Raw genomic sequence first — 288,358 nt, 5'->3', positions numbered from 1 at the left:
GCGCGTCGTTATCTATGTATATTTTCAGTGTGGCATTCTGTATGTAATATTAAGCATCTCCATCTAAATTCTGCTGCAAAATGTAACGGGTTGCTCGTGTATGGAAGCTACTGCGGCTTGTGGGCTTGTTACTTGACGATGCTGGCCGCGTCCACTGTAAGGCCATTCTTCTTCCTCTGCCGTCTGCCAGCACGGTCTCCACGCAGTCTGCAAGCCGAACCAGACGCCCCCGCTCAAGGGATTGTCACCACTGTTTGATACCTCATTCCAGCTCTTGTGACATTCTTCGCCATTACATGTATTGTGGCCGACTCGAGGCTAAGCTTTACTAAAACCCTTTTCAGATATCTAACTCCAACGTGAAGTTATCGCGGAACTCATTCTTACTTTATGTCTTTGTCAAAACTATTTCATTATATCGCACTATCTTTCCACTCATTTCCGATTGAGGGTTGCCTTCGCAAATTATTGTTGCTGTGACGTGACAGAACATACACATGTACATACACAATGAATTGAAAGGTTAACATTTAAACTAGACAACTAGGACGTAGCACTCCGTGTCACTTCGATCAAGTCTTCCAGATCACCTTTAAAAGTTCGAGGCCGGCAGGTCTCAGCAATATGTCGTACTGTTCGTTCCTCTGCTCCAACCACAGTCACACGCAGAAACTTCAGAATAACACCAGTTTTTCAAGATGTGGCTTACCATGTCCCGTTCGGATGCGGTTAAGCCCCGACTGTGCGCGACAGGGAAGATCAAACCTTGCAACCTTCGAAGTTGAGTTTTGAATTAGATGGGCGTTCCGGGGTAAATGTTAATTACAGTGTTCTTTTCACTTCTCGGTAACATCGAAGAAGTATGCGGTCCGAAATTCAACACGATGTGGCTTGTGTGTCTTGTGGCGTATAGCTGGCGGATTCTGGAAAGCCCTACTTAGAAATAAATTCTTATGCATTTTTCTACACTTTGTTACCTTGTCTTGTGAGATCCGGAGGCTATATTCGATACAATAAGAAGCTACGGATTGGGAGTAGATCCTGCAGTGCCACTAATAGTCCTCATGGCGTCATTGAGACCTACATCTAAATTAATTTTATATGCACTGTTTTCCACGCGGGAGAATAACACTAAGTTCACAAGTGAAACTGCAGCATTACCTAGCGTATTTCCATTTGCTCCTCAGTGTCCAGACATTTTGTGGAGTAGATTTACTCTTGAGCAAAGTTTCTTTGACAGTTCCGTGCAGTGCTTGGTGTCCTATCGAGGGTGAGACCTATAGGACAGGGTTATCGGAAACTACGGCCCCATCGAGTAACACCTGTTTGGTTGGAGTCTCCATTCGCAAAAGTACTCGTTCAGTATGGTGAGGTCTCTTGAGAGCGTTTTTTGACATCTCTTGATATCTTTATTCTGACAGAGTAATGCTGAGTCATTTACTGGATTTTCTTGTAGCATGTGGCTGGAATGTTGTGGATATGCGAATTAAATTCACGAGTTGCTTGATAGCTTTGTTGCGACAGAGTAATGTTGGGTCATTTACAGGATTTTCTTGGAGTAGGTAGCTGGAATGTAGTGGGCATACAAATTATAGTCACGAGTTGCTTGATATCTTTGTTGTGACAGGTTAATGCTGGGTCACTTACTGGATTTTGTTGGAGCAAGTAGCTGGAATGTCATGGACATACAAATTAACTCACGAGTTGCGATATATTCGCAATTAAGTTCCACAGAGCTAGCTCCCAGAAATATTTTTTTTTTATAAATCCAGTCATGAACCACAAAAATTCGTTAATCAGGTAATTAATTTCGGTCAACGGTGACTGTTATGTATGAGGCAGAACTATGGGCCTCATGGAAAAAGAGTTACCCGGCTTAGTCACCCAATTTGACTCTTAGTCTGATCACGAGGTGTGGCTTACGTGAGGATCAATGATCTATACTTGACAGGATGTATCTGGAACATCTTAGGGGATTAGAAAGTTAGTAGACAGGAATACAATTGAATACAGCTTTAATTCAGCATCAGCGGTGAACGTCGATATTGACTTTGTACAATAATATTTACAAATGGATTTATAGACTCAAATGCGAATACTTCTTTACAATTCTGATTGCTTCACACATATACAGGGTGTTACAAAAAGGCACGGCCAAACTTTCAGGAAATATTCCTCACACACAAATAAAGAAAAGATGTTATGTGGACATGTGTCCGGAAACGCTTAATTTCCATGTTAGAGCTCATTTTAGTTTCGTCAGTACGCACTGTACTTCCTCGATTCACCGCCAGTTGGCCCAATTGAAGGAAGGTAACGTTGACTTCGGTGCTTGTGTTGACATGCGACTCATTGCTCTACAGTACTAGAATCAAGCACATCAGTACGTAGCGTCAACAGGTTAGTGTTCATCACGAACGTGGGTCTGCAGTCAGTGCAATGTTTACAAATGCGGAGTTGGCAGATGCCCATTTGATGTACAGATTAGCACGGGGCAATAACCGTGGCGCGGTACGTTTGTATCGAGACAGATTTCCAGAACGAAAGTGTCCCGACAGGAAGACGTTCGAAGCAATTGATCGGCGTCTTAGGGGGCACGGAACATTCCAGCCTATTACTCGCGACTGGGGAAGACCTAGAACGACGAGGACACCCGCAATGGACGAGGCAATTCTTCGTGCAGTTGACGATAACCCTAATGTCAACGTCAGAGAAGTTGCTGCTATACAAGGTAACGTTGACCACGTCACTGTATGGAGAGTGCTACGGGAGAACCAGTTGTTTCTGTACCATGTGCAGCATGTGCAGGCACTATCAGCAGCTGATTGGCCTCCACAGGTACACTTCTGCGAATGGTTCATCCTTCAATGTGTCAATACTCATTTGAGTGCAAATGTTCTCTTTACGGATGAGGCTTCATTCCAACGTGATCAAATTCTAAAGTTTCACAATCAACATGTGTGGACTGACGAGAATCCGCACGCAAATGTGCAATCACGTCATCAACACAGATTCTCTGTGAACGTTTGGGCAGGCATTGTTGGTGATGTCTTGATTGGGCCCATGTTCTTCCACCTACGCTCAATGGAGCACGTTATCATGATTTCATACGGGATACTCTACCTGTGCTGCTAGAACATGTGCCTTTACAAGTACGACACAACATGTGGTTCATTCACGATGGAGCTCCTGCACATTTCAGTCGAAGCGTTCGTACGCTTCTCAACAACAGATTCGGTGACCCATGGATTGGTAGAGGCGGACCAATTCCATGGCTTCCACGCTCTCCTGACCTCAACCCTCTTGACTTTCATTTATGGGGGCATTTGAAAGCTCTTGTCTACGCAACCCCGGTACCAAATGTAGAGACTCTTCGTGCTCGTATTCTGGACTGCTGTGATACAATACGCCATTCTCCAGGGCTGCATCAGCGCATCAGGGATTCCATGCGACGGAGGGTGGATGCATGTATCCTCGCTAACGGAGGACATTTTGAACATTTCCTGTAACAAAGTGTTTGAAGTCACGCTGGTACGTTCTGTTGCTGTGTGTTTCCATGATTAATGTGATTTGAAGGGAAGTAATAAAATGAGCTCTAAAATGGAAAGTAAGCGTTTCCGGACACATGTCCACATAACATATTTTCTTTCTTTGTGTGTGAGGAATGTTTCCTGAAAGTTTGGCCGTACCTTTTTGTAACACCCTGTAGATCAATCGTCAATGCATAAACTGTATGTGGCGCCTGGCTAGGTCGTAGCTACTGACTTAGCTGAAGGCTATGCTAACTAGCGTCTCTGCAAATGAGATCTCTCAAGCTATAAAGAGTGAACGATTCCTGTAGAACTGGGCAGTGCGCTAGCTTGTCTCATAAGACCAGCCGAGCGGCGGCGCTCGGTCTGCTTGCACTGACAGTGGTGACTCGCGGGTCCGATGTGTACTGACGGACCCCGGCCGATTTGAAGCCTACAACCTAGCAAGTGTGGTGCCTTGCGGTGACACCACAGTGACCATTTTCAGACCAGAGTAAATTCAATATACCACATAATTTGTGTCGTTGCATATATAGATAGTACATTCACTCCAGTCAATTACACAAGTTTCGTCACAAAATCAAAAATTTTAATTACCATAGACATCATTACGCCAAAGATGATTACAGTTCAAAGACACGATATATATACTTTTCAACGAGTGATGCATAACGGTACCCATGACACTCCGCAGCCGGCCGCGGTGGTCTAGCGGTTCTAGGCGCTCAGTCCCGAACAGCGCTTCTGCTACGGTCGCAGGTTCGAATCCTGCCTCAGGCATGGATGTGCGTGATGTCCTTAGGTTAGTTAGGTTTAAGTAGTTCTAAGTTCTAGGGGACTGATAACCACAGATGTTAAGTCCCATAGGGCTCAGAGCCATTTGAACCACTTGACACTCCACATTATTGTGGTCCGTGCCTGGATTTACAATAAAATATATACAAATTAAACTGAATAGGACAGGACTGATTTTTCAGACAGGTTGCTGTTCGGGTTTCTACACCTGCTGCCCCTTCCATGAATGAAAACAGTTGATCAGAGAGCATGTTGTTGAGTAAACGTGGTAGCTTCTAACATGGAATTATATCAACGAACTTGAGCATTAGGACTTCTCTCCATACAGTATCATAAACTACTGTCAAATCAACGACAGCTACAATCGATGTGAAACTTCTCTGAAATCCAGATTCAACTAATTTGATCGCAGCGACTCCGATTTTTTCTAAATCCACCGTACTCCACACAGACAATTTTATCCGTGAGCTCTTGGATGAGGCTGAAAATTAGCGTCTCCGGTAATTTATAAGGCATGATTAGTAGACACCTAGATCGGCAATTATCTACAGCAGTTCCTCCTTACTGAGTGTTACATTTTCTGGAAATTGGATGTCCACGTACGCCAGAGCTCTAGAACATTCTCGGCATTTCCGCGTCCCGAAAAGATTTCCCACGTGGAAAACTTGCGATCACTCTCTGACTTCGTGCCGCCCTCTACTCTAAGGTCTCTGCTCTTAATCCTCTTATGCTATTGTTTGATAGGAGTCTCATTGTTACGCGCTGCTGAGGACTGAAACACAATGGTTTGCTGCGCCTCCCTCCGAAGTTACAAAACCATGGCAACAGAGTTTTCTTAGCCTCTGTCGTCTCAATTTTCCAGCTTCCTTCATACACGTTTTGCTCTTCTTACACCGAGCAACAAAGTGAAAGGCTCCTTCATAGACATGGTGCTTCCCCCCAAGTGACAGGTGATGCCAAGAAGAACGGTAAAGGTGTCGGCCCTCTGTAGGCCGGAGTGAATTACGGCTTCGGCCATACGTCGTCTCGCCGCTGACCGCCTGTTGAATAGGCAACCCAAATAACATTACTGTACCGCCTGGAGCCACCGTGTCCCGTGGTTAGCAGGAACAGCAACTTCAGGATCTTCACTGTGAATAATCCCTTCTAGTTAAAATGCAGTTCTCTTGTCGCGTACGATCATAGAGTTGTCATCTGTTACCTAGAAAGAAAGTGACCCACACTGCTTCCACATGTCGCGGTGCAGACCATCACGTCTCACATACGAAAGACAAGTCCAGTAGTACAGTTGGCCAGTAAAATTGATTAACGTCGTGGAGATAAGTGTTGTGCTGCCATCATCGATCTGGAAGAGTACATCTCCCTGACGTTGTAGGGTAGTGCGATAGCATGCAGGACAGTGCTCTACACGTATCCTGAATTCTTCTCGTTTCTCTCAACAGACGTAGGTGACGTACCGAATGTTTTTCGTATTTTGAGAGAGGCGTGGAAATGTGAACACAAAAAAAAAACCATGGCCTTTAAAATGAGAAATTAAGTGTCTACAGCACTAATATGAGTTGGGTTTGCTGTCCCTTCGATAACTCCGATTCTAACCATTGATGCTGTATTGTACCGCTGCACTGAGCATTGCCTGCTTATCGTGAAGTTAGGCTCTGTGTACACAAATTTGCAGATCGTCTTCAGCTCATTTGAAAACAATCGGTGTTAATGGAGGATAGTTACACATTTGCAGAATGTGCTGACATACTTTTGCGTTACTGATACCCTCACAGGGATCCCGGTGCAGCTCGTCGGTAGTATGTGGAACGACACCCAGACGACTTCCATGCAAACCGAAGTTTACTGAGAGGAACAATAACTGTGGCAGATGGTGACACACATCAGGCAGGCTGGAGGATAACACGATTACCCGTAACTGAAGAGCACGTTTTGGAATACGTAGTTGCCAATCCAATAATAACCACAGTAGCGATTGTCCACACAATGCATCTAGAGCGCGCATTTGGGGGAGTGCTGCACGGGGAGCACCTAGATACACTCCATGATCAACCAGATCAAGCTTCGAAACAGCCAGATTTTGAACCGAGACAACAATTTTCATAACTCTGCTTTCATCGACGACTGCAGTTTCCAGTTTCTGCAGAACTCATGGGTTTTACTTCCGCAGTTGCCATGTATAGGCTGCTGAAAATCCACACATCACCCGTAAGACTATTAGAGACGTTACTAAATGAGACAATAAACGATTCGGTCACAGTTGTTGGAAATCATCTTACTGGACCGCCCTTGTTACCAGTGCCTAATATTTGAGCATAATGGAGAACGCCTGGTTTAGCATATCTAGGGCACGCTCCATTTCATACGCGCCTTAGTGCACAGTACCAGTATGGCTGTAATGATAATTACTCGAAAACCTCAGTTGCCAACAGGTGTTGTTGATATACCTCAATGGGGACAGCTGAAAATGTGTGCCCCGACCGAGACTCGAACCCGGGATCTCCTGCCTACATGGCAGACGCTCTATCCATCTCAGCCACCGAGGCACAGAGGATAGCGCGACAGCAGAGACTTATCCCTTGCACGCTTCCCGTGAGGCCCACATTCCCAACTGTCCACAAGGTACATTCGTAATGTTCCATTCACTCATTACTCGCGCCAACTACGATGACAGCCCCCGTAAGAGTTCGGGCAAAGTGTGGTTGATATACCTCAGTGGTATGACTGTGCTCCAGCATGCCTCACAAACGTCTGCAAACACATAACGATTGGAAAGGGCTGTCCTGTCCTTGGGCTAAAAGCTCTCCTGCAGGTCTTTTCCGTAAATGGTTACATGAAACCCATTTTATTCAGAATTCTGGTGGAAATGACCTAATTTACCGCCTGTTTTTAAAGCATAGCAAAAGATGGTTTGACAGCGCACGATCCGTAACAAAGTTCGTGGTCTACATTATGAACATTTGATGTGAAGTTTTTTGGCTCTCTATACAGAGATTTAATTTCAATTTTATGGTAGTTGTGAATAAGGTTCTCCAAACTCTAATGATGTTTTATTTAGTCTACCGATTTTATAGAGAGTTTATCACAAGAACAGGAAAAGAAACATAGTTCTCACACTGCTCTGTAAACTGTATTTTATATTTCCAGACAGTACTTCGTTGTTGAAAAACGTTTTTAAGTAGTACCCTGTAGATTACCCAGAATTTTGAAGAAATTCTTCATTAACCCACTGTATGTCATTGCTTGATACATTCCAATAGCTGTCATCCTTCCGGTCGATGCCGCGTTCGCAATTGACTTTCACTGACGCGAAGACAGAACCTGCTTTCTTCTGTAAACTTAACGTTGGGGCTTTAATTCTCTCAGTCTCATCTTTAGCTACGCCACTAGAAGCAATTAGAAGCGGGAATAAGACTGAGACATGGCACCCCTGGTAGACGAAGAGCTTCCATTAAGGATATTCTAACGATAATATCTTTCACTCTGGGCGCAGCATTGGCCGAAATTTGTACTTGGGTCGCCACGGGACGAGCAACGAGTTACCGCTTCCTGTGTTGGTCGGGGCCTGAATCTGTACGCCGCTATCGACTAGGAACTGCACGCCGAGCATGTGACGCACCCGTAGACCACCAACAACAGCAGTGAAACCCAAGTACCCCACTTCCCGTCCCATATCCAGTGGAGCAATGAGCCTCTTTGTCGCTGTCGTTGTCATCACACTGATGTTCCTACAACATTCATTGAACAACAGAGAAAGTCTTAACATGCAGAAGGCCGAACTTGTCAGGTCGAAAACTGATGTGTCTTTTTATCTTTCGTAATAAGGCCACATAAGCGGGTAACTAACAGCGTTGGAGAGCCTAAGGTAGCAGACGATTATAATAGTGGGGAAATTGATGATTTAACTTGGAATGAAGTGGAAGAAGCCATAAAGAGGATGAAAGGGGGCAAGGCACCAGGTTGGGACGAAGTAACAGTGGATATGATACGAGCAGCAGGAGAAGTAGGAACCCAGTGGCTATACAGAGTGCTGAGGGTGGTGTGGAAGGAGAACAGAATTCCTGAGGATTGGAAGAAAGGAATTATAGTCCCGATCTTCAGGAAAGGGGATAAAATTAGATGTGAGAACTACAGAGGAATCACCCTGCTATGCCACTGTGGAAAAATCTATGAAAATATCCTGGAGAAGAGAATAAGAAGCAGTATTGAAAGTAGACTGCAAGAGGAGCAGTATGGTTTCAGACCGGGAAGATCAACAACGGACCTCAAAATGGTTCAAATGGCTCTGAGCACTATGGGACTCAACTGCTGAGGTCATTAGTCCCCTAGAACTTAGAACTAGTTAAACCTAACTAACCTAAGGACATCACAAACATCCATGCCCGAGGCAGGATTCGAACCTGCGACCGTAGCGGTCCTGCGGTTCCAGACTACAGCGCCTTTAACCGCACGGCCACTTCGGCCGGCAACGGACCTCATATTTGCGGTAAGGCAACTGCAGGAAAGGCACTATGAGTACGGGAAGGACTTAATCATGGCCTTTTTAGATATTGAGAAGGCGTATGACAGTATCTGTAGGGACAAGCTCTGGGATAGATGAAGAGATAACACGAAAAGTCAGAAAAATGTATGAGGGAAGTGAGAGTTGTGTGAAAGTGGGGAGGGAACGTACTGCATGGTTCAAGCTGGAAAATGGGCTGCAACAGGGAAGTGCACATTCGCCTTTATTGTTTATTATTGTTATGGATGAAATCCTACAGCAAGTATCAGATGCAATTGGAGATCATAAAATGAAAGCAGTGCTTTTTTCCGATGACCTGATGTTATGGGGAAATTGCGAGGAGGAGGTGCAAGAGCAGTTAGATGTATGGGAGGCAACGGCAGCACAATATGGAATGCATTTCTCTGCAAAGAAAAGTGAAATAATTGTCACAACAAGGAAGAAGAATAGGCCAAATGTGGATATAACTTGTGGAGAGGAAAAACTACAACTGGTAGAGAACTTCAAGTACCTGGGAAGCATGATTGAAAGTAAGTGGGGAAACGCAATGGAAATAAATGAAAGGTGCAGAAAAGCAGGGCAGTTCTACAAATGCATTAGGGGGCTTATTTGGAGCAAGGAGGTGCCACAGAAATCCAAGGGAATTATATACCGAACCTACTTTGTCCCCATATTGGCATACGGAAGTGAGACATGGGTAATTCACAAAAGCGACAAAAGTAGAATACAGGCTAGTGAAATGAAGTTCCAGAGGAGCAGGTTGAGTGTAACAAGACGAGACAGATTGCGAAATGTGTATGTGAGGGAAAGACTAAAGGAGGAACCAGTACAGGACAGGATAGAAAAATCAAGACTGCAGTGGTATGGACACATGAAGAGAATGGATGAGGGAAGAATTCCAAAGAGGATGTTTGATCTGCGACTGGAGGGGAAGAGGTCCAGAGGAAGACCAAGAGATAGATGGGTGAAGGGAGTGAAGGAATGTGTGACGAGGAGAGGAGAGAACTGGACGAAGGTGGAAGAGGGGGAATGGTGGAAAGACAGAACACGATGGAGAGGCTTGTGTTCCCGACAGACCCAGCCAGTGGCTGGAAACTGTCCAAGATGATGATGATGAATAAGGCCACATACAGTAGACATGGCGAATTTCAGCTGGCCATACACGCTGGAAGTTACCTAAAAAAATAATGAAAACAGGTGTTCCCTGACCTATCGCTTGCAACCAAGAGACAGACACTTGCATTCGCTGTCTGTTGTTTCAGCGAGCATGCTGTGCATGATCGGGCGAGTACAATTGCATTCAGTACTGGAGCGGTGCTCATTGGGAAGAGGGATCTCACGTCAAGGGTTTGTTAAATGCGGAAGCTAATATTTCTTTTGCGTAGCTTTTTCTTTTAATTTATGGGAAATGTATAGAAACATGTGGATCTCACTATAAGTCCTGCTCCAACCCCAAACCATTCTGTAAGTTCATCTCACGGTGGTGGTCGTTGGGGACCCTGTGAATGTTTTTCAGCATGCTACGAAAATGTACAACAGACGTCAACTAAGTGATGCGCCAAATGTTGGTTAAACATTTCTACGAACATTTGAATATTGCAGACAAGCAGTTTGCAACGACTACATGAGACATTAACTCGAAGCAACTGAATTTATTTATTCTCATAAATAATCTGCGAGTAATTGTGACATATTTCATTAGCAGTTACCACCGATAGATAATTCAGGAACTAAAATTGCATCTTCAGACAGAGAAAGAGCAGTCGTGTATTTGATGAACGAAAGTGATGTGTAATGCCTACGTATCAGTAGCTCGCAGTTGAAAAGAAATTTCGCTTTTTCCGTTATGAAAGTGAAATATGATGGTGGAAAAGCAATGCTACAATAAGGGGTAAGCGCCTGTCGGAAGTATTTGCGTTTTATTATGTTGTTTCCCGCTATAAATTACACAATGAGCTTTAATCCGAATTTTCTTAGCCAAACGATCAGTCGGAAATGGGCAAACGTGGTATTAAATTAATCAGCATAAGATCCAATTTTGGAAAATACACTTATTTGCTTTAAATTAATGAGGGAAGTTAATAAAAAATTAATTAATGATCTGAGAGAAATTTGCACACTTGATTTTCACAGCCAAACTAAAAGTTGGAAATGGACAAATGGGTATCAAACTGACCAGCATGATTTCCAGTTTTACAAAAAAAAAAAAAAACATATTAAATTGCTTGATGGTGATAAGAACGATTAAGAAAACATTAATTAGTGACTACAATATGGAGTTTTGTCAGGATTTTCGTAGCCAAACGAAGAATGGGAAAGGAGCAGTGGGATTTCAGATTGACTTGCGTTAAGCCTAGTATTCCAAAACATATTTCATTGCTTCAAAGTAATCAGGGTAACTCACAGAAACGTAATTTGTAATTTGAGGGAAAATTAGCATATTTCACGAACTGCTGCTGCAGGCTATGTAAATGAAGTTTCAAAAAGACCATCTCTTCAACGCCTAGCTATCTCCCGCGTAAAAAGTTGCATTGGAGTGATGTTTAACGATCAAAGTGGCTTTCTGGAAATAAAATACTGAATTGGAGGAATATCGAGAACGGAATGTGCTAGGAAAGAAAATGAGATGACAAAAATATGATGCTTTTTGAAAAAAAAATGAAAATAAGAAGAAATTGAAAAAAAGTTCAAATGTTGTGTGGAATGATTTGTCTACAAGTAAGAGATAAAATACAGGAACATTGACACACTCCTCAAGCTACGCTCCAAATCATGAACTGCAAATAGGTTGCCAACTCCGAATTTTAAGACCAATGTTTAGCCTAGAATTTTAAAGAGTGCTATAGGATAGTTGTCTGATGGACTATGCAGATATGTCCTTGAGATATTCAGGGCTTGAATACATAAAGTTCCAACACTTTTTTAGTCACAAAACTTTTTCAAATCATTGAAAGGCTTATAAATTGTTTCTCTAATCTATTTTACTTCCTAATTTTAGGCAAATCATTTTTTTTTAATTCCTGAAGCCATAGAAACTTTATTTAGGGCTAGCTATACTATCTTGTGCGACTGATCTTTATATATTGCTAAAGAACTAGGAGTAAAACAGTTTATAGTTTCTTCTAGTTAGATTGCGCGCTTCAAAAGAATCACATAAAACCACAGCTAGAAAGATAGAAAAATTTACATGGAGATACATGTCGGAAAAAGATATGAGTTTTAAATGTTTCGATACTTATGCAAAGAATAAGATCGCTAGTTCTAGTTGATCTTTCGATAACATTGCAGGTCAGACTAAGTCTGAAAGTAAACTGCGCGCTAAAACGACGGTTTCGTTCAAAGAGGAAAAAATCGAAACCACCTGTGCACTGCAGTTTTCACTCCACCACCGACATTTCTCTCCTTGGGTTTTAAAATGTGATTATGCGGGGCACTCCTCAAAATACACCGATGACAGACCTACACCTTTCCAATTTCAGTCCAGTATTTTGTAAAAACGTGTAGGTTTCGCTGCGTCTCACAGGGCTATCGATTGTCCTTACTTTACGTACAGGTAACTATTTTCGAACCCTTGTATTTTCTAATCTCAACTACGCTTGTGAAAAAACGATCCTTTAAGGTTTTCTTCACTCATGGGAACAAAAAAAAGTCACATGGGGCCACATATGGCTAATATGGATGCTGGGGCACCATTACGGTATTTCTTTTGACCAAAAATTCACGAACAATCGACGAGGAGTGAGCAGGTTCATTATAGTGAGACAAAAGCCATGAAGTTTTCGCCACAAATCCGGGAGTTGTTCAGATTTCTTCACGCAAGTAGATTTGAACTTGTAAGCAGCACTCCCTGTTGATCATATGACCTGGTTGCAACAGCTCGAGGTGCACTGCGCGTTAAAATCAAAGAACATGCTGAGCCTAAACTTCACATTTGACACCACCTGTTGAATTTTTTCGGTCTTAGTGATCCAGAATGCTTTCACTGAGCATACCCGTAGACCCATGTTTCATCGGCTGCTATTATGACAAACTCCAGTAGTTCTCCATCGTTTTTAACTTCATCTAGTGGCTTCTGAGCAACTTTTACTCGCTGCTCTTTTTGTTTGAAATTCAATAAATTTTTCTGTCACAAGTTTCATACTCAAGACACTCTAAAAGAATTTCATATCACAAGCCAGTTGATATGCCAATATCATCGGCAACTTGTCTGATTGTGGTTCAGTGAGCGTTCATAATTGTTTGTTTCGTTTTTGTCTCGGTTTCGTCTCTGGATGATGTTCTGGTGTGTTCAGGGCGCTCGACACCTTCAGCGGCATCACGGCCTTCATCGGAAAGCTTGTACCACTCGTAAATCTTTGATTCACACGAATCAGACTCATAAAATCCTATAATTAATACCTCTAAAACTTAGTGCCCTTCTTTCCGTACTTACGGCAAAATTTAATACAAATTGATGAATTTTTATACAAAATAATAATAGCCGATACTACCATACGCATGTAACGTTTTTGGCGACTGACAACAGACCTATACTGTACAGATACTAGCTACACATGTTGAGTCACACAATAACTGAAAAATACCGCGAATGGGACTAGTAAAGCAAATGAGATTTCAAAAATTCTTTTACGTTTTGAACGCACCTCGTACTTTGAGATTATTCGTGACATACTGTGAGAAAGAATACAATGACTGCAAAATCCTTCATAGACGATACGAAATGGAAACTAACTTACTGTTGACAACATACGAGGGCATGCTGAAAAGTAATGCCTCCGAATTTTTTATCTGAAATCTCTTTAACCTTTTTGTATAAAACAAACTTTATTAGAATTCTATCTTCATTCTTCGTGTCTATACATTTATTTCTTAACATTATCGCCCTGGCGACGAACACGTTTCTTTCAAGGAGAGACCAGATTGTTGATGCCGTCACTGTAGAATTTTTGACTTCGTTGACAGAGCCATAGTGTCATATCTGCTTTCACCGCTTCATCACGTTCAAAGTCAAGTCCTCAAAGGTGTTCTTTGAGTTTGGGAAACAGATGAAAATCGGATGGTGCCAGGTCAGGACTGAGCCTAGGGTGATCGATGACAGTGAACCCAAGGTGTCGGATTGTTGTAGATGCCACAGTGCTAGTGTGTGTGGTCTGGCATTGTTGTGCTGAAGGATAGGGTGCTCCTTCTGTCGACGAACTCTTCGAATTCATGTTTTCGATTTTCTGAGGGTCTGTCTCGCGGCGATGTAGTTACGTTACACATCGCGACATTACACTCGTACTCTGGAACTCGAAGCCCTCTGGCGACAGAGGGTTGCATCTTGCGTCAGCGAAGTGGAAAAGTCGACTGAATAATATGATTGACATGTAACACTTCAGACGGTATTTAAAACAGAATAATAAATTCGGAGACATTACTTTTCAGCCCACGCTCGTAGTTCCGTATACAATTCCGGAATTCAAATAGCTTCCTTTTTGTAACGACTATAGTATATATTAGTACAAAGCAAAAATTTGGTCAGACGCACTATAAAAATCATCACACGACGTTCGATGCACTGCATTTGTTAGATACTTCAATGCAGACGAACTTTGAGCTCAGTAGTGAAAATTGAAGAGAATTTTTGTATGTCCATACTTTTAGCAGGACGTCTCTGGGACGACGGCCGTTTACTATCGTGGCAAAAAATAAAAACACCTACAGCCGTCCTTATGATTTTCTTTTATTTTGTCGCTATCAGTTACGACGCTTCATTGCGTCATCTTCAGGCTGTTTTGATGTGGTGATCTTATCAACCTGTACCACATCAACACAGCCTGAAGATGACGCAATGAAGCGTCGAAACTGGAAGGGACAAAATAAAAGAAAATTATAAGGATGGCTGTAGGTGTTTTTATTTTTTGTCACGAAGAGAATTTTTGTTATATAGGTTGGTCAATGCAAAAGTAACAGAATATCAGACATCGAGAACACGAAAACTGTTGTTAATAGCGCTAGGCAAGAAGTAGACCCTTGCAGAGTGGGTGAATAAAACTGGCCCAGACAATATTTCATGGCCCTTAAGATAGCCAACCCAACTCACATCATCCTTACCCAGGGAATAAGATGTAAGTTGTGCTGCGTATCTTGAGGTGCATGAAACATTTTCTGGGCCAGTTTTATTCTGCCCACTCTGTATAAAAGACCTTTCAGTGTGGCAGTGGAGAATCTTCACGCTACAAGTCACGTTACACATGATCTTCTGTAAAACGTTTGTCTTTCAGTTACCCTAGATTTTAGTGTCCCACTCAGGGCCTGTTTTGCTTAAAATTATCAACAATAGAACCAAACAATTTCAAACAGAAACTGGACGTTTCCAGAAACGGACGCCCCCTCCCCCATCCAAATACAGGTCGAATTAATCACTTTCAAGTACGTAACACGTTTGTTCAATTTTTCGGTCACTCAATAGTAAAGCGCCAGACTACAAAGCAAAAGCTCTCGTGTTAAATGTTAAATAGATTGTCAGTCCTAGGATCAGTCTCTTCACCTTTCAGTTCTTTCACATCTGGCAATACTTCTTAATCTGAAAGATGCCGAGTTGAACCACGACTCGGTGTCTACATTAAACTGTACGTCTCCCTATAATTACCTGGTTAAACGAGTGAATGAAAAGACAGCAGCATACCAGTTCCAGTAGGACCCTGCCTAGTACAACTCTGCGGTTTTCAAATCAACGTTCAGCTTGATAACAGCTTTTATCTGTCCCTAAAATCGTGCTACACCGCTCAATAGGGAGGGCATAAAAATATAATCAACATATTTTTGCTGCTCTAACTGTTGTCATTATTTCCGCCCACAGAGTATTCAGTCGTTGTCAGCTTGTGGCTGACGGGAGCACTTTTGCGCTACAGTTCTTTTTATGGCTTCCAGCGTGATTCAAAAAGTTCGGAAGTTTTACGAATTTTTAACGAGCTTCCTTCTTTTTTCTCCTTTTTGAACCTTAGAACTTCATTTGTTAATCCGTATAATAGATCCACAATATTTGTTCAAAGTATCCGGACACCAATCAGTGGACATTAATTTGGAGTGTGTCTATCCTTCGCCTAGTAAGACGGACAAAATAGAGTTTGCACTGGTTAGTCGCTAACGTCGGCCATATTGCTGGATTCCTAAGACATTTTACTTCAATATTTCCACAGCGTCTCTCTTACCAGTCTTACAGAGTGTTCCACGTACAACGCAATCCCTGTGTCCGGAGTTTTGCGGAGTACCAAGCAGATAGGCCCCGATCGCTGCATGCGCTCCGGTCCATTCTTCTTACTCCTGCGGGTCACGTTTTCGTTTTAGTAGATCTACTCAAATTGGGGGCGGCCTTGGAAAGAAAATCCTTTCGTCATGCAGCAATTCTCACTGGAGTGTCAGCAGAATCAGCTGCCAAAGCGGTGCACACACTCAAACTGAAACCTTACTGTGCAATGGTAGTGCACCCGGTGACCGATTCGACATCAGTACTGTCAGAGAACACATCGCTAAGCGCGTGCGACATGATTCCGTTGATAGCTCCTATCATTATAGAAACGCCTGCTGATTGACGCATTGGAGGTGTCGGCTCTTCCACTTTCCTGCGCAATGTAACTGTAGTTCTATCGTTAGTTGCAAGTCCTCTTGAAAAAATGGTTTGGTTTGGTGGAAAAAAAATTGGCCTATTAATTCGTGCTGTGCTGATTGCGCTCCACACATCAGTTCTCACATCGTGCTGAAACTCATGAGCGTTTCCAGAAAACCAACGTCGATTGCTTTTCAGGTTAGCGCACCTCGGGAAATGCAGTCATGCTTCATTTACTTTTTTGTTTTTTGAATCATCAGTCTTCTGATTGGTTGATGCGCCCGCCGAAAATTCGTTTCCTGCGCCAACCTCTTCATCTCAGAGTAGCACCTGCAATCTACGCCCTCGGTAATTTGCTGGAGTTATTCTGTTTTCTGTATTCCCCTAGAGTTTGGTCCGTCTATCGTTCCCTCTTGTTCCACGGAGATAATTCGCTGATACCTTAACACGTATCCTCACATCCTGTGCCTTGTTCTTGACAGTATTTCCCGAATGTTTTTTTCTTCGCCAGTTCTGATGAGAACCTTCTCATTCCGTGTCTTATCAGCCCATCCGTATTTTCAACATTTTTCGTTAGCGCCACATCCCAAACACTTCGATTCTTTTCTGTTTCGTTTTTCCCACTGTCCATGATTCACTACCAAACAATACTGTGCCACAAAGATACATTCTCCGAAATTTCTTCCTCAAATTAGAGCCTATGTTTGATACCAGTTTCTTTTGACCAAAAATGCCGTCTTTCTCTATGCTAATCTACGTTTTATGTCCTCCTTTTCTCGTCCGTCTTGAATTATTTTTCTTCCAATGTAGTAGAATTCCTTAGCTTCTACTACTTCGTGATTACCAGTTTTGATGTTAAGTTTCTTTCTAATCTCATTTCTTCTACTTCTCATTACTTTCGGACTTTTGGTTCCTTTTTTTTCAAATTTACTCTCACTCCATAAGCAATCAATACACTGTTCGTAACATTGAACTGATCCTGTAATTCTCCTTCACGTTACCTGGTAATAGCAGTGTCATCAGCGAATTTCATCATTGGTATTCTTTCACCCTAAAATTTAATCCTATTCGTGAACCTTTTTTTTATTCCAAACATTGCCTTTCTTGATCAAACTCTCAGCCATGTACAAACATCAGTACTGACATAAAGCAACAGTAGCTGAATTAGTGATTTGATGCACTGTCGTTACTGTTTACCGTTTGAGTTTGTACACATTTTTGTGGGCACATGCTTCTGACACACCAGTCTGAAGAGATAAATCGTACATCGATTTTATTAGACGACCAAAATAAAACTGGCCCGAAAAATATTTCGTGGACCTTAAGATAGGCAACCCAACTTGCATCAGCCGCACCAGTACCGAATAGTGTAAGCTGGGTTGCCTACCTTACGCTGGATGAAATACACACTAAGACACAATGGACCACGAAAGCATTATACGAATGGAACGGAAATCGGTAGATGTGATTTACGTGCACAGACAGACAAATCACAATTACAGAAAAAAAATCGATGATTTGTTAAAGAGAAAGAGCTTCACGAACTGAGTAAGTCAGTAACACCCTGGATCATCTCTCGCCCTAATGCAAGCAATTATTCGGCTTGGCATTGGCTGACAGAGTTCTTCGAGGCCCTCTTGAGGGACATCATGGCAAACTCTAACAGGCACGTTAGATTGTCAAAATCCGTAGCTTCTTGGAGGGCCCTGCTCATAATGCTCCAAATGTTCTCAACTGAGGCGACCTTTCTGGCCAAAGTAGGGTTTGGCAAGCCCGAAGACAAGCAGTAAAAACCCTTGCCATACGCGGGCAGTCATTATCTAGCTGAAGTGTAAGGCCAGGATAGCTTGCTATGAAGAACCAGCAAAGTGGGTTGTAGAATATCTTCGATGTACCGTTATACTGTAAGCGTGTCACGGATGGCAACGGAAAGGCTTCTGGTGTGATATAAAATGGCAGCCCAGACCATTACGTCTGGTTTTCGGGCCATATTGCATGTGACAGTCAGGTTCACACCCCACTGCTGTGTGGAGCGTCTCCAGACATATCCTCAGCCTGGAATCTCATTGACTGGAGTGAAATTGCCTTCAGTGAAGTCCCGCTTCGAACTGAGCCCCGATGACCAATGGATGAATGGCAAGCCGAATAACTCCTTGCATAAGGGTTAGAGGTGGACCAACGCGTTGCTGTGTGGCACAATCTGTGAAGCCCTTCCTCTTGAATAAATCATCCAATTGTTCTGCAGTTGTAATAATTTCTTTGTCTGTCCATGTACAGCAAATCTATCTATCTCCGTCCCTTTCGATAATTTCTTTGTGGTCCACCGGCTTTTTTTATGTCTTGGAGTGCCAGTTGTGTTTTACACACCCTATACTGTAGTTCTAGTAAAACCAATACACCACTTCCGAAATTCCATGTAATGCTGCGGAGCAGATATGTCGATCGAGGCCCGCGTCCCTGGCATTGGTTCGTGCGCAGCGCTTGTGTCATGCATGAAACAGCTAGTGTAACACAAGTGTCAGAAGCAAGCAATACACTTGTCAGACAGAAGGGCTCCTCCGTGATGAGAACGTACAGACCATGTACAGATCACCAGTTGTCGTACGTTTTTTGGAAAATATTCCTGGCGTTGAACGAAGCAACCGGAAATTCGAGGGAATCTGTCGTGACAAAGTGGTATCGACAGCTTATCATACCAACGAATTCCCCATGCTTTCGTCGTTATATTATATGGAAGAAACAGGACAAAAAGACCTATATAGCCATGTCACTAGTTTCTGTCCATCATCCTCGTTAAAATTATTTTCAACGTTCCGGCGATTTTCATCATACCCACATGAACCACGAATGCAGTATTTTTCTCGTTAAATATACAGTGAGGAGACAAAAAAAAATGGTTAAAATGGCTCTGAGGACTATGGGACTTAACTTCTAAGGTCATCAGTCCCCTAGAACTTAGAACTACTTAAACCTAACTAACCTATGGACATCACACACATCCATGCCCGAGGCAGGATTCGAACCTGCGACCGTAGCGGTTGCACAGTTCCAGACTGAAGCGCCTACAACCGCTCGGCCACAGCGGCCGGCCCAGTGAGGAGACAAAAGTCATACCACCTAATATCGTCTTGCACCTGCTTTTCCCTGGCACAGTGCAGCAACTGGACGTAGCAGGTCGTTGGAAGTCCTCTGCAGAAATATTGAGCCATGTTGACTCTATAGCAGTCCATAACTTCTCAAGTGTTGCCACGATGCTGTGCACGAACTGACCTTTCGATTTCGTCGAATAAATGTCCGACGGGATTCATTTCGGGCGATCTGGGTGGTCAAATCATTGTCTCGAGTTGTCCGGCAAGTTCTTCATGAGGTCGGGGCCACACTCGAACCCTACTATCAGCTTTTACAGGCTGAAATCTAGACTCATCTGACCAGGACACGGTTTTCAGGTCTTCTGGGGTGCAATCGATGTGGTCACGAGTCCAGTAGAGGTGCTGCAGGCGATGTCGTGCTCGTAGTTAAGGCGCTCGCGTCGATCATCTACTGCCACAGGCCGTTAACGCCAAATTTCGCCCACTGTCCTAACGGATATGTTCGTCGTACGTCGCACATTGACTTCTGCGTTTCTTCCAAGCAGTGTTGCTTGTCTGTTAGGACTGGCAACTCTAAGCAAACGCCGCTGCTCTCACTCGCTAAGTGATGGGCCTCGGCCTCTGCGTTGTCCGTGATGAGAGGTAATGCCTGAAATTTGGTATTCTCGGCACACTTTCGACGCTGCGGATCTCAGAATACTGATTTCCTTAATGATTTCTGAAACTGTGTGTCCCATAAGTCTAGCTCCAAGTACCACTCCACGTTCAGCGTCTCTCAGTTACCATCGTTCGCCCATAATCACATCGGAAACATTTTCACATGGATCACCTGAGTGCAAATGACAGCTCCGCCAATGTACTGTCCTTTTGTACCTTGTTTTCACGATACTACCGCCATCTGTGTGTGTGCATATCACAATCCTATGACTTTCGTCATTCATTGTAGTATCGTGAAATGCTACCAGCTGCTAAATTGATTTTCTGTTCGAATCATACTATCGTTTATTACTGTTAACATCTTCAGACTCCTACAGTTTACTTTCATATAGTCCCAGGTAATTTATTAGCATGGAAATGCGTCACTGATCGTTTATCTTTTTCAGGGTTATGTACCCACTGAAATCATTCCAGTCTTCCCAAAGCGAGAATTTGCTGTTAATGTATAGATTGGGAGACTACATACACACAAGAAAACAGTAACCATGACGTCACGAAGTATACAAATGTGAAAGTATGACACTGTCAGGCCTTACAGAACAAACATATGCAATGAAATGAATACCACCTCAAATAGGTAGGTGGCAGTAGGCTGAGATACAGCTGAAAATATAAAATCATGGACGCTGTCAAACACCATCTAATAAAAATTGGCCTTTAGTAACTGAATAGTATTGCATAATTTACAAGTGTCACCTCACGAACCGAGTATACCTAGTCTGGTTACAAGTGTTAGAAATTCTTGTTGGTTCCATTGTTATATTTACCGGCAAAAACAATCTCAGTCATAGGAAAGGTGAATGAATCTATTAGTGTTGATCTTTTCGATCATATATGAATTCCTTAGTGGTATTTTATTCGGAAACCTTTGAATCTATTGCACTTTCGTGACAAACTGAAAGTATTAAGGGGACATTGTATGTCCTATGCCGCCAATGTTAAATTAGCGACTTCTGTGACCCATTACCTTGGAAACTTTTTAAGACACCAACTTACAGTTTTCCATAATTATTGAATGTCCCTTTCTAGATACACTGAATTAGAATTTTTACTAAATTTGTATTGTGGGGCATGTTATCTTTTTTTTCAAACACTCAATTTTTTGACAGAATTTTGTAAATAAATGAACATAAAAACAAAACAACTCAGGATATTTTAATTATTACAGCTCCGTATCTGTTGAATCTCACACTTGGCATCCGGTGAAAATTTCATGTCTCTGCCATCAGTACTGTTTTAGAGAACTGGTCATTTATTGCAAAAAAATCAGTTCAGAGATATTCAGATTTTAAACTTTTTTATTACAAATTCATGTACATAATTAAATTTCTGCGTCTTATAGGCACTAAAATTGCCCTGGATCATAGTCTGTGTCTTCTTCAGTGTCATAACAGCCCAGTGCTAGCCTCCTCCTCCTTTTCTTTCTTGCTTCTTTTGTCATTTGCTGGGCAGCTAACTTAGCTTCATGTACACGAAGCTGATGCAGTTCCTACAGTCCTTTAGCGGTGTTCTGTCCAGGTCTTACCCCTAACTTCTGCAGAATCTTAAGACTTTCATAGTTCCCAGCATTAAAAGTCATTACAGCATCAGACACTGCTAATTTTAGAGTCATAAGACCAACAAATACATTTTTAGGCACACAGCACCACACAACATTATTGAAGGACTCATTCACATACTGGGTCTTCCCATGTAAACGCTTCTTTAGTAGCTCAGGATTTGCCAAATCTCTGTAAATACGTTCGATTGCCTCCATTACTGCAAAAAGAAGAGAATGTTTATGTGTAAATTCATGCAGGGTGTTGAAACATCCCCTTAGAAAAATTAAACATGACTGTGCTTAAACTGACACACAATATTTTTAGCGCAACGCAATCTGACTTTCAAAAATCCCTACAAAAGAATGGCCCTGACTAACATTAACCTATACCTTTCACAAATCACTTACCTCACAAAAATCTTCGTTACTCGAACTACTGCAATACAGCGAGCGCCACTACCGCCAGCTAAATAAAAGATTCAAACTACTGATAGGCATAGTTAGCAAATGAAAGATTTTGATAGAGAACAAACAATGTATTTACCTCGATAGTGTTCAAAAGTCATAATGTATACAGCAGTTCATGATATCCAGTATTACAAATTTCAAAACTCCGCCATCTCTCTCCCCACATTCACCACTGCTGGCGGCTCACCTCCAACTGCGCAACGCTACGTGCTGTTAACATCCAGCTGCCAAACACTACAATGGCAGACAACAATGCAAACTAGCCACAGACTGCACACAGCACAGCCAGTGATTTTCATAGAGAGCGCTACGTGGCGTTACCAATAAGAAAACAGAAACAGCCTACTTACAGTGTCAGAAAATTCAGCTTGCCTATATTTACACCAAGTGCTTGGTGGAGGTGGACACAAAGCATGACACTCCTAGCACACGTGTTTTCAAGTACTTCAGAAGAAAATACAGGTCTGACATATCTGTTACCCGCAAATTCGCGTTTCTTGTAGTTACTTTTACGCTTAGTCATTTTATTTACGTATAAAAGCAATTGAAGTTAGCTTACTGCAAAAATAACCAATAATCACACTACTTTCAGCGAAAACTAGTATCAGAAACAAAGGACTGATTTGTTTATTCGTAATGCCAACTTCTGAGACGCAGCAGTAGGCACAAAACAAAGCATTTCACAGCCTTCTAGACTGTGTAGTTCCCAAGATATGACTGCTCATCAGTGGCAGTATATGCGTAACCACGAAATCTGACAGTCACACGTCAACATTCAAAATATTATTTGAAACTCTCATAATTGTCTGGTTTTAAAGTATTATAAACCAAAATGTTCAGGAAAGTCGAAAGAACATTATGGAGTAGAAAACAGAAAATATCAAATTTCAGCGAATTTCACATAGTGTCCCCTTAAATATAGACAAGATACGTTTCGCTGTTTTTGCTGTGGTGTCACCGCCAGACACCACACTTCCTAGGTGGTAGCCTTTAAATCGGCCGCGGTCCGTTAATATACGTCGGACCCGCGTGTCGCCACTATCAGTGATTGCAGACCGAGCGCCGCCACACAGCAGGTCTAGAGAGATTTCCTAGCACTCGCCCCAGTTGTACAACCGACTTTGCTAGCGATGGTTCACTGACAAAATACGCTCTCATTTGCCGAGACGATAGTTAGCATAGCCTTCAGCTACGCCATTTTCTACGACCTAGCAAGGCGCCATTATCAGTTGCTATTGATCTTGTTAATCATGTACCGTCAGACCGACGCTCACCATTTATGGATTAAAGTTAAATATTCCACCAGCTACGTCCGTTTTATCTAAATTCTAATTTCCTTGACCTGTTCCAGACCTCACGCCAGCCTGCGTGAGCTAAAACGCGTGTCTTTCGGCTTCCTCTTGTATCCCGGTGTTGGCTCTCCTGCCAACCCACAACATTTGCGGTTTAACTGTGCTCTCTTTTCCTTCAGACCACAAGTTCTCGATTATAAAATTTCGGTGATGAAGCTATTACCTAAGTCTGACACGGATTTGTGGCGTATAGTGTATTCAAGACGAGAACTTCCCTGCAACGCGAATAACGGATACTTTCTGCCACTCGCAACGTTTAAAAGTTTCATCGAAATTATCTGTATTATCCTTCGCAGGTTGCAGGGCAGCCTCTGTTTATTAAAATCAGTTTTTTTTTTTTTTTGCAACGAATGCGACATTCATTTACGCTAAGGTTTCTATTGTCGAGTCGTCGTTAATTCGTAAGTCATTTTAAACGTACAATATCGAATAAAAATACTAAATAACATCCAACAATAAATAACATTTGCAGTTAAGCACAGTATACATAGAACCCAGCCAAAGCATGGTTAAAGCGGGCGCGGCAGAAGCGGGACGGAAAGATTGCCTTAAACGGCGCCGGACTCAGCATGAGTGACATCACAGCCAGTACCATGGCTATATGAGGACGAGGCCAGCAGCGGGATGGCGGCAAGCCTGCTATCGGCAGTGACGCAGATACACTGTACACGTGGAACAAGTCGTCCGCTTTACTCTGTAGGCACATAAACGAAAACACATTAACATACACAAGACTCTAAAAAAAAATTTTTTTTTCATGACATCCTGGAAATCCCGTTTAAATATTGCCTTCTCTCTCTACCAGTTCATCTGGTATTTAGTTGAAGAGATGCTGACTACAATGGATCAGAACACGAACAGCCTACCCCAACTGGAGAAATACAAGTATAAACACCCTGAAGAGCCAAAGAAACTGGTACACCTGCCTAACATCGTGTAGGAACCTCCCCCCCCCCCCCCCTCACGAGCACGCAGAACTGCCGCAACGCGACGTGACATGGACTTGACTAATGTCTGAAGTACTGCTGGAGGCTGGAGGGATTTGCACTATGAATCGTGCAGGGCTGTCCATAAATCCGCAAGAGTACGAGGGGGCTCTTCTGAACAGCACGTTGCAGGGCATCCCAGATATGCTCAATAACGTCCATGTCTGGGGAGTTTGGTGGCCAGAGGAAGTGTTTAAACCTCGAAGAGTGTTCCTCGAGACACTGTGTAGCAATTCTGAGCGTGTGGGGTGTCGCATTGTCGTGTTCCAACTGCCCAAGTCCGTCGGAATGCACAATGGGCATGAATGGATGCAGGTGACCAGACAGGATGCTTACATACGTGTCACCTGCCAGAGTCGTATCAGGGATCCCATATCAGTCCAACTGCAGACGCCCTACACCAACACAGAGCCTCCAACAGCATGAAGAGTCCTCTGCTGACATGTAGGGCCCAAGGATTCATGAGGTTGTCTCCATACCCGTCCACCCACTCGATACAATTTGATACGAGACTCGTCGTACCAGGAAACTTGTTTCCAGTCATCAACAGTCCAATTTCGGTGTTGGCGGCGAGACATAAAGCTTTGTGTCGTGCAGTCATCAAGGGTACACGAGTGAGCCTTCGGCTCCGAAGGCCCATATCGATGTTGTTTCGTTGAATGGTTTGCACGCTCACGCTTGTTGATGACCCAGCATTGAAATCTGCAGTAGTTTGCGGAAGGATTGCGTTTCTGTCACGTTGAACGATTCTCTTCAGTCGTCGTTGATCCCGTTCTTGCAGGATCTTTTTCCGGCTGCAGCGATGTCGGAGATGTGATGTTTTATCGGATTCCTGATACTTACGGTACACTCGTGAAATTTTCATACTGGGAAATCCTCACTTCATCGCTACCTCGGAGATGCTGTGACCCATCGCTCGTGCGCCGACTATAATACCACGTTCAAACTTACTTAAATCTGAATAACCTGTCATTGAAGCAGTAGTAACCGATGTAACAACTGCGCCAGACGCTTGTTGTCTTACATATAGGCGTTGCCAACGGCAGCGCCATATTTTGTGCAAGTATCTGTGTATTTAAATTTGCATGCCTATACCAGATTCTTCGGCGCTTCAGTGTAGAAACACACGGCAGGCCGTTACCACTTGACGATGGCAAGGTGCACTCGATCGAAAATTCAGGGATGCATGAACACTGGACGCGTCTTGAAGCACGAGAAGATTTTATTCAGTCATCGCAGCGAGATAACGTACAACGGTTACGAAAATGGTACTATCATTGACACTGTATTAAGTTCATCATAGTAGCATCATAACTGACTGGGAAACGCATTCAATTACACGCTAAGTACTTCGGCCCGCCTTTATCAGTATTGACAGAAGTAGGAACTCCTGCAAAAGGAGCAGCAGATGAGCAGTTCCTCTAAAGATTGCAACAGACGCAAATGCCGGCTGTCTTCACATATATGTCAACATAATACTGAGAATGAACTTCGGCAAACGTGAGCCACAAAGAGATAGCTTTCAATGTAGTTCGCTCAAATTCAACGAAGGTCACTATGTTACTGTCTCACGTACATCCTACTTCGCAAAGAATTTTATCCTTGAGACTGACATTGATGTAAATGCGGAAAGTCAAGCCGCATTGTTCGACTCACTTGCTAGACGAACAGAGTAATCCATGTTGTTAATGTATTCTTACTTGGCTATACCTTTTTTATGAGGTAGTCACACGACTGGACTTATCTCACGATCTCACGGAGGACACACGAGGAAAAACGTGCGCAGTTCCCAATGAGTAAAGAAAGTTAAATCGTTTGGCACGGCACAAGTTTACGAAGTCACAGCCCTTTTTGTGACCCTTCGCGTGCGTGAAAATATATCATCCAAATTGTTCACGTGCGGGATAATTGTGATGAGACGTTTAAGTGGGACATCATGTTTGCGAGAGAAATATGTTACATTATTCTGATTCATTACTTTCCATACTGTTTGGATTGGTTTAGGATGTAAAATCTTATTAGAACTCACATTTTCCGGTTTTCTAATTTTTATTAAATGTTGTACCACTCTTCACAATCAGCGTTCATTCTAGACTGTGCTGAGTGGAACATAATTTCCTGATGGTCGACTTTTAAAAGAACTGAGACAACCTGTGGCAGTTTTTTTGTGGGAATCTTGACAGCTCAAGTCAATGAGCGCAAAGGAAAAGAATAAGTCGTATTCCGTGTATTGTCTACAATATCGGTACTGTTTCATGCATATATCTGGGTACAACTTCATTTTCAGGACTTCAGCTGTTTTTGAGGGACCTAGACTGAGATTTCCAGGCGTCAAAAAACGCGTATCCCTTGGAGGCTATAGCGAATGTAAACGGAGAAATATTCAAATATTATGATGAAACTAGGTAGCCACGCGAAATATACTAAGACAAAAAAGCACCACGAAAGAGTTGTCGCGAATTGGACGGAAATCGGTAGGTGTGACTTACCTGTACAGACAAACACACGAGTATAATTTCAGAAAAATTTGATGCTTTATTCAAAAGAAAGAGCTTCACAAATTGAGCAAGTCAGTAACGCGTTGGTTCATCTTTGGCTCTTCTGTAAGCAGTTATTCGGTTACACATTCATTGATATTGTCTGGTCTCCTCCCCCAAACAACCCAACCACTGATTGCACGCCGGCCGGTGTGGCCGAACGGTTCTAGCCACTTCAGTCCGGAACCATGCGGTTGCTACGGTCGCAGTTTCGAATCCTGCCTCGGCCATGGATGTGCGTGATGTGCTTAAGTTAGTTAGGTTTACGTAGCTCTAAGTCTAGGGGACTGATGACCTCAGCTGTTAAGTCCCTTAGTGCTTAGAGCTATTTGAACCATTTGAATTGATTGCACCGTTGGCTGAATGAGACATTCAAGTGGCAGTATGTGACGGTTACAGTTCAAGCCGTTCCACTTTTTATGAACACTCAGGCGCCCTGTCGCATCTCGACTGGTGATGGTCGCTTGCGCGTACAGCTTTGGCCTGGTTAGCGCTGCCACTTAGACTGCATTCGTACAACAACCTTTTAGAAGTTTCCAATTCATTCAAGATTTACTTTTGCAACAGTGGATATGGAGCACATGAAATGATTACATTTACAGAGCAATAGCAATAGCGGTTCTGAGGTACCGGGTATCGGCCCATGCAGAAACACCTACACTAGCATGTTTCTTAGCCTCCATCGGTGGCAATGCAGGCGCTGACTCTGGCATCCAGTCAATCACACAGGTGTCGAATACTCCCCTGGGATACGTTATTCCACAGATGCTTGACCTCTTCACGTAGTTCTGTAAGAGTTGTTGGTTGACGAATCGCACGAGTCACTTCTCGTCCCATCATATCCCACAAGTGCTCGACTGGAGACATGTCCGGAGATCGTGTTGGATATGTAAGTTGCTGCACATCTCGCAGAGTACGTTCAGTTTCACGGACAGTGTTTGGGCGAGCATTATCCAGTTGCAAGAACCGCAAAAGAACGGAACTAACAACATTCTGCATGTACCCAGCGCTGGTTAGGTCTCCTACAGAAACATCAAAGGTGAACGAGAGTTGTAGCTCATTGCACGCCTCACCGTAATGCCCGGTATGGGACCAGTGCGTCTTGAATTAATGTACACTCATGCTCATAAATTAAGGATAATTGCAGAATGTGATGCCACACAACGGGGCACTACACAAAACTGACGCTAATAGCACAAAGGGAACATATACGATACAGATCTGTAAGTCCACAGTATTGGTGATAAGTTGAGAAAACCGTTCGGAAACACATGTGCTACAAAACGCCACTGTTACCTACGCCTGTACCCCGACATCAATATGATCACCATGCACGCATACACAGGCCGCACAATGGGTTGGCATACTCTGGATCAGGTGGTCGAGCAGCTGCTGGGGCGTAGTCTCCCATTCTTGCACCAGTGCCTGTCGACGTTCTTGAAGTGTCCTAGGGATTTGAAGACGCGCAGCGATACGTCGACCGAGAGCATCCCAGACGTGCTCGATGGGGTTTGGGTCTGGAGAACTGGCAGGCCACTCCATTCGCCTGATATCTTCTGTTTCAAGGTACTCCTCCACGATGGCAGCTCTGTGGGGCCGTGCGTTATCATCCATCAGGAGGAAGTTGGGACTCACTGCACCCCTGAAAAGGCGCACATACTGGTGCAAAGTGACGTCCCGATACACCTGACCTGTTACAGTTCGTCTGCCAAAGACATGCAGGGGTGTACGTGCACCAATCATAATCCCACCCCACACCAACAAACCACGACCTCCATACAAGTCTCTTTCAAGGACATTAAGGGGTTGGTATCTGGTTCCTGGCTCACGCCAGATGAAAAACCGGCGAGAATCACTGTTCAGACTATACTTGGACTCGTCCGTGAACATAACCTGAGATCACTGTTCCAATGACCATGTACTGTGTTCTTGACACCAGGCTTTATGGGCTCTCCTGTGACCAGGATCAGTGGAATGCACCTTGGAGGTCTCCGGGCGAATAAATCATGTCTGTTCAGTCGTCGGTAGACTGCGTATCTGGAGACAACTGTTCCAGAGGCTGCGGTAAGGTCCTGAGCAAGGCTACCTACAGTACTCCGCGGCCGTCTGCTTGCACTGATGGTGAGATATCGGTCTTCTTGTGATGTTGTGCACTGTGGACGTCCTGTACTGTAGCACCTGGACACGTTTTCTGTCTGCTGGAATCGTTTCCATAATCTTGAGATCACACTTTGTGGCACACGGAGGGCCCTTACAATGACCTGCTGGATTTGACCAGCCTCCAGTCACCCTAGTTTTCTACCCCTCATAACGTCATCACTATGTGGTCTTTGAGCCATTTTCAACACACAGTCACCATTAGCACGTCTGATAAACGTCTGCACACTTACTCGATGCACCGTACTCTGACATTTACCAACTCACCTTTGCGTATGCGGACTGCTGCCAGCGCCACCGTGCGACGAGTGCAGGTCAAATGCACCGCATGGTCATACCCTGAGGTGATTTAAACCCGCAAACCGACCACCAGAGCGTTGTTTCACCATCTATCAGCAGTGTCCTTAATTTATGAGCATGAGTTTAGTCTACGTGACAGTGCTAACCGGGCCAAAGTGGTACGAGCAAGCGACCATTACTTGCGTGCAAGCAGAATATGCTTTCATCGCTGAAGACCACAGAGCGCCATTCCAAGTGATCCACTGCTGACACCATTCGAGCCGTGCACATCGGTGCTGTGGCGTGAGTGTAAGGCGTGCAAGAGGTGTGCGTGCCCGTAATCTCACTGCTAATAACTGGATCACAATACTTCGTGTTGATATGTCTGCTCTCACAGGCCCTCATATCTGCGCTGTGATAACTGCACCATTTGCCACTATCACCCTCACAGTACGACGATCCTGCCTGGCGCCTGTAAAACGTAGACGTCCAGAACCTCGTCTACACGAGTGAGAATGATCACGCCACCACTGATACAAGCACCGTTGTACAACCAACAGAGCTCGCCCAATGCGTGTGACAATTCTGCAAAAGGACCATCCCGCCACTCAAGAGGCCAGAATTTGACCCCTTCCAAACTAACTCAGTTCTACATCTACTTCTACATCTACATGGATACTCTGGCGGAGGGTTCATCCAACCAGCATTACAATTCTCTATTATTCCAATATCATATAACGCGCGGAAAGAATGAACATCTGTATCTTTCCGTACGAGTTCTGATTTCCCTTATTTTATCATTGTGATAGTTCCACCCTAGTAGGTCGGTGCCAACAAATTATTTTCGTATTCGGAGGAGAAAGTTGGTGATTGGAATTTCGTGAAAAGTTCCCGTCGCAATGAAAAACGACTTTCGCTTAATGATTTCCAGCCCAAATTCTATATCATTTCTGTGACACTCTCTCCCATATTTCGCGATAATACGCTACTGGCCATTAAAATTGCTACACCAACAAGAAGACGTGCTACAGACGTGAAATTTAACCGACAGGAAGAAGGTGCTGTGATATGCAAATGATTAGCTTTTCAGAGCATTCAACAAGGTTGACGCTGGTGGCGACACCTACAACGTGCTGACATGAGGAATGTTACCAATGACGCTGCATCACAGACATACACAAACAGCAGTTGACCGGCGTTGCCTGGTGAAACGTTGTTGTGATGCCTCGTGTAACGACAAGAAAAGCGTACCATTACGTTTTCGACTTTGATAAAGGTCGCATTGTAGCCTATCGCGATTGCTGTTTATCGTATCGCGACATTGCTGCTCGCGTTGGTCGAGATACAAAGACTGTTAGCAGAATATGAAATTGGTGGGTTCAGGACGGTAATACGGAACGCCGTGCTGCATCCCAACGGCCTCGTATCACTAGCAGTCGAGATGACAGGCATCTTATCCGCACGGCTGTAACGGCTCGTGCAGCCACGTCTCGATCCCTGAGTCAACAGATGGGGACGTTTGCAAGACAACAACCATCTGCACAAACAGTTCGACGACATTTTCAGCAGCATGGACTATCAGCTCGGAGACCATGGCTGCGGTTACCCATGACGCTACATCACAGACAGGAGCGCCTGCAATGGTGTACTCAACGACGAACCTGGATGCACGAATGGCAAAACGTAATTTTTTTTCGGATGAATCCAGGTTCTGTTTACAGCATCATGATGGTCGTATCCGTGTTTGGCGACATCGCGGTGAGCGCACATTGGAAGCGTGTATTCGTCATCACCATACTGGCGTATCACCCGGCGTGATGGTATGGGGTGCCATTGGTTACACGTCTCGGTCACCTCTTGTTCGCGTTGACTGCACTTTGAATAGTGGACGTTACATTTCAGATTTGTTACGACGCGTGGCTCTATCCTTCATTCGATCCCTGCGAAACCCTACATTTCCGCAGGATAATGCACGACCGCATGTTGCAGGTCCTGTACGGGATATAGAAAATGTTCGACTGCTGCCCTGGCAAGCATATTCTCCAGATCTCTCACCAACTGAAAACGTCTGGTCAATGGTGGCCGAGCAACTGGCTCGTAACAATAAGCCAGTCACTACTCTTGATGAACTGTGGTATCGTGTTGAAGCTGCATGGGCAGCTGTACCTGTACACGCCATCCAAGCTCTGTTTGACTCAATGCCCAGGCGTATGAAGGCCGTTATTACGGCCAGAGGTGGTTGTTCTGGGTACTGATTTCTCAGGCTCGCCGGCCCTAGTGGCCGAGCGGTTCTAGGCGCTACAGTCTGGAACCGCGCGACCGCTACGGTCGCAGGTTCGAATCCTGCCTCGGGCATGGATGTGTGTGGTGTCCTTAGGTTTAAGTAGTTCTAAGTTCTAGGGGACTGATGACCTCAGCAGTTAAGTCCCATAGTGCTCAGAGCCATTTTTGAGCCATTTTTCTGAGCCTCTATGGACCCAAATTGCGTGAAAATGTAATCACATGTCAGTTCTAGTATAATATATTTGTCCAATGAATACCCTTTATCATCTGCATTTCTTCTTGGTGTAGCAATTTTAATGGCCAGTAGTGTATTAAGCCAGCTTTCTCAGATCGCTGGACAACAATTCAAGCAAATCGCGTTAATGACTTTTTTTACGAAAAGTAAATGACAATACTTTGAGATTTACATAGATGTGTCGCATGCAAAGGGCGACATGCAAGATAAACAAGCTTCTTCAGCATATACAATTCTTAATACAAGTGAAGTAATACAATTGTACCAATAGATAAATGTCGTTTTTCCTCCCCATCTACATTTACGTCGATACTCTGCAAATTAAATTTAAGTGCCTGGCAGAGGGTTCATCTAACACCTTCACAATTCTCTATTATTCCAATCTCGTATAGCGTGCCAAAAGAACACCTGTAACTTTCCGTACGAGGTCTAATTTCACTTATTGTATCTTGGTGATCGTTCCTCCCTATGTAGGTCGGTGTCAACAAATTATTTTCGTATTCGGAGGAGAAAGTTGGTGGTTGGAATTTCGTGAAAAGTTTCCGTAGCAACGAAAAACGACTTTCCTTTAATGATTTACAGCCCACATCCTGTATCATTTCTGTGACACTCTCCCCCATATTTCGAGATAATACAAAATGTGCTGCCTTTCTTTGAACTTCTTCGATGTACTCCGTCAGTCCTATCTGGTAGGGACCCCACACCGCGCAGCAGTATTCTAAAAGAGGACGGACAAGCGTAGTGTAGGCAGTCTCCTTAGTAGGTTGCACGAGTGCGTCTCCGTGACATGGTTGCCTGCTTACGACTGTGAGCATTCCTTATTAAATGATAGACACAAATGGCGCCCTTGCGGCTATACGACTAAGCTCTCTGTTGGACGACAACGCTGAAACTATTATCAGTAGATCTACCGTCCTCCAGCTGGCACATGCCACCATCGGATCAAAATCGACGTCGTCTTTCCAGGTGCACTAATTTTTTTTCCGGCAGTTTATTTGAAAGAATAGTTGAACATAGGAATCTACATTCTTACTATATAGTAACTTTACGGGACTTACTCAACAGTAAGATGCTTCAGCCGAATTTGGCATACCCGAAGAAACTTGTGGACTCTTCCGAAGACCTAATTTGAACCGTTACCAAGGCTACACGTGGCGTTACGTAGTATTAGCGTGATGGTTCCTGGGGGTCACAAACTATTTGTCCGCTTTACTTACAAATATCAGGAAATATTTTGACTTGTATTCTTGTTAATGGTTTGATGCCTACTTGTGCATAATTTCGTAATACGGATTTTTCCACTTATATACATAGCACGAATCCTTCCATTTTCTACGCTGGTTGGAAAGTTTGCACTAAAAAGGCCAATTGCATTATGCAAACGCGTGCACATGTTCAAAGTTTGTAGCGTTGCTTGATGCCTGATCTTTGAATAAAAGGAAAGTACGTGGATAACATAACATCCTTTGAAGTGGCAGAGAGACTTTCACAAAGTCTTTATGATGATACTGCGCCTGGAAATGAGTGACAGATCCAGAGACATCTGTCTTGTAATACTCAACACAACCGTGATAACACTGGCGTGGACGCCACGAGACAACGTAAGGTCAGTACCTTCACACACATCCAGTGCACTACCTTGTGACAATAGTGCATTACGGAGAGCGTGTGTATCAGCAGGAAGAGTTAGCCGCCTTGATTTGCCGTTCTTCTATTTGTCATTTTACTCATCCTTTTCGCCGGCCGAAGTGGCCGTGCGGTTCTAGGCGCTGCAGGCTGGAACCGCGAGACCGCTACGGTCGCAGGTTCGAATCCTGCCTCGGGCATGGATGTGTGTGATGTCCTTAGGTTAGTTAGGTTTAACTAGTTCTGAGTTCTAGGGGACTAATGACCTCAGAAGTTGAGTCCCATAGTGATCAGAGCCATTTGTGAACTCATCCTTTTCGATGTAATTAAGAGTAGCGGCGGCAGAGCCTCCGTCATACCTCTGAAAGGTCTTATTAGCTCCACATGTACACTGATGATCTGAGACAAATTCTGTAATTTTACATTAACTATATACATTCCAACTGCCCTGATAACGCTTGGTAAACTTCCTCGTTTCCCCACTAGATGGGTATGGACTATTCGGCATTAATCAATGACTGACGTGCAAGTTTAGTAGTGTGGCTTTCCTACATAGTCCTCTTTCCTGACGATCTAAAGCTTTAGTGTTCGCCTTTGTGACCCCCACCGCGTGGATTTTAATCTCCTTGCAAACACATCGAGAGCTGAAAAGTCTCTCCAGGAGGTCGTTTGATTAACTAATCGACCTACGAATTCTGCCACTGCAACATACAGCATGAGGAATCCCGGTCATTATAGAGGCTGTCCACATTATAACTTAACACCCTGTTTATGGTTGTATTCACTTGCTACATTCTTCCATTGGATTCTGGATGTAGTGCGCAGGTCTGCAACTACCGGATTCGCGGGAGATGGCGAAGCTGCTTGATCAGTTCGGACATAAAATTTGTTCTTTGGTCTCTTATACGAGCCTTTGGTATTTCAAACGTTAAAACCCAGTTCTGACTGTGGCTTGTGTCACGGTTTTGATTTGTTGGTCCCGAATGACAGCCATTGTTAAATGTTGCTAGAAGGCCTCACTGATAGCGAAGGCATAGCAATTGTTCACTGGTGCTTCTTATAGTGTTTCTACATCTACATCTACATCTACATAGATACTTTGCTGGCCACCGTACAGTGCGTGGCGGAGGGTACCCAGTACCACTAGTAGTCATTTCCATTCCTATTCCATACGCAAATAAAACTAGGAACCGAGCGAGGTGGCGCAGTGGCTAGCACACGGGACTGGCATTCGGGAGGACGATGGTTCAATTCCGCGTCCGGCCATCCTCATTTAGGTTTTCCGTGATTTCCCTAAATCGCTTCTGGAAAATGCCGGGATGGTTCCTTTGACAGGGTACGGCCGACTTCCATCCCTAATCCGATGACACCGATGACCACACAGTTTGATCTCTTCCCCCAAATCAACCAACACAACAACGAGGGAAAACCGACATTCTGTATGTTCAAAAATGTTCAAATTTGTGTGAAATCTTATGGGACTTAGCTGCTAAGGTCATAGTCCCTAGGCTTACACACTACTTAGCCTAAATCATCCTAAGGAGAAACACACACACCCATGCCCGAGGGAGGACTCGAACCTCCGCCGGGACCAGCCGCACAGCCCATGACTGCAGCGCCCGAGACCGCTCGGCTAATCCCGCGCGGCCTCATTCTATATGTCTCCATGTGAACCCCAATTTCTCATATATTACGTGCAGTGTATGTTGGCTGTAGTAGAATAATTCTGCAGTTAAGTGCAAAATCCGGTTCTCGTAATTTTCTCACTAGTGCAGCTCGAAAATCACGTCGCCTTCGCCGCACAGGAATTCCCATGTGCATGTGCGTTTCCGAAGCATGTCCGTAACCTAGAGGTAGCAAATATGCCAGCCGCCGCTGAATTGATTCGACGTTTTCCTTCAATCGGACCTGGTACGGATCCCAACCACTCGAGCAGTTTTCAAGAATAGGTCGCACCACCGTTCTATATGCGGTCTCCTTCACATGTGAACCACACTTTCCAAATCGACCATTCGTCTTCCCTGCCACAGTCCTCATATGCTCGTTGCATTTCACGTCCCTTTGCAACGTTACGCCGAGGTATTTAAATGACATGACTGTGTCAAGAAGTACACTACCAATGCTCGAAATGTACAGATTTGCTTTTCCTACTCATCCGCATTAACTTACATTTTGCCACATTTAGAGCTAGCTGCCATTCATCACACCAACTAGAAATTTTGTTTAAGTGGTGTTGTATCTTCCTTCAAACACTCAAATGGTTCAAATGGCTCCGAGTACTATGGGACTTAACATCTGAGGTCATCAGTCCCCTATAACTTAGAACTACTTAAACCTAACTAACCTAAAGACATCGCACACATCCATGTCCGAGGCAGGATTCGAACCTGCGACCGTAGCGGTCACGCGGTTTGTCACTTTACCGTACACCACAGCATCATTAGCAAACAACTTCAGATTGCTGCCCACCCTGTCCACCAAATTACTTGTATGTAAAGAGAACAACAGTGGCCCTAACACACTCCCCTGAGACACTCCTGACGACACCCTTGGCTCTAATGAACGCTCGCCGTCTAGGACAGCATATTGGGTTCTATCACTTAAGAAGTCTTCAAGCCACTCGCATATCTGTGAACTTACTCCATATGCTCGTACCTTCGTTAACAGGCTGCAATGGGGCACCATGACAAATGCTTTCCGTAAACCTAGAAATCTGAAATCGGCCTGTTGCCCTTCAATCATAGTAGTATACCATTTGAGAATAGGGCAAGCTGATTTTCGTACAAGCGTTGCATTCTAAACCATACTGATTCGTTGTCATGAGGTTCTCACTCTCAAGAAAGTTTATTATCCCCGAATAGAGCATATGTTCAAGGATTCTATAGAAAACCTAAGTTAGGGGTATTCTTCTGTAATTTTGCGGGTCCATTCTTTTATGTTTCTGATATACAGGAGTCACCTGCGCTAGATAAGGAGCCAATGCCGTAGAGCAATCTTTGTAAAACCGAATTGGGATTCCCTCCGTACCTGGTGGCTTATTTGTTTTCAACTCTTTCAGTTGTTTCTCTGCGCCAGGAATGCTTATTACTATGTCATTCACAAGGGACACTATGCGACGGTCAAACGGCGGTTAGTTTGTACGATTCCCCTGCGTGAACGATCTATTGAACGTGAAATTTAAAACTTCGGCTTTAGTTTTGCTATTTTCAGGTGCCCCATCAGACTAGTCAACAAGTGACTGTATGGAAGCCTTAGATCCGGTTAGCGATTTCACACACGACGACAATTTTATCGGATTCTATGCCAGAACTTTTGCTATGACGGTCGTAGTTGTTATGTGCTTTGCACATAGATCTTTTTACACACGCACGGATTTCTACCATTTGTGTGTCCTCTTTGGAATCTCTCTATTGAATGGAGGGTGCAACAGTCTCTGCTTCCTCAGCATCTTCCGAGTTTTGTTATTAAACCACGGGGGATATTTTCCATCCTTTATCCACTTACTAGGCACATAACTCCCCAGACCAAGATTTACAATCTCCTTGACATTTTCCGTAATACCTCTACGCACTTCTTACTGCAACTAAGTGACTTAAGTTCACGCACTATCACCTGTTTAACTGCTCTGCCTAGCAGAAGCACTCTCGTAGCCTTCTTGACAGATTTATTAAATTTCGCAACGTAGTTGCTATAATGACATCATGATAGCTAATCCCCTTATCTTTACTGACATCGTCGATAAATTCCAGCCCATTTGTAGTTACAAGGTCTAAGATATTTCCATTTCGAGTGGGCTGCCGAGTTAGCTGTTCAAGACAGTCTTCAGAAAACGTGTTCAGTAGTACTTTTCACGACTGTCGGTCTGTACACCCTGCAATGAATCCCTTGACAACCCAGTCTACACTTGGTAACTTAAAGTCGCCTCCAACTAGTATTGCGTGATCTGGTAATTACGCACCACTGACCATAAACTTCCTTTGAATGACTCTAGAAATGTCTCAGCGGAATCGGGTGTCCAGTAAAACATTCAACTTAGTTTCACCAACACCTGTTATACTCGACCAGTTGACTCCAACGTCGGACTCCACTTCGACCTCAGTACAGAGAGTATTTTTGTCAACTGCAATGAACGCTCCTCCTTCTTTGGCCTCTAATCTCTCTTTCCAAAGACATTCCAAGGCTCGCTAAATACCTCAGAGTTTTCTACTTCGGGTTTCAGACAGCTTTCGGTACCATGAATAATTTGAGCTAGATTGCTTTCCTGGAGGGCAGTAATTTCGGAAATTTTGTTACAAATGCTTTTACAGCTTACTGATAAAATTTTGGTAGTCGAAGTGTCTGTAATCTGTACGCGTTCTGACTTCCCTTGCTGCGTATCGACTGGCTAGTGTTCATCAGAGTACCTTAAACTACCGTGTAGCCTCATGTGAACTCCACAAGTACTATGCTAGCCGAGTAGCTAATTCCTTTGCATAGTGCACGCCTAACCTATCAAGGGGAGTCCTAAAAATTCCCACCCGATAACGGTCTAGAAATCTGCAGCCAAGACCGGCACAGAGTCGGCGAAGTCTTCGGTTAAGATCCTCCACTCGGTTCCAAACCAAAGGATACCGATCAACACTGGGAACAATGCTGCAGTTTGTAAGCTCTGCTTGCACTCTGCACGCGTGGCCAATAGTCTTCACCACCTCCGTCAGGCACCTGTATGAACTGATGATGGTCTCAGAACCCATGCGACAGTAGTCGTTGGTGCCAATGTGAACCACAACTTGCAGACGACTGCAACTCCACGCTCGATAGCCGGAGGCTCGAGCGACGCGAGCTTGTTATCAACCGCCACTCACCCTGCGACACACTAGGAGGTGCCTCGGCAGCAGAGCCCGTTGGCAAAACAAGCGATATCTGTGGTGTCCCATATGACGCTCCTGATTCTCCGCCACCGCTTCACCCCGAAGCAGCAGCCTGAAGGTGACTGACCGTGGCCGAAAGCGCGTTCAGCTGTTCGTGAACTGCGGCCAGCTCCTCCTGTGTCCGCACAAAACATGGACACATACCAGCCATCTTAACAAGACTAACTGAGAACGTTAACCACAAATCCCAGATATGCAAGTTCCTACCCTCGTGATGAGTCGCCAATGGACGCTGATGCTATGCAGCTGGCCGTTCAGTGAGCAACTATTGCGCTAGAATGAGATTTTCACTCTGCAGCGGAGTGTGCGCTGATGTGAAACTTCCTGGCAGATTAAAACTGTGTACCGGACCGATACTCAAACTCGGGACCTTTGCCTTTCGCGGGCAAGTGCTCTGCCATCTGAGCTACCCAAGCACGACTCACGCCCCGTTCTCACAGCTTTACTTCTGCCAGTACCTCGTCTCCTACTTTCTAAATTTTACAAAAGCTCTCCTGCCCGCGAAAAGAAAAGGTTCCGAGTTCGAGTCTCGGTCCGGCACACAGTTTTAATCTGCCAGGAAGTTTCAACTACTGCGCTACAGACTGAATGAATTTTCATTTACAAAAACGAGAAATTAAACCACTTAAACAGAACAACAAAAATTTAATAAATATACTACCACGAAAAGACAGAGAAAGATAAACAAACACTTAACTTGCCGCTCTGTAGATGGATATATGCCGAGAACTGCAGCTTGTATTTAAGAATATCTATAAGAATGACTGTACTCTGGTAATATTTGTAACGGCACGTGCTGATGCCTAAGTTTGGCCCTGTTCATACAAGTTATGGTATAATGTTTTCCTCGCTACCAGGCCCACTACCAATTGCTTTCTGTGAGACTTCGTTTCGTCGTTCCGTAGCTCACTGTGCTACATGGCCTGTCGAGGTAGAATCGTGGGCCTGCCTCAATACCTCACTGAGTAAATTCGTCCACGTTTTCTCCGTTTATGCAGTACTTCGTTCTCAGCACAGAACTGCTTTTTTGTTGTGAATTCCTAATAGAAGGGTTCAGCGCCCTGAACTGACCACTCTTCACCTACGTCAATGCAAATATCTTCTATCACGTGTATTTTTCTGCTCGAGCTGTCTGCCTTACGAGGAATTTTCCCGGGAAGGCGTATAACTTCAAAAGAAAATATAGATATATGCAACCTCCATCTGATCACACAGCTGGCAGGTTCTTTCAGATCCAAAAGTCATTTTAATGCAGCATTGTTACTATTTTGAAGCCCTTGCCACACTAGTAGAAACAGAAATATGTTATACTGCAAATCACTCTGATCATCTCTGTCTCCATGGTAGTACAGAATCTCTCAGCCTTATTTAATTGCCTAGGACTATCAGCTGATCTGATCTACCTCACGACTTAGCCATACATCCTAAGGTGCAGTTGTCAGCATCACTTGACAGTATAAATCAGTAACCTGAAAAATGGCGATCAGTAACTGCTTCAGTTGCTCAAAGTGCCCTTCATGATCAGCTGTCCAGTGAAACTTAACTCCCTGCTTCAGATATGTGAGGGGTGTCACTGATTCTGCAACGTTAGGCACAAATTTGTGGTAACCTAAAGAGGACTGCAGCTCTTTTTCTATTTAGGAAGTTCCTGCACTGCTTGTGCGAGCTGGAGATCCGCTCGCACATCATACTGGCCAATATGATAGTCTTAATAGAGAACTGCCTTTGCAACGATACGGCATTTTTCCCAAACTTGGAGTAAGCTAAGTGATCGTAGCCGACTAAAACGTCTCATAAACATACTACATGCTCCTGGCTGCTCCCAAAGTTGGATGGTTAGTTACATGCTCTGTAGGTCATTTGAATGATGATTCTTCAATGTAAATGATCTTTAAGTGAGATGTGAAACTTACTTTGCTACCTGTCAGGCGCTTAATATTAATGGTCCAATGATAGACATTTTTTTCTTGGTGCACATTAAACGCATTTCTGAGCCACTGACAGCTTGAGTAATGGGCAATAATAGTCATTTTCCCTTCTAGTGTTTTACGTGTGGACATCGCTATTCTTCTCAAATTGCAATGGATTATATATGACGAATTTCATTGACGAATACATGCATTCTGACGGTTCAGTTAAAACGGCAAACTTCTTGAACAGCTACTTACATGAGGAATACGCGTCAACGCCACATATTATTCTTGCTACACACTTTCGTGCAATCAGTAAGTTATTTCTAACAAGGGAACCTCCCCATCGCACCCCCCTCAGAATTAGTTATAAGTTGGTACAGTGGATAGGCCTTGAAAAACTGAACACAGATCAATCGAGAAAACAGGAAGAAGTTGTGTGGAACTATGAAAAAATAAGCAAAATATATAAACTGAGTAGTCCATGTGTAAGATAAGTAACATCCAGGTGGGTATAAACCCATGAGCTCCGTGGTCCTGTGGTTAGTGTGTGTAGCTGTGGAACGGTAGGTCCTTGGTTCAAGTTTTACCTCGGGAGAAAATTTTAATTTTTTATTTTCAGACAATTATCAAAGTTCAGGCACTCACATATAATCAAATTCGCTCTCCAAAATTCCAGGACATGTTCAGATTTGCTTGGACATATGCAGGATTTGACGGTCTACACACGGAAAAATTTGAAAACGTTAAAAACATATGTTTTGACAGAGCACTGGGAAAACTGTGCGACTGTGAAACTGTTGCATTCATTTGTTGTAGTTTATGTGACAAACTCATATGTTTTCACACTTTTTTTGGAGTGATTATCACATCCACAAGAAAACCTAAATTGGACAAGGTAGAAGAATCTTTTTACCCATTCACCAAGTGTACAAGTTAGGTGGGTCGACAACATATTCCTGTCATGTGACGCACATGCCGTCACCAGTGTCGTATAGAATGTATCAGACGTGTTTTCCTGTGGAGGAATCGGTTGGCCCATGACCTTGCAATCAAATGTTTTCGGTTTCCATTGGACAGGCACGTCCTTTCGGCTACTAATCGCACGGTTTTGCGGTGCGGTCGCAAAACACAGAGACTAAACTTATTACACTGATCAGAGACGTCAATGAACGAACGGACAGATCATAACTTTGCAAAAATAAAGAAAGTAAATTTTTCACTCTAGGGAAGATTTGAACCAAGAATCTCTCGTTCCGCACTTGCTCACGCTAACCATGGAACCACGGCGCTCCTTATCCGGCGTACTCCTACATGTTGCATATCTTGCACATGGACTACTCAGTTTGTATATTTTGCTTAGTTTTTTCATAGTTCCACACAACTTCTTCCTGTTTTCTCGATTGATCTGTGTTCAGTTTTTCAAGGCCTATCCACTGTGCCAACTTATAACTAAATCTGAGGGGTGTGCGATGGGGAGGTTCCCTTGTAAGTAATGGCTTAATCCAGAAAATTATTCTAAAAACAGTAGCCAGTAGAAATATTCAAATAACGTCAGGAGATTGATTTTCTTCTTTCTAAGACTAGCAGTTATACAAAGAGCAGATTGTTTTAGCAACTCAGTAATATATTTCAAGTTCAAGTAGACGTTTTCATCAACATGCTAAAAATTTGGAGCATTCTACCGTGTTTACTGACTTATCTTTATTTACTACATCAATTGTTGGTATTCCAAATGGTTCAAATGGCTCTGAGCACTATGGGACTTAACTTCTGAGGTTATCAGTCCCTTAGAACTACTTAAACCTAACGACATCACACACATCCATGCCCGAGGCAGGATTCGAACCTGCGACCGTAGCGGTGGCGCGGTTCCAGACTGTAGCGCTTAAGGCCGCTCGACCACTCCGGCCGGCTGTTGGTATTACACAGGTTGTTATACAGAGATGAATACAGTTTTTTCCCTCAAAATTTAGAGAAATCTACTTGCAGATTTGTTGTTGTTGTGGTTGTTGTTGTCTTCAGTCCAGAGACTGGTTTGATGCAGCTCTCCATGCTACTCTATCGTGTGTAAGCTTCTTCATCTCCGAGTACCTACTGCAGCCTACATCCTTCTGAATCTGGTTAATGTATTCATCTCTTGGTCTCGCTGTACGATTTTTACCCTCCTCACTTCCCTCAAACACTAAATTGATGATCCCTTGATGCGTCAGAACGTGTCCTAACAACCGATAACTTCTTCTTGTCATGTTGTGCCACAAACTCCTCCCCAATTCCATTCAGTACCTCCTCACTATTTACGTCATCTACTCATCTAGTGTTCAGCATTCTTCTGTAGCACCACATTTCAAAAGCTTCTATTCTCGTCTTGTCTAAAATATTTACCGTCTACGTTTCATTTCCATACATGGCTACATTCCATACAAATAGTTTCAGAAAAGACTTTCTGGCACTCGAATCTATGCTTCGACCATCATCAGTTATTTTGCTTCTCAAATATCAAAAATTATCTACTACATTAAGTGTCTCATTCCCTAATATAATTCACTCAGCGTCACCTGATTTAATTCGACTACATTCCATAATAATTCTTTGAAAAATGTCGTTACAACCTCTTCTGTGACTTTCTCTCTAAAGGGAGATACAGCAACTCTAATATCATTATAACTTTAGTATCATGAGTGTGGCATGCAGTTTCAAGCCTTGAAGCACCTGTCTAGCAGGCGACAGAACGTCACTGGTGCCTTCTTCAATCTCAGTGGCATTTTGAGGTGTTGATAATGATCGAATGCAGCTACAAACATGGTCTAGGGGTGCTACCTCCGGTTCTACTTCCAACTAATGGTACCCACTTTGCAGATCTTTCGCCGTCAGGTAGAGGCATCGCCCTGTGTTATGTACAGATCCCGTAAGATTCGACTGTTGTATGAAACTCCTTATTCTCAACACGACACATAAATAATGAGCTGGTGACTGCAGATCTCTGGTGTAGCAGTGGCGGGTCCATGAAAAGCAGCGCTGCTTCCCAAACTTGGGACTGTGCTATCCGATGATCGCTCAAAATAAACGGCGGCCGTCAAATAAACATTGGAGTATGAACGGATGACTTTGAGTTGGCTGGATACATATTAATAGCCTCTTGGTGGCGGTTTGCGTAACTGCTGCTAACAGGAGCATCATATCGTTGTGATTGCTGCAATGCTGATATTGGCGACCTGGATAGTCTGTGCCTGACAGCTGCTACAAAATTCCGTAATTTTGGTTTCGGCGAGCATGTCGACATTGTCAGCAGATGGGTGATAACTTCTGCAATAGACACGGAAAGGTGTGCTGTGCCTTTCCGCCGCAACGCACATCGAACGAGAGATTACGCACATCGAACGAGAGATTATCGCTCGGGAAAGCCGCAGACTTAGATACACTACTGAACGCGGTGGCTAAATCTCTGTGGCAAGGATTGTACCCTTGCTCGAGTCAGGTGCGAAATGGATTCTGACGAAGAAACGATGATCTCTTCTATGTTGCTGAAAAGTATAAACAGACGTCGACGACGTCATGCAATGCTGACAAACTGTGTGAACAATACACTTTTTTGCATATTTTGAGGCATTAAGGATAAAACTAATGAAAATTTCTTATCTGTTTTAGAATGCCTATGTCAACTTTTGATGCGTTGAGTTTTGTATTTTTTTCAGCTTTATTGCTGTAATTCTTAGTTCCTGAATCGCGGACTGTAGGACAATATTCTCTTTGAACAATGAAACGTTCTAAGTCCAAAAACATTCTATCATACTAGCCACCAAAGATACAATTATGACAAATACAGAGCTGCTTGTCTAGGGAGCAGCCACTTGCTCCACCTTGACATAGCGACATGGCTGAATCCGTGAAAGAGTCCCACGGCTGTGTGGCTTGAAAACGAGCACCCACCACCGTAGTCTCTGCCCTGACAGTGCTTAAAACTTCAAATTCGTCTTCTGCTACAGGCATGATTCCACCTTGTCCTCACGATAGCAATGGAGTGGACCAGGCCTACGAAACTCAGCTTGCCCTTTCTCTCACGATATCCTGTGAAGCATGGATGAAGGGGAACGGGCAGATTCCACATTCCTAGATGTACAAAAGCGTTTGACATCGTGGCCCATTGTAGAATGTTAACGATGACACGAGTGTACGGAATTGGTTCCCAGATGCGTGAGTGACTCAAAGGCTTCTTAAGTAACAGAACCCAGTACATTGTCCTCGAAGGCGAGTGTTCGTCAGAGACAAGGGTATCGTCATGGGTGCCCCAGGAATGTGGGACTGAACATCTCTCATTGTGTTTATACATAAATGATCTGACGGACAGGGTGAACAGCAGCCTGCTGCTGTTTGGTGATGGAGTGTGGATGTTTGAGAAGGTGTCGTAGTTTAGTGACTGTTGGATGATACAAGATGGATAAAATTTCTAGTTGGCCTGATGAATGGCAAAGTGCGTTAAATATAGAAAAACCTAAGTTAATTCAGATACTAAAAATAATTCCGTGATGTTCGAAACACGCGTGGCGGAAACAGCGCTCGCATTATGCTGCGTTGATCGGGGTCCTTTGGTATCCAGCCGAGTGAAGGGTCTCAACCAAAGGCTTCGTCGATTCTGTGGCGGTCGTGGCTGCTGATGTCTAGACCTGGGTTACCGTGTGGGGATCTGTAAGACTCCCCTTGATAGGTCAGGGGGTACACTACACAAAGGAAGCAGTTATTGGGATAGCAGAGTACTTATGGAGTGCACGTGAGGTTCTTTTTAGGCTAGACGATAGTTTCAGGTGCTCTGATGAACGCTCACCAGTCGATACGCAGCAAGGGAAGTCAGACAGCGCTCAGAGCAAAGATACCTCAACTGTAAAAATTTTATCAGTAAACTGTCGAAGTATTCGTAATAAAGTTCCCAAATTTAGTGCCCTCCAGGAAAGTTCTAGAGGTCAGATTATTCTTGGGACCGAGAGCTGGCTGAAACCCGAAGCGAAAAGCTCTGACGTATTTAGCGAGTCGTGGAATGTGTATTGGAAAGACAGATTAGAGGCATTTGGAGTGGGAGTGTTCATTGCAGTTGACAAAAATATTGACTCTGTTGAAGTCGAAAGGGAATGTGACAGTTAAGTTATCTGGTCGCTTATAACAGATGTAGGTGAAAAAAAGGTAATTGTTAGATACTTTTACCGGCCACCCGACTCCACTGTGACTGTTCTAGAGTCATTCAAGGGAAGTCTACAATCGAAAGCGCGTAAATATCCAGATCACGCAGTACTAGTTAGAGGCGACTTCAACGAGTATGGAACTGTGTTGTACATAGATTCATTGTGGAGGGTGCAGACAGTCGTGCGAAACACTGCTGAACAAGCTTTCTGAAAACTGTCTTGAGCATCTAGCTCGGTGGCCCTCGCGCAACAGAGATATCTTAGACTTTGTAGCTACAAATAGGCCGTACTTTATGGACAGTCTCGGTATAGAAACGGGGATGAGTGTTCATGATGAGATCATAACAACTATGGTTACGAAACTTTATAAATCAATCAAGAAGACCAGGAGAGCGTTTCTGCCAGATGGACCAAATAAGAAGTTGTTAGCACCATACTTACTCAGTGAACTGACATCGCTTAGTTCCAGTGAGATGGACGTAGAGGAATTATGAACAAAGTTTAAGCAGACTGCAAATCGTGTTCTTGAGAGTTGTGTGTCTACTAAGTGGACAAAAGATGGAAAAGATCCGCCGTGGTTTAATAACGAAATTCGGGAGGTGCTGGCAAAGCAGAGGTTGTTGCACTCACGCTCCAAATGAGAACGCATAAATAACGACAAGCAATAGTTAGTTCAGATTCGTGCGTGTGAAAAGGTCAATGTGAGAACCATCCGATAACTACCACCGGATACCTTAGCAAAAGATATGGCACAGAACGCGAGAAAATTCTGGTCGTTTGTAATATCGCTAAGCTGATCTAAGGCTTCCATTCAGTCCCTTGTTGACTAGCCTGATACGGCAGTTGAAGATAGCAAAACTAAAGCCGAAGTTTTAAATTTCACGTTCAATGGATCGTTCACGCAGGAGAATCGTACAAACTAACCGCCGTTTGGCCGTCACACAGTGTCCCTTGTGGATGACAAGGCGTAGAGGAATAACTGAAAGAGTTGAAAACAAAAAAGCCGGCACGTCCGGATGGAATCCCAGATCGGTTTTACAAAAAAGCTCTATGGCACTGACTCCTTATCTAACTTACATTTATTGTGAGTCTCTCGCGCAGTACAAAGTTCCAAGCGCAGTTCCAAGCGCAGCTGACTCCTGTATATAAGAAAGATAAACAACGGACCCTCAAATTACAGAACAATTTCCCTAACTTCGGTTTGCTCTAGAATTCTTGAAGATATTCTCAATTCGAGTGTAAAAAACTTTCTTGAGATTGAGAACCTTACGACAACGAATCAGTATGGTTTAGAATGCAACACTCGTGCGAAACTCAGCTTGCCCTATTCTCAAATGTTATACTGCGAACTATAATAGAAGGGCAACAGGCTGATTCCATATTTCTAGATTTCCAGAAAGTATTTGTCACGGTACCCCAGTGCAGCCTGTAAACTAATGTACAAGCATATGGAGTATGTTCACACATATGTGAGTGATTCGTACACTTCTTAAGTTATAAAACCCGGTATGTTGTCCTCGACGGCAAGTGTACATCGGAGAAAAGGATATCGTCAGGAGTGCGCCAGGGAAGTGTGATAGGGCCGCTGTTGTTCTCTGTATACATACACTAAATGATTTCATGGACAGGGCGGGCAGCAGTCCGCAGTTGTTTGCTGATGATGTTGTGGTGTGCGGTAGGATGTCGAAGTTGACTGACTGTAGGAAGATACAAGACGCCTTAAACAAAATTTCTAATTGGTGTCATGATTGGCAGCTAGCTTTAAAAGTGGTACTATGTAAGTTAATGCGGATGGGTAGGTAGAACAAACCTGTAATGTTCGCATACAGTATTAGTAGTGCTCTGCTCGACACAGTCAAGTCGTTTCAATATTTCGCCGTAACGTTGCAAAGCGATATGAAGTGGAACGAGCATGTGACAATTATGGTAGGGAAGGCAAATGGTCGACTTCTATTTATAGGGAGAATTTTAGGAAAGTGTAGTTCACATGTAAAGTCGACCGCATATATGACGCTTGTGCGACCTATTCTCGAGTACTGTTCGAATGTTTGAGATCCGTACCTGGTCGGATTGAAGGAAGACATTGAACCAATTCAGAGACGGGCTGCTAGATTTTTGACTGGTAGGTTCGAACAACACGTAAGTGCTACGGAGATGCTTCGGGAACTCAAATGGCAAGTCCTGGAGAGAAGTCTACGTTCGTTTGGAGGAACGCTGTTGGGGAAATCTAGAGAACCGGTATTTGAAGCTGACTGGCGAACTATATACACGGCGCGTAAGGATCGAGAAGATAAGGTACGAGAAGTTAGGGCTCATACGGAGGCATAGAGACAGTTGTTTTTCTTCGCTCTATTTGCGAGTGGAACAGGAGAGGGAATGACTTGTAGTGGTACATTGTACTTTCCGTCACATACAGTACGTTGGCTTACGGAGTACGTATGTAGATGTAGATGTAGCGGTGTGCTGTTTGACACAGTCACGTCGATTAAATATCTATGTTCCGAACTGACGTGAAATGGAACAAGCAGATAAGGCCGGTTGTAGAGAAGATGAATGGTTGGTTTCGGTTTATTGGGAGAATTTTAGGAAAGTGTGGTACAAGTGTAAAGGAGACCATGTCTAAAACACTAATGCGAGTCATTCACTGCTTGAGTGTTTGGTATCGCGATCAGCCCGGATTAAACGAAGACATCGAAGCAGTGAAGAGGTGGGCTGCTAGGTGTCTTACCAATTGATTTGATCAACAAGTAGATATTACAGAGGTGCCTCGGGAACTCAAGTGCGACTCTGTGGAGGGAGGACGACGATCTTTCTGCCAAACATTAGTGAGCATATTTACAGAACCGGCATTTGAACCTGACTGCAGAACGATTCTACTGCCGCCTTAGTGTAGGATCGCGAAGAAAAGATAAGGGAAATTAGAGCTCTTACGGAGGCAGAGAGGCAGTCATTTTTCTCTAATTCTATTTGTGAATGGAACAGGAAAAGAAATTACTAGTGGTGGTACAATATATCGTCCGCCATGCACCATACGATAGCTTGCGGTATATATTTGTAAATGTACAGATGTAGATAGATTTAGGGGATGGCATATATGTGCCAAAAAAGAGTTTACTGCAGATACAAATATGTATATTTCGCTAAAAGACCCACAATTAAATTAGTAATAAAGCTCACGCCTTAAAAAGGCACTGAAATAGGTGGCAGAAGTGCCTGGATATTAGATAGTTATTATTGGACCAGGAAACAACTCTCGGCCGATCAGTAAAAGCTACACACGAAAGTAATGACAGGACACATACAATACCAATAAAAAAAACATGTAGTTGAGGTAAAGTGAAAGAGGTACTGTCTATTGATGGCACATGGTAGTAGAATGTTGCAGATTACCTTATCGGCGGCATGTAGCTTTGGTGGTCCAGACGCGTTCGTAATTACGAGTTGCGATTGTAATTCCGGATAATCTGATCGTCGCAACGAGCGAACGATAGGATTATTAACTCGTTCTCTGACTAAACAGCAACACTGGACGTTCTGATCCCCGTAGAATTCAGTTAAAGCGTCTCAACATGGCACCTGAACGGTCGGACCATACCAGTCACAGAAACATTTTTTGACGACAGAACAACTCGGGTGCCAGTGAGGCAGAGCTCTTGCTTTGGGGGTTACTTAAAACCTTATGATTCGAAGAAAACGTCCGATTGTGCACAGGGCTCTATTCTCCATATCTAATCTAACTGTGCTCATTTGAACAGTTTTGGACAGATTGCTCTGTTACGTTAGGTTGCCTGACACAGGCATCTCTTAATAGGCAAAACAGATTCGCCTCTCTGCTTTATATTTGTGTGAAATACCGTCCCGACATAGCACAAAGGGCTATGTTACAACACAAAACGCCATCTTGGTTACAGTTACTAACTTCTGAATTATCTGCAATTACAACCACCAAAAATTATGCACTCTACTAAGGCATCATTAATGTCTATTTGGTATCTCTCGTCCACCCTCGGAACACACGTCAAATCACGAGTTAACTTATATTCAAATTTAATTACTAGCCTCAAAGACTTGTTAATCTCTAATTAACCAAATTTTGATGTCGTAATGATACATCTTGGGTGAAATGAAACTCGCCTGGGAAATATTTCATGCACCTTACGATAGGCAACCCAACTTACATCATCTACGGTGGGTGTTGTACAATGGGTTGCCTATCTTCAGTTGTATGAAATATTTTCCGCGCTAGTTTCGTTTCGCATATCCTACAGCTAGCCAGTATTGGAGAGTGTGGCTTCACAAATCACCCAGAGTGGAAGGTCGACAAATCGTCAGTGTGAGAGTACCTCAGTTTTTATACACAGGCGAATAAGCTACACTAACGTGCTCCAGTGGGCGGTCTGCATCATGTATTTATCAGATCTGTGCGGAATGTAGAGATACACTCAAATGAACATGATTCCCAGATATTTATTAGGGATATTTGTGCAACTATGTCGAGCTCTAGGCTTCGAAGTTAGCGACAAGTGAAAAAGTTAAAATCTCTGGGTTGTTAGGCCGCGTCATGTTTCTTCTAAAATGTTCGACTGTTCGACCCCTCTGCTGGGTTCCTCCTCAGGATCTTTTGGAATCCACTACTGCTGTTCTAGCAGCAGTGGACACCAAAAGATCCTGAGGAAGATCCCAGCAGAGGGGTCGAAACGTCGAACATTTTAGAAGAAACATGACGCGGCCTAACAACCCAGAAGATTTTAACTTCAGTGACAACGGCCACGAAAGCCTTCAGACTTAGATTAGCGACAAGTGTTACAAAGCGTCTCGTGTAGTGACAGGTCGGGTACCGGTGAGAACAGCGTGCAGACGGCTGATAAGTAGAGAGATGTAGTGAGGAAGAGCGAGAGTGTGGTGTGTGTTGTGAAGCAGAGAGGGCTGTGTGTAGGGCGAGGAGGCGCCGGTCTGCGCGGGCGGCTGGGATGCGGGCGTCGGCGTCGGCGGCTGCGTGGGCGTGTTTTCGCAGCAGCGGCCGTGCCAGTTCCCGGTGGCCGTGGCGGCGCCGCTTAGCGAACCCGACGAGTTCAGGACGCCCAGCGAGGACTCGGGCGTGTGTCTGGGCGCGGACGGGCCCGGCTGCAGTAGGTGAGCATTCGCCCCGGAGTGCGCCAGCCGCTGTGGCCCCGAGGGCTGTAGGCGCTACAGCCGCCTGTCTCGCTGCTTGCAGGGGGGCGGCGACGGCGGGCGGCGGGGGCGGCTGCGGGGGCGGCGCCTGGGCCTCCAGCCGGCGCGCCGCCTCCTCAGACCTGGCGCTCTCCGCCACCGACGACACCGACCAGGTACCCGCGACCGACACCGCCCCCACCCCGCGCTCCACTGCTCCGTACTCCTCCTGCTGGCCCAGCACATAAAACACACACACACACACACACACACACACATAGTAGCTGAATAGCTGGTCTGCGTCTGGCAAGTCCCTACCATTGATGGCTGATGTTTGTTGACATACGAGGGCTGTTCGGAAAGCAAGGTCCGATCGGTCGCGAAATGGAAACCACAATCAAAACCTAAAAATGTTTTGTGTACAAGATTGACACACCTTCCAGCTAGTTCTCTACATAGTCGTCGCTCTGACTTTGACATTTGTCATAGCATTGTATCAGATTTCCAATACTCTCATCATAGGAGGCAACCACTCCGGCACTTCTCAACGCTGTTCTGCAGTTTTCCTTCATAGCCAGTAGTTCAGTGAGCAGAGATTAGCCAGAGGGAGCTAAGTACAGGCTTCCCATCGAAAACGCTGCAGTGACGCCCTCATTGCCCTTGCAGTGTGCGGCCGATATACACTTCTGGAAATGGAAAAAAGAACACATTGACACCGGTGTGTCAGACCCACCATACTTGCTCCGGACACTGCGAGAGGGCTGTACAAGCAATGATCACACGCACGGCACAGCGGACACACCAGGAACCGCGGTGTTGGCCGTCGAATGGCGCTAGCTGCGCAGCATTTGTGCACCACCGCCGTCAGTGTCAGCCAGTTTGCCGTGGCATACGGAGCTCCATCGCAGTCTTTAACACTGGTAGCATGCCGCGACAGCGTGGACGTGAACCATATGTGCAGTTGACGGACTTTGAGCGAGGGCGTATAGTGGGCATGCGGAAGGCCGGGTGGACGTACCGCCGAATTGCTCAACACGTGAGGCGTGAGGTCTCCACAGTACATCGATGTTGTCGCCAGTGGTCGGCGGAAGGTGCACGTGCCCGTCGACCTGGGACCGGACCGCAGCGACTCACGGATGCACGCCAAGACCGTAGGATCCTACGCAGTGCCGTAGGGGACCGCACCGCCACTTCCCAGCAAATTAGGGACACTGTTGCTCCTGGGGTATCGGCGAGGACCATTCGCAACCGTCTCCATTAAGCTGGGCTACGGTCCCGCACACCGTTAGGCCGTCTTCCGCTCACGCCCCAACATCGTGCAGCCCGCCTCCAGTGGTGTCGCGACAGGCGTGAATGGAGGGACGAATGGAGACGTGTCGTCTTCAGCGATGAGAGTCGCTTCTGCCTTGGTGCCAATGATGGTCGTATGCGTGTTTGGCGCCGTGCAGGTGAGCGCCACAATACGACCGAGGCACACAGGGCCAACACCCGGCATCATGGTGTGGGGAGCGATCTCCTACACTGGGCGTACACCACTGGTGATCGTCGAGGGGACACTGAATAGTGCACGGTACATCCAAACCGTCATCGAACCCATCGTTCTACCATTCCTAGACCGGCAAGGGAACTTGCTGTTCCAACAGGACAATGCACGTCCGCATGTATCCCGTGCCACCCAACGTGCTCTAGAAGGTGTAAGTCAACTACCCTGGCCAGCAAGATCTCCGGATCTGTCCCCCATTGAGCATGTTTGGGACTGGATGAAGCGTCGTCTCACGCGGTCTGCACGTCCAGCACGAACGCTGGTCCAACTGAGGCGCCAGGTGGAAATGGCATGGCAAGCCGTTCCACAGGACTACATCCAGCATCTCTACGATCGTCTCCATGGGAGAATAGCAGCCTGCATTGCTGCGAAAGGTGGATATACACTGTACTAGTGCCGACATTGTGCATGCTCTGTTGCCTGTGTCTATGTGCCTGTGGTTCTGTCAGTGTGATCATGTGATGTATCTGACCCCAGGAATGTGTCAATAAAGTTTCCCCTTCCTGGGACAATGAATTCACGGTGTTCTTATTTCAATTTCCAGGAGTGTATCTCATGAAGAAAGAAATGCATGACAGGTATGTCATGTGGGGTAGCATGCAATCAGACGAAACCTTGCAGCAGGCACCGAACTTGGCAGGAGACTGTATTGTCCCAGGTATCTTTCTGTGCTTAGTGTGTGCGACGTGGCGCGATTGACAGGCATACTAAACATACTGCCCAACCATATGAGCAACGTTTATGGATTTTCATTGTCGTTACATTTCGTAATCTATCAGACCTCACTTTGCGAATAGCTCTCGTAGTAATGGACAGCGCATTGAAGAATAGGCGGGGGGGGGGGGGGGGGGGGGCTGCAAATATAAGTAATTTTGACTCCGGCCGAAACTTCATGTGAATTTCAATTATTAGCTCGAATGTGCTATATACCAGGATAATTATCAGTGAACACTGGACGCACTTCAAAAATTGTCCGGTAAATAATAAAGGTGTAGTAAATACCAATTTTGGTTTGCCCTCTCCAGTAAGTCAGTGACTTAGTACCTGCCATATTATAGGTCATATTGTGTACTGGATGGGTCACAGCATTTTCATTTACCAAAACAAATTTTAGAGGCTGGGCAAATTAAAAGTGGTCCAGAAAATATGCCATGCACCTTAATATAGGCAGCCCTACTTCCATCATCCACACCTGTGGCAGCTGATGTAAGTTGTGTTGTCTATGTTAAGGTGCATGATATATTTTCTCGACTACTTTCATTTTTGTCAACCTGTAGAATTTTTTTGGAAAATGGTGAATGGTGTGATCCCTACAGTACACTTTGTGACAACACCTTCCATATTAATATTTTTTTGGTAGTAAATGGTGGATGGTGTGATCCTCCCAGTATACCGCACGACCAAGAGCTACCAGAGTGGCAATTTTTTAATTGTGAGTGCTGCCACGCCTCCATAATGCGGGATGACCAAGACTTACCACATTACAACTTTTTTTAAGTAGTGGGTGCTAACTGTTTAGTACTACATGTCTTTTACAATATAATTAACGACCAACTAAATGGAGTATCTCATTTTATCTTAAATCTTTTGGATACAGGACAACAAAGTCAGCCTCGTCATCTGAAATGGAAAAACAGTAAAAAATTAGTATTCATGAATAAAGTCGTGAAACATTTTTGTTACGAAAACGTACTTTTCTCTATTGTTCCGTTTCGATGATATCATGCCCGACAGGCTGAAAAATCCTTAACCATTTTTTGCGATAGTGGGTGTGCTCAAAAATGTTTTCCTGCTGTCGCAGATACACGAAAAAACGTTTATTTCCCCTTTCTGCTTCAAGCGGAATTAATGTTTCTTTTAGCAGTTAATGAATAATACAGTTAATCGTTTTGTCTGGAAATTCTTTTATTGGTCGCAATATGCTGGTGTCTTTTTCTTTGGTGTCTGAACATACGTGTCTACTAGTCAATGGATCAGTGTAGTATTACCATAGTTATAAAACAAAATACATGATGGAGCAAGGATCGGAAACAACAGTTACTGATAGTTGCTCAGTTAGTTTGGGGTGTAGTAAGAGTGGCACAGAAGTCTCTAGAGGGTGGAAGGCGTTCCGATGTTTTTTACAGAAGAAATCAGAGACAATGGTTCCTTTCCAATTATATTTATATTTGATGACGGACTACAGTTTCAAATATTGAAATTTATTCCTGAAATATAACTTAACTGTAAAAGAGGTGCATGTACAGCCTTAAGTGACATATGAAAATTTGTGCGATATGTGGACTCGAACCCGGAGGCACTGAGCAGAGTAGCGTATTGCTTGGTTCACTGGACTCGCATTCGGGAGGACGACGGTACAAACCTGCGTCTTGCCATCCTGATGAAGGTTTTCCGTGATTTCCCTAAACCGTTTGAGGCAAATGCCGGGTTGATTCCTCTGAAATGGAACAGCCGCTTTCCTTCCAAATCCTTCTCTAATCCGGGCTTGTGCTCCGTCACTAATGATCTCGGTGTCGACGGGACGTTAAACACTAAACTGTTCCTCTTTCCTGTTCGAAGCGTCTCCGAGCCCGAGGGTGATGTGGCAGGGCACCAGTCTTTCCCAGCGTTACGGAGGAAGATTGTAGGCGCCTTTGATTCACATATCAAATTTCTGCGGGGCATTGAAAGACAATTACTGCCTTTCAAAAAGCTGTCTCTTTAATTATGTTGCGCCATGTAGTTTTGGGTGCGTCCCAGTAGAGTACAACCTTGCCACTTTTCATGCCGTGTTTCAACGAAGATATTAGTTGCAACGACAGTCTGTTAACGTACTTTGCGGTTAATCAAGGATGATTCAAACGGAAAATATTCGAAACCCAGGTTAGAGTCAATGTAACAAATTATCAATATAGCATATACTACGGCACCGTAAAACAATAATGTCGTTCCATTTACAGCCATGAGAATATAATGAAGACATCTCCTTTCCTGGATTTGTTCATTCGGAAGTGTCTTTTATGAAATCCATGCTTACAAAGTAACCGCACAAGTTTGTTTTAGTCCTGCAAAAATGGCTTCCTCTGATCAGTACTGAGTAATGACAACATTTTTGTACCACAGCGAGAGGGATACAATAAAATATTTGTGGATATCGTAGTAAAAATAGAAAACTGGAAAACAACTGAGAATAAGTGATAGAGAATGAAGGACTAAGTAGAACGTGAAATCTACCTCAGTTGCGTAAGGTGCGTTCTGTCAGCAGGCTTATTTATGTGATACGACAAAACTGACTTCATGCTTCTCATTCGATGTTTCGCCACATATATTGCGGAGCATTCACTTCTTCTCAGATACAGAATAGACACATTCAGTAATTTTCGGATCCTTACTGATACGTCATACTGAAGGCTAAAACAGTATCTAATAAAATGTTCTATTTTCAGCGTTCTATATGAACGATAACATAAACATACTGCGCATAAGGACATTACGGGCTACGAAGATGGTAACACGACAAGCGATACTGCTGTAAACTATAAAATCATAGTCATCTACGTCAGATTCTCTCTAATATTTAAAATGACGCTTATTGTCACAGTCAGTTCCTTTACAGATTCTTGGAAAAGCGACGTACAAATCTCGCTACCAAAAGTTACTGACAGTACAAGAGCCACGAACGCTCTAGGTCTTCATTCAGTGAATCGGCGTCGTGAGGTAGGCTGTGTCGGTCAGCGAACTCTCCTGTCCTTAAAAATATCCACACATAAACGGTTCAGTGATCTCCACTTGTTTGCCAGCTCATCATTACAGGCACTATTCTGTATATTTAACCTATCGTTCATCGTCGGGTCGTTAGGAATTGGATGCATACGACACGTTAAAGATTAAAAAACATCCAGGAATCCAACCATTGCCATGCACATGTCATGATATACACAAGTAAAATCACGAAGACTCACTATTAGCTACGTCTATCCGAGTCTTGTCCTCGTCTACACTCCTGTGAAGCGCTTGCAGTGTCAGTTTTGTAGTGCCACGTAGGAAAGCTACTTATTTAACGGTACATTTGAAAGGCCCACAGCGGGAAACTTATTTCTAAGTAGTACTAATTTTGTTTAAAGAACTGTAGGGAGCTTATTTATGTTGTGGTGGCTTAATTTTATTGTCATTTTCAGTCAACAGAAATAGACAGATAGTATATTCCAGCCTTATGAATATAATTTAAGTAAAACATGAAGATAGGATATTCCAGCCTTATGAATATAATTTAAGTAAAACATGATTCGTTACGTCCACAAAACTGTACTCTCTTGGGCTATTGCTAAATAGATTGCAATCACACTTTAAAAACTTTTTTTCTGGTAAGCGCGTCATTTCGGTCGTACTGGAGACGCAAGTGACTGTTTATATTCTTGTTTCGAAAGTAACTAATTTTCCGTCACAGTCGCAATCAATTTCAATGCGAAATTACTGGCCTCGGTGGCCAGTGGCCATCTTCAAATAACAAGGCACACCCTGTGGTTCACTTCAGTCATTGAGCAAACTGCGCTGACAAGGTGATGCATTATTTTTACAAGTAACAATTTTCCGTCACCCTCTATGATACACCAATAAAATCCTTAGTATCATTTTTCTGGTTGTTAGTTATTTGAGATTAACAGAGCTTTGGCACACAGCCTTTACTCTCGTACATTAGTGGACTACGTTACCCGCTCAAACGTAAACAATGTGCAGGTGTCGAACACTTCATGCTGCACTCACAAGATAGTAGCTTACTGGGAAATGCCTCTTGTTTGTGTGGCACTGGCCGGGTTCAATTGGGTCACGTATCTACCAACAATGGTTCTGGCAGAACCGAAGTCTGGAATGAGCCTCCAGCCAATGTTCATTAGATCAGGCTTAATTCCTACAATACGTGTGTAACGCCATGGTCTTTTGTTCATTACATCAGGCTTAATTCCTACAGCACGTGTGTAACTCCATGGTCTCACTTCTCTGACGCGTGGCATATTTTCGCGCTGGGAATACCTTAAATTTGACTGGCAAGCTTATATTCTTCATCTGATCAGTCGAAATATTTATTAGCAACTTTCGTTGCTCTTACATAATTCCATCTTCTCTCTCACTAAAGGAAACTCACAAAATTCCCAAAGAAATATCAATTCCAACAACATTCCGCAATTACGTTTAGTTTACCAGTATCTCCCAGAAACTGCTACCTCACTCTCCTGTTGCGTGGTAAATCTTTCAAGGTTCGCCGTCTTGTTCACAGTGCATTATCACCACTGACCTACATAACAAACAAGCGATGATTTCCCGCCTGGTCCCGCCCATCAATGCAGTAACGCTCATGGTGACTCGCCTCGTACCTCGTGGTCTGGTCAGGTGGTTTTTTTCCTGCCTTCAGGCCTGCCTCGCACTGGCACACTGCACGCCTTGTATGCTGACGCGGTAATTAGACTCACGTCCTGTTCTTGTTCTGTAGCTTTGAAATGCATTCGGAACTCTGGCCATTTCACCGATTCTACCCCAGTTACCGTGATCCAACACTCGGGGTTACCATCCACCATAGCCCATTTTCTCCGGTTTCTCCATGGCTCTACCCATCCATCTGCATACCGATCGACGGCAGCCTCTTTCATCCTCTGAACTTCCATTCAATATCCTTCCAGCTAATTCCGTATCACTCATCCGACCCATGTGCCGTGCCCATCTCTATCTGGCTCTTCTAACTATTGGGTCTTTTACATACAGTGTGAAATTTTATTTTGTACCGATAGTAAGTAATGGAGCCAGTTTAGAAGAAACGTATATGACATCACAAACGAACGCCAGTGCAGTAGCGCTCGAACGATAGGCCTCAGTAGTCCATTAGTGTTCTGGTGGCACAGCAAGCTCTTATCGTTAATGTTTAATCGACAATGAGAGGGGAGCTGAAGGTGAAAGGTGCCCAGTTTGTAGGCTGTGCCTCAGTGACCTAGATTAGAACGCATAATTCTTCTCAGTGTCTCACAGACTGTTAACCTAAACTGGTAAACTAAACGTAATTGCGGTCTGTCGTGTAATATTCCCTACTTTCTATCCTCAAAGCCGTAGGCGCGACATTTGTCAGCGAACTCGTCGCCCAGATGATGTGAGATCCACGTAGTTTTGCAGTGTCACATCATTTTACCAAAGTGAAAGAGGAAAAATTTTATTTGGGTACTGAAATCCACATCCAACATCGATGCTTTCGTGAAACAATGTTGATTGGGGTCAATAACCACATTTTAATACACGTAAAAATTTGTCATTGGTCGTACCCCTTTGATTCAAGCCATGTTTCGAAGTATTTTCATTAGGAAGAAAGAAAAACATACACGATTAACACTCTACATAGGTCCAGCAGATGGTTCCTTGCAATGTTCTCGGATCGGAGAAGCCATAAATTTCTAGGTAAATGATGTGAAGATGACGATGGGCCTAAAATTGGGACTAAAATTTAAATCAGTAATTACTAAATCAAAAACAATTTTGTGGTAAATTTGAGCGCTCAACTACGAAAATAACAACATCCGAAAAAGCTTTCCTGCAAGACGCTAACTTCATTCTTTGCATTCTACTACCGTTCCAAATTTTTGGATGCAGAACTGCGCTGGAATGATGTATAACATATTAATAGGGGTCATCGAAAAATTTCTTTTCGAACAGGATACAGTCCAGAATCGATATATCAATCACTCAAAAGCGCCGTGGATACCAGTTTGTTAAAATACGGTGTTCTGCTGCGTGAAGAACTCCTTAACTGCCCCCTGCACATCCTCGTCCGACAGGAGTCGTCGATCTTTCAAGACCTTTTTGAAGGAACTGAAGGACTGATGATCACTTGGGGAGGGATCAGGGCATCAGGACTATAGAGGAGTGCGGGGAGGGGGGGGGGGGATGCTCTAGTTTCTCCCACTTGAGCTGGCGGACATTTAGCCTTAACTGTAAACCGTAATTTCTCCAGAGTTGCGCAATGCTGCTTCCCAGTGATGGAGACATCAGGTCCCTTGAAATCAATAAGCAGTGGGCCCCAGTAATCAAAGAATAGGGTGAGCATCATCTTTCCTTAGATGTCTGGCTCTTGAACTTCTTGAGATGAGAGCACCGTGGACAACATCACTGCATCGTCGATGCTCTCGACTCTGGTTTCCAGTGATGACACCAGGTTCCGTCACCTGCAACAATGTTGTCAAGGAACGTGTTGTCTTCAGCATCGGAACGCGTCAAGTGGTTCAGGCAAACCAGTCATCTAATTTGCTTTCCGTTCGGCATTCAAGGCCGATGTATCCGCTAGTTACATACGGTAGACTAACTCGTGCCGGATAATGTGTTGTCCTCTACCAAAGTAGATTTCGAGATCCTTTGATAGCGCACGAATGATTACGCACTGGTCCGCCCCACTCGCGGCAACAACCCACTTGCTGTCCGTAGTGGATGAAGCTGGCGTTCCAAACAGACCAGGATCTTGTGTTGGATAGCGACCAGCACAGAACTTGGCGCACTATTCTACAGCGGTGGTTTTCGGTAGAAATACGGTCTCACATACATTCAAAAAATGGTTCAAATGGCTCTGAGCACTATGGGACTTAACGGCATCAGTCCCCTAGAACTTAGAACTACTTAAACCTAACTAACCTAAGGACATCACACAACACCCAGTCATCACGAGGCAGAGAAAATTCCTGACCCGGCCGGGAATCGAACCCGGGAATCCGGGCGTGGGAAGCGAGAACGCTACCGCACGACTACGAGCTGCGGACTCACATACAGTCTTCATTCTCTGTTGGCCGTGTACCGGTGTTTGTCCTGCACCAACCAAGAAGAGAATAACAGCTCGTTTGTCCTCTTTGGATGCATTTGGTAAAACATCTCCATAGTTCACGTTTCCGCATTTACAGCAAGCACGTCGGAAAGACACGAATGCCACATTGATCTTTTGGCTGCATGTCGCTGCTTATATACCCGCTTCGGAGTCGAACTATTTGCTGCAGCAACGCCCTAAAAGGAAACTTTTTGATGTCCCTTTATACTTTTCAGTTAAACAGTCCACTGGTTAGAGATATATTTACTTTACATTAATTAATGGGCATTCCCATTCGTTCTGCCCCCTCACCTGAATATTTAAATTTGTCTACTTGGTTATGTCTCCACCATGAACCGCTTGTTACTTTTTTGAATCTCCATGGCAGGAATAGCAACCTCTGGCCTTGTGGAAAACCGTCTGTCACTTAGACCAGCCCAAAATATCTACAGTAGTGAGCACCCTGTGATCACTGACATACTTTTTGAAGACAAGCCTTCGGTGTTTCGTGAGAAAAATCACTCCACAGCCCGGCGTATGGCAACCAAAGTGAGCATCGCTGTCCACTCACACACTGATGTATCCGCTCAGAACACTGCCACACGACCCCAAACGTCTCGGTGCTTGTCTTCGAGCTTGCCAAACCCTACCTTGGATAGCAAGGTCATCGGATCTCTCCAAAATTGAGAACTTTTTGAGCATTATGGGCAGGACCTCCAACCCAAATCAGGATTTTCACGATTTAACGCGCTAATTGGACAGAATTTGGCACCATATCTTCAGGAGGTCATCTAGTATCTCTAGCAATCAATGCCAAGCCGAATTACTGCTTGCGTCTAAGTGCCAGAGGTGGGCCAGCGTGTCATTGACTTGTCCAATCTGTGAAGCTCTTTCTTTTGAATAAATCATCCAGTTTTTCTGAAACTGTAATCATTTGTTAGTTTACACGTGTACGTCACTTCTACCGATTTCCACCCCTTTCTTTTTTTACAGCGTATAAACAAGTGAGTGCAAAATGGTTACAACGCTTTTGTTGACTTGGAAGTCCTTTGTCGACGGTACGCAACAATTTTTTTTTAACACTCAATCAGTATCTCCTATGAGTCGGCAACTATTTGAAATTAATATTTTCCGAAATTATACTTCACATAAAATTTTTTTCTGGGGAATAAAACAACATGTAACTGGACCGTAACAGACAGTACATACCATACCAGAAGACACTTACTCTCTTTCTATTCAGCTGGAGTCCATCGTCAAGGCTGGAAGCTGTGTGACACAGTATTATCGATATGTGTCCTGGGGGCGAGTAATTTTTTGTCCAATATACCTACCAGTCCACGAACTTTAGTTCATTTTACCGCTGCGGAAGCCAGCCGCTTCAGTGTCAAATATGACAAGGTACAGTCCGTCGTCCCATGGTGTTGTTCGAGAGAAATTGACTATGTGCAGACATTACATTTCCTGGTCCCGTTGTCTTTCGTCTCCATCTGCCACACAAAGACGACAGACTACTCTACATCCGCTTATTATCGACGAAACAGAATGATTTGAGTTGAGATAAAAGATTCACACTTTGCGCAGAATCAAATCACCCGCATTACCGAGGTTGAACCTATCCCTTAGAGTGTCCCAGTTAACAATCCCTTACAAACTTATAGTTTTTTATCAAGCAAGACATCAAAGAGTGCGTACACTACATAAAGAGAAAGGCCTGTTACACCTCTTACTGAGTGATCACACGACTACAGAAGAGTCAGCGGAAGCAGTTAGTTTAATTAAATCTCTATGAGAGTGCGTACGGAGCGACTTAAATTGGAACGACCACAGAAAACTAATCGCAAGGAAGGCAGAAGCAACACTGAGAACCATTGGAAGAATTGTCAGGAAACGTAGTACGTCAACACAGGAGTTACAAAACACTCGTTCGACCAATACTTGAATACTCCGCGTCAGTATGGAACCCATACCAGATAAAATTGATAGAGGAGAAGCAGAACCAGCGTGTTTCGTTACAGGTTCATTTAGTAAGTGCGGAAGGGTCACGGAGATGATCAAACAACTTCAGGATCCGAGAGCCTCCATTGCTAAAAGAGTCAACATACATATCGCTCCCCCCATAAGGATGAAGATAAAATTAGAGGGACTCGAGCCCATACGAAGGATTTCTAACAGTCATTCTTCCCCCGAACCAATCACGACAGGAAGAGAAGGGAAATTACAGTAGTACACAAACTACCTTCCACCACACGCCGCATGGTGGAGTAAGGTTTATAGCTGTAGATGCAGCATCCCGTATTCTTAAGGGCTGTGGTACGCGCAGCACACTCACCCGTGGAGAGCGCACACAGAGCTGGGCCGGCCGTTTCCTCTCTCCCTGTCTCCTCACACTCTCCCACCGGCTGCTCATGACACGGCCAGCGCGGCGACCTGTGCGACCCGAGGAGACGGTGTGTGTGGCTGCTGCCCGCAGGAGTACGGCGGCGGCAGCGGGGGCGGCTCGGGGGTGGACGTGGGCGGCCCGGGGGCGGGCGCCGGCGGGCGGAGGCACTCCAGCCCGGGGGCCAGCCGCCGCGGCAGCGCCGAAGACGACGACCCTGACGCCGCCTTCTCCGAGGACGCCAACATGGTGAGTGGACACGACCCCTCTCATCTCTCACGTATTAACTTCTCTTCACAGGTGTACCAGGAAGAGTAATGTTCGCCTGCAGTATTCCCACGTCTCATAGATTCTTATCCACCACCTCTGTCAAACAAAGTCGTTTCTTTGTAAAAGTTACTTGTTTCTTCCAGTATGCAACTTACTTCGAAGACAAAAGGTATTTTTTCGAGTACTCTCGAGTTTGTCAGACATGAATGTCTCTTGGCGTACAAACTTGCAAGCATGCACCCGTTTTCGATAACCTCTGGTATTTCGACAGGTGGATATCTCATCATTTTCGCTGCACGAATACATCAAGAGAGGGCAGTACAAGGAAATTTAAACCCTCCGTAGGCGGGTCTACGCCGACTAATACGGCGAATGCAGAAAGACGACACATACACCGGAACTAAATAGCGCCACCCGCAAGGTTAGCAACCTTCCCTTCCTTGATGTGTTGATTTGGATGGAGGTCGGTAGTACTTTGTAGGAAGCCTGATGCGAATATTCAGGCTGAAAGTTGTCACCACGTCCGTCGTGGCCGCGCGGTGGAAGGCGCCGTGTCACGGATTGCGCAACCCCTCCCGCCGGGCGGGCATGGGATGGCCGAGCGGTTCTAGGCGCTACAGTCTGGAACAGCGCGACCGCTACGGTCGCAGATTCGAATCCTGCCTCGGGCATCGATGTGTGTGATGTCCTTAGGTTGGTTAGATTTAAATAGTTCCAAGTTCTAGGGGACTGATGACCTTAGAAGTTAAGTCCCATTGTGCTCAGAGCCATTTTGAACCCTCCCGTCGGAGGTTCGAGTCCTCCCTCGGGCATCGGTGTGTGTGTGTGTGTGTGCGTGTATGTGTGTGTGTGTGTGTGTGTGTGTGTGTGTTATCCTTAGCGTTAGTTAGTGTAAGTAGTGTGTAAGTCTAGTGACCGATCACCTCAACAGTTTGGTTCCTTAGCAATTCACACACATTTGAACATTTGTCACCACGTGGCTTACAGTGTTTCATAGGCTCCACGTCATTTCATACCACAAATGTTTGCCAGCTGATTTAGCCCGCCTGGAAATCTCCTTTCGCTAGAGTAGCTGTAGTGAAAGACACATCTGACTCGCATTGAGCGAACGATCAACCGTGAATCGGGTGGCAGCTAAGTCTGCGGCCTTTCTGCTTTATGCCGGAAGCATTCCCGACAGGATTGGTCGTATTATGCGGAAATACGTGTGAAGCGTGTTTCTCGAACAAGTGGTTCAAATGGCTCTAACCACTATGGGACTTAACATCTGAGGTCATCAGTCCCCTAGACTTTGAACTACGTAAACCTAACTAACCTAAAGACATCACACACATCTATGCCCAAGGCAGGACTCGAACCTGCGACAGTCTAAGGTTAGAGCTGTTTTAGGTCCTGCAAAGGATGATATTGTTTTTTGTAAGTCGGTTCTCTTCCGTATCCCCTGTAGGTATCGCATGTCATACGAGGCGCATTCAAGTTACAACACCTTCGATTTTTCTCCCGACAGAAACCAATCACACGAAAGTTGTGGAAGTCCTCGACATACTCTCCCTGCAGCCGTATACATTATTCACAACTTCCACCCCAAGATTCGAAGGCCACTGCGGACGCACCTTCAGGAATCTGATCTGAGCACTGGAAAATCGCTGATGAAGTAGCGGCATGGCTAATGAACGTGCGACACCGGGGAGTGTCTTTCGTCGGTGGAAACAACCAAAAGTCGCTAGGAGCCAGCTAAGCTGTTGTCCTGAACAAACTGCGGCATTGCATTCACCCAAAATGCTAGTCTTCGCGAAAGAGCACACATGCAACATTTCCAGCCGTTTTTCACGCAGTGCTGTAAGGAGATCGGCCTTCGAAGGATGCACCTGTCACCGTAGTGCACTTTGGAACGCACTGGGTAAGGATTACAGCATCGCTGCCCCAGAGCGTGGCCACCATCATTTCTTCAGCACTGGCGCTTATCCGATTTTTTTTGTTCCACTCATACCATCATCACGCGTCATAACTGCCGGGCAAAATGCCACGTGCGCAGCCTTATGATCCTCCGTCAGGACTCATGACACCCACCTGGCGGACGCTTTTCGCATTTTCATGCCTTCATGCAGGACTGTGCGAACAAGTCCCATGGAAATGCCGACTTTGGAGACAATGTGTTCCAAACTCATTCAGCGATCCTCCAAAAGAACTTTTTCCACTCCCTCGATCATGTCGTCAGATCCGCTGGTGCAATGCCAGTGTCGTGTTGCTTTTTTGTCAAACGACGTTCTGCCTTCTTTAGACTGTCTCGCCCACGAACGCACATTGGACATATCCATGACACCACGATCACACGTCTCACTCAACTGACAATAAATTTCATTAGGTGTCACATCGCACAAATAGAGAAAACGAATGATTAGACTCTGTTCTTGTAATGAAAACGTCACTATTTTAAGCATCAAAAACATTCCTCGCTCTCGCCGATGCCGCTAGAGCTCTATGTGCCACACAATGCTCCCAGCCCTATCACACGTTCACAACAAGTGCACGCGTATTTTAAAACAAACTGCAAATTGTTATCTGTTTCCTGTCCTGAAGAAAAAAATCAGAGGTGTAACTTGAATGAGACTCGTACATTTGTCAGACCATCAGGGCAATAGAGGATTGGTGAAATGAGCATAAGCGTCAGGCACACTTTTTAACAACCGAAAAAACAGAACATGGCTATTGTACCCGTCATCTTATGGAATACAGTGGATCTAGCGTGCAGTTTCAGATGTTGAGATAGTGTTATTAATGAAGCAGTTGAATTAGCAAATGACCTTAGAAACACAAACGGAGGTTTTCGCTTAAACTCTGTTTGAGATACTGTTCTCTCTCTCTCTCTCTCTCTCTCTCTCTCTCTCTCTCTCCGTCCCTGGTCAAACAACACAGGGTTAATGTTCCTTGTTCACTGCTCACCCGTTCGTAATTAATATTCACTATCGATTACTTCGGACATGGGTCACCTTTGGCTGCATGGTGGCGCTAATTGTGTGCGGCGTTATTCTCTCTCTCTCTCTCTCTCTCTCTCTCTCTCTCTTTCATGTACCTTGTTATGATGGTTGGTCGGCGTTTCGCTGATTTTGTGCCTAAACAATGACGGAGAATTCACCTGTTGAAATATCGGCTGTTGTCGAAAACTTGATCCGGCTGCATCCCCGTAAATTGCTTGAATAAAGCGTAGTTTGCAAAAAGTACATGACCAACAGCGACACTCTCCGGCGTAGACAAATTAGTTTGGTGTTAATCCTTCTCGTGTTGAAATCGGAGCATCAGAACATCGTCACAGTCAATCGAAAACGTCCTGTATACGTTCCTGTCGAATCTTGCCCAAGCAGTTTTTATATGAGCGTCAAAACATAATCAGTGATTGTTGGATGGCAATCTCGAAAAAGTAAGTGATCAGTCATATTCCAAAAAGATTCTATCAGTGACACGTAAGGAAAACGTACAAGCCGTCATTCTTCTTCGAAGAAGACTTGAACATCCGTCATCTGCTGAAATATGGCGTGTAAAATTTCCTGAAGGAGGCTAAACATCTCTGATTGTAAAACCTACCCGATGTAACAGCAGCTATTGGCACTGCCCACAGTATGTCTCAGATGAGATCGTATACCGTATCCAGTAATAATCCAAACCATCGCAACTGGCGCTTTTTCTGCTATGCCGCTTAACGATTGGCTGTCACTTTGCCGTGAACGTGGTAGCATCCGTCACATGCGCAGCGATCACTGCAGACCGTACGAAAACTTTTATCGAAAACGCTACATTCAGCCGTTCAGCATGCCAGTGATGGCATTTAGATGCACATTCCCGTCTAGACGTTTCTGGTCTCGACAGTAAAATCCCGTATAGTGACATACAGGCCACCAGCCCAACCTGCAGCAAACGATGTGTCCTACCGACGACACGGCCGGTCTGCGCCACTGCTACAGCTGCAGGTTTGGCCCAACACTGAGAGCGAAACTGTGGGGTGTGATACAGTCACATTGGCTAGAGGTCGGTCATCCCGTGTTGTGGCCATATTGCACAAACCAGTGCCCATTCGTCACTGCGTTTGGTCAAATAGTTCACTTGGAGTGACATCTTTACGAAATGGGATTAGTGTAATATTTCTGGTCAAACAACGGATGACGCCGCCCTCTGTAATCTTAACCACAAATTGCTACTATAAATTGTTTTCACCTGATGAGATTTGGTAAAAACTGCTAAGGGTACGAAGCGATTTGAATTGTCATATACTACACTATCCAGTCGTTAATTCGGATATGCCGGATTTTGTGCGTCAGCTTTCACATATACAATGAAAAAAATTGATCACCTCATTGTTGAGACGATTTAGTGACATCACCATTTTCCTAGTCGTAACAAAATACTCAGTTATTGGACGCAAAACAACGGTCGCAGATCCTTCAAAAAGTTATGATTCCAGTTTTGCAAGTGTCATAAGACCGTTACCACAGCGAGTCCTTAGTATATGACAACTCAAATCGCTTCCGACCCATATCAGTTTTCACCAGATACCGTCAGCTGGAAATAGTATTTATAAACGTGGCGTAGAGGAATATTGGAATAACTGAGAAAAATCACGATGGTTAAAATGTTATTAGCTATTACTGTGATAGAGTAAGATTGATGACATGTAGCCAACGTCATCGCTAGTGACAAATCATTAGAATGAGCAGAATTTCTACCATTTAACCATAAATTTTAATGGACTTGATAGTAACTAGATGACTGGTAGGTACCCAGATAAATGCAAACAAACAAAAATTGTCTTTCAGTTAACGTGAAAACCTCCTAACAATATCTGAAAAACGTGCATTTTTACAAAACTATTAAAACATTAAAAATAGTAAAAAAAACATGGTTACACTATAATTGGTATTTATGTACAGCGTAAACCACAGCAACATCTTTACTAAGCATAACCTGTCGGTATTAACAAAGTGGTCAAAACATGACTGTTAGCGTAGAAAACCAGTAGGGGACTAATCACAACTTATGGTTGGTCGCGACCACTGTGGTTTGTCATTTATAACTGACGGATGACGCACATGGAAAAACAGCTAAAATTTGGAGAAACAAATATTAGAAGGACTAACATTATGATAAGTACAAAAACGTGCATGAAATTCATAACCCCAATATAAGTATAAAATTCACAAAAACGGAGCCCAGATTAAGTAACAACAAACACTAATTGTCAAACAGTAATCATTAAAACAATGGATAAACCAAGAAATGTAATTTATGTGTTTTTAATAAATGAAAACTGATAAGGGAAGACCTTTAATCTAACATTACAAGTATTGTTGGGTGCTAATGGCGGTAAACGATGGCTGTGTAGCCACCTTCCTGCAGACAGAGCCGATGTCGAAACACGAGTGCAGTGCGGGTTGCGGAAGACGGAGCATCTGTGTCGGCAATCGTCCGTATGGACCATATTTAATATTTGGATTTTACTGTCTATTGGCACCTTAATGATATTAAAACTTTAAATGTGCCCTACTTAAAGTAGGTCGTCGAAAACATAAAAATAAGTTCTTCCCGAACTGGCGTTGCTCATTTAGTTGGAGATTGTTCATTTCTTACAGTACATCGAGCAATCTTTCCATGGGTGCAGCGTGCAGCACTTTCGTATCAAGGTTAATAACTTGCATCGAATGCTTTGCTGTACTAAGACGCACACCGACAACTGTCGTACTCTGGGAAAATGTGTGTACCCTAAAATCTACTGTAGTGGTCAGAGTCATTGCAGGTAATTTTGTATACTCCTGAGCTACGAAATAGGTCGCGTTTGGGACCAATTTTTTACTGAAGACGTGATTTTGAAGTATTCGTAGTTTGGAAGCCTAGCATTGGTCAATTTTCCGTGGTACTCAGCCGTTCTATGTCATGGTAACGTATTTTGTTTTTAATTTTCCTTCGTTGTTTTTAGACAAGATGTTATCATCAGCATTTTGCAGGAGCTTATGTTTTGCAAGTTTCTTATAAATATTGGAGACATCGGAAGTCTTGTATTCAATAGTTTCTACAGTCTTTTCCTCTTCTTTTTTTCTTTTTAGTTTCTACCTCCTTGTTGATTTCGTTATGCTGTAGGGGTAATCGGCATTTTATTTCTCATTGTTGACTACGTAAGTTCGTGGCTTGTAGAAAATTAACTAATGCTAAATCACAGTAAGACACAGTTTTTACAGTTTGTGGCACACAATTTAACAAAACCTGACGTTTTAACATCACAGAATGGGCATATGTTTAGTGAAACTGAACAGTTTAAATTTCTAGGTGTTCAGATAGATAGCAAACTGTCGTGGGAAGCCCACGTTTAGTATCTTGTTCAAATACTTAATGCTGCCAGTTTTACTATTCGAACGGTATCTGAAGTGAGCGATAGTTCGACACAAAAATTAGTCTACTTCGCTTATTTTCATTCGCTTATGTCGTATGGCATTATATTTTGGGGTAACTCTTCCCATTCTAAAAGGATATTTTTGTCTCTGAAACGGGCGGTTCGGGCAGTAAGTGGTGTAAGTTCACGAACCTCTTGTCGACCCCTGTTCACGAGTCCGGGTATTTTGACATTGGCCTCTCAATATATATATATATATATATATATATATATATATATATATATATATATATATATTCCTTACTGTCTTTTCTTGTTAACAATACTAGCTTATTCCTAAGAATAAGTAGCTTTCATTCAGTTAATACTCAGCAGAAATCAAACCTGCATTTGGATCGGACTTCCTTAACTCTTGTGCGGGAAGTTGTGCAGTATACTGCTGCATCCATTTTCAATAAGCTACCACTCGCAATCAAAAATTTTTGCAGTAATCCACGTGCTTTCAAATCGAGAATGAAGTTTCCTCATGGGTCACTCCTATTCTGTCGAGGAGTTCCTTGAAAAATTAAGCTGATTCTTGTTGTATTATTGAATGCGTTTATTTAAACTTATGTATTAACTTTTTTCATCTTCATAAACATTTTATTTTTATCTATTATTACTTTTATCTTGTAATTTCATGTACGGACACGTTCCATGACCTTGGAGATTTGCTCCTCAATTTGGTCCTGCGGAACTTGACGTGTAAATAAAAATAAAATAAAAGTACCTCACACGCTGTGACTCATAGCATTGCTAAGATTTTGCAACGTTTCAACAAAGCATCCGTTTTTAAACTTCGAGTTAAATATCAGCTGTTGCTGGAACATCCTAGCGAGGAGTTAGTCACCGGCGAAACAGAAGTGCGCCTGCAAGCAATAGCCTTAGCAGCTCCGGTACGTCCGTAACAGTGCACTTCGTAGAAAGTCAGTAAAACAGTGGGTAGGATTCGAAGGTAGAGATTAGTGCCTTCTTAGTTCTCCAGTTAGGTCTTCCACTGTATTCTTATTATTCATCGATACAACCGTATCACACGAAAAATCAGTACATCTACCAAAAATTTCAAAAGCGATGTTACAGATCACGCAATCTCCAAGGCACATAGTCGTGGATGCCATCCGTTTGTACATTGACGGAAAAAAGTTGCAACTTCAGAAAGTACACAACTGGTCATTAAAATTACTACAAACGAAGATGACGTGCTACAGACGTGAAATTTAACCGACAGGAAGAAGATTCTGTGATATGCAAATGATTAGTTTTTCAGAGCATTCACACAAGGTTGGTGCCCGTGGCGACACCTACAACGTGCTGGCATGAAGGAAGTTTCCAACCGATTTCTCATACACAAACAGCAGTTGACCGGCTTTGCCTCGTGAAACGTTGTTGTGATGTCTCGTGTAAGGAGGAGAAATGCGTACCATCACGTTTCCGACTTTGATAAAGGTCGGATTGTAGCCTATCGCGATTGCGGTTTATCGTTGGCAAGGCAGCACCGGACGCCGTCGCGCACGCACCTCCACGCCGCTCCGCTCCGGTTCGCCATGTCTGGACGCAAGGGATGCAAGTTGACCGCTGCGCTCAAGCTCCTCGTCGCAGCGTTGGGGAACACCCGCGGCCGCAATCGCCAGCCGCGTCGGATACGCACACGACGGGCGGTGGACGTCGTCCGTGCTACAAGTGCCAGAAGTTGGGGCACATGGCTCGTGCTTGCACGAACGCTGTCGCGTGACCGAAGTGCGCGGCAGCGCACGACACGCGCAACTGCCCCAAACCACGTGGTGCCGCCAGCAAATGCGTGAACTGCGGCGGTTCACACGCTGCTAACTCACGCAGTTGCAGCTACCGCAGGGCAGCTCGCCACCAGACCACCGCTCCAAGCCCAGCGGTGTCTGCCGCCAAGTCGGCTGCCCCCCCCCCCGGCGAGGGGTGTGGGCCGCGCCGTCTCGAAGCCGCCACTGACCAAGCTGTGGCCAGCTTCCAAGCCGCGCTACAGGAGGATCTCACAGCTGTTCATCGCCAGCTCCAGCAGCTGCGTGACGAGCTGCGAGCTCTCACGAAGACGCCGCCGATTCCTACCGCCGCCTCCCCTGTGAGTCGGCCGGTAGGGGTCGACGCCTCCACGCAGACATCCGCCACCTCACCCCCTGCAGGCGGTGGCGCCCATAGACCGACGTCGTGCCGCCTGGGCGTCCCCCCACTGCGGGGACAGCCGCAAGCCAAGGTGCTACGGCGCCGTCCGGCTCCTCTCACGCTGAGAAGCCACCAAGGAAGAAGAGACGGTTCCTACAACTCCCAGGAGTGCGTGACCTGCAGCCCGCCCTCAAGGCGATTGCGGCGGCACTGCAGGATGGGTCCTGGGCCATCATGGACAACCAGTACCCCTTCACCCCACCTGACCAGCCTAAGCCACCTTCCCCCACCGCCGGTACCGCTTCGGCCACTGGCGTTCCATCTGGGAAGAGGTGGTCACCGCGAAGGAGCTAGCCATCATCAACTCCCATCCCGTGTACGCGCCCCGCGACTGGGATACACGGTCCGCCGTCGCGGAGGAATGGGTGAAGGAAGAGTACCATTCTGGAAGGAAGCAGGAAGACGCCGAGGCCAGGGAAGACATCGCACGCCAAAAACGCCATCGTTCCCAGCTCCAGTAGCGCAACCACGACAGGTCATCACGAGACGGGGCGGGACTCATTGTCGACACCCACCGGCCAGCCACTTAGGCCGTTTTCCTCTTCTCTTATTGTCATCCTTTCATCTTTCCTCAAATCAAAAAACACAAAAAAATGCATATGCGCACCGTCATGCCATTCCATACCGCCACGACCCACCTCACCACACCGCCATGAGGAAGGCGAAGCGCACCAACGCTAGAACTTCCTAATCACGTCGAGGATCCACCCTCGCCTGTGCAGGTTTATCGTAGCGCGACATTGCTGCTCCCGTTGGTCGAGATCCAGTGACTGTTAGCAGAATATGGAATCGTTGGGTTCAGGAGGGTAATACGGAACGCAGTGCTGGATCCCAATGGCCTCGTATCACTAGCAGTCGAGATGACAGGCATCTTATCCGCATGGCTGTAGCGGATCGTGCAGCCACGTCTCGATCCCTGAGTCAACAGATGGGGACGTTTCCAAGACAACAATCATTTGCACGAACAGTACGACGACGTTTGCAGCAGCATGGACTATCAGCTCCGAGGCCATGGCTGCGGTTACCCTTGACGCTGCATCACAGGCAGGAGCGCCTGCGATGGTGTACTGAACGACGAACCTGTGTGCACGAATGGAAAAACGTCATTTTTTCGGATGAATCCAGGTTCTGTTTACAGCACCATGATGGTCGCATCCGTGTTTGGCGACATCGTGGTGAACGCACATTGGAAGCGTGTATTCGTCATCGCCATACTGGCGTATCACCCGGCGTGATGGTATGGGGTGCCATTGGTTACAGGTCTCGGTCATCTCTTGTTCGCATTGACGGCACTTTTAACAGTGGACGTTACATTTCAAATGTGTTACGACCCGTGGCTCTACCCTTCATTCCATCCCTGCGAAACCCTACATTTCAGCAGGATAATGCACGACCGCATGTTGTAGGTCCTGTACAGGCCCTTCTGGATAAAGACTTTAAATTTCGGTTAGTTTAAAGCCATTAAGTGCTCTCATTATGAAATAATAGATTATTGTAGTCTGGGTAAACTGCGCTCTGTTTTAAGGAAAAGCTATTTTTCACACATTTCTTGTTGATGACGTTGCGTGTCGCTCGACTGCTGCCCTGGCCAGCACATTCTCCAGATCTCTCACCAGTTGAAAACGTCTGGTCAATGGTGGCCGAGCAACTGGCTCGTCATAACACGCCAGTCACTACTCTTGATGAACTGTGGTATCGTGTTGAAGCTGCATGGGCAGTTGCACCTGTACACGCCATCCAAGCTCTGTTTGACTCAATGCCCAGGAATATCAAGGCCGTTATTACGGCCAGAGGTGGTTGTTATGCGTACTGATTTCTCAGGATATATGCACCCAAATTGCTTGAAGATGTAATCACATATCAGTTCTAGTATAATATATTTGTCCAATGAATACCCGTTTATCATCTGCATTTCTTCTAGGTGTACCAATATTAATGGCCTGTAGTGTAGTTGTGCGACATAAACGAAAGTTGGTAGGTGTGTTTCTACATCTTAAAGAAGACGTCTAGTCAAATTTCGCGAAAGTAGCACAAGCTTGGCTCTAGTAGCGCCACTATGATGATACGAATCAGATTTGCTTTAAATGTACATTAGTCACCTTTGAGACTGGACGTGGTGAGCTCATGTTAGTCAAGAATGGCATTAAGGCGACAAAGACACTATTATCAGCACCCCACTGAGTTTGAAGGAGGTCGTGTAATAGGATTACGGGAAGTTGGATGCTCCTCCTGCTAAACTGCAGAAAGATTTGAAAGCAGTATCGCCACTGTACACTATCGCTGGCGGCGGTAGTCACGAGAACCTACGGTCGCAAAAAGATTGCCCTCGGACGGCCCATTTTCTTGGGCATTTGGCTCTAGAGAATCGTAGCTGCATCTGTAGCTGCAATTTGATAGCTATTTGCCACTACAGTGACACAACCAGTGATTACAGATCGATACTTCAAGGACAGTACCGAGCAAGACGCCCAGTAGCGTGCGTTCCACTGATCCCAAACCACACCCATTTACCACTCCAGTTGTATCAAGCGAGAACTCATTGAAGAGGAGTGTGGAGGTCTGTTGTGTTTTCTGATGATAGCTGGATCTGTCTCTGTGCCAGCGATGACCGTGTGTGGGTTAGAAGGAGGCCAGTTGGGGGCCAGCAAACAACCTGTCTGCCTGCTGGACACACTAGACATACACTGGGAGTATTGGCCTGGGTGTGATTTCGTATGGCTGCAAGAACACTCTCTTGGTTATCCCACGCATCCTGACGGCAAATTTGTGCGCCAATTTGGTGATTCGACCTGTTATTCTGCCATTCATGAACATCATTTCAGGTGGTGTTTTCCACCAGGATAACGCTCACCCACATACCACTGTTGTAACCCAAGATTCTCTACAGAGTGTCGACATGTTGCCTTGGCCTGCTAGATCACTAGATCTGTTTCCAATCAAGCACATATTGGACATCATAGGACGACGTCCAGCGTCATGCACATACTGCGTTAACCGTCCCTGTAGTGACCAAATGTAGCCATGGAACTCCATCCTACAAACAGACATCCGTCCCTGTACAATACAATGCATGGACGTCTGCGTGCTGACATTAAACATTCTGCCGGTTACAGTAGTTATTAATGGACCAGCGCTTCACATTTGCAATGTTTATCTCGAGTTCAGATTAATTTCTGAACTTCCACTATTAATCAATTAAATTTGTTACCTAAACAAATGTATTCCCGAAATTTCGTTGCTCTACATTGATTAGTTTTTGGTGTCGCGATTTTTTTTTCCGTGAGTATATAATTTTTGGAGAAGCAATCATTTCGGAACTGCTTACCGTCCACGTTCCACTTCCGTACAAGGCCACATTCCAAAGAAACACCTTCAGAATAGACTTCCTAGCACTTGAATTTATATTCTACGTCAACGAATTTCTCTTTTTCGAAATTGCTGTACTTGCTATTGCCGATTTAGATTTTGCAATCTGTCTGCAAACAGCTATCGTCAGTGATTTTACGGCCGAAATTGCAAAATTCATACACTGCCTTTACAGTCTCCTATTCTAATCTAATTGCTATGTAAGCAAAATGTAACTGGCACGTACGTAAAGCATAAAAAAAGTGTAACAGTTGTTAAAATGGAGGTTGGTTTAAACAGCACAGTAGTATCATGTTTGGCCATAATGGATTGGCGGGTAGAGCATTAGGTGCCGGCCCTGGAGGTACTGGATTTGAATCCTGGATGGGGGTGGGGATATTTCCTGGTTCCAGTCTCTTCAGATGCACTGAGACTGCTATCAAAGGAGTACTCGGGATCCTTGCCGGGGGTGAAAGGCGACCAGGGCTCTGGATTCACCAGCCGCCCGCTAATAGTGCCACAGCGATAGATGCCTACAACCGCGCCAATAGCCCGGTCAAGCGCTTGTTCTACGGACATTCACCTTTACATTTTAGTCTTTTAGTAAGCGTCATCTGGTGAATCCGGCATGCACTTGTTTCCACCCAAACTGAGAACTGATTCATCTAACCACTTGGTTCTGGATCTATAGTTAAATTTGGTATCCTGTCCACAGACCAGCATGAATTACACTGTCAAGTCACATTAATGTGACCACTAGTGAAAAGCATCAACAACCACCTTTTTGCAGCGCGGGTCGCTGTGACACGTGCAGGAGGGGAGTCAGTGAGGTTCTGGAACGTACCGACAGGTATGTAGAGCCATGCAGACTGCAGAACTGTGGCCAGCTGCACTGGGCTTTCTGGACTGAGGAACCACTGCGTGAACAGCCCTATTGAGGTGGCCCCACATATTCTCGATTGGGTTTAAATCCAAGAAGCCTGTTGGCCAGGGGAATACGGTTAACTCATCCTGGTGCTCTTTGATAGCTGCGAGCTACGTCACACGTTACATTGTCCTGCTGGTAGATATCATTATGCCGAGGAAAAACAGACTGCATGTAGAGTACATGGTCCCCGAGGACAGATGCATACTTTTGTTGATCCATTGTTCCCTCCATAGTGAGAGATCACCCAGGAAATGCCCCGAAAACATTCCCCAGACCACAACGCTTCATCTTCCTGCGTGGGCCCTTCCGACGATTGTTGCAGGGCGTTTGCTTTCAGACGTTTCATGCCGATCATCTGTCGCCAGTCAGTGTACTTCAGTCGCCGGATTGGCATGGAAATTCCATCCGTCGTCGCTGCTGAACAGGAGTCAGAATGGGCCCATGAACCGGACGCCTTTCGTGGAGGCCCATATGCAGCAACGTACTCTGAACATTGAGGGGACATTTGGTCGCCCCTTGGTTCATCTGCGCGGTCAGTTACACGTCGATTCGCTGGTACAGATCTCCACAGCCGTGGTTCACCCATGTCGTCTACGGCCCGTGTTGCACTACAGTTGCCTCGGTGCTGGTTTTGGATAGCACGATTTTGCCACGGGCTGCATACTTTAACCACGGCGAAGCGCGAACAGACTGCAAACTCAGCCGCTTCGAAAATGCTTCCACTCTTGATCCGAAAGCCAATGATCATGCCGTTCGGGGCTTGGATCAATTCCACCGTTTCTGCACTACGACAACTATCGCACTGTTTTCCGCGACCTCTGGACACGCTTAACGTACCATCCACTGCTGGTGCTGTCACCTGCCACCTATGAATGGTTACTGCACGTTGACGTCTAACATGGTCACATTACTGTGAATGGACAGTTTCACATGATAAACCGTAGGGTAGGCACAAATCTTGTTTCCTGCCAGGACAAATTGTAGGTACCGTCTGGACCGGTAGTCTATTTCCCCTCGTAATTACTGAGGATACAACAGGTTATTTTAGCTCCCCAAAAACAGTTGACAAATGAGCGAGAATTGTTCAAAGGCATTGTTTGTTCCTTCACGCTCGGTGGAACGATAAACAACAAGTGTAATACAATGAAGAGCCGAAGAAACTGGTACACCTGCCTAATATCATGTAGGGCCCCCGCGAGCACGCATAAGCGCCGTAACACGACGTAGCATGAGCTCGACTAATGTCTCAAGTAGTGCTGGAGGAAACTGACACTATTAATCCTGCAGAGCTGTTCATAAATCCGTACTGGTGGTGGAGATCTGCTCTGAACAGCACGTTGCAAGGCATTCTAGATGTGCTAAATAACGTTCATGTCTGGGTAGTTTGGTGGCCAACAGAAGTGTTTAAAGTCAGAAGAGTGTTCTTGCAGCCACTCTGTTGCATTTTGGACGTGTGGGGTGTCGCGTTGTCCTACTGGAATTGCCCATGTCCGTCGGAATTAACAATGGACATGAGTTGATGAGTGGATGATCAGACAGGATGCTTGCGTACGTGTCACCTGTCAGAGTCGTATCTGGATTATCAGGACACCCATATCACTCCAACTGCACACACCCACAATTATAAAGCCTCCACCAGCTTGAATAGACCCGTGCTGACATGCAGGGTCCATGGACGTTGGTCCCGTTCTCACAGGATCTTTCTCCGGTCGCAGCGATGTCAGAGATTTGATGTTTTACCGGATTCCTGATATTCACGGTACACTCGTAAAATGGTCGTATGGGAAAATCCTCACTTCGTCGTCGGAGATGTTGTGTCCCATCGCTCGTGCGCCGGCTATAAAACAACGTTCAGACTCACTTAAATCTTGACAGCCTATCATCGCAGCAACAGTGACCGATCTAACAACTGCCCCAGACATTTGTTGTCTTATATAGGCGTTGCCGACCGCAGTGCCGTATTTTGCCTGTTTACATATCTCTGTATTGCAATACACATTTCTATACCAGTTTCTTTGGCGTTTCAGTGTATCATGAAAGATTGAAATGCTAAGAGACGTAAGTCCCACAGAGGGTCAGAATCATAAGAATTGTGAAGGAATATAGTGTAGTATAAATGAAATTCTTTCTTGTAATATACAGAGTGTAAAAGTACCACAGTGGTGTAGCGGAAATTAAGACGAACAATTTGATAAAGGATACCTGTGGTCTATCGAGCGCATGCGCGCCACGTAAGATTTTGAATATCCTCTCGCCAACTCATGCCACTGGCTTAGTGGATCTTAACTGCTTGAAGCTCATTGCTTTTTCTCGCTAAAATCATCCTTAAATATTAAACATCCTTGGTTTTGTACTTACAAAATGACCTGTCTGCAAATATTGCGTCAAAATTTTGTAATTTTTCAAAAGCGTAAAATTAACAAATACATCGTTTTGTTTCTCTGCCCTTGCTACGAGACTACTTTGCTTGTAAGGGTTAAGCTTAGATACAATTGTAAAATTAATTCGGTTTTTTATAATGTTTACAAAAGTCTTCCTTCTTTCATTACCGTTACGGGATAGTTTAAAGTACTAATGTCAACGAAATAAAAAATTTCAAGAATACGATCGATTTTTATATTGGTAACGTAAGACGACAATGGAATATACAGGCTGTATCTCAGGTAGCTTTCGTAGACCAGCTCTAGTTGTTTTCCTGTATGATAAACCGCACGACTGTTGTACAAGATTATTCCTCTTGACTTCCCCTGCACAGCTATGGAACATTGTAAACAGTTATCGTATCTTAGGCAGACGGTCCCCTACAGCTGGTAAATATTTAACGAATTATTTTTGTAACAAAGTGAGCTGCTAATAAACAAACCATCGTTTCCTACCAATTTCAATCCATCTGATCACCAGGCAACGTAAAAAATTATTCCACTGCTGTGGCGGCAGTAATAAGAGTAAAATAACAAGCCGTTGATGACAGTGAGGCATAATGGTTTCTTATAATTAACATTACGAAAAGCTTTACTGCTAAAAGCCATAAATCTTTTTCGACTAATTTGTCTTGCGCGTAACGTGTTTACGTACAGTGTGTGGCATCTAAATCACAATGCTCACTGTGTTCGAGCTGCACATCGTTTTCTTAACATTTCTGCAAATCACACACAGTTTATTGTTTCACATCTTTCTTACAGTTACTCGCAAGGTACTTGGGGATTTTCGAGTGACCCGTCTTGTGGACAACCACGCATGTAGATTGATCTCCACACAGTTTTCATTGCATTCACTTGCATAAAGAAAAAAGAAACTTAGAAGAGAGAGGGAAATGGTGTTGCAGACAGTCCTTTTGACTTAGTACCACTGTCGAAACATTTGATCAAATTTACACATTCCCTTTCGTTGTTTGCCTTCTGATTTTTTTGAACGCCAATAGATCTCATTTATAGCAACAAAATTTTTTCGTAGATTATTTAGAGCTTACGCAACATATTTTATAAATTTCAGTACTGGAAAATGGGCAAGGATTAAATTTGACGTTGAATTTAGTTGCTGCTGCAGTTTCTTTCGTGAAGATTATCCAGTATTAGATTCTGTGTTTTCGAGAGATAGTTAAAGTCAGTTCCCTCGTCCTTTCTATGCTTTGATAAGGACTCTGACTTCCTGCCGAATGGAGTGGCCCACTAGTTAAGTGTCTGTACTCATGTTTGCGGAGAGAATGGTTCAAATTTACTGGCGACCAGCCAATATAGATATTCCGTAGTTTCCCTGGACCACTTGAAGCGAACGCCGGTTCCTTAAAGGAGCCATTCCACCTTCATTCCATTCGATGCTTATGATACTGACATTATCGTGTCGTTAAACTCTTATTAATCTCTTTTCCTTTCTTCTTGTCATTTATTGTCATGGTTTGTTCTATATATTCTCAATGCGTGCTGCTCTTTGTGATTTGTAGGTCGAATTATGTTATAAAAAATGCTCCCAGTTAATAAATTGATGATATTTTTATATATAAATTTTACTAGCTGAGTATTCGACGTCACCCGGGCATGTATTTTTTCCAATCTTCTATTAGTCCCCCTCCCCATCCCCTATTTCTATACATCTCATCCTCCCCCTCTCTGCGTCCATCTGCTCCTCCCCCTCTCTCATTCCATTGGCTCCTCACGCCCTTTTTCCATCTGCTCCTTCTGTCCATCCCCTCTATCTCCTCCTCCTCCTCCTCCTCCTCCTTTCTCCTATCTGTGTCCATCTCCTCCATCCCTCTCTCTCTCTCTGTTTATCTCCTCCTCCTTCTTCTTTCTCTACATTATTGCCTCCACCCCAACAGGAGTTTGCTGGTTCTTACCCCATCAGTCTTTCTTTCCGGATGTGTACTAAGTGTGGTTGAAATCGACCCAAAAGTTTAGGAGGAGCTTTTCATCCACGGCTTTGCCCGCGTACACACTTGTCACATATATTTCACACATATTTAACATATTCCACTTATATTTCTACACATATATTACCAGTATCTCCAGCGAATTTGGCCCTGCAGTTATGTTATGAAACGTCCCCTTAGAAAAAATTATGAATTACTGTGCTGGGCAAAACTGAACGTGCTCAGACATTTCTCTCTTTACTTATTCTGATCATCAATAAAATGACACACGATATTTTTAGCGTAACGCAATCTGACTTTCAATAATCTCTACAAAAGAATGGCCCTGACTAACAATAACCTATACCTTTCATGAATCACTTACCTCACAAAAATCTTCGTTATTAGAACTACTGCAATACATCGAGTGCCAATACTGCCAGCTAAATAAAAGATTCTAACTACTGCAGGCACTAACTGCTGATAAGCATAGTTAGCACATGAAAGATTTTGATAGAGAACAAACAATCTATTTACCTTAATAGTGTTCAATAGTCGTAATATATATATATATATATATATATATATATATATATATATATATATATATATATCAGTTCATGACATCCAGTCTTACAAATTTACTGTCTCTGATGGACACACGTCCAGATCATCCGCTCTCAAAACTCTCTCCCCACATCCAGCACCACTGCTGGCGGCTCACCTCCAACTGCGCAACGCTACGCGATGTTCACATCCAACTGCACAACACTACAATAGCATATACTCCAACAATGCAAACCAACCACAGCCTTCACACAGCACAGTCAGTGATTTTCATATAGAGCGCTACGTGGCGTTACCAACATAAAAACCTAAACAGCCTACTTACAATGTTTTCACTCAGCTCAATGTTTACGACGTCATATTCCTGAAATATTCGTACACTCATATATTTTTGCAGGTACGTTCAGTCGTATAAGTGAATACTGCTTGGTAAACGTGTTAGCAGTAAAGAAATAATAACTTAAAACTTCATTCTTGATGCGATAGTTTAACTTTATGAACACTGAAAATGTAGTAAATGATGGACTTTTTACCTTTCATCAGTTTGTGTCGGCGAGAAGAAGTGTCGTAAATGTTCGAAATTATGTGTAAAGTTTGTTGCAAGTCATTAACTGCTCTCATTCTCAAATACTGGATGTATATAGTGGTGCTATTTGCACGTCGTGAGCTACAATACTGTTTCACACCCACCCAAATTCCTACGACAGGGAGATGGTTATTATTTCTACAATGGTTCTTTCCAGACAGTTTGGTTGAAATCGATTCGACGATTTAGGAGATGTGGAGCATACATACCTACACTTTTAAAATATATATTCATTGTTTCTTGCCGTTACTGGTTTCTGTCATACTGTTCAGCGTGGGATAGTGGCACTGTATGTACTGGACAAACTTTTAATAAGACGTTGAAAGTTTGGATACCGTGGCGCCAGCGAATGTGCCCTAGTTGCATTGAAGGCTTCCCTTTTTCCGTGTAGTACGAAATATTGTACTTATTTGACACCGTAGCGTTTGCGCCTTCTATCAGGGCACGCAGATCATGCGACGTTAGTGTGAAGTCGTATTTTTCAGTGTACAAATGTGGTTAGAAAAACACGCAACACGGTGATACATTTAATCATTCAACATTTTCTGCAACTCGAAAAATAAAGAATGCCTTTAAACAACTAAGACACATTCACAGGCACTTAAAACACACCAGTCAAGTCAAGTAATGACATGTACTTCTAGGAGTTTGGCACACAAAGCGGGTTAGAACACTGTTGCAGAAACAGCGAAACAAACATGCCAAATTTAAACAGACGCCAAATCCCCAAGATTGGCGATCTTTTGCAGAAGTAAACATTCCAGAATTCGAATCGAGAACAGCTGCCAACATGAGTAACGTAGAAGTAAATATCGTCAGAGTAGTGAAGCAACTCAAATCACTTAATAAAAGCAAGTCTTCTGGTCCAGACACTATGCCAATTACGTTCCTTTCGGAGTATTTTGATGCATTAGCTCCATACTTAACAATCATACACAACCGTTCGCTTGACAAAAGAACCGTACCCAAAGAGTGGAAAGTTGCACAGGCCACACCAATATCCAAAAAAGGTAGTAGGAGTAAACCACTAAATTACAGGCCCTTATCGTTAACGTCGATACGCAGCAGTATTTTAGAACATATATTGTGTTCGAACATTATGAATTACCTAGACGAAAACGGTCTATTGGAACACAGTCAATATGAGTTTAGAAAACTAGCTCTTTATTCACATGTGGTGTTGAGTGCTATTGACAAGGGATTTCAGATCGATTCCGCATGTCTTGATTTCCGGAAGACTTTTGGTACTGTACCACACAAGCGGCTCGTAGTGAAATTGCGCGCTTATGGACTATCGTCTCAGTTATGTGACTGGATTTGTGATTTCCTGTCAGAGAAGTGACAGTTCGTAGTAATTGACGGAAAGTCATCCAGTAAAACAAAAGTGATTTCTGGCGATCCCCAAGGTAGTGTTATAGGCCCTTCGCTGCTCCTTATCTATATAAACGATTTTGGAGACAATCTGAGCAGCCGTCTTCGGTTGTTTGCAGATGACGCTGTCGTTTATTATCGACTAATAAAGTCATCAGACGAACAAAACAAACTGCAAAACGATTTAAAAAAGATATCTGAATGGTGCTAAAAGTGGCAGTTGACCTTAAATAACGAAAAGTGTGAGGTCATCCACATGAGTGCTAAAAGGAACTCGTTAAACTTAGGTTACACGATAATTTAGTCTAATCTAAAAGCCGTAAATTCAACTAAATACCTAGGTATTGCAATTACGAATAACATAAATTGAAAGGAACACATAGAAAATGTTGTGGGAAAGGCTAACCAAAGACTGCGTTTTATTGGCAGGACACTCAGAAAATGTAACAGACCTACTAAGGAGACTGCCTACACTACGCTTGTCCGTCCTCTTTTAGAATACTGCTGCGCGGTGTGGGATCCTTAACAGATAAGACTGACGGAGTATATAGAAAAAGTTCAAAGAAAGGCAGCATGTTTTGTATTATCGCGAAATATGGGAAAGAGTGTCACAGAAATGATACAGGATTTGGGCTGGAAATCATTGAAAGAAAGGCGTTTTTCATTGCGGCAGAACCTTCTCACGAAATTCCAATCACCAACTTTCTCCTCCGAATGCGAAAATATTTTGTTGACACCGACCCACATAGGGAGGAACGATCACTACAGTAAAATAAAAGAAATCAGAGCTCGTACGGAAAGATATAGGTGTTCATTCTTTCCGCGCGCTATACGAGAGTGGAATAATAGAGAATTGTGAAGGTGGTTCGATGAACGCTCTGCCAGGCACGTGAATGTGATTTGCAGAGTATTCATGTAAATGTAGATGAATGGTAGGTCACCTGTGAAGGTGGCTATTTATAGCTGAAATCTGGATACGCAATGTGAAATCCAGCCTAGTCGTCGTAAAATATGGGTTGTGTCTAGGAAACCTGCTTTGTCGGAACGCTAGACATCAGTTCAAACAAATCGTACTAATGAGTTTTATTACTAAACAAAAAAATACAATATTTAACTTTGTGTTGCACAGACGTGGCGCAAGCAAAGGGCGACAGACAAAATAAGAAATCTCTTCAGTAAACCAATTCCCAAGTCCGTGTTACATAGACAAGTGATTAACATTGACGCTTGTATCCAAGTTGCTAGTCTTGCAGCTGCTGTTGAGCTCTCTAATCTTGAAGATACTCTTCAACTGAGGCCGGGGCCAGTCGGGCGCCGCGCTTATGTCCTCTTTGCATGGGAGCCGCTGCTGTCGCGTTGTTGTCCTGGAGAGAGGTCGGTCAGCGTGCAATTGGCTGAAGTCTTCTGACAGCCCACTCTGCTCTACCGTTCCCGACTGCCGTGCCGGAGCTTGACTTTAAGCCGTTACACTCAAGAATAATAATAAAGCAGTCGGATTGCGGCTGTTTGCTGTGTTCCTATCTGTCCTTATGATTAAAAGTTTGTCCTGTGGATATAATGCAGCCATCTGATGAACAATGTAGTGACTTGGCAAGACAGCCAAGCCACTCGGAGGTAGCCGAAAGGCACGCATTTAGCTCACGCAGACTGGCGTGAGGTCTGGAACAGGACAATGTCTTGAGAATTGCAAATAAAGTACGAAGATCTTGGAATACTTAACTTTAATCCATAATTGGTGTACATCGCTCTTGATGATACATAAAACAATCTCAATATAAACTGGTAATGGCGCCTTGCTAGGTCGTAGCAAATGACGTAGCTGAAGGCTATGCTAACTATCGTCTCGGCAAATGAGAGCGTATTTGTCAGTGAACCTTTCCTAGCAAAGTCGGCTGTACAACTGGGGAGAGTGCAAGGAAGTCTCTCTAGACCTGCCGTGTGGTGGCGCTCTGTCTGCAATCACTGACAGTGGCGACACGCGGGTCCGACGTATACTAATGGACCGCGGCCGATCTAAAGGTTACCACCTAGCAAGTGTGGTGTCTGGCGGTGACACCACAAACAAAATGTTCGAAATCGGCAATGACAAGACAAAATCAAATGTCTGAAACAAAAATATCATCAAGTCAGTTATAGGTAGTTGGTTTTATATATCACGTAATACAACCGCGGAATGTCACCTAGTCACTAACGAGATTTTTCTTTTTGTTTTGTTTGTCTCCAGTTTTCTGTTTCTGCTACAGAGACGACTATAAATAAGTGACATATCCACGAAAATTTTACGCCTCTACTCACTTCAGGTCACATTACCTCAGGAAAAAAACTACGAGCGGTTGAGTGTGATTCCAGGGGTCACCGCTTTCCACAGTAGCTGAGTCAGGGCGTCCTGGTTGTTCGCACATTCGCTGGAATGACGCTGCTTGGAACAGGTGGCCCGCCTTCCGCTTTACGTGTCCCCCGAGACGACGGTGGAAAGCAGCTGCCAGAGTCGCTTTCCCTCACTTTCCCGCAGGCACTTTCCCCTCTTCGCATCGCCTCATTAGGCAGCGTCTTCAGAGCGCAGAGCCGTGCGAAATTCTTCAACAAGTTCGCCAAATACTCCGTGCGAGGGTGCTCGACAGGCATTCCAGTCTTGCACTGGTTCAGGCTGAAGTTTGATTAGCGCCGAGACTGAATACGGACTAATAAAGAGGGCCGCGTAGGAGGCCGAAGCGCACGCTCTGCGGGGCGTTCCTTGCGTTCGCAGGCAGTCTGCGCGGGTCAGAAACTGCGGCGGGAAGAGCGTAGATGCTGTGTTTTCAAGGCGACATTATACGTACCACAAGATCTTTAACTTACACATTAACTATTGTATTCTTACGAGGTGCATTCAAGTTCTAAGGCCTCCGATTTTTTTTTTTCTAATTAACTACTCACTCGAAATCGATGAAACTGGCGTTACTTCTCGACGTAATCGCCCTGCAGACGTACACATTTTTCACAACTCTGACGCCATGATTCCATGGCAGCGGCGAAGGCTTCTTTAGGAGTCTGTTTTGACCACTGGAAAATCGATGAGGCAATAGCAGCACGGCTGGTGAATGTGCGGCCACGGAGAGTGTCTTTCATTGTTGGATAAAGCCAAAAGTCACTAGGAGCCAGGTCAGGTGAGTAGGGAGTATGAGGAATCACTTCAAAGTTGTTATCACGAAGAAACTGTTGCGTAACGTTAGCTCGATGTGCGGGTGCGTTGTCTCGGTGAAACAGCACACGCGCAGCCCTTCCCGGACGTTTTTGTTGCAGTGCAGGAAGGAATTTGTTCTTCAAAACATTTTCGTAGGATGCACCTGTTACCGTAGTGCCCTTTGGAACGCAATGGGTAAGGATTACGCCCTCGCTGTCCCAGAACATGGACACCATCATTTTTTCAGCACTGGCGGTTACCCGAAATTTTTTTGGTGGCGGTGAATCTGTGTGCTTCCATTGAGCTGACTGGCGCTTTGTTTCTGGATTGAAAAATGGCATCCACGTCTCATCCATTGTCACAACCGACGAAAAGAAAGTCCCATGGACGTGTTAATTCACGCAGAAGGTCTTACAAAATACTTGTAAGAGCAATTCTTGAGTATTCCTCATCTGTCTCTGACCCTTACCAGGTTGGATCAATACAAGAGGTATAGAAGAGCCAACAAAGAGCGACGCATTTCGTCACTGGATCGTTTAGTAAGCACGAAAGTGTTAAGAATGCGCGCAACAAAATCCAGTGGCAGATGCTCCAGAATAGGCGTTGTGTTTCACGGAGAAGTTTACTATTGGAATACCGGGAGCTTACAATCCATGAACAGTTGCAGAGCATATTACTTCCTCCAACACATGTCATGCGAAATGTACACAGTGAGGAAATCGAAAAAATTAGACCTGCTATGGAGATTTATCCAGAGTGGTTCTTCCCTCACTTCATTCGCCACTGGAACAGGGAGGTGGGGGGATTTATGCTAACACCAGAAGAACCTCGCCGCACATCGTAAGGTGCCTAGCGAGGTATAGATATAAATACAGCGAGGCAGGGATGTAAGTACAGACATTTTAGTGATGTCTGAGGACAGTGTATTGAACAACATCACATCAGTTTTTGCTTCATTTTAAGACTAATAATCATGGCTATTACGATTAGTAGCTTTTTAGGTTGGTTAGTATGTGTGGCACAAACAAGCCGTTGAAGGTCTTCCTCCCCGGCGCAGTAGGTGAGGTAATGAAGCGTAGATGCGTGGAGGCTAGAGGATAATCTATGCTGACAGGCGTAGACCACTTGGCGGTGCAGTTACAGCTGGGGACAAAATATCAGGTAGTAAATTAAGTGACGTGTTTGTGAGAAGGCTGTTAGACACGGATGAAAAACAACTTACAATGAAGTTGCTACATACTAAGGTACCAATAATAAAAATATCTGTACCTATACCCCTAACCCCCCCATGAACCATGGACCTTGCCGTTGGTGGGGAGGCTTGCGTGCCTCAGCGATACAGATAGCCGTACCGTAGGTGCAACCACAACGGAGGGGTATCTGTTGAGAGGCCAGACAAACGTGTGGTTCCTGAAGAGGGGCAGCAGCCTTTTCAGTAGTTGCAAGGGCAACAGTCTGGATGATTGACTGATGTGGCCTTGTAACAATAACCAAAACAGCCTTGCTGTGCTGGTACTGCGAACGGCTGAAAGCAAGGGGAAACTACAGCCGTAATTTTTCCCGAGGGCATGCAGCTTTACTGTATGATTACATGATCATGGCGTCCTCTTGGGTAAAATATTCCGGAGGTAAAATAGTCCCCCATTCGGATCTCCGGGCGGGGACTACTCAAGAGGATGTCGTTATCAGGAGAAAGAAAACTGGCGTTCTACGGATCGGAGCGTGGAATGTCAGATCCCTTAATCGGACAGGTAGGTTAGAAAATTTAAAAAGGGAAATGGATAGGTTGAAGTTAGATATAGTGGGAATTAGTGAAGTTCGGTGGCAGGAGGAACAAGACTTCTGGTCAGGTGACTACAGGGTTATAAACACAAAATCAAGTAGGGGTAATGCAGGAGTAGGTTTAATAATGAATAGGAAAATAGGAATGCGGGTAAGCTACTACAAACAGCATAGTGAACGAATTATTGTGGCCAAGATAGATACGAAGCCCACACCTACTACAGTAGTACAAGTTTATATGCCAACTAGCTCTGCAGATGACGAAGAAATAGAAGAAATGTATGATGAAATAAAAGAAATTATTCAGATTGTGAAGGGAGACGAAAATTTAATAGTCATGGGTGACTGGAATTCGAGTGTAGGAAAAGGGAGAGAAGGAAACATAGTAGGTGAATATGGATTGGGGGACAGAAATGAAAGAGGAAGCCGCCTGGTAGAATTTTGCACAGAGCACAACATAATCATAACTAACACTTGGTTTAAGAATCATGAAAGAATGTTATATACATGGAAGAACCCTGGAGATACTAAAAGGTATCAGATAGATTATATAATGGTAAGACAGAGATTTAGGAACCAGGTTTTAAATTGTAAGACATTTCCAGGGGCAGATGTGGACTCTGACCACAATCTATTGGTTATGACCTGTAGATTAAAACTGAAGAAACTGCAAAAAAGGTGGGAATTTAAAGAGATGGGACCTGGATAAACTAAAAGAACCAGAGGTTGTACAGAGATTCAGGGAGAGCATAAGGGAGCAATTGACAGGAATGGGGGAAATAAATACAGTAGAACAAGAATGGGTAGCTTTGAGGGATGAAGTAGTGAAGGCAGCAGAGGAACAAGTAGGTAAAAAGACGAGGGCTAGTAGAAATCCTTGAGTAACAGAAGAAATATTGAATTTAATTGATGAAAGGAGAAAATATAAAAATGCAGTAAGTGAAGCAGGCAAAAAGGAATACAAACGTCTCAAAAATGAGATCGACAGGAAGTGCAAAATGGCTAAGCAGGGATGGCTAGAGGACAAATGTAAGGATGTAGAGGCCTATCTCACTAGGGGTAAGATAGATACCGCCTACAGGAAAATTAAAGAGACCTTTGGAGATAAGAGAACGACTTGTATGAATATCAAGAGCTCAGATGGAAACCCAGTTCTAAGCAAAGAAGGGAAAGCAGAAAGGTGGAAGGAGTATATAGAGGGTCTATACAAGGGCGATGTACTTGAGGACAATATTATGGAAATGGAAGAGGATGTAGATGAAGATGAAATGGAAGATATGATACTGCGTGAAGAGTTTGACAGAGCACTGAAAGACCTGAGTCGAAACAAGGCCCCCGGAGTAGACAATATTCCATTGGAACTACTGACGGCAGTGGGAGAGCCAGTCCTGACAAAACTCTACCATCTGGTGAGCAAGATGTATGAAACAGGCGAAATACCCTCAGACTTCAAGAAGAATATAATAATTCCAATCCCAAAGAAAGCAGGTGTTGACAGATGTGAAAATTACCGAACTATCAGCTTAATAAGTCACAGCTGCAAAATACTAACACGAATTCTTTACAGACGAATGGAAAAACTAGTAGAAGCCAACCTCGGGGAAGATCAGTTTGGATTCCGTAGAAACACTGGAACACGTGAGGCAATACTGACCTTACGACTTATCTTAGAAGAAAGATTAAGGAAAGGCAAACCTACGTTTCTAGCATTTGTAGACTTAGAGAAAGCTTTTGACAATGTTGACTGGAATACTCTCTTTCAAATTCTAAAGGTGGCAGGGTAAAATACAGGGAGCGAAAGGCTATTTACAATTTGTACAGAAACCAGATGGCAGTTATAAGAGTCGAGGGACATGAAAGGGAAGCAGTGGTTGGGAAAGGAGTGAGACAGGGTTGTAGCCTCTCCCCGATGTTGTTCAATGTGTATATTGAGCAAGCAGTAAAGGAAACAAAAGAAAAATTCGGAGTAGGCATTAAAATTCATGGAGAAGAAATAAAAACTTTGAGGTTCGCCGATGACATTGTAATTCTGTCAGAGACAGCAAAGGACTTGGAAGAGCAGTTGAATGGAATGGACAGTGTCTTGAAAGGAGGATATAAGATGAACATCAACAAAAGCAAAACAAGGATAATGGAATGTAGTCTAATTAAGTCGGGTGATGCTGAGGGAATTAGATTTGGAAATGAGGCACTTAAAGTAGTAAAGGAGTTTTGCTATTTGGGGAGCAAAATAACTGATGATGGTCGAAGTAGAGAGGATATAAAATGTAGGCTGGCAATGGCAAGGAAAGCGTTTCTGAAGAAGAGGAATTTGTTAACATCCAGTATTGATTTAAGTGTCAGGAAGTCATTTCTGAAAGTATTCGTATGGAGTGTAGCCATGTATGGAAGTGAAACATGGACGATAAATAGTTTGGACAAGAAGAAAATAGAAGCTTTCGAAATGTGGTGCTACAGAAGAATGCTGAAGATTAGATGGGTAGATCACATAACTAATGAGGAAGTATTGAATAGGATTGGGGAGAAGAGAAGTTTGTGGCACAACTTGACCAGAAGAAGGGATCGGTTGGTAGGACATGTTCTGAGGCATCAAGGGATCACCAATTTAGTATTGGAGGGCAGCGTGGAGGGTAAAAATCGTAGAGGGAGACCAAGAGATGAATACACTAAGCAGATTCAGAAGGATGTAGGTTGCAGTAGGTACTGGGAGATGAAAAAGCTTGCACAGGATAGAGTAGCATGGAGAGCTGCATCAAACCAGTCTCAGGACTGAAGACCACAACAACAACAACAACATACCCCTAACTTCCTGTACATGAAGCAGCTCTTTAGTAACTCGTGTGTGTACAAATCTGTTCAAATGGTGGGATTACCTAGCTGAAGTCGTAGGCATTTGGATGTCAATTTCTAGAAACTGATTTAAAATTGAGATTTTTTGTTGTTCTTGTCTTGCATGACACTACCTGGAAGTTTATGCTTCTCTCAGATGTCGAAGTCTTCAATAAGTTGGCTGTTTGGTCAGATGTGAATATACACGCAATGTTTGTTTTGCTTTTAAAACTTCATTAAAAAGTTGGAAGGAAGTTGGACGGGAAATACGGCACTCTCCAGCCTCTAGCGCCCCTCCTCCCCCCCTCCCCGTTCCCTATTGATGCTCCTGTCACTGCCTTCTTGTCTTCTGGTAGCGTAAATATTTGACAGCCTTTTCCTGAATATTCCTCTTAGTTCAGAAATAAATCTTTACTTACTATTCCCGTCTCTCACAGAAACTACATCATCTTTAATTTCAGGAAACAGGACCAGTGCTTGAAAAAGTGTTAAGTCAACGCTTATTTACGCATTCAATTTCGAGTAAGCTTCTTAAAATATTTTGTCCTCAAATCGAGAAGAATGAGAAACAGTGATGTATGCAGACAACAATGTACTCATTATGCAAGTAAAACACTATGTATTTTGCCCCAAAATGTTTCTAATTCATAATGGAAGCAACTAAATGCACTACCGGTGCCTTATTGAGAATTTGTAACTTAAGATGTTTCAGTCTGTTTCGTTACTGTTTCTTGCGTGCAGGTACCAGTAAGAAATGATCAAAACTGTTTTCTTTTTTCATCCTTTTTTTTACCGTATCAGTTTATTCAAATTGTTCACTCTTTCAGCAGTACTTGCCTCAAAATGAACAACATTGGCGATGAATTTATACGTGCTTGATTTTAGGGAACTTACCAAAACGCTATTACAGCTTCCACAAGGCCTTTTTTTTATAACAACCAAAATACACTCCGGAATTAGAATTATTCCCCGACACACGTCATACGTACGCTAATTCAATGGACAACAATCTTTACTGTCTGCAGCAAAATGTTTCTCTTATTTATTTATTTTTTAATCTAGAATAATAAGTTTTGCTTTTACTGTGTTAACCTTACAAAACCATAATTATATACGATAAAACAAAACACAAGTGATCAAACTCCCGATGAAAAATAGCAGGTGATAAGCTACAAAATTTCTTTCATCCACTAAAGATCGGCAGCGTTCTAGAAAGTCGTGTTGCACGTAATTTTCGTATCTTGTAAATAGCACCCATATTTTATGATTTATGAACATCCATTTTCCCTCAGAACTAAAATGATTGATTTCCACTATTGCCATTGCATTTCAAACAAAATTCTTTTCTTTGGGTAGTGCCTATTACAACGATCTTCTCCTTGAAAATTAAATGAATTTACTAATCTTAGGGAACACAGCCCACGCTCATCACAAATATGACAGGAGCTGAGCATCGTGGATTCGGTGTTTGTTGTCACTGAAAAAGGTTTTCCGTTGAATATTCCGACTGCCCTGCGGCGAATAGCAAGTCTGCAGATTGTGCATTGAATGAAGGATTGTCGGTATTGGTGTGTATGTTCGAATTTTACCGTCGTTGTTATAACATTAGGTACAAATTTGAGTAAGTTACTCGACTCGTTTTGAAATGTGGACTCTCAGCAATGCACAAATGCTTAGCACTGCCGTTTTGTTTCCGTAGCGATGACATGTTGACTGAACCAACCTTTTAGGAAGAGCGTAGTTTTTTATAAATATTCTCATCTCTCTATGCGATCGAAACATGACTTCTGTAAGCTAAGTTCTTTTAGTTGAACTACGCTATGTATTTTCCTGGTCAAACTATGTCTTACTGACTCTCACATCCCCCACGCGATGTGGTCGTTCCATCTTAAATCTCTCCGGACAGAATTGACGATTGCGTGTACCATTCCAGCGGACGATAACCAGACAAGTCGACAAACTACCTTCTTCCCTCATCCCTTGACTCTTTCCTTACATAGTGTCCACGATTGCGTCGTCTGCGAACTGCCTTACTATGCTAAAAATGTGTGTCAAGGAAAGGAAGAGCACCAAGTTTCCTCGAGTTACACTGGATGACTTTTCCGGCCTCCGAAAACGTTATAGTGCATGAACACAACACGTATTCCGTAATTTCCCGCAAATTGACATCACTGAGATAGATTTGTATTCTGCGGCCCCTCTTAAAGACTGAAATGACATGCGCGTTTTCCCAATCTCGTCGCATGCACTGCTGCTTTAGCAACCCACATTTGACATAAAATACAAAGTGTATCCATTTAGTTCCAGTCGCCGCTACTCCACAGCGCGACTTCAGTATTCCTTCAATTCGCTCTTACTTATTTCTACGTTCGACAGTTGCAGGGATTGTCGAAAATAGGATCTATCATACGATCTTACCCGGGGAGGAAATTTAGCAAGCTATATTCGTAATTTAGTTACGGCAAATTAATCTTATGCGTTATGGACGCTATTGAACACATTGATTCTTCATTAAATGTATCAGTTACGATCAGTCGCTCATGAAGTATAATTTTTTGTCTGAAATAGTTTTCGCAGCTAACGATAATCATATTTCATTTCGCTTAGTACTTACGTTGTCGTATCTTCTGTTTAGGTGCCAACGTATTTCATAAGCGGGCGTAGAGGCAGCTTTGATCAAGTGAGCAATTTTAACGAGGACCAAAGATATTTACGCTACTTTTTTGTCAGCTTTGTACGTATGTGGTATGAAAATGTAATTTTCTACTGTATTGTGGAAAAATTTTGGTGGGCACTAGGTTATAACATGTTCTGTCGTGTACTCGTGATGTTGCTCAACTTCATTTACTTCGAAGCCACAGAAAATGCATGACTTTCACTTTGGCTGGTGGTAGTTAAAATATTATGGTATTTCCCCGTTGACGTGTGTCGCTTTGTTTATTACCTGTTGCAAGATTTTGAAAGCTAGAACTGGAATTCTGACGAGTTACTTTCGTTAGATATTGATTGACCAGTGTGTGTGTGTGTGTGTGTGTGTGTGTGTGTGTGTGTGTATGTGCGTACGTGTGTGTACTCTTAAAGAAATGTGTGTTACGTGTGTTCGTTTACTACTTTTTTGTCTTCCACTAGTCTTTTTTGTGCAATAGCCTTTTAGCTTCAGTTTACAGTGTAAGCTATTGCAGTATTTCAAAATGTCTACATCAGTTTCGATATTTATGGAGTGACGGTTGCATGTATTAATTGTCTTGCGAACGTGAACTCTCAGTCTTTCTAGATTTTGTGTGTTATGTGTACCATGTTTGAGAATTCCTGCGTGTTTGCCCTATTTATTGGGTTTGACAGAAATTGTATATTCCACCATTGCTATTGACCACATTGCTTCTATATTAAATGGATCACGTTACGATCAGTCGCTGTTCTGTTGTTTATTCTTAGTCTTCTTTGTGTTGTGCTATTTATTGTCCATGCCTTGCTTCATTATGTTTCGAACTCCATGTAATACCATATTATTGATGCGGTCTTTTGTGTCTGTAGTGTGTGTGCTCTGCCTCTGTGTTTTCAGACCCGTTGTGCAGTTTCAGACTTATGTGAGGGGTCCACTTTGATTGCCTTTCATTTTTTTTCTTGCGTCTGAGCTTGTTGTTTCCTCAACTCTCATTTCTGGTGCTGGGTAGTGATTTCTAATAGTCATTATTAATCAGGATTATCTTTCTAGTTGAATACTAGTGGTCAAGAACGGTGTAACAGTCTTGCAGTTATTGATTACTATACATACATGCACTGAATCTGGAAGTCCCACGTGTATCTTCTCTGTAGATACAACACTCTTACTTTTCCCTCGAGTATGAGTTATCTAACCAAATCCTCAATATAATTTTCGTGTTAGACGTTTATTATGACGCCGTACAAGTCTTTATCGTGCCCTTCCGTTCGCTCTTACTTTTCCCTCCAGTATGAGTTATCTAACCAAAACCTCAATATAATTTTCGTGTTAGACGTTTATTATGACGTCGTACAAGTCTTTATCGTGCCCTTCCGTTCGCAATGCGCGCTTTTCCGAAAGAGTAATCTTTAAAGCAGAGGAAGCTCTGCACGTCATGGATGATTGGGAGTTATCCACTGAAGACAGTTCCATCTGGGATCCCTTGAGGAGAACTCACCACAGCCACACTACGTTGAAACTGACGAATTATCAGACAACATTTATAAAGTTAGGCCTTTCGCGGTTGACTCTTAAGAAAGGGTTTCATGTCTAGACAAAATATCAGTCTGATGCTAAGATTGACAGTTAGGTTTCAGTGTAGAGAAATGTAAATTTCTACTCCTCAAAAATGTATCACTGAAGAAGCCTCTGACTGCAAGACTGACATGTCGCAACTGGAGTCATTCAAGTCAAAGGAGTCCCTAGGAGTAGCAGTGTGCAGCTAAGTCAAATGGAACCATCACATGGCCTCTGCTACAGTTTGTGCACGAGACCACGGCCTTGTTTGCTTCGTAGGACAACGTAATAAGGAAATGTCTATTGCCAGATCTTTGAGAAATGACCACAAATATGTTAAGAAATTTCCGAATTTCAGGACAAAATCCACGAATATTCACTATTCTCCCGAATGCCGTTCCTGCAGGCAGTTTGAAAATAATACTAGACTTACTAAAGTGGATTCATACCATGAAAATCAGCCTCGCGCAATTGCTGCTAGCGGCTGTTTCGCGTCTGTTTTCGGCTGTTTATCAGTACGTGCGACACACTACATGCACCCCAATAAACTACAAAAACAGAATTTTGGGATCCCGAAGAACAAGCCCGTCACAATCTGGCAAAAAAACGGAGGCTCCATGGAAATTAATTAGATTCTCCAGCACCCAGTCCCAACTGAGAAATAAAAAATAACTCTGTTTGAGTCGGGCCGAAGCGACACGTCGACTGCTCGGATAATTTCTGGTATCTTACTGCTTGACACTGTCGACAGATACCGTAAACTTGTATACGATCACACTGTCGCAAGAAATCGCACTGCCGCAGAGAAACATACATCTATAGTGTTACTCAGCTTCATATACATTCCCTTCGACTTTCAGATCGAAAATGAAAACATATTACTAATCTTCTGTTGCGGTATATTCCCTTATGGTTCCTTCAATTGATTCTACTGCCATTCCCTTCAGTCTCATCCCCATAGTTGCACTGTCAATGTTGTCGTCTTCAAATACAGCATGCTAATGAAGATGGAAGCGGTTACAGCAGTCAGAGGAGCCACTGAGCGTGCTAACATACTGACGACTCAGCCGTATCGAGGCGTTTCGCTCCGTGTACATGAAAGGCTAAGAGAGATTCACACAACTCTTTCGTAAGGAAAGTTTCCCGTAGCGTGAATGCACCTTTATAAGTGCAGTGGTACATAACCAACCATTCTTCGCGAATGGATGGTGAAGTGCCGACCAGTGTGGCCGAGCGGTTCTAGGCGCTTCAGTCTGGAATCGCGCGACCGCTGCGGTCGCAGGTTCGAATCCTGCCTCGGGCATGGATGTGTGTGATGTCCTTAGGTTAATTAGGTTTAAGTAGTTGTAAGTTCTAGGGGACTCATGACCTCAGATGTTAAGTCCCATAGTGCTCAGAGCCTTTTTCTTTATGGTGAAGTAAACATATGTACCCTCAAAAATGGTTCAAATGGCTCTGAGCACTATGGGACTTAACTTCTGAGGTCATCAGTCGCCTAGAACTTAAAACTACTTAAACCTGACTAACCTAAGGACATCACACACATCCATGCCCGAGGCAGGATTCGAACCTGCGACTGTAGCGGTCGCGCGGTTCCAGACTGTAGCGCCTAGAACCGCTCGGCCACTCTGGCCGGCTGATGTACCCTCCCCTACATACTTAACAATCATTCCGGAAGTACACATGTAAACTTACATTGGTACGTTTATTTTTTATTTAACCCACCACTACATCCTACAGATTTAGTGATTCTCCGTGCAACGGATGTTGAAGGTTTGTTTGCATGTTTTGAAGTGCAGAAAATGCCTTGGTGGTGGCTATCTCTGCCATATGCTAAGAATAAATGTTGGAAGGTTCTCCACTGATTATCTTTTCCGAACCGGGAGAGTTACGTATAATACAAATATCAAAAAAGCTTTGCATCACCTCAGTTCCGAGAGTTCCGGCATCTGTACAAAAAATTGGAATAGAGATTAACATAAACATCATATCCGCCCTTTTTATTGCTCATGAAAACCACACATTGCATGTTGTACCACCGAACAGCGAGACCTTCAGAAGTGGTGGTCCAGATTGCTGTACACACCAGTACCTCTAATACCCAGTAGCACATCCTCTTGCATCGATGCATGCCTGTATCCAACGTGGCATACTATCCACAAGTTCATCAAGGCACTGTTGGTCCAGATTGTCCCACTCCTCAATGGCGATTCGGCGTAGATCCCTCAGATTGATTGGTGGGGCACGTCATCCATACACAGCCCTTTTCTATCTATGTTCAATAGCGTTCATCTCTGGAGAACATGCTAACCACTCTAGTCGAGCGATGTCATTATCCTGAAGGAAGTCATTCACAAGATGTGCATGATGGGAGCGCGAACTGTCGTCCATGAAGACGAACGCCTCGCTAATATGCAGCCGATATGGTTGCACTATCGGTCGGAGGATGGCGCCTTCCGTGACCACCAGCAGCTTACGTCGGCCCCACATAATGCCACCCCAAAGCAGCAGGGAACCTCCACCTTGCTGCACTCGCTGGATAGTGTGTCTAAGGCGTTCAGCCTGATCGGGTTGCCTCCAAACACCTCTCCCACGACTGTCTGTTTGAAGGCATATGCGACAATCATCAGTGGAGAGTACGAGATGCCAGTCCAGAGCGGTCCATTCGGCATGTTGTTGGGGCCATCTGTACCACGCTGCATGGTGTCGTGGTTGCAAAGATGGACCTCGCCATGGACGTCGTGAGTGAAGTTGCGCATCATGCAACCTACTCCGAACAGTTTGAGTCGTAACACGACATCCTGTGGCTGCACGAAAATCATTATTCAACATGTAGCGTTGCTGTCAGTGTTCCGTCGAGCCATAATCCGTAGATACTGGTCACCCACTGCAGTAGCAGCCCTTGGCCGGCCTGGGCGAGGCACGTCATTGACAGTTCCTGTCTCTCTGTATCTCCTCCATGCCCGAACAACATCGCTTTGTTTCACTCCGAGACGCCTGCACAATTCCCTTGTTTAGAACTCTCCCAGGCGCAAAGTAACAACGTAGACGCGATCCATCCGCAGCCGTCTAGACATGGTTGAACTACAGACAACACGAGCCGTGTACCTCCTTCCTGGTGGAATGATTGGAACTTATCGGCTGTCGGAACCCCGTCATCTAACAGGCCCTGTTCATGCATGGTTGTTTACGTCTTTGGGCGGGTTTAGTGACATCTCTGGACAGTCAAAGGGACTGTGTCTGTGATGCAATATTCACAGTCATCGTCTGTCTCCAGGAGTTCTGGGAACCGGGGTGTTGCAAAACTTTTTTTGATGTGTGTAAATAACAGTCTTCAAGACAACTTTTTAATGTAAATCATGTCACGATCAGCGAAACCATTATAGCAGATTTGAATTTTCGAGCCACTAAAAGCAACGCATACAAAAATACAGTGCTCTAGAAAAGCAATAATGCAACTGCCATGCAAAATCTACGAGGCAAAATGTACTTACCGTTACAATTGTTGGAAAGGCTTCCTGTGAACCTGCATTGACGATTTGACGAGTTAACTCTTATTCTCGAAAATTGTACACAAATTTATCATTCAGAATGATCCTTGTGAAACTAGAATTAGCGTTCTGAAGTTAGTACAGCGTCAGGGTATCAGTTCTGTAGAAAGCACTTTTCTTCAAATACGCTAACGTTTTGTCGCGTGAAGTCCAGAAGCATTTATAAATACCGCGATTTTCATTAAACACCTCTTACTGTCTAGCTCTTAACTTGCTGAATTAAAATCTTTCTCAAATTTTCAACTGGGCTCTATGTTGACATGCATTTACAGACGCCATTCTGCCAGAAATCAGATGGGGCTTGAAATCCTTACGTAGTCATTCAGATACAAACTTTCAGTTAACTGAAGTTATTCAATCTCTCTCTCTCTGGAACAATCAACAAAAGTTGATTGCTGTAAAAACCCTATTGTGATATTACTTTGGCCTTGCTAAACTTAGCACACGGTTGCAGAAGACCCGAGTATGAAACATTAAAGATGACTGGTTACAGAATTCACTCTTTACTGTAACAGTGCCTTTAAAGTTCTATACTTACCGTTACCATTCGAAGCTGGCAGTGGGAAAGTAGAGGAAATAAAATGGAGGAGGAATTGTCTATTTTTGTTTTATTTACATTAGTGTGTACAAAATTGTTAACAACTGATTATATGTTTTTATTTGTTTAAAAATGTATGTGAACTTGTAACGACAGTATAAAACTATGAAAATTGTTCTCAACAAATACGTTTGCACTTTTGGTTCGGTACTGTGTTAACATACATTCAGTAGGAAATAAAGTGACAACGTAAAACTTTCATGCGACTTATTACACTGCTACATACCAGAGTAACTGAGAAATATTTACAAAATAAATGTAGAAGTAGGATTAAGTTTATTATAATTATGCCATATCATCATAACCTCTAAAAACTCAAAACATTTTACCCTGAATAGGTCTATAACGACTACTTCAATTTGGCGAAGTAGATTACAGGTACTGCAGATAAGAAATTTTAACGTACAATCGCAGAAAAGAAACAAATGGGCTGAGGTCTGGCGATAGTGATAGACATGATATATATTCATTGTCAGGTAATGTTTCGCAAAGAAACGGGCTTTCAGTGTTTGCGTAGTGTGTAGAACTCGAGAAATTACGTCACCAACGGCTGTGAAACAGTGGAAGCTGTAATTCAAGCTTCTATGAGACGTTGAAATCTTTTATAACAACTGTTGCCGAGAGCGATGCTTTGTCTCTTTTCTTGAATTTGCTTGTTTAAATCCCCGTTTTAGGAAGTGCGCTGTAGCCATCTACAGGACAATTACGAAAGGAGATGACTAAAGAAAACAAACAGAAAAAAGTGACTCTGGAAGCACAGATGGAATGTCGTAAAGTCCGTAAATTAAAATCTGCAGCGTGTACAGGTACGTACTTCAGATCACTGTGGTCTCTGGGGAAGAGGAATGTTCGAGTGCCGCCAGTCTTCATCGTAGCGCTAAGCTTCATATGCAACTGGTGACGCATTAACGGTCGTTTGATGAATGTAATGACTGCTTCTAACACTGAAAGCTGGTCCACATTGCACAAAATGGAAGGAGACTCTGCAGGCCAGTGAGACGCACCCTTTTCTCTTCTTTGTTAACTGTGTTTTGTCACTGGTTTGTTAGTTTATAAACAAAAATGTTAGCAACAGCACAGGAGTCGCGGACACAGCTTCCCTGAGGTAATGTGTGGCCTAGCTTGAAAGCAGGCGCCGCTGGTCTCAAGGCATTGCATCAGTCAGTCACTGCGAGAAAAAAAAGTGTCCTCGACACGGAAACCTGGGTCCTGCGAGACTTCCAGGGCCAGAGGTTTGGGCTGGCCCGCTGGAGCGCCGTTTAGAGCTTGTCCCGGACGGCGATGCGCAGCTCCTCGGTGGCGCGCGCCAGGTCCCTGGCGGCGTCCCTGCGCTGCTGGTCGGCGTCGGGACGCCCGGCGTCGCCGGCAGAAGCGGCGCCGCCCCCGCAGTAGTCCTTGGGCGGCTCCCGCGGGTAGCGCGCGCTCGCAAACTTGGGCCTCGGGATGCGAACCCGCTTCACGTCCGTCAGCCACGACTCCATGGCGATACCTGCGACAACAGTCCTCCCATCAAAAAAATGTTCTGATTTTACACTGTTAGACAACTGCTAAGGAACAGAGACATTGCTGGATAGGAACAATCACGGGACGACACGAAATAGTAAATGCGTAATAGAGGTGGAGTGACTTATCTATAAACAAAAATGGTAGAGATTTCACCACACTGGAAAAAGGGATAACAGACACAAATAACGTTCATGTCTGATACAGTTAAGACTCTACGAGGTTTGTCCGGAAAATACGTATAAAAGTTGAATAATAACTTTATGTCACAATTATTCAGGTATTACAATATGGTCTCCTTCAAAGTACTCGCCCTGAGACGCGATACGCTTCTGCCAACGCCGTTTCCACTGTTGATAACATTGCTGAAAGTCTTCAATTGTGATGTTGTTCAGTTGCCGTGTCGTTTCCCCCTTGATGGCTTCCACATCTCCAAGTGCCGCCCCCGAAGCACCATTTTACATTTCGGGAACATGAAGAAGTCACACGGTGCTAAATCGGGTGAATAACGCGGGTGGTCTGTCACGGTGATTGAGCTTCGGGCCAAAAACTCGCGCACAACGAGCGACGTGTGAGCGGGCGCATTGTCGTGATGAAGGATCCACCTGTCCCCTTTTGCCAACTCCGGTCGAACTCGGGCCACACGAGCTCTGAGACGTGTCAGAACATCAACGTAAAAATTTCCGTTCACTCTCTGGCCGGGAGGGACAAATTCCTTGTGAACAATGCCCCTAGAATCAAAGAAAACAATCAACATTGTCATCACATTGGACCTTGATTTTCGCGACTTTTTTGTTCTCGGTTCTCCTGCTAGTTTCCATTCCTTGCTTTGAGATTTGAGCTCCACATCGAATTCGGAAAACCAGGACTCGTCTCCAGTGATGACTCGGTTGAGAAAGTCCCCTCGTTCCTCTGCTTCCAACCAATCCTCACAGCACTCGACCCTCTTTGCTTTCTGTTCTGACATCAAGAGCTTCGGTACGATTTTCGCACACAATTTCTTCATTTCAAGTTTTTGTCAAGTTTTTGTCAAGTCTGGATGATTGACTGATCTGGCCTTGTAACAATAACCAAAACGGCCTTGCTGTGCTGGTACTGCGAACGGCTGAAAGCAAGGGGAAACTACAGCCGTAATTTTTCCCGAGGGCATGCAGCTTTACTGTATGATTACATGGTGATGGCGTCCTCTTGGGTAAAATATTCCGGAGGTAAAATAGTCCCCCATTCGGATCTCCGGGCGGAGACTACTCAAGAGGATGTCGTTATCAGGAGAAAGAAAACTGGCGTTCTACGGATCGGAGCGTGGAATGTCAGATCCCTTAATCGGGCAGGTAGGTTAGAAAATTTAAAAAGGGAAATGGATAGGTTAAATTTAGATATAGTGGTAACTAGTGAAATTCGGTGGCAGGAGGAACAAGACTTCTGGTCAGGTGACTACAGGGTTATAAACACAAAATCAAATAGGGGTAATGCAGGAGTAGGTTTAATAATGAATAAAAAATAGGAGTGCGGGTAAGCTACTACAAACAGCATAGTGAACGCATTATTGTGGCCAAGATAGATACGAAGCCCACACCTACTACAGTAGTACAAGTTTATATGCCAACTAGCTCTGCAGATGACGAAGAAATTGATGAAATGTATGATGAAATAAAAGAAATTATTCAGATTGTGAAGGGAGACGAAAATTTAATAGTCATGGATGACTGGAATTCGAGTGTAGGAAAAGGGAGAGAAGGAAACATAGTAGGTGAATATTGATTGGGGCTAAGAAATGAAAGAGGAAGCCGCCTGGTAGAATTTTGCACAGAGAACAACATAATCATAACTAACACTTGGTTTAAGAATCATGAAAGAAGGTTGTATACATGGAAGAACCCTGGAGATACTAAAAGGTATCAGATAGATTATATAATGGTAAGACAGAGATTTAGGAACCAGGTTTTAAATTGTAAGACATTTCCAGGGGCAGATGTGGACTCTGACCACAATCTATTGGTTATGACCTGTAGATTAAAACTGAAGAAACTGCAAAAAGGTGGGAATTTAAGGAGATGGGACCTGGATGAACTAAAAGAACCGGAGGTTGTACAGAGATTCAGGGAGAGCATAAGGGAGCAATTGACAGGAATGGGGGAAATAAATACAGTAGAACAAGAATGGGTAGCTTTGAGGGATGAAGTAGTGAAGGCAGCAGAGGATCAAGTAGGTAAAAAGACGAGGGCTAGTAGAAATCCTTGGGTAACAGAAGAAATATTGAATTTAATTGATGAAAGGAGAAAATATAAAAATGCAGTAAGTGAAGCAGGCAAAAAGGAATACAAACGCCTCAAAAATGAGATCGACAGGAAGTGCAAAATGGCTAAGCAGGGATGGCTAGAGGACAAATGTAAGGATGTAGAGGCCTATCTCACTAGGGGTAAGATAGATACCGCCTACAGGAAACTTAAAGAGACCTTTGGAGAAAGGAGAACGACTTGTATGAATATCAAGAGCTCAGATGGAAACCCAGTTCTAAGCAAAGAAGGGAAAGCAGAAAGGTGGAAGGAGTATATAGAGGGTCTATACAAGGGTGATGTACTTGAGGACAATATTATGGAAATGGAAGAGGATGTAGATGAAGATGAAATGGGAGATATGATACTGCGTGAAGAGTTTGACAGAGCACTGAAAGACCTGAGTCGAAACAAGGCCCCCAGAGTAGACAATATTCCATTGGAACTACTGACGGCCGTGGGAGAGCCAGTCCTGACAAAACTCTACCATCTGGTGAGCAAGATGTATGAAACAGGTGAAATACCCTCAGACTTCAAGAAGAATATAATAATTCCAATCCCAAAGAAAGCAGGTGTTGACAGATGTGAAAATTACCGAACTATCAGTTTAATAAGTCACAGCTGCAAAATACTAACACGAATTCTTTACAGACGAATGGAAAAACTAGTAGAAGCCAACCTCGGTGAAGATCAGTTTGGATTCCGTAGAAACACTGGAACACGTGAGGCAATACTGACCTTACGACTTATCTTAGAAGAAAGATTAAGGAAAGGCAAACCTACGTTTCTAGCATTTGTAGACTTAAAGAAAGCTTTTGACAATGTTGACTGGAATACTCTCTTTCAAATTCTAAAGGTGGCAGGGGTAAAATACAGGGAGCGAAAGGCTATTTACAATTTGTACAGAAAGCAAATGGCAGTTATAAGAGTCGAGGGGTATGAAAGGGATAAGTGGTTGGGAAGGGAGTGAGACAGGGTTGTAGCCTATCGCCGATGTTATTCAATCTGTATATTGAACAAGCAATAAAGGAAACAAAAGAAAAGTTCGGAGTAGATATTAAAATCCATGGAGAAGAAATAAAGACTTTGAGGTTCGCCGATGACATTGTAATTCTGTCAGAGACAGCAAAGGACTTGGAAGAGCAGTTGAATGGAATGGACAGTGTCTTGAAAGGAGGATATAAGATGAACATAAAAAAAAGCAAAACAAGGATAATGGAATGTAGTTAATTAAGTCGGGTGATGCTGAGGGAATTAGATTAGGAAATGAGACACTTAAAGTAGTAAAGGAGTTTTGCTATTTGGGGAGCAAAATAACTGATGATGGTCGAAGTAGAGAGGATATAAAACGTAGGCTGGCAATGGCAAGGAAAGCGTTTCTGAAGAAGAGAAATTTGTTAACATCCAGTATTGATTTAAGTGTCAGGAAGTCATTTCTGAAAGTATTCGTATGGAGTGTAGCCATGTATGGAAGTGAAACATGGACGATAAATAGTTTGGACAAGAAGAGAATAGAAGCTTTCGAAATGTGGTGCTGCAGAAAAATGCTGAAGATTAGATGGGTAGATCGCATAACTAATGAGGAAGTATTGAATAGGATTGGGCAGGAGAGAAGTTTGTGGCACAACTTGACCAGAAGAAGGGATCGGTTGGTAGGACATGTTCTGAGGCATCAAGGGATCACCAATTTAGTATTGGAGGGCAGCGTGGAGGGTAAAAATCGTAGAGGGAGACCAAGAGATGAATACACTAAGCAGATTCAGAAGGATGTAGGTTGCAGTAGGTACTGGGAGATGAAAAAGCTTGCACAGGATAGAGTAGCACGGAGAGCTGCATCAAACCAGCCTCAGGACTGAAGAGCACAACAACAACAACAACAGGATTTCGTGAACGACTGTTTTGGGGATTGACAGCTCGTCAGCAATCATTCTGACTGTCAATCTACGGTCTTTAAGAACACAAGCCCGAATTCGTTCAACATTTGCATCGGAACTCGATGTCGACGGGCGTCCTGGGCGAGGTTTCATCGTTCACTTCTTCTCTGCCATCCCGGAACCTTATTAACCACTTGTTCACGGTTGGTTCCTTCAGAGAATTGTCTCCGTAAACCTGTTTCAAACAATCAAAAATCTCACGGCCATTCTTGCCTAGCTTTGCAAGAAGCTTGATGTTGACGCGCTGTTCCTCACTCAGAGAGAGCTCCATGCCGACTGTCAACAAGCTGCCGCACACTCCCACCTTCACGCAGAGTGCTCTGACTCGAACTGAGCGTTGATGGGATTGATTACAGCAGTAGTCCCACCTGGCGGTGACTGCAACTTGTAACATTTAGACATTATTCAACTTTTATACGTATTTTCCGTACAAACCTCGTACATCTACGTGATTACTCTGCTATTCGCAATAAAGTGCCAGGCAGAGGGTTCAACGAAGCACCTTCATGCTGTCTCTCTACCGTTCCACTCTCGAACGGCACGCGGGAAAAACGAGCACTTAAATTTTTCTGTGGCAGCCCTGATTTCTCTTATTTTATTGTGATGATCATTCCTCCCTATGTAGGTGCATGTCAACAGAATGTTTTCGCGATCGGAGGAGAAAACTGGTGATCGAAATTTCATGAGAAGATACCGTCGCAACGAAAATCGCCTTTGTTTTAATGACTGCCCCTCAAATTCACATATCATGTATTCGCGATAATACAAAGCGAGCTGCCCTTCTTTGTACTTTTTCGATGTCATCCGTCAGTCCCACCTGATGCGGATCCCACACCGCACAGCAATACTCCAGAATAGGGTGGATAAGCGTAGTGCAAGCGGTCTCTTTGGTAGACCTGTTGCATCTTCTAAGTGTTCTGCCAGTGAATCGCAGTCTTTGGTTTGCGCTACCCGCAATATTATCTATGTGATCGTTCCGATTTAGGTTATTTTTAATTGCAATCCCTAAGTATTTAGTTGAATTTACAGCACTCAGATTTGTGTGACTTATCGCGTAATCGAAATTTGGCTGATTTCTTTTAGTACTCATGTAAATAACTTCACACTTTTCCTTATTCAGGGTCAATTGCCACTTTTCGCACCATACAGATATCTTATGTAAACCATTTTGCAGTCGTTTTGATCATCTGATGACTTTACAAGACGGTATGCAAACAATCTCAGACGGCTAATCTGATTGTCTCCTATGTCGTGAATATAGTTCAGGAACAATAGAGGGCCTATAACACTTCCTTGGGGAACGCCGGATATTAGTTCTGTTTTACTCGATGACTTTCCGTTTATTACTACGAACTGTGACCTTTCTGACAGGAAATCACTAATCCAGTCGTACAACTGAGGCGATACTCCGTAGGCACGCAGTTTGGTTAGAAGACGCTTGTGTGGAACGGTGTCGAAAGCCTTCTGGAAATCTAAAAATATCGAATCAATTTGATATCCCCTGTCGTTAGCACTTATTACTTCGTGAGTATAAAGAGCGAGTTGTGTTTTACAAGAACGATATTTTCTGAATCCGTGCTGACTATATGTCAATAAATCGTTTTCTTCGAGGTGCTTCATAAAGTTCGAATACAGTATACGTTCTAAAACTCTACTGCAAATAGACGTTAGTGATATAGGCCTGTAATTCAGCGGATTACTCCTACTTCCCTTTTTGGGTATTGGTGTGACTTGAGCAATTTTCCAGTCTTTAGTTACGGATCTTTCTGTGAGCGAATGGTTGTATATAATTGCGAAATATGGACCTATTTTATCAGCATACTCTGAGAGGAACCTGACTGATAGCCTTTATTAAGACTCCCATCATAAAGGTCGATATCGGACTTTCAGTGATTCACTTTTTGCACCTGTTACTCATGCTGGCTACCAGACTGTTGATGAGTTCTTGGGAGATATTGTACCAATCCTCCCTCAACGCGGTTTTCAGTTCTTGCACGGTTCGAAGAGAGGGGTGTTCGTTGAAAAACACGTCTGCCAAGAGCATCCCACGCCTGCTTTATAAGGTTTAGATCTGGGGAGTGAGCAGGCTACTTCATACATTCAGTCCTTCGCTTTCCAATGTGTCCTGTGTGGGAGGACACTGTCGTCCATAAACAGTAATTCGGGACCTAACGTAGCCCTGAACCGACGCACATGATCCAGAATTATCAACTTGCAATACCGCTACGCTGTAGCGATACCTCCCGCCTGCGGCGTGTAATGTGTCCCCCTCTCTTTGGTGGCCATAATCACTTGCCACAGCGAAGCGGGATTCGTCGCAAAATATCACTCTGGACCATTGTTTCTGACCCAAACTAACATGCTGCCTACACCAACGAACTCCTTCTCGATGGCATGGTTGAAGTGGGATGCAATTGATCGGCTTGATAACATAAAAACCAGCCTGATTTAATCGCCGCGACATTCGTCTGACATGACTCCTTTACTGTAAATTTTCGCATCTGACAAAGCATGTCATGTACTCGATGTGGTACCCAACTGCTTCATTCAAAGTAAAACCCTATACCCAGTCACATGTTACTATCACAAAGAAACAGAGAGAAGCAAGGCGGGGTTTCAGGAATACAGAAGACATTGTTACGTAATGAATCCCCTGTGAGAAAATATTCTAACTACGCGCCCTGCTTTAAAAAGAGCCGCTACTGTACCCTTGGCCAAAAATATTGAGCGCCCTAGAAATGTCGCATATGTGAGACGCATGTAACAGTAAATAAACCCTCTGGTGTAAAAAGTAGTTTGTCAACATCGGAAAAGATCAAAAACAATGATCCAACTCAAATCCATCAATAAGACATCTAGTGTACTAAAATTTGTCAGTTGAACGTTTTTCTGTGTACCAGTCAGTTCACTACATTGACTCTTTGTGGACACATGTCAGAAATCTGGTGCTACTTTCCTGTTTACATCTGTGACATCTCTGGCACTGCTGCATTACGCCTAAAAGAAACGACCTTAGTTTAGAACAAAACGATTGCAGACAAAGCTTTTGTATGAGCAAGGGAAATCGCCGGTGGAGATTTCGAAAACTGTAAAATGTTCACGCCGATCTGTTCAATATGCGATTGAGCGATTCGCCATGACCGGGTCGCGTGTTAACAGGCCCAAAATCGGGAGCAAGCAGACCACAACACACCATAGGACCGAATGATATCAAGAGAGTCGTTAAGAAGAAAGGAAGAAAACCTGTTTGCAAGTTTTAACAAAACAATATCTGCTACCACCACTCGTAGACGACTTCATGAAGCTGGTCTAGAAAGCTGTAAAGCCAGGAAGAAGCCATGGCTCTCTGTCAAGAATAGAGTAGCAAGATATGAGTGGACTCTATAAACACCAAACGTTCACCGAACGAAATTGGTCAAACATCGTGTGATCTGATGAAGCAAACATTCAGGCAGGTTTGTCAAGTTGATGCTCTGACAGTACATACCAGTCTGGGCAGAAAACAAAATATATTAATTTAAAAACTGGTGAAAGATTTCTTTACAATATTTATTCACATTTCAGAGTTTTGGTACACCGTGTGTGACCTATGTCCGTCGCCGGATGAGCGAGGGATACAACCCAGAGTGTGTGGTGCCTATCGTAAATCACGGTGGAGGGAGCATCATGATTTGGGGCTGCATCAGCGCTGCAGCAGTGGGACAAATGGTCGTTTGTGAAGACCGCATGGATTGCACGAAGTACGTAGAGGTCGTAGAATCTGTTTTACTGCCCTCGTTTTACGACCCTTTTTCGCGATGCAGACATTGACGGCGCTAACTTCCAGCACGATAACGCAGCCTGCCATAAACCTGACCGCACAGTGACTTGGCTTCAGGAAAATATCATCGAGCTTCTGGACTAGCTCGTCCAATCACCAGACTTGAACCCCATAGAGCATTTACGGGGTTTATTAAAGCGCAAGTCAGGCAGCACGCAATTAAGTCAAAAGAAGAATCCGCCTGCGCCTTGAATGGAACGCCATAACTTCATAAGATTGTAAAAAGCGAGCGTACTCTCTGCCTAAAAGAATTTCTTCTATAATAAGGGCAAAAGGTGGGCCCGCGAAATTGTGATTTTGTGTTACTAATAAATATTATAAACTCGAAAATATTATTTCTATTTATTTCATTTTCTTATTTTTCACAACACTCAAAGTTACCTAGGGTACTCAGTACTTTTGGCCAACCGTGTAGCAAGCTTTATTGTCATGTGACAGACGAAAGGCGCGTCGATTGCAGGTAGAGGTGTTAAAGAAAGCATTTCTAAATCAACACGTCAATTTCTTAAAATACTCCACTAAAATCATAACTGTTAGATTTCTCTAAAGAGCGAGCGATCGCGAGTTAAAAAAATTTTTTCATCACTGTAGAATCCTCGCAGTTGCGCTCACTGTAAATCTAAATGTGTTCTTCGTTGGCCATTACAATAGTTAATAACCGTATTTCCGCAGTTCCGGCGGCAGGAAGGGGGCCTTCAACACAATCGTCTAAGCAGCCACGTGTAGAGCGTTATCGTAATTACCACGCTCGTGCAGCACGAACAACCTGTCCGTTATTTGGCCATGAAAGCATTAATTTCTGCGTCGTAAGTGCCACAAAATGTAGGAATATTTCCGCAAACTGCCACTGCCAAGGGGCAGCGTAGTGGTGTACTCGGAACGATGGGTCTCAATGTCGCCCGGGGATCCATCTGCACAATGCTTCCACTGACAGACAACAAGGCTAATACTACAACTGTAATTTTTTTGCAGAAAGGAGAAAAAGAGAGATTAGGGTTCAACATCCCGTCGACTTCCTTAGTGACACAGCACAAGCTCTGAATGGGAGAAGTAAATCGCCCGTGCTCTTTTCTTAGCAACCATCCCGGCAATTTCCTTCAGGGATTAAAGGAAATCACGGAACCGTTATCCTTCCGATACGCGTCCACTGTCTTATGAGATTCCACGACGTTCGATATAATTTTGATGCAAACGTTCTCATTCTGTCCTTCAGAGTTTCGGCAGTTTATCCATAATAATCGTACACAACTACATACGGCGGTTGACCCCTACACTGGCTGCATAACGCTGACTAGCAAGGAAACTGTTATAAAGTGATGGCAGAGAAAAGTACATCTGTGAGCGCTACTCAGTCACCAGATCACTGCAGCACATGAAAGTGAATTATCACGGACTGGTAATAAAAAATCTGATTATCGTTAGTAACAACAAAAATTGAAACACATGAAAATTGTATTTACTTTCTCCTCTTTTCGCCCATTTACATTTTTTATTAAGTTTAACGTAAGGTTTAAGAAACTTAAATCAGTGCCAAACTTTAAATTTGTTTAACTCGAAAACAGAATTCTACAGTGTAGCGTTTAAAATTCTCATATACTCATTGCACGATCAAAGGATTACGGGCACATTACAAACCTTTCCACCTGCATTCCAAAAATGGTGGCTCTGAGCACTATGGGACTTAACTTCTGTGGTCATCAGTTCCCTAGAACTTAGAACTACTTAAACCTAACTAACCTAATGACATCACACACATCCATGCCCGAAGCAGGATTCGAACCTGCGACCGTAGCGGTCACGCGGTTCCAGACTGAAGCGCCTTTAACCGCACGGCCACACCGGCCGGCCATTCCAAAAATAAATATAACATTAAACTGGAATGCGATGTTCCGTAACATTTAAGCATCAATGAACTGAAGTCCTTCAGGCTAATCCTGGACGTTAATAAGTGGCGAAAAGGAGCCTTTTGTCCGCGCTGACTAAGAAATAACTCCATACCCAGAAAACACATTTCGCGACTACTTACATTCATTAGTGCTCTGAAAATAGCAGAGCAACCGAGAGCTACACCAAAAGATACTTAGAGTTTATTGCTAAGCAATGTGCACTGAGAAATCTTACATTCCTTCTGAAGTATCCCAGAACTTCGGAAAGACCTTTCGAAATTTAGATTACGCAACATTGCAGTCGTTAGCGAATTGCGCAGTACTTTGTATTTTGTGGTCATTTTAAACAGTTTTTACACATATTTGTTCTGACTCAGGCATCGCGTTCGATGGGTCACTTTCTGTCTCTCTATTGCTAAGTCATTATTGCATTATAGCAATATAGCGATGATACATTACTCGGGGGGGGGGGGGGGGGGTTACTTCAAAAATTATAACAGGACTTTTACATTGGGACAGTAACGTTAGGGGCTCTAATTCCGTCACTGATTCTAATATGTTCCACTTGCAAATTTCCAATTTACAGAGAGTGTTAATATTAATTAACTGCGTGTCCTTGCTGACCTCATTCCACAGTCTTACTGAGGGAGTCCATTGTGTGCAGCACTTTTAGCTTCAGAATACAAGCAAAGTTTTTTTTTTCTTTTTTTACCTTGATGTGATTTAGTACAGCAGTCTGAATAATAGCCTGCTATTCCTATGTGAACACTGATTTGTGCTCAAATATTTGGCTGTATTTCAGTCGTATGTTGTAGTTTCTGGTGTGTTATGAGCATAGTAAGGGGACGAAATGTGGAGCTGTTATTAAAATTTAATTTTATTTCCTATTTGTAAAGATTGTTGTACTCTTTTCATATGACGCCAGTGGAGAGAAAAGGATTAATTGTACGAAATACTTGGAATGGTATGACGAAACATCGTCCTCCACACATACATACCAATTCATATGTGACACACTTTTGAAGGCTGACAATAACTTGAAAACATAGTTCATTCGAGGTCTTTAAGTGATATGTAATAGTGAAATGTTTCACAGTGTTAGAAGGGAAAAAAACTTTTAAACTGATTGCAGTTTGACAATGTTTCTTGAAGGATGAAATTAAGAACAATTTCCTTGTATTTCTGTTTTGCAGTGTTAATGTTTATGTCAAATAGTGAAAATTTAATTGTAGCTTGCCTGCAAGTGGAGACTACATTCAGGAATTTATACATCAATTCAAACCTTTTCCGTAACCTTCGAGGGCTTTCTACCGGTCCTAACATACTAAGGGACGAAATTTGGGCACATTACCTTGCCTGTTTTTTTACCAAAGTAAAAATAGAAAATACTAAAATTTATCTTTGTGAGAAATTTAGAACTATAAATGTTGTCTCGGAAACTTCTTCTTTGCATCAAAACGCAAAGGAATTATGTATACACAGCAAAGATGATATTAACATGGCTGTCTTCAAAGGACTTCAGGTTGAAATGGCGGCAGCTCGGAGGGCTCAACAGAGAATGCTGTGCTACGAACGGCAAAGTAAGTGGGTACTCATCAGAAAGAGGAGCAGGGCAAGAGCGATGCAACACAGGAGCAGTCAATGCATGCAAGAGAACATCTCAAGGGCCACTCGTAGCAGAGAAGGGGCGTTCTTACGAAAATGTAGTCTTCACAGGGATTTAGCAAAAACTTTATTCTCTTCATTACGGTGAGGAAGACGTTCGAGACTGCTTCACTTTGACAGAATGGTATATTAATGCACGAACCGCTTGTTATTCACTGGAAGTGCATACAGACGCACGCCGAAGGACGATGACAAAGAAACCAGACAGCGAGAGATGCAAACCGAAGCGGTGGTGATGATTAGAAACTTCTTGGAGTCTCATGTAGTTCGTTAGCATTTACTATCTGTATTAATAAATGGATAAAATGGTCAGTCGCTCTCTGTCTAAAGGCTTCCAGGGGCAACAGTAATTTGGTTTGTTATTTATTAATTAAAGCTTGCACCAGAGTTCCATACAATACTTTCATGAGTGACAAGTTTCCAACATATTCGTTCATTCGCAAGCCATTACTTGGATCAGAAGATACAATGTTATTAACAAAACATGAAATACAAGATGTTTAGTTACATAAATAATCATCAAACATTTGAGAGTGAGTGAAAAATGATCAAAACTACCCAATCATAAAACTTCTATACGCAACTCGACGGAAATCTAAATTAATAAATCAGAAATGTATTGAGTTTCGGTTCCTGATACCAGCACAATGTTGAAATTGCAAATAATAATTTGATTTTCAGTATTTCAATTGTCCGTCCCCGGTAGCTGAGTGGTCAGCGCGACAGAATGTCAATCCTAAGGACCCGGGTTCGATTCCCAGCTGGGTAGGAGATTTTCTCCGCTCAGGGACTGGGTGTTGTGTTGTGCTAATCATCATCATTTCATCCCCATCGACGCGCAAGTCGCCGAAGTGGCGTCAAATCGGAAGACTTGCACCAGGCGAACGGTCTACCCGACGGGAGGCCCTAGTCACACATTTACGTTTTTTTAGTATTTCAAGTAGGCCTAGTTATTGACGGATTTAAAAATTTAAGATGATGTCATAATCCACGCATAAAGACGAATACTCTTACGTTAAAGCTTTAACAAAGTTAGACAGATATCACACTTGTGTGTGTGTGTGTGTGTGTGTGTGTGTGTGTGTGTGTGTGTGAGGTGTGTACAGAGGCAGCGTAACTCACGCAGCGCAAATTACCCAGACTTCACTCCACCAATAATCAAGAGACCGAGTACTTACTGGCTTCCAATGTACTTTAAACATTTAACTCACTTTAGAAAAACTTTCTCGCTGACACCTCGCCCAAACTACTGAAAAATTTTCACTGTTCACTCAGTAAAATTTCAGCGTCAGGCATAGGGTTTTAATTTAACAATTCTCCCATGTTGGATATACCGTCAACACATTTTGCAGACAGTGTCGTTATTCTCACTGAATGTACTTACAAAATCTTACCATAGTACGACACACAGTTCAGGAGATATGACGCTAGGAACAGTGAGATGCGTGGGAAACTAGCTTTTCCTGAAACAAAGATGTTTTATACATGAGAGTCCGACTCTTTTAGGACTTAGAGGTGCAGGTTACTGGCCATTACTTGTTTTGACATATATTAAGGTTTATTTTCGTTCCTGTGGGGGAAAAAATGGCTCTGAGCACTATGGGACTTAACATCTGAGGTCATCAGTCCCCTAGAACTTCGAACTACTTAAACCGAACTAACCTAAGGACATCACACACGTCCATGCCCGAGGCAGGATTCGAACCTGCGACCGTAGTGGTCGCGCGGTTCCAAACTGAAGCGCCTAGAACCGCTCGGTCACAACGGCCGGCTCCCGTGGGAAAGACTGTGACTAAACACCCCTGTACAAGCAGTTAATAGACAAATGTTATTTGTGCGTGTGGAATGGATATGTAGGGGCTAAAAATATTATATATCCCGTTCTGAAAATAGTTTCTTGAAATTTTATAAGTTGCTAATATTTTTCTTTCATATTCTGCCGCATTTTTAATAGTTTTACGTAGTGTGCTTACTTCTGCGCAGTGCGACTGCGTGCTGTGGGGTTTCCCTTTTATAGGTACTGTGAGAAAAATATTTATCGCTTTCCTAAATTTGTTCTGTCTAGTCAGAGAAAACGAGCAGTCAAAATGTCACGTCCTCCTGCACCCTTCGTAATGTATCACGAAAACAAAGCAAACAAAATAATGATGAAGGAAAAACAAACATAGGGAATCCATCAGTGTAGTGTAAGTGGGGCGAGAACTGGTTAATTTCCAATGATAGCAGGCAGATTTACCGCCACTCACAATCAGCACACACTGTTCAGCATGCTCGATGCCAGACTAAGCGGAAGGAGTCTGCTCGCTGGAAGTTTCCGAGAGTGGGGCAAGATGTAGGATAGTCGCACTCTGCGAGTTTAGACCTCTCGTTTAGACAGCAACGTCCATCTCTCGACATATGTTCGACCGAGCTTTCAGACAAGATACGTTGGAAACTTCCTTCATGTCAGCACGTTGTAGGTGTCACCACCTTCGCCAACCTTGTGTGAATGCTCTGAAAAGGTAATCATTTGCATATCACAGCATGTTCTTCCTGTCGGCTAAATTTAAGCGTCTGTAGAACGTCATCTTCGTGGTGTAGCAATTTCAATGGCCAGTAGTGTATTTAAAGCTCTGTGTAAACGCTTTCGACATCTTGTGTCGCAAAATTCTCAGACACGTAGAGGAAGTTCTCGCAAGTCACTAGCATGCAGCAATTACCGGCAAAAATTCCTGTTTGCTAGTAGTACACAGTGTGCACCCCATTCCTTACACGCTGACATGTGTCGCGGGCCCATTCCCAACGTCTATTTGGACATGAAAGCTCGCCAGTGTAACACGGGCTTTAAACCCGCGTTCTGCGGCAGACGCGGCTGCACGACCGCTCCCGGCGAGTTTCCCACGCTCCTGCGGAGATTTACGCCGGCAGCGCGGCCGCCACCAGATAGTGTTTCCCCGTCTTTCGGAGAGGAGGAGGAGAGCGCACAGGTGGTCCCCGCGGCAGCCGCAGACGCCGTGGAAAAAGGAAGGCCTCGGAACCGGTTGCTATGGTAATGGCGCTTTGCCGAGTAATGTCTCTGTTTACGGACGCCCTCCGCCGCGTTTTTTGTGCGTCGTGGGCAGAGCGCCGTTCCCATGGTCCCTCTCCTCGCAGCGTCGGCCTCGGCATCAAGTTCAAGGAGAGGAGAGGCGAGGGAAGATCCTGCAAAAAGCTGGACACACGCTCCTGCTCTAGTGTACACCTTTATAGCCGCTTCTTGGGACTGTGGTGTCACCGCCAGACACCACACTTGCTAGGTGGTAGCCTTTAAATCGGCCGCGTTCCGTTAGTATGCGTCGGACCCGCGTGTCTCCACAACAGTGATTGCAGACCGAGCGCCGCCACACGGCAGGTCTAGTCTAGAGAGACTCCCTAGCACTCGCCCCAGTTGTACAGCCGACTTTGCTAGCGATGGTTCACTGTCTACAAACCCTCTCATTTGCCGAGACGGCAGTTTAGCATAGCCTACATCTACGTCATTTGCTACGACCTAGCAAGGCGCCATATTCAGTTACTATGTATCCTGAACAGAAAATATTGTGAATCATGTACCGTCAAGAGCGACGTTCATCATTAATGGATTAAAGTTAAGTATCAAACTAATTACGTCCGCTTTCTGAATTCTCATTCCTTGTCATGTTCCAGACCTCACGTCAGTATAATTCTTCCCTCTTCACGCCAGCCTGCGTGAGCTAAAACGCGTGCATTTCGGCCTCCTCTACTAACACGGTGTTGGCTCTTCAGTAAACACAACAGGGACTATAATAAACTTCACCTTTACAGCGTACCTAAGACGGGCTATCAATTAATCCTTTACATGATCATCGATTGATTTTTGTGTTTTTGAAGTAATCGTATTTACGGATATAATGCTAGCAAGGAGGTAGAGTTCCACTAATATAATACAGTGGTCGAAATACGAGGGGTGTTTTTTTAAGTAAGTACCGTTTTGAAATTAAAAAAAGACGTGCTATGATATCTCAATAATTTTATTTTTACATGAAAGCCTGTACCTTAATCTACTTTTCTACATAATATCCGTCAATACTGAGGCACTTGTCATAACGTTGTACCAGTTTTTCAATACCTTCCTCATAGAAGTCTGCCGCCTGAATTGTTAACCACCGCATCACCATTTTCTCAAATAAACTAATGATATTGGATTTTGTTAATAATCTTTTCTTATTAGATGTTTCTTTTGTCGTGTGCCGAGTTAAACTTGCGTTAATGTCATTGACTGATCTATGCACACTGAATATGACTGGAATAAATTTTGGGTGCACTTGGGACAATATTTTAATTTAGTAGTTAATGAATGCCTTTTCCGTGCAGTATACGCTTACTGATTTTGTGAAGGCCAACGCTAGTATATCAGTTACCAGGGCCACCACTTTCATATTATTAAATCCGTTGCGCGACAGTTATTAATTAGCAGCCAAGTTCATTGGGAATACTCTGTTGGATCTGCATTAGTTGTCCACATTTAGACAGTTTTCCGGAAAGAATGAGTCCGGCTCGGTTATACTTCGCAGGTCGACTGATAAGATAAAGGATAAGGAGGTCCTCTGCAGGATCGATGGTGAAGGACATGTCAAAAACGCTTACAAAAAGAAGAAGCAGGACAGGTAATAACGTCCATGGCACTAGAGGAAGCTGGAGAGAGAAAAATCTGTGTAGAATGACAAACTAGGATACATGCAAGAAATAAAAGTAAAACTGTTGTGTACATAGTTCCGCGTAGTCAGCGCGTACGCAACTTTCCCACTAGAGCGCGCCCCGCTAAGCACAACAGCGCAGGCGCAGCGCTCGTCCGTCTCTGCACTACGAGATGGCGCTGTCTTAGAGACGGACCGAATTCTGCTTCCGCCGATCCGCGTATTAATATGTCAGGCAGCCAATGAGATTGCTGCTAACGTAGAACCTTTTCTCCTCGCGGATCACACTCGCGCAGTGATACCTGAACGCTCGAGGTATTATAATCAGTGTACAGACCTCCGATTAGGCAGTCTGCATCAGTTTGTACCAGTCTGCATTAGTCTATAGTCAAGTTTCAGTATGCGCCTAATAAGATTATCATATTCCTGTACATAGCCATGAAGATGAATGAATAGACACTTTGTCAAGTATCAGAGATATGTGAGAATAAGATTAACGTACCAAGACCAAAGGAACTTCATATTGTCAATTGTAAACAGCATCCAGAATCAAGTAATTTCTATGCTTTTTATTATTTTAATAAATGTGTGTGAAAATTAATCAAGTTCTGTTTAAAGTTGGTCACCGTCAATCTGCTACTCTAAGCGTGCAAGTAGCATTTCTATCGTCTGACCTAACGGCAGAAGATAAACACGCCACGATAAGACCACGAGACATATTCCTGACACTCGCCTACTTCGTTAGAGCGACAAGTCAAATAATCTGATGGTATGTGTACCGAAGGTCTTAGAGTACGCACACCACAAAAACCAAGGTTCCATTAAATCAAGAAATCCTGAGGGAATTAAATTTTGAAATACGGTAATAAAAGGATTCGGTGAGTTTTGCTATTTGGCCACCAAAGTAAGTGACTACGGCCAAAGTGAACCAGATACAGTATAAAATGATTTCTAGCAAGAAAAGCATTTCTGAAAAAGCAGATTTTGTTAACATTTAATATTAATTTCAGCGTTACGAAGTCTTTATTTGTCTTGAGTGTAGTATTGCGCGCAAGTGAAACTTGGACGATAAGCAGTTCAGACGAGAATTGAATAGGAGGTGTTGAAATGTAATACTACTGAAGAAATTTACAGCACAAGTTGACCAGAAGAAGAGATTAGTCGATTGGCCACGTCCCGAGGCATCAAAGAATTACCAGTTCACTAATGGAATTAAGTGTGGAGGGTAAAAATTGTAGATGGAGACCAAGGCTTGAGCGTAGTAGACGTAGGTAGCACTAGTTTTGCAGAGAAGAGGATTACACACGACAGATTAACGTACACAGCCGCACCGAACCAGTCTCAGGACTGAAGACAATGCAAGCAGTGTCATTTAAACAGTCATTCTATCCGTGCTCCATATGTGTGTGAGATACAGGCAGAAATCACAGTGTGTGGTAAAACGTTAGGTACCCTCTGCGGCATGTACTTCACAGTGATTTGTAGAATATTTAAGTTCATGTAGATGAAACATGGCCGCGCGGGGTAGCCGCGCCGTTGAGGCGTCTTATCACGGTCTGCGCATCTCCTCCCATCGGAGGTTCGAGTCCTCCCTCGGGCATGGGTGTGTGTGTCGCCCTTAGCGTAAATTAGTTTAAGTTAGATTACGTAGTGTGTAAGCTTAAGGACCGATGACCTCAGCAGTTTGGTCCCATAAGGCCTTACCACAAATTTCCAAATGTTTCCAGATGAAGCAAACATTTCAGCTTGTCGTATAGCGAGTAGCTTCATAAAGCTGAGGGCCAGTAACAGAAAGGTGTGAACAATAATTGTACCATTCCATTTTCTTCAGGAAAACGTTCATTTGTGAGGGGAGAGGTGAGTGGGGGAGGAGGGAGGGGTGGGAGGTGAGATCTGAGGTCAGACATCAGCACAAGCTGAGAGAATTACCGCACAATATTTTCAGGCCAGTTGTCTTAAACACATACGTTGTTGCAAACGACGGTTTATCCAAATGAAGAGAATAAATGTACAAAGCAGTGACTAAGGTAATAAACAAATTCTCAAGAGTAACAGTAATGTGTGGCCTTCAATTTTCATAATTACGTCTGTGATTTAAACACGCTTACAAAACGTCGAGTATCATGCAAAGTGACGACACCTTTGATAATGGCACATAGATACTGTTTGAGTAAAACAGCCGAGAAAAATTTACAAATTGCCTGTAACGGTTGAGATAAAGTCGAGAATGTATTCCCTGCAGCATAACTGCAAAAGTCTGCCATCTGCGCATGTCCTAGTCCTTGGCAGAGCCGCTTGTTAGAAAATGTTGCCTCACCCTGTGAGTAACAGGACGAACATTTAAGTGCGTAGCTGTCTCTTTATCACTGGGTCTACATTACATACCTTCTCGGTGGAATACGCGCTAGCGCGGTCGTATCAGCTTTTCTACGCCAGTACCTGTCTGCTGTCGCTGTCAGCTGCTGCCACGGTATCGGACACGCTGTTGACACGTTCGTACGAATGAGATTGCAGCGCCAGAGCATTGAATATGGATGCATCACGACGCACTAACGCCGTAATAACACTAAACTTTCACGTCAATTCTTTGTTTCTTCAAAGTCTGTTTCATGTCCGTAATTCAAGAAAATGATGTGGAATCGTAAAAATTCGCAGGAGAGCTTCTGTAAAGTTTGGAACGTAGGAGACGAGGTACTGGCGGAAGTAAAGCTGTGAGGACGGGGCGTGAGTCGTGCTTGGGTAGCTCAGTTGGTAGAGCACTTGCCAGCGAAAGGCAAAGGTCCCGAGTTCGAGTTTCGATCCGGCACACAGTTTTAATCTGCCATGAAGTTTCAACTCAATGTCTGTCCACGTGGAACATGCGTGCTCAAGTCTTACAAGCAGAGCCCAGACCCTAGGAAACACAGGTTTCGATGAAGTTCGACGTACACGTGGGGGCCCACTTGGAATAAACTACTGTGAAGAAAGGTTTTACGTCGCTGTGTTTCCGTTTTAGAAAAAAAAAATGGAGGTCATAGCTCATGCTGCAGAATCGTTTACAAAAGAAGTGGAATCGTTAGTACACTCTACAATGCGGAAATCCAACAAAGATCTTGCGTTAATTTTTTCTATAGCTATGAGAAAGAAAATGAGTTTGCAACAATAATTTCGACTTGAGACGAAGCCGCGTCAAGCTGCACTCACTTTCCCCGTCAGCGCCAGGTGAGTGCTCGCACATTACGGTCGACTTTCCGTTTTAATGTTACTTTAAGCTTACGACTTACTGCGGCCGCAATACGACGCAATAAGCGGGTAGAGAAACTCATCTGATGTAAATAAATGTCACGTACATGAAGGACACAGAGCAACGCGGTCACATTATCAACTCGGTCAAACCACAAACCCTCCTCTCCCAACAACACAAAAATGTACCTATGTTCAAATGGTTCAAATGGCTCTGAGCACTATGCGACTTAACTTCTGAGGTCATCAGTCGCCTAGAACTTAGAACTAATTAAACCTAACTAAACTAAGGACATCACACACATCAATGCCCAAGGCAAGATTCGAACCTGCGACCGTAGCGGTCGCTCGGCTCCAGACTGTAGCGCCTAGAACCGCACGGCCACCTATGTCTTTGTGTGTACTGGTCACCAGTTTCACATGTAAATTTGGGAGGTTGAGTTTATAGTTCCATTCGCATTCCTTCCATTTTCACACACAAATAAATTCTGATAGTTCTCATTTTTGGTTGGGCCAACATACAGATGATGCTTCACAAGGAATAAGAAACTTGTTCGTTTATTATCTACATTTTATCTGCATTTATACATATCAGTGAAGTTATCTACTTCCACTCAGTTTGTCCCGTTTCGCAAGCATTTCATGGTCTATATGCTAAAAATACAACTGACTTCATCTTAGATACGTAACTTCACCTCTTTATCTCGGATCCTTGTGCACTGAATCTGGCTGCATGCATGTATCTATATATGAATTTATTTGTTTCTTGAAGAGAAACTAATATGCCTTTAAAATAAGGTTTTTTGAAGCGTCCCACAACCTTCCTTCGAGTACATCCTATTGTCTCCATATCTGGTGAGACTGCCACCTGAGTATGAGCTGTTCCGGAACCGTGTCCTATTTTTGGTTAAATTGAAATATTACGGAATAAGATGGAAAGCAGTGGTTTATTTCATATAAAACAGGAGTCAAAATGTTGTCATCCAGCGTTATCTAACAGGGAATTTATTTTAATGTCATTAGGGAGTTGTGAAGTGGGTTCTTTTCCGAAGCTTGTTGACTTATACGGCGTGGCATCATACTTCGGTACAGCTCTGTGCATTCACAAAAAAATATGCTCAGCCCGAGAAAAGTATTCAGAACGAATATGAGGTGGAGAAATGGCGTTGCGGACTGTTGTTGAAGTGCCTCGGGAATCAAACACTGATATTCCCGTATACAGCGCGTTTCACAGTTCCTATTACACGCTTCTAGGAGCTGTAAAAAAGACTTAGTAAATAAAGCTTTGATAGGGAATCCATCTCCTGAAATGCATTATTTGGATGCAATATAAGTTCGAATATGGGATCGCTTTCGTATCTCCACTTCACGGTATGTACACAGCTGAGACAATGAGTTCTGACTTGTGTGCTGTAGGAGCACATGGCATGGGTAATGTTTGGAGAATTCATCGTGGGGTCTCTTCTACGCGACGATGGACCGCTTCTTGGAAGTGCGACGCGTCCATATAGCATCGCAATTAACCCTCCCAGTTGTTAACGTGCCAGTTTCTCGCAGCCGCTGTTGCAGTCCGACGAAAGTTGTATGTGACGTCATAATGACAACAGGAATTGATGACGGCGCCCACTTCTCAGTTTATGTATGCGCACCATAAAGGGAGAGGCCCTAAAGGGATACCATCTTGAGACATTTTATATCCAAACAAAATGTTACCTACCAAGTCCTCTTTACAACTCATACAAGGCTGTAATAGGAATTGTGAAACAGCCTGTACATACTTCCTCGTGGTGTTTGTGGTTAATAATCTGCACTCACTCATAATGAACTGTTACATTCATTTAGCGAACAGTAAATGGAAAAAAATTGCTCTTGGATAACACTTGTTTAAACAATCTTCAGAATAGTGTGCACTCTTCCGTACAGGCTCCAAGAAGAAATAAAAAATGTGATGACAAACCCCTGATTTTAAAATTTGTATTGGAAGGTTTCCTACCACCACACTTCTTCAATTCAGCACAAGAGTTATTCGCAGTAGTTTAGAGTCTTGCATTGTGACATTTTATGTAGTCTGTACATTGCTCTAAGAACTTCATTGTTTACTGTTAAAATTTATAGAGCTCTCTCGTTGTATCTTAAATTTTCTTCCACCTTTCTGCGAATTACACAGGGTGAGTCACCTAACGTTACCGCTGGATATATTTCGTAAACCACATCAAATACTGACGAACCGATTCCACAGACCGAACGTGAGGAGAGGGGCTAGTGTAATTGGTTAATACAAACCATACAAAAATGCACGGAAGTATGTTTTTTAACACAAACCTACGTTTTTTTAAATGGAACCACGTTAGTTTTGTTAGCATATCTGAACATATAAACAAATACGTAATCAGTGCCGTTTGTTGCATTGTAAAATGTTAATTACATCCGGAGATATTGTAACCTTAAGTTGACGCTTGAAACCTCCGACGTTCAGTTGCGTGTTGTAACAAACACGGGCCACGGTCGGCGAGCAGCATCTGCAGGGACATGTTTACGATGACGACCGTGTTTACGAGTGTGGCTGTAGTGCACTGTTGTGGTTTGGTCTAGCTGTCGCAGTGTCCGCATGTAGCGCTTGCTGCTATTGTTATTCTGCATTCGTCTCCGCACGCAGACCAACTGTAGTACACCGTGTTACCAGGCGTCTGTGATAGTGTAGTGTTGTAAGAACTGTGACCATGGTGTATTCGAACTCTGAAAAGGCGGAGATGATATTCATCTATGGCGAGTGTCGACGAAATGCAGCTGAAGCCTGCAGGGTGTATGCAGAACGGTACCCGGCAGGGAGCATCCAACGTGCCGCACATTGCAAACATCTACCGCCAACTGTATGCAACAGGTATGGTCGTAACACGCAAACGGGTCCGTAACAGGCCCGTTCTACCTGTTACAGTTCTACCTGTTTGCCGATGAAGCGGGTTTCACAAACCACGGGGCAGTGAATCTACGGAACATGCATTACTGGTCCGTGGACAATCCTCGCTGGCTCAGACAGGTAGAGCGACAGCGACCGTGGACTGTAAATGTATGATGCGGAATCAATGGCGACCACCTCATTGGTCCTCACTTCATTGCAGGGGCCCAAACAGCTGCAACATACATCGCGTTTCTACAGAATGATCTTCCAACGTTGCTCGAAAATGTCCCACTGGAAACGCGTCGACGTATGCGGTATCAGCATGATGGTGCACCTGCACATTCCGCAATTAACACTAGGCTGACCCTTCACAGGATGTTCGACGGGCGTTTCATAGGACGTGGAAGACGCATAAATTGGCCAGCCCGTTCTCCTGATCTTACACCTCTGGGCTTCTTTCTGTGGGGTACGTTAAAGGAGAATGTGTACCGTGATGTGCCTACAACCCCAGAGGATATGAAACAACATATTGTGGCAGCCTGTGGCGACATTACACCAGATGAACTGCGGCGTGTACGACATTCATTACGCCAGAGATTGCAATTGTGTGCAGCAGATGATGGGCACCACATTGAACATCTATTGGCCTGACATGTCGGGACACACTCTATTCCACCCCGTAATTGAAAACGGAAACCACGTGTGTACGTGTACCTCACCCCTCATGGTAATGTACATGTGCGTCAGTGAAAAAGACCAATAAAAAGGTGTTAGCATGTGGACGTAATGTGCTGTTCCAGTCTCTTCTGTACCTAAGGTCCATCACCGTTCCCTTTGGATCCCCACGTAATTCGGTGCTCAAGCGTCAACTTTAGGTTACAATATCTCCGGATGTAATTAACATTTTACAATGCAACAAACGGCACTGATTACGTATTTGTTTATATGTTCAGATGTGCTAACAAAACTAACGGGGTTCCATTTAAAAAACGTAGGTTTGTGTTGAAAAACATACTTCCGTGCATTTTTTAATGGTTTGTATTAACCAATTACACTAGCCCCTCTCCTCACGTTCGGTCTGTGGAATCGATTCGTCAGTATTTGATGTGGTTTACGAAATATATCCAGCGGTAATGTTAGGTGACTCACCTTGTATACTAATGCTGGTGTATTAAAATAAGGTGTCCTTGCAACGTATTCCGTAACAAGGTCAGAATAGTGTCTGTGTTATTTTGTGAACTTCACTGACAAGGAACCCGTTGAGTACGAGGTCGCAAAAGGTCAGTGATGTTTACGGCATTCGACGCTCCACATATTGTCTACCACGAAAGCACAGTATTAGCTGGTAATGGCAACACGAGGCAGGGCTTGGGCTACTCAGCAGTGAGCGTAGCGCGAGGCTGCTTAGCGTAGCTAAACTGCTTAGTCGACGAGTAACTCACAAGCGTGCTAGTAGTTTTGATGCAAAGCAGAGCAGTTGCAAACGATAAATAAAGCGCACATTTCATTATGTCTACAACAGTTGCCGAAGCTGAAATTTTGTCAGAAAGGAACCCAAGGAATTTCGGGAGTGAGAAAGAAGTAACAGATGAAATTTCGGGGAGTGAGAAAGAAGTGGCAGGTGAAATATTAGCACTTCTGCAAGACGAGTCAGTGGGATGTGTCGTATACGCTCGACAATGCGGACGATGTATATGAGGAGCACAATTATTACGATACGTGCTTAACTGTGAAAGTGATACTGAAACAGGTCTCGAGACTTGTATTTCATCATCCTTCTCGGACAGGGAGCCACAAATATCGTCTGCAGTGAAACGTAGTGACGGACAATCGTTGTCCAAGGAGTGGGTATTAAACGTAATTACGTATATGGAAGATCATCCGCAGCATTGTAAAAAAATAACTATGAACAGATTTCGAAATAGTCCACAACAATATGACCGTGTAGTGCATAAGAAAAACTACGGATATTCGAGGAAAGACAAGGCGCACTTGCTACAAAAACGTGTTTGCGCGTTTCAAGGATGCTCGATACAATTTACAGGATGTGCATTGTGGTGACCTACTACGTTATGCATATCAAATTGCACTCGACATAGCTGACGTGATTTTAAGACTAGCAATGGATATTTCCATAACTTTAAACAGTGTTACTCAATTGCAAGAAGTAAGATAACGAAATATCAAACAAATTATCAACCTGACGAAGTACAGCAATCGACTATAAAATTTACACACGAGATAAACAAACTTAAGCCTGCCGCTTTAGTCCGGAACCGCGCGAGTGCTACGGTCGCAGGTTCGAATCCTGCCTCGGGCATGAATTTGTGTGAAGTCCTTAGGTTAGTTAGGTTTAAGTTCGAAGTTCTAGGGGACTGATGATCTCAGATGTTAAGTCCCATAGTGCTCAAGGCTATTTGAACCATTTTTATAAACAAACTTATCCCATCGTTCAGTAAGGACTTTGTTTTCAACTGCAATCAATCGTGATTTGAAGAGGAAACGCATATAAAAGGAACCCTGGAAATTAGAGATACGAAGAAAGTTGTATCGTGATTAACAAACATTCGAATACAAGTATGCTGACTGTTGTGGATGGTATATTGGCTGGAAGGTTATTTATTGATTTATTATGCTGCGAGAAGTTGGTGCTCTGCCCCCTACGATTATTTCTTGTGTGCGTGCTTTTGCAAGAGCAGTAGAAAATATTCATGTCGCAGCAAGCAAGAGTGGGAAAATGAGCCTATGAGAACTACAACTATGGTATGACTACCGCTTCTCATCAATAGCTCGTCAAAATAACTTGCTTTTTCTTGATTTCTGGTCTGTGTATAAAGATTATACACCTTCAGAGCAAAACATCCCTCCTATAAAGTGTGTAATACTGCAGTCCAAATGGTTCAAATGGCTCTGAGCAGTACGGGACAACATCTGAAGTCATCAGTCCCCTAGAACTTAGAACTACTTAAACCTAACTAACCTAAGGACATCACTCACATCCATGCCCGAGACAGGATTCGAACCTGCGACCGTAGTGGTCGCGCGGTTCCAGACTGAAGTGCCTAGAACCGCTCGGCCACGTCGGCCGGATAACACTGCAGTTCATACCACCTGGAAGCACTACATAAATTCAGGCTCAGGACATTATTTTTTTCGTCTCTATAAAACATTATCGCACGATCCGTAGCTATGCCTTAAAGGACAGCCAGTTCCACTATAAAGCTTCACGACAAACTGTTATCATTCGGTTGCATCCCATCATATTCCATCTGTTCACATCACCTCGTTATACCAGTATGATTCCATATCCATTGTTTAAGAGTGGACATCTATCTGAATGGCCTGCACAATTTATAATTCCCAAGGAGTTCACCTTCGATCTTGACGGTGCAAACCTTTGTGATCTCTGTGGCGCACAATTTTTCATTTGGTGTTCATGGTGCAACTTAATGGTCAGTTTTGAACATTTCTTGAATGTAGACGACGTCCATTTTGTGAAATGTTCTACATGTACCCCATAGAAGTTTAATATCTGCACCTCACGGATATTCATTTTCTGTCGCCCCCCTGACGCACACGGTGAGTCATTAGCAGGTAAAATTTTCCTGTCAAAATCATAACACAACACTTTCAAATGAGCCTTACTAAAGACTGAACTTACGACCTCGCACTCAAGGGGTTCCTTGTAAGAGACTGTACCTTACACGCAACGGAAATGCTTGTAAGAGTGAGACAATGTTGTAACACATTACTTATCGCTATCAATGAATTGCGGACATATTCGAAGTAGGAGACACTCTTTTCCTAAGTAGATTGCATAGTCACTAACCGGGGGGACCGGCCGCTGTGACCGAGCGCCTCTACGCGCTTCAGTCCGGAACCTCGCTGCTGCTACGGTCGCAGGTTCGAATCCTGCCTCGGGCATGGATGTGTGTGATGTCCTTAGTTTGGTTAGGTTTAAATAGTTCTAAGTTCTAGGGGACTGATGACCTCAGAAGTTTGTTCCATAGTGCTTAGAGCCATTTCGAACCGTGGGGAAATCTTGACACCCATTCCCAGCTCCCCTCCAAATTTTGTATTTGTGGTGTTTTTCTTGTTTTTGCTTAACTTTGTGGACTCGTGGTTGATTTTATCTTCGCTGCTCGTCATACTATCTCACGAGCCTTGACAATAAATCTGCCGAAGGAATGGTGAGTCTGTACGAAGTTTATAAAGTCAATACTTTTTCGCATCGGTACGGAGACTACGCCTATACACTGTGGGGGCAGTTAGCCGAATGAGCACACTCACACTCATAGCCGCGTAACCCTCAGTCGTCACGTGGTGTCGGCCCCCGGGCCCTGAGCAAACGACCTCTCCCGCCGGCCTCGACACGGAAAAGCTCGTTTCTCCGCCTCTGATGCAGCGTTAGCGGCGTTACCCTGCTGGATAACTCCATTTCTTGGAGCCTCGTATTTCCTCAATTACGCGACGCAGACGAGCGAGAATCTAATTTCACGGAAAATTGCCAGTATCGAAAGATGGAACGCCGGTGCTGCCTGCCGTAAATGGTGTAGTGGATGAGCGCGCTGGATGCGCCCCTCCGTAATTTTCCGGCGAAAGCATAATCCGCCGCTCCTGGGCTTCGCGCCTCGCGGCTACACAGCTCTGCACGCACGGCCAGCACTTTTGACAACTGTCCCTCAAAACGGTCTACTGGCCACCAGTGTCTCTACAGCACGAGCTACTTCCGCGCGCTCAACAAGGCACCTATATACTTATATGGATATGGTGTCCGTTCTTTCGAACATTTCCAAAAGAACAGACACCATTGATGATCTGCAGCCGTCTAGAACGAAATTAGAATTATATTAATACCTTCAGCTGCTGACGGGTGTTGATATATATCAACGAAGAGAGGTGGAAATGTGTGCCCTGACCGGGATTCGAGCCCGGGATCACCTCCTTACATGGCAGACGCTCTATCCATCTGAGGCACCGAGGGCATAGCGGATATTGTGACTGCAGGGAATATCTCGCGCGCGCCTCCCGCGAGACTCACACTCGCATTTTCAGCTTGTATATCCACACACTACATTCGCAGTGTCCCACCCCAACACACTCATTACTCGTGGAAGACATTCTTATCAAGTCCCGTAAGTGTTCAGAGAATATGTGTGAAAAGGTCATGACCGGTGTTGCCAGAACTGTATACTTATATGGATATGGTGTCTGTTCTTTCGGACATGCCCTCGGTGGCTCAGATGGATAGAGCGTCTGCTATGTAAGCAGGAGATCCCGGGTTCGAGTCCTGGTCAGGGCACACATTTTCACCTGTCCCCGTTGATATGTATCAACGCCCATCAGCATCTGAAGGTATTAATATAATTCTAACAAGGCACCTATGCTGTCTCAGTTCTCAATAAAAGATCTTAGCCCTCTATCGCTAACACGAAAACAGTGTAGGAGTTATAGACTCTTAATGGTAGCAAGCGAATCCACCACCAACGATGTACCACATGCAGATATATACTGTTCAAATGGTTCAAATGGCTCTGTGCACTATGGGACTTAACAGTCCCCTAGAACTTAGAACTACTTAAACCTAACTAACCTAAGGACATCACACAACACCCAGTCATCATGAGGCAGAGAAAATCCCTGACCCCGCCGGGAATCGAACCCGGGAACCTGGGCGCGGGAAGCGAGAACGCTACCGCACGACCACGAGCTGCGGACTATAGACTGTAATATGGCTACCCTACCTATTTGTTTTATGCAACCCGCAACGCCTTCAAAAACCACGTGCTATATTTTCATACTCTCTCGCTCATTACGTACAAACTATTAGTTCCACAGGAAATATGAGCTAGACCTTTTCGAACGAAATTTAATGCTCTTAAATTTTTTTACTGGGATACGTTTGCGCTACAGGCTGCAGTTTTCGAATTATTCAAGAAAAACGTACAAAAATTACCTTCAATCGCGGTTTTCTTCAGTAACTCGAAAACTGTGGCCTCCAGCGAAAACGTATCCCAGGACAAGGCCCTGTCCATTTTTTTCTCTAGGACTATGTAGTTTGCATGTAGCGAGGGAGAGATCATGAACATCTTGCTCGTGATATTTGAAAGTGGTGTGGGTTGTATAAAAACCAGAGGTAGGGGACAGTTGAATCACCCTGTGTTCAAATTCAAATGTGTGTGAAATCTTATTGGACTTAACTGCTAAGGTCAACAGTCCCTAAGCTTACACACCACTTAACCTAAATTATCCTAAGGACAAACACACACACCCATGCCCCAGGGAGGACTCGAACCTCCGCCGGGATCAGTCGCACAGTCCATGATCGCAGCGCCTTAGACAGCTCGGCTAATCCCGCGCGGCACACCCTGTGTAGTATACAGATTTTATTTAACACCAGAATATTTATAGACCCGATTAGGGTCTGGCCACTCCAAATGGTCTAGGACCACAGTTACGGGGTGCTCCATAGATATCCTATTTTAGAGGTTGTTTATTTCACATGAATGAAGATAGAGACTTGGGTCAAAATATAACTTACACATAGTACTACTAAGTTTTTAATTTCAACAGAAATGCCAGGGTGTATCTTTTACTTGCCTCAACATTCCGACTGGGATACGTTTTACAACTACCTTTAAGATCAAAGTTTTAATTTTCCTTTCACAAATGTTAAATGTACCCTCCACAGGACATACAACACAACAGTTTCACAATTTGAAGAACGAAGCGGTAAAAGATGTACGTAATCCATTGCAGGCGAGATTTCAGCAGATATAACACATTTTGCAAAATACCAATTTTGACGTCTAGAGAACGTAATTTAAGTAACAGTAACAAACTTAGATTACGTTATTGAAAACCCATATGAAAATTAATTTCATGTGACATATTACGATTGTGTGCTGGGCCCTGCCTCAAACTCCGGTCTTACTTTTAGCAGGCAGTACCCCAAAGATCTCCACAGGTACTTCGAGTCCGCATCTGGTGGTCTCGCGGCCGCGTTCTCGCTTCCCTAGCATGGGGTCCCGGGTTCGATTCCCGGCATGGTCAGGGATTTTCGCCTGCCTCGTGATGACTGGGTGTTCGTGTTTACCTCATCATTTCATCATCATTCATGAAAGTGGCGAGAGTGGGCTGGGCAAATGTTGGGAATTTGTACGAGCGCTGATCACCGCGCAGCTGAGTGCCACACAAACCAAACATCATCATCATCATCATCATCATCATCATCATCATGTACTTGGAGTGCACACACGCTTATTCCCATCACTTGCTTCACACGCCAACTCTTTCCATGCAATAAGGTCGGCTTTGCAGCAAGATAAGTTTCTAATGTGGTACCAACTGAATTAATTCGTGCACGTGTCCATGTGGTAGCGCTAAGTACAGCTCCAGAGCTTGGAGAACTGTAGAGAAAGAGGAAACTGACCAAGTAATGGTAAGTACGGAACTGTACTTCTCCTAGTGATCAGTGTGAGGCAGTGAATACATATAAAAGAATAAACTACCGATGAGCAAGTCTCATTTGCAAGTCACTTTAAAAATACAGAAAAATAATTTTGAATACCTTTTAGTTTCTTTGTGTGTGAGTAAAATAAGGATTTATGATTCGAGTAGAAGACACTTTAAGATAGCCGCTTAGCCCACAGATTAATTATATATTTTTCGCTCATTGAAAAAGCAATATTTTTCTTGTTTTTGAGTAAGACGAAATTACGGATAAGTGTGTTCGTGTAATAAGCCGCAAACCTTCAGACAGCAAAAACTCATTCTTCTGCGAATTTATCTTCCTCTCACTCAAGAACAAGAAAACCAAAATGTAAGAACGAAATTACACCTGATATTACACCGCAGAGCTCGACAAGAAAAGAGAACACAGCAAGCTGCAAAATAACGGAAGATGGCTGAAGTAGAGAGGATATTAGGTGCTAATAGCTTTTCATAAAAAAAAAGAAACCTATTACGTCCAATGTACACTACTGGCCATTAAAATTGCTACACCAAGAAGAAATGCAGATGATAAACAGGTATTCATTGGACAAATGTATTATACTAGAACTGACATGTGATTACATTTTCATGCAATTTGGGTGCATAGATCCTGAGAAATCAGTACCCAAAACAACCACTTCTGGCCGTAATAATGGCCTTGATACGCCTGGGCATTGAGTTAAACAGAGCTTGGATGACGTGTACAGGTACAGCTGCCCATGCAGCTTCAACACGATACTAGAGTTCATGAAGAGTAGTGACTGGCGTATTGTGACGAGCCAGTTGCTCGGTCACCATTGACCAGACGTTTTCAGCTGGTGAGAGATCCGAAGAATGTGCTGGCCAGGGCAGCAGTCGAACATTTTCTGTATCCAGAAAGGCCCGTACAGGACATGCGGTCGTGCATTATCGTGCTGAAATGTAGGATTTCGCAGGGATCGAATGAAGGGAAGAGCCACTGGTCGTAACAAATCTGAAATGTGACGTCCACTGTTCAAAGTGCCGTCAGTGCGAACAAGAGGTGACCGAGACGTGTAACCAATGGCACCCCATACTATCACGCCGGGTGATATGCCAGTATGGCGATGACGAATACACGCTTCCAATGTGCGTTCACCGCGATGTCGCCAAACACGGATGCGACCGTCACGATGCTGTAAACAGAATCTGGATTCATCCGAAAAATGACGTTTTGCCATTCGTGCACCCAGGTTCGTCGTCGAGTACACCATCGCAGGCGCTCCTGTCTGTGTCAAGGGTAACCGCAGCCATGGTCTCCGAGCTGATAGTCCATGCTGCTGCAGACGTCGTCGAACTGTTCGTGCAGATGGTTGTTGTCTTGCAAACGTTCCCATCTGTTGACTCAGGGATCGAGACGTGGCTGCACGATCCGTTACAGTCATGCGGATAAGATGCCTGTCATCTCGACTGCTATTGATACGAGGCCGTTGGTATCCAGCACGGAGTTCCGTATTACCCTCCTGAACCCACCGATTCCATATTGTGCTAACAGTCATTGGATCTCGACCAACGCGAGCAGCAATGTCGCGGTACGATAAACGGCAATCGCGATAGGCTACAATCCGACCTTTATCTATGTCGGAAAAATGATGGTACGCATTTCTCCCCCTTGCACGAGGCATCACAACAACGTTTCACCAGGCAACGCCGGCCAACTGCTGTTTATGAGAAATCGGTTGGAAACTTTCCTCATGTCAGCAAGTTGTAGGTGTCGCCACCGGCGCCAACCTTGTGTGAATGCTCTGAAAAACTAATCATTTGCATATCACAGCATCTTCATCCTGTAGGTTAAATTTCGCGTCTATAGCACTTCATCTTCGTGGTGTAGCAATTTTAATGGTCAGTAGTGTAATTTTGTCTCTTAGAAAATTTGTTCAGGATATGTTTGGACTGCAGCCTTGTTCGGAAGTGAAAACAGACGATAAACAGTTCATAGAAAACATAACACACTGAGGTGACAAAAAATCATGGGATAGCGATGTGCACATATTCAGATGGTGGTTGTATCGCGTACACAAGGTGTAAAAGAACAGTGCATTGGAGGAGCTGTCGTTGGTACTCAGGTAATTCAAGTGAAACAGTTTCCGACGTGATTATGGTCGCACGACGAGAATTAACAGACTTTGAACGCCGAATGGCAGTTGGAACTAGACACATGGGGCATTCAGTTTCGGAAATCGTTAGGAAATTCAGTATTCCGAGATTCACAGTGTCAAGTGTGTGTCGAGAATACCAAATTTCCTGCACTACCTCTCGCCACGAACAACGCAACTCCCGTTGGCATCTCTTTAACGACCGAGGGTAGTGGCGTTTTCGATCAGTTGTCAATGCTACCAGACAAGCAACAACATGAAATAATCACAGAAATCAATGTGGGACGTACTGCGAACGTTTCCGTTGGGACAATACGGCGAATTCTGGCGTTAATGAGCTATGGTAGCAGATTACCGCTGAGAGTGCCTTTGCTAACAGCACGACATCTCCTCGGTTCATAACAATAACGGCTGGACCGTAGACGACTGGAAAACAGTGGTCTGGTCAGATAAACCCCGATTTCGGTTGGCAAGAGCACATGGTAGGGTTCGAGTGTTGCACAGTCTCCACGAAGCCAAGGACGGAAGTTGTCCACAAGGAACTGTGAAAGCTGGTGGTGGCTCCATAATGGTGTGGGCTGTGTTTACACGGAATGGACTGGGTCTCTGATCCAGCTGAACCGATCATTGCCGGCCGCGGTGGTCGTGCGGTCCTAGGCGCTCCAGTCCGGAGCCGCGCTGCTGCTACGGTCGCAGGTTCGAATCCTGCCTCGGGCATGGATGTGTGTGATGTCCTTAGGTTAGTTAGGTTTAATTAGTTCTAAGTTCTAGGGGACTGATGACCACAGCAGTTGAGTGCCATAGTGCTCAGAGCCATTTGAACCATTTTTGAACCGATCATTAACTGGAAATATTTTCGGCTACTCGGAGATAATTTTCAGCCATTCATGAACACTAGTGTCCCGAATCAACGATGGAATTGCGACTGCTTTGAAGAACATTTTGGACCGTTCGAGGGAATGATGTGGCCAAGCAGGTAGCTTGACATGAATCATATCGAACTGTTATGGGACATTACTGAGAGCTCAGTTCGTGCACAACATTCTGTGCCGGTCATACTTTTGCAATTATGGACGACTGTAGAGGCAGCATGGCTCATGTTTCTGCAGAGGACCTCCAGCGACCTGTTAAGTCCATGCCACGTCGAGCTGCTGCACTACACCGTTAAAAGGAGATCGGACACAATAATAGATCTCATGACCTTTACCACCTCACTGTAAAAGCTTCTGAAATGTGGCGCTATAGAAGACATAATGAATCTATTTGAGCAGGAAAGAAATGCACACCAGAATATGACTAAAAGAAGTAAGACAAATTCTGTGGCATCAAGGAATAGTTGATTTGGTAACAGTGCGCAGTGTGGAACGAGGTGGGGGAGAATAAGAATTGTAGAGGGAGACCAAGAGTTTCTTATAGCAAGCATGTTTAAATGGATGTAGGTTATGGTAATAATCAGTGATGAATAGGCTTGATTAGCATGGAGAACTGCCTCAAACCAGTCTTGGTATTGAAGGAAACTACAACAGTAAAGCATAAAAATTTATCGCTGGAGGTCGTATTTGTTAAATTTTAGTTTTGAGTACATAAGCGCGGTATAGTTTCAGGAAGGATTTAGGAAACACGAGAGTAACTGATCGCGAAAAAGAAACTTATGCTTTGGTGGTACGCCTGTTAGCACTTGCCTTCTTCAGCAATCGGGAAACGATAGGCGGTTAGTATACACTGAAGAGCCAATGAAACTAGTACTACTGCCCAACATCGTGTAGCGCCCCCACGGGCACGCAGAAGTGCCGCAACACGACGTGGCATGGATTGAACTAATGTTTGAAAAACTGCTGGAGGGAATGGACATCATGAATCCTGCAAGGCTGCCCATAAATCCGTAAGAGTACTAGGGGTTGGAGATCTCCTCAACTGGATGTGACGAGGCATCCCAGATATCCTCAATAATGTTCATGTCTGGGGAGTTTGGTTGCCATCTGAAGTGTTAAAACTCAGAAAAGTGTTCCTGGAGGCACACTGTAGCAATTCTGGACGTGTGGGGTGTCTTCTCCTGCTGGAATCGCCCAAGTCCGTCGGAATGTACAGTGGACATGAATAGATGCAGGTGATAAGACAGGATTCTTACGTAAGTGCCACCATCCAGAGTCGTATTTAGACGTATGAAGGGGTGCCATATTACTCCAACTGCATACGCCCCACACCATTACAGAGCCTTCACAAATTTGAACAGTCCCCTGCTGACACGCAGGGCCCATGGCTTTACGAGGTTGTCCCCACACCGCTGGCCACTGGTGGCCGAGCGGTTCTAGGCGCTTCAGTCTGGAACGGCGCGATCGGTACGGTCGCAGGTTCGAATCCTGCCTCGGGCATGGATGTGTGTGATGTCCTTAGGTTAGTTAGGTTTAAGTAGCTCTAAGTTCTAGGGGACTGATGACCTCAGATGATAAGTCCCATAGTGCTCAGAGCCATTTTAACCATTTTTGTCCCCGCACCCATAGACGTGCATTCAAATCAAATGGTTCAATTGGCAAGAGGGAGTACGTTTTTCATTACGTTTTCATGTTAGTTTCTGGATGGTTCAAATGGTTCCGAGCACTATGGGACTTAACATCTGAGGTCATCAGTCCCCTAGACTTAGAACTACTTCAACCTAACTAAGCTAAGGACATCACACACATCCATGCCCGGGGCAGGATTCGAACCTGCGACCGTAGCAGAAGCGCTGTTCCGAACTGAGGCGCCTAGAACCGACACGTCCATTCGCTCGATACAATTTGAAAAGAAACTCCTCCGACCTTGCAACATATTTCCAGTCACCAACAGTCCAACGTCGATGTTGACGGACCCAAGCGAGGAGTGAAGCTTTGTGTCGTGCAGTCATCACGGGTACGCGAGGGTGCCTTCGACTCCGAAAGCCCATATCGATGATGTTTCATTGAATGGTTCGCACGCTGACACTTGTTGATGCCCCAGCAATTTGCCGAAAGGTTGTACCTCTGTCACGTTGAAAGACTGTCGTCGGTCGTCGTTGGTCCCGTCGTTGCAGGATCTTTTCCCGGCCACAGCGATGGCGCAGATTTAATGTCTTACCGAATTTCTGATATTTACGATACACTCGTGAATTGGTCGTACAGGAAAATCCCCACTTCATCAGTGCTCGGAGATACTGCGTCCCACCGCTCGTGCGCCGACTATAACACCACGTTCAGGCAGTAACCGATCTAACAACTGCGCCAGACACTTGCTGTCTTATATAGGCGTTGCCGACCACAGCGCCGTATTCTGCCTGTTTATATGTCCCTGGCAAAATTATTTACTTCCTGCCTGCACTATGCTTCAATCCCACTATCGTGGAAGAAGGCTAAGATTATTTTGATACACAAGAAAGGACGTATTGACAATATTAAAAACTACCGTCCTATCAGCTTGCTCTCAATTTTGTACAAAATTTCCACAAAGGTCATGTTAAACCGAATTAGTTCCACCCTAGACTCAACCCACACAACCTATAGAACAAGCAGGATTCCGAAGCAATTTTAGCACTATTGACGACATTCTGACCGTAGTGAAGTGATAAGCAGAGCGAATGAATACCAACTGCCTCTCTGCATTGCCTTTGTTGACTTTGAAAAGGCATTTGACTCCGTTAGCCACGTAGCTGTCCTCCAAGCTTTGAGTGAGCAAGGAGCGGGAGCAGCATACATTGAAGTGCTCAGGAAAATCTACGAGAATTCTTCAGCTTATGTTAACATCGGCGAATCAACTCAAGAATTCCGCATCATGAGGGGTGTCAAGCAAGGCGATCCCATCTCCCCAAACTGTTCTCTGCTGTATTGGAAATGGCTATGTCAAAGCTGAGCTGGGAAGGTAAGGGAATTAGAATTAGTGGAAGAAGGCTTACCAACTTGAGATTTGCTGATGATATTGCCCTTCTTGCCAAAGACTTCGCAGAGCTCCAAAACTTAGTTACAGATCTTGCATCGGAATGTCAGCTGGTTGGCTTGAACATGAACCTTTCCAAAATAAAAGTAATGTCCAACAAATGGGTCCCAGCTGGAGATGTGAAAGTCAAGGACAGTCTACTAGAAGAGGTCAGTGAATATGTCAACCTTGGCCAGATTATAAATATGCAGGGAGACATAAGGCCAGAAATATATCGACGCATCAAGCTTGGCTGGCAAGCATTTGGGAAGGATTCAACAGTATTCATATCAAAAATGCCAGTAAATCTGAAGAAAGCAGTATTTGATCAATGCATTCTTCCTGTGATGACGTATGGCTGCGAGACATGGACACTGAACTCATTTACAAAAGGGAAACTTTTGTGGACTGGGAAGACAGCCAATCCACGAGGACGGGAGGCTGAACGGCACGCGTTTAAGCTCACGCAGGATGGCGTGAGGTCTGGAAAATGACAAGGTCTTTATAGTAGCAAAAATAGTACGTAGCTTCTGGAATACTTAACTTTAATCCATAATTGGTGAACATCGGTCTGACGGTACATGCATCACAAGATAAATAGTAATTGATAACGGCGCCTTGCTAGGTCGTAGCAAATGACGTAGCGGAAGGCTATGTTAACTATCGTCTCCGCAAATGAGAGCGTAATTTGTCAGTGAACCATCGCTAGCAAAGTCGGCTGTACAACTGAGGCGAGTGCTAGGAAGTCTCTCTAGACCTGCCGTGTGGCGGCGCTTGGTCTGCAATCACTGATAGTGGCGACACGCAGGTCCGACGTATACTAACGGACCGCGGCCGATTTAAAGGCTACCACCTAGCAAGTGTGGTGTCTGGCGGTGACACCACAGAAACTTAGGACAGCACAGAGAGCCATGGATAGGAAAAGGGCAGATGACATCCGGTCTGTGACGAAGGTTAATGACATCTTAGAGACAGTAGGTTCCTTGAAATGGCAGTGGGCTGGCCACGTCGCAAGAAGAAAAGACAACAGATGGACGAAGCAAGTACTGGAGTGGAGTCCGAGAGAGCACCGGAGGCCTAGAGGAAGACCACCAGACAGATGGGACAAAGACATCAAAAAGATCACTGGTAACACCCACCTGGCAGAGAACTGCCCAAGACCGTCCCACTTGGAGAAGACTGCTGAAAGCCTACCTGAATCCACGACTCGAAGAGGCCACATCATTTAATGATTGAATTGGCTGCTGCTGCTGATGATGATGATGATATGTCCCTGTATAATACGCATGCCAGTACCACTTTCTTTGGCGCTTCAGTCTGTTATTCGCTGGAGGTTCTATTTGTTAAATTTTAGTTTTGCGTACATAAGCGCGATGTGGTTCCAGGAAGGATTTAGAGAACCACAGTACGAATGCCTATAGAGTAACCGATCGGGGAAAAAGAAACTAATGCTTACACCTGTTGCCTCTTGTGTCGATCAACATTGGAGAAGCGATACGTGGTTAGCGTACTACACAGAGCAGGCAGCGCACTGACGTCAGGTTCCGCGCTGCTGTAAACAGACCGTTCCTTTCGTGGCCCCGCCAGTAGTGAAGCGTCCCCAGCGGCCGCTATCGCGATGGCGCGGTGACCCAGCTCACCGGCCGTCTGAAGCCGCTCTCCGCCTGTTCTCAGGCTGCGGCGGGGGAGTCTCGGCGGCGCGTGCTGTCTCGCTGAGCGGCGGGATAAACAAGAGCCCCTCTCCCTACTGGGCCGTTGTTGCAGCGCCTAGCGCCTAGCTATATAGCCAGCCGCGACACGCCGGAGGCACGTGCGCCTCCCATTATTACCGCGCCGTAACGGGTTTCCGGCGCTCCGCTCCGTAGACGTAAAAGGACGTTAAACAGCTCCGGCCGGTCCCGCTAGCCGGCTTGGCTGTGTGGGAGCGGCGAGACCGGAGCTGGCACCGCTGCCTCGCGTCGCACCTCTCTCTGCTGCTGTCACTGCCCAGCGTCTACTGGCGGGTTAGCACCGTTCTCTGTCAGCCAGGAAGGCACGAGGTTACTTTAACACCGTATTGCTAATGACTGCGGCCATTCTTCCTCAGATGCTCTCATATTTCACTGATGTAGGCGTCTATCTTCCAGATAAGAAACATTTGCTACACTTTCGCGAGTTTACGAGGTCTGCTCAAAAAACTCCGGAACACTGTCCACAAAATTTTTCTATGCTAACCTTTTACGTATTGTGCGTAGCCTCCTACAAAATACTCTCATCACAATTGATTCACCGCTCCCAACGCCGTTTCCACTTCCGGAAGCAGTCTCTGTACGCCTCTTGCCGGATCGCGCGAAGCGCCTTTCGTCCTTTCAACGAGGTTTTCAATTTTGGAAATAAAAAAAAAAAGCCCGCAGGAGACAGATATTTGAGAGTACCGAGGATGAGTCATTTCGTTTTCTGTGCAACTGTCACGCACCAACAGGGATGAATGTGCGGGTGCGTTATCAAATGGTTCAAATGGCTCTGGGCACTATGGGACTTAACAGCCATGGTCATCAGTCCCCTAGAACTTAGAACTACTTAAACCTAACTAACCTAAGGACACCACACAACACCCAGTCATCACGAGGCAGAGAAAATCCCTGAACCCGCCGGGAATCGAACCCGGGAACCCGGGCGCGGGAAACGAGAACGCTACCGCACGACCACGAGCTGCGGACGGTGCGTTATCGTGGTGCAAGTGCCATCAATTATCTCCCCACATTTCAAGCCGTTTCCTTCTCACATTTTCTCGCAGGCGTTGCAACAAGTCATGTCCATTATAATTTTCCAGGCTGTTCTGCCGTGGTCGGTTGATAAGTTTTATGTCAATACAAAACGTTTCGTCCCCGTCTGCAGGAGTCATCTTCAAGGGGGTCCGTAGCTCGATGGAAGGTCCCACACACCCACTGGCTCGCTACTGACTGCCGCTAAAGTCCGTGTCAGCGCTCCCGCGCCGCGGCGTGACGTCACGTGTTTTGAAAACGTCAGTGCAATTGGCCGCTGTACGTTGCCGTCGATCGCCGTTGCCATCACCCAGTAGTGGACGGGTGGTACCCATCTTCTTCAACACCGGCATCCATATATCGTTTAATTTCACGCCCTCTTCCTTCCGATTGAAATTATTAGGGTGTTTAGCGATTTCGATTGCCTCCCTGTAGAGCCTTTCGTAATATCCAAAAATCCCATGCAGCTGTGGAGATGTTTATGTGGGTACCACTAAAAGAACTGTTTCAAAACGTTTAGAAGAGCACAAGAGCAATTGTAGAAGAGGAGAAACGGAACGATCAGCTGTTGTGGAGCATGCTTTCCAGCCAGGAAACCACCATATTCGTTTCGAGGAGACACAAGTACTAGCGGCTACAAGCGGGTATTACGAAAGGCTCTACAGGGGGCAATCGAAATCGCTAAACACCCTAATAATTTCAATCGTAAGGAGGAGGGCGTGAAATTAAACGGTATATGGATGCCGATGTTAAAGAAGATGTGTACCACCCGTCCACTACTGGGTGATGGCAACGGCGATCGACGGCAACGGACAGCGGCCAATTGCACTGACGTTTCCAAAACACGTGACGTCACGCCGCGACGCGGGAGCGCGCGGACACGGAATTTAGCGGCAGTCAGTAGCGAGCCAGTGGGTGTGTTGGACCTTCCATCGAGCTACAGACCCCCTTGAAGGTGCCTCCCGCGCACGGGGACGAAACGTTGTGAATTGACACAGAATTCATCAACCGACCACGGCATAACAGCCCGGATAATTATAATGGACATGACATTTCCGGCCGTGAAAGTCTACATTTTAGTTGCAGAAAGTCCCGTTATTACCATCGATTAACAGTTTGTCGCTGTCGCACGAATTCATGATGAACTAATCCTTCAAAGTGAAAGAAAATTATCAGCATGGCTTTGACATTTGACCTGACCCGGTGAGCTTTTTTTGGTCGTGGAGAATCTTTCCCAACCCACTGTGAAGATTAAACTTTAGTCTCAACATCGTGACCGTAGATCTACGTCTCGTCACCAGTTATGATTCTCTTAAGGAACACCTCCTTCTCATTTGCGCGATCCGAAAGCTCTTCACAGATTGCGAGGAAGGTCGTTCCGATCTTGACTCAGGAGCCGTGAGACGAACTTGGGGGCTACGAGATGCATTCCAAGATGATCCAACTGAAACGTTACATTCTTCTGCAATCTCTCGGACAGTCAGTCGTCGATTGGCGCGCCCAATTTCATTGACGTTCCTGACATGAGCGTCGAAGGGTGTCGTACACGACAGTCATCTTTAACTTCCGTCCGAATATTTTTAAACCGTGTCAACCGTAACACCGATTACGGCTTAAGCACTCGTGACCGTAGGCTTCCTACTCCATTTCGTGTGTCTCTGTAAAGATTTTTTTAAGTTTCACGCAAAATTTAAAGCATAAGAGTTGCTCCTCGAACTCTGCCATCTAGAAAATTTGCAATCTGTGCGACACAACGTTCTGCTCAATACAGCACTAAACAATAACTAACAGACATACAACAATGAAACTTCCGGCAGTTAACACATTAAACACAGGCATGTGCAGTGATGCCAATCGCATTTCGCTCAGTTACACCATTCTCTCGAAATTACGAATGTTGCGGAATTTTCCAAACAGATCTCGTATTATTATTATTATTATTATTATAGACCATTCTCCCATTAGACCGCTCGGCTAATCCCGCGCGGCGTTTACGTTCTTCCTGCCACTTTGCCCCATACTGTTTTTGTTTTGGTTGTTCTGATGTAACTTCTGTCTGTCTAATTTGTTTCTGAACGTGTCTCTTTCTAAAATGTCGTTGGTCTTACGTTCTTTCAAAATTCTTTCCGTCAAGGTTCCGAGTTCGTAGACGACATCCTTTTTGACAATCGCTTTTCTGATAGTCTGTTGCGACGATCAAAGAATTTCATTCTCATTTTCATGTCAGTGTCAATGTTTGAAAACTTTTCTATTGCTTTGATTGATTTTAGCCTGTAAGCATCTTGGGTATCTCTTGGTCGTAAAATTTTCCAAATGATCTTTCTCTGTTCTTTTTTGATTTCTTCAAGTTCGCGTTTTCTTTAAACTCTCAGTGTTTCTCTTGCGAAGACGACTGTTGGTTTTATGACTGAGTAGCACTGCCGAAGCTTTGTCTGTCTCGACAAGGATTTATTGTTGTAGAAGTTTTGGACTAACCCTAATGCTTTCCTTACTTGTTACAGACGACTCTGGGGATCGATGAATTCGCCGAGGTATTTAGAGTAAAATGGCTCTGAGCACTATGGGACAATTTCTGAGGTCAATAGTCCCCTAGAACTTAGACCTACTTAAACCTAATTAATCTAAGGACATCACACACATCCATGCCCGAGGCAGGATTCGAACCTGCGACCGTAGCGGTCGCGCCGTTCCAGGCTGAAGCGCCTAGAACCGCTCGGCCACACCGGCCGGCGTATTTACTGGACCCTGTTGATTTTGTTTTCAGAATCGCCATTTCTGTCTTTTAACATACGAATTCAGTTTTCTTGCTAATTTGGTTTCTGTTTGCATTTCTGCTTTATTCAGGTGACAAGATTATCATTATTATTATTATCATTATTATTCTAATAATAAAACTATAAAGCATCTTATTTGTACCATCAAAATATTGGCAAAAATTGATTGTAGGTGAAATTTTTGGAGATTTGTGGTAAAGTCCTATGGGACCAAACTACTGAGGTCATCGGTCCCTAGGCTTACACACTACTTAATCTAACTTAAACTAACTTACGCTAAGGACAACACAAACACCCACGCCCGTGGGAGGACTCGAACCTCCGACGGAGGGAGCCGTGTGTACCGTGGTAAGATTGCTCATAACAACTGCTTGTATACGGCGATCTCCAAAACCACCAGACGAATTTTCGTGGGATGTTCACAGGTAACTTGAGCGTAGCTCGAGGCAACACGCAGGTTTTATTTCATCAAAATCGGATCACGGAAAAGAAAGATATCTCGATTTAATGTTTCAGGAGTCACCTCAGCTTAGCAGTTCGGATGTCAAAATCATTATGGCGTAGTACATCAAAAAATCAATACATGGGTCTGTTAGTTCTTTTACGTCAGTGAAGGAGTATTTTCGAAAGTACGTCAGTGGCAAAATTAAGCACTGCAATCAGATCTTTACGAGTACAAACTACCGTAGAATTTACTTGGCTAAAAAATACTACTCAACCACGATAATATATCTCTTCGCCGCTATCGAAAACATGTGTTGACGTCACAGTACATAAGTACAGTGGCGACAAAGGAAAAGGAGTCGCACTTTCAATGTTTTCAAGTCATTTGTGCCGAACGAAGGGTCCTCACTACTAGCTGCAATAGTATTGTGGTCGACTAGTATGGATTTACCCATATCGCTTTGTGTATTAGTAATTTAACGAAATCTTTTTTTCTTCTTTTGACAGGTATTATTTATATTTCTTCGCTAGGAAAAACGAGTTTTATTAAGTTTGCTTTGCGATTTTAGAGCGTACTGTTACATTTGAATTTCCTTTTCTTTACGAATAAAAATACCTAGAAAACGGTCAAGCTCTTCTCCACACACTAGAAGGGCTAAAAGACAGAGGACTGTGCGGTATCAAGAATCCAATGAGGACTGTGAGCCGGCCGCGGTGGCCGTGCGGTTCTGGCGCTGCAGTCCGGAACCGCAGGACTGCTACGGTCGCAGGTTCGAATGCTGCCTCGGGCATGGGTGTGTGTGATGTCCTTAGGTTAGTTAGGTGTAAGTAGTGCTAAGTTCTAGAGGACTTATATGGCCTAAGATGTTGAGTCCCATAGTGCTCAGAGCCATTTGAACCATTTGAGGACTGTGAGGCGAGACTCTCTGCAGATCGACAACATCAGGCTTCGGAAAATCTCGAAAACGAGATGTGAAGTGACTCAAGAGAGTCATGGATTACTCCGTTCCTCACTACATGTTGTAAATAAATCGTCCGGCGACAGATACTGATACACATGCAAAGCCAGGGTGGGCCGCTAATAATAATAATAATAATAAAACAATAACAATTATTATTATTATTATTATTATTACAATTATTGTTTCTTCACGTTTGGGCCCTAATGAACCACGCTAATTAAAACAAAGGGCATTTTCCAGTTTTATTTTTGCTTTTGTTTGCGTCCACGCTATTGTCATTCTCTCAGAATGGTCTTTTCTCCTATCGTCATCCCAAGTTGTTTTATTCTTCCGGTTTTTCTGCCAGGCCAACTGTCCACTAGCGAATTATCTGCCAAGCTTTTATTTCTGAGCTATGCATCCTTCACTTCCTTTTTTACTGAACCCATCTACTTTGTTGGTTCAAAATTAGCTTTAATGAGACTTTCATATAATTGCACATCTTGTCTTGTTAGTCGCATTGATTACAGAATTTCAGTGCGCCTTTAGGTGAATTTTTATTACTATTCTAACCACAAAACTTCACATAATTGTTTTATTCACATTCAGTTATCTACACAAAATGAAAGAAATAACTTATTGCTAGCTTAAATATAATTGTTTTGTTCCAAGATACGTGTTGTTTCGTTGCAGTATTTACTTTTATGCCTCCTACGTTTCATGCACGTCCATGGATGCTGTGTAGTCGCTTACGGACTGACTTCTACGACAATAATTTTTACTTAACCGCAGGCAACAACTCCTCAGAATGACACTGACAAACAAAAGGGAACTGCGTAAAGATCTTTGAGCATTATATACGTAATGCACTGACCGAGATGAAATCGAATACCAAAAGAATACAATTAGAATCACCAATTTTTCCCATAATTTGTTTCACGATTTTATAAAAGAATAATAATTTTTGATCTGATACAAGAGCAAGGAATCTGGAAGAAGAGACCAACATCGGAATTATATAAATACACAGACAATATTACGGATACAACAAGGAAAAGAAGAATGTAGTTCTACGAACATATCCACAGGGTGAAAGGAAACAGAATTTCGAAGCTAATTCTTAAAGTCATCAACTCAGGCAGGGGAAAGGCAAAATGGATAAAAAAGTTGAAGAGGACCTCAGACAAGCGCACGTAGCAGTAAACGATGCAGAAAATAGGACTGACTTCAGGAACATCATCAAAAAACATAAATTTGACACCCCAACACAGAAGAGACCAGGATGCAAATGGACAGCGGAGCGAAAGTAACAACACAGTGAACACATGAAGAAAATCGTCATAATGGAATTCAAGTTCAAACGTTCTCTTTAAATGGGAATAACCGAAAATAATAATAATAATAATAATTTTTGATCTGTAGTTATCTTTCGCCAGTTTGAAAAAAATTCGCTTCCCTATATTCAGCCTAAGTTTTAATTAACAACTGGAGATTTTTTTTTGGTGGAGGAAGGGCATTGTCTAACAGGCATTCTCGATAAGGCTCAAAATGGCTCTGAGCACTATGGGACTTAACTTCTGAGGTCATCAGTTCCCTAGAACTTAGAACTACTTAAACATAACTAACCTAAGAACATCACACACCCATTCCCGAGGCAGGATTCGAACCTGCGACCGTAGCGGTTCCGCGGTTCCAGACTGTAGCGCCTAGAACCGCTGGGCCACAAAGGCCGGCTCTCGATAAGGGATAATAGTTTGAGTAGTGTGCCGAACGACTCAGTGCCATCACTAGGGTAACTGGCGCGTCAGCCAAGCTTCACCTTTGTATACAGAGAAGTCACAACGCAAAATGTTCAAATGAGTGTGAATTTTTAAGGGACCCTAGACTTACACACTACCTAAACTAACTTATGCTAAGAACAAAACACATACAGTGTGTAAACTTTTAGATGGCAGACCTCTCCCTAGTCCTGAATCGGTAGAAGTCGGTAAACGTCGGGAGGCTTCGTTAGGCACGCAGTTTCGAATGCTGCCAACATTACGTAGCTGACTGTGTTGGACAAGGTAGTCATTGTCGTCTGCTTCGTTAATGTTTTGCGCTGTACCGTTCTACGTGTTTTTATTGTGCAGTTGTGCTAAAGATTATCAAAATGAGTGAAGAGGCAGTTGCTTTTTTTTAACACGTTTGCGAAACGTGTTGCGAATAGTGTTAGTAGTGAAGAAATAATTGAACAAAACGTCATGCCTGACGCGGCACTTTTTCACGCATCTCGATGTTTACCACGTCATATCTTCAAATGGTTCAAATGGCTCTCAGCACTATGGGACTTAACATCTGTGGTCATCAGTCCCCTAGAACGTAGAACTATTTAAACCTAATTAACCTAAGGACATCACACACATCCATGCCCGAGGCAGGATTCGAACCTGCGACCGTAGCAGTCGCGCGGTTCCGGACTGAGCGCCTAGAACCGCTAGACCACCGCGGCCGGCCACACGTCATATCTCCTGAATTATATGTCGTAAAGAGACATAAATTTGCCGGCGCATTTACTGATATATGTGGATACTGTATGCGAAATATATTGCGATTAGAGTTAATATTAACGAAATAATACATTAAAACGTCATGCCTACTGCGGTAGATTTACGGTATGTACTGAGAAAATGTAGTAAGCGACAACCTTTTTCCCCTTTCATTATTTTGTGGGGGTTGTCAGCGAGAAAAATTTTCGTAAAGGTTTGAAATTGTATGTAACGTTTGTTGCTAGTCGCTAAGTGCTCTCATTCTCAAATAGTGGATGCATAAATCTGGGTATTTTCCTGCGGTGGCATCTTATTGTTCATGACGTCATATCGCCTCAAGAATGTGTCTTATTTCTTTTTTTTCGGCTAGGAACCTTCGTGGGCGTACGGAGAACAAATCACCAAAATTTCATCGCAATCGGATGAATGGTTTGGGAATGCACAGAGGGCAGACATACATACATTAATTTTTGTATATAGAGATTGACAGTTACGTTATACTATATCACCTGTTTAAGTTGATTTAAATTTTATAATTAATAGTTTAACATTGCGGGGAATGAAATAAAATGGAAAAAAAAGTGTGAGCAATGTGAATCAATCCCGAGTCCGCTGCATGACAAGCCTTTACTTGCTCAATTGCGTTACGCATGCTACAGTGACCTAACTCTTGAAACATTGTCCATTACTCTTTTCGGGCGTTCGGAGAACAACACACCAAAGTTTCATTGCAGTCGGATGAGTGGTTTGTGAGCGCATAGTAGACAAACATACATACATTCATTTTTATATATATATAGATTTTAATGTACATGACGATTTCAGTTTCGTTCATGAACAACATTTAAAGCGAGTTTTACTTCCAAGCCTTTCGTCTGCTTTCGTGTGATCATGACGCGCAATTTGCAGTGGCAGCACTGCATTTGGTAGGCGTGCCTTGTCCCCCCCATCGGCTCCTCTCCCCTCGCCAGCCAATGCTTGCTTCCTCCTCTCCCCGCACTCCCCTCATAACTCTGCCGTCAGTGACATTGCACCTCGAACCGCGCGGCCACTCCGCGCCACAGTCACAACCCAAGAAAAATGCAGAACACTTGGAGAGGATAAACGGTTGGTGGAGGGCCTGGCGAACGGCAGTTGACCCTCAACAAGTTATTGAGCATATATACGTGGAATGACCCGTTACTGTAACACGATTGCCGAAGAAACACTGGAAGCAGTTATATCCATTAATTTATGTGCACGGGGTTATTTAAAATGGTACGACCACATAAAATCAGTGGTAGGAAAAATGCCAGGTTCTTTCATTGGAAGGTTCCTAAGGGAATACAGTCCCGTCATGACAGAGGTAACACAGTAAGTAGGCTGTTTAGGTTTTTATGTTGGTAACGCCACGTAGCGCTCTATATGAAAATCACTGGCTGTGCTGTGTGCAGTCTGTGGCTGGTTAGCATTGTTGTAATATTCGCTATAGTAGTGTTGGGCAGTTGGATGTGAACAGCGCGTAGCGTTGCGCAGTTGGAGGTGAGCCGCCAGCAGTGGTGGATGTGGGGAGAGAGATGGCGGAGTTTTGAGAGCGGATGATCTGGACGTGTATCAATCAGAAAGAGTAAATTTGTAAGACTGGATGTCATGAACTAATATATATATATATATAATGGCTTTTGAACACTATTAAGGTAAATACGTTGTTTGTTCTTTATCAAAATCTTTCATTTGCTAACTATGCCTATCAGTAGTTAGTCCCTTCAGTAGTTGGAATCTTTTATTTAGTTGGCAGTAGTGGAGCTCGCTGTATTGCAGTAGTGGCGCTCGCTGTATTGCAGTAGTTCGAGTACCGAACTACTGCAATACTGTGAGGTAAGTGATTCATGAAAGGTATAGGTTATTGTTAGTCAGGGCCATTCTTTTGTAGGGATTTTTGAAAGTCAGATTGCGTTGCTCTAAAAATATTGTGTGTCAGTTTAGTGATGATCGGAATAAGTGAAGTGAGAAATGTCTGAGTACATTCAGTTCTGCTCAGCTGTTTGAAAATCAAATAACGTAAGGGGTTTACCAGCACCGTAATTCAATAATTTTTCTAAGGGGAAGGGGACGTTTCATCACATAAAACCCTCGATTTAATATTGCTCCTCACTCTGGCACACTTAGCATGTAGATAGATAGGGGTACTGGGAAGAGCAGCGATTTTCATCGCAAGTAAGCGCGAAGGCGTGACGGCAATTCTTATCGAACTCCAGTGCCAGACGCTAAAACAGAAGAGTTGTGCATGACGGAAGGGCTTACCGTAAAAATTACGAGAACGTGCTGTCCTAGAAGGTTCAACCAGTATATTGCTTAGTTCCACGTATCTCTCGTGAAAAGATATGCAGAATCACAGGTAGGCTTACCAACAACAGTTATCCCGCGCGCAGTTCGCGAAATGGACCAGAGACAGTGCACTTGAAGTGCCGTCTGCCACACACTTATCAAGTTGGCTTGCGGAGTATATGTTGACAGAAGTATAGATACCTGCAGAAGTCGGCTGTTGGGGATTGCTGTCCGCAGCACGTCGCTGTTCGCACGTGGAGCTGGGCGCCGGTGGCGGCGCGGTCTGCGACTAGGAGGCGCTCCTCGTCTCCACCTGCAACAACAGCTCGGCTTATCTGAGGCTCCTGACAGGTGCGCGATACGACACAGCTTGCAGATATCACAACCAAACAAAACCTCGTCATGCTGTGTCACGTTCTCTCGTTGTACTCGACTACGACAACATGCTAGAACTGTACCAGCTGTGCAGTCTAATTAAAACAAGAATTGTGTGTAGTAAGTTCACTGAACACTATACAATAACAATAAAAGATAGTGTTTCTTCCTCATTCCTTGTGGATTGACAGCAAGTCTCGGTGCTATTCGATTAGAATACGGGGTGACAATTATTGAACTATACGATAAAAAATCGTTAACTTCTGAACGGTTTGCGTTAGTTCGTCCAAACCGCACAGTTGGCCGCGGGGCACGATGGGAATTAGTATGCGCATGTACGGTTCTGGCAATGGCCTTGCCGCAGTGGCTACACCGGTTCCCGTGACGTCACCGAAGTTAAGCGCTGTCGGACGTGATCGGCACTTGGATGGGTGACCATCCAGGCCGCCATGCGCTGTTGCCATTTTTAGGGGTGCACTCAGCCTCGTGATGCGAACTGAGGAACTACTCGACCGAATAATAGCGGCTCCGGTCAAGAATACAATCATAACGACCGGGTGAGCGGTGTGCTGACCCCACGCCCCTCCTATCCGCGTCCCCTCCCCCCCCCCCCCCCGAGGATGACACGGCGGTCGGATGGTCCCGGTAGGCCACTAGTGGCCTTAAGATAGAGTGCATGTACCGTTCTATTTAGCGACGAAGCACAACAAGCGAAATAGGAGCATTTGTGGGACTGAGAATGCACATTTCGCGATCGAGAAGTCTCTCCACTCTCAACGGGTGACTGTGTGGTGTGCAATTTCCAGTCACGGAATAGTCGGTGCAATATTCTTTGATGGCACGGTGACTACCAAAAGGTACGTGAAGGATATGGAAGAGGATTTCATTCCCACTGCCCAAAGTGATCCTGATTTCGACAAGGTGAAGTTAATGCAAGACGGAGCTCGACCCTATCGAAGCAGGAAAGTGATGTTCTCAAATGGTTCAAATGGCTCTGAGCACTATGTGACTTAACTTCTGAGGTCATCAGTCGCCTAGAACTTAGAACTAATTAAACCTAACTAACCTAAGGACATCACACACATCCGTGCCCGAGGCAGGATTCGAACCTGCGGTCGCTCGGCTCCAGACTGTATCGCCTAGAACCGCACGGCCACTCCGGCCGGCGTTTGATGTTCTGAAGAAGCACTTTGGGGACCGCATTCTGGCTCTGGGGTACCCAGAGGCCACTGGCATGGATCTCGATTGGCCCCATATTCTCCGGATCCGAACACATTCCACGCCTTTTTGTGGAGCTGTATTAAAGACAAGGTGTACAGCAATACCCCAAAACCATATTCGAGCTGTAAACAGCCATTCAGGAGGTCATCGACAGCATCGCCGTTCCGACACTTTGGCGGGTTATGCAGAATTTCGCTATTGATCTGCACCACATCATCGCCAGTGATGACAGGCTTATTGAACATGTTAATACGTAAATCCGAGTATCTGTAGTGACGCTTACATTTGAATAAAATGTGTGCACGCCGCGGTCTGTAATTAATTTACGTATTTTTTCATATAGTTCAATAATTGTCACCATGTAAGTACTTCGTATAGCCCTACTTACCAATATCGTGCTTTGCCTAAAAGTTCAACTACCACGACACGCACCAATACAGAACGGTAGTCATAAATAAAGAAGAGTATGTAGCGTTTCACCAAATACATAGTGAGCCTAGTACAGGTGGATGTGGCCCGGTCCTCTTGGCAAACTCAAAACTTGGTCAGGGTCGTAGCAGTATCGTGTTCACTCTGGAGAAACAGGGGCGGTAGTAACGGCTCACACTCCGGTATTCTAGCAAGCGGAGCGCTGTCGCATGTTTTTTTTTCTTTTTTCTTTTTTGGTTCCTCAGTCTTCTAACTGGTTTGATGCGGCCGGTCATGAATCCCTCTCTTCTGCCAATTTCTTGATCTGAGAGGAAAACTTGCACTCTGTGTGCTCAATCATTTGTTGAGTGTACTCCAATCTCTTTCTTCCCATGCAGTTTTTATCCATTAAGCAGCCTATTGTCCCACGGAAGCTATTCCCTGATGTATGAAGACATGTCATATCAATCTGCCCGTCGTCTTGTGAGTGTTTTCCTCATGTTCCTTTCTTCGCGGATTCTGCTGAGCACCTACTTAGTCAACCTAATTTCCAACATCTTTCCAGAGAACCACATTTCAAATGTTTCGATTATCTTCGTTTCTGGTGCTCCACAGTCCGTGATTCACTACCATACAATGCTGTGTTCCAAACGGACATTTTCCGAAATTTCTTCTTCAGATGATAGTCCACGCTTAACTCTTAGCAAAATGCCTTACCCGTATCTTAGTCCCCAATTTTGATATATTTATCGCTTAACTCATTTCTGCTGCTTCTCATTACTCTCGTCTTCCCCCCAGTTTCCTCAAGTCCATAGCCCGTTCTCATTAGACTATTTATTTATTTTATTTATTTTTCGTATGGCAATACAGCGACAATATTTTATATAAGTACAACAATACGTAAACGAAATGTATAAAACAAAACAATGTGTAAATAGTACATGTGTAAAAAACAAGCAATAGCACAAAAGGATAAAGTGCAAACACTCAAGACAAAATAACTACACGTTAAAAGCGTGTAGACAACCTCCAAGATGGTGCACCCCGGGCAACGGACCGCGATAGCAGGACGGCAGAAAGTCAACACAAATGCCGGCCTAACTAGATCATTGATCTCTCACGGCCACACACAGCGACAAAGCAAGAAAAATAAGAATGCTATCACCGAGAAAGGCTCCTCTGAGAGCCAACAGACTAAATATATAGGACCCATCGTCCATGTTCTGCAAATTAATGTAGACGGCCTGACAAGGGATAAATGTGAATACATAAGCAAGCTGGCTATTGATCATTATTCATTCCATGCAACAGGTCATGGAATTATTCTTCACTTTCACTGATGATAGCAATGGCGTCAGCATATCTTAGCATTGTTATCATTTTTCTCTGAATTTTGATCCCACTCTTGAACCTAATACTTTCACTCTGAGTTTTGATCCCGCTCTTGAACCTATCTTTTATTTCAGTAATTGCTTCTTGGATGTTCACATTGAACATTAGGAGCGAAAGACTTCAGCTCTCAATAAGAAATCCATAGGAAACTAGGGGTCAAATTAAACAGAACTCGCGCTGAGCACTGTCGATGGGCGGACTCACTTTACAAACGGGGTACTACAGAGTCTTTGGTTAGTGACTTTGGGTCTCCGAACCACACAATCAAGCACATTAGAGACGAGTGCCCAGGGAAGTTGGAGCGACGTCAGGAAAGTTGACGACACAGCTCCTACACTACTGGCCATTAAAATTGCTACACCAGGAAGATGAAGTGCTACAGACGCGTAATTTAACCGACAGGAAGAAGATGCTGTGATATGCAAATGATTAGCTTTTCAGAGCATTCACACAAGGTTGGCGCCGGTGGCAACACCTACAACGTGCTGACATGAGGAAAATTTCCAACCGATTTCTCGTACACAAACAGCAGTTGACCGGCGTTGCCTCGTGTAAGAAGAAGAAATGCGTACCATCACGTTTCCGACTTTGATAAAGGTCGGATTGTAGCCTATCGCGATTGCGGTTTATCGTATCGCGACATTGCTGCTCGCGTTGATCGAGATCCGATGACTGTTGGCAGAATACGGAATCGGTGGGTTCAGGAGGGGAATACGGAACGCCGTGCTGGATCCCAACGGCCTCGTATCACTAGCAGTCGAGATAACAGGCATCTTATCCGCATGGCTGTAACGGATCGTGCAGCCACCTCTCGATCCCTGAGTCACCATATGGGGAAGTTTGAAAGACGACAATCATCTGCACGAACAGTTCGACGACGTTTGCAGCAGCATGGAATATCAGCTCGGAGACCATGGCTGCGGTTACCCTTGACACTGCATCACAGACAGGAGCGCCCGCAATGGTGTACTCAACGACGAACCTGGGTACACGAATGGCAAAACGTCATTTTTTCGGATGAATCCAGGTTCTGTTTACAGCATCATGATGTTCGCGTCCTTGTTTGGCGACATCGCGGTGAACGCACATTGGAAGCGTGTCTTCGTCATCGCCATACTGGCGTATCACCCGGCATGATGGTATGGAGTCCCATTGGTTACACGCCTTGGCCACCTTTTGTTCGCATTGACAGCACTCTGAACAGTGGACGTTACACATCAGATGTGTTACAGCCCGTGGATCTACCCTTCATTCGATCCCTGCTAAATCCTACATTTCAGCAGGATAATGCACGACCGCATGTTGCAGGTCCTGTCGGGCCTTTTTGGATACAGAAAATGTTCGACTGCTGCCCTGGCCAGCACATTCTCCAGATCTCTCACCAATTGAAAACGTCTGGTCAATGGTGGCCGAGCAACTGGCTCGTCACAATACGCCAGTCACTACTCTTGATGAACTGTGGCATCGTGTTGAAGCTGCATGGGCAGCTGTACCTGTACACGCCATCCAAGCTCTGTTTGATTCAATGCCCAGGCGTATCAAGACCGTTATTACGGCCAGAGGTGGCTGTTCTGGGTACTGACTTCTCAGGATCTATGCATCCAAATCGCGTGAAAATGTAATCACATGTCAGTTCTAGTATAATATATTTGTCAAATGAATACCCGTTTATCATCTGCATTTCTTCTTAGTGTGGCAATTTTAATGGCCAGTAGTGTATATGAATTAGGAACTTAGGTATTGACGGTTTAGTATTATATGTAATTTTGTCTTTCTGTATTCATATCTGGCGGGTATCCGCGTCGGCACAGCCATTTATCATTTCTAGTGCTGCCTGTTCAGCGGCCGCTCGCTGACGGATACGGCGGCGTGAGACGTTCGGTGAGGCAGGGCCAGGGCAGGGCAGGGCGGTGTCAGCGACCTGGAGGCGAGAAGTGGCCCTCCCGGCAGGGGCCTCCGTGTGGAAGCGAAGGGCAGGCCAGCCACGGCCACGGCGGGTCCGGACACGTCTCAGCCGGCGCACACCTGAAACGACGCTGCTGTACGGGTGGTCCAACGAGACCGCTCGCTGCCGCCACGCGTTGCCACGGAGCGAGTCCGCTACGCGGCGTAATTATTACGCGGTCGGAGATCCCATCCACCTGTATTGCTTCTGGCTTTACGGCCATCATATTCTGGTACAAGTGGCTCTTCTTAGAGCAGTTGAGAAGGCAGCAGTGGCAAGATGACGTAATATGGTGTGAGGTACCGATGACAAATGATTTGTTAGGTACTGGTATCGTCAGAAAGACCGCCTAAACTGTGATCCTTCCCCGCGATTGGTTGCTGCATTAGGAAGTTGCGCGCCAAAATAATAATCTCCTGTTATTAATATTAAACAAACTAAATTGCCGCCCTTCAAATTAAAGCATCTCTCAAAAGCATGCTATCATTCCATTATTTCGCAAGCATTAATAACCAGCAGAATAATAAACAACTGCTACACGAAATGGCAGACGGGACACTTCGGTCACCTTCGGATCTCGCCTGACTTGGATGGCGGCGAAGTGGTTCGGCTGTAAGATAGGAGCTGGTTCGGAAGTATCGGACGACAGACACGTTGTCTGCCGCGGTATCAGTTAAGACTTAATTTGCAATGTCTAGTTCGTAAATATGAGAGCTGTAATTGTAGAAATGTGCAGCTCATTAATTTGTTGAAGAACAGGAATTATTTGTGACTCTAAAGTATAATGTAATTATGCAGTTTCTCGTGTTCTGCCACTACAAATGCGAATGGCATCCTGTATAAACAAACTGATTGTTAAACTTCTTGGCAGATTAAAACTGTGTGCCGGACCGAGACTCGAACTCAGGACCTTTGCCTTTCGCGGGCCAGTGCTCTACCATCTGAGCTACCGAAGCACGACTCACGCCCCGTCCTCATAACTTTACTTATGCCAGTACCTCATCTCCTACCTTCCAAACTTTACAGGAGGTTCGCAGGAGAGCTTCTGTGAAGTTTGGAAGGTAGAAGACGATGTACTGGCAGAAGTAAAGCTGCGTGGACGGAGCGTGAGTCGTGCTTCGGTAGCTGAGTTGGTAGAGCACTTTCCCGCGAAAGACAAAGGTCCTGAGTTCCAGTCTCGGTCCGACACACAGTTTTAATCTGCCAGGAAGTTTAATATCAGTGCACACTCCACTGCTGAGTGAAAATCTCATTCTGGAGCTATTTGTTATATTCCTGATAGGAAATTTAATTATTTCTAAAATAACAGTTCCTCGCTAAGAGTTTCTTGCAGCCTCAATATAACGGATTGACGATCTACGGTGCTGTTTACTGCGCAAGGGACAACAACTGTAGAAGACTGCAGATTGTTGAACGTTTATTAGAAATTATGCATTCCACTCAGGGTGGGTCGAAGGAAACAGGCACCTCGTGTGTACTGCAATCTTAGTACAAATGATATCAGTGACACGTCGTCTGTGGTAACGCAGAGGATGTATAAAGGAGGGAAGTAATGTCGAGGGAAGGCGTTTATCATACGCACACGTATATATATTACCCTCTCTCTCTCACCCACTCTCTATGTTTTCAAACTTGCCGTAAGCCTTATATACGAGTAGCAAGCTAACCACTTTTGTTTAGATCCACGACGTCGGGTGAATTGGTTAGTAACTACAAGTAACACCCACCCCCGATTCTTTACCTTTTCATCGATCTCAGTGTTCATATCTCTTGACCTATGTGTTGTACACTGATAAAATTTTGTGGGCACATTCGATGGTTTATGTCGATACTGTCTGGCAAATGGGTTGCGATTAGAGTTAGTAATAACGTAGAAATGCAGTAAAAGTTCAAGCCTGATGCTCAAGTTTTACTCCATTAAAAGCGAAAATGTAGAAAGTGAAAAAAGTTTCCTATCATCATTCTGTGGAGTGTGTCAGCGAGGAAAAGTTTCGGAATGGTTTAAAATTATGAGCAGAGTTCGTTGGAAGACGCAAAGCGCTTTCATTCTCAAATCCTGGACGGATATAGTCTGGGTAGTTTGCGCGCCGTGGGCTACACTCCCTGAAAGATATGTATACCGTTTCACTTATTGTGTCAAACCGTTAATATAAGATTATACCGTTTAACGAGTAGATTATGAAAGCATTTTTAAATTCGGTCAACAATTGCGTGAGATACCGAAAATAAAATTTGTATGGCCCCTGGACGGTATTTATAGACTACCTGCATCTGGAACGGGTGGCCGTTTTCAACATTTAGTGACGTAGGTTCTTTGTTGCACTTCTCATTTGGATCTTGGTTGTGTGGCTTAGTATCTGTGGGAAAGTAGCTAATTACAAGTTCAAGCGTCTCCAGCAAGAACCTCAGTCGGTGCTCTTCGTTCGTCTGTTCCCTCGTCAGTATCTCTGGAAATGATTTGCTAACGAGAAATCGTCCAGTCGCACTGTGGTTCGGTGCCCAAGTTACACTGGCTAAGTCGGCTGAGAGATCAGAGACGGGTATTGCAATACCACCTCCAGTATGACCATGCGTACAGGTTGATGAAAGCTTTACTATATGATTGTATTTAAAAAATTCTTGAAGTCTGACCACTGTACTGGTATATCTCCAGCTTTCCACCCGTTCGAGTAAATCGATAGCCATCTTTGGATGTCTGGATAGTAATTGAAAACACAGGCGTTCACTGACACCCAAATGTAAACAAGATTCCATTACTCGGTGTAGAAATACTTAGAGGCAGGCGACCATTCAAACTTGGTAGAACTTTGAAATATAGAAATGTATTGATCAAACATTTCTTTATTAAGTGTTAAGCGTTTCGAAATTTCATCGTCAGACTGAAGATGAAATTTCGAAACTTATAACGCTTAATAAAGTATCATGCGATCAAGACTTTTCTATATTTCAAAACTGTGTAATCAAGATGGCTTTAAAAAAAATTTTCTTCGCTATAATTGAGTCTAATCAGCACCATTGATTCCACTGAATGTTTCTCCAGCAGGCACCTATGAGCTCTACCAACCATCAGAAAGTAACCAGAAAATGTTCCGTCTACTTTAAAAACAAAACTCTAGTGAATCCTTCCACTTTCCACCCACGTAAGGAATTACTCCCACTTGCTCTGCGCACTTAAGTTATAAGTCAGCTGGAGCCTAGGACGCACAATTCTGAACCATGCAAGAAAACAGAAGTTGCTCAACATCTAGCATCCCAGCCACGCAGCGTCCTCTGCCTCGGAAGTGACACAGACCTACGTGGGGCAATGCTAACACACTAACACACTGTACTCGTATCTGGGAGAACGGAGGTTCAAATCACCGTCCGTATTTAGGTTTTAAGCAATTCCTCTATCACTTAAGGCCAGTGCCGAAATGGTTGCTTCCAATCCGAGCTCCTGTTCCGTCTGTAATGACTCTTTTGTCGACGGGACGTCAGGACGTCAAGCCCTAATCGAGAACCAAGTACACAGATCAACAGTGCACGAGCAAAAAAAAAAAAAAAAAAAAAAAGAAAAGAAAATAAAAAAAAATCGTGTTTTCAAATTTTTTCGCTGTGGAATTTTTGTATAAATTATTCACGGTGTCCAGACCGCTTCTGATCGGAGTTTAAAATCTGACTTTTCTTAAAATTACCACCCGCTTCGTCAGATGACTTCCGGGAAAGAAGTCTACTTCCAAGCGATGTCACCCGATCACTGACAAGCTTGAACGCCTGTGTGAAGGAAGAAAACTTCGCTCCCAGCAGACAGACATATCCCGACGAAGAAGTTGGTGGTAATTTTGAAAAGCTCGAGTTTTAACTCTGATCTGTTGTTTTCTGAACACCGAGAACATTTCATGTAATCACCTCTTTTCCTAAAAGACAATCTCATCATCAAGCGAAATCACTGAACATTAGTGGCTGAGATTTGAGTGATAATCTTTGCTCACAGACCTGATTTGTTGTGGAGACACAATTTGTAATGAAACGGTGCGTAGACGGTGAAATCTTTGTTTTTATAAAGAAGTAATGCAACAGTAAATCGCCATATGTGATTTATTTTTACATGATCCGGTTAGTGTTGCAAAAAAGAAGTTTGTTTCATGCACGTAGGACTCACTTGATGTATAGGATACCAGCATGCCCTTTTGGGCGCCCAGCAAGAACTGGTCGTCTTCCAGATACCGCATGTCAGTATTTAGGAGTAGTATTAAGAAGCAATGTAGAATATGACTGCCACGTAAAATCAATATTAGGGAAAGCGAATAGAAACGTTCTGCCAAAATAAGATGTATCTTTGAAGGAAATCACGTAGAAAATGATAGTGCAACCAATTATGAAATATCGTCCGCCCCGATAACTGAGTGGTCAGGGTGACAGATTGCCGTCCTACGGACCCGGGTTCGATACCCGGCTGAGTCGGAGATTTTCTCCGCTCAGGGACTGGGTGTTGTGTTGTCTTCATAATCATTCCAACCCCATCCGGCGCGCAGGTGGCCCAATGTCGAGTCGAATGTAACAAGACCTGTACCAAGGCGGCCGGACCTGCCCCGTAAGGGGCCTACCGGCCAATGACGCCAAACGCTCATTTCCATTTATGAAGTATCGCCCAATGTTCGCGTCTTTATCAAACTGGCATCACAATAGACATCGATCAGATTCAGTGACGCGCTGCTAATCATAATCGGTAAAGGCCGTACGAAAGTGTAAACGATATGCTCGGGGAACTTGAATGGGAATCCTTTGAGGAAAGTCGACATAGTTCTCCCGGAATGCTATCGGGTAAATTTACAAACGTGTATTCTATATAAACCATCACGCTGCTACCACCATGTAACTCGGGTACGAGTCATGAGATCAAGGTAAGGTAAGAGATAATGCGACAAGTACAGAGGCATATAGATCGATAGTCCCAGACTCAAGGAATCAGCGTAGATGGAGTTGATGCGGGATTCCTGTACCGCAGCTCATGGCAAGGTCCTAGTGCAGGTGGTTAGCCGTTGACTTCCTCCAACCTGTTACAAAGTGTCGAGTGTGTATCTGCGTCGTGTGAATGACTGCGATGAGTGTGTGTAATGTTGGGTTTGTGTTGTGATGGATGAAGGGATGTGAGAGAGTGAAACCCGGTGTTGGCACATAGCCTGTTCGTCTCTAAAAGCACCAAGGGTGCCACCGGCCTTAACGTCCTCATCCCACAGACGGATCACTATCAATCTAGGACATGGGCGCAAAGACTGCTGATCAGAAACTTTCGCCACTGCCTCTTCTCCCACTGCCGGCCAAATACTGGCAATGAAAATTTTATTGACCACCAGAATTCCGACCAGCTTACCTCCAAGTCGAACGCCACCGCACAAGTGCGCGTTAGCAACTAGGACTTGATAGTTTTAAAAATATCGGTAATACAATATATCAATATTTTAAAAGATATCATTATCGGTTCTCGATACACCGAAAACAATTATTGATATGCAGCCATAAATGGTATCGACGCAACGGCCAAAAAAGTGTCGGCTGAACATTGAAAATACACTCCTGGAAATGGAAAAAAGAACACATTGACACCGGTGTGTCAGACCCACCATACTTGCTCCGGACACTGCGAGAGGGCTGTACAAGCAATGATCACACGCACGGCGCAGCGGACACACCAGGAACCGCGGTGTTGGCCGTCGAATGGCGCTAGCTGCGCAGCATTTGTGCACCGCCGCCGTCAGTGTCGGCCAGTTTGCCGTGGCATACGGAGCTCCATCGCAGACTTTAACACTGGTAGCATGCCGCGACAGCGTGGTCGTGAACCGTATGTGCAGTTGACGGACTTTGAGCGAGGGCGTATAGTGGGCATGCGGGAGGCCGGGTGGACGTACCGCCGAATTGCTCAACACGTGGGGCGTGAGGTCTCCACAGTACATCGATGTTGTCGCCAGTGGTCGGCGGAAGGTGCACGTGCCCGTCGACCTGGGACCGGACCGCAGCGACGCACGGATGCACGCCAAGACCGTAGGATCCTACGCAGTGCCGTAGGGGACCGCACCGCCACTTCCCAGCAAATTAGGGACACTGTTGCTCCTGGGGTATCGGCGAGGACCATTCGCAACCGTCTCCATGAAGCTGGGCTACGGTCGCGCACACCGTTAGGCCGTCTTCCGCTCACGCCCCAACATCGTGCAGCCCGCCTCCAGTGGTGTCGCGACAGGCGTGAATGGAGGGACGAATGGAGACGTGTCGTCTTCAGCGATGAGAGTCGCTTCTGCCTTGGTGCCAATGATGGTCGTATGCGTGTTTGGCGCCGTGCAGGTGAGCGCCACAATCAGGACTGCATACGACCGAGGCACACAGGGCCAACACCCGGCATCATGGTGTGGGGAGCGATCTCCTACACTGGCCGTACACCACTGGTGATCGTCGAGGGGACACTGAATAGTGCACGGTACATCCAAACCGTCATCGAACCCATCGTTCTACCATTCCTAGACCGGCAAGGGAACTTGCTGTTCCAACAGGACAATGCACGTCCGCATGTATCCCGTGCCACCCAACGTGCTCTAGAAGGTGTAAGTCAACTACCCTGGCCAGCAAGATCTCCGGATCTGTCCCCCATTGAGCATGTTTGGGACTGGATGAAGCGTCGTCTCACGCGGTCTGCACGTCCAGCACGAACGCTGGTCCAACTGAGGCGCCAGGTGGAAATGGCATGGCAAGCCGTTCCACAGGACTACATCCAGCATCTCTACGATCGTCTCCATGGGAGAATAGCAGCCTGCATTGCTGCGAAAGGTGGATATACACTGTACTAGTGCCGACATTGTGCATGCTCTGTTGCCTGTGTCTATGTGCCTGTGGTTCTATCAGTGTGATCATGTGATGTATCTGACCCCAGGAATGTGTCAATAAAGTTTCCCCTTCCTGGGACAATGAATTCACGGTGTTCTTATTTCAATTTCCAGGAGTGTATACTGCCAGTTTTAGAGCTGTATGTTTAAGTATCGATTTATTATTAGATAATCAGTACATCAACAAGCTGGCAGCCTGCTTATCCCCCTTAGAGCAAGATCTGAAAGGAAAACGGTGCACGTTCACGCCTGGCGATAAACATTTTGCTAACAATGGTAACTGCATGTAAGTGGCAAGTAAAAAATGTCCGGTAGGTCCGTCGTTCGGTTTCGTCACATATCGTCTTTGTCTGGAACACATCATGTCGAGTTCCCTGCTGTTTCATTTCTGCAATCGCCAACAACCTAGCAGTTGTAATGTCAAAATTGCGTGGTGGAGTTAAACGTTGCAGTTTCTGTTGGTAGCGCCTAGCGCCAATTACTTTATGATAATGCTGATGCTTGGCTTGTGGGGCGCTCAACTGCGCGGTTACCAGCGCCCGTACAAATTCCCAACCTTTGCTCAGCCCAAACTTGCCTAATTCATGAATGACGATGAAGTGATTAGGACAACAGAAACACCCAGTCATCTCGAGGCAGGTAAAAATCCCCAACCCCGCCGGGAATCGAACCCGGGGACCCCGTGCTCGGGAAGCGAGAACGCGAACGCGAGATCACGAGCTGCGGACCCCAATTACTTGAGCATTTTTCCTCACAAGTCTCCACCCACGACAAGGGCCAACCTTGTCATTTCGATTTTTGTTCATCGGTTTCAACAACTGTTTGTGAAGAACGTCTATGTGAAGAAATAGCACACTAGTTGCTTTAAAAATCGCTGTTTCCTCAGATCTGACGTCTTGTTATTCCCTTCACACCGCCACTCTCCAGTGCAATCGTACTTCTTCTTTGTGCCACCTATACATGTTTCACACAGTCAAAGAGAGTGGACGTGGTGAAAGCTCAAAAAGAAGGAAGACTGAATGAGATGTTCACTCTGCATCCGAGTGTGCGCTGATATGAAACTTCCTGGCAGATTAAAACTGTGTGGTAGAGCACTTGCCCGCGAAGGGTGAGTCTCGGTCCGGCACATAGTTTTAATCTGCCAGGAAGTTTCAGAAGAAAGACTCCTTCACACAGTGAAAGTAAAATTATGTTCTAGGGCAATTAAAAAAAAAAAAAAAAAAAAAAAACAAAAAAAGCCTTTAAATGTTTATCGAAAATTGCGAAAAAATATAAAATGAAAAATATCGATATTTTATCAACTGCCCTATTTGTGACCTCGGTTACGGAGGCTGGTTAGGAGGCGTTGATATTTTTCACCCACTGTCAATACATTAACGGAATAGGAAAGAAAACAGATAATGCTGACACGATGAGCCCTCCACCATGCACTGTACAGCGGCTTGTAGAGTACATCTATACAGGGTGTTACAAAAAGGTACGGCCAAACTTTCAGGAAACATTCCTCACACACAAATAAAGAAAAGATGTTATGTGGACATGTATCCGGAAACGCTTAATTTCCACGTTAGAGCTCATTTTAGTTTCGTCCACCTACGCTCAATGGAGCACGTTATCGTGATTTCACACGGGATACTCTACCTGTGCTACTAGAACATGTGCCTTTACAAGTACGCCACAACATGTGGTTCATGCGCGTTGGAGCTCCTGCACATTTCAGTGGAGTACGCTCTCAACCGATGGACTGGTAGAGGCGGACCAATTCCATGGCCTCCACGCTCTCCTGACCTCAACCCTCTTGACTTTCATTTATGGGGGCATTTGAATGCTCTTGTCTACGCAACCCCGGTACCAAATGTAGGGACACTTCGTGCTCCTATTGTGGACGGCTGTGATACAATACGCCATTCTCCAGGGCTGCATCAGCGCATCAGGGATTCCATGTGACGGAGGGTGGATGCATGTATCCTCGCTAACGGAGGACATTTTGAACATTTCCTGTAACAAAGTGTTTGAAGTCACGCTGGTACGTTCTGTTGCTGTGTGTTTCCATTCCATGATTAATGTGATTTGAAGAGAAGTAATAAAATGAGCTCTAACATGGAAAGTAAGCGTTTCCGGGCACATGTCCACACAACATATTTTCTTTCTTTGTGTGTGAGGAATGTTTCCTGAAAGTTTGGCCGTACCTTTTTGTAACACCCTGTAGATATAGTTGCGGCGAGACAGCCCACTCCATCTGGTCTGTAATCTGAGAATGTTGTCGCTGCTCACGTGGGGCGGTCGCGGCACTGTACCAGAGGCACTCTAGAGGAATCGAGGGCGAAGAAAGCTTTCCTTTTGGCGTGGCAGAAGAGCCACTGGCCCGGCTGCTCTTCTGTCTGGCGGCTGTGGCTGCAGCTGCGGTCACGGAGCCAGACGCGTGTAACGGGACGCGCAGCCTGAGTCACGCCAGCCAGTCTCTCTCCACACAACACTCCACTTCCATTCACAACGGGGCTCGCCTCCCAGACACTACGCCAGAGCTGTGCTGGTCTGTTTGGGTGTCCTTACAACAGTCAGTACGGGCACCACCAACAAGTGGCGGGATGGAAACTCATTGTAGAATGATGCAAGATCAGGGTTTAACGTCCCGTCGACGATGGGTTCATTAGAGACTTGCGGGAAAAATAGTAAGAAAACTGATGTATAAATCTCGAAGAAACCATGCTGGAATTTGACGTTAGCGATTTAGGGAATTCACTGGAAAGTTAAATCAGCGTGGCTGCGTGCGCATTAGAATCGCCGTCTAGTCGACGAAGTCCAGTGTGTCAAATATGGCACTTTTCGACCGACAACTCGGCTAAAAGGCATGCGAAGTCGCAGACCATGTATGTTCACTAAAATGCATGTTCGGGCAACCACTAAGTACGCTAAGAAACGAGAACATGTAGATGTCCGATCACCTCATGATAACCCACCTATTATTGTCCTAGCCCCTGTCTCAGGGTTTTGGAACTTTTATAATTCCTTGTGAGTTCTACAGCTGTTATATGCTCCATACATACCGTGTCAGCATGTTTCGCGGAGTATCGACACTGTGGTATGGACAAATCAGCAGAGGCCAAACACTGCCTCACAAGCAAACATAGAATTTTTCTGACCAAACGAAATTCTTGTCCGATTTACGAGACGAGATTATGCAACAATTAGTTCCTCCGCGACAACAGCTGGTACGTTAGGAGGTGGGCCTTCCGTACTGAGCAGCTACAAAGAAATACAGACACGTAAAAAGGATCAGTAGACCGTTGTTCATTAGAACTAAAGATACAAATGAGACGTTATTTGGTAAACTAACGGTATGGTATTTCTTTCCTAATCTACATATGTAATAAGATTAACGAAATTGCCGGCCGGAGTGGCCGAGCGGTTCTAGGCGCTACAGTCTGGAACCGCACGACCGCTACGGTCGCAGGTTCGAATCCTGCCTCCAGCATGGATGTGTGTGATGTCCTTAGGTCAGTTAGGTTTAAATAGTTCTAAGTTCTAGGGGACTGATGTGGCCTCAGCTGTTAAGTCCCGTAGTGCTCAGAGCCATTTGAACCATTAACGAAATTAGCTTTCTACAAAAAGTAAACAAAAATTCTGTACGACCTGGTTTCACACAGTGGGGAAAAAAGTATTCATAGAAACAAAGAAAATTACAATGTACATGCATATAACGACAATGCCACCACTTTGAAGGCATTCCTCTTTGTGTATCACTTCTGTTAACCTCTTTGGCATGGAACGACCCAGCATTTGAGTAGTCCCTGACCTAATATTTTCCATTCTTATTGTAGACAATCTTTTAGAGCAGTCTTACTGCTTATTTCTTTTTGTCTGGCCATAGTTTCAAGCGTACTCCAAACGAGTTCAGTTGGATTAAGGTCTTCGCTCTTGAAACTTGAGAACTTGGGGAGGATGGTGCAACAACTACAGACGAACAATTTCCGCTGTATGTTGTTGGAAGTGGTAATTTGTGCCTAAGCCCAATCTATCAACACATTATTGCATTTTTTTCCTTTAGAATATTTAAATTCTAAAATCGAAGCAGGTTACCGTCAGCAAAACAACTTGCCCAGCGCTAGATGTAGCTTTACTGTGTGGTTGTCTTCACAGAAAAATTCCGCCATCATTTACAAATATGTTAAAATTACTTTCACATCTGTGAACAGAACCTTTTTCCGAAACTTGTGTTCTTGCTTATATGATCTTGAAACTCTCAATTTCTTGTTCTTCTCGCTGGTGGATGGTTTCCTTCTAGATGCACTAGTTCCTTAACATGCAATACTTTAGCGAACAGTCCTCAGTATGATTTCCTTTCAGAACTGATCATTAACATGCGCAGACAATGCAGGCGCTGTCAAATTATGAATTTTTGACCATCCCTATTAACATATTTCATTCTCTTTGCGTTTACTTCGCCCTCAACTTTCTCTGTTAAGGAAGAGTATGTGTTTCTCTACGAATAAATCGCGTTATTATGGACTGAGAGCTGCCTGGCTTCTTCCAATAAAATCAGCTACAGTATGAGATCAAAAGTATCCGGACACCCTCAGAAACATACGTTTCCCATATTAGGTGCATTGGGCTGCCACCTACTGTCAGGTACTCCATGTCAGCGACGTCAGTAGTCATTAGAAATCGTGAGAGAGCAGAGTAGGGCGATCCGTGGAACTCACGCACTTCAAACGTGGCCCGATGATTGGGTGTCACTTGTGTCATTCGCCTGTACGCGAGAATTCCACACTCCTAAACATCCCTAGGTCCGCTGTTTCCGATGTGATAGTGAAATTGAAACCTGAAGGGAAACGTACAGCACAAAAGCGTACAAGCGGACCTCGACTGTTACTGACAGAGACCGCCGACATTTGAAGAGGGTCGTAATGTGTAATAGGCAGACATCTATACAGACCATCACACAGGAATTCCAAACTGCATCGGGATCCACTGCAAGTACTATGAAAGTTAGGTGGGAGGTGAGAAAACTTGGATTCCATGGTCGAGGGGCTGCTCATAAGCCACACATCACGCCGGTAAATGCCAAACGACACCTCGCTCGATGTAACGAGCGTAAATATTGGACGATTGAACAGTGGAAAAACATTGTGTGGAGTGACGAATCACGGTACACAACGTGGCGATCCGATGGCAGGGTGTGGGTACGGCGAATGCCTGGTGAACGTCATCTGCCAGCGTGTGTAGCGCCAACAGTAAAATTCGGGAGCGGTGGTGTTATGGTGTGGTCGTGTTTTTCATGGAGGGGGCTTGCACCCCTGGTTGTTTTGTGCGGCACTATCACAGCACAGACCTACATTGATGTTTTAAGTACCTTCTTGCTTCCCACTGTTGAAGAGCAATTCGGAGACAACGATTGCATTTTTCAACACGATCGAGCACCTGTTCATAACGTACGGCCTGTGGCGTGGTTGAACGACAATAACATCCCTGTAATGGCCTGCACAGAGTCCTGATCTGAATCCTATAGAGCACTTCTGGGATGTTTTGGAACGCAAACTTCGTACCAGGCCTCACCGACCGACATCGATACGTCTCCTCAGTGCAGCACTCCGTGAAGTATCGGCTGCCATTCCCCAAGAAGCCTTCCAGCACCTGATTGAACGTGAGACTGCGAGAGTGGAAGCTGTAATCAAGGCTAAGGGCGGGCCAGCACCATATTGAATTCCAGCATTACCGATGGAGGGCGCCACGAACTTTCAAGTAATTTTCAGTCAGGTGACCTGATACTTTTGATCACATAGTGTGTTTCTGAAAACGATTTTCCCTTTTCATATTGAGAGATAACTGTTTGCCTTTCCTCTACAATCGTTTCCTTTGCTTTGCGGCTTCTTTTGCTGTTGCTCGTCATGTATCGCGTAGGAGAACGAACATGCACGAGGTGTACTCGTAGTTTACCACTAAAGGCGTTCTTTGCTGCAAGCGGCGCGTTAGTCGTTTCTACGTTTACATTTCTAATAGTGTACGTATGCTTTTTTCTCTACTGTGTCAAGTCAGCTGGCATTGAATTTTTATTTACTTTCTGCAGAAGGCTAATGTACACTCCTGGAAATTGAAATAAGAACACCGTGAATTCATTGTCCCAGGAAGGGGAAACTTTATTGACACATTCCTGGGGTCAGATACATCACATGATCACACTGACAGAACCACAGGCACATAGACACAGGCAACAGAGCATGCACAATGTCGGCACTAGTACAGTGTATATCCACCTTTCGCAGCAATGCAGGCTGCTATTCTCCCATGGAGACGATCGTAGAGATGCTGGATGTAGTCCTGTGGAACGGCTTGCCACGCCATTTCCACCTGGCGCCTCAGTTGGACCAGCGTTCGTGCTGGACGTGCAGACCGCGTGAGACGACGCTTCATCCAGCCCCAAACATGCTCAATGGGGGACAGATCCGGAGATCTTGCTGGCCAGGGTAGTTGACTTACACCTTCTAGAGCACGTTGGGTGGCACGGGATACATGCGGACGTGCATTGTCCTGTTGGAACAGCAAGTTCCCTTGCCGGTCTAGGAATGGTAGAACGATGGGTTCGATGACGGTTTGGATGTACCGTGCACTATTCAGTGTCCCCTCGACGATCACCAGTGGTGTACGGCCAGTGTAGGAGATCGCTCCCCACACCATGATGCCGGGTGTTGGCCCTGTGTGCCTCGGTCGTATGCAGTCCTGATTGTGGCGCTCACCTGCACGGCGCCAAATACGCATACGACCATCATTGGCACCAAGGCAGAAGCGACTCTCATCGCTGAAGACGACACGTCTCCATTCGTCCCTCCATTCACGCCTGTCACGACACCACTGGAGGCGGGCTGCACGGTGTTGGGGCGTGAGCGGAAGACGGCCTAACGGTGTGCGGGACCGTAGCCCAGCTTCATGGAGACGGTTGCGAATGGTCCTCGCCGATACCCCAGGAGCAACATTGTCCCTAATTTGCTGGGAAGTGGCGGTGCGGTCCCCTACGGCACTGCGTAGGATCCTACGGTCTTGGCGTGCATCCGTGCGTCGCTGCGGTCCGGTCCCAGGTCGACGGGCACGTGCACCTTCCGCCGACCACTGGCGACAACATCGATGTACTGTGGAGACCTCACGCCCCACGTGTTGAGCAATTCGGCGGTACGTCCGTCCACCCGGCCTCCCGCATGCCCACTATACGCCCTCGCTCAAAGTCCGTCAACTGCACATACGGTTCACGTCCACGCTGTCGCGGCATGCTACCAGTGTTAAAGACTGCGATGGAGCTCCGTATGCCACGGCAAACTGGCTGACACTGACGGCGGCGGTGCACAAATGCTGCGCAGCTAGCGCCATTCGACGGCCAACACCGCGGTTCCTGGTGTGTCCGCTGTGCCGTGCGTGTGATCATTGCTTGTACAGCCCTCTCGCAGTGTCCGGAGCAAGTATGGTGGGTCTGACACACCGGTGTCAATATGTTCTTTTTTCCATTTCCAGGAGTGTACTTCACTCTTTTATATGTACGTATTAGGAAGGAAACTCCATACTGTTAGTTAAGCATTCAATTCGCTGTAAACACAGAGAAATCTTTATATATTATTTTCCTTATATTATTTATAAAAGAAAGCATTAACAACTGTAGGCCAATAAGACTGTACAATAAGAAGTCTTTGGTGTAGATTCAGAAGCATCTAAGCCAACTTACATTTCAAGGCGGTGGGTTCCCCTGTACTGTTAATAAAATGAAATAATGTTAGTTTACCAAATAATATCTCTAGTTGCTATCTTAGTTTTTGTAAATGAAAAACACTGTGTGAACTTTTCCCCATGACTGTATGTCGGCTCTTTTTCACTTTGCAACGACAATGGTGACTCACTAGTAACTCTTCACGTAGACATCCTCACAGTCCTTGTACGAACATCTGAATTCTTTCGTATTCTTATCGCGTCATAATGGCGGTCATGGCTGCTTATTACGTACAAAACTCCGGCACCGCTTCATCTGAAATACCAATACAGTATCAGTTACGATAATCAAGCCCAGACGAAGGAGGAAGAAGACATCGAAAGCTCCGCACATCTTTGAGACCCGACGAGGCAAGGAAATTTTATCCAATAACTTCGTTGCAAGAAACTACATTCCCACCAAAAGGAACAAGACTGTCCGTTGCGTGGCGTACACGGCATTAACCTTCGCTTCCGAACTGCCTACCAAACACGGACTCGTGGGATTTTCCGCTAGCCGTTACCTTCGCGGTTCTTCAGCTTTCCAAGGGAGCAGAATAAAAGAAGGGTGTTCTTCACACAAGGTAAAATTTAACAGCCCACAGATGCGGAGAATGTGTAACACTGGACGGTCTCGCATTGTGCAACCAACGTCAGAAATTGTTACTGTGATCATAGCGTCATGTACTGTAACTAGGACGATTGGGAAGGTGAGAATGTTATGCAGCAACGTATACGAAAACACATAAGGCAGCGTGAACTGTGTTGCAGCCTTCAGAAAACATTCTGTTCAATGTCTGGCTTAGTCGCCGACCATACCTATCTATAGTCGACTCACTGCCACTATGCAGTGAACACCATTGCACAGACGTTCTGAGAAGCATCTTGAACTTTACCTCAACAGACCAGCTTATCATGTTTGTCATGTAGACACACATACGAATGCACACACACACACACACACACACACACACACACACACACACACACACACACACACACACCGCAAGCTACAGTTCGGTGCTCGCCGGAGGATACTTCGTACCAAAATTTGGCGACTTTCTATTTTATTCCATTCTCATTCTTAGCCACAGTAATATTTCTCTATATATGCTCCGTTATGCGCCCCAATCTCTCATTCTCATTACTGTGAGATACACGATGGAGACATCACAATAAACCAGCTCTTTGAATTTAGTCCGGAGGCGTGCTTCGTAGGCTTTACTCGTGCGTTTAAATTCGCTGAGCATATCGTTAACATGGCATTGTGGTTTATACCAACCGAGCAGCGTCTCTGGTACAAATTCTGTTGCCATGCCCATCTGACAAGGATTTCAAACGTTGAAACGATACAGTAGAATTGGCAGGGCAGAATCAGCTAAGCGGTTCTATCTATAGCTGCAACACAATTTCTGAGAAGCATTCTAACCAACTTCAGTCTGGCATCCGCCTTTGCTTCTCCTAACATCACGTGCTCTTATTTAGAATTGTTTTCCATTGTTAACTCAAAATTTATTAAACGATGCGACACATTCTAGATGTTTTAGGGGATAAAATTGTTATCCGATATTACCCAGCTCTCCTTTTTTTATGGGTATTACCCTGTATTTCTCCACATTTAGAGCGAGCTACCATTACTGCACTAAGTAGTAATGCTGTTTAATAGTTCTGCGTTCTCTTACGTTCACCTAGCAATAGTCCGCCCCCGGTAGCTGAGTGGTCAGGGCGACAGAATGTCACTCCTAAGGGCCCGGGTTCGATTCCCGGGTGGGTCGGAAATTTTTCTCCGCTCAGGGACTGGGTGTTGTGTTGTCATAATCATCATAATTTCATCCGCATCGACGACTAAGTCGCCGGAGTGGCGTCAAATCGAAAGACTCGCACCTGGCGAACCGTCTACCCGACGGGAGGCCCTAGTCACACGACATTTACATCTAGCAATAATATTTTCTGGAGACGACAGCAAAGTCCATTCAAAGTACGGTCGTAGCTGAGACATCAACTACGCGTTTTGTCAAAACTAATGGTCGTGCTGTGCTGCCTTTGGGCACACACTATGATTCCCTGGTTAGTACCACACATCGAAAACGCTACAGAGAGACCATCAGGTGAGCTGCGACGCAGATAATGCGTGTGGGGCTGGGTGACGGGCGTAGGTAAACGAATGATCAGCCGCCTGAACAGCGCGCTTCTTCGCTAAGGAACAGGCCAGGAGGTTCGACGAGGCTTGAGATAAGATCGTAGCGGTCTGTTTATGAAATGGCTTACAGAACAATGATAAGCTAACAATGGTGCAATTTGATGCGGATCTTAATGCGGTGATATGACGAAGAGAGACACTCAAGGAAGTGCGCGTGGTGAGACTTATTTTCCACGATCTTTGTTAAGCAAGTAGCTACGAAAGACAGGAAGATTTTGTAGCAGGGAAGACTGGCACTATACCTTCATCGTAAATAAAAGTAATACTATACCTGCAATTGGACGAAAAGCTCCGATATTGTGTGATCACACTACTACTAACCATGAACAATGATAGCAGGCAAGTATCCAGCAAGAAATTTCCGGTACAATTTAAGATGGAGCAAACACACTAATGTTATTGTCGTGTAACCACTCCGCCACAGGCCGTGTATTATGAACAGGTGCTCGCTCGACCGTATTGAAAGATGCCATCGCCATCCCCGAATTGCTCTTCAACTGTGGGAAGCAACTGTGGGAAGCCCTGCGCTGTGATAGTGCCACGCAAAAGAACTCCATGAGAAACACGACCATACCATAACACCACCGCCTCCGAATTTTACTGTTGGTACTACAACCGCTGGTGGATGACGTTCACCGGGCATTCGCAATACCCACACTCTGCCATCCGATCGCCACATTCCGTACCGTGATCGTCACTGCTCAATCGTCCAATGTTTTCGCTCCTTACACCAAGCGAGGTGCCGTTCGGCATTTACTGCCGAGATGTGTGGCTTATGAGCAGCCGCTAGACCATGAAATCCAAGTTTTGTCACCTTCCACCTAACTGACATAGTACTTGATGTGGATCGTGATGCAGTTTGCAATTCCTGTGTGATGATCTGGATAGATGTCTGCCTATTACACATTACGACCCTCTTCAACTGTAGGCTGTCTCTGTCAATCAACAGATGAGGTCGGCCTGTACGCTGTTGTGCTGTACGTGTTCCTTCACTTTTCCACTTCACTAGCACATCGGAAACAGTGGAGCTAGGGATGTTTAGGAGTGTGGAAATCTCGCGTACAGATGTATTACACAAGTGACACCCAATCACCTGACCCCGTTCGAAGTCCGTGAGTTCCACGGAGCGTCCCATTCTGCTCTTTCACGATGTCTAATGCCTTTTTCGTCGCTGACATGGAGTACCTGGCAGTCGGTCGCAGCACTATGCACCTAATATAAAAACGTATGTTTTTGGGGGTCTCCGGGCAGTTTTGATCATTTAGAGTATCAAGGGACTCGTGTGTCCCAATGGTAGAGAGGTTAAATCTGTGACGAAGCAGTATGTAGGTAACGCTGTGTTCCCGGCGTACGGTGGACCCTGGGTACGCTCGCTGTGCTGTGCCGTGTCGTGCCGGCAGTCGGAATCAGATAACGCAGCTCTGGTAGGCGTTCACGCGCTGTGGCTGTGGAGTCGCACGCCGCAGCCGTGGCGCCCACCGCCTGCCTCCCTGGGAGGGCCCTGGAAACGGAACAGGAGGGATCTGATAGCGGCCGGGTCGCTTCTTTCATCGCCGCTCCCCCCCCCCCCCCCCCCCCCTCCGCCCAGCTCGGCCAGAGCGCCGTAGCCGGACAATGGCCGAGCCCTGTTTGCGCAGGTGGGCGCACAATAGACGGCGGGAATATTCGCCGGGACTGCGATAGCGAGTGAATTGTCGCCGCTGCCTCGGGAGCAACTGCAGAGCAGCAAAAATAGCGCAGCGAAGCTGTAAGCGACAGTGTCTCGGTGATAAGGACATTTTATTCATCAGAAACGCTCCGTTTATTGACAAAAACTTCTCCGAAATACAAGGAAAAAGTATGCGAAGGACACACTACCAATACAAGCTTCTCCTCTAATTGATGCACTGAACACCTGCGACAGATCTCATGGCATATCTCCTAATATCTTTTCGGACCTCCTATCGTAGGGCATAGTGCAGAAGCTCGACTAGGTACGCACTCAACAAGTCGTTGGAACCCCCTGCAGAAATACTGATCCATACTGCCTCTATAGCCGTCAATAATTGCGAAAATGTTGCCTGTGCAGTATTTTGTGCACGAACTGACGTCTCAATTATGTCCCACTCCCACGGGTTTCATGTCGCGCGATATGGTGGCCAAATCATTCGCTCGGATTGTCCACAACGTTTTTCAAACCAATAAGGAACAGTTGTGGCCAGGTGACATGGCGCGCTGTCACCTATAAAAGTTCCAGCGTAGTTTGGGAGCATAAAGTCCATGAATGGCTGCAGATGGTCTACAAGTAGCTAACATAAGCCTGATAGGGTCAGCTGGACGGTATGACCCAGTCCATTCCGTGCAAATACAGCCCACAGTATTATGGAGCCACCACCAGCTTGCTTAGTATCTCGTTTCCAATTGAGTCAATGGCTTCGTGGGATCGGCGTCACATCCGAACCCCATCATCAGCTCTTACCAGCTACAATTGGGACGCATCTGACGAGGCGACGGTTTTCAGTTCGTCCATGCTTCAATCGATATAGTCACGAGCCCAGGGGAGACTCTGCAGGCAATGTCGTCCCGTTTGCAAAGGCTCTCGCGTCGGTCGGCCGCTGCCATAGCCAATTAACGTCATACTTCTCCTGACTGTCCCCACGGATACGTTCGCCGTGCGTCCCACATTGATTTCTGCGGTTGTTACACGCAGTGTTGCTTGACTGTTAGCAAAGTTCTACGCAAACGCCGCTGCACTCGGCCGTCCCCCACTGCGTTATTCGTTGTGAGAGATAAGGCCTGAAATTTAATTCTTGAAACAGTGGAAACCCGAATTTCCTAACAATTTCAGAAAGAACACAGTTACACGTTTCGAGGTCATAAGGGGCGGAGCAGGAGCACGAATTACGGAAGGCATGGGAACGAAATCATTCGTGCCCTTTCGAAAGCAACCACCCCAGCATTTGTCTAGAGTAATTCAGGGCGATTATGTAAACATAAATGTGTATGGGGGCCGGATAGGAGTCTGAACATTCGTCCTCACAAATGCGAGGCCAGCGTGCCAACCACTGAGCCCATTTAGAAACTGAAAATTTCTTAGTTGATCTGGTACAGTATTTTGTTTCTGTGGGCTACCGCAGGCTAGCACTGTCCTTCTGGGGGCGGAATGGTGTTGCCTTCCACCAACCTTTTAACTGACTGGGCTAGCTAGTTAAAGCGGGACCTATAGCTGAACGTGCTTATAACAGCAAAAGAAATATGCCCTTGTTCACAGACGAAGAATATCGTTTCCGACAGGTGGTTCAACCCACCTCGCGGGATATGCCAGTTAGCAACGCGGTAAAATACTTACACGGAAAAAAAATACATGTTCATGGGATTTGAGATCCCAGAAAAAGCATTTGAGAATGTAAGATGGTGTAAGTACTATGAAGTTCTGACAAAAGTAGATAAGCTCTGTAGGGAAAGACTGCAAACATTCATTATGTACAACAACCAAGAGGTAACAACGAGAATCTAAGACCAAGAACGAGGTACTCTGATTCAAAAGGATGTAAGAGAGGGATGCAGCCTTAGGCCCCTACTGTTTAATCTGTACATCGAAGAAGCAATGACGCAAATGAAAAAAAAGTTCTAGAGTAAGATTAAAATTCACACTGAAAGGATATCAGTTATAAGATTCGCTGCTAAATTGCTGTCTTCAGTGAGAAACAATTACAAGATCTGTTGAATGGAATGGATTGTCGGATAAGAACAGAATATGAAATAAGGATAAACCAAAGAGACAAATCTATAGAGAGGTGGTTGTTGTTGTGGTCTTCAGTCCTGAGACTGGTTTGATGCAGCTCTCCATGCTACTCTATCCTGTGCAAGCTTCTTCATCTCCCAGTACTTACTGAGGTAGCAGAAATAAAATGAGAGATAATTTTATCAAAATGGGGAACCACAAAGTGGACGAAGTTAAGAAATTTTGCTACCTTGGAAGCAAAATAATGTATGATAGTCGAAGAAAGAAGACAAAAAGCACAGGTAAAGAAGACATGTCTGTCAAAAAAGTCTACTAGTGTCAAACATCAGTCTTAATTGTAGGAATAGATTTCCGAATATGCCCGTTTGGCACACAGCATTGTATGGTAGTGGCTGTGGACTTCGGAAACACCGGAGAAGAAAAGAATAGAAGCATTTTAGATGTGATGCTATAGAATAATACTGAAAATTTGGTGGACTGATAAGATGAGGAATGCGGAGGTTCCCTACAGAATCGACTAATAAAACCACATACGGAATACAATGACAGTAAGATGGGACAGGATGATAGGACATCTATTAAGACAGCAGGGAGTAACTTCCGTGGTACCAGAGCGAGCTGCAGAGCGTAAAAACTCTAGGCGAAGACAGAGGTTGGAAACCATTCACCAAATAATTGAGGACGTAGAATACAACTGCTGCTCTGAAATGCAAAGGTTGGAACACTAGAGGAATTCGTGATGTGCAGCATCAAACCAGTCAGAAGACTGATAATTCAAGACCAGTGGCTGATTGGACCTGTGCTAAGATCTAAGAGATCTCAGGCATGATGTTAGATCATTGGGTAATAGGTTATAAACATTTTGGCATCAATGAAAATAGCTAACTATTCACGGCCACTAGCTCAACAGTCATAAAATTATATCGATCTCCATAGCGGCTTTTCGCGGATGATGCTGTAGTATACAGAGAAGTTGCAGCATTAGAAAATTGCAGCGAAATGCAGGAAGATCAGCAGGGGATAGGCACTTGGTTCAGGGAGTGGCAACTGACACTTAACATAGACAAATGTAATGTATTGCGAATACATAGAAAGAAGGATCCTTTATTGTATGATTATATGATAGCGGAACAAACAATGGTAGCAGTTACTTCTGTAAAATATCTGGGAGTATGCGTATGGAACGATTTGAAGTGGAATGATCATATAAAATTAATTGTTGGTAAGGCGGGTGCCAGGTTGAGATTCATTGGGAGAGTCCTTAGGAAACGTAGTCCAGCAACAAAGGAGGTGGCTTACAAAACACTCGTTCGACCTATACTTGAGTATTGCTCATAAGTGTGGGATCCGTACCAGGTCGAGTTGACAGAGGAGATAGCGAAGATCCAAAGAAGAGCGGCGCGTTTCGTGACAGTGTTATTTGGTAAGCGTGACAGCGTTACGGAGATGTTTAGCAAACTCAAGTGGCAGACTCTGCAAGAGAGGCGCTCTGAATCGCGGTGTAGGTTGCTGTCCAGTATTCGAGAGGGTGCGTTTCTGGATGAGGTATCGAATATATTGCTTCCCCCTACTTATACCTCCCGAGGAGATCACGAATGTAAAATTAGAGAGATTCGAGCGCACACGGAGGCTTTCCGGCAGTCGTTCTTCCCGCGAACCATATGCGACTGGAACAGGAAAGGGAGGTAATGACAGTGGCACGTAAAGTGCCCTCCGCCACACACCGTTGGGTGGCTGCGAAGTATAAATGTAGATGTAGATGTAGCAGTCCAGCTGAGTGATATCAGCGTCAACGGTTCTACGAATGTGTGATATTTTTTGTGTAAGGAAGGCAGCTATAGAACACAAGGTGAGTCGCAGAACATTCATGACGTGTGCCTGAAATCCAATGCCTGTCACAGACAGCCGGCTACTGTGACCCAGCGGTTCTAGGCGCTTCAGTCTGGAACCGTGTGAGCGCTACGGTTGCATGCTCGAATTCTGCCTCGGGCATGGATGTCTGTGATGTCCTTAGGTTAGTTAGGTTTAAGTAGTTCTAAGTTCTAGGAGACTGATGATCTCAGATGTTAAGTCCCATAGTGCTCAGAGCCATTTGAACCATTTTTTTGTCACAGGCAGTCGTCAACGTCACGTTATCGGCAGTAATGTCGAGTGGAGATGTGAACTCCGAACGACAATGCAACACTACATTTTTCACATCGACAAACATTGTCATAGACGAAACAAGCGAAGTGCCAGATAAAAATCCAAGAACTGTAAGGGGTAGGACCCGAGACCTACGATCCACAGTTTGACCCACCAAGCCACAAGATGATGTAGGTAACAAAGTACGCTCCCATCAATAAGTTACGCAAGACATAGTATGATCACGTATCGCTAGTTACAGGAAAAGTATATACTATTCTGAGATTCATTCGGAGAACAAGGAAATGTAATTCAACCACGACAGAAGTGGCTTGCTAAGCAATTGTAAGACCGGTTCCTGATTATTGCTCAACGTTCTGCGCTCCTCACCATGTTATATTAAGAGAGAGAGAGAGAGAGAGAGAGAGAGTTCCAATGAACAGCATGTTTCGTCAGGGACTCGTTTACTCGCGTAGTAAACACGATAGCCTTGCGGAGATCCTTAACAATCTTTAGTGGCAGTCTTGTAAGAGGTGCTGCGTATCTTGGAGAAAGTTATTACTGAAAATACAACTCCATACATTCCTAGAAGAGTCGTTCAACATATTGATCCGAGCCGCATTTGCCTCAAGAAATGACCAGGATATGAAAATCTCACAAGATACGAAAACTATAGGGAGCAGCAGATGCGGAAGTTTATCCATTCTCGTTCTTCCCATGCACCACTGGTGGTTGGAACAGGGAAGGGGGAAAACGATAATGGTACTAGTGGCACACACCATAGGTTGGCATATCATGCATAGATGTAGAAGTAAAACACGACGCCTAAAACACGTCAAGAAATATGTTAAAAATTGTGCAAACATTGACAGCGTCAAACCCGACGGGTGGGGAGGAATGATGCAACATTGCTACAGGCAGTTGAAAAGAAGTTAAACGTCGATTGTATCAAGATCAATTTAGAACTGCTGTATCCGAAGTTACAGATACAATCATTAATTAAAACTGTAAATGAATACAGCGAAATGTGCTTGTAATCTGAATTGCAATAGAAGGCTGCGGGAAGCCTGAAGCAGTGATGGAGGATCAGCCGAGCGGCTGTAGAGAGATCAACCAGTTATGATGCTAATGCCATGCGAACAGGCAGTTTTCCATATTCCGCGATCAGAACTTAGCAGTCACCCCTCCCAGCACCAGCGGAGTAATACACTCTCTCTGGACTTTCTGGAGCAAAATGGCTTCTCAGATAAACAGATCAAAAAAACGTTTTGCATCTCTCAAGTCCGACAGTTCCGGTTCCTGTACAGAAAATTGGAATTTAGATCAACATAAACATCATTTACACCCTTTTTATTGGTCATGAAAACTACACATTGCATGTTGTACCACCATACAGCGAGACCTTCAGAGGTGGTGGTCCAGGTACCTGTACACACTGGTACCTCTAATACCCAGTAGCACGTCCTCTTGCACTGATGCATGCCTGTATTCGTCGTGGCATACTATCCACAAGTACATCAAGGCACTGTTGTTCCAGATTGTCTCACTCCTCAACGGCGATTCGGCGTAGATCCCTCAGAGTGGTTGGTGGATCACGTCGTCCATAAGAAGTCCTTATCAATCTATCCCAGGCATATTAGATATGGTTCATGTTTGGAGAACATGCTGACCACTCTAGTCGAGTGATGTTGTTATCCTGACGGAAGTCATTCACAAGATGTGCGCGATGGAGGCGCGAATTGTCGCCCATTAAGACGAATGCCCCGCCAATATGCTGCCGATATGGTTGCACTATCGGTTGGAGGATGGCATTCACGTATCGTGCAGCCGTTACGGAGCCTTCCATGACCACCAGCGGCCTCACATAATGCCACCCCAAAACAGGAGGGAACCTCAACCTCGCTGCACTCACTGGCACTGTGTCTAAGGAGTTCAGCCTGACCGGGTTGCCTCCAAACACGACTCCGACGATTGTCTGGTTGGAGCATATGCGACACACATCGGTGAAGAGAACATGATGCCAATCCTGAGCGGTCCATTTGTCATGTTGTTGGGACCATCTGTACCACGCTGCATGGTGTCGTGGCTGCAAAGATGGATCTCGCCATGGACGCCGGGAATAAAGTCGCGCATCATGCAACCTAGAGTCGTAACACGACGCCCTGTGGCTGCACGTACAGCATTATTCAACATGGTGGCGTTGCTGTCAGGGTTCCTCCGAGAAATAATCCGTAGGTGGCGGTCATCCACTGCAGTAGTAACCCTTGGGCGGCATGACTGAGGCTTGTCATCCACAGTTCCTGTCTCTTCGTATCCGCTCCGTGTCCGAACAACATCGCTTTGGTTCACTCCGAGACGCCTAGACACTTCCCTTGTTGAGGGCCCTCCCTGGCACAACGTAACAATGCGAACACTATCGAACCGCAGTATTGACCGTCTAGAAATGGTTGAACTACAGACAACACGAGCCGTGTACCTCCTTCCTGGTGGAATGACTGGAACTGATCGGCTGTTGGACCCCTTCCGTCTGATAGGCACTGCTCATGCATGGTTTTTTACATCTTTGGGCGGGTTTAGTGACATCTCCGAGCAGTCAAAGGGACTGTGTCTGTGATACAGTATCCATAGTCAACGTCTGTCTTCAGGAGTTCTGGGAACCGGGGTAATGCAAAACTTTTTTGATGTGTGTATTTACTCGTTTGTTTCTCTTTTGATTATTGAATGTTTTAGAGCAGAAACGGATGTAGTCATTCAATATTATCAAACTTTGACATACTCCCTTCCAGAAGATGCGCTGTGAACCACAACAGACCTTGGGTTGCAGAGAACAGATGCTCCAGGTTTTAAACAACTCCATTCCGGCACCAAAAAAATTCAGTCCATCTGTGTGAAGCACACATAAATGCGTCAGCTCATTTTAGTTGATTTGGCTTAAAGTCATAAAAATCTGCACTTGATAATGGCCTAAGGCCTAAATTGCAATCTTGAAATAATGAAAGTGTTACAGTTACTGGCGTAAATATGATGTCTTTCATAAAATTCAACACATCATTCCTCGGATTAATATTCTTGTATCTTGACACGTGCCAACCCTAGTATGTAGGGTGACAATTATTCAAATATGTGAAATAAAATCGTCAAAACTTCTGAACGGTTTGCGTTGGGACTTTCAAACTGCACGACTGGCCACGGGACATGATGGGAATTAGTATGGTTTGGTTTAGCGGCGGAGCCCACTTTCATTTTGATGCACTCGTCAATAAGCAAAATTGGTGTATTAGGGAGACTGAGAATCCTCATTTCGTGATCGAGAAGTCTCTTCACCCTCAACGGGTGACTGTGTGGTGCGCAGTGGCCAGTCACGGAATGATCAGTGCGATATTCTTTGATCGCAAGTTGACTATGGAACGGTACGTGAAGATTTCGGAAGATGATTTAATCCCCATTATCCAAAGCGCTCTTGATTTCAACAAGATCTGGTTCATGCAAGACGGAGCTCGACTTCATCGAAGCAGGAGAGTGTCTAATGTCCTGAAGGAGCACTTTGGGGACCGCATTCTGTCACTGAGGTACCCAGAGGCTATCGGCATGGGCCTCGATTGGGCATCATGTTCTCCGGATCTGAACACATGCGCCTCGTTCTTGAGGCGCTACATTAAAGACAAGATGTACAGCAATAACCCCAAAACCATTTCTGGGCTGAAAGCAACTGTTCAGGAGGTCATCGACAGCATCGAGATCCGACACTTCAGCGGGTCATGCAGAATTTCGCTATTCGTCTGCACCACACCATCGCAAATGATGGCAGGCATTCCGAACGTGTCATAACCTAAATTCGAAAAACTGTAGTGACGTTTACATGTGAATAAAGTGTGTGCATGCCGCAGGTTTTAGGTAATTTATGTTTTTTTCATGTAGTTCAATAATTGTAGCAGATGTCTAAGCAGAGCTGACGCAAAATTATGTGGCACCTGTGCAACAACGCGTTGTTTTCTCACGCTGAGTGCTGGGTGATTCCATGCCGTTATTCCAAAGAGGACTGTGTTGCACAATAGTCTTCGCTCACGACAGGTATAGGCGACTTCTTCATAATCAGGCACGTGTGACTGTATCCAGTACCATAAAAGTTTTGTCAAAAATGGCCAGCGAGAGGAAAAAAACTCACAAACATTATGTCTTACATAATTGCGGGATCCGCTAGCTATTCCAGTAGCTCAATAAAGATAATAAAGGTGTGGGGGAAACATTGGTACAAGTAATTCAGAAGGCTTCACTACTTCGGGACGGAGGAGAAGAAAAAAAAATGTTATTTTCGAGTAATATTGCTGAATAGGTCATAAATGCAGTGACAATTTCCACTTGTCTTTTTTTATCTTACAATGTCAGTAACATCTTACAATGTCAGTAACATACACTACTGTCCATTAAGATTGCTTCACCACGAAGATGACGTGCTACAGAGGCGAAATTTAAGAGACAGGTAGAAGATGCTGTGATATGCAAATGATTAGCTTTTCAGAGCATTCACAAAAGACTGCCGCCGGTGGCGACACCTACAACGTGCTGACATAAGGAAAGCTTCCAACCGATTTCTCATACACAAACAGCAATTGACCGGCGTTGCCTGGTGAAACATTGTTGTGATGCCTCGTGTAAGGAGGAGAAATGCGTACCATCACGTTTCCGACTTTGATAAAGGTCGGATTGTAGCCTATCGCGATTGCGGTTTATCGTATCGCGAAATTGCTGCTCTCGTTGGTCGACATCCAATGACTGTCAGCAGTATATGGAATCGGTGGGATCAGGAAGGCAATACGGAACGCCGTGCTGGATCTCAACGGCCACGTATCACTAGCAGTGGAGATGACAGGCATCTTATCCGCATGGCTGTAACCGATAGTGCAGCCACGTCTCGATCCCTGAGTCAACACATGGGGCGAGATCCAATGACTGTTAGCAGTATATGGGATCGGTGGGTTCAGGAAGGCAATAAGGAACGCCGTGCTGGATCCCAACGGCCTCGTATCACTAGCAGTGGAGATGACAGGCATCTTATCCGCATGGCTGTAGCGGTTCGTGCAGCCACGTCTCGATCCCTGAGTCAACAGATGGGGACCTTTGCAAGACAACAACCATCTGCACGAACAGTTCGACGACGTTAGCAGCAGCATGGACTATCAGCTTGGAGACCATGGCTGCGGTTACCCTTGACGCTGCATCACAGACAGGAGCGCGTGCGATGGTGTACTCAACGACGAACCTGGGTGCACGAATGGCAAAACGTCATTTTTTTTGGATGAATCCCGGTTCTGTTTACATGATGGTCTCATCTGTGTTTGGCGAAATCGCGGTGAACGCACATTGGAAGCGTGTATTCGTCGTCGCCATATTGGCGTATCACCCGGCTTGATGGTATAGGATGCCATTGGGTACACGTCTCGGTCACCTCTTGTTCGCATTGACGGCACTTCAGATGTGTTACGACCTGTGGCTCTACCGTTCATTCGATCCCTGCGAAACCCTGCACGACCGCATGTTGGAGGTCTTGTACGGGTCTTCGACTGCTGCCCTGGCCAGCACATTCTCCCGATCTCTCATCAACTGTAAACGTCTGGTCAATGGTGGCAGAGCAACTGGCTCGTCACAATTGCCAGTCACTACTCTTGATGATCTGTGGTATCGTGTTGGAGCTGCATGGGCAGCTGTACCTGTACACGCCATCCAAGCTCTGTTTGACTCAAAGTCCAGGCATATCAAGGACATTATTACGGCCAGAGGTGGTTGTTCTGGGTACTGATTTCTCAGGATCTATGCACCCAAATTACGTGAAAATGTAATTACATGTCAGTTCTAGTATAATATATTTGTCCAAAGAATACCCGTTTATCGTCTGTATTTCTTCATGTTGTAGCAGTTTTAATGGCCAGTAGTGTAGTAAGCTATATTCTTATCCGTTTTTGTTTTTGTAAATTTGCTTTGGCAGCGTATGGTCGATCTTCTTTTGCTTTGGTAGATCCTTTTTTAGGATATATTTATCGAATTATTGATCATAATAAAATAAGCTGACAATAAGATCGTTTGCAGACCCGACAACTACAGCTCGCAAGTTACGATGCAAAGTCTGTGTCTGTGCGTTGGCTTTGGCAGTCGAACTGCACCTCCCATAGCGCGCAGTGGGCAGCCGTTCACAACGGAGCCTCCCACCGCTGCCGTTGTCCCCTTCACTATTGTGCACGTGTAAGTCACAATGTCTTTTCACACGCTACAGTCGGAGCTCCAGAGGCGTGGCCGAGCGTTTCTAGGCGCTTCAGTCCGGAACCGCGCGGCCGCTACGGTCGCAGGTTCGAATCCTGCCTCGGGCATGGATGTGTGTGATGTCGTTAGGTTAGTTAGGTTTAAGTAGTTCTAAGTTCTAGGGGACTGATGACCTCAGATGTTAAGTCCCATAGTGCTCAGAGCCATTTGCCAAGCTCCAGACAAAGTCATAGCTGATGCTTGCTCACTCTTGTATAGTCCACAAACAATTAATTGTTGAGATTTGGGCCACACTGTCCTATTATAGCCGTCTGGTAATAGTACAGGAGTGCTCAGTGCGGCCGGCCGGAGTGGCCGTGCGGTTCTAGGCGCTACAGTCTGGAACCGAACAGTCAGATTCGAATCCTGCCTCGGGCATGGATGTGTGTGATGTCCTTAGGTTAGTTGGGTTTAATTAGTTCTAAGTTCTAGGCGACTGATGACCTCAGAAGTTACGTCGCAGTGCGATCACCATTCATTCTTACACGTACTTAGCCCTCCATTTAGAGAACCATGAACTCTAGCGAATACATAAGAATTGGTAACATGCATAGCACACGCTGTGGTAACACCTCCAGGTTGTCGACGGGCGAGAAACACACCAATACCTGAAAATGTTCCCTATCCAGGAAGCTAAGGAATTAAGCCCAGGGGAACGGGAAGAAAATTCTCCTCCACCAACCGGTCATTCATTCAACATTTGTTTTATGTACTGTTGTACGTTGCGTAGAAGGTGACATGGTACTTCATAGCGCAGAGACCAAACTGTCTGACAACAGCACCACAGTCAGGAGTAAGTAATGGGACAAACAACCGATAACAGAAAACAGGGAGACAAGTAAAATGGCCCATTTTTCAATAAATATATCGTTTCAGATTTGTGATTATGGAACTTTTTTGTAGTGTGATCAGTGCTATTTCTTCACTCTTTTTGAACGAACCTTGTACGTCCTGCTGAAAATGATTGAATAACGAACAGAAGCCATAATTAATCCGTTTATTATACAGTTATAATTGCAGCAAACAATCACAAGGGGCGATTTCTAACCTCATTATTTCATTAAGATTAGAGCCAAAATTCGCTGTACAGCGTCTAATTGCGTAAACTAGTAGTTTTGATTTGTCATTACGATGGCAGGGTGAACAGAACTACTAAATCTAACCTCCGTCCGAGCAGGCCTTGAAGGCTCATCGGTACCGACCGGCCGCCGTGTCATCCTCAAGCCACAGGCGTCACTGGCTGCGAGCGTGGAGGGACATGTGATCAGCATAACACTCTCCCGGTCTTTCTCAGTTTTCGTTACCGAAGCTTCCCAGTCAAGTAGCTCCTTAATTGGCCTCACAAGGGCTGAATGCACCCCGCCTGCCAACAGTCCGGACGGTCATCCATCCAAGTGCTAGACGAGTCTGACAGCGCATAACTTCCGCGATCTGACGGGAACGGGTGTAACCACTGCGGCAAGGCCGATGGGAACAATGGTGAACCGAACACCGTGGAAAAAAAACGAAGGCTGTACTGGGGTATTTTTTAAACTATTTTCGCACTAATGGTTTGTGGCCTTTGGTGGACTGTTATTAAATTTCGTTTGATTTCTTAACACCTTTAATCTCTGTATCGCCATTGCACTGAAAATAATCTGGACAGCAGTGCAGATGTGTACTATATGCACTGTGTCTCTTGGAAACAAACTTGCTCCATTCATTCTGGGAACTTTCTGTCGGCAACAATGATGTGATGCCCAATTTATCTTCGCCCTTCGAGCTTGCATTCAGTACTGTTGATTTTGTCTTTGTTTTTCTCGGCAGTGTTAGTTATGCATTAGCAGTGACGCGAAGCATTACTACGAGTGAGTTTACTGATAAAGAGTTCGCCGATATGCACCTCCCGTATGTGTTCACTGAATGCAATGGGAGAGCGATACAACGACCATGCCCTAAGCTGTTTCCGCACAGATGACAGCAACACTGCATTTCTTTTACTCTGTCTGCGGATTGGTACCTTACTCTATGTTCTGCGAGGGTATGCTGAAAAGCAGGGCCTCAGAATTATTTACGAGAAAACTCTTAAAGCTTTTTAAATGAAACAAACTTTATTAACACTAAATCTTTGTTCTTCATGTCTACATATTTGTTTCTAAACAGAGTCATCCTGGTGATGAACACATTTCTCCAGCCGAAAGACCAGATTGTTGACACTATCACTGTACAGTGTTTGGCTTTGTAGACGGAGCCACAACCTCACTCTGCCTGCACCACCTCATCACTACCGAAGTCCTCGAAGACGTTCTTTGAGTTCTGGAAACAGTTGAAAGTCGGATGAGGCCAAATTGGGGCTGTATGGAGAACGATCGATGACAGTGAACTGAAGGCGTCGGTTTGTTGTACATGTCACAGTTTACACGCTACAATTCGGAGCCATCCAGCGTAGAGGGCTGTAACGACGCAGACATGAAGATGCAAAGCTCTAAGAGTTTTCATATGAATACAGAGGCATTCCTTTCAGTAAGCCCTCACATGTGGCACAGTTTGGTGACTGAGTTACTTCACAGAAACAAAAGACAATTGGAGAGACAACTAGAATAAATCGTAATTACGTCAGTACTGAATAATGAACCGCCATTATACCGAAATACTCAGAAATCTCTGGACGCTGAGTTCATCTACATCTACATCCATACTCCGCAAGCCACCTGACGGTGTGTGGCGGAGGGTACCTTGAGTACCTCTATCGGTTCTCCCTTCTATTCCAGTCTCGTATTGTTCGTGGAAAGAAAGATTGTCGGTATGCCTCTGTGTGGGCTCTAATCTCTCTGATTTTATGCTCATGGACTCTTCGCGAGATATACGTAGGAGGGAGCAATATACTGCTTGACTCATCGGTGAAGGTACGTTCTCGAAACTTCAACAAAAGCCCGTACCGAGCTAATGAGCGTCTCTCCTGCAAAGTCTTCCACTGGAGTTTATTTATCATCTCCGTAACGCTTTCGCCATTACTAAATGATCCTGTAACGAAGCGCGCTGCTCTTCGTTGGATCTTCTCTATCTCTTCTATAAACTCTATGTGGTACGGATCCCACACTGGTGAGCAATATTCAAGCAGTGGGCGAACAAGTGTGCTATAACCTACGTCCTTTCTTTTCGGATTGCATTTCCTTAGGATTCCTCCAATGAATCTCAGTCTGGCATCTGCTTTACCAACGATCAACTTTATATGATCATTCCATTTTAAATCACTCATAATGCCTACTCCCAGATAATTTATGGAATTAACTGCTTCCAGTTGCTGACCTGCTACACTGTAGCTAAATGATAAAGGATCTTTCTTTCTATGTATTCGCAGCACATTACACTTGTCTACATTGAGGTTCAATTGCCATTCCCTGCACGATGCGTCAATTCGTTGCAGGTCGTCCTGCATTTCAGTACAATTTTCCATTGTTACAACCTCTCGATACACCACAGCATCATCTGCAAAAAGCCTCAGTGAACTTCCGATGTCATCCACAAGGTCATTTAAATATATTGTGAATAGCAACGGTCCTATGACACTCCCCTGCGGCACACCTGAAATCACTCTTACTTCGTAAGACTTCTCTCGATTGAGAATGACATGCTGCGTTCTGTTATCTAGGAACTTTTCAATCCAATCACACAATTGGTCTGATAGTCCATATGTTCTTACTTTGTTCCTTAAACGACTGTGGGGAACTGCATCGAACGCCTTGCGGAAGTCAAGAAACACGGCATCAACCTGGGAACCCGTGTCTATGGCCCTCTGAGTCTCGTGAATGAATAGCGCGTGCTGTGTTTCACACGATCGTCTTTTTCGGAACCTATGCTGATTCCTACAGAGTAGATTTCTAGTCTCCGGAAAAGTCATTATACTCGAACATAATAGGTGTTTCAAAATTCTGCAACTGATCGACGTTAGAGATATAGGTCTATAGTTCTGCACATCTGTTCGACGTCCCTTCTTAAAAACGGGTATGACCTGTGCCCTTTTCCAATCCTTTGGAACGCTAAGCTCTTCTAGAGACCTACTGTACACCACTGCAAGAAGAGGAGCAAGTTCCTTAGCGTACTCTGTGTAAAATCGAACTGGTATCCCATCAGGTCCAGCGGCCTTTTCTCTTTGGAGCGATTTTAATTGTTTCTCTATCCCTCTGTCGTCTATTTCGATATCTACCATTTTGTCATCTGTGCGACAATATAGAGAAGGAACTACAGTTGCAGTCTTCCTCTGTGAAACAGCTTTGGAAATAGACATTTAGTATTTCGACCTTTAGTCTGTCATCCTCTGTTTCAGTACCATTTTGGTCACAGAGTGTCTGGACATTTTGTTTTGATCCACCTACCGCTTTGACATAAGATCAAAATTTCTTAGGATTTTCACCTTGTATAACTTGAGTGATGTAGGCTATAGGACCTCAGCGGTTGTAAAAACTATCAATTTCTGTTAGTATCGCTTCGCTCTCCAAACAGAACTAGACGTAGAATCTCCAGACTGGTAGCAGCTTAGGATGGTCTGGTACTGCGACGCCCCTACTGCGACTGGCGCCAGACCTGGGGAAGCGGGTCGGCGGCGCCTGGTGCCTTGCACTTCTTCTCCTCCGCGGCTGTTCACCCGCCGACCACCGGCGCGGCGCCACGTGACCCGGTGTGCCAGTTGCCGCACGCACTCACGCCTGTAGCAGACTCGCGATCACGAACACAATCACCAGTAGCAGCAGCTGCAGCACTTACAGTATTAACGACAGCACGGAACCTCGGAGTCACGACGCGCAAAGTCAAGGGCCACAGCCGCTCACTTCCAGTCGCTGCCCAGCTAACGGGCTCGCTGGCCTACAACGGCGGCAGCGACACTTAAAAAGCGACGCAAGAGTGAATCGGTTCCGTGTTCACCGGAGACACCTGTAGGTACACGGCAGGAGAAGAGTAGTTACCTAAAAATTACTTGTCAGTTGACAGGTCATGCACTGGATCCGGTTCCCTCCAATCAGAACGATCAACGTCACGCCCGGACTTTTTGCCGTCCCCGAACTGCGACAACAAATTATTGGTTCACCTCCAGTTCCTTGTCCGGTTTTCTTTTTTGACAGTTTCGATAGCGGATCCTGGGTCGGGCCCATTTTCCGCATTTCGTCAGACATGACAACCACAAAACAATGTATTCGGCGCCACACATTCAGCTACTGTCACAGATATCGACCTACAAGCAGATAAGCTTCATTCGACATCCCATGAAGTCGAACTTTTTGAAGGCAGCAAATCACCATTGCGACTGGATATGTAGAGAAAGCCCAAGAAACTGGTACACCTGATCACAGATATCGACCTACAAGCAGATAAGCTTCATTCGACATCCCATGAAGTCGAACTTTTTGAAGGCAGCAAATCACCATTGCGAATGGATATGTAGAAAAGCCCAAGAAACTGGTACACCTGCCTAATATCGTGTAGGGCCCCTGCGAGCACGCAGAAGTGCCACAAAACGACGTGGCATGGACTCGCCTAATGTCTCAAGTAGTGCTGGAGGGAATTCACACCATGAATCCTACAGGGCTGTCCGTAAATCCGCAAGAGTACGAAGGGGTGGAGATCTCTGAACAGCGTAGTGCAAGAAATCCCATATATGCTCAATAATCTTCATTTCTGGGACGTTTGGTGACCAGCGGAACTCTTTAAACTCAGAAGAGTGTTCCTGGAGCCATTCTGTAGCAGTTATGGAAGTGTGGGGTGTCGCTGAAACTGTCCAAATCCGTCGGAATGCGTAATGGACATGAATGGATGCACGTGATCAGACGGGATGCTTATGTATGTGTCACCTGTCACAGGCGTACCTAGACGTATCAGGGATCCCATATCACTCCAACTGCACACGCCCCACACCATTACAGAGCCTCCACCAGCTCGAACAGTCCCCTGCTGACGTGCAGGGTCCATGGATTCATGAGGTTGTCTCCATACCGTACACGTCCATTCACTCGATACAATTTGAAAGGTGCAGACGGGCCCAGGCGAGGCGGAAATCTTTGTGTCTTGCAGTCGTCAAGGGTACACAAGTGGGTCTTCGGCTCCGAAAGCCCATAGCGATGATCTTTCGTTGAATGATTCGCACGCTGACACTTGTTGATGGCGCAGCACTGAAATCTGCAGCAATTTACGGAAGGGTTGCACTTCTGTCGCACTGAATAATTCTCTTCTGTCGTCCCGTTTTTGCAAGATATTTTTGCGGCCACAGCGATGTCGGAGGCTGATATTTTACTGGATTGCTGATATTCACGGACACTCGTGAAATGGTCGCACGGTTAAGTCCCCACTTCATAGCAACCTCGGAGATGCTGTGTCCCATCGCTCGTGCGCCGACTGTAACACCTCGTTCAAACTCATTTAAATCTTGATAACCTGCATTGTAGCAGTAGTAACCGATCTAAGAACTACGCCAGACACTTCTTGTGTCATACAGGCCTTACCGACCGCAGCGCCTTGTTCTGCCTGTTTACATATCCGTGTGTTTGAATACACATGCCTTTACCAGTTTCTTTGGTGTTTCAGTGAAAACTTATTGTCAGTTGGCACTTCATGTGTTGGCGATGGTTTCCTGCAATCACAGCGCTCAGCGTCACGCCCGATCTCCCCCCCCCCCCCCCCCCCCCGTTCCCCAACTGCCGCAACAAATGAGCATTTCACCTCCAGTTCCTTGTCCGTGTTTCTGATATGTTTCCATCTTGAACCTTGGGTCTGGCCCTTTTTCTCGCATTTCATCAAACATGATACCAAAAACAGAACACGCTTACAAAAAATGGTTCAAACGGCTGTGGTCATCAGTCCCATAGAACTTAGAACTACTTAAACCTTACTAACCTAAGGACATCACACACATCCATGCCCAAGGTAGGATTCGAACCTGCGACCGTAGCGGTCGCGCGGTTCCAGACCGTTGCACCTAGAACCGCTCGGCCACTCCGGCCGGCGAACACGCTTACACTACAATTTATTCCGCACCACACATTCTATGACTATCGTAGTGATCGACCTACAGTAGATACGCCGCATACGGCACTGCATGATGTCGAACTTTTTGAAAGCAGCAAATCACATCAACGACTGAATACGTAGAGAAATAGAAACAGGATAAAGTTGTAACTCTAAGTGGTGCCACAACGTAGCTAGTAAGATACAATCCAAACAGGCAGAAGGGTAGTGGTTTCCAATCTCGACAGCTGGCTTTTTTTTTTATTTCTAAATCTTTAGCAATATCACTATTTGTTTATTCAGCTGATTCGTTTAAATCTGAGTTTTTTGTTTTTTATTCTTTTTTGCGTCATTTTCCTTAATTCTACTGACTTTATTTACTCTTATATTTTTCCTTCCTCTTATTCCCTTTTCGTTTGGAATCTCTCTGTGTTGTACAGGTAACGGAGAGGTAACCAACAATGCTCATCAGTTGGTATCTTGTCCGCTGCTCCAGCCAGTGCGGGGGTAGTTTCACGTAATCAATGAAAGTGATAAATTATAGTTCGGTTTTAGTGCTGAAAGAAAATTTCCAGTCTTGAGTTTGCCCACAGATGTCAGCTTTAATCAGCGTGAAAAAAGCGAGCCTGGTTAATAGTTCTGCCGAAAATTGTTGACCGCCGTTTTCTCGGATACCTTCTACATCAAAGAGGTCGCTAGTGTTGTTCGATCAAGAAGTGACGGGAGAATCAGTTAACATGGTTATTACTATTCAGAAATAATTGTTGTGTTCAACATTAAAATAATATCTGTAGGACATATATCGTTTAATAAAGAGTGTAAGCTACAGCACAATTTTTTTTCACTATGAGTCTTAACTTCTGAGGTCATCAGTCCCCTAGAACTTAGAACTACTTAAACCTAACTAACCTAAGGACTTCACACACATCCATGCCCGAGGCAGGATTCGAACCTACGACCGTAGTGGTTGCGCGGCTCCAGACTGTAGAGCCTAGAATTGCTCGGCCACTTCGGCCGGCTACAGTACTATTGTCTAGATCAAAATTATAAAATAAAAAGTATATACCTAAACGCGGAATCGAAATTTTTAACCCGCTGTTATTATGATTCAGAACTACCCACTGCAAAACTGTGCAGCGTGGCTGTATTTACGGAATAATGAATCGTTTGGGCATGTAATTACTGTCTTGCCATTTTGCCACTGACGTCCATATGCTCAAGGGACGAAATCTTCAAAGAGTAACTTTTGTAATAGCAGAGACGTTCTCAAATACGAAAAATAAAACCGTCCTATAGACGGAGAGGGAATATCACCTCCGTCAGCCCTGTGGCGTGCAAAGCTGTGGAGCGTACAACCCAATCTCCAGGTTGCTGACTGTTTTAGCTGAAGGACCTTGTTAACGAGAAGGTCGGCTCATTTTTCCAGCGGCCTCGGCACCGAAAAGTAAAAGAGCAGTACAGCAGGAAAGAGAGCAAGGTCGTGAGAGGAGACGTTTAACAGAAGTAGCCGACACCAGTCTCAGTTACCTCCACTAAGGACGCAGCAACGTGCAGTTCGTCAGGACATTTACCCACTGAGGGACGGTAGAGAGTCAGTGCAATCATCGCGAGACAAGGGAAATATGGAATGGTCATAGTGCTACTGCGCACAAACTAACTGCAAACACGTATTCTCTCGCACACCGTGTGTGGTTTTTATATTTTAGACACGTATACCGGGTGATCAAAAAGTCAGTATAAATTTGAAAACTTAATAAACCACGGAATAATGTAGATAGAAAGGTAAAAATTGACACACATGCTTGGAATGACATGGGGTTTTATTAGAACCAAAAAAGTATTGCTAGACGCGTGAAAGATCTCTTGCGCGCGTCGTTTGGTGATGATCGTGTGCTCAGCCGCTACTTTCGTCATGCTTGGCCTCCCAGGTCCCCAGACGTCAGTCCGTGCGATTACTGGCTTTGGGGTTACCTGAAATCGCAAGTGTATCTTGATCGACCGACATCTCTAGGGATGCTGAAAGACAACATCCGACGCCAATGCCTCACCATAACTCCGGACATACTTTACAGTGCTGTTCACAACATTATTCTTCGACTACAGCTATTGTTGAGGAATGGTGGTGGACATATTGAGCATTTCCTGTAAAGAACATCATCTTTGCTTTGTCTTACTTTGTTATGCTAATTATTGCTATTCTGATCAGATGAAGCGCCAACTGTCGGACATTTTTTGAACGTTTGTATTTGTTTGGTTCTAATGAAACCCCATGTCAATGCAAGCATGTGTGTCAATTTGTACCTCTCTGTCTACATTATTCCGTGATTTATTCATTTTTCAAAATTTATACTGACATTTTGATCACCCGGTATTTAGTAGTTTATCTTTGGCTATTTTTCTACGAATATTACACAAATTCCTTTTTATATTTAGGTTTTTATGTTATACATAGCCTTCAGGTAAGCTGTTGGATTGCAGACGCATGAATTTCATTTTCTACAGGTATTTGACTATAATCCTTACATGTCTTCATTCTTGGTAATCGTCTATCCTATTGTTTCCCGGTTGGATTTTTTACACGCTTCAGATATTCAGGACATACTTGTCGCTAGAAAATCGTTTAGCAGAGTACTTACCTGGCGGAAATGCGGGAAAGTTGCGTGAAACAAGAGCATGCATCTGGGAAGTTTTTTAAAAAATTAGAGGGCGCAGGATGAATCTTTTACTCCGCAGCGTAGTTGATGGCGGAGTTAGAACTGTGTACTGGTGTTGACGGCATAGTTAGAACTGTGTGCTGGTGCGCCAAATTTTGATTCGGCCTGAAACCAGGACGCCTAGGCGTTTTACGTCCCGCCAACAAGACCAGTAGCGATTGGCGGCCACACCAATCTTGAAATTGTCGCCTTCCACAGTGGCCAGTGCATGTGTGACTGGAGCGGCACAGTGGCTACGATGCAGACCACACAGGAATTACAGGCTGCACGTAGCTGAAGTGCCTGCGTTTGGCCGCGGATTGTGACATCCGTGTTAATGAAACACACAGTTTCCATCTTCATCCACACTCTTGAAACAAGTGAGATGCGTCACTAAGAGGATTTTACACTGCATCATGTGTTAGTATTGCCTACCGTTCCATTCGCATATGAAGCGCGAAACGAATAACTGCTTAATCCCTCGGGTCCCAATAACATAAAAAAATAATTATTTTAAAATTTTTCACAAAGTTAACCTTAATCGTCGTAATAAGCAAAGAAAACAAGAAAAAATTGGCAAAAATAAAACAATAAATCAATTTTAGATCGTGTTTTCACTTTGTAACCATAGGGACACACGGCTTTCAACCACCCCCATTTCTTGAAGTACATTTGAAAGCAATTTCGCGTTAAAACAAATCATACTCCTAAATAATAAGCAAAAATGGACCCAAAATTTGATAAATTTATACCACAAGTACATTCTGCTCAAACGGTTTCATTTCAAAACCGCTCATAAAAGCAGTAGTACGAACACAAATTCACGTTACAATAACGTAAGATACACTTACTCTCACTGCCGCTGACCTTCTCAATATGGTCACCATAAAAAAATTAAAAAAAAACATTCCACAATCTCGTACAGTTACGCAGCACAATCACCGTGCCGACTGTTTCTTTGAACGCTTTATAAGTGACAACGAAAATACATTACATTCGTAAAAGTACTGAAGTATACCCCTAAATGTGTGTTACAATAACAATTGTGGTTTCATGCGAAAGGTACTAGTAAATGGTTCAAATGGCTCTGAGCACTATGGGACTTAACATCTGAGGTCATCAGTCCCCTAGAACTTAAAACTTCTTAAACCTAAGGACATCACCCACACATCCAAGCCCGAGGCAGGATTCGAACCTGTGACCGTAGCGGTCGCGCGGTTCCAGACTAAAGCGCCTAGAATCGCTCGGCCACTGAGGCCGGCGAAAGGTACTAGTACTTAAAAAAATTAGTAAAATGGTTGTTTCAGGCAAAAACTACTGGATATTTCTATGGTGTCAAGCAAACTACCATGTGCGATACAGAGGTTCAGATGGATCACTTTGCGATAGTGAACCCTTATCCGCGCAGTTCGGATTTTGCCATGTCTTTTCCTTTGCCGCAGGTGGGACTTAAGTTTGTTTATCGTTCTCAAATAAATTTCAGTGCCAGAGAAAGGCAGTTATCAGATTAACCCTATCGCTAACGCAGAAGTTCATACGATGACACATATTGACTTGTCATCCGAATTGGCCACATGACAGTGCTTTTGGTTTCCCCAAAACCGACATAATACAAGGGTACAATCAACAAAAGAAGGAACCACGCATGTGCCATCAAATAGTGGAACTTCCTTTTTGCTTTGAGTGCAGTTGTTCTATTTCTGCCTAGTTTACGAAAGATTAGAAGAACACAGGGTAGCTAGTACCTCCAACCTAGGTCGCCGACGAAGGCGAAGCTGGTGATAAGTGCTTAGTATTGACTGAGATCTGCCTATAAACGTTTCCGAGTAAACTTATGAAGCAGTTCCTGTCTCGCGGGACGCACATAGCCATTCTGACTCGCGCATTCGGCGGTAGCTTGTGACATAGCCGGTGGATTCTGCGCAACAGCTACGTTTTTGCACTCAAAGAATTAACAGATATTTTGTTATTTTTTTTTTTTTTTTTTTTACTTTCCATACGTTTATCTGATGGTATGTAACACTTACTTTAAAGCCGGCCGGAGTGGCCGTGCGGTTCTGGGCGCTGCAGTCTGGAACCGAGCGACCGCTACCGTCGCAGGTTCGAATCCTGCTTCGGGCATGGATGTGTGTGATGTCCTTAGGTTAGTTAGGTTTAATTAGTTCTACGTTCTAGGCGACTGGTGACCTTAGCAGTTAAGTCGCATAGTGCTCAGAGCCATTTTTGAACTTACTTTAAAATCTCAAGTTCTTATTTAGACTAAATTTCTCTTGAATTAAGTATTCAGATTTTTATTTTGATTGTACTGATTGCATTCATACTATTAGTACAGCTGTACAGTATGTTAATTAAAAATTACAACTACTTTAAGTTAGCGCTATAGTTCGATACGTGAAAGCATAAGTCTACATAATAACCCACACAGACAAAAAACCAACCATTCTGACTTTACGGGAAAGTACTTTAAATTATCTGAAACTAATTATCTTTCGAAATTATCTAACTTGAAGTTCAGAGATACTGCCGATTTCCATCGCACATTTCGTCATAAACACTATTAGATTCAGTTCACCGACTACATGCTTTTGTTTCACGTATTATTCTGTACGAAATGACTTACAGAACTGATTAATTAACTCACTAATTACCGCATGTAATTTACACAGTTTTCAACATGGCACTCATAAATAGAAACAAGGGGGTACACACTGAGTTAGAATACTGTCCTTGTATTTTTTAAATTTCTGAACAATAACATTTTCTATAAATCAAAATCACAATAATTCTTGTAGTGCCTTTTTTTTTAGTCATTAGTCTTCTGACTGGTTTGAGGGGGCCCGCCACACGAATTCCTCTCCTGTGGCAACCTTTTCATCTCAGAATAGCAATTGCCACCTACGTTCTCAATTATTTGCTAGATGTATTCCTATCTCTGTCTTCCTCTACAGTTTTTACCCTCTACACCTCCCTCTAGTACCATGGAAAGTACTCTCTGCTGTTTTAACAGATGTCATATGGGTACATATAAAACAGTATACCCCAGTCTAGTCAATTTTTAAAGCATACTGTAGTTTGCGAAATAACAGTTTGTTCTTGTGTCCGTCTGTAAGTAGTCTGACGCCAAATAAAATCGTCAGACGCGGTTTGTAAGTTCACAACTAGGAGCTACGTTCGCGTGCATTATCATTGTTGACTCACGCCGCCACTGAGCATGTTATGTACGCGAAAATACGCACACCGACATCCGCGAAACTCAAGAACTTTTATGTTTAAAAACTTCTGACTGATTACAGTGCGTTCAATTAATGAAAATTTGGATCGGGCTGTGTTATGATTAACAAAAGTGTGGAAATTAATTGTCATCGCAGTGACGTATGGTTGAACACGGTTATACTCATTACAGCAGACTGGCTCAACTGAATTGCTACAGTGTGTGATACTCTAATAGGTAACTACAGTAAAGTGCTTAGTAGAAACCACATCGAATTTATGCAAACGTGAATTGTGTTTTCGGTGCCAGAATAGAACAATTAACTTCAGCACTGAACTTCAGATGTAAAGTACTGTAGAGATTAGTCTGATGCGTGCGCTGATTATTTCCGTTTGTACTTGCTTAGCTGTCAGGCTTATTTAAGCCTGCTAAAGACGAATAAAAGTGAAAGTAAAATTTTTAAGTTTAGTACGTTATTGAGTGGAAGCTTTCCGACAGTCACTAAGAATTTTGCAGCTTAGTTTCATCTACGGACTGAATGCCTCTACGGAGAGGCCTACGAGATAAACATCATCAGGTTACTTACGCTACAAGTTCCGAGCACGGACGAAGGTAACGTGTCGCTAGTACCGAATAGACACGATCTTCTAGGATGCAGTAGAATAGGAGTGATGAAACTCGTCGCCTTGTAAAGCCATATTTATCAACGTACGCTGCTCCAGTAGATCGTATCAGGTGGATACTGTTCCTTCGACTTTTTCCTCCTGTGTCTAACGGCCCCATACTGATAAGCTCAAACATTACGACCACTCCTCACTGCAAGATAAGCTGCTATCTGTGGCAGATATGACGACACGGTACAGTGTTTGTGCCGGTACAAGTGTATTGAGCGCACCGTGTAGCACAAATTGTTAAACAGGGGTTTTGCAGCAGACGAACGTTTTCCCATGCTAATCCAACGACATTCAGTTATCACTGCAATGATCACGGGATCATTGAGAGTGGAAGGTGGTTCAATGAAAACTTGTTGCCTGGTCGGGTCGATGATGTTTCGTATTCCACCAGATCGTTGGTCGTGTCGTTCAGAGAAACTGCTGCCCGAAACCAACCCCGGCACGGTGGCAGGCTGTGGGAGCAGTACTGTGCTATAGGCAACATTCGCGTGACATTCCTTGGGACCTGTGGTAGTAATCTACGGCGCCTCAACAGCGGTGGTCTACGTTCACATTACTGCGGACCACCTGCAACCCTTCATGCTTGTTATCTTGCCTGGCAGCGATGGAGTCGCCAGCAGGCTAACTGTTCGTTTCGCAAGTCCATATCGTGCTACAGAGTTTTTAGAAATATGACGACGACCTCCCTTGATCTCTGTCACGAAATTTGCCTAACCTGAGCCCGGTGTAACACATTTCGGACGCTACCGGATGCCACCTATGCGCCGAGAAACAACCGGTGAATAACTGACGGGCACTGCGTGATCTGTGCGTAGACATCTGGTACCACATACCTCCGGAAATCTCAAAATGACTGTGACAGTGGGTTATCATAATGTTTTGGCTCGACAGTAAGCGTTAAGCTTACACTTCCCTTCTCCTTTTCCTTCTGTGTGTGTGAGGGGATCTACATATTCTGCTGATGTTCGTCTACATCTGCATCTCCATCTACGAACATACTTCGCAAGCCACCGTGCGGTGCGTGGCGAAGGGTGCCTGTACCGCTACTTGTCATTTCCCCTCCTGTTCCACGCGCAAATAGAGCGAGGGAAAAACGGCTGGCTATACCCCTCCGTATGAGCCGTAACTTCCCGTATCTTATCTTCGTGGTGGCAACAGCCTTGCCGCAGTGGATACACCGGTTCCTGTCACATCACCGAAGTTTAGCGCTGTCGGGCGTGGCCGGCACTTGGATGGGTGACCATCGAAGCCGCCATACGCTGTTGCCATTTTTCGGGGTGCACTCAGCCTCGTGATGCCAACTGAGGAGCTACTCGACCGAATAGTAGCGGCTCCGGTCAAAGAAAACCATCATAACGACCGGGAGAGCAATATGCTGACCCCACGCCCCTCCTGTCCGCATCCTCAGCTTGTGGCCTGAAGACGGAGTGCTTTTTCTTCGTGGTCCTTACGCATGATGTATGTTGGGAGCAGTAGAGTCTTTCCGCATTCAGCTTAAAATGCATTTTTCTCAATAGTGATTCTCGCAAAGAACGTCGCCTTCCATTCCCGGCGGGGTTAGGGATTTTCTCTGCCTCGTGATGACTGGGTGGTGTGATGTCCTTAGGTTAGTTCTAAGTTCTAGGGGACTGATGACCATAGCTGTTAAGTCCCATAGTGCTCAGAGCCATTTGAACCGTCGCCTTCCCCCAGGGATTCCCATGTGAGTTCCCGAAGCATCTCCGTAACACTTACGTGTTTTTCGAACCTACCGGTAACAAATCTAGCAGCCGGCCTCTGCATTGCTTCGATGTCTTCCTTCAAACCGACCTGGTACGGATCCCAAACACTCGAGCAGTACTCAAGAATAGGTCGCACGAGCGTCCTATATGCGCTCTTCTTCACAGGTGAATCACTTTCCTAAAATTCTCCCAATAAATCGAAGTTACTATTCGCCCTACCACAGTTCTCATCTCATATCACTTTGCTACGTTACTGCCAGATATTTCAAAAATTTTTTTGTTTATTTATAGACGCAATCACATGTTTATGACACAGTCATACCTGGTTTCGGCCATACAATGAACATCTTCAGATTCTAAAGGCGGCATACATTGAACACCGTGCGTTTGACAACGCGTGAACCTGTGTTCAGTCTATGCCGCCTTTAGAATCTGAAGATGGTCATTGTATGGCCGAAACCGGTTACGACTGTGTCGTAAACATGTGTTTGCGTCAATAAATAAACAAAAAAAATTTTTTACAAAAGAATCAATCACGCACTCCATAGACAAAATGTCGTTTTTTCGAGAAAGATATTTGAACGACTTGACTATGTCAAGCAGGACACTAGTAGTACTGTATCCGAACATTACATGTTTGATCTTCCTACTTAACCGAATTAACTTACATTTTTCCACACTTAGGGCTAGCTGCCATTCATCACATCAACCGGAAATGTTGTCTAAGTCGTCTTGTATCTTCCTACTGCACTCGACTTCGACACCTTATCGTACACCACGGCATCACCAGTAAACAACTGCAGATTGCTCAACACAGTGTCTGTCAAATTATGTATTAATATAGAGAAGAACAGCGTTCCTATCACTGATTATGATGATATCGACGGATTTTAAATATGTAGATAGTCAATTACATTATTGAGTACTAGTTTACTATGATTAAATGCTCAAAATGAAACGAAGATCACTACGTAAACTTTAAAATGACGGACTATTACTTGCAGCTAGTGTAGTATCATCAGTAATAGGAACACCGATATTTTGTCGTCCAGTGTGAAGAACGGATTACGTGGCGCCTCGGGGGTAGATCGGAGGGAGTTGCCAACCCTCTCACCCCCGTCCCCTAAGCGGTCACATAACGGCGTTGTCTTAAAATCTTCGTTCGTACGAAGTATAATGGACAACTTGTGGCTGTGTCATAGTCCGCCAGAATCTCTGACAGCCGGCCGCTGTGGCCGAGCGGTTCTAGGCGCTTCAGTCGGGAGCCGCGTCGCTGCTACGGTCGCAGGTTCGAATCCTGCCTCGGGCATGGCTGTGTGTGATGACCTTAGGTTAGTTAGGTTTAAGTAGTTCTAAGTCTACCGGACTGATGACCTCAGATGTTAAGTCCCACAGTGCTTAGAGCCATTTGAACCATATGAATCTCTGACAGGTCGTGTCCTTAAGCCACTGGACGTCGCAGGTCGTGGCTGGCTGTAGAATCTTCGAGGATGCGGCGAAACGCTAACGTTCCTCCACAGACGTACTACGGGGAAGGTTCTTTTAGTAGAAGTTCGTCAGTTATCCTGATAAGTTATAAGGTAATACCTTCCCTTCGTGAGCTTCGTAGCCGCAAGTCTGCCACACTTTGGAGGTTGGTGTACTCGATGGTCCGTAGTTTACTGGATTCTGTACTACCTTGTCAACCGTATTTCCATTTTTCAGGATATGGCTTGTAAAGTGTGCCTGTGAGTCAGCGCTTTGAAGATCTAGTTTGACTGCTTACGTCTCCGTTGTTTCTTTGGCTGTCAAGAAATGATTCGCCTGCAGCTTGACGCGATGCCCATGTGCCACGAACAGCTGGTTGTCGGTTTGCACTCAGATCGTGGGAATATTCCCGAGGGACGACCGCACGGGCTGCAGCAACTTCTCGTGCGGCAAGCGGCGGAAAAAAATGATCCAAACAAGGCGCATCGTCGTCGGAGACTGCGGGGGAACCAGTTTGCGGCGTTGACGTCGCGCCCGTAAATGGACAGCGGCCGGCGGCCGGCGGGTCGGCCTTGGGTCGCTCAGCTAGCGAGGCGCCGGCCCGGCGTCCGACTGGACAAAGCCAGAGGCAGAAGCGGAGGCAGAGGCAGAGCCAACGGCCGGCCGACTCGCTTTCCCGTGAGATCCGGCGATCGGCCGGCCGATAGTTTGTCAGCGGCGACAAGCAGACCCGGAACCCGCCGTCCGTAAAGGAGAAGCAGAAACTGATGACTCACTGTTGGCAAAGCGGTCCTCGCGCGTCCGCGCTGATGAAAGGCAGCGCCTCGGCCGGCGCTGGCGCTGGCGCGGATGAGTAGTAATTACCCCACCTGCCGCCGTGACTGGCGCGAATTACACAACACCCCGTGTGCTCGCTCGGCGGCCGCCATGCTGCCCGCAACTAAGCGTCGCGTTTGTTTTTGTGGTCTTACGTGCGCAGTCGCAGTTCCAGGAATAACATTTCGGCTATGACGTCTTTTACAAGCGAAATAAATAAATATTTCAACGAACTGTACGTCTCATTATTTCGAAACATGTTCAACATTACTGAAACGTGGTTCCGGCGCTCGTCGGAGGTTCTGCGACGTCGTGCAAAGCCCTAGTAGCGGTGGCGGGTAGAGATGCGCCGTCAGCAGCTCGTGGTCTCGCGGTCGCGTTCTCGCTTCCCGAGCACGGAGTCTCGCGTTCGATTCCCGGCGGGGTCAGGGATTTTCACGTGCCTCGAGATGACTTGGTGTTTGTGTTGTCCCCATCATCTCATCATCATTCATGAAAGTGGCGAGATTGGTCTGGGCACAGGTTGGGAATTTGTACGGGCGCTGATAACAGCGCATTTGAGCGGCCCACAAACCGATCACCATCACAGTGGCACCGACAACGGTCGTCACACACCGTCACCAGAGTTCGCCCGGTAATATCCGCCGATAGCGTGGTCATAGTTCGTCCAGTGTCCTCCGTCTGTTTTTGGCAGGATCAAGGGGATTAGGTTAGGTTATAATCTACTTTATGTATGAAGTAGGTTAGATTTTAACCTCTACGGGTATGACTCACTCGGACGAAGCTGCGTTTCGCTGTATCACCATCAATTGGGATGGCTCCCGCAGCTTGCTTCGTTCGTTCCTGAGAGTCGGAAAGCTTGTAGGTAGCTTAGATGTGATTACTGATTTCCATAAATCATTCAACGCAAGGCTATGCGGTTGCCTTCTGGCTGCGTTCACAGGGACACCCAAAATGGTCGTCAGACACAGTCGCCAGATATCCCTCGGTAAAATCGGCCGACAGAGTGGTCACAGTGCGTCCGATCTCCTCTGTCGGTCTTTGGCAGGATCAAGGAGATTAGGTTGCATTAGGTTAGAATCTATTCTATGTGTGAAGTAGGTTAGGTTTACCACCAGAAGGAGGTTCTTACTCATTGGTCTGAAGATGACCACAGTAGTGGTCGAAAGCGGTCACCGTAATAAATAAATTGTGATCAAGACTGTTTTTGATACTAAATATTTGTAACACATGGATCACTGTTCAATCCCACAATGTATTCAAAAATAATTAGGTTAGGTTTTACTCTCTTAGTGTGGGGTGGGTACCACTGCGCCTCTGTGCTTGGATACAAGTGCTGCACAGCGGCTTCTACTCTTAAATAGACGCCGAATCCATGTGAATGAGCTTTCCTGTCTCGTAAAGAACATGGATAGTACTGCACACTCTGTCCTCAGTTATAGGGATAACTAAAATACATGAGATGACGGACGAAACGTTCTGTTACATACTCGAGATAATTAGTGGTGACCTTGGAAAGCAAGTTATAAACACTAGTTTCGTTATATTTATTTAAAGTTGTGCAAATGTACGTCAGTTAACCTTCAATGACTGTCATTTAGCACACGAGTGAAAGACAAGTACAAAGTGTAGCATAAGATACTTAGAAAACCTAGGGAATTTAAATGTGGAAATACATACCGAACATGGGTTCCGGGTTCGATTCCCAGCCGGGTTGGGGATTTTCTCTGCCCGAGGACTGGGTGTTTGTGTTGTCCTTATCATTTCAAATGGCTCTGAGCACTATGGGACTTAACTTCTGATGTCATCAGTCCCCTAGAACTTAGAACTACTTAAACCTAACTAACCTAAGGACATCATACACATCCATGCCCGAGGCAGGATTCGAACCTGCGACCGTAGCGGTCGCGCGGTTCCACATTGTAGCGCCTAGAACCCCTCGGCCACTCCGGCCGGCCCTTATTTCATCATCATCATCATCATCAATCGTGATAATGGCTAGATTGGACTGCGTAAAAAAATTGGAGTGTGAAAAACTTGGGACTTTGTACGGGCGCTGATGACCGCGCAGTTGAGCGCCCCAAAAAACAATCATCATCATCAACAAATCGAACACATTTGCAAACCACTTCATATTAACAGAATCACTACCTCACTGGCTTAAAACGCCAGTAAGCAGTAATAATAATAATTTGTAGACAACGAATGACAACCTAACACAAAAAACATCCAGTACAGTAGCTATAAGCATGTAAGATACGCCATCCTTTTCGCTTAAACTAATCATTTTTTCAGGTTGTAATCTGTGCCTAAAATTTCCAATAAAGATTTTGTCTGTTTGCGGTTTCGAATAAACCTGCGATTTCAGTCCCCAGATTGCGAACTATAACCCGGCTATGATATTTTCATCGTCAGGATGCCACAAATTCACTTTCTTGTACTAAACTTATCAGTGTCTCACGCTCCATATATCGTGTACGAGAACGTCTATTTGACCGAAGAAAACAAATTGATTTGCATTTCACCTGTTGTCGTACGAAACCTATACGTTCGGGAGATGAGATCGGCTATATGTGACATCGCACGTAGTGGCATACTGATTTGAAAAGATCGGCCGACGTTGATCGTCGGTGGAATCCACCGATATCGGAGCCTAAGCGCACGCTGGACGCACGATGCGGCGAAGCAGACGCGATTAGCGGTTTGATATTTTCGCGCGAAGTGGACGTGGTTTGCGGTTTGTGTTTCAAGTAACAATGTATGAAATTCGGATAGTGCCGTTCAACAACGTTGTGTACATTTACATTTGGTCTGTTCAAACAAGTGAAGTGCATGGCAAAAGGCACTTCCCATTTTACCAGTTATTAGGGGTTTTTGCCGTTCGCATCTGATGTATTTTGCTCAGGGGAGCTTTTCTGGCTGATTCCAAGTATCATACAACGATACGTAGGCCGATCAAAGGAGGCACTAATTTCATATTAAAGTATTTTTAATTATTATCTCTCTTATGCATCCCGGTTAATCAAAAGGATATTCGGTAATTTGGCAATCAATATCATTACACTCAGCTGCAAAGCACTCTAAAGCTTGTAAATTAACAAACGGTCTCGATGGAAACCGCAAATAACTAAAATATTTAGGTAATTAGCGATAAAATGTTGTGATGTAACAACAAAGAGATTTCCATTACGGCCAAATAGCCCAAACAGACTATTTGAAGTATTAATGTGTGCAGTGCCAAAGTAGTCTTCTTTCACAAGATATCAAATGCTGTTGAAGTACACCATTCCATCGAAAACCCTATTGTCCTATGTAGATGAGTATTAATCACATCTCTTTCTGAGCTGCCATTTACAAATAATCTCGTTTCGATGTACTGAATCGTTTATGAAATACCACGGTTATTACTAACACCGATTCACGTTGCACAATGACAGAACTGCACACGTCCCTCCGGTAGACATACACGCCAATATCTCGTAAACGGAGATAGATAGTTGAAATATTATTCCGATATATTAGCTACATTTCCTACCCAGGAATGTACCACCAGAAGTGAACCCTACTCAAAGTCTACATAAGGCGTTTTTACCTCTGCAAACTCTTAAAATTTCGTGTAGTGAATTACTTAAGTTGATGTACCACTGCAACTACACAGTCCAGTCACATTAACGTGACCAACGACTATGTTTGGCGTTAATGTGCAATGACAGCTCACTGAGGGCATCACTAGAAATGGAGGGTATATAAAGCGTGTGCGGGGGGGGGGGGGGGGCGCGGACAACAGTACAGTCGCTATCGTAATGCAGCATCTTAGTGATTTAGTTGACGTAAAAAATTGCGTGATCGGGTAGCTTTCGGGCCAAGGGTGGAAGAATTCCCAAACCGGCTAAGTTTGTAAACTGTTTGCGTGCCACCATGGTTAAACTACACCGTGCATGGCAAAGTGCCGCTAACCAAAATTGGCGCCGAGGCATCTGTGATGTACCAAAGGACGTAGATGACACGGTGAACAACGGCTGTGGAGATGTGTACGGGCGAGCAGACGCGCAACTGTTCATCTAGCTTTTCCAAGGGGCTGAAGTCACTGTCTCCTCAACGACAGTACAGGGAACGGTGCTGCGTATAGGCTTCTGCAGCAGACTCCTGGTTCTTGCGATCATACCGACTGCTGTTTACTGCCGACCGAGGCTCACATTTCACGCCAGTGCCACAACTGGACGTCCACAGAGTGACGACAGGTGCCCTCTTCAGGTGCTTCTCGTTTTATGCTCCACCAGGCAGGTGTACATCGCGAAACTTCTGAAAGCAAATACCCTGCAACAATCGTCCAGGATGGAGGTCATTCACTGGGTGGTCTCGTCATTCTGGAAGGCGCAATGGATCAACACAAGAGTGCATGTATTCTGGGGACCATATCTACCCCTACATGGAGTTTGTTTTTCGTCGCGCGCAATGGCGTTTACCAGCAAGACAATGCAACGTGACACAGAGCCTTCATTGTACGTGCGTAGTTCGAAAAGCACCAGCACGAGTTTATCATACTCTCGTGGCCACCAAACTCCACAGATTAAAACCCAATCGAGAATCCAGGAGTCCACCTCGTCTGGGCTGTTAGCGCCATAAATCTTCAACATCGAAACTTAGTGTACCACTACGGCACTGGAGTCAGCATGGTTCCACATCTCTCTAGGTACCTACCAGAACCTCACCGACTCTCGCCCTGTATCTCTTGCAGTCGTCGCCGCTGAAAAGTTGGGTGTTCAGGCTTTTGATAGGTGGTCATATTAGTGTGACTGGACAGCGTATGAAAAAATAACGAAGAGAAATTCAGGCCGTTATCGAGCAAAGAATCTGCAAAAGAATCAAATTGTTTCACTGTAGAGGCGTGTTTTTTAAGTAAGTACCGCTTTGAAATTTAAAAAAGACGTGCTAAGATATATCAATAATTTTATTTTTACATGAAAGCCTGTACCTTAGTCTACGCACTGACGCCATTACTGTCTGATTTTTCCTTGTTTACGTTGTGTACTGAGTGTTTAAGATGCCTCCGATAATCGTCAGTCCCGACGACTGTACGGGCTGTTATAAGAGTTCTTAGTGCTAAAGGCCTAAAAGCGATCGATATTCATCGTGAGATCTGCGCAGTTTACGGAGAAAACATTATGAGTGATGGAATGGTAAGAAAGAGCATTTAAAGATGCCCGCACAAATGTGCATGATGAACAACGGAGTAGGCGTCCTTCGGTCGTTAATGAAAGTTTGGTGCAGGAAGTGGACAATAGGGTGAAAGAGAACAGACGCTTTACGATTTCCACCTTGCGGGATGACTTTCCTGTTTCTCGTAGTGTTTTGTATGGCTGTTGTGTCTAGACAAGACAGCCTAGACACAATGAGAGGAAGCCGAAAGGCACGCGCTTAAACTCACGCAGGCTGGCGTGAGGTCTGAAACAGGATACGTAATGAATGCTATAAAGAAAAGTACGTAGCTTCTGGAATACTTAACTTTAATCCACATTTGTAGAACATCGCTCTTGATGATACATTAATAGAATCTCAATATCAATTGATACGGAGCCTTGCTAGGTCGTAGCAAATGTAGCTGAAGGCTATGCTAACTATCGTCTCGGCAAATGAGAGCGTAGTTGTCAGTGAACCATTGCTATGAACATCGGCTGTACAACTGGGGCAAGTGCCAGTACGTCTCTCTAGACCTGCCGTGTGGTGGCGCTCGGTCTGCAATTTCTGACAGTGGCGACACGCGGGTCCGGCGTATACTAATGGACCGCGGCCGATTTAAAGGCTACCACCTAGCAAGTGTGGTGTCTGGCGGTGACACCACAATGGCATTGTGACCGAGCACTTGAATCACCGAAAATTGTGCGCACGTTGGGTACCGAAAATGTTGACGGATGTGCACAAAACCAAACGTTTAGACAGTGCATTGACTTTCCTTGAGCGGTACCACAACGACGGTGATGATTTCTTAAGCCAAACTGTTACGGGCGATGAAACATGGGTGGCCTACGTCACACCAGAATCAAAGCAACAGTCCATGGCAGTTGAGCAAGGGCATCGTTTTGCTGCAAGACAATGCCCGTCCGCATGCGGCGTATCAGACCAAAGATCTCATCACACCTTTTCGATGGAAAACTCTAGATCATCCTCCGTACAGCCCCTATCTTGCGCCCAGTGACTTCCATCTATTCGTGCACTTGAAGAAACACCTGGGCGGTCAGCATCTTCAAGACGATGAATGAAGTCAAAACAGTGGTGATGCAGTGGTTAACGAGTCAGGCGGCAGACATCTATGAGGAGGGTATTCAGAAACGGGTACAACGTCATGACAAGTGCCTCAATATTGACAGAAATTATGTAGAAAAGTAGATTAAGGTACAGGCTTTCATGTGAAAATAAAATTGTTGAGATACAACATTAGCACGTCTTTTTTTTTAATTTCAAAACGGTACACACCTCGTATTTCATAGCGGCCGACATGTCCGCTCAAGCCCTGCGCCGACAATTCGCGTAGCGCATCTACGCTGCGCACGCAGGTCGGAGCAACTGCATTGCACCGCTTCGCGCTGGATCGCTGGAATATTCCAGCTGTCCCGTTGCGCGCCGCGTCCGCGCAATAGTTCACTCACGTGGGACGACGACTTAGGGATGGGTGGAGCGCACGACAAACTGCGCGACGTCCTGCCTTACAGACTACTAGAAGAGTTTATTCACGGATCTGGATTAATTGTGTGGACTGCTGCTCTCAGGTGGAGCAGGCTATTAGAGTAGTGATCGATGTGCAGCCAGTGACTTTTCATCCATGTTCCAGGCGATCTGGTTGTGGGGTAGAGGGAGATCCAGTTGGGAATATTTCAGGGGTATTTCCAGCTGCGGTACATGTCCGGGAAACCTTTCTCAGAGTCAGAGGATGGGCACTATGTTTAATTTAATTCGGAGACAACACGTCGCAAACAAAAAGACTGCAAGCCTAGTATATGTGAAACTGCAGTCGATGACTTGCTCATGTGCAGTGTGCCTACGTCACTTATCAACTGCATGCAATGCGTTTCGCCCTAACACTAGAAAATCCGGTTAAGCAAGCGTTACTAGCGTCGCTTTTGCCCGCAAGACAGGGTTATACGTAATCTATATTAGTAAGCGACTCTTCCGAACACGATCCCAGTTCAAGGTTGCCTATCTATCGTCTTCCAAAGACAACAAAAATTTGATGTCCAGCATTGACCGAATTTAAACATTTTAAAAGCTGTCGTAATCTACTCAGGAAGAAGTATCATTTTATGTTAAAAGTTTAATACAGTAACACAAGTATTACATTAAGAAACTTTTTGTATCTCTTGAGCCAGAGTAACTCAGGCGCTAATTACACAGTCTCATCGTGTTTAACAGGTCTAGGTGAAATACAGTTAACTGCTGGATGTTTTAACCGGACACCCGATTCAATTGCGACGTTTATAGAGTCTTTGAAAGAAATTCTAAGGTCAGTAAGTAGCGCGGAAATACGCAGATCATGCAATATTAATTGGAGGCGACTTTAACCTATCGAGTATAGACTTGGACGTCTATGGACTCGTTGCAGTGGGCGATCGACAGTTTTCCGCAAAATGTCTTGAGCAACTAGTTGGACACCCCATACGCAATGGAAATATTTTAGACCTTGTAGCTTCAGACATGCCTGATCTAATCGACTGCCTCAGAGTGAAGACAGGGATTGGTGATCACGATGTCATCATAGTGTTTACTTTAGTTAATAAATCAATCAAGGAAGCTAGGATAGTTTTTCTGCTAGAAAGAGCATATAGACAGTTATTAGGATCCCACTTAGAAAATGAACTGACATTTAGTTCAAGTACGATGGACATACAGGAATTATGAGCTAAGTTTAAATGGATTGTAAACATATTCTGGAGAAGTATGTGCCGAGCAAGTGGATTAAGGACGTAAGAGAACCACCGTGGCTTAACAATTAAATTCGAAAAACGCTCAAGAAGCAAAGGCTATTGCACTCTCGATTCAAAAGAGAAAGCTCAAATTATGACGGCCAAAAGTTAATAGAAATTCTGGCGTTTGTAAAAACTGCCACCGTCATACCTTAGCAAAAGATCTTGTCGAGAACCAGCGAAAATTCTGGTCATACGTAGAATCGTTAAGTGGGTCTAAGGCTTCTGTCCAGTCACACGTTGACCAATCTGGCGTAGCAGTAGAAGATTGCAAAATGAAAGCTGAAGTTTTAAATTTCTCATTTAAGGAATCGTTCACGCAGAAGAATCGTACAAACATACCGTCGTTTGACCATCGCACAGACTGCTGTATGGAGGACATAATAATAAGGTCCCTGGTGTAGAGAAACAACTGAATGAGTTGAAAGCAAATATATCGCCAAGTCCTGATGGAATCCCAATTCGTTTTTACGATATGTACTATGTAGCGTAGGTCCTTTATTTAGCTTGCATTTATCGCGAAACTCTCGCGAAAAGTCCCAAGCTACTTTAAAAATGTCGCAGGTTACTCCTATTGTAGGGTAAAGAAAAAGGGTTAAAGAACGGACCCGCAAGATTACAGACTACTATCCCTAACATCGGTTTGCTGTAGAATAGTTGAACATAATCTCAGCTGCGCGGGGTAGCCGCGCGGTCCAGGGCACGTTGTCACGGTCCGCGCGGCTTACTCCGTCGGAGGTTCGAGTCCTCCCTCGGGCATGGGTGTGTATGTTGACCTTAGCATAAGTTAGTTTAAGTTGCATTAAGCAGTATGTAAGCTTAGGGACCGATGACCTCAGCAGTTTGAGGGGGGGAGGGGGGGGGGTTGGGTTGTCTGGGGGAAGAGGCCAAACTGCGAGGTCATCGGTCTCATCGGGTTAGGGAAGGAAGTCGGCCGTGCCCTTTCAAAGGAACCATCCCGGCATTTGCCTGGAGCGATTTAGGGAAATCACGGAAAACCTAAATCAGGATGGCCGGACGCGGGATTGAACCGTCGTCCTCCCGAATGCGAGTCCAGTGTGCTAACCACTGCGCCATCTCGCTCGGTAGCAGTTTGGTCCCATAAGATCTTACCACAAATTTCCAAATTTCCATAATCTCAGTTCTAATATAATAAATTTCCTTGGGAGGGAAAAATCTACTATCCACAAATCAGCATGGTTTTAGAAAGCATCACTCGTGCGAAACTGAGCTTGCCCTTTTCTCACATGATATCCTGTGACTATAACACATCTGAAATGATGCCGCACTGCCGAGTGTTAACGAGTATATAAGCACACGGAAAGGTTCTCAGATATGTGATTAGCTCGAGGATTTCGTAAGTCACAGATCTCAGTATGTTGTCCTCGACGGCGAGTGTTCATCAGAAACAAGGGTATCTCGAGAAGTGCCCCAGGGAAGCGTGATAGGATCCCTATTGTTTTCTGCATGCATTACTCGTAATGATCCGGCAAACAGAGTAAGCAAAAGTCTGCGGCTGTTTACTGATAATGCTTTGGTGTACAGTAAGGTGTCGTCACCGAGTGCCTGTAGGAGGATACGAGATGACGTAGACAAAATTTCTAGTTGGTGTGATGAATGGTAGCTAACTGTAAGCGTAGAAAAATGTAAGTCAATGCAGGTGAGTTGGAAAAACAAACCCATATTGCTCGAGAACTGCATTGGCAGTGTGCTGCTTGACATAGTCAGTACGATTAAATATCTAGGCGTAACGTCGCAAAGCAACATGACATCGAATGAGCATGACAGGATTTTAGTAAGGAAGGCGAAAGGTCCACTTCGCTTCACTGGGGAATTGTAGGAAAACGTGGCGCACCTGTAAAGGAGACCGCATATAGGCCACTAGTGCGACCCGTTGTCGAGCAGTGATATAGTGTTTAGGATACGCACCAGGTCAGATTAAAGGAAAACATAGAAGTAATTGAGCGACGCCCTGTCGGACTTGTTCCAGGTAGATCCAAACAACGCCCAAATATTGCGCGTATGCTTCGGGAACTCAAATGGTAATCACTAAAGAGACGGCGACGTTCTTTTCGAGGAGCACTACTGAGAAAGTTTAAGAGAATCGGCATTTGAGTCTGAGTGAAGAACGATTGTGCTGCCACTAACGCACATTGCCCGTAAGGACCACGAAGATGAGATTAGAGAGATTAGGGCGCATACGGAGGCATACAGACAGTCGTTTTTCCTTCGCCCCATTTGCGAGTGGAACAGGGAAGGAAATTACTAGTAGTGGTACTATCCCCGCAGCATACGGTGGCTTGCGGAGTATGTATGTAGATGTAGACGATGTTCATCCAGTATTTGAGAGTGAGAACATTTAGCGACTCCCTACAAATTTTATACATCATTTCAAAACATTCTGCAACTCGTTTTTGTTGACACCTTCCACAAAATAATGAAACGAGGAAAAGCTTATGGCTTACTACGTTTACACTGTACGTGCAGTCAGACTTCAGTATCAGAAATGACGTTTCAGTTTATTACTTCTTCAAGACACACTGCGGACAGTACCCTATATGGCATTGTATGCACCTGCAAAATTGTATCACTCTGTGACTTATATTTCACAGAATATGACGTTATAGATGTGGAGCTGCAAGAAACGGATATTTTATACATAAGAGTTGGGTTCTTTACGGAATCGGAGTTGCAGTTTACTGGTTACCAAAGATTTTGAGATCCGCTCGCCGGACTCAAAAATGTACACCGCTAACAGTTCGTAACCCGCCTCCAACTTACTTCTAACAATTTTCAACGATAATGTCCTCAAAAATGTATCACCAATACAATTAAAACGCAACATGTCAAAAAATAAAAAAATACGCTACCGAAAGAAATATATCGGCATCAATCAAACTTCACTAGTCACATTTATCTAACACTGCCTCGAGCTATCTAATGACTCCACTGTTTGACACAGGCCGCTTCTTACAAACCACGTGCCATTCCCTAATGAGAAGCCTGGCTTACAAACCCCGAAAAACTCGCAGAACACTATATCGGCGCAGGGGGGGGGGGGAGAGGGGGGGGGTGTAGGCACTTCCCAGTTCTCCCCAAGTTTTTCGCAGTGTTTCCCTGGTTACAGCAGATCACTAAATCTCCCAACCAGAAATCAATTATATTCTCGACCCAGTATCTGTCCACAAAGGTCAGTACTTCAAACATCACCCTCCCCCCACCCCCAAATCAGCCACAGGCACGCTGTCGATTAGCTTGCCCGATTTCACGGGTTCCAAAGTGCTTCGCGACAACCCATCTTTCAACCAATAAGACTCAATAGCTGCATGGAGGCAATTTCACCGACAATTTTCCATCGGAAAACATCATTTCCTACCAGGGCTTTTAAAAGGTTTGTTTCCATCGGGTGGCGGAGCCTGTCATATTGCGAAGATCACTCTCCCTGGGGCAGGCGTCGTATCGCCTCATCCACAGCCTGTTTAGAAGGCTAGCAGAACACCAGCCCATTGTCTTCAGGTTGGAGGAAACGAACACCTCCCTGACACAGGAAACCAGTTCCAGAGTACACAACAGCCACGTTACGAGCACGCAGATGTGTTGCATTACATTTCAGACACCGGCGTAAGGTCTTCATCACACATTGCACTGATTTAACGCCAGAGTGCTGTAGACTTCATTGTTCCGTGTCGCTAAGATGGGACAAGTGTCTCAGAGTACAAACCTAAACAGAAAATACCAAGAACTCATTTTTCAAGATGAAATATAAAAATATGTTTTCGGTATTCTACATATCGCTAGCTTAGGGATCTTGCAGATACATTTAGAGCACTAACATCAAGGACAATGGCACAAAATATGCTTCATATGTTAATCGAATAACATGAAAGTAAAACATAGTGCCAAAGAAAGTACTCTGAGCCATGCTCTTTATAGCAATAGCAGTGCACGACTAAAATATTTCATCAATGTAAGAAGACAACAACTGACTCCGGATGGTGCTTCGAAATACACGCGTGTACACGTTCAGCGACTCATTGCAGGTGCAGAAGACGTCTTAAAGGAAGCATTAATTGCAACTACGTATCAGCTAGTTAATGGTTTTCTTGTCAAGTTCTGAAATTCTTGCAAAACGCTGTTTCCTTCACATTGTGGCAATCCGGACGTTACTGAAAGCAGGATACTTGTGCTCGATATTGGTAACAGTTTGCTCCTAGCTTGGGTAGGTCATTGGTAGATTGTGACGCCTTGAACTAAAGAAAGTCATCTGGTGATGATAGTTTAAAGCGCCAGCAGTTCTCACAGCGAGAAGAAAGTTAACATGTGAGGGATGGTACCTAAGATTTAATGCTCGGGGCCTCAAATAGCTAAGGCAAAGTCAGCATGCAAATGTTATAAGGCTCACAGGCTGCTGCAAGCCAGCTCCACGACTTATACGTCACTATCTCAGTATCTCAGTTCGTTTTTTGGCGTCACAAGAGTGAGAGTTTCGTTCCAGACCTTCCAGTGCCAGAAATAATCGCTGGCAGGAACCTGAGCGTCAGAATCCAGCAACGCTAGGCACCAGAAAACGCATTCGATCGCGAAATTTTGTAGTACACGAACAGGGAAGCTAAACTAAATGGTGAAAAATATGGACTTCGTGAATTTGTCAAATGACATGATTACGTACAGCAAAGGCAGCACCTGAATAAGATCAAAGTACTGTAGATAATACAGTAACCAGAGAGAAGCAAATATCATTGCATAGTGTGATGTGTTGGTGAATGTGCCAACACCTTGTAGATAGAGGAGGCCGAAATGCACGCTATCTAACGCAGACGGGCGTGAATTCTGGAACAGGATAAATAGTGAATGCTAATAAGAAAAGTATGCAGCTCCTCGAATACTTAACTTTATTCGATCCTTGTGGTACATCTCTCTTGATAATACAAATAAGACTATCAAACTATGTAAGGCTAATGGCGCCTTGCTAAGTCGTAGCCATGGACTTAGCTGAAGGCTATTCTAACTGTCTCTCGGCAAATGAGAGAAAGGCTTCGTCAGTGTAGTCGCTAGCAAAGTCGTCGTACAACTGGGGCGAGTGCTCTTCCGTATCTCGAGACCTGCCTTGTGGTGGCGCTCGGTCTGCGATCACACAGTGGCGACACGCGGGTCCGACATGTACTAAATGGACCGCGGCCGATTTAAGCTACCACCTAGCAAGTGTGGTGTCTGGCGGTGACACCACATAGTGCTTAGAGCCATTTGAACCATTTGAAGATCGAAGTAAAATAATGCACAACAGCGACGCTACTTCTTTAATTATATACTAATTCGTTCATTCATTCACACTGCATTTGTGAATCAAAACATAACGTTCAAAGTAAATAAATGTCTGGCAGCAGCTACATGTTGGAAACCGCGCCCTTTCTCACAGTGAACAAGGCATGTTAGCCATGTGAAAACAGTGTTTCGCAAACCTCTTCTTAACTCCACTGTACAGCACTTCGCGCTCGGGCATTAGGCGGCTCCTGTGGGGCCGAGGGAGTGACAAACAACCGACGCACGCGAAAGTTTAAAAGCTGTACTGCCACAAGGTCATAACTGCACAATATCAGAATTATGACCCAAATTTTCTCTCAGGATCCACTGCTCGGGGTTGATATCCGCAAGTTATCTTTTTTCTCCTTAAAATATGAGGTCGAATTTGTTGTTTCCTTGTGAGAGGGTTATTAAGCTTACGCAGAGAAAGGATGAAGGAAAGCTCGCAAGTTTGTTGCACCCACAGGAGAGCGTCCTGTATATACTGAAAAACCTGAACTGGCACACTTGAAGATAGACGGTGCCTATACCACAAAAGGGTACGAAACAATATTTTGAGAACCTGCATTAAGTGACAAATCTAGGAATATTTTAGAACTCCACGAATCGTTCCCGTAGGTCTAGTGATGGCAAGATTACATTATTACACCTCACGGAGAGGTATCTAAGCAATCATTCTTCCTGTGCTCCACTCACCAGTGGAACGGACAAATCCAGAGACGCTCTCTAGTATTCGTTCACTGAAGACCACTGATCAAATCTGTGATTTCTCTAAATCACTTAAACCAAATACAGGGATGGTTTTTTGGTAAGTTTCCCGTCGCCCCCAACCGGAATTTGATTTCCTTCTCCAATGCCGTCTACGGGACGTAAATCCTGATAAGCATTTCTGTAATTCTCTCATCGACAACAAGATGTTAAAGCACCATCGTCTTTTCCAACAACGAAAAGATTAACTAATACTATTGAAAACAAGCGTAGACACTGCCTAGTGGCGCCATTAGACTTGCGACGGCTCTTGCAGGTCGAGCTGAACACCGCGTTGGCAAATGAGGGCATCGGTTTCACGACCCCACCAGTTGCTCCATCTGCGCTCGAGAGCCCAGCTGGTGCCTAACGATAGTCAGCGCCAGATGAGGCGCAGACCTCACGGAGATGCCCAGAGCAGACGAAGGATACACTAGAAGACGAGAAAAAGAGGCAACTACCGGATTTAAACAATGTCCAGACGGGGAGAATAAACGCCACAAAAGAAGGAGCGAGAAGTAGTCAGCAATCGCAGCTGAGACTGACGACATCACGCTTCTGCGACGGCGTTCGACTTCGAGGCAGCCGATACAAACTGTGGTGGCGGAAGGCAAATTCCCCGTCAGAATATGAGCGGAAAAGGAAGGAGAAGTTGTGGCGTACCGTTCCCAATTACCAGACTTCGCGCAAATGTCTCGGTTAAGTTCTAGATTTCTCCTTAACGTCTCATCGTTCGAGGATATGACACACAGTTGATGGTGATCATTCTGGCGGAGAGAAACATTAATCTCAGCGGCTCTCTTAATGATATTTGAAGGAAGCAAGCCATGTGCTGGCACCGTGTTTCACCCCTCCGCACCCCTCCTCCTCCCACTCTCCCACCCCCATCCTGTCTCTCTCTCTCTCAACAGATCGCAGACGTGACCCTAACTAGTGACTGAATCGTCGCAGGAAGTTACTTGGCGAAATTTAGAACGTAATGATGCAAAGCAACATTTATATCCCGTTTTGTATGATGAAAGTTTCGAACATCTCTAACAAGGTCAAACAAGATGTAAGTATCGGACGTGTAACAAAAAAAAAGCACACACTTTTTCATGTTCCACTCAAGAATTGTCAAATATTGGAATTAAAAATTAGTTTTTGGAATCATTCAGCACGATATCCTTCCTGAGCGGCACTACTTCCCTGGTTTGTTGTGTTTTTCATACAGCATGTTATCTTCAACACGAGCTCATGTTATTATTAAAATGTAAATTATGAATTTACATGATGTCTCATGTTCCGAAACAAATTACTGTTGCAATCCGGAGACTCAGTCAATTTTAAGAGAGTATCCTGGCGTCAGTTTATTAAGTGACACCTTTGGAAATACCCAAGACTTTTGCATCAAGTCTGACCTATACATCCCATACTGATTTTCTGCAGACAGCACCTATCCAAAGAAAAGCCACGTGTATAACGAATGTCTTCCTAGAATTTCTAATGCAACTTCTAACAGCTGACACCGCTTTTTTGTTCCCATCAGGTCGCCCTGCTAGGTTTCCGTACTTCCGTCCGCCTGCTTAGCTGGGTGGTAACTTGATCGCTTCTCATGCAAGCGGGCCCGGGTTCGATTCCTGGCCGGGTTGGAGATTTTCTCCGCTCGGGGGCTGGGTGTTATGTTGTCCTTGATGTGTTGGCAGAAGAGGCAACACCGTGTTGCTAGAGGAGGCCGAAATGCACGCGTTTAAGCTCACGCAAACTGGCGTGAGGTCTGGAACAGGACAATGTAATTAATATAGCCAATAAGGTACGTTGCTGCTGGAATACTTAACTTTAATCCATAATTGGTGTACATCGCTCTTGACGGTACATGTTTTACAATTTGAATATAAACTGGTAATGGCGCCTTGCTAGGTCGTAGCAAATGACGTAGCTGAAGGCTATGCTAACTATCGTCTCGGCAAATGAGAGCGTATTTGTCAGTGATTCATCTCTGGCAAAGTCTGCTGTACAACTGGGGCGAGTGCTAGGACGTCTCTCTAGACCTGCCGTGTGGCGGCGCTCGGTCTTCAATTACTGACAGTGGCGACACGCGGGTCCGACGTATACTAGCGGACCGCGGCCGATTTAAAGGCTACCACCTAGCAAGTGTAGTGTCTGGTGGTGACACCACAGTCCTCATCATCATTTCATCCTCATCAAGCCGCCCAGTGTGGCATCGACTGAAATAAGACTTCCACTTGAAGTGTGGAAGGTAGAAGACGAGATACTGGCAGAAGTAAAGCTGTGAGGACCGGGCGTGAGTCGTGCTTCGGTAGCTTAGATGGTAGGGCACTTGCCCGCGAAAGGCAAAGGTCCCGAGTTCGAGTCTCGGTCGGGCACACAGTTTTAATCTGCCAGGAAGTTTCAAGACTTCCACTTGACGGCCGTATTTCCCCGGACGGTGCTTCCCGGCCAACGATGCCCTACGCTCATTTCATTTCTGTACTTACAACTTCCAGACGCCCGTAAAAATTGTCCGGGGTTTTTGAAGAAAAAGAACAAATTTCACAGTCAGCTTATTATTACAGAAAAATTGTTATATACTTACAATCTTTTGTTGTTGGATGTCAAACGTGAAGCAACACGACTACTCGCGGTGCCAGTGGTAGTCTGTGAAAGAAAAAGATGAAACAACGTTAAGTTATTGTTGGACTGGTGATCGCTTGTGAGTATCCTGCCAAACTGAAATGCTATACGTCCCTCTGAGGCTTTGCGTTCTATCTTAACGGAAAGTAAATAACACATTCTAAGTACACCTTCTCGCAGAGATGATTTTGCGATAGTCATACAAAGAATGAAATTAGATTTTTTATATAAATTAGTTGGACAGTTCTGAGGTATTTTAGATTATGATAACAATTTTATAGGTGACAAAAAACTTACATCTTACGGAATTGAAGGTTATCCACTCAATAATATGAATAAAATGTCTGTAGCACATTGTTTTGGTAGTGACTCAGAAGAGATCTGAAACTCGTTTGCGGATGTCGACAAGCAGATTTCCATTTATAAATAAGGTCTTTGTAGAAGGTCCGTCAAGGATGCAGAAGATGTTGCACTAGATACACCTCGGCTACCCGAGTCTATCATAACGAGATGTAGGACATGAATTTCAGCAGCAGTTTACTACGATCCAGATTTCACGAGAAAAAGGTGGTCATCGCGTTGGAGGATGAAACATCTCCAACTGATCAGCGCAGAAACTTCTCGAATTTTCGAAACTGAGAAATGAGTTAACTTTCATTGCGGCAGAGTTCCGGTTCCCGCTACAAATGACATGTCAGCTTCAAGAAACATGGCAGCCTTTTCCGAAATTAGTAAAAATATGAATGGTGCCGTGCAAAAATTGGAGAGTGTGCAATGGAAATGGTGTTCATTAATTAGGGTTTGTGTATTGGAAAAAACCTAATCTTGACAAACTTAGAAAGATATCAAAAATTCTACAGACGGTGACAATTGTGTTGCAGTAGATACGAACCCTACAATATTTCAATATCTTAGCTTTGCTCCACTTGAACGTGTAAATGATGAGCCGGCCGGTGTGGCCGAGCGGTTCTAGGCGCTACAGTCTGGAACCTCGTGACCGCTACGGTCGCAGGTTCGAATCCTGCCTCGGGCATGGATGTGTGTGATGTCCTTAGGTTGGTTAGGTTTAAGTAGTTCTAAGTTCTAGGGGACTGATGACCTCAGAAGTTAAGTCCCATAGTGCTCAGAGCCATTTGTACCATTTTCTGTTAATGATGAGAAATAATTTTCTAATATGAATTATGTATTATCTGATTAAAGCTGACTCCAGAAAATATAAAACAGCATTTGTTTGTCATGTGCAATAAATAAGCCGATAAGAAATGTAATGAATAGGCATTCAAGAAAGATTCATTTTTCTGTCAAGCACAATCAGCATTTTGTTTAAAACTTTAAATTTACTTTAAAATATAATACAAGACGATGTTAATGCAAATATGCTAATTTTGTTACAGTCTGAATTGTGCAACGTACTAAATAAACAGGCATATCGTAAGGTGCCACTATGTTGCCTTTTATTGCCTATTTTAGCTACTTGCAAACCTTTTTACGTGCGCATTTTAACGATTTATAATGCCTAAACTTCGGATCTCTGTTTACAACACTCACGCTTAGTTGTGTTTTAACGAAGAACACCATGACACAACACAGTGATCAGGAACTTCGCGCCTCCGCTTCTTTTGCTTCCTGGCCAAATTTATGCCATTGAAGTTCTCGTGGACTTGATCCCATGTGGCTACTAGATACTCTAAATTCCATTTATGCAAACTATGGAGTGCAACTCAGCGAAGTGTTGTCCGCCGACAATAAGAAGAACCAGCTGCAATAAAACTCGTCAAGGCACTGACTTATACACTCCATTTGAAGAGCACGGAGGTCAATGGCGCTTTTAGATCACAAGGTACATTTTGTTGTGACTTGGCAAGACAGCCAAGCCACTAGGACGTGAAGCCGAAATGCACGCGTTTAAGCTCACGCAGGCTGGCGTGAGGTCTGGAACAGTTAAAGGAGTCTAGCAAATAAAGTACGTAGCTGTTGGAATACTTTAATCCATAATTGGTGAACATCGGTCTGACGGTACATGCATCACAAGATAAATAGCAATTGATAATGGCGCCTTGCTAGGTCGTAGCAAATGACGTAGCTGAAGGCTATGCTAACTATCGTCTCGGCAAATGAGAGCGTAATTTGTCAGTGAACCATCGCTAGCAAAGTCGGCTGTACAACTGGGGCGAGTGCTAGGACGTCTCTCTAGACCTACCGTGTGGCGGCGCTCGGTCTGCAATCACTGACAGTGGCGACACGCGGGTCCGACGTATACTACCGGACCGCGGCCGATTTAAAGGCTACGACCTAGCAAGTGTGGTGTCTGGCGATGACACCACACATTTCACAGCTGTTACGTACCTTGCTTAATTAACGTACCAACTAGGAGAGCACGACCGCAGACAGAGAGAACTGGTCAATTAACCCATCCCCGTGATGCCAGTCTTGGTATTCTAAAACTAACAATGTAGCACCTACTGAAAAAAGTGGTCTCATCACAAACTGTCTCCTACTCACAACTCTGGAGAAGCTTCACTGTGTTTCCAGAATTGCTCGTCCAGTCGTATGAGGTCAAGAAGCAGCCAAGAGGGAGGACAGGAGAGGGGCAAGAGAGAGGGGGAGAGAGAAGGGGGGGGGGGAGGAAGCCGTAACATCTGCAAAATCATCCTCTATCCGCACAGTCAAGAGGGTGAGCAAGCAAGGTGATGGTGGCATGGCGGGAGCCATCAATGCGAAGATTGGCTATTGTCCAATGAAAGGCTGACACCAAGCCATACAGAGACCTGGGCCAACTGGAAGCAAGTTGAGTGTCTGTGTAGCAGTGTCCAAGTGCAGACGGAAACGGCACAGATGGGGCAACGTGCTGGAGGCGATCTCGAGTGATTGCCTGCGTGCTCAAGAGAACACAGAACAGCTGAAAGAAAGCAGTATGTTCCCAGTTAAACGCACTGCCGCGGACCAGGACAAAGTTACAGCTAGAGTCCGCGGATATCCGCAGTAACATTTACTTTGCGGTTAAAACTTTGCATGCATGTGGACATCTGTGGGCGGCCGCAGTAACAATTACTCTGTAATTAAAAGTTAAAGATCAGTGTTAATAATACGGTTTCCATCTATTTGCGCATTACAATAATTATTGTTTAAGGCATCATAATTAACCCTTTGCCAGGCACATAAATGTGATTTTCACTGTGTCCATGTAGATGTAGACGTAGATGCAAGAGGTAAAGACGGCGACATGCCAGTCTTCCTTATTTTCCGTACAATTGCACATCCCCATTCTACTTCCGCCGTACCAACAGCTGTTTCAGTCGGTTTATGTAAGCTCAACTGGAATAATCAGAGGTAACTTAACGGAATTACCTAAATCTGCCATATGGCGACATGAAGACTGTTCTACAACATTTCATCTACTGGAATTTTCCCATGAAAGTGCAACTGCTATTTGCTCATCACATGCGACATAAAACATGCTCGGCATAAAATCAGTAATGCTGTCAGTGTTTCTCTGAAAATATTTACAAATTAATGCAACAGTAGTACAAAGTGTAATACGTGAACATGATATAACACCATGTGGATTAAAGTGCATTTGATAAACTAACAATATGACTAATATTCAACGATATGCAAGATATGACGACAATTGAAGAGTGGAAATGGAAGACGTTCATAGTGACATTTCTTCACAAAACGCGTTTTCAATGCCATTCTGGTCTCGGTTCTTTATTTCATGTACCCAGACGTGATCCAGGCGCCAAATGATGGAGGACAACTTTCAAATATGCGTCAGCAGATGGCACTTGGTCTTTGTGCCAAGCTGTTCTTTCCTCTGTAGATCAAAAATTCAAAATACATCACAAGTGTCTCCTGTTGACCAGAACACTACTACTGAAAAACCTAATGATTCATTTCTATACTTCTAGTATCACAAGCAGAAAAGTAGTGCCTCAGTGTTAACTGCAGTTGAAATAAAAACTTTCTTCCTCCTATTTTGTCGAAAACTGACATTTTTGAGATCGTGGCTGTGAATAAAACGCAAGTTGATTTTTGCAAACGTGCGGCGTTAGATTTTGAACCGAAGCTGTCCTTGTTTATATTACATTTGTTCTTGTTTACATTAGTTCTTGGAAAAAAACAGTTATTAGCTTTGAACAGCCATCTGAAGACGAAGCTGTCGGTTCAAAACCAGTATCGACGCTGTTCATGTAAGCAACTAGCATTATTAAGAGTGGCTGGTTGCTGTTTCCTTTTCTGCAAGAATCAACTTCTAAAAACGTTTCTTTTTGGCGCTTAGGATCAGTCAGTTTCCTGATGTGGCGCATAGAACGATCTTAATAAAGTCTTTATTTTCTAATTTGTCTCACTATTTTTTGAGGTGATGCAGCGTGCAACATAATTCCGTGCTTTCATAGTATCATCTGGATTTCCTGGATACAAATCAGATTTGTGCAAACTGAGATACCTTGTTTTATCATTCTCCTGAAAAATTCCATATTTGGAACTAACACCCAAACCTCCAGGTGAAACTCAGATCGGTACCAACGTTGTATGTCGATAGAGTATCAACCAAAACTCCTATTTACTTCGTAGTATGTGCTGCCGTCCAGCAGAACGGGCATAAACGTCAATTAAAAATAACACCAGCAATAGGGACCACAGAAAAAGCTAACTGTGAGTAATTAGGTGTAGCTTCCGTGGAGACTTCGGTAGAGCGCTAGATCGTCGTAGCAAGGGTCATGGGTACAAACCTCGATGACGACTTTTTTATACTGCATTATGCGTGAAAGTGTTATATGGGACAACATGTTTATGATGTGTAAAAGGGCTGTTTGGCGTTTACACCAGTGTTCTCTTGGCAGTCTGCTTTCGCTTAGTTTTTTTGAAAGCAGTAAACATAGAGAGTACATTTGTAGTTTCACAGAATATAAAAGCATACAGAAAAATAAAGAAACAATTGTATCACATGTAAGGAAGTAATGGTTGTGGTGGTGGTGGTGGTTGTGCTGGTAGTAGTAGTAGTAGTAGTAGTAGTAGTAGTAGTAATAGTAATAATAGGCTGATAATAAACATAACAAAACTAATAGTAGTAATAATAAAAAGTAATTAGATCAGTTACATAGTACATTACGTCCAAAAATTAATGCAAACATGCAGAAACACACACACACACAAAGTGTCATTGATTCAGGAACAAAGGCTTCACAGTAATGGTTGCATACGAAGAAGTGTGTGTAGCAAATTACATATAACAGTTTCACGCGTAAACAGTTTTAAAAAGTTGTCATCAGTGGAGTTTGAACGCGGAATCTTTGGTACGACAACCTCGCGCTCTACCACCTTACCCAGGCGAAATCTACAAATACTCATCAATAAGCTTTTCCTGTGCTTCGTAGTTGTGGTGTTAATTTTAATTATCGTTTACACCCGTTCTACTAGACGACAGGAGTTTCGGTTGATACTCTGTCGACATACAACGTTTTGTACCGAGCTGAGTGTCTGACATATGGAGGTTTAGGTGTTAGAACGTTTCCCCACTTCCACTCTTCAATTATAACACGAATTCATTTCATTTCGTAATGTTCAGGAATGTTTTCCTGGCAATTTCACAAGATCTGATTAAATAATAACGGTAGATGTCACTCAAGGAACACAACATGAAAATGAGAGACTGGTGAATTAAAATGTGATCATTATCGGCTTCTTCGTTACACGTCCATGGTTCATGCAAAGTTAATTACGAGGAGCGATTTCAGCAGGCCAGGTCCGAAACAACCGTCATAACTCCAAACGTACCAACGGGTTAAAATGGTTTACAAAATTTTAATATCCGTGGAAGCCGATAAAACACTTGCGGGTTCGGACAGCATTTTTCTTATCCGCTTGGACCTCTAGTTACATCGAGAGCTCGTATTGTAGCCAAATATTTTTGAAATATCCTCTTGATCCGCTTCCTATTTGTATAAAATTACGGTTGCATGTGATATATGTATGGTCCGTATTGGCCTTGGTATATGTGCTCATGACTCGACAAAGATGAATAACAACTCTTGATTACCATTTCGCAATCGCCGACTGTAAAATGAATATCGAACGACGCAGAAAGAAAGCATATATACACTGAAAAGTAAAAGAAACTGGTATAGGCATGCGTATTCAAATACACAGATATGGAAACAGGCAGAATACGGCGCTGCGGTCGGCACAGCCTATACAAGATAACAAGCAGATCCCGGGATCGAGTCCTGGTCGGGGCACACATTTTCAACTGTCCCCATCGAGGTATAATCAACATCACCCGTCGGCAGCTGAGGGTTTCAATTAATTATCATTCATTCTCGAGAAGCTGCACGTCATCAATGGTATCTGTTCTTTCGAGAACAGTTACTATCTTCCTATAAGATAACAAGTGACTGGCGCAGTTGTTAGATCGATTGTTGCTGCTACAACGGCAGGTTATCAAGATTTAAGTGAGTTTGAATGTGATGCTATAGTCGGTGCGTGAGCGATGGGACACAGCATCTCCGATGTAGCGTTGAAGTAGGGATTTTTGCCTACGACCATCTCACGAGTGTACGGGACCGTGAATATCATAAATCCGGCAAAATATCAGATTTCCGACATCGCTGCGGGTGGAAAAAGATTGTGCAAGAACGGGACCAACGACAACTGAAGAGAATCGTTCACCGTAACAGAAGCGCGACTCTTCCACAAATTGTGCATATTTCAGTGCTGGGCCATCAACAAGTGTCAGCGTGCGAACCATTCAACGAAACATCATCGACATGGGCTTTCGCAACCGAGGGCCCACTCGTGCACCCTTGATGACTGAACGACACGAAGCTTTACGCACAGCCTGTCAACACTGACATTTGCCTGGTCGGATGAGTCTCGTTTCAAATTGTATCGAGCGGATGGACGTGTACAGGTATGAATCCATGGACCCTGCATGTCAGCAGGGGACTGTTCAAGCTGGTGCAGTTGGAGTGAAATGGGACCTCTGATACCTCTAGATACGACTCTAACAGGTGACAGTTACATAAGCACTGTGTCTGGTCACCTGCATCCATTCATGTGCCTTGGCCATTCAGACGGACTTGGTCAATTCCAGCAGGCCAATGACACACCCTACACCTTCAGAATTGCTACAGAGTAGCTCCAGGAACACTCTTCTGAGTTTGAACACTTCCGCTGGCCACCAAAGTGCCCAGATATGAACGTTATTGATTATATCTGGAATTCCTTGCAACTTTCTGTTCAGAGGAGATCTCCACCCCCTCGTACTCTTACGGTTTATGCCCTGCAGGATTCATGGTGTCCGTTCCCTCCAGCACTACTCCAGACATTAGTCGAGTCCAAGCCACGTCGTATTGCGGCACTTCTGCGGAGGCCCTACACGATATTAGGCAGATGTACCAGTTTCCTTGGCTCTTCACTGTACATTATTGTTTTGAGGTCGCCGGTCTCACGTGTGCCGAAACGGATACACGGAAGAAAATAGCGTTCTACAATCGAGAAGAGGAGAACTTGTTACGGCTTTTGGAGCGGCGAGCCGCAGGCACCCTTTCAGTCGATCAAAAAGCAGCTGCGCAGTAGAAACGAGGCTGCAGGCGTGAAGAATCGCTTCCTGGCAGGCCGCGTCTTTTTGTGGCGGGGCGCTCCGCCAGCCGTGGCGATCAGGTTGCGGTGGCGGCGGCAGAGGCGGCCGTTCTAGGTCAGTGGACCGGGCAAGTTGGTCAGCGAGCGCACAGCCGCGCCCAGCAGCCGACCGCGGCCGCTGGCTGGCTGGTTGGCAACAGCCACTCTCGCGGTTCTGGCCACAGCGGACCACGGGCCGCCAGGCTGGCAGCAGGCGAGGCTACCAAAAATCACGAGGATGGCATGCAGCAAACGTCAAATTGACATCAAGCTCATTAGTCATTACATGCTTGGACATGTAAATGATTAGCACCTTTGCGAAACTGTACGGAATGGGCAAAAGTACCACAATCTACATTCTGCATATAAAGAAATATTATGCAGTGGGTTCGTTATTAGTGAGAACATTATGTTGTGCCTCGTCTAAGAAGGACAAACATTTACCAGTGTACGTCGAAATTCAACAGCGGCGGGGTCGTGACCTATTGGGACTGCAATTTATTGTTCCGCGATATTGCTGCTTAAGTTCGTCGCATCACGGGAATGTTATGTGAATACACTGTTGTTGGGTTCAAGAGGACCACACTCAACACCATGTAGGGTTATAGGATGTCAATGGTCCTACATGACTAGCGCCCGAGAAGACACACATTCGCTGAGCTGTGCACGATCGTACTGCCATGTGAATTTCCTTAAATCAGGAAGCAGAAAGGTACCCAAACCGACATTGTGACAATTAAGACTGTTGATAAAATATCGATATTTTTCCATAATATATCAATGTATATTGCCGATGCTCACTCCCCGATACATCGATATCAAAAGGGCCGAATCTAGTGCCGATATATGTATATTACATTATATTTCTTTCACAATTTTCGATAAATATTTTACGTTGTTCTTTTGAAATTGTAGTAGAACATAATTTTACTTTCACTGTGGGAAGGAGTGTTACAATTTTTTGAGCTTTCATCACTCCAATCTTTCTCTTTGACTGTCTGAAGCAGGTAGATGCGGCACAAAAGAAGTCCAATTGCACTGTGGGATGGCGGTACGGATAGAACAACAAGATTTCTGATGTTAAGAAATAACACACAAGTTGCGTTAACAAACAATTTTTAATGCAAAAATGGTTCAAATGGGTCTGAGCAGTATGGGACTTAACATCTGAGGTCATCAGTCCCCTAGAACTTAGAACTACTTAAACCTAACTAACCTAAGGACATCACACACATCCATGCCCGAGGCAGGATTCGAACCTGCGACCGTAGCAGTCGCGCGGTTCCGGACTGAGCGCCTTAACCGCGAGACCACCGCGGCCGGCTAACAAGGTCAACACCACGCACAGGAGACGCACCACGTCCTCTTTACATCAGTTTCTGCGTAGAGCATCACGATGGAAGAATCCGCATGTGATGGCTCTGAGGAGAACGAATGTTGCCAGATAACACTCGTCATCTTCATTCGAACCGTGCATCTGTCATGTTGAGTGCCACTGGGTAAACGACACGATCACCTCTGGTCTGCACAGTCATTAATTCAAACAGCAGGCATTACACTTCTGACGCCTTAAGGCCCGTGAATGTGCCCTACCTCCGAGATCACCGTGACGTTATCTTTCAACAAGATAACGCAAGACTGCATGTTTCTCGTGCCGTCCTGATCTGCCTCTATACACGGTTTGTTCGCCTGTTGCGTTGGCCAACACGTTTCTTCGCATCTCTCACCCACTTGATACAGCTCCTCATAGGTTGCTGAGAGACTGGGACGCCACCAGTCGCCAATGACTAAAAGTAATGAAATGCGTCATTCGAGTTGAATGTGTCATCCAGGCTCAGCTCGACTATGTTACTGTTTCTGACTCCCTACAATTTGTATGCTTCGAAATTATTGCTGTCGCTTCTTAACGTAACACTTCTATTTGTTTTATGCCACTCTCAATGAAAATTACTCTGTTTTCACCATACCTTAGTACGTGATAATCAACGCTAAACGGTTTACGCGCATCCTGAAACTAGCGCTACAGTGTCTCGCGTCACGTGGTATACTTCCTCTTGCTGCACATCGCCCCACAAGCTGCTTTCATGCTGCGGTTATTGTGGCTCCGATATCGCTGGATCCCTCCGACGAACGGCATCGGCTGCAGGCGGCCGACCGATCTTTCCAAATCAGTGTCCCACTAGGTGCGCTGTCTCACTATAGCCGATCTTATCTCCCGAACGTACTGACTTCGGACGACAACCAGTGAAACTGAAATCAGTTTGTTTACTTCGGTAAAATCGACCAACGTACTCGGACACGAAATAAAGAACGTGAGAAACTGATAAATGTAGTCTAAGAAAGAGTGAGATTGTGGCATCCTGAGGATGAAAATAACATAATCGCATTACAGTTCGGAATCTATAGACTGAAACCGTAAATAGACAAAATCTTCACTGGAAATTTTAGTCTTTGATTATAACCTTAAAAAACAATTAATTCAAATGGCTCTAAGCACTATGGGACTTGACTTCTGAGGTCATCACTCCCCTAAAACTTAGAACTACTTAAACCTAACTAACCTAAGGACAGCACACACACCCGTGCCCGAGGCAGGATTCGAACCTGCGACCGTAGCGCCTAGAACCGCTCGGCCACCCCGGCCGGCATAATTAGTTCAAGTGAAGAGTGTGGCGTATGTTATATGATTACAGCTACTGTACTGGATGTTTTTTTCTGGTACGTTGTCCTTAGTTGTCTGCAAATTATTATTACTTCTGCTTACTGGCGTTTTATGCCAGTTGTGTAGTGATTCTGTTAATATTAAGTGGTTATCAAATGTGGTGTACGGTATGTATTTCCACTTTTAAGTGGTTTAGGTTTTCAGAGTATCTTATGCTACAGTTTATGATCGTTTTTCACTCGTGTGTTAAACAGCAGCCATTGAAGGTTAATTGACGTACTTCTGTACAACTTTAAACAAGTACATAGAAACAGAGTGTTTATAACTTGCCTTTGAAGGTCACTATTAATTCAAATTCAAATTGTTCAGATGGTTCTAAGCACTATGGGACTTAACATCTGACTGGGTGTTGTGTGACGTCCTTAGGTTAGTTAGGTTTCAGTAGTTCTAAGTTCTAGGGGACTGATGACCATAGATGTTAATCTCATAGTGCCCCGAGCCAGCCACTTAACATCTGAGGTCATTAGTCCCCTAGACTTAGAACTACTTAAACCTAACTAACGTGAGGACATCATACACATCCAAGCCCGAGGCAGGATTCGAACTTGCGACCGTAGCAGCAGCACGGTTCCGGACTGAAGCGCCTAGAACCGCTCGGCCACAGCGGCTGGCGTCACCACTATCTCGAGTAAGTAACAGAACGTTTCTCCTGTCATGTCATATATTCGTAAAATTGGCCTGGTTATTCCGATAGCTGAGGACAGGATATATAGTACTCGACACGTTCTTTGCGAGACAGGAACACATGCATTCGGCGTCTCTTTGATAGCAGAAGCCGCTATGCAACACTCGCATCCAAGCGCAGAGGCGTCGTGGAATACAGCCCACCTTAAGACGGTAAAACCTAACTTACTTCATACATAGAATAGATTCTAACCTAACCTCCCTGATCCTGCCAAAAACCGACGGAGGAGATCGGACGCACTATGACGACGCTATCGGGCGATGTTATCGGGCGACCTCTGGTGACGGTGTCTGACGACCGTTGTCGGTGCCACAGTGAACCCAACTTGAAGGCAACCGCATGGCCTTGAGTCCAACGCTTTCTGGAAGCCAGTAAACACGCGACAAATCACATCTAAGCTACCTAAATCCCTTCCGGTTCTCAAGAACGAACGGAGCAAGCTGCATTTCACAAGATCGGTACTTGTAGCTACCGTGTTGACTCCTGCCGGAACCTTTCGAATTGATGGTGATACAGCGAAACGCAGCTTCGTGCGAGTGAGTCACGGGCTGTGTATATGCACTGAGTCAGCGGCCTGCGAGGTCAGGCCGGACGGGACAAGTTGAGGCCGCGGCAGACTGCGTTTCGACACCAGTTCTCGAGGCCTGCGGTGGAGACACTAGGTCCATGCGCCCGCCATTACAACAAGCTCGACAAGGGTTCAAAACGGAACACTTGCTCCATCGGTAACAGGAGCCACACACTGAAACGAGCACAACGTTGCTTTTGTGGTCTTCCGTCCAAAGACTGGTTTGATGCAGGACTCCACCCTAAGCTATCTTCAGCAAGGCTCTTATAGTTCTCCATAACTACAAATATTACAACCTACATCGATTTGAACCTGCTTACTGTACTCATCCCTTTGTCTCCCTCTATAATGTCTGCCCTCGACCTTTCCTTCGCGAGCACGGGGTCCCGGGTTCGATTCCCGGCGGGGTCAGGGATTTTCACCTACCTCGAGATGACTGGGTGTTTGTGTTGTCCTCATCATTTCATCATCATTCCTGCAAGTGGCGAGATTGGGCTGAGGAATTTGTACGGGCGCTGATAACCGCGCAGTTGAGCGCCCCACAAACCAAATATCATCATCATCATCATCAACCCCCCCCCTTCCCCCGCCGTACCTAAAAAAAAATTTAAATTTGACGATTCCGCAAAGCTTTAGGGTGTGTTCTTCAACCGATCCCGTCTTTCACAGTCAAGTTATGCCATAAATTTCCGTTCTCCCTACGTCGATTCAGTACCTTCTCACTAGTTATTAGATCTACTCAATCTACAGGCTTCTTCTATACCATCACGTTTCAACAACTGTTTCCTTTATTGTCGGAACTGTTTAGCGACCAAGTTTCACTTCGCTACAAGGATATTCTCCATACATATACCTTCAGAAAAGACTCACAAACTCCTAAATTTATATTTGGTGAAAGTGAATTTCCCTTTTTCGGAAATGGTTTTCTTCCTCTTGCCAGTCTCCAGTCCTCTCCTTCAGCCGTCTACATCTACATCTACATGGTTATTCTGCAATTCACATTTAAGTGCCTGGCATACGGTATATCGAACCATTTTCGTACAACTTCTCTAGCATTCAACTCGCGAATGGCGCGTGGGAAAAAGGAACACCTAAATCTTTCCGTTCGAGCTCTGATTTCTCTTATTTTATTATAATCATTTGATGCCCAAATAGCAAAAGTCGTCTGCTATTTTAATGTGTCATCTCGTAATCGAACTCTCTCACCATCGCCTAATTAATTTGACTACATTCTATTACCCTTGGCTTTGCTATTATTGATCGTCTAATAACCAACCATTCTATTCGACTGACGTTCCAAGTCCTTTGCCCCCTCTGATAGAATTACAATGTTGTCGGCAACATCAAAATTTTCATCTCCTACTTACATCGCTTCCCAATTTCTCTTGGTCACCTTTACTGCTCGCTCAATGTACATTGTCGTATAACATCGAGGACATAGTTTAAAACCCTGTCTAACTGCCTTCTCAACTACTGGTCCCCTTCCATGCCGTTCCACTCTTCATAACGGCAGTCTGGTCATTATACAAGTTGGACGTCGCCTTACGCTCCCTGTATTTTATCCCCGCTACCTTCAACATTTCAAGAAATGTATTTCAGACGACGTTGCCGCCAAAACCAAATCTATAAATGCAATAATCACAAGTCTAACTTTGTTCAGTGTACAATCAAACTCCAGTATAGATGCACTAGTATTGAGCTTCTTAGTGTGTTTCTGATCTTATGATCTTGAGGAGCGGTTCGCAGTGTACAGGCCCACAAGAGTTGACAGATTCGCGCTTGTACTCTGTGAACCTCTTTAATTAGCCCGGCAGAAATTTATTTGTATTGCACCACATGTGACCACGTTTCTTCGCGAATAAATTGTGAGAAGAATACTACTTATACTGCAGTATGCGACATGGTATCAGCCCCACTTAATCTTATCGTATAGCCGTCCGCTGTGGAAGAGTGGTTCTAGGCGCTTCAGTCTGGAACCGCGCGACCGCTGCGGTCGGATGTTCGAATCCTGCCTCGGGCATGGATGTGTGTAATGTCCTTAGGTTAGTTAGGTTTAAGTAGTTCTAAGTTCTAGGGGGCTGATGACCTCAGATGTTAAGTCCCATAGTGCTCAGAGTCATTTGAACCAGTCTTACCGTATCAGGAACAATACGTGGGAAATTCAAGAATACCCGCTGAAATAGCTCTGAGCACTATGGGACTTAACATCTGTGGTCATCAGTCCCCTAGAACTTAGAACTACTTAAACCTAACTAATCTAAGGACATCACACACATCCATGCCCGAGGCAGGATTCGAACCTGCGACCGTAGCGGTCACGCGGTTCCAGACTGAAGCGCCTAGAACCGAATACCCGCTGAATTCAGGAAGCTAACTGGTTTCTGGATATTTAGATTACGTTTCCATGTGATATTTTTTTAAATTTGCCAAGTCTCTCGTGAGGCAGAGAGCCTGCGGCCATTGGCGCGGCACGTTCTTCGTACATTCTCAGTGTCTCCCCTTAGGCCTACCTTAACTACATTCCACACATTTTAGCAGCACTGCCCTACAGGTAGCGTAAGTGTTTTGTAGCCGATAATTTGTAAGTAAACTGGCGGTTCCCAGCATGGTACTATTAAATCGAGGTTTGTCATTTGTTGAACGTGCTGGGTACACAATCGCTGCTCTGCTTCAAGACCCCAGACAGTGTTGCTCCTAAGTACATTTATTTTTATTTATTTATTTCCAAATTATAGACCTGTTACCTGATGTTTAAAACAGGTCGTACATCTTACAATTTTCGTTTTCCATCTTTTTACAGTTTTCTTTCCTTTTGTTTTATCTACAACATTTAAAAAGAATGATTCAAAATAACAATAATTTGAGGTTGAAATATAAATAAAATTTTGTTGTTTTTAAGAAGAATATAAAAAGAAGATAGGATAGATGAGAGATATGTTAGTACCATCACCGAGTGTGATTGACGGTGAATACCTCGGAATGGTTTCATCGAGCCGTTGACCGCCAGTCACACACACACACACACATAAATCGTTATTAGTAGAGAAATAATGTTTCTTATCCTATTTGTTACTAATCCTGTGTATTAACTACATTAGGTGCGCATCCTTGTACAGCATTTGGTGTTTTCTTGGCTAGATTGCCAGCAATTTGCTTATTTACTGTCACATCTCAGCTTCCTCCTCCTGTTCCTCCTCATTTTCACTATTTTCGCTGTCACTGTGGGTATCGCTGTCCATCCTCTGGAAATTTCTGTTACGCTGCACATAGGCATGTCTGTGATGATGTGTCCGCATATACTCTTCATGTGTTGTTTTTGAAATACTGTTTGTCAGTGCGTTTAATTGTGCCCATTGTTCTTCGTCTCTTATTGCTGTGTATATATCTATGTCTGTATCTGTGTAATCTAAGTGTAGTGTATGTCTATTGTTCGTGTATTGCCCGCAGAAAAAGATTGTGTGTTGTGGGGAACCTTCTTCCCCGCATGTGCATGTAGGTGTCTGCCTCAGACTCACGCGGTTTAAGTGCGTGGGATAAGGTCCGTGCCCGGTTAAGAAATGTACCATACCGCGGCTGGGATCGATATGTCTCATTCTCAACCTCTCCCTTATGTCAGGGAGGAAGTCGTGCAGCCTACGTCCCTTATCACTTACATCCCACTCACCTTGCCATGTATCCAAACGCCAACTTTTAAGGTGACGTATCGTCTCTATGGGCACACCGGTTATTGTGTGCACCTTATCTAGTCTCCCAACCTTTAACCAGTACCTCGCAGCTCTATATTTGATCGTGATATCTATGGGGCATATTCCGAGCGCCACACACAGTGCATCCGCTGAGGTGGTACCGAAGGCTCCAGATAGCCTAAGTAGGACACTTCTCTGCCCTCGTCTGACGGATACTTTGTTGGTGACCACGTTCAGTCTATGTGCTCACGTGCTAGCTGCAAAGCTGAGTACTGATTCGGAGAGCGCACAGTGGTATGTACGTATGACTGGTAGAGGTAGTCTGTACTGTTTTGAATTTAGCCTCACCAGTTTGTGGAGTATTTTTTCTGCTTTGTCTGTTGTCAGCCTTATGTGTTCGTGGAAATTCAATTTTTCATCTATGTGTACCCAAAGATAGCGCGTAATGCGTGCTCGTTTGATGTTTGTGTCCCCAATTTTAACCGAAGGATTCCTTTGGAGTGATCCTTTCAGTAAAGTGTATGTTGTTTTGTTTTCGGCTATCCTGAGTTTGTTGTCGTGGCACCACTGAGTAATTGTTTGTAGTAATCCACTGGCTTTCTCTTCTAACTGGGCTCTGTTGTTTGCAGTGACTACAACTAATAGGTCATCTGCGTAGGCGACAATTCCGTCTGATCTGTCATCCCCATCCAGAAGTAGGGGGGGTTCGATTATTATGTCCCAGAAGATGGGGCCGCAGATCGACCCTTGAGGACAGCCTTTGGTAATTCTTTTAATTACTTTCCGGCTGTCAATCTGCCTTTGGTAATTCTTTTAATTACTTTCCGGCTGTCCATCTGCTCCTAAGTACAGGGTGATAATTATTGAACTGTATGAAATAAAATCGTCACAACTTCTGAACGGTTTGCGTTAAGCAGTTCAAACTGCACGTTTGGCTGCGGGATATGATAGGAATTATTACGCGCATGGTATGGTTTGGTTTAGCGACGAAGTCCACTGTCATTAGGATGGAATCGTCAATAAGCAAAATTGGCGCATTTCGCGATCGAGAAGTCTCTTCACCCTCAGCGGGCGACTGTGTGGTGTCCAGGCACCGAATAATCGGTGCATTTTTCCTCTATGGCACAGTGACTACCTAACGGTACGTGAAGATCTTGGGATTTCATCCCCATTATCCAAAGTGATGCTGATTTCGACGTGGTTCATGCGAGACGGAGCTCGACCCCATCGAAGCAGGAGAGTGTTCGATGTCCAGAGGGAGCACACTGCGGACCGCATTCTGGCTCTGGGATACCCAGACGCCATTGGTAAGGACCTCTATTGGCCACCATGTTCTCCGGATCTGAACAGATGCTATTCCTTTTTGTGGGGCTACACAAAAATAATCAGGTGTACACCAAAAACCCCAAAGCCTTCGCTGTGCTGAAAACAAACGTTCAGGAGGTCATCGACAGCATCGATGTTCCGACATTTCAGGGAGTCATGCAAAATTTCGCTTTTCGTCTGCGCCACATCATCGCCAATAATGGCAGGCATATCGAACATGTCATAACCTAAATTCGAATATCTGTAGTGATGTTTACATGTTGAGTTAGGTGTGTTTCACGCCGTAGTTTAATTAATTTAGGTTTTTTTGTATATAGTTCAATAATTGTCACCCTGCGCTTGCAGGCTTTCAGCGGCTCAAATTGTAACTCCGTTACTCGTGTAGTCAAAGGGTACAACATCTTAACGTTTCGCTGAGTGCGCCACTGTACATACACTATGCGATCAAGAGTATCATTACACCCTCAAAAAACACACGTTTTTTATATTAGGTGCACTGTGCTGACACCTACTGCCAGTAATCCATATCAGTGAGCTCAGTGGTTATTAGACATCGTAAGAGAGCAGAATGGGATGCTCCGCGGAACTCACGGACTTCGAGCGTTGTCACGTGATTGTATGTTACTTGTGTCATACATCTGTACGCGAGATTTCCACACTCCTCAACATTCCGAGGTCCACTATTTCCGATGTGATAGTGACGTGCAAACGTGAAGGGACACGTACAACACAAAAGCGTAGAGGCTGACCTCCTCTGTTGACTGACAGAGATCGGCGACAGTTCAAGAGGTTCGTAATGTGTAATACGCAGACATCTATACAAACCATCACACGGAAATTCCAAATTACATCAGGATCCACTGCAAGTACTATGACAGTTAGGCGGGACGTGAGAAAATTTGGATTTCATGGTCGAGCGGCTGCTCATAAGCCACACATCACGGCGGTAAATGCCAAAAGACGCCTCGCTTCATGTAAGGAGCGTAAACATTGGACGATTGAACAATGGAAAAACATTGTGTGGAGTGATGAATCACGGTATACAATGTGGCGATCCGATGGCAGAGTGTGGGTATGGCGAATGCCCGGTGAACGTCATCTGCCAGCGTGTGTAGTGCCAACAGTAAAATCCGGAGGTGGTAGTTTAATGGTGTGGTCGTGTTTTCATGGAGGGGTTTGCATCCCTTTTTGTTTTACGTGGCACTATAACAGCAAAGGCCTACATTTATGTTTTAAGCATCTTCTTGCTCCCCACTGTTGAAGAGCAATTCGGGGATGGCGATTGCATCTTTCAACACGATTGAGCACCTGTTTATAGTGCACGGCCTGTGGCGGAGTGGTTACACGATAATAACATCTCTGTCATGGACTAGCCTGCACAGAGTCCTGACCTCAATCCTGTAGAACATCTTCGGGATGTTTTGGAACGCCGACTTCGTGCCATGCCCCACCGACCGACATCGATTCCTCTCCTCAGTGCAGCATTCCGTGAAGAATGGGCTGCCATACCCCAAGAAGCCTTCCAGCACCTGACTGAACGTATGCTTGCGAGTGTGGAAGCTGTCATGCAGGCTAAGAGTGTGCCAACACCATACTGAATTGCAGCACTACCGATAGAGGGCGCCAGGAACTTGAAAGTCACTTTCAGCCGGGTGCACTTTTGAGCAGATAGTGTATGTCTTCATTAATTTATGTACGAGTTTCCTAATGTAAGCCAGCAATGAAAAAAATGACAAGCCTATTCTTGGAAATGTTTATGTCTTTCATGCTAATATGATAAGTGATAAAAACCCCTATGACCAACCGTTTTTACAATGAACTCGTAATACTAAAAGTGCTTTTTAGCGATTTAAAATATATATTTCATATACTGTTTCTATTAATATTATCAAATTTAAATTTCCGAGGCAGTAACATGTGTCCGAAAAATTCTATTACCACCTCTGCTACGTTGGACCTGACGAGGCATTTTGTGAATACCTTAACCAGAGTTGAAGAAAATTTCGAGTATCTCTGCAACAAGTTACTTCGTCTCTCAGAACTGAATGCAGATGTTTTCGTTAGACTGACATCTGAAAAATGATGATGGATTGTCGGTTCCAATCAATAACGACTAAGTAAGAATCTCTTTGAATCTGAATTATACTTAGACCTCTATCTCAGTGAGTTCTCACGCAACAAAAGAATCCACATAGTTCTGTTATTATGACAGATACGCACCAAAAAAAAAGTTGGATTAAACTGTTAGCTTGACATGTGACACATGTCCACATCTGGCTATTTCCCCAAGAATTAGCCACATTTCCCGCTTTAAGTCTAATTAATACTATTCACTAAGTCACTATTATAATGAATTGAAATAGTTGTAGCTGGCCGCTGAGGCCCAGCGGTTCTAGGCGCTTCAGTCCGGAACCGCGCTGCTGCTACGGTCGCAGGTTTGAATCTTGCCTGGGGCATGGATATGTGTGATGTCTTTAAGTTAGTTAGGTTTCAGTAGTGCAAAGTCTAGGGGACTGATGACGTCAGATGTTAAGTTCCATAGTGCTTAGAGCCATTTGACTTTTTTTAAATTTTTTTTATTTTTTAATGGTTGTATAGCTTTCCTGTATAGCTTACCGCTATCACTTCATAGCATATGTAGATAAAGCAAAATAATGTTTCATGTTATTGCACTTGTTATCATCGGCGTTTATTTCAGTAAAGGTGGTTAAGACGATTATGGTATGCTTGGACTCCCCCCCCCCTCTCTCTCTCTCCTCGCGCGCGCGCGTGTGTGTGTGTGTGTGTCATGCATCCCGTGGTATGAGGTCCACTGTTTTCATGGCTGAATTGTTTTTACTTAATTTTTTTATGCTTTCTGGCCTGATAAACTCCCAATCCCGACGATTCACAAACTTTGTTCTCTTTGTTAACGTATTTTAACTGTTCATGTGTGGTATTTTTTGAGGTTGATCATCCGCCGCGGGTATACAATCTGGGACTGCCCGCATCGTTCGTTATGTCGCAAACTGTGGGGGGTAACAAGGCCAAGCAGTTACCGTTTATATAACTCGGAATGCCCCTGGCTCTAGGAGGAGAGTGGAATTTCTAACGCTACTGAACTCTCTGGAACGGTGCAGCGGGACATTCCGTCACCGGGACGGACGAGCCGAACTTTGGGGCGCACCGTTGTGCGGTGTGTAATGTACGCACAAGTTGCCGCCGGACAGACGGCTCGGCAGTTGCGCCATAGTCTTCGAGGCTGCGGCGAGCAGTGTTACACAGTTCTGCGGTGGCCACAGCCGCCGGCGAGCGGGCGCCGGCCGGGCGCACTGACCGTAAAGTGAAAGTGCAAGTGGAAGTGGAAGTGGAAGCGCGCCGCCGCTGCGGCCCCCACACACGCACTCTGTTCTCAGCCTGACTGCCTGCCAGCCAGCCGCCTCGCAGCGAGCCGCGCCACGCCCAACTGAAGCGTAGCGAACCCGTGTCGCCAATGATGCCCCTGGCCATTCCTCATGAATGCCGGACATTTGCCACACTTGCCCCTTCGCCAGGTAGTTTGAGTAGCGATCCCTCAGGTAAGGGACGCCCTTCCTCGTACTTCTTCTTTCCGCTTTCAAACCGCCGTCTCCACATTTTACTCGATACAGCCAGTAAGGGACCTTCTTCTTCGACATCTTGGCGACATACACATCGTCTATTCCGAAATCGAAATATTTATAACTTTTGGGAAACGAAAGCAATATCGACGATTATGTCGGTATGTAATTAGTTCTACCAAGTATAGATACCTCTGTCTGTACGGTAGCTTCCTATCACGCTTACTGAACGAGAGAGAAACAGTCCATCGGCATCTACATCTACATTTATACTCCGCAAGCCACCCAACGGCGTGTGGCGGAGGGCACTTTACGTGCCACTGTCATTACCTCCCTTTCCTGTTCCAATAGCGTATGGTTCGCGGGAAGAACGACTGCCGGAAAGCCTCCGTGCGCGCTCTAATCTCTCTAATTTTACATTCGTGATCTCCTCGGGAGGTATAAGTAGGGGGAAGCAATATATTCGATACCTCATCCAGAAACGCACCCTCTCGAATCCTGGACAGCAAGCTACACCGCGATTCAGAGCGCCTCTCTTGCAGAGTCTGCCACTTGAGTTTGCTAAACATCTCCGTAACGCTGTCACGCTTACCAAATAACCCTGTGACGAAACGCGCCGCTCTTCTTTGGATCTTCTCTATCTCCTCTGTCAACTCGACCTGGTACGGATCCCACACTTATGAGCAATACTCAAGTATAGGTCGAACGAGTGTTTTGTAAGCCACCTCCTTTGTTGATGCACTACATTTTCTAAGGACTCTCCCAATGAATCTCAACCCGCCTTACCAACAATTAATTTTATGTGATCATTCCACTTCGAATCGTTCCGCGCGCATACTCCCAGATATTTTACAGAAGTAACTGCTACCAGTGTTTGTTCCGCTATCATATAATCATACAATAAAGGGTCCTTCTTTCTCTGTAATTGCAATACATTACATATGTCTATGTTAAGTGTCAGTTGTCACTTCCTGCACCAAGTGCCTATCCGCTGCAGATCTTTCTGCATTTCGCTGCAGTTTTCTAATGCTGCAGCTTCTCTGTATACTACAGCATCATCCGCGAAAAGCCGCATGGAACTTCCGACACTATCTACTAGGTCATTTATATATATTGTGAAAAGCAACGGTCCCATAACACTCCCCTGTGGCACGCCAGAGGTTACTTTAACGTCTGTAGACGTCTCTCCACTGAGAACAACATTCTGTGTTCTGTTTGCTAAAAACTCTTCAATCCAGCCACACAGCTGATCTGATATCCGTAGGCTCTTACTCTGTTTATCAGGCGACAGTGCGGAACTGTATCGAACGCCTATTTGTTGCATTGTTTGCATGGGAGCAACAAGAAAGGAACGTTATAAAGAGAATGCGAATGTACGCTAATCATCGTTTTGATCACTGCACTTGCGCCTACTTTAATTACTACAACTGCATGCCCAAAAGACAATAAGGAAGGAAGAAGTGGGAATGTGAATGTTTGAAATGAAGAACGACATACTCTATACTAATTTAGTCTCTAAAATCCGATATCCATTTCGGCGAAACATTAGTTAATAAAGTGTAGCGGAACAATGTTCAAAATATGACAGAAAATACGTTCACTAAATAGAGATAAGAACATATATGATTGACATGTCATCTAAAGTCGACGTACAATTTTAAAATGTTAGAAATAAGGTAATGAAGTAATACCGATTGCTATGCTTGTAACGTACGTTGTTGTTCTACATTGTTTAGCTCTGGTATTTACAGGGTCTCAGAGAAATCATCCTAGGTTTTGGAGGGAAAAGCCGTAATCGTAGCCGGCCAGTGTGGCCGAGCAGTTCAAGGTGCTTCAGTCTGGAACCGCGCTACCGCTACGGTCGCAGGTTCGAATCGTGCCTCGGGCATGGATGTGTGTAATGTCCTTAGGTTAGTTAGGTTTAAGTAGTTCTAAGTTCTAGGGGACTGATGACCTCAGAAGTTAAGTCCCACAGTGCTCAGAGCCATTTGAACCGTAATTGTAATGATCTGCACTACAACGGAAACAAGAAGTACAACTTACGCAAAAATAATGTAATGTGTGTTTCATCTCACAAGCGACATTGAAGCAGATAGTTCCTGTGACTTAGTATGGGCAGAGGTTATATTCGGCAACCGGAATAAATTAATAACTGGCTCCTTTTACCGACCCCGGTCTCAGATGAAACAGTTGCTGAACAGTTCAAAGAAAACTTGATTCTCATCACAAATAGGTACGCTACTTATACAATTATAGTTGTCAGTCACTTCAATCTACCGTTCGTATGTTGACAAAAATACATTTTCAGACCCTATTGTAGATAGAAAACAACTTCCGTAGTTGTTCTAAGTGCTTTTTTAAAATTATTTTGAACAGTTAGTTCACTAGGCTATTCAAATCGTAAATGGTTATGAAAACACACTTGACCTCTTAGCCACAAATAATCCTGAGTATCACGACGGACACAGGGATTAGTTGAACACACAGTCGAGCGAGGCTCAATTCCGTAACACAGAAATTCACCAAAACTATATGCGAAATACATCTATTTATAAAAGCAGCTAAAAATTCGCCATACGTGTTTCAAAGAGACAGTCTCCAATCCTTCCAAACTATGTAAGTGAAGACCATATGTGGCTACAGTTCAAAGGAATAGTATCAACAGTACTCGAGAGATTCATACAAAATAAATTAATAACGGAACTGATACCCCATGGTACACAAAACACGATAGAAAGCTGATGCAGGAGCACCGAAAAAGGCACGTATAATTTAGACGAACAAAGTTTTACTGAGGCTCGAAATTTGGTGCGGATTTCAATGCGAGATGCATTTAATAGTTTCCACAACGGAAGTCTCTCTAGAAATGTGGCGGAAAATCCAAAGACATTCTGGTCCTATGTTAAGTAAACCAGCGGAAAGGCTCAGTAAGTACCTTCACTGCGCGACAGCGATCAGGAGGAGGAGGGGGAGACAAGGGACGCAACCCTTCGGAGCAGGTAAAATCGTGGCAAATGTCCGCACATCATTCCTCATCAGCTTCCTTAACCAGTCCTGCAGAAACCTAGGCACGGGAAACCTCGATCTAGCCCCCGTCGACATGCTCACCATGCTGTTAACAATCACCCAGTTGATCTAAAATCTAAATTTTCATCTGCACTCCACAACCTACCTTATGGATTGTAGCGGAGGGTACTGCGTGCATCACTGTCACCTAACCCCTTATCTCTTCCACAGAAGCGAATGACGCGCGACGGCTGTTGGCAACCTACCGTGTGAGCTTGAATCTTTCTAATTTAACCTTAATGGTTTTTGTAATACTCTGCAAGATAAAGCAACATATTACGTAAGGTGGTCATGGCATTTTGATTTTTGTATGTCGTCGACGTGCATGTCAGAGAGAGAGCAAGTTACGTTACTATTAATCAATCTTTTGGTCTTGTCGTGGCACAGTCTTTGCCTCTAGACAGTCTGATACATTCTTAGTTTAAGTGTGGTGGGTGATGGACGTATTCAACAGCGCTATATTGACTTGTGATGGTATCGGTTAGACGAAGAAAGGTTTATTATAAAGACAGGAAGGATTAATACGATGTAATGAAAGACAAAAAGAATATAAATTTTACGTTTGTTTGTATGGCCATCTTCTGGAGCAGCTGTTAACATCTGTTATTAGAGGTTATCTATCTTGAGCTGACTGCAATGTAATTAAAAAGAATTACACCAGACGCGTTTCGCTTTTATTTACAAGAGCAAAATAGACAGTTAAATTTCTCGGACATCACCATAAAGATTTAAAACAACCAACACACATTTGCCACATACCGAAAACCGACAACAACAGACACAATCATACATGAGTCATAACAACACCCCAATTCTTAAAAGCAGGCAGCACAGATACGTGCTCCACAGACTAAACACAGGACCATTGGATACAGACAATTACAAAAAAGAAATGAATACTATAATACAAATAGCCACAAACAATGGATACAAAGATAACTTAGTAACAAAACTGAACAATAAAATCAAGAAACAGAAAAGAACGAACACCCGGCTGTCACCAATAGAAGGACAAAATCACACACTAAGAAATACACAAAATACAAGAATAGAAACAGCACAAACTGTGAAAGAAACAGAAAGTAAAAGATGTTACACAATGACATACAACCACAAATGCACACACAGAATATCCAATATTTTCAAAAAACAAGGCATAAAAATAGCACACCAAACCAACAACTCAATTCAGAACTACTTCCCAAAAAGAATAGGAAAAACTGATCTGTATCAGAAATCAGCAATATACCAACAGAAATGCAATACATGTGATGGAAGATACATAGGTTAAACCAAGAGGACATTTGACACCAGATACAAAGATCATGTAAGACCATGGAAGTATACGACAAATCATTCAACTTTTGCAGAACACTTACACCAACACCAACATAAAATTACAATCAGAGACACAGACGTGGATATCATAAGGATAAACAACAACAAAGAAACATCTCTCGTTACAAGAAAACTACCACATTCAAAAATCCATTACAGAAAAGAAACAACTCATAAATGATCAGATCAACTTGGCAAACTACACTCTTTAAACTGATTGACCACTAAATATAACATTAAAAGTACAAATACAACCACAGGCTCCATTTACCACTACCATTTTTTCCCAGATCTATCCCATAATCACTGTCCAGGCAATCCCTGTCGTTCTTCCCCCCACCCCTTAAGAAAAAAGAAATAAAAAGAGCACGCCTCTCACGTCTCTATCTACATACAAAACAAGTTCACTAACTCTCTCTCTGCCACTCACAATGTGAGCGAAAACAAACGAATAGGCATAAACACTGTAGCAGTGATGAATGAAAGTCAATTATAAATAGTGCGCTCAGGAAATAACGCAAAATAACCAAAACTGCAGATGTGAAATGAAACCTGTCGACATCAACCACTGCTAGGAAGTGGGGAAGGTGCAGACTATGTAAAGAAACCCGTAAGTAGCTTACAGACTAACTTCATAAAGAAAACGCTGTTTTTAACTTAAAAGAATCAATAAATAAATGTACAAACGTATGTTTCCAATTTACAGAATGCCACAGAAGATGTTTTGTAAATAAAAGCGAATTACGTCTGGTGTAATTCCTTTTAATTACATTGCAGTCAGCTCAAGACAGATAACCTATAATAACAGAATATAAGTTTTGAATAGTGTTCTTGGTTTTTTTAAGAGAAGAAGTTTGAGGTAAGACTGCTGCACTGCGCAGCTACTCTGTCGAAGTGATTGTCAGCTAATTAACTTTGTTCACTTGCTCAGAGCTGAGAGAAAGACCGCGTCACTTCCCTGAGACATGCATTTCATATTAACTGATTAAGCTGTTTGGTCCTTATAGAACTTCTCTGTTAATATTGTACCCTCCTTAAATCACTATTCATTTTGTTAAGCATAGTATTGTTCAGACATATGTTATCTGTGAAGATCACGCGAAGTTGTCTTTTTGAATGCACACTTCATTCTAAAATCGTTGCCTTAGAATATCATTTCTTAGGAATAGTTACTTTCCCCGTCCCACTGTTTCGTCATTACGTATTACCACATGCAAGTTTGGAAATTTTACTTAGAAACAGAAATCTAGCTAAGCCGCTACCTGCTTGCTGCTGTCTGCTATTGTGTTTTCGAGAAATCTACAACAATGCTGTCAAGTCGCGAGTAAAGCGGAAATTTTGATCAGGGACAGATAATTGTTTTACTTCAGTTGCGCATTTAATATAAAGATAAGTTGCATTCAGATCAGTTACAGTTCAGGTCAAATTAGATTATGTTTCGTCAAAGGTTAGCATACGGGTTCAAGTTGGATAACACTTTGTGGGTATGTAGTTTTGGTAATATGTAGATTTTTGTAGAGTGGGAGGTAAAGTTAGGCTAAATTTCATACAGAAACAAAGATGGTGGGGAGGTTACAATTAGTGGACTTCTCCAGTATCGCAAGCTCTCGGAATTTTAAGAGTAAAACACACTTCCCTTCTAGAGTCCGCCACTGCAACTGGATGAACATTTCTCTGACGATTTCGTGCTCAGTAAACCTGTAAAGAAACGCGCCGTTCCTCTTTTAATTTTCTCTGTTTCCTCTATGAATTCCAGACCGAGTACCAGTACATAGGTACTTTTCGAAAAAGAGTTATGTGAGCCACCTCCTTCGTTAGTTGGCAACGCTTCTTAAGTATTCTTCCAATCTCAGACTGGAATCTACATTTCCTATGGTTATCGATGCTTGACTGTTTCTCCTTTAAATCACTCTGCACGCATACACCCATACATCCAAAAGCTGTGACTGCTTTAGTGGCCGTACAAGAACACATCTTTCCACGTATTTGTGCAAAGTACTCTAAGGTGACATACACTTACGTTTAGTATCAACTGCAACTTTCTACCATCATTTTCTTCGTCATCCAAAAGCATTCACCATATAATATCTAGCTATACCTAAGTATATAAAGTTTTGTTAAAATGAAACTCCTGCAGCTGTACTTAAGAATTTATATTTATTTGGCTACTAGTTTCGACGTTGCGTCAACGCCATCTTCACGCCCTACATGACACCATACATAAAACAATGTGAGACGTCAGTAGCCTCTGAGCTAGAGTAAAAATAAACATATTATAAACATATTATATATAGGATGAATTCATTAAAAGTAGTTACATTTCGTTCATTTTCACTAATATGCAATTTACCTTGACATTAACAATTTTTATGGTACGAACGAGTACAAATGATGTTAAATATACGCGGTTATTTCCGTTATAGATCAATACCAGACATTAGAATACACATGGGAGTCTATATAAGTCTAGGTGACATGCCATTACTCTTGGAGATAATAGTATAGGTATAAAATAGTAAAACTGTGTTAAAAACGAATAACAATACCCTAAAACTCTTCTTTGTGTGGACATTTTAATTAACGGGAAGTAAAATATGCATCTTAGTGAAAATGAACGAAATGTAACTACTTTCAATGAGTTCATCCTATATATAATATGTTTATAATATATTTATTTTGTACACTAGCTCACAGACTACTCATGTCTCACATTGTTTGTTTTATGTATTGTGTTGTTATATACGGCCTGAAGATGGCGTTGACGCAACGTCAAAATTAGTAGCCAAGTAAATATAAAATCTTAAGTACAGCTGGAGGAGTTTCATTTTTAACAAAAATTATACCCGCTGTGTCCCACCTTCATCCAATTTAAATATGTATGTACGAAGATTAAGTATATAAATGTTCCGTAACCTCATTTAACGTATATTTTTCTAAAAGCGAAAAAGAATACAAAGAAATTGCTTGTGCGACGTACGTTGACATAATTTCTTCTAACTATTACATCGTCTCGTAGACTCCCCTCAGCGTTCATACCCTATCTGCATGGCACTGCTGCAGGTTATTTCCGTGACATATAGTCATAAATGACCCACCATATTATCAAACGCTGAAATAAAGGTGTTCTACCAACATGAATATTGTGGGGTCATTGTCAGAAACGGACAGGATTTCATCACAGGCGTTTCTAAAGCGACATTCCGCTCTACACACAGTATCTCTTCCGTTCACTTCTACATTTATGGAACTGAATAGAGCCACAGGAAGCGCCAAGAACAATAACTTCCACTGTTTCAAATACCTTTTGTTTCCATACAGTATTCGCACTACTCTCGGGCCGTGAGAATACTCTTCGGTCGAGTACCTCAACGATGTCATCGCGCAAAAATTCTCACACATTAATTTGAAGGCTTTTATTTTTATTTTATTACATTTCAACAGAAAAACTGCAACACGATATATTGTTCTTTTGTGGAGGTCATCAGTTCCCTAGAACTTAGAACTACTTGAATGTAACTAACCTAAGGACATCTCACACATCCATTCCCGAGGCAGGATTCGAACCTGCGACCGTAGCGGTCGCGCGGCTCCAGACTGTAGCGCCTAGAACCGCTCGACCACCACGGCCGGCCATGCTTCGTCAAGGGATTGTTTAGTAATCGCCAAAGCATTAAGGAGACACTCAAGAAAGACACTCAAGAAACTCCGCAAGAGAGGAGTTCGTGCATCACAGAGGTTTACTTTTCAAACTCAAGGAACGTACATTTCTAGAACAGCCCAGCAACATATAGTGTACACCGCGCTTTCTGAAAGGAAAAGGCATTGTTAAACCGAAATTACATAAAGTAGACTTATTTATGTGTGCGCAGTGCCCTCAGAATACGAAAGAAGAAGGATCAGTCACAATAAAAACATGACAAACTATCTGTGCGGGATACCATACAGATGGTCCTGAAAAACCATATAATGTAAAATCAAGTGGTTCAATAAACAAAACCTACTGATAATAGCACAGATGTGCCGAAACGTTTCCGGTATGCACTCTTTAGGGGCGTGTGCACTGATATGAAAGTTCCTGGCAGTTTAAAACTGTGCCGGACCGAGACTCTAACTCGGGACCTTTGCCTTCGCGGGCAAGTGCTCTACCATCTGAGCTACCCAAGCACGACACACGATTCCTCCTCACAGCTTTAATTCCGCCAGTACCTCGTCTCCTACGTTCCAGACGTCACTGAAGCTCTCCTACAGACCTTGCAGAACTAGCACTCTTGAAAGAAAGTATATTGCGGGAACATGGCTGAGCCACAGCCTGGGGTATGTCTCCAGAATGAAATTTTCATTCTATAGTGGAGTGTGTGCTGATATGCAACTTCGTGCTTGGGTAGCTCAGATGGTTGAGCATTGCCCGCGGAAGGCAAAGGTCCCCAGTTCGAATCTCGGTCCGGCACAGAGTTTTAATCTGCCAGGAAGTTTCGTTCCGAAACGTATTTGGGTAAAAAAAGAACAGTGTTCTGCATAAGAGGCGTAACCTGTATCCTCTTTTTGCAGTATGACCACGACGGAAAAAAAGGTCAGTGAAATTAAAGCTCATCCGGAGGATAGCCAGAAGTCGTTCTTCCCATGTACAATAAGCGAATGAAACAGGGGAGGGAGAAATGATAGTGGTATTCCCTGCCACACACAGTTAAGATGGCTAGCGGAGTATGGATATACACTCCTGGAAATGGAAAAAAGAACACATTGACACCGGTGTGTCAGACCCACCATACTTGCTCCGGACACTGCGAGAGGGCTGTACAAGCAATGATCACACGCACGGCACAGCGGACACACCAGGAACCGCGGTGTTGGCCGTCGAATGGCGCTAGCTGCGCAGCATTTGTGCACCGCCGCCGTCAGTGTAAGCCAGTTTGCTGTGGCATACGGAGCTCCATCGCAGTCTTTAACACTGGTAGCATGCCGCGACAGCGTGGACGTGAACCGTATGTGCAGTTGACGGACTTTGAGCGAGGGCGTATAGTGGGCATGCGGGAGGCCGGGTGGACGTACCGCCGAATTGCTCAACACGTGGGGCGTGAGGTCTCCACAGTACATCGATGTTGTCGCCAGTGGTCGGCGGAAGGTGCACGTGCCCGTCGACCTGGGACCGCACCGCAGCGACGCACGAACGCACGCCAAGACCGTAGGATCCTACGCAGTGCCGTAGGGGACCGCACCGCCACTTCCCAGCAAATTAGGGACACTGTTGCTCCTGGGGTATCGGCGAGGACCATTCGCAACCGTCTCCATGAAGCTGGGCTACGGTCCCGCACACCGTTAGGCCGTCTTCCGCTCACGCCCCAACATCGTGCAGCCCGCCTCCAGTGGTGTCGCGACAGGTGTGAATGGAGGGACGAATGGAGACGTGTCGTCTTCAGCGATGAGAGTCGCTTCTGCCTTGGTGCCAATGATGGTCGTATGCGTGTTTGGCGCCGTGCAGGTGAGCGCCACAATCAGGACTGCATACGACCGAGGCACACAGGGCCAACACCCGGCATCATGGTGTGGGGAGCCATCTCCTACACTGGCCGTACACCACCGGTGATCGTCGAGGGGACACTGAATAGTGCACGGTACATCCAAACCGTCATCGAACCCATCGTTCTACCATTCCTAGACCGGCAAGGGAACTTGCTGTTCCAACAGGACAATGCACGTCCGCATGTATCCCGTGCCACCCAACGTGCTCTAGAAGGTGTAAGTCAACTACCCTGGCCAGCAAGATCTCCGGATCTGTCTCCCATTGAGCATGTTTGGGACTGGATGAAGCGTCGTCTCACGCGGTCTGCACGTCCAGCACGAACGCTGGTCCAACTGAGGCGCCAGGTGGAAATGGCATGGCAAGCCGTTCCACAGGACTACATCCAGCATCTCTACGATCGTCTCCATGGGAGAATAGCAGCCTGCATTGCTGCGAAAGGTGGATATACACTGTACTAGTGCCGACATTGTGCATGCTCTGTTGCCTGTGTCTATGTGCCTGTGGTTCTGTCAGTGTGATCATGTGATGTATCTGACCCCAGGAATGTGTCAATAAAGTTTCCCCTTCCTGGGACAATGAATTCACGGTGTTCTTATTTCAATTTCCAGGAGTGTAGATGTAAACACTGACCGTACAGTAGGAAAAGGGTGAGCAAGTGACTGAGAACATGGCGGTACCGGCTTTCACATCCGTCTGCCTCTCCTTCCCATCACGTCACCAGCTCTTGTCGCCTCTTAACAACCTGAGCGTCATCCGAAGAGATATAGTCCTCCGCCTTCCACGAATCCGTGAGAAGCGGCCGGTGAATCAGCTGCGGTCGTGATCGGAGCATAACAGTTTGTACCGGAGAGAGGCGCGCCTTTGTTGCGGTAGCGCCTACCCAGCCTTGACACTGACTCTCTAGGAGACCAGGCGCCACCGAACCTTCGTTAGCGCTACTTTCGCTCGGCTCCACTTCTCTTCACGGGCAAATTCAGGTCGGACAACAATCGCCTCAGAGCGAGAGATCAGATAAAAACCCTAAAAGCTACCGCCCCTTCACAGCATCTCTCTGGGTAATGCAGTTTTTGGAGGCTGCCACGTCCGGAACCGCGTGACTGCTACGGTCGCAGGTTCGAATCCTGCCTCGGGCATGGATGTGTGTGATGTCCTTAGGTTAGTTAGGTTTAAGTAGTTCTAAGTTCTAGGGGACATGACCACAGATGTTAAGTCCCATAGTGCTCTGAGCCATTTGAACCATTTGAACCATTTGGAGGCTACCACCTTCGTGGATAAGGCTTTCACGCGATGCCTTAGTTCGGCTGCCACTTGTCTAGACTTTCAGGCGTTCCGTTATAGCATAATATCGCCCATATTGCGCCATTTTGAAGCCAGTCAATAAAATGCTTTATGATTTTACGAGGCTTATTCGGAAACTAAGGTCTGATCGTTCTCAAAATGGAAATCACTGTGAAAATAAAAAATGTAATATTTTAAACAGTTAGCTACACCTTCCAACTACTTTTCTAGAGTGTCACCATTCCGATTTATGCACTTCCGTAACGTTGTACCAACTTTCCAATACCATCGTCATAGAAGGCAGCCCGCTGTGCTTCCTGCCAGTTCTCTACGATGGTCTACAGCTTGTTGTCTGTGCTAGAACATTGTCTTCATAGCCAGAGGTTCATGTGAGCAGAGATGAAACTCAGGGAGAGTTAATTACGGGCTCTACTGTGCGTGATCAAACACATGCCATCGAAAACGCTGCACGAGCATCTTCATTGGCCCTGCAGAATGCGGCCGAGAATTGTCATGCAGAAGGAAGCGAAAGACAGTTGTGTTATGTGGGCTGCACGACATCAGGCGAAATCTCACACCACGCCCTCAAACTTGGCCGGAGATACTATAGTTCTAAGCATTTTTACGTGCTCACTGTGCGCTCAGAGCTGAAAAGAGTGATGTAACGCGATCGATGTGCAGAACAGGCACTGCCCAACGCATCTGTGCAAAGTTTCATCGGATTTTCACAGTGGTTTCCATTTCGCACCCCATCGGACCTTACTTTCCGAACAGACCTCGCATTCATATCTATTCTTTTCTCAGCAACTGTGGTACATATTAGGGTTGCAGAATTAGGAAATTTATTTCGCCTTACTGCTTCCAACAGTCTGTCATCTTCAGAACTGTAATAATCGTTTCGCCAAATGTCAATATCTTCTTCACAGAAACGTAGTGCCACCATAGGTCCAAAAATGTACATGTTGTACATCTTAAGTACACACACAGCCTGATAATTTAGAATAAATTAATCACATTTATGTACATATTCAACGACATTGCTACACTAAGTGCCTTACAAAGAGTGACTCCCCAAGTCAACTCATCAGTGGAAAGACCCTTTCCGTTTTAAGTCTGAAATAATTTTTAAAATCTTCAGTCCACACTCGAATCCTCTCTACCACACACAATCTGATTTGACTCCCACACCTTTCCCTCAACCTTGGTATACCACTAACAGCTGCCGGTGACCAGCTTCCATCCCTGAAGAGATTATCGGTCGTGTTATCAGAAACTTCCAAAATATCCACTCGTTACAGCGCCCCTATATCCTCCTAAATATTACACTGGCAACCAGCTCAGTAATTTAGCTAATTGCCTCAACAATGGCTCCTAAATATTATACTGGCGACCAGCTCAGTATTTTAACTAATTGCCTCAACAATGGCTCCAGAATAGTTCAAATGACTCTGAGCACTATGGGACTTAACTTCTGTGGTCATCACTCCCCTAGGACTTAGAACTACTTAAACCTAACTAACCTAAGGACATCCCACACATCCATGCCCGACGCAGGATTCGAACCTGCGACCGTAGCAGTCGCGCGGTTCCAGACTGTAGCGCCTAGAACCGCTCGGCCTCCCGGCCGGCAATGGCTCCAAAGTGCCTCCGCTCGAACACCACTGTTTCATTTCACTCGCACCATACCATTCGTAGCATGTCTAAAATTACTGTACCAATCCTGGCATCGATTATTTTCGGTATCGGCATTCGGAAAACTGTTCGGTATTTTTCAGCGGAGCTCTTCGCCATGTATCAGGCCACGCAGTACATCCGGCTACACGGGCTTTTCAGTTGCGTAATTTGCTCTTTCTCAGTACCCTTCACAGCCTCTTTGTGCTGTATACCGTCCATCCCTTGGAGCAATGGGTCCAGGAAATCTTTCACTCGCTCACTGTTGGTTTATGTGGGTCCCTGGCCACGTCGGTCTGACGGGAAACGAGGCCGCTGACGCTGCTGCCAAGGCTCCAGTCCTCCTACCTCGGTCCCCTACTTTTTCCGTTCCCTCCGATAATCTCCGTGTTGCCGTTTGTCAGCAGGTGGTGTCACTTTGGCATGGAAACAAGCTCCGGGGAATTTAACGTCTCCCAGAGGCTTGGCCGACCTCCTCTCCGCTCTCTCGCCACGAGGAGATTATTTTAGCTAGGTTGCGTATTGGGTACTTTCTTTTGAAAGTGGTGATGCCCCACCACTTTGTGGTCATTGACTTCAACCGCTAACGGTTGTTTATGTTTGCCCTCTGAGTTATCGGCCGTTTTAGCGAACGACGCACGGAGTAACGACCATGTTTTATTTTTTTTTCCGTCGTAGCAATATGACGAAGGACATTTAATCTTTAGTTCAGGACCTCCATTGTCTCTATGGAGTATTTTAAGGACCTTTCTCCAAGTCTCTGCTTTTAGCTGTCTTTCCTTCCGTCGATTGGGCTTAAGTGTAGTCGCTATTAACTCCTTTTTCGCTTTCGTGTTCTAACAGAACAAACTGTACCAATAAGTATCGCAAGATTTGCCTCTCCCTCTTCCAATATTAATTCCTCGCCTTTCTGCTTCTGGCTTTCCACTTTTCTCATAGATCTGGTTTTCCGTGTTTATTGTCTTCTTTTTATGAACCTAATCCATCCAGCGGTTTACCCGAGCGTATGACGAATATAATCTCCAGTCAATTTACAAGAGCACCAGCGACATTTTATCAGCGCAATATGTTTCGACCTTAGACCACACTCTTCGAAAATTATGACGACTTTTTTTAAAGGTATCTGAATTAGTTTTCGTAGCTTTTGTGTAGTTGGGTCTATGCGGCTGGAGACCAGCCATATTGCTGCTCCTAGTCCTTTCCCCTGTCAGGGAACTGAAAAATAAGGAAATAAACAGTGTACTGCGATTCATTGATATTGTTGATTTGAGGAAGCTGGTAATAATAAAGAACAGATTGCTGACTTGGCAACACCAGTATTCACTGCAAAACTGCTATAAGTTTTCAAAAAATGGTTCAAATGGCTCTGAGCACTATGGGACTGAACATCGGAGGTCATCAGTCCCCTAGAACTTAGAACTACTTAAACCTAAGGACATCACACACATCCATGCCCGAGGCAGGATTAGAACCTGCGACCGTAGCTGTCGCGCGGTTCCAGACTGAAGCGCCTAGAACCGCTCGGCCACACCGGCCGGCTATAAGTATTCAGTACACCAGTTTGGTCACGAATGCGCATAGCACTAAAGTTCGTTTACAACGACGTAGGTTGGAGATGAAGTACCAATTCTGCTAATACTTTCACATTCGTTCGAATATACCGTAGTGACAGCCAGCGACCACAGTGATAAAGAACAATGAAATGAAATGGATACTAAATTCTTAATTGGAAAGCAGTATGAGAGATGAATCCATCCGGTCGGAAAAATACGATTAACAGCACCTCATCACTGCCAGTTAACGGTCTCTTGACAACAATTTCGTATGAGAATAGAGTGCTTTTAACGAATGCTGATGGCACAGCACAAATCTTTTTAGTACTGATAGACAGCATTTTGCCAGCAGAAATTATTGGCAATTAAAATTCGATGCAATTGAAGTTGTAAATGATGCAGTAAACTTTTATGAAGCTGGCGTTTTATTAAGTCTTTTCGTTTCATTAACGTCGCACTGCGTATTAGCAAACATTAAATTTTTCTAAATATCGTTAAGACTTCAAAGAGCAAGTTCCATAAGACGTTAGGTGAAAATAAGTTTCACCTGACAGCGTTTTACGTCAGAATTTCACGTCATATTTACGATATTTTTTACAGTACCATAAAAAATGATGCCAATACTAAAACGATGTTTTTATTAATAAAAAGCTGTATAATCGTAGTGCGATGAGTAACAAGTTATATCCAACTCAAATGACCAGTACGTCCTTCATTACCTCATTTACTGAGTGAGAGCATTTCTGTGTAAGTGCCTCGTATAGCTTTCTTTTCAGTAGATGTAAATTCATCTACATTAGTGGCTGTAACTTCATCTACGTTAACTTGTTCCCTTCTAAGTTCCTATAAATGTTATTCCTATGCATTAAGGAGCCTGCCAAGCAACTGAGTGGCAAGCACAAAGTGGTTTTTGTTTCTTGTGCCCTTGTTTCCTTAAATAATTCCCTTCTGGTGCACAAAATGCTAATACTTTCATGAATGCATAAGTTTGAGAGGGTTAATAGCTGTAGATTTCTAAATAACGGGCGAGGTGTTTCTTTCTGATGTATGGTGCATGTACTCCATGTACTGGCTTCAAAAGCTTTAATCTGTGACCCAAAACACTCGCACCTTATCTTACAACCGATGCTAATGCAGTTAGTGTACTCTATTTGTTTTCAAGGGAAGTCGAAATTGTCTATTTGTGATTGTTATACATTTGTTCACTACGTTTATACCTTCTCATGTACTTCTACATCATACTCTGCAAGTCACCTAATGGTGCGTGGAGGAGGGTATTTACTGTACCACTATCTGATCCCTCCAACCTTGTTCCACTCCGGAATAGTGCGTGGGTAAGAATGCGAAACTACAATGTTCGTCTAGGGATACCCCTACGCATCTCGTTAGCTCGGTCATTCAAATCGTTAGATCATCGCTTAATGTAACTGGGAATGCATTAGGGGGAGTTTATGAAGTTTGTCGACAGTTTACAAAATTAGGTACTGCCTTGTACTGTTTCAACTCGAGTGGTATCACGCCACGCCTTAGAAACTGGCTGCGTGTGCCGGCGTCTGCCATCGCCAGCGAGGAGGCGCCGGGTGCGTGGGTTTCACGCGGGAGGTGAGCGAAAGCGAGGCGTCAGGGCGAGGCGAGGAGCACCGCTGTGTACAGCTGGGGGCGGCAGGTAGGGGGCGGGAGGTAGGCGCCCACGCGGAGCCGCGGGGAAAGTGAAGCCGGACCACACCACGCAGAAACCCAGCCGCCCAGTGGAACAGCCCGCCCGCCTGCCTAGGCGCCGGTTTCTACTCACCACTCACCCGCCCGCTCGCTTTCTACGATTGCTGTTTGTCACGGCAGAGCCGGCCACGCGCCCCACTATTCGCATCTGGAAATACTAGCGGCTAGATTCAGCCTGATTTGTATCGTCGACCGCTTCGCCGGTCTAATGTGGAATTTGCCGTTATGAATAAGAAGCATGTTCTAAATCGACGCCTGCTACATCCACATCTTTCAGGGCACTGAAGTGCGTGACACACGGTACTTCAGACTGTACTAATTGTGTGAACTCCTTTCGGGTCCATTTACATACTCACCCACTGTGCCAAGCAAGCGCTCAAAGTCGGGTTCACACACGCAACAAAAGTGTCGCCACAGCTAGTGGCATATTGCAGTTGCATGCGTGACCTCCCACTTTTTAGTGGAGCAACTTATGGGACGCAGCTTTTGTCACGACGCCACAAAATGTTCAGCTTGGTTGTACTTTGTTGCGCCACTTTCCTACGGTAATTTCCTACCTGCTTCCTGCTTCCATCTATCGTCCACATTAAACAATGCTCAGTCCAAATACGAGGGTCACTCCAAAAGAAATGCACACTATTTTTGTGAAAATACAGTTTTCATTCTGCATGTGTGGAAGTTTTACCCGCTTGTTCGACCTGTGAGTGGCGCCGTCACAGCATGTTTCAAGATGCTGCTACACTTGACGTTCGTCAGAAGCAAGAATTCCTGTGCTGAGAAAACGAGACATTGGGAAACATCCGAAAGAGGTTGAAAAAAATGTATGCAGATGCTCCTGTCGATAGCAGTACAGTTATATACTAAGATGGTATCTGTTCTTTCGGGCATGTAAGCAGGAGATTCCGGGTTCGAGTCCCGGTCGGGGCACACATTTTCATCTGCCCCGTTGACGTATGTCGACGCCTATAAGCAGCTATGGGTGTTCATTTCATTGTAATTGCAGTACAGTTAGCCGGTGGGCAAGCTAGTTACGTGATGAATGCGGGCACGGCAATATTGAGGATTGTCCTCGAAGCGGCAGACCTCGTACTGCACACACTCCAGACAATGTGCAGAGAGTTAACGAACTGGTGACTGCTGACAGACGCATCACAGTGAACGAATTGTCACGCTACCTTGGGATACGGAAAGGATGTGTTTGCAGAATAATGAAAGTGTTGGCGTCAAAAAATGTTTGTGCCAGGTGGGTTCCCAGGATGTTGACAGTGGCTAACAAAGAAACAAGAAAAACCGTATGTAGCGAACTTTTGGAACAGTTGGAGAATGGTGAGATGAATTTCTTGGAAGAATTGGGACAGGTGATGAAACATTGCTCCATCATTTTTCACCAGAGACGAAGAGACAATCGAAGGAGTGGCATCATGCAAATTCTCCCAAGAAAAAAAATTCAAAACCACACGTTCTGCTGGAAAAGTTATGGCTACGGTGTTTTTCGATTCCGAAGGACTTTTGCTTCTGGACATCATGCCAAGTGGAACCACCATAAATTCTGATGCATATGTGACGACACTGAAGAAACTTCAAGCCCGATTGAGTCGTGTTCGACCACATCGGCAAAAACAGGATGTTTTGCTGTTGCACGACAATGCACGGCCACATATCAAGAAACTGTTGTGTCTAGACAAGACAGCCTAGACACAATGAGAGGAAGCCGAAAGGCACGCGCTAAGTTAAAGCAGGATGGCGTGAGGTCTGAAACAGGATACGTAATGAATGCTATAAAGAAAAGTACATAGCTTCTGGAATACTTAACTTTAATCCATCCTTTTGGTACATCTGGAGATTGTGGCGATACAAGTGAGACTCTTTAGATACATGCAATGTTACTAACGGCGCCTTGCTAGGTCGTAGCCATGGACTTAGCTGAAGGTTATTCTAACTATCTGCTCGGCAAAGGAGCGAGGCTTCGTCAGTGTAGTCGCTAGCAAAGTCGTCCGTACAACTGGGGCGAGTTCTAGTCCGTATCTCGAGACCTGCCTTGTGGTGGCGCTCGGTCTGCGATCACACAGTGGCGACACGCGGGTCCGACATGTACTAATGGACCGCGGCCGATTTAAAACTACCACCTAGCAAGTGTGGTGTCTGGCGGTGACACCACAGAAACCATGGAAGCGATCACAAAACTCGGATGGACAACACTGAAACACTCGCCTTACAGTCCTGACCTGGCTCCATGTGACTATGATCTTTTTGCAAAACTGAAAGACTCTCTTCGTGGAACAAGGTTTGAAGATGATGACTCCATTGTGCACGCTGCCAAACAGTGGCTCCAACACGTTGGTCCAGAATTTTACCGTGCGAGTATACAGGGACTGGTTCCAAGATGGCGTAAGGCAGTTGAGAGGGATGGAAATTATGTGGAGAAATGAAAATATTGTTCCTAAAAGATGTATCTACACACTGTAAAACTTTCAAACGTGTAGAATAAAAGATGGATTTTTAAAAAAATAGTGTGCATTTCTTTTGGAGTAACCCTCGTAATTAATAAGCGAAGTCTTTTACGAAAATTTGACAGGAGCAAAGATTACAATAAACTTTCAAGTTTACTTAGTTTGTCATGTTGAGATGGCTCCAGTTCTTCTTGTCCACGGGTCTGATTCTTGAAACTGAAAAGCTAACACCAGATCCTCACGGTTGGTTTGGACTAAATAAATTGGAAGATTTTTGTTGCAGAATTGTCGGACGCGGTGGTCTCGCGGTTCTAGGCGCGCAGTCCGGATCCGCGCGACTGCTACGGTCGCAGGTTCGAATCCTGCCTCGGGCATGAATGTGTGTGATGTCCTTAGGTTAGTTAGGTTTAAGTAGTTCTAAGTTCTAGGGGACTGATGACCACAGCTGTTAAGTCCCATAGTGCTCAGAGCCATTTGAACCTTTTTTTTTTTTTTTTTTTTTTTTTTTTGCAGAATTTATTTTTCGCAAATATATTTTCCACTGATATTCTCACATTTTAGTGTATCGTGCAGTATTTTGATTTTCCACATTAACAAAGCCGAAATTACATTGTTCGCACCCATTGTACAAAAATGCGTCCGATCACATCAGAGGCAAGCTTACGACTCCTATACTCTGCGAAAATAACAATATTCCACAGAGTTTACAATTTTTCTTAACAAATGAATTCCTAATAGTTTTCGTTACATTATTAATTTCGAATATTATTTCCTAAATGAACCCATAAATAAACATATTAAACAGAACAGGATTGGGTAATTAATAATAGAAATTGTAAGTGTGCACATAATTCGTAATTTCAAATGTTTTTAGAGAAAATTGTTGTGGGTTGGCAGGAGAGCCAACACCGGGATACAAGAGGAAACCGAAAGGCACGCGTTTTAGCTCACGCAGGCTGGCGTGAGGTCTGGAACAGGATAAGGAAATTAGAATTTAGAAAAACGGTCGTAGCTGGCGGAATACTTAACTTTAATCCATTAATGGTGAACGTCGGTCTGACGGTACATGCATCACAAGATCAATAGCAACTGATAATGGCGCCTTGCTAGGTCGTAGCAAATGACGTAGCTGAAGGCTATGCTAAACTGTCGTCTCGGCAAATGAGAGTGTATTTTGTCAGTGAACCATCACTAGCAAAGTCGACTGTACAACTGGGGCGAGTGCTAGGAAGTCTCTCTAGACCTGCCGTGTGGCGGCGCTCGGTCTGCAATCACTGATAGTGGCGACACGCGGGTCCGACGTATACTAACGGACCGCGGCCGATTTAAAGGCTACCACCTAGCAAGTGTGGTGTCTGGCGGTGACACCACAAAAATAATCTTAACTGTACATTCAGACCTAATACTTATCGATTATAACGTCGAAACTAAAATATTTTCTAAACTGATTCCATTTCATAAATCTTAGCTTGAAATATACCATACTTTGTATAAAGTTATATGAACGTTTTTAGAAAAGCAATTGGGGTAATATTATCCTGTCCAGAATAAGGAAAATAATACTGGTATCGACAACTACTGTTGAGGAAAAGTAATGCTAGAGGAGGATGTCCCGGTACACTACAACCACTGCTCCCTGGCGGTAATACTGCGAAACATGAGCATTCTGTCGCAGTTATCCTGCAGTAATTGCTGCTGTACTCCATTCGATTTCGGTGTGTTTTTATTTTATTTCTGAAAAAAAAGCGAAAACAGTGGTCGGCAGGTAAACTTCCGCAGCTTCCGGAACTACAAGAACAGCAGCCTATGTTTGATTTTCCGCAGCAGTGTGAGTGGTCTGTTAGTGTGAGTGTGTGTGTGTGTGTGTGTGTGTGTGTGTGTGTATGCGTGCGTGTGTGTGTGTGTGTGTGTGTGTGTGTGTGCGTGCATTCACAATATTTGCAAACCAAGGACGTGACCCACGAAGAAATAAATAAATAAACTTAATATATGTAACCAAAAAAGCGAGTCATATAAACTTCGTAATTTGTGAGAGCAACCAAGCATTGTATAAGTTGTGGATTAAATGCAGGAAATAGCTCCAGAGAGTTATGTGGCAGCCATTAAACTAAAAATTAGTTATTTGAAATGCGTATATCACCGAATACAATAATACTCTGAAGTCTTGAAAGAATGGCGTGTCTCAAGATGATATTTACATGCCAGCTGTTGACTAGTTTGCCGTTGCACGCAGCATTTTCGTCTCTGAGTGTTATTTCTTTTATAAATGTGTCTCCCTTGATTTATCCCTGTTCGAAATCTGTTTTCGGGTTCTGCATTTGGGTTTCCTCTCCCTAATATTTAACTCTTGTCACAGCTCTAAAGTCGTAACCTGCACTATAACATTCATACCTGCTCATATGATTTCAAGTGACACCATATTGAAAGCTGTGCAACTACGTAGATTTGTGCCGTCCTGTGTGAGTGGCAGCTCACGACACTACTACAGTAAGCCTAATGCTGTGGCGCCACATTAGGTGTGTGTGTGAACCAAGCTTGATGTTGTCTAGGGTGACACACACACGTATGCAGCACCTGAAGTGTCACAGAGTGCATTCAGCGGTGATCGGCGCTGAGTTTGCACTACATTATGATGTTGTGTTGACAATGCCACAATGCTGTTGTTGTTGTTGTGGTCTTCAGTCCAGAGACTGGTTTGATGCAGCTCTCCATGCTACTCTATCCTATGCAAGCTTTTTCATCTCCGAGTTACTACTACAACCTACATCCTTCTGAATCTGCTTAGTGTATTCATCTCTTGGTCTGCCTCTACGATTTTTACCCTCCACGCTTCACTCCATCCCTATATTGGTGAAGCCTTGATGCCGCAGAACATGTCCTACCAACCGATCCCTTCTTCTAGTCGAGTTGTGACACAGATTCTACTTCTCCCCGATTCTATTCAGTACCTACTCATTAGTTACGTGATCTACCCAGCTTATTTTCAGCATTCGTCTGTAGCACCACATTTCGAAACCTTCTATTCTCTTCTTGTCTAAACTATTTATCGTCTATGTTTCACATACATCTATATTCGATGTTAACAAATTTCTCTTCTTCAGAAACATTTTTCTTGCCATTGCTAGTCTACATTTTACATCTTCTCTACTTCGACAATCATCAGTTATTTTGCTCCCCAAATAGCAGAACTCATCTACTACTTTATGTGTCACATTTACTAATCTAATTCCCGCAGCATCACCTGATTTAATAGACTGTCCTCGTTTTGCTTTTGTTGATGTTCATCTTACATCCGCCTTTCAAGTCACTGTCCATTCCATTCAACTGCTCTTCCAGGTCCTTCGATGTCTCTGACAGAATTACAATGTCATCGGCAAACCTCAAAGTTTTAATTTCTTCTCCATGGATTTTAATTCCTACTCAAAATTTTCCTTTTGTTTCTTTTACTGCTTGCACAATATACAGATTGAGTAACATCGGGGATAGGCTACAACCCTGTCTCACTCCCTTCCGAACCGCTGCTTCCCTTTCATGCCCCCCGATTCTTATAACTGCCATCTGAGTCTTGTACAAATTGTAAATACCCTTTCGCTCCCTGTATTTGATCCCTGCCACTTTCATAATTTGAAAGAGAGTATTCCAGCCAAATTGTCGAAAGCTTTCTCTAAGTCTACAAATGCTAGAAGCGTAGGTTTGCCTTTCCTTAATCTATCTTCTAAGGTAAGTCGTAGGGTCAGTATTGCCTCACGTGTTCCAACATTTCTACGGAATCCGAACTGATCTTACCCAAGGTCGGCTTCTACCACGTTTTCCATTCTTCTGTAAGGAATACGTGTTAGTATTTTGCAACCGTGACTTATTAAACTGATAATTTTGACACTTGTCAACACCTGCTTTCTTTGGGATTGGAATTACAAAATTCCCCAATATATCACGAAATTTACCAAAAACACAAACGAAGAGTCAGTCTCACTTCGCTATATTTCCAAGATTTTTCACAACCACCCTTGGCTTATTCCATTTCGCTGTTCTCCCTTACGATCTGTCACAAAAAGACTGACGACAACTACATGATGCACTCAGCACTTGAAGCGCACATCAGTCGCATTAAAAAGAAAAATCTTGAAACTGTGGAAGAAAAGGAAGCCGAGTCACTGAAAAAGTACCGGAAATGGCAAATGTACTCATCTAGGCAGCTACGGGCACTGACTACAGAAATACGTGAACTCTCTAGGCGCATTCACTGTGCTACCATCACTGCTGCTTGCAGCTTGGAAGTCACTACTAGTTTCTTCCGCTGATTTCAAGCCATTTCTCCCAGTCATCCTCCGTAATGCTCGACAGTACTTATCCGTCAGTACATGAGGCCTGTCTGGTTGTGGTTCGGCTGTAGTTGTTCCTTCACTTTAACACTTCACAATCACATCAGAGTTGAAATGTCCGTGGTGGGTTTGTTATTCAGTTAACATTCCACGTTCCAAGTCTCTCAGCTCTTGTTACCAACCCAGTCTGCTGTTACTGCTTGTCTCCCTATAGTTCAGTGTTCGCCACCTCCTTTGATGCTGGTGTGTCAGCTTCTCTAGCATCTAGTGGTCAATTCCACGCCACCTACGGCTGTCTAGATAGTTTTAATCAGGTCGTGTATATCCAGGACCAGGATATCAGGTAGGGTATATCCAGGACCAGGATACACATCGAGGCGTTCTCTTCGGTAACTTATAGCGTATACTATGAGGAATACGTGACGTATGAAAGCACTTTTTAAAGTTTTTACTCTGAAGCGCCAAGGAAACTGGTATAGGCATGAGTATTCAAATACAGAGATATGTAAATGGGCAGAATACGACGCTGCGGTCGGCAACGCCTAAAGAAGACAACAAGTGTCTGGCGCAGTTGTTACATTGGTTACTGCTGCTCAATGACAGGTTATCAAGATTTAAGTGAGTTTGAACGTGGTGTTATAATCGGCGCACAAGCTATGGGACCTAGCATCTTCGAGGTAGCGATGAAGTGGGGATTTTCCCGTACGACGATTTCACGAGTGTACAGTGAAAATCTCTGCGGGCGGAAGAAGATCCTGCAATAACAGGACCAAGTGACGACTGAAGAGAGTCGTTCAACGTGACAGAAGTACAACCCTTCTGCAAATTGCTGCAGATTTCAATGCTAGGATATCAACAAGTGTCAGCGTGCGAACCATTCAACGAAACATCATCGATTGGGCTTTCGGAGCCGAAGGCCCACTCGTGTATTCTTGGTGACTGCACGACACAAAGCTTTGCACCTCGCCCCGGCCCGTCAACATCGACATTGGACTGTTCATAACTGGAAAGATGTTACCTTGTCGGACGAGTCTCGTTTCACATTGTTTCGAGCGGATGGACGTGTACGGATATGAATACAACCTCATGAGTCCAACGTGCATGCCAGCAGGGGACTGCTCTAGCTGGTGGAGGCTGTGTAATGATGTGGGGCGTGTGCAGCTGGAGTGGTATGGAAACCCTTTTACGTCTAGATACGACACTGACAGGCGACACGTAGGTAAGCATCCTTTCTGATCACCTGCATCCAATGTCGATTGTGCATTCCGACGGACTTGGGCAATTCCAGCAGAACAATGCGACATCCCACACGTTCAAAATTGCTAGAGAGTGGTTCCAGCAACACTCTTCTGAGTTTAAACACTTCCGCTGGTCACCAAACTCCCAAGGCATGAACATTATTGAGCGTATCTGGTATGCCTCGGAAAGAGCTGCTCAGAAGAGTCTCCAACCCCTCGTAGTCTTGCGGATTTATGGACAGCCCTACAGGATTTATGGTGTCAGTTCCCTCCAGCACTACTTCAGACATTAATCGAGTTCATGGCCACGTCCTGTTGCGGCACTTCTGCGTGCTAACGGGGAGCTTTACATGATATTGGTCAGGTGTACCAATTTTTTTGGCTCGTCATTGTAGTTGCCCAATGAGCAGAGAGAAAGAGAGGGAGGGAGAGAGAGCGAGTGTGTTTGTGGGGACTTTAACAACGTTACGTTGTGGAACTTCATCAAATCGTAACAAGATAACAAGGCCGGAAAGCGTTGTCCCAAACACATTACTACTGGAATGCCACCTCAGCCCCTACAGGGTACGCGCCGTAACTCCTACACTCAGTCGGGCTGCTGGTGGACTATTTTGCAAGCTCGAAGCAGCTCCATGCAGTGATTATTTTCACATTCTTGCATTTCAGCCCATCTCCCCACGAACACAACGCCGCAACTCTTCCGCACTCAGTAACAGCATTTCTCTGGAGAAAGCGACTTCCTGTCAAGACTTTCAGACATGTGCAGGGCAATGACTGGCGTCATGGAAACGTCACCTTGCTCGCGTTCGTTCTGGACGCCTCTTTTCGCCCATAAGCTTGTCGTTTACATCTCTTCAGTGAGTGAAGAGACGAGGTGGTGCCGCAACAGTGCAAAACCACACGAATAAGCGAGAAAGAAAACGCATGTCGGGTTCCGTTACGAGCCGTGACCGCGGTGTAACGTTTACCCGCTTCCTGACCCCGGCTCTGGAAGCAGGCGACACGCCGCGCGCAGCCGCGCGTGAAGTCGGCGTGTCGGGTCTTGACGCGCCCCACTTTTAGCAGAGCTCTGCGTATCTGGGTGCACGGCCTAGCCGCTAACGGCACCAGTAACATCCCCCGCTAACCCCTTCCCACCAAAAAAGATATTCCTTAAGGAATTCAACTGCATAGATAGAACAGCTTCCAACGTTAAATTGCGTCAATATTTGTACAAAATACTGAAAATCAGATTTCTGTTCCCTCTAGGAACCGTTATGTAGGAAAAACTTCCACTGCGACCGGTTGACGGCATAAGCAGTTTAGTAATATACACGCATCAATAAAAGTCTTGCATCACGTTGGTTCCAGCCGGCCGAAGTGGCCGTGCGGTTAAAGGCGCTGCAGTCTGGAACCGCAAGACCGCTACGGTCGCAGGTTCGAATCCTGCCTCGGGCATGGATGTTTGTGATGTCCTTAGGTTAGTTATGTTTAACTAGTTCTAAGTTCTAGGGTACTAATGACCTCAGCAGTTGAGTCCCATAGTGCCATTTGAACCATTTTTGAACGTTGGTTCCGAGAGTTCCGGAACCTGTACAGAAAAATAGAATAGAGGTCAACGTAAACATCATTTCCACCACTATACAGCGAGACCTTCAGCGGTGGTGCTCCAGACTGCTGTACAGACTGGTACCTCTAATATCCAGTAGCACGTCCTCTTGCATCGATGCTTGCCCGTATTCGTCGTGGCATACTAGCCGCATGTTCATCAAGGCACTGTTGGTCCATATTGTCCCACTCATCAATGGCGATTCGCCGTGGATCCCTCAGAGGGTTCATGCTGGCCACTCTAGCCGAGCGATGTCGTTATCCTGAAGGAAGTCATTCACAAGATGTGCGCGATGGGGGAGCGAATTGTCGTCCTTGAAGATGAATGCATCGCCAATACGCTGCCTATATGGTTGCACTATCGGTCGGAGGATGGAATTCACGTATCGTACAGCCGTTACGGCGCCTTCGATGACCACCATCAACAATTTATTACAAATTTAAGTGTTAAGAACTCTCTACTGAAAGTACTTTTCTGAACGTGTAGCCTTGTACGGAAGTAAAACATTGACAGTGACCATTAAAGACAGGGACGAAATACAAACTTTTTAAATATGGTGCTACACAAGAATGCTAATGATTAAATGGAAACCAAATCGGAAAGAAATAAAATTACGGAGCAACTTGATTTAAATACATACTAATCAATTTAGTAATCCAAGGAAGTGGGGACAGCAAAAATTATAGGGACCAAAAATCTACTACTGTAAGTAGGTCCACGTTTATGTATGAGTAGGTTGCCGCAGTTATTCAGAGATGAAGAAGCTTATTCAGAATAGACTAGAGCTCAGAGCTGCAAGAAACCAGTCTTCGGACTGGAAACCACAGCAAGAGCAGAGTATCTATAATCTCAGTTACGACAAGGAGGCATTGAATAGATAATGATAGGTGGCTCGGTCGTTCATCGGAAAATGCCAGACTTCAAATCCAAAGGTCCCGCGTTCGATCCCCGGTCAATTCTAGATTTCTAACTAACATTTATCACTTTTTTCACCTCTGTCAATGTACGACTCCATCCTGGAAAGTAATGCCTCCGAATTAATGAGAAAACTATTAAAAGCTTTTTAAATAAAACAAAGGTTATTAACATACTACATTTTTAACCTTCATTTCTACATATGTATTTCTCACCAGTCACACTGGCGATGAATACATGTTTCCCGACGGAACCACAACCTCACCTCTGCTTGCACGCTCCATCACTATCAAAGTGAAGTCCTCGAAGATGTGTTTAAGTTTTGGAAACAGATGAATCTCCGATGGGGCCAAGTGGAATTATATGGAGGACGATCGGTGACAGTGAAGCCAAGGCGTCGAGTTGTTGCAGGTGCCGCAACGCTCTTGTGTATCTGGCATTGTCACGTTGGAGGACGCTTCATGTGTGGACGAACTCTTCTGCGGTTAGGAACTCCAATATAGCATGCTGTTTCTCAATCACCAACATGGTTACGTTACGCAGCGCCATGTTACACGCTGCAATTTGGAGATCTCTAGCGGCAGTGAGCTGCAACTTGCGCCAGCGAAACAAGAATGTCGACCGAGTAATATGGATGACTTATAATACCTGAACCGATATTGAGAACAAAATAAAAAATTCGGAGGCATTACTTTTCAGCACGCCTCCATATGTCCATGTGAAAAAAGCCTAGTTGCACCATGTTTCTGAATTCACCTTAAGCTCTAGGCCCTCCTTCGTCCCCCTTCAACTGGGTGAGTCTATTCTAAGGTCGGAGGAAGGCAACGGCACTCTACCGCTATAGGACCATGCATAGGAAAGCTTTGCGTTGCCCAAAAAAATTTTCGAATTGATGACAGCTTGACTTACTGGGTACAAATTGAAGCCCATTTTCAGCCTCCAGATGCTGCAAAAAGCATTGAGGTTCGACACTGATCCAGTCGTGCCCAAGTCAAGTGCTGCATCAGCTCACGATCAAGCTACTTCCGCCTTGTCAGAGCACAATACGTTTCCGCTCATTGTTGAGCGGACTGTTAGAAGTGCCGTTCGCTAGGCCGCCACTGGAGAAGACGCCTGCGGGTCGGCGACCAGCTCTGGTGCGGGCTTCCTGGAGCGCTGCAGCCCCGGACCGTGACACCGGCACCGCTCGTTCCTCCAGGCACCGTTCCAGCCGGCGGCTCCGACCACACGGCGCGTCTGCGTAAACACAGCCGCGGAGCGCGCCACGTGCGCGTTCTGTTCTGTCCACAGCACTGCTGCAAACACGCTGTTTTCCAGAAATACGGCGCCCACAAATAATGCACAGTGTGAAACGAAATTTGGAGGACGTCTACAGCAGTGGACAAGCAATATATGATTATGTCTTCAAAGAAGCACCGTGCAGCGCCCTCTCTTTTGAGGCAGAACAAACCACCCGTTCCATTATCCAGATTAAGATTTTCAGTGGTTCCCTTAAACCAATGTCGGAACTGTTGCTTTGGAAAGGACACTGTGTATTTCCTTCCCAATATGAACATGTACTCCGTCTCTAATCACTAATATTCCTTCTCTTTGCCGGCTGGAGTGGCCGAGCGGTTCTAGGCGCTTCAGTCTGGAACCGCGCGACCGCTAAGGTCGCAGGTTCGAGTCCTCCTTCGGGCATGGATGCGTGTGATGTCCTTAGGTTAGTTTGGCTTAAATAGTTCTAGGGGAGTGATGACCTCAGAAGTCCCATAGTGCTCAGAGCCATTCCTTCCCTTTGCCAGTATGTTCTGACTGTTTCCCGTAGTTTCGCTTACTAAACAATGTTTCTTTTAAATTACGAATGGATTTAGCACGATTTAGGAGAAACCATTGGCCATTTACTGCACGGCATTACACTGGACATGCAGTAGTAATTGATTTAATAACTGCTAATAAAGGTCTTAGTAAGACATTCTGAAGAGCACGGGCTTCTCGGAAAACTAAATACTGCATTTAATATTAATTTTACATTGTTATCTTTGCACGTATTTGATTATAGAGGAGTTGAGGACCAGTAAACATACTAACATTTGTAAAGCTATGAGGTGCACATTATCACGTAGTTTAGAGATTACTATAGGGAGATAGACGATGGATATAAATCTGTTAAAATATTTGGTGAAAAAGTCTAATATACCTAGGAACTTTGTTTACGCAAGATTAATTGTACGACCTAAGAAACAAATGGTTCAAATGGTTCTGAACACGATGGGACTTAACATCTGAGGTCATCAGTCCCCTAGAACTTAGAACTACTTAAACCTAACTAACCTAAGGACAACACACACATCCATGCCCGAGGCAGGATTCGAACCTGCGACCGTAGTGGTCGCGCTGTTCCAGACTGAAGCGCCTAGAACAGCTCGGCCACTCTGGCCGGCGTACGACCTGAGAGTATGATGTTTTTTAGGGATATATATCCAATATATATACCATAAATGCGAAAGTTTGTGTGTATCTTTGTTACTCCTTCAAGCTGAAGCGGCTGGACGGGTTTGAATGTCATGCGTTATCTGAGCCGCAAGTGCCTTGTGCCTCAATAAATCCTAGAGATAACTTTATTATGGTCCATAAACATGGATAGTGAGTTTCGGCATTAACATTTCTTTATAAATAACTGTTCAAGCTAGTGTGTGTGTGTGTGTGTGTGTGTGTGTGTGATGACAGTTTGAGCATAAAAGTTGATAGTGGCACAGCATGCTTCAAAACATAAAATTTCAGAATAAAATTCAGTCGTAGGGCAAAATATATTTTCATTTCGCCTTACCAGTTTCGACAAATTAATTTGTCATCTTCAGAAGTTTAATATTTGTCGAAACCAGTAAAGCGAAATAAGAATGTATTTGCAACTAACGACCGAATTTTATTCTGAAATATGTATTACAGTTGCTGAAAATTACAGCTTTGAATAAAATCACAAAATAAAGCCTCAAACGCCGCAATGCCAAGGCATTTAAAAATTGGGTGGCAGTGCCTCTTATAAGGAAAATCGCACTCTCTGATACAAGGCGCAGCACAGACAAACCTGCCACAGGAGCAGCACGCAATATTTCGACAAGATGATACGAATATGAAATGGTCTTAGACAATGAAGAACTTGAATTCTTCAAATCTGGCAGCTAACTTATGACCTAGATCAGCATCCTCTAGATGCTGAAACGTTTTGTTGCTGTAGACACTTACAGCGTAACCTGCATTGTCACTATAAATTCACCAAATATTTCGCAATAAGAATGTCCTGAAACCAGTGACTCTCAACTATTTTTACGTTACTAGATTCCTCGTCCTCCTGAATTTTCATGAATATCTGATATAACACGAAAATAAATGCACTGTATCTCCAATTTTCTCTTTCCCCGTTCTGTCAGACCTCGCTCTACATACACCAGCCTCATTCCCTTGTCCTTCATTTGTTACTTCTCTATACTACCGTCTCCTTCTTTCCTTTCCTTGGGAAGCGGGATTCAGGCCTGTTGTGTATGTAGATGTAGAATATAATATGTATGTTGACGCAGAAGGTGACAAAAGTCTTTGAGACCGAGTGCGTTCTATCACACTGTCAATTACTAACCAAGATAAAATCAAAAACAATGTCTCCACATACGAGACTGGCCCGAATTTTCGACAAGTAGAAAGCAGTACGTTTTGCTGCACTGCAAACGTTCAAAGGAAATTAAAATAACCGTGTGTGTGTCCCAGAGAAGCGTTCTCAATACGCGTACGAATAAGAAGACGGAGTGAGCAGCCTTATCAGATTGTTCTCCGACGATGCTATCGTTATCAGAAAAACATAGTCGCTGGAGGATGTGCAGAACAACTTAGATAACTTTGAGAATCTACGCGTAAACATCCTCCTACCTTTTTCTGTGTAGTGCTCTCAACGTCGTCCCAAGCAGCAGGTGAAGTTGCTCCTCTGGGAAACTTCTGGTCTGGAAATACCCTACTTGTGGAATGCATGGGTAGCAAACTTAGTTAAATAATTCTTATGGGCAGCCATTACGACGCGATAATGACGAACTCCGTCGTAAAATTCAAAATTGCTCTGTCTAAAACACGATCTACATACTGCTGAACACCTAGAGCATGATTGACAGTGATAAGGGAACATTTCCAGGTATAAATAAACGATATTGATTGAACTTGGCCGGTATATAGAGAGAACAAAATAATGCAATAAATATTTTTTCGTTTCTGCCAAATTTCACTTTTAATGGGTAAATCAGACCCCAGAAGGTCTTTTGGCATATAAGGCTTAGAGGGAATACCTTCGAAGACAAGATACATAAAAAAGTGTTTCATACAGAAATTAGAATGTAGTTTACGTTCTTGACAACTGTATAATCAACTTTGGTACTAATTTGAAACTTTGCAAAATACTTCAACACATTTAATTAATTTTTGAAAATAAAAACTTTTATTAGAACATAAATAAAGAAGTTTTCACGCCATCTCTATCCACGCGTAATAAAGCTAGTTTCTGGACTACCATGTTTGGAAAATAAACTGTACACAATGTACTACCGGAGTATAATGTCTAAATGTCCATTATTACTCTAATTATTTGTTTTACGTATTTTGCTATTTTTTAAAATTGTTACTTTACGTTTTAAATTTATGTTCTTTTACTTTACAGTTTCACATTCATGTATTTTGTTAGTTGAAAACCAACAATATCATTACAGTAACGATACTCTCTAAATAAATGACTAAAACAACTTTTTTTCACCATACGCATAAAATGAAATAATTTTTTTCACATAATACACACAATGGACATCAAAATATAAAACAAAATTCAGCAGGACATCAAATTGTGATTGGTGATCATCTCAAATCCTGATTTGCACCAGGCATATTTCAGTACATAGGGCAACTTTGGCAAAGAGAATAGGTTACGTACAAGTGACTGCAAGGCTGATTATATTATTTCCCATATGGAGACTGACATCATAAACATTTAGCAGAGTTAAATCTGAAAATATTCTCAAAATGTTCTTCCAGAATCGAAAGCTGTATACGTCCAATAGCTGTACCTGCCCTCAGGTATGACGCTCAAAACGGTTTTCACGTTGGCCACCCTCTTTCCATGGTTTTAAAAGAAATTGATGGAGAGTTTGACCGAGAATTAGAGAAGCTCGATTTGGAGCCCAAATGTTCTTATGGCAGCATCGAAATACGGTAACCGAGCGTATGACTGTGTTAAAAGATATTTAACAGAAGTTTTCTTTCCCAGTGTGGGAGGAAAACTTTCATTACTGTTAGATTCTTGAGGTGATCAGTATGAAAGAAACGTTTTGAGAGTCGTACCCGAGGAAAAGGAACTTTTTCACGTGGTGACCCCGAAAAGATCGGCAGAAATCTTTGGACGTATATGTTGGTATAAGTCATTCGACGTCGGAAAAAAAATGTGAAAATGTGAAATGATTTTCAGATCCAGTTCTGATGACATCACTCTCCACTTCAGAAATAATATCATCAAGCTGCTGTCACTAGTACATATTCAGTTCTCTTTGTGAAGGTTTCCCAATATACTGAAATATGTTTGATACAAATCTATATATTTAGAGCATCTGCCGTCACAATTTGCGAGCCCTACTGACCGCTGTGTGTATTACGGGAAGAAATTTCATTTTATGCGCATGTTGTAAAAGAAACGTTGCTTTAAGCATTTCCTTCGAAACTCTCATTTTGTGTCGTAATAATGAGTTATTTTCAATTAAAAGTGTGTGTGTGTGATAGAGAGAGAGAGAGAGAGAGAGAGAGAGAGAGAGAGAGAGAGAGAGAGAGACGGAGAGAGAGAGTGGTCTGTGTGCAATTGCCAACTAAAAATTTAATTTAAAACGTAAAACAGCAATAAAAAACAAAACACAAATCATTAGAATAATAATAAACTTCTAGGTATTATAACGAGACATGTTGAGAACACTCCAACAGCACATTGCGTGCAGCTTATTTTCCAGAAATGGTATTTAGGAAACCAGCTATATTACACATGGATGTATGTGGCGTGAAAGCTTCTTTAACTTACGTGATAAGAAATATTTTCATTTTGCAGAATTAATGGTCGTGTAGTATTTTGCAAAATTTCAGATTATTAGCAAATTGATTTATACAGTTTTATTGAACGTCTGTTACATTTTAACTTCTATATGAAACATTTTTTATACACCATTGTTTCTAAAATATCCCTCAAAATCTATTAAGTCAAATTACCTTTCATAGCTTGTTTTACCCGTTAAAAGTGAAATCGGGCAGAAACGAAAAAATATTTATTGCATTACTTTGACCCTTATACATACCTGTCAAGTTCCGTCAACATCTTCACACGTAAGACTGTTCCCTCCTCAGCCAATACCAAGAGTACATCTTAACACCGATTGCCTTAAATTCGTACCCATCAAGAACCACTAGCAAACTTCGTACACTGGAAGGATTCACATTTGGTCGGTAGCGTCTACACCACCATTTTATTCTTATTCCTATTGGGTTACTGCTTAGTGTGGTAATGGTAAAGGAGTTTACTGTTAGACTGCCTGTAGTATTCAAAAATGGTTCAAATGGCTCTGAGCACTATTGAACTTAACATCTGAGGTCATCAGTCCCCTTGAACTTAGAGCTACCTAAACCTAACAAACCTAAGGACATCACACACATCCATGCCCATTCGAACATGCGACCGTAGCGGTCGCGTGGTTCCAGACTGAAGCGCCTAGAACCGCTCGGCCACCGCTGCCGGCCTCTAGTTTTCTTTGCGTTAAAAGTGGATTCTGGTAAACAGTATTTGCGACACAAAAAGTAGCTGCTTCACGCTGAATGTCGGGTTGTCGGCGTCTGCAATTGCTGTACTGGATACGCTCTCTAGCATCAGTCGGCTCCTCACAGAAGCAGATCACCTAAAGCGAGATACGGCGCGACCATACTCGCTGGCTGCTTGCCTTTGTGTTGCAGTAGTGCCCTGTTTTGTTGCTCACTATTGAAACCCGTAGCGTTGAAATATAAAAAAAAAAAAAAAAAAGAAGAGGCAAACGGGGCCAGAAATAAGAGAATCCACTAAAAAATTAAGCCGAATACCCTATACAAAATAATTACGAGTACCCTTTTTAAGATTTTAAGAATGCCGGCATCACCCTTTTAAAAAAAAACCCTTTTTTCATTTTGAAGTTTTGTGGTCCGGTCACTTTTGTATTGAGATTCCTAAGCTAAGGCTAGATAGCCTGCACGTGAATGCGAACTTGCGAGTAGGAAATATGAGAACAGAACAGTAGTAAAGGGCGCGCACAGAGCCATGTAAACGGCGCTCGATCCGTTGGCACATGGAATAAGGCTGATATTGGTAGAAATTAATGGGCAAATGATTAAGACTTTTCTCGCATTCGACACGAATGAGGTTCAAACTCTCGTCAGGCCCTCAATCTATTCACGCAATTTCTTTGAAATGACATTTCCAATTTATTGAGACACCCATTCCACTTTGGAGCTTGAGATCCATCTGTAATTGCCTCGCTATTGACTGCACTCTAAAACACGAATCGTGCCATTTTCGCTTCCTCTTACTGAGTCAGTCTATCCGACAACATTATTACAGAGCCCAAGACAAACAGCTTTGCTGATGTGCCGGGCAGTTAACTGATAATGCGTTCAGATCTGTATCAGTAGCTCTGATGCTACGCTATCGCCGCCGAAAGATAAGCAGTTCTGCGCACCAGCTTCAGTCGTATGCAGTGGAGAGTAAGCAAACAAGACAGATAAGCCGCGTTACAGACAACTGGAATAGTTTATCGGAGTATTAACAAAACATTAAACGTATATAATCATCGACGAAGCTATAATAAGGATAAGCCTCAATTTTTCAACCACAAGAGGCGACATTAAGCGGACTGCGAAAGAATATTTGCCAGACCTAAAACATGTAGCTTCAGACAGGTCACAGCAGAAAAAAAAAATTAAACAGAAAAAAATTGAAAAAGTAATTTAATATGGGAAATAAAGACAACGAACAATAAGTATGGTTCAGCTAAAGGCTAAGATTCTGTAGGAAGTCGACAGACAAATGTTTCATGAACTAGCGTTTTCTTTATAATGATTACCGTTTTAGTAATTTTTTGCTTGTACGAAACCTACTGGCAGAGAGAAGGAGAGAGGGTACTTGATGGCCCGAGCAGTAAGATATCGCGTACTAATAGCAAAATCAATTTGTTGTCTGCCCTCGTAATGCCAATTATTAACAGAGGCACAACGCTAAAATTCTAAAACGGAATACCAAAATATGTAGCCGTGAATGTGTTCTCATTAAATCAATTGGAACGAAGGACGGCACGAGTCAAAACTGCATAATCATTGAAGGTCACCAAAAAAGAAATAATGATAGTGTGGTGTCACCGCCAGACACCACACTTGCTAGGTGGTAGCTTAAATCGGCCGCGGTCCATGTAGTACATGTCGGACCCGCGTGTCGCCACTGTGATCGCAGACCTAGCGCCACCACCAAGGCAGGTCTCGTGATACGAGAGTGGACTCGGCCCCAGTTGTACGAGAACCTAGCTACCGCCCAGTTGTATGAAGCCTTTCTCTCTCATTAGCCGAGAGACAGAATAGCCATCAGCTAAGTTAATGGCTACGAACTAGCAAGGAGCCATTTGTATCAGTGCCTATAGCTTACGAGTATTCAAGAGAGATGTATTCCAAGAACTAAATAAAAGATAAGTACTAAGCATCTACATACTTTTCTTCTTATTCATTTATAAGTTCTCATGTTCCAGACTTCACGCCCGTCTGCTTTATGCCGTGCGTGCACTATCGGCTACAGCGTTAGTCTAGCATTCCTTTTCAGCAATTAACTTCACGGTGTCGGCACAGCTACCGACACAACAGATAGGACGGGTAGTAACGAACAAGGAGAAAAAATGAAGGACGTCGGAGCTATCAAAGCTTACGTTTCCACTGTCTAACAGGGAAACGCAGAGACAGGAAACCTAAGAGGTACCTACTCTACCTACTCGTTCATCAAGTCACTGTACAGTGCATGATTGAAAATACTTCATAGCATCATTAGCCACTTGCTGTCATGTTCCACGGGTATACGGAGCGTACTGTAATCTCTTATCTTATTCTCATTAAATGTACTCGAGTTGTACAACGGAAATGGTAGAAGTCCTGCACAGCCCACGGCGACAACCGATTTTCTGAGTTTATTAAACATTACTTAGAGAACAACGAACTCCTCCTTCCTCCGATTTCCATTCTGGTTTGCTGAAAATGTGTTACACGTTTGCGTGCGTTAAACCGCACAATCACGATTACCTAGCGTGCTTATAAATTTACTAGAAGTCTTCTGTCTATTTGATAATAACACCAGATACTGGAGCACAATTAGGGAAATAGATCTTAGAGATTCTTGTATAGGTTTTCCTAATCAAATGCATCCCAGTCTCCCACAATATTCTGAAGAAATCTTATACTCGCTTCTATCCTAAAAATTTAAAAATGTTCCGTGTTTGTACCGTAACATTTCACTTCTTAGTATTTACCCAAAGGAAGTTAGCACTAGCAACGAACAACATGAGTATGCTTTAGTCTATGTTATTATTCTGTCACATATGTTGATAACATTATTGGTCCTATTATATTCCTTGGGTCACCCAACGGCCGCACTTTCTCACAGACTGATTCTTCTCTGAAGCTGCATTAGTGGCTACATGAGAGATCGATTTGAGCGTAAAAAGGGGGTAGTGCAGAATAGAGAATACGAAGATAAAAAATTCAGATGATCAATCTACCAAATAAAAATTCCACAAGATAGCAAATATTTTGTTATGTAGATTCAAGTAGCACCCGCTAGGGAACTCCTCAGTACTTTAGGGGTATTCTTCAGATGAAGTAAGTATTAACAGTCAACTCGGAAGCCTATGCATACAAAACTTTATTTCTTAAATATGTGTTATTTTTCTGTCACATATCTTAACACAATCATTATGAATATGGGTCGCTAAATTATCTTAGCCACGACGTTCTTGCAGGTGTAACCCTCATCCATTTTTTTTTTAGGTACTGATTCCCAAGGAAACTTAAGCATAAACATTACTCCAACAAATGAAGTATAAGCTTTTCTTATAGCTGACAGGACTTCCAGTTTCAAGAAGAGCCCCTCTGTTTGCTTCAACAGATCCCAGTATCTATCACAGTTTATACAGGGTGTTTCAGAAATGGTGGTCAATATTCAGGGATATAGCAGGAATGATCATTCGAAACAAAAAGTCAAGTTAACATGGGATCTAAAACGCATACCTTAAGAGCTATGAGCAATTCTTGATCTTCGATACTGTGAAATACGTCTCTTCTACTGCAAGCTCTTTGCTTTCCATATTTTGGGAAGTGGTAGTATGGACCAAAACAAGAAAAAAATGTCCATTGAACATGTGCTCGAAAATGCATACCTTAAAAGTTATGAGCACTTGTTCATTAGAAGAGTTGTGTTTCAAAATAGCGACGATGAACAAGTGCTCATAGCTCTTAAGTTATGCGTTTTAGGGCGCATGTTTACTGGACTTTTTTGTTTTGTTTTAGTCCATACTATCACTTCCTAAAATATGGAAAGCAAAGAGCTTGCAGTGAAAGAGATTTGTTTCACAGTATCGAAGATCAAGAATTGCTCCTAGCTCTTAAGGTATGCGCTTTAGACCCCATGTTTACTTGACCTTTTTTTTCTTTCGAATGATTATTCGTGCCATATCCTTGAATATTGACCATCACTTCCGAAACACCCTGTATATTTAAGACTGGAACAATATGATCGAAAAGTAGGTTAATAGTTGGGAAGCGGTTTAGAGGATGAAGGATAACGTCTTAACCATTAAAATTTATACTTACAACATCTGAATTCAGCCTCTTAAAGAGCTTCTGTTTATTACCACTTTCTCCTCTCAATGCCTTGTGCCTACTATATAGCGAACTTGGTGGTTGGTCCCATAACGTCCCACTACCTCTTTGCCTTCTTTCACATATTGTCATAACCCTGAATAATGTGTGACTGAAAAATACAGTTCCGCTTGTGTCTTAGATTTCATGGCTTCACAAGGAAACACTCGTAATAAAGTATGTATAGACTTTCCGAACGACGGCATACTGTTCCTTGAATTCCAGAAAAAAATACTGTTATTGGTCTGAAAAGATCACTCCACACCCCACATTACTGCAGAAGCTTGCCGCAAGTTTCTTGACTATACCATATAGTACGTATGTATTATAACTATTTACGTTAACTTTCGTTCAGTTTGAATATACTGCGCAAATTCTGTAGGAGCGTAAATACTCGAAAGCAAATAGAGAAGCGGGAACACTTGTTGCGTACTGACTGTATAGGCTCTCGGAAAATCGATAGTTTTGAAAAAAATACGCCGGCACGCCACGCCACGCGCTTTCCTTGCGTTGCGAGAACCTTTTGACGTCACAGTGTTTCCTAAGAACACCAACCCACTCCGGCCACGTACGTTCCTGTTTCTTTACATCCTGTTTGCTCCAACTAACGACCTTAAAATTTTACCGTTCTTAACACTCACTTTTTCCAAGCACTTTCTGCTGCTTTGCATGACATTATACCAAGAACTGGCGTCTTCTTTTGGGTAAATAATGTCCAACTACTTGTGTAGATCACTAGCGTAGTTTATGTACATTCTTAAAATCGACTCCAAGCAGTGCACTAAGTCAAGCTGTGTACGCAAAAGACGTCAAGTCTGTTGCTTCTCTGGGAGACAGTGATCTTACTGTAAATCTAAAGTGTAATTTCAGGAAACAATGATGGGAACTGTTTACAGAAACTAACCTCCTTGCTGGAGTGCATGTTCAAATATCTTCACCACGTCCTTGCGTTATGGCGATGTTCTCGTCTCCCCACTCAGGATATCTCGTTATTGGATTTGCGATAGAATACAACGGCGGAATGGGGTAGGAAAGGGGAGTTAGACGTGGAATTTCAGACTTACTGACAGCAGTAGTAAATGTGAATTCATTGACACATGTAATTCACAAGAGTGGTACTCCAACTCGAACGCGTAAAATGCAATAAAAAAGATTTTCAGATACAAAGATATGTCTCTTCTACCACCCACTGAGGCTGCCTGTGAATTTCAGAATTTTTAACAGTACAAACAATACCACAAGTCTTGCTCATTTTCCACTCTTGCAAATTGGCAAACTGCATTTCACGCTAGATGACAGATAATTCGTGATACGTCTTCTCTCTGTTATCTACAACCAGATTTTTGCACTGAGATACAAGAGATATGTTTACACATGCGTGGCAAAGTACTTGTTAGGATGTCGATGTAGATGATGTGACCATTGAGGCTTTTGATATTCAGCTACTGCTGTGCCGACACACAAAATGATATTTTATGTGCACATGCTTCACTTGTTAAGCGTGAAAAGTGTTCCATTCCGTTGTGTTCTAATCACTTCACTGAAACTTAACATTTGTTGTTTGTCAACAAACAAGATACTTTAATAATTTACGACAACACAGCAATTTGTATTTTGAGAAATATGACGGAACTGCATGTGTTAACATACAGGGTTTAACGTATACAAGTGCAGATATTTTTATATGTGATACCTTAATATGTGCATATGTCAGTGTGTTGGTTGTTTTTTGACAAAAACGTTACAAACATTACAGGCGAGTGTTTTCTGCAGAGTTGCAACTGTGCCACTTACTGGACTACGCCATCAATATAGACCAACCATTTTGTGTCCACACTTCAACACCTGACATGATTCTCAGGGAAGAATACGCATTAATGGCTTGCTCTTGCCATATTTACTTGGAATTACTGGCCAACCTAAAAACATACAACTTGTAATAGCTATAATTACGTGTCTGCAAATGACGTAAATATTGATGTAATGGTGTTCAGTATACCGTCCTCTGTCAACAATAGAAATAGGTGCACTTGCACTTGCTAATTCCTCTATATAATTTCAAGCTAATGTTGATCTTTTTACTGTATTACATCTCATACAGGACTCTTGTGAATCTGCTGGTAACAATTATTGTATGTTACACTATATTATTTCCTTGTCGTCTCTTTCTTATGTAGTCCAGATTCGTTAACCTTCCAACATCGACTGTACCTTAATGCAGAGCGTCACGGATAAATGACTCCGATGGATGGCAAAACGCACACACACACGCATTTAAAAATAATATCCCACGATGCCTCTTCCCTCGTGCCCAAGCACAGACGCATGGAGACAAAATCACGTGCGCAAAAAGTAGACTAAGCAAAAAGACGTATACTACGCATGTGCAGTATCGAATCCATCCATACGTTGCCTCAATATGCAAGCACTCCGCTAGAATCTACTTAATCTCTCGACCTTTGTGCTGCGTTTAGTAGGTGAATGGCGACAGAAAACAATAAGGTGGCTAAAGGTAAAATTGTATCTAAATAGTACAGGTACTAATCTGCGTGAAATACGGAGCGGCAAAGACGTCTTTTCTGAAAATTTCTGGAGGATGTCACAGTAAGATTTTAATTTTCTTCTACCGAAACAGAACCTTATCTCTAGCAATATACCGTTAGCGTAATGCTATTTATGCAGCCGTAAGGTTGGTAGTAACATTATATTATCTGTTATCTGAGAACTGGCGACTCATATGCCATTATATTTATTTCACTTTTCGAAACAAAGCATTTCAGTGATAATTTCCGAAACTGGGAAAAACTTAAGGTATGTTCTTGGTGGTTACCGGTATGCTCAGGTTAGTTAGCACCCATTAAGTCATTAGTATTTTATTTTATGTAAAAGAAAGATGTACACACGACTTCACTCAGCCCAGGATCAACCACAACGGAGGTCGTGTTTTGTTGCCAGCCTCTTCATATATTCTTTCGCAGCAGTATTATATATGACCTATGTTTGGCTGTAGTCATCTATAGATTTCCCTGTGCTTTGTTTGGAAATACAGACATCACTGCTCATAAATCGCCTTAAAGCATAATCACACTTCACTGCACAACGAAAAACCCGTAAATGTCGTCCGCTAAACAGACTCCGACCAAATCCGGGAAGCAAAGCGGTATGACGCCCGCCCTCTATTTCGAACAAATCAGACGTGAGTATTTGCGCTGTCCGAAATGTGGAGCGCATACGCAACGGCGAACGGATTTCAGGCAACTTGTGGAAGCTCTGCTGGCGCCGTATACGACGCCACAGCTGGCGGCCTGACTTGACCTACCTCAGTGCTCGGAGTCAAGGAGCGCAGCACGGAGCCCGGAGCACAGCACAGGCCGCTGTCGCTGTCGTCGTCAGTCTGAGTGTCTGACCATGAACTGCCCGGCGCGCAACCCGCGCCTCGCTTTTGTGGGCTGGCGCTGGTGCAGTGTTGCCAGCCTGGCCCCGCGGCCGCACATTATGTCATCCAGCATCAGCGCCTCAGCGCCCGCTGGCTTTTAAATCTCGCGCCGCTGCCCACAGGTCCCGTGGGAATAGCGCGAGCCACTTCACGCACGCAGTCGCTAACGCACACGCACGTACCTGTGTAGTCCTCGCATTAGCAGTTCTGTAGAGCGCTGTGGCCGGCGACTAGAGTCATCAACCGCATATCCGGGGATCATCCGCATTATAGCAATTTTCTTTTAATCCGGCTACCTTATTGGCCGACGGCATCTATCGTAATTCGTCGATGATCACTATTATATATACGAGGGCTGTTCGGGAAGTAAGGTCCGATGGGATGCGAAATGAAAACCACAGTGAAAATCAAAAACTTTTTATTTGCAAAAAAAAGAAAGAAAAGAAAATGGTTCAAATGACTCTGAGCACTGTGGGACTTAACATCAGAGGTCATCAGTCCCCTAGACTTAGAACTACTTAAACCTAACCAACCTAACGACATCCATGACCGAGGCAGGATTCGAAGCTGCGACCGTAGCAGCAGCGCGGTTCCGCACTGAAGCGCCTAGAACAACTTGGCCACAGCGGTCGGCTATTCGCTACAGTTAACCACACCTTCCAACTACCTCTCTATATAGTTGCCGCCAATTCTCTACGCTGGTCTGCCTTTTGTTGTTTGTGCCAAAATGTTGTCTTCGTCGGCAGCGATTCGTGTGAGCAGAGATGAACAACGGACGTAGCCAATTAATGGCTATATTGTGGATGACGCTGCAGGAGTGTCTTCATTGCCCCTGCAGAATGCGGCTGAAAATTGTCTTGAAGAAAGAAACGCATGACGTTTATGTTATGTCGGCCGCATAGCTTCAGGCGAAATTGCTCACTTACTTGGCAAGAGACACTGTTGTTTTAGGTATTTCTATGTGACCACTTTGTGCTCTGAACGGAAAAGAGCGTCGTGCAGCATTCGACGGGCACACTAAAGACACTCTCCAACACATCTGTGCAAAGTTCCATCGGATTTTAACAGTGGTTTCCATTTCGTAGCTAATCGGACCTTACTTTCTGAATACACCTCGTATTAATCTCACAAAGTGCAGGGTGTCGTCCGCAGCTCGTGGTCGTGCGGTAGCTTTCTCGCTTCCCGCGCCCGGGTTCACGGGTTCGATTCCCGGTGGGGTCAGGGATTTTCTCTGCCTCGTGATGACTGGGTGTTGTCAGATGTCCTTAGGTTAGTTAGGTTTAAGTAGTTCTAAGTTCTAGGGAACTGATGACCATTGATGTTAAGTCCCATAGTGCTCAGAGCCATTTTTTTGCAGGGTGTTCCACACTAAACCGGCATGCCTCACGTACCGGTTAGTCATCTCTAATCCAATTACTTGTGAAATGGCAACACTGTTACGAAAGTTGGCTACACTGCATTTTATCAGAAAGCTGGGCACAGATCTGTGTTCATGCGTCATTTGTTGTGAGAAGCTCGTATTGTAGAGCTGTTATAGAAATGCGGCAGTTTGCAATAGAGCAACGAATTGATATTGTAGAGTGTTACATAAAGACACGCTCCATCAAGTAATGTAAAGAAACGTTTCAAGTGAAGTATCCTGGTAGGAAAGTCCCCACGACCAGCACTATTCAAGAACTGTATAAGAAATGGAGGGCTGCAGGATATGTTCAGAATATGCAGAGCAATAGGTGGCCAACAGTGAGGAGCGCTGAAACTATGGATAGAATTCTCATGACCATGACGAGAAGTCCCCCGCAATTCGGTATAGAAGTTATCACAGCAGGTTTGTGTGTCTCGTACGCTGTGTCATCGTGCCATCGTGCACAAAAAGATATGAAATTAGTACGTCTGTTGTCTGAGTGTGGTGCAAGAGCTGAAATTTGAGGTTCATTATGGTCTCTCTCTCTCTCTCTCTCTCTCTCTCTCTCTCTCTCTCTCTCTCTCTCTCCCCCTTTAGTTGTTTAGTAAGTTCCGACTATCCCTGACCCTACGAACCAAAGCACGCCAAATTTCTACTGTCCTGCACTTTCTTCCGTAGGCTTTCCAGCTTGGAACACATCACTGATGTGATGCCGTCGATCCGTCTCATCCTTTGACATCCTCTTCTTCTAGTACCTTCGATCTTCTCCAGTATTAGCGATACGACAGAAGACCTGGTTGTCCATTGGTCTGAAGCTCCAGAGATTTTTCTTTAAACACCTGGCTGTTTTGTGCATGTTAGGCAATTATTATCATGCAGATGGCAGTTCATCATTAATGTAGGTGGACGATATTTTCAACGGCGTCTCTAAAACCGTGTTCATCAGACGATAGTTTAACCACCGTCTCTGGACGTCACTAGCGTCAAAATCCTAATGGACCCCTAAGACATGGAAACGGTACCCCTGTGACATTTTTCTCATATATTTTTTTATGTTTCTTTTTACCTCATCTGAACATTCTGAAATTTTGCATACGTATTTTTTTCACCCTTTATATACAGCGATTGGTCAAAAGTAAATAAAAAATAGTGGTAAATAAAAATACCAGCTTCCTAGCCTCTGGCTTAGGCAGGTTAATCTGTCACCGCAACCTGATTTCACTTTTACATTCTTTCATTCCGCCAACTCAAAACTAGATTGACATCTTCCACCCTAACGTATATTTTAGGCTATACTAACGATCAGTCTGTGACCGCAGCGTAGAATCCGCCTTTGAGATGAAAACATTAATAATGTTGTAACAAAGATAGTACAAAAGTGTTGCGTATATCAATAACAGAAATGTGTCTCAGTGGCAGAAGTAGAAAATAAACAAAAAGCCGTACACGCAACGCGAGTAAGTCGTGTCATTTCCTCAACACAACCAAGATTCGTATTTCAAACGAAATCATTAATAATGAAATTTCGACAAAATTGGTCGACATACAGAAACGTCAGCATGTGGCAAAAGCAATACGTGAAGGAAAAGCCGTGTAAAAAATACAATTAATTCGTATGTTGGCGGAAGGGAGACTTATGTAGTCAACAGCTGTTTTTGGCTATCACATACTGTCATCCCATTGGTATGTAGTCAACAGCTGTTACTGGATACCACATACTGTTATCTTGACGCGAAAACGCATTGAGAACGTCTGCTGTGTACCACCAAAAGATACAACGCGCAAAGTAAAGTTTAAGCTCCAATGATTGACCGTACTTGTATGGCGAACTGTACCTGGTGTGTAAAACCAGGATACAATATGGAATATTCAGAAAAAGCTATATCCTATCAAATAAGAGAGTATCTCACTAATTTGAGCATCACAAAATTCCTCTACGCAAAGGCTTTGTAGTCATGAGGTCTATGGTTTCTAATTTCCACTCTGTTCTCTTACGGAAACGCTCATCCATAAGCTTCATTCCATTTGTATCCTTACTTCCAGATGGTCCTTCACATTCAAAACAAAATCAATCCATACGCTGTCAGCAATGTATTCAAGAGGGTCGACCCTAAGATCACTGTTGATGAGGATGAAAACATGATTCCTTAATCGCAGATCCGAAAAGCCATCTGCGACATGATTCGCCTTGTCCAGATACTCTCAGTATCCCCAAAACCTATTAATTACATTTCCTACAGTGCCTCACTTAACGTCGCAGACCACGTCCACCCATCAGGCCCCACTCCACGTTTACTATTTTCAAAAATGCCTTACCTACAGTGACCAACTGAACGAGTGGTATAAAAAGCGGTTCAAAAAGTTTCGATCAGATTTCCCAGGAATGAAAATGTACACAGCAGACGTTCTCAATGCGTTTGCGCGTCAAATTGGAGGTAGCCAGTGGGATGACAGTATGTGGTAGACAGTAACGGCTGTTGACTACATACGAGTTGGATGACAGTCACTTTCATGTGTTAGCTTATCGTTAGGCACTTCATAATAGACTTTTAGGACAAGTACTATCAATACTTCTGCAAAAATGTTGGAACTACTTGAATCTTCCCAGTTTCAAGATAAGGAGCAGTTCCGACATCAGACAAAGCTGTTTGTCGATAGTCGAATTCACTAAAATAAAAACAAAACAGTGACTATCTAGACAGGAATAAAAGATTATCTCGCCACTGGAGACTTCAACGACTGGGTGCAACACGAACTCTTACTCTAAGCTGCAGAAACTTGTCACGTAAAAACAATACACCCGCAGCCTGAAAAACGTGAACGTGAAAGTTACCGTATGTAACTAAGGTTTCACGATCGGCAATTTAAATTTCTGTGGAAAATGAAATATTTGCCGTAGAAAGTGACAAAGACCTCATGACTCAAGGAAATATTTTCTATGGCACTACCGCAGTTTCATGCCAGATGCTAAACCGCAAAAATATGCAAAAAGAAGATGCAGAAGAAGAAGGAAGAGCGTTCCACAAGCAGAAACGCTGCGCATGATACTTCACCATATTCAGGTGTAGTCAACTGACATCTTGGAGACTTACGTACAGTTTTACACTTTAAAAATATTTAAAAGAGAATTTTTTTGGTGCGCCCGCAGCGCGTATTAAGTCGGAGAACGACAGAAACATTGTATCATCATTGTGGTATCAATTGCAAATGCAAAAATTGCCAAAACGAGCACGTCATGATGTAAATATAACGAGTTAATAACGTGTCAATTGCAGCAACCCTTATCTTGATGTCTGGCAACAACTTTATTTATTCACGAACGTCCCTTCGGCTTCTTTAATTGTACCCACTTGAATACTGATCGTCATTATAGCATATAAAATAACAGCAGTACAGAGGACTGACACTAAAAGAAAACAACATGCTAGGACAGACAAAGTTCTGGGTTTGAATCACGCAGTTTTAATCAGCCATGCACTTTCAATTGAAATGAAATCTATATTTATGATAAGCTTTATATGTGTAAATCTCGTAACTATTCCGTTACCTGACACCTCCGTCAGTCTTAAGATTATTTTATCTGCGATTGTTAGACTTTGATGGCACCTTAGAATGGTTTAAGAAGCCGAAAATGGGTTTATGAAGAAACAGAAAAATAAAAAATGCCTTTTTTGCCTTGGTGATTTCTAACACGTCCTTAAGTTTTCAGTATAATGGATAAATGAACATTTGTTATTGAGCTTAAAAAAAAACAATAAAAATCAGCGAATCATTAGAAGTAAGACGTCATACGGTCTGGCGTTGCTAGACAGACACCTGAACTAATAGGATAAGAATTTTTTGTTCCTCACACATGCACGAATAAAACAGAAAACTGTCATCAATCCAATCTCTGAGGAATTACCTGACGTTATAATCTAACACTTATTTCTCCGGCCACGAAGCGACAACGTAGATGAACATAAATAACGAACGAAAACTAACGCCTTATTGATTCGATTGAATTTTTGCCATGTGTGCTTCAGTTTTACATGTTCATAATACCTTTCGTTTTTGCTTTATAAACGGAGCTATTAGATCATCCGAAACGAGAAACTATCAAACTCCTTGACTACACCGGTCTGTCGGAACTGTGATGACGTTAATTACTATGAGCAGAATCTTTCCAGATTTACGTATAGGAGAAGAAAATAACTGAATCGTTTGAAATGTGATGTTACAGAAGAATATTGAAGATTAGGTGGAAAGGTCGGACAACGACTGAAGAGATGCTGAAGGTGCACTGGATGTAGGATGCAGCAGTTATTTAGAGGTGAGGAGACTTGTACAGGGTTGACTAACGTGGGGAGCTGCATCAAACTAGTCTTCTTAATAAAGGCTAGAAATGTGTTTTACATTTTAAACAAAATGTTTTCTTAATTCTTTTTGCCTTACTAATTTCATAATGAAACAGCACGACAACAGTGACAAAACTATCGGGAGATCTAAACTAAAATCATCACTAAAATCATAATCTTCATCAGCATCATTTCTCACAGCAGCACGTAAGGGTAAACTTGGTATTGGCTAGCTGGAGACGTTTACTGTGCTCCAACGAGTCGCGATATCACCTTTTCTTCAAATGGCGCAAAGTGTTGCCGGCACGGTAGCTCAGCGTGTTTGATCAGAGGGTTAGCTGCCCTGTTAGCTGTAATAAAAAACTGAGTGAAGGTATCAACGATGAATCTGAACAAACTTCGTGGTACGTCCGCCACGAGCAAATAGAACGACCGATAACGAAGAAAATGAGATTAAAAAAAGTGTCGAGTGCAGCGACGACTACCCAAAGAGGCGTTTAACTCGTAATGTGTGGAAAGTATAGTTCAGGTGAGAAGTGAGTCTGTAATTTTTGGGGTATTTTTCATACAATAATTTGGGCTCAGTTATTAAGGTTGTAGTGGTCGAAATTTTAAGGCCCAACAGGTGATAGTGGGTCCATAACAGGCTATATTAAGATAGGGAACCAATGGTCGGAAATACATATTTATTGTGTTATGGGCATACACAGCATACGCCGCATAAAAACAGCGTAGCTCACTGTAATTGTTTAAAGTGACGACCAGCTGTCTCAATGCATGCTTGGCAACGGAGCATGAAATTCTGCCGCACTCTCTCTCAAAGATCCGTGATGCCTCCTGTACCAGGAGACAGACAACTTGAACCCCAGCAAGCAGTTCTTCATCCGTTTCTCCGGGGGTTTCGTACAACAACTTGACATAACCCCAGAGGAAAAAGTTCAAAGATGTGAGATTCGGCGATCGCGCTGGCCATGGGACAAGACTTCCATTTCCAGATTATGGTACGCGTTGTTGAAGTGCTCGCGGACATTAACATCGAAGTGGGGTGGTGCACTATCGTGTTGAAACTACATCTTTGCGTGGTCAACAAGGGACACAGTCTCCAACAACTATGGCAGCACACTTTACAGGAACACCAGGTAACGTGGACCAGTCAAACTCGGTCAATGTACCCCCATACGTTGGGACTGAAGATCACAACAACAACAACGTTGCTAGAGAATCTTTGTTGGTGGCCACCGATGTGGGTGGCGTGGGGATTGTCCTCACTCCAAACATGGCTGCTGCTGCTGTTGAAAACACCATCCACGAACAATACAAACCGTGTGAAGTTCGGTACTACAGCACTGCGCTGTATAATCCATTGACAGAAGTGAATGCGGGAATCAAAATCGGTTCTTCCCAGCGCATACACACGTTCTTTATGATAGGAGTCTCATACTTGTTCCAACAGTATTCTCCACACTGTATACTACGAAGCGTTCGTTTCGAGGGTAAGTTTACGGGTGCTTATTGCTGGGTGGTTGGCTACATCATCTGACACTGTCTCTTCGAAGTCTGGTCTTGAGACATGTCTGTGGCGGAAACCTTGGACGGTTCTCTGTTGCGTGAAAGACGCTGTCTCTCATAAGTTAGTGTCCGAGATAAGCTTCCAGCTAGGAAGATTCATGATGCAAAGTGTTCTGTGTACATTAGTGCTGCTTTACGGGTACTAAATCCTGCGTCGCCATAGATTAAATGCATGTCTGCCAATTCTCTTGACTAGTAACGTTCCACCTTTGACTTCCTCCTCATCGTGGATACATCACAAGTTGTCTGATGCAATGGACAGCTGGCGCCAGGGATAGCGGTGTGCGTGCGGCACACGTTAATGCCACGGCACGATTCATGCGGTCGTCGTATGACACACGTGAAATGAGCTAAGTTGTGTACAGTATGTTTGTTTGGTGGTCAGCTGTGTACGCTCTTTATTGTCCGCTGCCAGTTCCAGTATACAACAGCCACCCGGGATCTTTGTGAGAGTCATGCAGACCTGCATGCACCGCTGTAATACATACATCGAGACTGCCGGTCACTGCGTTGAACATTTACCGTGTACTGTATTGCTGTTAGGCGGTGTACGCTGTGGACGTTCATAACACAACAAAAATGTGCATTTCCGATCCTTGGTCCCATATTTCAATATAATCCGTTGAAGACCCACTTCCACCTGTTTCAGTTTGACACAGTATATATGCCACGCGATTCTGCATCTCGCCAATCATGTTATTTACAGATTAAAAACAGTCTTGATCGCTCACCTGGAATAACTGCTCAGCTGTGAGCAGTTATTCCAGCGTCGAGGGTTGGCGCAACTTGCACCAAGGAGTCCACCCACCGTTCTGAGGTCTGAAGATAGTTTTTAAAAAGAATCGAAACCTGTGACTCCAATAAAAATAAAAAGTTGCGATCAAGACTATTTTTAATCTTTAAATTTTAATTTTAAAGATCACTGACAATGTTTTCAAAAATTTTATAATCATGTTATAGTTTACCATCACTGTTAAACACTTTTGTACCGCCTATAAGTCCCTAATTCTCATGGTCATCTTATATATAAAAACAAAAAGACCATGTAACATCTGTAGGAAAAAAAATTTCATTTTATCGCTATTTCTCAGACATTCGTCAGTGACATTTTTACATCCATGATCTTTGTATCTATGCTTTTTATTATAGAGGGTCATTTTTCCACTGTGTACAGTCGCTAGGGATTGATCGATGAGAGGACACGGAACAAAAAAGGTCTAATGAACTAAAGTCCGGAAGTGCATGGTTTCCATGCTAGAGACAGTTTATTCAGTTATACATTTTTACAGAGACTGTGGTCTAATACGCGCTGCGCCATGAAGCCACGATTACAGTATGCATGGTTTCCCACTCGAGGCTGGTACTGTTCCTCATGCCCTAGCGCCCTCTCCTGCCATATTAATTGGTAACGTTGTGTCCGATTCACTTCTCTTGCTGATTCACCTTGTAGTGGATTTCATACAGTGTTGTACACAATAGTTCCGTATTCGATTCGAGAACTTGCCGACTTGGTGTTTACTTACGGAAAGGGAAACTGCAGTGGGAGGCAGGCAGCAAGGTTGAATCAGGAGACCTGTCCCCGCCGACAACAACCACAGCATTCAATGTTTGCAACAGTGTTTCGCCGTTTTTCTGAGGCAGGGTCGTTTCAGGGAGCAGGAAATCATGAAGGACGTACCCGAAATGTTCGGACACCAGACTTGGAGGAAAGTGTGGTTAACACTGTGGGCGGTGGCCGCAGTGTCGGCACCAGGCAGTTGGCCCTCCAGTATAGGGTAAGCCAGACGACCATGTGGAACATTCTCCATGACAATTGTTACTGCCCTTATCACTTACAGCGTGTGCAGGGCTTACTAGCGACAGATATTTCACATCGCGAGCAGTTTTGTCACTGGTTTCTTCACCAGGCAACCACAATTCGCGGATTTGTGTCGTCTCGTCCATCCACAGATGAGGCCAATTTTACGCAGAGTCGTACCTTCAACATTCATAACAGTCCTGTGTGGAATAGTGTGACAGCGAATCATCATCATAGCCGCAGCTAGAATGTGGGCCGGGATAGCTGGCGGCCGTATTTTGGGACCAGTCTTCCTTCCACGTCGCCTAACAGGCCGGAACTATCGGCGTTTGTTGCGGGTGACTTTGCCTCTTTTCTGAAAGAAGTGCCATTGATGATTCGAAGGGGTATGTGGCTGCTACATGATGGTGCTCCACCCCGCTTCGCCGTTAACGTCCGGAGGCACCTCAATCGTCTCTTCCCTGGACGATGGATCGGACGACGGGGTCCAGTTGCATGGCCTGCTCGTTCATCAGCTCTCAACCCGTATGATGTTTGGTTATGGGGCCATCTCAAAAGTATTGTTTATTCAGAGCACATTCCAGATGTGGAGACAATGGAGCAGCTTATTCATGATGTCTTTGTTCGAATTCAGCATGGCCGATGTGAACGTGTGAGACAGAACATGCTACTGCGCGTACATAGATGCACTGAGGCACATGGTTCAAATGGTTCAAATGGCTCTCAGCACTATGGGACTCAACTTCTGAGGTCATCAGTCCCCTAGAACTTAGAACTACTTAAACCTAACTAACCTAAGGACATCACACACATCCATGCCCGAGGCAGGATTCGAACCTGCGACCGTAGCTGTCGCGCGGTTCCAGACGGTAGCGCCTAGAACCACACGACCACTCCGGCCGGCGAGGCACATGGAAACCATTTTCAACGCATACTGTAACTGTGGCTGCATGGTACAGTGCGTGTTAGATGGCACTCTTTGTAACAAAGTATGACTTAATAAATGGGCTCTAGCATGGAAACCATAGATTTCCGGACATAAGTTCGTTTTTTGTTCCGTATCCTCTGATCGATCAATCCCTAGCGTTTGTACATGGTGGAAAAAAAAAACACCCTGTATAGGCGCAGAACGCACTGCTTTCCTCCTACTTTTCTTTGTTTTTTTGTACGTATTACAACTCATGTAGGTTCCTTCTGCGCAAATCCGCGCCATTTGCAATTCTTCGCAAGTAAGTATGCTACAGTCACGAGAGGTTCTTTTGAGAATTGTGAAGCGTCGTTACTAAATGAAGTGTTTTTCATTAATGTCGGATGTTGTTCGTGTAATCGATGAATGCCATCAGATTCTAATTCATTACGTCAATAAATCAAATCTGTATTAACGGCTATAGACAATACACGTATGCAGTATGTATATTGCTGCTGATGCTGGAAGAGAACTATAAGTAAAGTGGTTGCAAAGTGATTTCTAGGTTGCTTGAAAGTTTTTTGCATTCAATAAGAGTCCAGTGCCTCTTATTGTGACTGATTCAGAAATTATTAATAGAAAAAACGTTAATCCTACGAATTAAATGTAAATTCATAACGTGAGATTCAATTCCTGGGCTACTTCACTGTGCAAACTTCATGTCACTAGTTACGAGCAGATATCCTGTGTCCTGTCCATTTGTGATCTCCATCTCCTCCTCTAAAATCTTATGCAGTTTC

The 288,358-nt window shown here is 44.3% G+C and overlaps 1 long non-coding RNA gene and 1 other non-coding gene across 2 annotated transcripts; one reads left to right on the top strand and one right to left on the bottom strand.

The window, feature by feature from the left end:
* The first annotated feature begins 127,825 nt into the window (after positions 1-127,825).
* Positions 127,826-127,900, top strand: Trnat-ugu. The gene has a single exon. It is a non-coding gene; the product is annotated as a tRNA-Thr (tRNA).
* A 20,161-nt stretch (positions 127,901-148,061) lies between these two features.
* On the bottom strand, positions 148,062-277,536 carry LOC124798253. Its single transcript, XR_007016929.1, has 3 exons — positions 277,429-277,536; positions 216,269-216,330; positions 148,062-148,178 (listed from the first exon to the last, which is right to left on the bottom strand). It is a non-coding gene; the product is annotated as an uncharacterized LOC124798253 (long non-coding RNA).
* Between the last annotated feature and the right edge of the window lie 10,822 nt (positions 277,537-288,358).

The sequence above is a fragment of the Schistocerca piceifrons genome, chromosome 5, assembly GCF_021461385.2.
Source record: "Schistocerca piceifrons isolate TAMUIC-IGC-003096 chromosome 5, iqSchPice1.1, whole genome shotgun sequence".
NCBI lineage: Eukaryota > Metazoa > Arthropoda > Insecta > Orthoptera > Acrididae > Schistocerca > Schistocerca piceifrons.
Note: the sequence above shows the minus strand (reverse complement) of the source record. Positions and strands in the feature narration are given on the sequence as shown.